We start from the raw sequence: 288358 nt of genomic DNA on the forward strand, positions 1-288358 counted from the left end.
ACTCAGCTGGTATAGGGCAGACCTGGGCTGCTAACCATGGTCTGCAAAATCCAGCAAGTCTTCCTGGTATAGCTGATACCCAGCAGGGCCCTGTGGGGCTCCTGGACTTAAAGCCTTTCCGTGTCCCCCATTTCTTTGATTACAAGAAATAACGCCTTCTTTCAGCCTCCATGACCTTCCCTGAGTTCCAAAGGGCAGATTCAAACAGTTGTTAATTAGGGAAGGGAGGTGATCCTAGCAAAGGGCAGATTCAAACAGTTGTTAATTAGGGAAGGGAGGTGATCCTAGACAAGGGAGAAACAGAGTCAAGAGAAACAATAGTTTAGCCTTGGGGCAAGGTCCTGGTTCCCCATCAATGGACACACACAAGATATCTTTGAGCTGTTTTGCAGACACTGAAACCCCCTCCAGGTAGGAAAAGTTAACAATTAATGATGGTATGCTGCCCACAAACACTTAAACCCCAGACCAGTTGGAACCAGAAGGTTGATGATGCTGACTCCCACTTACCTCACCACCAACCAATCAGAAAAACGTCCCTGAGCTGATCACGCCCTCTTTGAACCATTGCTATAAAAACTTCTCACTACCCTCTCCAAGGGGAGGCACAGTTTTTGGAGGCATTATCCTGCTGTGTTCCCTCTTTGCCTGGCAAAGAAATAAGGCTACTCTTTCTCTTTCCTCCTAAATTCTGTCTCCGTATTTCTATTTGGCACCAGTGTAGAGAAGCTGAGATTTTTGGCAACATACCTTTCTGCCTACGTGCGTCAGGCCAAGCAGCGGCTGTACCAAATGGTTCTGTCCCCTCCAACACACACAGATGTGGCCAGACTCCACCCCTGGGTTTCCACCTCCTGTGGCCAGAACTGACCCGTGCTCCCTAGCAATAGTCTACAGGCTGCTCATATCAGGAGAGCCGGTTTACCCTAAAGTGTGGGGCGAACGGCTAAAGGAGAAACTTAAGAGGGAGGCAAATAGTCAGGTAAGGAAGGTATCCCTACCCTCCTAATCCAGGACAGTATGTTGCTAACATCTTCCCGTGGGTCAAAGGGAGATCTGAGACCACAGAATACAGGTTCTGGGAGAGGCCTTGAGGGTGCAGCCCCACCCACCTCCTCAACTATCCAACCCATGGGGTCATCTAGCCTGGATGTAAATAGTGAAAAAGAAGCATACTTCAATTTTCTTAAGAAACCCATTCCCATATTCAGTTATCTTTTCTTTTTAAAAATGTGCTCTTTTGTATCTAACAAATATTTTCTGTTAGCTTCCTTAGGTCTGCTCTAGAAGAGATCATCAGTGCCATTTAAATAACATATTTAATGTTTTAACGCCTGCTAAGAATCCCTTCAGTATTTCGTCTCCAGTAAAATAGCCACATGTCCTTTGACATCTCATAAGGCATGAGTCCTATTTTTCATGCCTTTAATCAATTCCATTGCTCATCTGTGGTCCCTTTCCAATTTTACCACACGCACCTTTAGATATGAAAACCAAAACACGGTACTCTGGATGTAACACTCTCAGGAACAGACCAATAAAAGGTTGGTTTCCAAGCTCCTGAAAGGAGATCACACAATAAAAGCCGGGGTCATATTCATTCCCAAATATCACTAATAACAGCACCACCTTGTCAATTCATTCAATGTGGGCTCCATTCACCACGGCTCCCCTGGTGCCTTGCCCTCCCTCCTCAGCTGTGTCCCTGTGGCCCACATTGAGTGGTCCGGTATATAACCCTACCCTGACCCTTCCTGAGCAGGACCGTTAGAGAGGAGAGATCCAGGGCAGCTCACAAGCTTTAAAATATGATGAGAGTAACCACTTCTCACTATCACAGATGACTGGAGAATCACAGAATTTCAGAACAAAACGGATGCTCAACCTAGCACCACAACAGGAAAGAAGGAATTTGCACTATATGTAGGTGCTCAGTGAAGCCTCTGTTGGTACAAATAGCCCAAAAACATGTGTAGGTGACTTATACACCTAGGTCTATCTGTATAAAGGGAAGCCTTACCCTCATTCACCTGCTCACAGGTTTGATCAGCGAAGAGGCTGAAGCTGAGAAAGCCAGATGTACCTGGAGCTTGTTAGAAAATTTATCACTGCAGGGCCAGCAATCACTCAGCCTGCTTTCTCTCGTTTTCCCTTTGCACCTGCATATTAAACCAAGCTATTTGCTCCTTACAAAGGGAAGCTATTGTAACCTGAACTTCCCCATTTTTCTCCCTGAAGCAAAACATGATTGTATAAGTAAAAGCCCCAGAAACACCCTAATCAAGAATAAGAACTAAACCTCCAACAACTAAGATTTAGGCAAACAAGAAACAGATTGCAGAATCAGCTAAGAGCCAGCTGATGCTGCTAGAGGCATTGCTAACACACGAAAGTCAAGCCTTAGCTCTCAATGGTAAGGTCCTCAGGGCTGAATGCCCTAGGTCTCTCTGCCTGGAGGGGCTGAGGCCCTGCTGGCAAATACTTACTCAGTCTCAGAGCATCCTTTCCAGAGTGGTATTTTTCTTTACTCTGCTGATGGAATGCAGCCATGCAGAGGTCAGGGAGGCAGCACCATGTGTCACTGACCCTCACAGAGAGTCCACCGTGGGGCCTGGACCATCTCATGTTCTCCCAGAATGGATTTAGTCCTCTGGAATGTTAGCTCGATGGCTGCATTGCCAGCTGGGTAACCTAAGATGGTCATTTCAATAGAGAGCAGCCTGAAAAAGCAGTAAAATTATTCTATTTCAGTCATTTAACACTATTTCCAAAAGAATGTACTGTTGGGGCTTCCCTGGTGGCGCAGTGGTTGAGAATCTGCCTGCCAATGCAGGGGACACGGGTTCGAGCCCTGGTCCAGGAAGATCCCACATGCCGCGGAGCAACTAGGCCCGTGAGCCACATTTACTGAGCCTGCGCGTCTGGAGCCTGTGCTCCGCAGCAAGAGAGGCCACGATAGTGAGAGGCCCGCGCACCGCGATGAAGAGTGGCCCCCGCTCTCCGCAACTGGAGAAAGCCCTCGCACAGAAACGAAGACCCAACACAGCCATAAATAAATAAATAAATAAAATTAAAAAAAAAAAGAATGTACTGTTTTTCTTGTTTTTATTTATTTGTTTGTTTTTGGCTGCGTTGGGTCCTTGTTGCTGCATACAGGCTTTCTTTTAGTTGCGGCGAACGGGGCTACTCTTCGTTGCAGTGCGCGGGTTTCTCATTGCAGTGGCTTCTTTTGTTGTGGAGCACAGGCTCTAGGCACGCGGGCTTCAGTAGTTGTGGTGCATGGGCTCAGTAGTTGTGGATTGTGGGCTCTAGAGCGCAGGTTCAGTAGTTGTGGCGCACGGGCTTAGTTGCTCTGTGGCATGTGGGATCTTCTTGGACCAGGGCTCGAACCCATGTCCCCTGCCTTGGCAAGCGGATACGCAACCACTGCGCCACCAAGGAAGCCCCTCATTGTGTCTTAATTGGTCTAAATACCACTAATAAATAACAGTACATTCTTTTGGGGCTTCCCTGGTGGCACAGTGGTTCAGTATCCGCCTGCCAAGGCAGGGGACACGGGTTTGAGCCCTGGTCCAGGAAGATCCCACATGCCGCAAAGCAACTAAGCCCCTGTGCCACAACTACTGAGCCTGCGCACCTAGAGCCCGTTCTCCGCAACAAGAGAAGCCACCGCAATGAGAAGCCGGCTCACCGCAACGAAGAGTAGCCCCCTCTCACCACAACTAGAGAAAAGCCCACGCGCAACAATGAAGACCCAATGCAGCCATAAATAAATAAAAAGACACAATGAAGATAAGAGAGATTTGCACTCCCATGTTCACTGCAGCGTTATTCAAAATAGCTAAGAGGTCGAAACAATCTAAATATTCATTGACAGATAAGTGGATAGAGAAAATGTGGTGCATACTTACAATGAAATATTATTCAGCCATGAAAAAGAAGGAAATCCTGGCCTATGCTGCAACATGGATGAACCTTGAGGACATTATACTAAGTGAATAAGCCAGTCACAGAAAGATAAAAACTGCATGATTCCACTTACCTGAGGTACTAAAGTAGTCAAACTCACTGAAGCAAAGAGTAGAATGGTGGCTGCCAGGACCTGGCAGGGGGGGCAGGGAGGGAGTCACTGTTCAATGAGTAGAGAGTTTCAGTCACGTAAGATGAAAAAGTTCTAGAGAGCTGCTGTACCACATTGTGCTTACAGGAAGCTATACTGTATGGCACACTTAAAATTTTATTGAGGGTAGAGCTCATGTTACGTGTTTTTTAGCCACAATTTTAAAAATCTGTTCCCCTCTACTTCACTGCAAATGGCAAACTGAATGGACAATAAATGATGAGCATGTCAAATCACACACAACACACACACACACACACACACACACACACTAAGGATAGAACATTTAAGAACAGGGCTTCCCTGGTGGCGCAGTGGTTGAGAATCTGCCTGCCAATGCAGGGGACACGGGTTCGAGCCCTGGTCCAGGAAGATCCCACATGCCGCGGAGCAGCTAGGCCCATGAGCCACAATTACTGAGCCTGCGCGTCTGGAGCCTGTGCTCCGCAACAAGAGAGGCCGCGATAGTGAGAGGCCCTTGCACCGCGATGAAGAGTGGCCCCCACTTGCCGCAACTAGAGAAAGCCCTCGCACAGAAACGAAGACCCAACACAGCTATAAATAAATAAATAAATAAAGATGATGCATTTCAAATTGTCTAAATGTCACCTAAAAAAAGCTAAAAAAAAAGAAAAAGAAAAAAAAATTTAAGAACAAATAAAGACAGGGTTCTGGGGTAAGCTCTGGCCAGACCTGCCATACTCAGCACTCCCAAATCTAGAACCAGAGCCAGTTTCATGGCCATATGATCTGTACACTCCCATTAGGCCCTGAGCTCAGAACAGGTCTGTGCTTGGGTTAGTACTTTGCTGTTGTCTAGAAATTCTTAATAATTTTTTAAAGGGTCTTGCATTATCATTTTGCTGTAGGCCCCCAAAATTATGTAGCTAGTCCTGTTTGCGTGTGTTCACAACTGGTCATCTTTACATAGTTCATTCCATGTGACTGTAAATTGGTGGCGTCCAGTCATTATTATATAATCTGTGCACAGTGGGGCAAAGGTTGTAAAATAAGAAAATATAGCAGCACATTAGACACAGGTGACTTGCTAAAGACAGTTATTATAACTATATAAAGTAGTTAAGTTGGGGATTTGGGGCACTGTAGTTGGGGGTAAAAGAGATTTGGAAATCCCTTACTTTGGGCTTCCCTCTGCCTGACAGGACCCACCCTTGGCAGGCAAATTACCTTTGCTACCCTCCCAAGCCCATCTCCCCCAAGGAACTGGGGAGACCTAGGAAGCCGCACTCATCAAACCCCCTCCAGCCTTATATTTTCTGAAATCCTTTGCTGAAAAATGGATCCTTTGTGTTTATCACATTAATGGTAATTTCTAGAATATGTAACTGTCCAAGCCCTCATTTTCACCAACCCTTCAGTTCCCTGGCAGATTTCTTCAGAGTCATTTAAAGGAACCAGAAAGAATACTTTCAAAGACTTGAGTTGAATACCTTTGCAAGAATCTGGGGATCAGTTGTCTATAGTTTTTTAGATAAATTGAATGAAAAACGAAACTAAGCCTAAAGGCTAAACGACTTGAGTCTACACAGAGATAACTTATTAAGAATGACTAAAAGTTAGTTATTTCAAGGTACAGTCAGATAAACCCTTACTCCATAAATTTATTTTTTCCCTTCTATGTTAGGATGCCTTCAGAGTAATTTCAGGGACATAAGCTACTTATTAACACAGACTGATTGGAGAAAAGACAGCCTCTTCAATAAGTGGTGCTGGGAAAACTGGACAGCTACATGTAAAAGAATGAAATTAGAACACTCCCTAACACCATACACAAAAAGAAACTCAAAATGGATTAAAGACCTAAATGTAAGCCGAGACACTATAAAACTTAGAGGAAAACATAGGAAGAACATTCTTTGACATAAATCACAGCAAGATGCTTTTTGACCCACCTCCTAGAGAAATGGAAATAAAAACAAAAATAAATAAATGGGACCCAATGAAACCTAAAAGCTTTTGCACAGCAAAGGAAACCATAAACAAGATGAAAAGCAACCCTCAGAATGGGAGAAAATATTTGCAAACGAAGCAACAAAGGATTAATCTCCAAAATTTACAAGCAGCTCATGCAGCTCAATATCAAAAAAACAAAAAAACCAATCCAAAAATGGGCAGAGACCTAAACAGACATTTCTCCAAAGAAGATATACAGATTGCCAACAAACGCATGAAAGGATGCTCAATATCACTAATCATTAGAGAAATGCACATCAAAACTACAATGAGGTATCACCTCACACCAGTCAGAATGGCCATCATCAAAAAATCTACAAACAATAAATGCTGGAGAGGGTGTAGAGAAAAGGGAACCCTCTTGCACTGTTGGTGCGAATGTAAATTGATACAGCCACTATGGAGAACAGTATGGAGATGCCTTAAAAAACTAAAAATAGAACTACCATACGACCCAGCAATCCCACTACTGAGCATATATCCTGAGAAAACCATAATTCAAAAAGAGTCATGGGACGTCCCTGGTGGCACAGTGGTTAAGAATCCGCCTGCCACTGTTGGTGGGAATGTAAATTGATACAGCCACTATGGAGAACAGTATGGAGGTTCCTTAAAAAACTACAAATAGAACTACCATACGACCCAGCAATCCCACTACTGGGTATATACCCTGAGAAAACCATAGGTCAAAAAGTGTCATGTACCACAATGTTCATTGCAGCTCTATTTACAATAGCCAGGACCTGGAAGCAACCTAAATGTCCATCGACAGATGAATGGATAAAGAAGATGTGGCACATATATACAATGGAATATTACTCAGCCATAAAAAGAAATGAAATGGAGGTATTTGTAATGAGGTGGATGGAGTTAGAGTCTGTCATACAGAGTGAAGTAAGTCAGAAAGAGAAAAACAAATACAGTATGCTAACACATATATACGGAATCTAAGGAAAAAAAAAAAAAGGCCATGAAGAACCTAGTGGCAAGACGGGAATAAAGACACAGACCTACTAGAGAATGGACTTGAGGATATGGGGAGGGGGTGGGGTGAGATGGGACAGGGTAAGAGAGTGTCATGGACATATATACACTACCAAATGTAAAATAGATAGCTAGTGGGAAGCAGCCGCATAGCACAGGGAGATCAGCTCGGTGCTTTGTGACCACCTAGAGGGGTGGGATGGGGAGGGTGGGAGGGAGGGAGATGCAAGAGGGAAGAGTAATGGGAACCTATTGTATATGTATAACTGATTCACTTTGTTATAAAGCAGAAGCTAACACACTATTGTAAGGCAATTATACTTCAATAAAGATGTTTAAAGAAAAAAAAAAAAAAAGAATCCGCCTGCCAATGCAGGGTACACGGGTTCGAGCCCTGGTCTGGGAAGATCCCACATGCCGCGGAGCAACTAAGCCCGTGCGCCACAGCTACTGAGCCTGCGCTCTAGAGCCTGCAAGCCACAACTACTGAGCCCACGTGCCACAACTACTGAAGCCTGTGCGCCTAGAGCCCGTGCTCTGCAACAAAAAGAAGCCACCACAATGAGAAGCCCGCGCACCGCAATGAAGAGTAGCCCCCGCTCACTGCAACTAGAGGAAGCCTGCCCGCAGCAACGAAGACCCAATGCAGCCAAAAATAAATAAGTAAATAAATAAATAAATTTTTAAAAAAACAAAAAAAAACAATGAGTTTAAAAAAAGAGTCATGTACCACAATGTTCACTGCAGCACTATTTACAATAGCCAGGGAATGGAAGCAACCTAAGTGTCCATCGATAGATGAATGGATAAAGAAGATGTGGCACATATATACAATGGAATATTACTCAGCCATAATAAGAAATGAAATTGAGTTATTTGTCGTGAGGTGGATGGACCTAGAGTCTGTCATACAGAGTGAAGTAAGTCAGAAAGAGAAAAACAAATACCGTATGCTAACACATATATATGGAATCTAAAAAAAAAAAAATGGTTCTGATGAAGCTAGGGGCAGGACAGGAATAAAAATGCAGACGTAGAGAATGGACTTGAGGACACAGGGAGGGGGAAGGGTAAGCTGGGACGAAGTGAAAGAGTAGCATTGACATATATACCCTACCAAATGTAAAATAGATAACTAGTGGGAAGCAGCTGCATAGCACAGGGAGGTCAGCTCGGTGCTTTGTGACCACTTAGAGGGGTGGGACAAGGAGAGTGGGAGGGAGACACAAGAGGGAGGGGATATGGGGATATATGTATACATATATATAGTTGATTCACTTTGTTATACAGCAGAAACTAACACAGCATTGTAAAGCAATTATACTCCAATAAAGATGTTAAAAAAAGAAAAAAAGATAGACTGACTATCAGCTTTAAAGTTTAAAAACAAAAAAACAGTAGTTCTCCCTTACTACATCTCAAACAAAGATCCAAGTAAGAAAAGACAGGATCCTTTCTCCATTACTGATGATACTAGAGGAAAACACACACTGATTAGATTTATGGGAAATCTAGAGGACTTGCTTTAGCAGCTTCAATATCCTTTTTCACCAGGATGCCTAGCAATCAGCAGATTGATCTGGTTCACATTTTTGTTTCTTCTCCTTCCCTCTTTCTAATTGAAGCACAATAAATAATCTCATGATCAGAAGACAGAATCTGCAAATGGGATCATCAGCTCCTTACATAATTATGAAAGTTATGTGAGCAAGATGTGCCCCTGCAAAATCACAATCCCAAGATAGCTTCCATCTAATTAATGCTAAGAGCATCATTTATTTCCCCAGCTCACTGTAGGACTGAGCATCTGGTTTCCACAGGCAAGTGTATGACACTAAAGAAGTCAGATGGCCTTTCTCTGATGCTCCCTATTTACACTCTAAGTGGGAGAACCAGAAGAGATCTTAGCAGGGGCTCATCCAAGAACATCTGCATATATAAGCGAGTTGGAAAATTCCCAACCACTCAAGAAAGTCTCATGTCCATTGTGTGAATGTGTTTCTTTTTTTTGTTTTAATTTCTCATCAAAGCTTAAATTTTGGAAACACACAAGTCAGTGCACAAGGTCAAATATACTTGGGGCCTTTAAGCAACTCCAAGGAATTTGGGCTCTAAATTGGTGGCCTATGTTTTCTCAGAAAACAAATCCATTTAGTCAACGGACAACTTCCAGTGAGCACCTACCATGTTGAAGTTCTGTGTTGCTGTTCCCATCTGTCACCTGAGAGTATACGATTTATCACCTGCTAGGGTGAGAAGAGAATAAGAAAAACAAAGAGGGAAACAATCCTGCAGACCTCAAACAACCTCGGCACACAAACACTGGGTATTCAAAGGAATATGCTTTGACTCAATCACTCAAAAAGTATTTGTTGCTGTCAAAATCCTTCCTAATATCCAACCAAAATACCTCATGTTATACCTTAAATTATTTTTTTCCTAGTGTCTAAATAGAGAATAATCATTCACCAACTTCATGGAATTAATTTCAGTTCAACATGTAGTGACTGAGTGTCCATTATGTGCCAGAAACTACAGGCCCTAAGTGTTGGAAGTTGAATAATTATGGTCCTTAGGTTCTCATCCTATCAGCAAAAGATGTGTATGCATGTCTAGTAGTATGAAGAAATGCAGCAGGAAAACAGAGAAAGGAGCTAGTCCTTCATTGAAAGATTAGTAGCATTTCACCAGGGGATAAAAAAGGATAGAAGAGCGTTCTAGAGAGAGGGACCCACAAATAGAAGGTGATAGGTGAGAAGAGAAAGGTAGGTTAGAGGGAAATTATTAAAGACATGCTAAAGACTTTGGACTCCATCCAATAGGCCAGAAGAAATCATAAAAATTTTTTCAAGCCAGTATAAGGAGGTAAGATAACCAGGATTTTATCTTAGATAGATCATTCTGGAGGCAGAGGAGAATGACTAGGAAGAAGTAAGTGGAGCCAAAGTGTTAGGAGGCTACTGTAAAAACAGCAACAGATTATGTGAATATGGAGTTCCGCAGAAGATAGGATTGGAAAATCCGTTAAGACTTACTGGCCGATTAAATAAGTGGAGTAAAGAGGAGGAAAAGGAAGAGAAGAATACTCTGAAGTATTTAGATTGGGTAACATGATGGATAATGATGTCAAAAACAGAGAGGAGGAATAAATGTGGATAATGATTCATTTGGAACATACTGAGCTTGGGGTACCTAACGAGCTTGGACATCCAGGTGAATATGTCAGTTGGACATTTGAACTCTCACAAGGACTGTAGGGGTGGGCGCATCAGAACATCATAGATGTTCACCTACTGAAGGACATCTCGGTTGCTCCCAAGTTTTGGCAATTATGAATAAACACTCTCTAAGCATTTGTGTGCAGGTTTTTGTGTGGTCATAAGTTGTTAACTCCTTTGGACAAATTCCAAGGAGCCTGATTGCTGAATCTTATGGTAAGAGTATGTTTAGTTTTGTAAAAAAACAGCCAAACTATCTTGCAAAGTGGCTCTCTATTGAGTTTTATCACAGGTTTCATGGGTACAGGGAAAGGCAGGATTTCAAAAAAGTTTCAGAGCAGAGCAGTTCTAAGATGCTAGTGGTTCAGCGAAGTAGCAGAGTTGATGGCAAAGGATGGTGAGGGTCCTCACAGGATATTTCTTACTATAATTAAAAGCAGTTACTGGGTTTACTTCTAGATGTTTTACAATATTTAAACATTAAAGTAAAATTTTAGCAGAGAATGTGAAGGCTTTGGAACACTGGGGCAATGGAAGCTGTAACATTTCCTTTTGGCTGGAACTTCTGCAGACCAGTTTTAACACTCTCCTGATTTATGAAGAAAAAATACCCAGCCAGTATGATTCGGGTGTCCATGACTTGCAACACAGGTCTTAACTTACAAACAACAAACAAAACTGGCTTAAGCAATGAAGGGGATTTATGGGCTTATTTAACAGGAACGTTCAGTTCAGGCTTCAGGGTTTGTTTGATTCAAGGGCTCAATGTTGTTTTCAGGGACGTGTTTCTTCCTATCACTCCTGTCTGTCTTTCATGGTGTCAGTTCCATTGCGAGGCTGGCTTCTTATATGTTGTGTTAAATCATACACCACGCCATTCAGAAGGAAAAAAAGAACTTCTTTCCTAGAAGCTTCCAGCAAAAAAAAAAAATCTCTAATCCCACTATCTTGAAATGGGTAACATGTCAAGCCCTGAATTGTGGTCAGGGGGGACAATTATCCTGATTAGTTACATCTAGAAGTGCAGTTTGCATCCCATAAAAGCCAAGAGCTGCATGAGGGACCTGTGTTCAAGAGTAAATCCAGGTAGTTAAAAAGAGGAGGGCAAATGTGTGCAGATGCATACCATATTGTCTGTTTTCTTTTAGGTTCATAGATAATAGTCCTCCCTGAATTAGGATTCTGTAATATATAGCAAAGATATAGCTAGAAGAAAATAAACTTAGACCAGATGACATCACCTACCACAATGTTCCACTGTTGTTAAAAAATGTCTTTCCTTATGTGCCTTTTCCTGTCTATGAACTTACGTTCCAAATCACATTTCTGTTGATGGGAGAAGTTTGACAGCTGCAGATAACTACCCCGTTAATTATCACTTTGAGAGCAGTCCAGTTCCCAGTGTTTCTCAAGAAATCCCTTTTCCTTTATTCTAGGAAAAAGTATGACTTTCCTGAGGCGTAAGGTGAATTCCCTGTAATTTGGAAATACAATTCTTCTTTATCAGGATGAAAAACTTAAGGCCTGGTGGCTTGAGTCTGTCGCAGCCTTTTGCCTACATACGAATTTAAAGTTCATTTTATCTTATCGCGGAAACACACCTAATTAATTTGGCATTCTTTTCTATGTAGCTTTTCCTGGAGTAAGATCTAGTTTGATTTACAATGAACACCTAATTAATAAGTTAATTTCACTTCCTACATACACTTTGTAGCTGTCCTGTTAGACTAAGGGGAAATGTCAAGGTGAATTCTGCAAGTCCTCTGGTTATTTCCATCACTCAAAAGAGGTATTTATTATGTTCCCAGAAGTGTGTTGGGCATTAACGTGCATTTTGTCATCCACGACTTCCAGGAGGTCATGGAGCTGGGGAGACAAGCCAGGCACTTACAAAACACTTCAGGAACAGGGCAGAGCAGCGTGGAATTAAAGATCAGAAGTACTGCTGCAGAGAGTAAGGGTCACCGGAAACAAGTGCAAGGATGGTGGTGGAGGTATCAATATGTTACTCAGAGAGGCTGAGGAAGATCCCTAAAACAGGAGGGTGTGAGTCAGCCCTTACAGAATATTTAGGTTGGGTTAGGTTGAGAAAGGACATTCCGGCCACGGAGGAATTGTGGGAGATGAAAAGGAGCATTCAAGTTTCCAAGACCGGTAAGAACTTGTCCTTCTAAAGAAGAAGGATCGTGTTGGGTCCAGAGTATGAGGAACTTTGGACCCTGTGACAGTGGAGGCTACCCCAGAACATCAGAGGGATAAAAAGAAGGAGCTAAAGCTACCTGGTTGAAGGGGAAATGACCAAGGGCAGGCTGACCTGTTACGAACCAGCATAGGAAGCCAGTGGTGAGGCCGAAAGAGAAGCAGGCATCTTCCCTTCTTCAAAGAAGGGTTCCAAAGAAAGAGAAGAGCTCAGACTTGATGTTGGTTCCCTGTCTTGTAACAGTGTGAACAGTAGGGTTGAGAGTGAGGTCAGTGGAGCCTCCAAGTAAAATCATCTTGTAAACAGTTGGGGGGACACATTCAAGCCAAATTTGGACATAATGCAATTGCAAGTTGACTTCTGGATCCGCAGTTACTGCCAGCTAGCTGCGCGGGTTCTATTATTTCATTAATCTCTCAGTCATGTGATTGAACTACTTAGACTCTATTTACAGGATCACTTCTTCCAGAAGCTCCTCTAACAGAGAGGTCCAACCAGAACGTATAAGTAAAATAATGCTAACTATGAACTTAGTGACCTAAAGAAAATATTACAACTTCCCAAGAACCTAATGTCCATCCTGGGAGAATACAGCTTATTGATATATTTATTACTGTGTACAGATAGCATAACCTGTTGCTTATTAATATGAAAAAAAATAGTCCCAGCACACACATGTGCCTACATATGTTGCCAAATTCTAGATCTAGACAGTCTCAAACTTTATTGCCCATTAATCTACGGTTTTTATTTAAAATGCAGATTCACTGATTCTGGTGAAGCCCTGAAATCTGCATTATTAACAAGTTCCCCCATGTGATCCTGTTGCAGAAAAATATTCTTTCAAAAAATACTAGCTTAACTCCCACGTGTTAGTTAGGCTCTCTCAACCAGTGTGCCTGGTCCATTTTAGGTGTTCAGTAAATACATACTGTATTGAATCAATGTGTCCCTAGCCCTATCACCAATAGGGCACATCTGATGACTTCTTGGGTACCTAAATATATCAGTCCCTCCAAGGAAAAACCATCATTTGAGTTAACCCACGTAAGAGAATATAGAAAGTTGCTAAATACAATTAACTTCACTTGAAGTCAGCCAGTCTGGGGCTTATTTCTATTTTCTCAACAAGTCATTAGCCCTCAACCAAATAAATTAGCTTCATTTTTCTTCATTCTTCCACTTAGCACACTAGCATACTATATATATACATATATATATATATATATACACATATATATATGTGTGTATATATATACATATATATATGTATATATTTATGTATATATATACTCAGCAACTCCATGGCGGGGCGCGGCAGAGGGGGCAGTTTAAAAATGGAGAAGAAAAACTCCTTATCCAATAAAATCCAATGTAAATATGAATTTTACTGTTCATTTTTTTAGATACACTACAAATGAGACCTCTAGATCATAAGCTCCTCCTTATATGATTCTGGGCCTTGAATACTGAGCTAAGTTCTAAAGATCGTTTTTGAATCCTTGCAGATCTTTTACTGGTCCTTTAATATTATTGTGATGTATTTATTGATTTATTGTATGCATTAATATTTAGGATGAAAATTTGGCAATTTAAATTAAATTGTATGTGACTTATTATAAGTGACTTTTATTACATTTTTTTAACCCAGAAATAGCAAGGGCTCCAAAATAAACACCACTGAGAAATCTATGGGAATTTCATATGAAGGCTTTGCTTTAAAGTTTGTTAATATGACTAAAAAAAAAATCCACAAATGACTTTTCACATTTTGTCCTGGACTTCAAAGTACATTTTCTTTTAAAGATATTTAATTAACTCTTTGCTTACTCATATCCTTTTTCCTTCTGCCCAAAGCATTTTAATCAGAGACAGTTGTTTATAGATCTCTAAACATATTTTTAAACCTCCAAAGTTAAGTCATTTTTATACAGAATTTTATGGAGACCAATTTAGTGTGCAGAGTTACTTACAAAATAACAATGTTAGATTTCTATTTCAAAGGTGTAATTAATACCCAGTTACTATCTCCCACCACTGGATAGCAACTTTCTGAATACTGAGCAATGTATTTACACACTAGGGGATGGAAATTAATCTAAATTGGGCATCCTATAAAGGTTCCAATATCTTCACCTATTTATGAGCTTAGTATCTTCTTAGGCATCTCCATCTGAGAAGCTACTTTAAATTTTTAGTCGAATTCAGTAACCCATCAAGCAGATATTATAGTACAATTTATGAAAATACATGGATGATTAGATAGATATTCCAGACATGAAAAATCTTATGGTTGCTAAAGAAAATACTTTAAGAGATTTTAAAGTAGTTATTTCCTGAATGTCTTTTTTCCCCACACATTAGACGAAGTTGCATTGTTTATAAAAATTTATTCATACAAATTTTACACACTTTATATAACAGTTATCAAAGTCCTAATTATAGATATCATGTGTGTAATAATACTCGGGTAAGATGTTTTTATAATCAGTTGCACATAAAATAAGAGCTTCAAGACTAACATCTATCTAAATTATCACTATATCATAAATCTGCTCCAGGTTAGTAAGGCTCTTGGCATTTCTAAAAAGTATACAAAAGATTAAACTGGGTGATCACTGTAAATGCTTGCAACTAGCCACGGGAACACTAAATTAGACTTCGTAAAGAAAAGGTTAACTAGAGACCTATTTCACCACTAACAGCTGACACAAATACAGAAAACTCTGCCCATTATCCAAGAAACAAATAATTAAGACTAAAATGCAAGCCGATGTGTTGCAGCATTGTAGGGCCACTAAATAGCCATCTGTGATTCGTGGCGATTTAAAAGGCGAAGAAAGGCACTAAAGCTGCAAACTGCATCCCGTGTCACATTGCCTGAGGAGACTGCAGAATTAAAGAAAGATTGATTCTGTACACAGGACTCAGGCATAGATCGAATGCCTCTGTGCTTTCACTGTTTGCAATGTGATCTCCTGGCAGCATCCATCCCGCCTGGGAATGCAAATCCAAGTCAGTTTTCTTTGATTTATGACTTCATACTGATCAAATCCGTAAAGGAAAAGGAAAGGTCCTTTAAACTTTACAAGCTAATGTTTAATCTCTTCTTGTTTTGTTTTGTTTTTTTTTTTCAAAAGAACTTGGGCCTGAAATTTGGGAGTTTGGCTGGCTGGTTTGCCTGTTGTTGCTTGATCTGGTTGCTGGGTGAAGGTTCTTTTGTTTATTGAGATTACTTGACAGGTTCAAGGAATTGATAGGAAACAGACAGACATGCTTTCTGTAGCCAAGAAAGAATACAAGGGGACATTCTCAGGGCCTGTTGGAGCTTGCTTACCTCACTCTTGACCACAAATATAAGATAGTACTCATACATATGAAGATGAGGTTTAAATGATTTATCAGTTAGTACAACTGACCAACATGTGAACACTACACATTCTAATATGACAAAGGTTGGTTTTATGAAATAAATTTTACTAAGCAATAAGCCATAATGTAGAAAAATACATTTTACCTACAAACTCAATCAACAAGAAACAAAAGATTCATATTTAGTGCATAATTACTTAGTGGTAACTACACAAGGTTTCCTACACTTTACAATAAGTGCTAGCATCAAACAACAAAAAAATTAAGAAGCATTACAAGTTTAAGAGAAGTGAATGAAAAATGGTAAACAGTACTTTAAAAACTGGTGTGAGAGGGTGGGAAAGAAGAGTCTTCAGAAAACCACAAAAGAAAAGGGTGGCTCCTACAGAGCAGGGTTCAAAGGGGAGGATCCTGGCCATTTCACAAGATGAGAAGCATGGACAGCACTGGAGAAAAACACATTGTACTTTGCATCCATTTCCAATACCCAGTGCCCAAAGTCAGGCAGGCAGGGGACTACGGTGGGACTCGGCTTATGCCCAGCTCCCAGGCCTGGGGCAGCCCCCAGCCAGTCCCTCTCCAGGAGGGTCCTCCTCCTACTGCTTTACGCTCTGCCTTTTCCAATATTCCTACATTTCCTTCACTTTGTTCCAATTGCCCTAACCTTGGAATATTGGGGTCCCTGAAAGTACAGAAAAGGGAGCTTCCTATTCAAGTCTCCCTTCTCTGTACAGTCCAATTCCTCCCCCAGGGAGTGGTATGAATCCTGGGGAGAAGCGCAATTTGGATCCGGAGAATTTCCTTCTGGGATGAGAGTCTGAAGAGAAACAAATACACATAAAAATAGAATCCAAGAAGGCAGAAGTATTGGAATTGCCACCCAGCGAGGGGGACAGTGGCTAGTTGAGTCCAGCTGGGATTGAAGCAGACTGCCCCAAAGACTCACTGGGAAAGAGTGCCCTTCAGCAATTCTCCCAAATCATTACTCAAAATCTCCCTGGAGCAGGGCATCACTGTTTATGTACAGTAGCAAATGGTCGGTATTAATATCTTCAGGCCTGTAGTGGATAAAAATACTATCCTTTTAATTCCAGTTTACAAAAATAGGAGTAATATTCAAAACAATGATTGTCTATTTTTCTATTTATTTTATATAAAAACAAACAGCTCAGGCGAACTTTCAATCCTTGTGCACACTTTGAACTGCTTTCGATTATACTTTTATATATATATTCTTAATATATATTTGTAATATATATATATCAATATCAATCATTGGTCCACAAAGTATATCTGTGCATTCTCTAGTGCTTTGTAAAAAGAAAAACAATATTATTATCAAAATATTCATTTAATGGCTTTACTTCATACATAAATACATGTTTGGACAGAACACAAGAGCGATGACTGTTCAGTCAGTTGGGAAAATGACTTTTCAGTGTGTCAGGGTTGTATACACAGGGTAGCTGGTAACTCATCGCTACAAATACGCTATTCGCCGTCCTTTGTTTTTAACCCTTTGTTTGTACCTTTTCCCTAGGACGGCCGCCAAATATTTCTTAACAGCCATTTGTTTCCGGTAGCGGCTGTAGCTGTCAGTGAAGATTCCGTCCGAGTGGCGCTTGGAGAGCGGCTCCGAGTCGTCGTCCGCGCCGCCGCCCAGGTTCCCACTGCAAGGAAAGGGGTCGGGAAGAGGGTGGCGGGGCGGGAGACACAGGTTGAATAGTTGCGGGAGGCAGACGGGCCCCACCCCAAGCGGGAGTCTTCAGGGAGGGCGCCGGCTCTCAGCGCCCACCGCGCCGCCTTGCTCGGCTAGAGAGCAGCCTGAGGGAGGGCTGCGATGGGAACCCTCACTCCTCCCTCCCCATCGACGATCTTGGGGCACTAAGTCCTTACAGAATGGGCCCCAGATGAGGTCCGGGCCAAAGGCAAGCGACTTAAGGCCAACCTCTCTCCAAACGCTGCCCTCTGAGATTTGACCATCCGTGCTTTTGCGCTCAATCGTCCTGACCGTTCCTGGCACACCCCCACCCGCCCCCACGTACAGAGAAAATAACCGAAGAGCCCTAAATTTCACGTTGGCTGCTGCCGTGGAGTTTACATCGATCCCGCAATTCCTAGTGAGACATGAACACTCCTCTCCTGCGCGCTAAATTGAAAAACGTGATAATAATATAAGTCGACAGGCTGTAGGCAATATTTTTCATCGCATGAATTATTAATTGCGGAAAATGTAATCTTTTGTCCCATGGGCTTTATTAAAATGTTGCCTTCTGCGAGAGATGCTCCACGCAAGCCCTGTGCTCTGGGTTTGTCTGGCACGAGCAAAAACTGTTTCCCTAAGTGTCCAAATCTGAGGATTTGTTTGTTTCGAATTGAATTTACAGTGAAAGAAAAATGAGGAAAGAAAAAGTCATGCTTAGAGGATATCCTAGCCAATCGTCCCACGAAGCTTGAAGGTTCTGAAGGCCTTGGGAGGGAGGGGGGCTTTTTCTTTTTTTCAATTATTCAAAACGGATCAGATTCCCCGGGTTTCCTGCCTTCTCCCTTCCTCGCCCAGTTCCCGAGCTCTCTGGCCAAACTTAAGGCGCGGTCTCCGAACCTTAGTCTGCGTCCGGGAGCTGGCCCGGCAGACCCTGCGGCGCAGACGCACCCTCGGCCCCACGTGCACGCACGGACGTAGAAGCTGCGCCGCCCGCCCAGCACGCGTTGGCACAGATACCCACCCTGGCGCGCGCGGGGGCGCGTCATTACGCGCGGGTTAACTCTTTCTTAAACTCTTACCCCACGCCCTTGGCCGTGAGCGTCTGCAGGTACTTCCTGGCGGACAGCTGGTCCAGCACTTTGCGGTAGGCCTTGTTAAGGATCCCGTGGGCGAAATCTCTAACAAGGAGGCAAAGTGCGCACCTGGGGTCACTGACTGTCCCCAAATGGCAGCCCCGGGTCCCCAGCTGGGCACGCACGCCCCCCGCTGCTCCGGGAGGCTGCCGGAGAAAACCCCAGAGGCAAGGCACTCGGGAATGACTCTTGGGATGTTCCCGTGAGTGTCAGGAACCGGAGTTCGTCCTGCTCTCCGGGGACCGCAGGTGTGGAGCGCGGCCGGGGCGCGCAGTCACTGCCACTCCTTGGGCCACGGACCTTTCGGTCCCCACGCGGCCCTCATGTCCACACAAACCGGCCCGCTACTAACTTTCTCTCGCTCTCGTGGGAACCATCCCGGGAGAGGAGAGGCTTGAGGGCTTTTATGAAAAAGAACCTATTCGATGGGCCACCCCCTGCCCCTTTCTCCCTCCCAGTCCTGGGCCGGCGCGGGGCCGCGCGGTGGTACCTTTCTTCCGCCGGGTAGTAGAGCGCGTAGGCGTCGCGCAGCGCGGAGGCGGGGCTCCCCACGCCGGGTGGATCCGAGTCATAGAAGTCCTGCAGCGGGTTTCCGTCCTCGTCGTACGCCTCGTCCTCCGGCCTGCAGGGGTAGCCGGGGGCACAAGGAGTGGTCAGTACAGGTCGCTCCCTGGCTCTGCGAGGACCCAAAGATCCCTAGGGGCTCTCACGATTTTCCTTCTTCCTAAAGACGCCCCTCGGAGAACTGCCTCTTCTTCTAGGACAGGGGTGCGGGTAGAAGTAGGAGGAGAAAACTACACCCAACAGAAATTCCCACCCCTCCTCTCGCGGGTGCAGGGTCGCCCTGCCCGGGCCACGGCCTCAACGGGCACTGGGAAGCCGAGGCGTCTGCGCCGACCTCGCACACCTGGCCACGGAGGAGGACCGCTCGGCTCCCGGCCTGGCGCTTGAGCCTCCGTCCACAAGCAGCAGTGGGCGGAGATGGGAAGGGCTCTAGGAGAGAGACGCTGGCCACGCGAAGACCGGATGGGGGAGGCCGGGAGCCAGAGAGGGTGGATGGCTGGGGAGTCCGGCGGCCAACGCCAGCAGCCACCCCCACCCAGCCTCCGAGCCCAGGGGAGTCCTTCCGCGCGCAGATGTAGGTCACGGAGAACCTCCGGCTTCTATTTTGGGCGGGAGAGGATCTGGCAGGAACATGAGTAATAGATGCCCCTAAACTTAACCTGTTTGGCTGCGGCTCATTCTGTGGCATGTCCGCGCCCTCCGGTACCTCTTGCCCGGAGAAAGTGCCAGGCACACGGGACTTTGAAAATAGCTGGGGGTGAAATTGGGCTTTTAAGTCCAGTAAGTAGATAGTTCGCGCTAATATGTTAGCGGTGGCGGGGCGGCGGGACAGCATCTCAACCCAGAGGCAAAGGGAAAGGGTCAAAGGGTCAACAGGAGACCGAGAGACAACGATCTCGCTGTCGCCCTTACCTACCGCCTCAATCCTTGCTATAGGACGGGAGAGGTAGGTTAGTATACACAATTCACTCGCTTTCGGCCGCTGGAGAGACTGGGAAAGCGGCCAAGGCAAGTAGCGCGCTTTAGGAGGGGTTAGCCATAGTTCATTACTCCGCTCGCCTTTCCTCCATCCGTGGAGAGGTAGGGGTAAGGCATCGCTGCGCTCGCCCCACACCCAGCCTTTCCTCGGCGACGCGCCTCTCTGCCCTGGCCCGGCTGCTCGGAGTCTCCGGGTCTTTCTGGGCACTTCCACCCCGTACCCCGTACCCAGATGCTGGAATCCGAATACCGAAGCCAGAACCCATCTCTCCGGCCAAATCAATGGTCAGCGACCCCTAAGGAGATCATTCTTGGGCGCGGCTCGGAGGAGCAGCTTTGCAGGCAGGACGCGCGCTCCTCGCCGCCGGGAGCCCGGCGCACAGCGGAGTGCCGATGCTGCGCTGCGCGGCGAGCTTCCACTCTCCCGCTGACAGGCCCGGGACTCTGGGGCTGCGGCGGGGAACCCGGGCAGCGCCGACCGATTAGAAACCAGGAATTAAGGGGCGGGGGGAAGCCAGGGTTACTCCTGCCTGGGGTGGGTAGGGCTGCCCTCCCAGTACTGCCTGCCAGCTTGCTTTCTGTTCCTCCTTTGCATCCATTTCATCTATTTCCCCCTCCCTCATCTTTGTTTTCCTTCTCTCAAATCGCTTCTTCTTAACTCTACCCGGCCAACACTCCCTCTCCCCAAGACTCAAAATGCAGTTGGAAAACCTATCACTTGAGAGGAAACTCTTCCAGTAGAAAGAATTCGAATTGAGGTGAGAAGGAGAGTAGAGGAGAGAGAGGGAGACCCCGCCCCGATAGTCCCGAACAAGCTGTAACAAAGCAAAGACCACGGGAGCTTCACTCTCACCCCACCCCCACCCCCAAACTGGCTCCGGGAGCCAAAGTTCTCCTAACTCAAGCTAAGAATAGGGAAAAGAAGTCAACTCAGGGCCCGGCCCTGCCCCCCTCCCGTGGGAGGGGTTGGGGGAGGGGAGGTTTCTCCAGCCCGCCGAAGTGCGCTCTGTCCACCCGGGCCCCGCGGCGGCGGCGGGCTGGGGGAGGGGGGCCGAGGCCCAGTGGAGTCTGCCGGGATCCTCCCGCTGAGCCACGGCCAGTGACCCGCGGCCGGACCCAGGCTGGCGGCGGTGCAGTGGGGGCGCATGGGGAGGTGGTGGTCGTAGCCTGACCGAGGAACTGCAGGAGGGCGACCACGAGGAGGTGTCGGGGGAAGGGAAGCCCCAGCCTCAGCTCAGCTCGGGCGGCCAGCACCTACCTGATCCCAGGAAACCGGAGTCCGGCGGCGGCCGGTGAGCAATAGACGCTGCTGTGCATTATTATCCCGTAGACCAGCAGGGCCAGCCTCACTCCGCTACACATGGTCATTCTGCGCAGGACGCGAAAGAGAGCACACAGCAGTCAGAACGCCCCTGGCCTTCCACCCTCCGACCCCTAGAAACTCCCTGAACTGAGGGAGGGACGGCGCTCACCTCCGACTCCCAGTATTGAATACGGCTTAATGACAGCCGGCGCGCCCCGCCACTTCCTTCTCGCTATAGTTAGAAAATATATGTATATACCCAATGCCCAATAACTCGCCAGATCTGGTACGAAGGAAAGCTAACTCGTACCCTGATGCTGGCGAAAGAATTAGCAGTCAGGTGAGTTGTTTGGTTTGGTAAGATTTTTTTCCCCTTACCATTCAACTCTTACCGCTGCCAGGAGAGGGTTTGCTGCCAAGTAGGACGGCGGGCAAAGGGCTTCTCCAAGTTTCTGCGCTGGAGTCACAACCCAAGAGGCATCACCGTCTGGCGTTAGTGTCTGAGCAGAAGGCGCAGCAACGAGCAGGAGGAGCTGAGGGACTTGTTTGCTGAGGCCAGTATTCTGTTCAAAAGTTTGTAGACGCTCAGAACTAGGAGGGAGCGTGACACCGAGAGAAGGGGGCGAGGAGAGAGATGCAGAAGGAAGAAAGAGGAGGCGACGAGTCAAGAGGGGAGGGGGACAAAGTGGCCTTAAGTCCACGGAGAGAAAGAAGTGATAAGGAAAGAGGGAAAGTCTTAGAAGGAGACGAAGGAAAGAGAGAGGGCCGCGACGCAGCCGGCGTCTGTGGGAGCCGCTCGGTCAGGCAGCTGCGCGAGTCGGCAGCGCCTTCTCTGCTCAGAAGTCCCTCTGGCTGCGTCTGAAGCTGCGGCTTCTTCTGCTGCTGCCGGTGGTTACAGAGGTGACCGGCCCTCTGCTCCTATTTATATGTGCAGTTAGCAGAAATCTATCCGAACATGGTTTTGGAAGAGCCTTCTTTGTCAACATCTGTCTGCCTATGGCCTTTAAGTACAGAATATTTTGTTGCACTGTTGCGCTCCGATTTTTATTCATGGAATGACTTCCTTTTTTTTTTTTTTTTCAGTCACGTAATGATCGGGTATCAGAAAAAGACGTCAGCATCCTAGTCCCTCAAGGAACATATTAACTATTCTGTGCCGTCCTCTTGGATAAGATCCGGAGTCATCGACTTCTCATAAACACCTTTCACTCATACAGTACAATTTTAAAGAAGTTTAATTATTTTGATTGTTTTCAATTTTACCCACTTCTCAAGGATGGGTAAAGAATTCATAGAATTTTGAGAATGGTGAAAATCATGTTTTTAACTATGTCCCTCTTATTTCTTTTTGCTTTTTCATCAAGCCCCAGCAATCAGAGCTCTGAGCTCTGGAATTAAGCACCATCAAGCCCTCCTATTAATAAATTTAATTTAGATCTCCTAATTTCTTGCGTATGTTCTTTTAGATAGACAATTAAATGTGGAAGTCGTTTTGTTTTTAAAGGGAAGTCTTGGAGGATTTTCAGTAAATCGCTAATGAGTCTGGCTGTCGTTGACAGTCTGGCTCTGAGTAGAATTGATTAGAGTTAAAGCCGCGTCCGGAGCGCGGCCTGTGGAGCTGTCCAGGCTTGGAGTGCTGAACTGTTTGGTCGCAGATGCTGCAAACACTGAGAATTGCCACTAGTTTAATTTTTCACCAGAGCCTCTGAAGATTTGGTAGTGGTGCCCTTAATGTGGCGATTCATCGTCCAAGTCCCCCCGTTGTTCAGATATGTTCCTCCCTTGCAGTGTCCACGAATGCCCTTAATGGTGAGAACTGTCCAACCCCTGCCTTTATTCTGAGTAAAGAGCATTCTATGTCTCCCCTTAGTCCTGGTTTTTGGATCTCTAGATGACCTATTTGGACGCCTTCACACTTTCTGTGGCTCTTACTAATTTTAACATTGAAATTGTGAAATTGTATTTTCCACAAAAACTGAAATTTTAAGAATTTGGGAGTGAGAAATATGTTTTTCCCCTTTATTTACAGCTTGAGTTCTGTTTGGGGAAATACAGACAGATGGGGAAAGCACGAGGATACCCAGTACAAGTTCACTTACTGAGGGTTTCTAACAGGAATCCCTTCGTTGGGGATGGCTAAAATTTTTTAACTGAAAATGACATGGGGAGAGGAAGGCAATAAGGGAAGACCATATCCACCCGGAAGCTTCCAAATCCCAGGGTTATTTAAGAAGATCTGTAAATTTCTACTCCAGTAAGAGAACTCGGGTCTATTTCTTTTAAAAAGGAAACAGAGCCATCGATAACCATTAGTGTGCATTTTAATTATTTGGATCTTAAACAAAAATTAGAGGAAATGGCAATTTAGTGGGAGTGTTTCCTGTTACTATGATTTAGATCTAACATTTAGAGAAGCTATATTCTGCATGCTTTTCCTAAGACAAAATTATAATGCTGCTCATTTTCAATGCCTTTCCCGCTCTCTTATTTGAGATTTAATACTTCCTCCAAGGTGACAAAGTTTTGCTTCGTTCTGACCATTCATGGCCAGAAACTGCCACTTCCTCTTAGTTTATTCCTGGGGATGCTCCAGATTGCCTATCTGCAATAAAGATTCAAACCACATCTACATGGGGATGAATCTCTTTGTCTCCACTGCATATGTTCGCTGATTTATGTTGGAGTGTTTACATGCGTGTGTTCCGTGTTCAGCTCTGCCTCTGGAGTAAGCTCGCACACAAAGAGCCGGCGGTGAACACGACCGGATAATCAAGCAGAGACGGCTTTCTTACTAAAGCGCCCGGAGCTATTACCGACTGTGGCTTTCCTGTCTTCCGCCTTGCTTCACGTCAAAGGTGAACCCGATTAAAATCCTACTCTTTCCTCCCACGCGAATTCTGAAATGAGTTAAATCTTTAGAAATATTTGAAAATTTCCAAGACTCCTTGCACCAATTCACTACTCAACTTTAGTAAAGGGAGCCACCATGTGGGGAGTTTGTTGACTTCATGGCCTATTAAAGAGGGAAATCCACAAACACCAATAACTTTATGCGGAGGAGGACGGAACTGCCGGCTCCACCCACCCCAAGAATCCGACCTGCGCCTCTGGTTTACAAAAGCTGTGCCACTGGACTGTTCTCAGCGTGGGCCCTGTGAGCTCGGACCTCAGGGCCCAGCACGCCAGAATTACCGGCCTCGAGGCCCGAACCCATTCACTGAAGTGAAAAACTAAGCAGAGAATTTAATTTGAGATTCTTGGCCACTGAACTCCAAAAGCAATCAAGCTTCGGAGATCCATGCATTGCTCAGCACAATCCAAAGACCCGCCCAGCCCCGACCCACTGCTACCTGGGGGAATCGAACCCGGAAAAGGGTCGTCCCGCAGGACTTTCGTCCCATTGCAGCCTCTCCGATTAGGCGAGTTTGGTGTCCCGTGAGCAAAGATGCTATCCTATTGTTGAAAGTTCTGGTCTGGTCCTGAGCCTCTGGGCCGGGAAATGCTGGGAAGGCTGAGGAGGGGGAGGAGCTAGAAGCTGAGGACCCGGCTCGAGAACTTGGAGGGTCTGGGGCTGCACCCCTGCCTCGACAGACCCTCGGCGCGAGCGCAAACCCTTTCTGCTTTCTATTCGATGGAGAGGAATGTGGGCGACCGATGTCTCAAAGACCCAAACTACCCCCAGATGCCCTGAGAGTGGTAATTTGCTTCTAACCTCGGGAGCGTTCTAACTCGAGTGTTGACGCTGCTTTCAGGGGGCCTTTGTGTCTGGGGGTTTGGGGGAGCAGCGAGGAGGCGCGCATCACACCAGGCTGGAGAGGCCCGGAGCCACCCCGTGCGAACTGCAAGGGGTCCCAGCCAAGGCCGCGCAGGAAACTGCGGCGGCAGACATGGACTTGTTCACTCACTACAAATGCAGACGAGAGAGAAACCTCCAGATCGCCCAAGTGTAATTGACAGTGACACAGGGAGAAGAGGGAGGGGACGAAGAAGGGGCCCAAGAGTTAGAACTTCCTATTTACAGGTAACGCAGAGGAATTTCAAGTCTACTTTCCAACAGCCCCGACCCTTACCCTCAACGTTCACCAGACGAAGTAGAAGAATTCCCGCCCCACCCCCACCCCCGCAGCAGTTTCTTTCCCGACCATGGAAGCAAAGAATGGCAGGTAACTGGAATCATGTTCAGTCAGAGAAGCTGGTGGTACCACGGAAATCTTCAGAGTGCAAAGCCTCACCTAGATCCTCTGTGAGGGAGAGGGACAGAAGGCAGGCAGTTTCCCGCTAAGCCGTGACCTACCCAGAAGAGGCTGTTTGGAAATATTTGTTGGAAATGATCAAAGATCCTGAATTTCAAACCTATAATGTTATCAACTCCTTTTTATCCCGTTGGTCCTTAAGATATGGAAACAAAACTTTTGGTCTGAAATGGTGGGTGCTAGCTACGAGTCAAACTAACACTTCCCTGAATTGTTTTTCCTGGTCAGGAACACATCTGTCTCCTTGAAGTTTCAAGCCTTGAACCCTCAAACAACACTCGATTTTAAAGAACTCATTAGCCCTTGAAAAAGTGGGGGTTTGTATTCAAACAGGAGGAATATGTCTAGTATATTACTGAGAGTTTGAATTTGCACATGGTTTCACAACATTAGCAAACACCTGGCGTAAACAAGACTCAGTTCCCTAGGGTAAGGAGATTTCCACTACTTTCCTTCTGGCCTAGCTACCCATCCTACACAGTTTCCATGTGTTCATTTTTCCTTTCTTTGACTGTGTAGCTCTCCCCATTGCCCTGTACCACCACCATCCCCATCCCCTACCCCATGGATTTTTTTTTTTTTTTACCATATGAAAGGACATGTTTGCACACAACATCTTCATACATTCCTAGTATAAATAACATTAAAGCAGATTGAGAAAGTCTTATATTTTCATTCTATTCATTTCTAAGTCAGTACTTAGCTAGGAACCAGGCTACAGTAAGCTTTTTCAGTGAGCAAGCTCATTGCAAAACACCATCCTCTCATATGAGTGACAAGAGTAAATTGCAACACTGTATTCAATTTCACTCTGAACTTTTTCTCTTCTGACTCTTCCAGAAAATGTGATGACTAATGACTCACTTCATACCGATTATACCTGTAGGGAAACCCAAATGTTCTGCAGTGGAACATCATGACCATCATTTACTGGACTGCCTGCATCATGGCCCTCTGAACTCACGAAGTGGTGAGGAGGTGCTGAGCTTACCCAGAATGTGTCATGGTTTCTCTGACCTTCAGAATCTAGTGCTTCACACACTCTGAAAACAATCAGCAAAGGAAGCCTTTCCAAACCACATGAGCAAAAGCATCCCTTTCTAATTCAAGAACAGAACTGCCTGTTCACAGGGCCAAGAAATTTTGCCAGTTTTAAGACAAAGCAGACACTCAAGAAGCAAAAACTAGGATTGAACCTTTGCTGAAGGTTTGGGTGATTTCAACTGTCTCATATATGTGGTTCTTCTAAGGCCTGGTTCTGAGCATTAGCTTACTGGTGATGGGGTTCAGGGTAGGCTGCCCCAAATATACCACTTTGGCATACTGATTATTTTGAAACAGCTGGTTCAAGAAAAACACTAACCCTCCTTTGTCCCCCTAAAAGCAGGAAATAAATCTCCCACGTGAAAGTACCTTCCCTGTCCCAGGAGGTAGAAGGGGCGTCCTTATCACCAGAGATAGAAAATTTAGGGCCAAGAAGGGTATATAAACAAACCTTGTTACTTCTACACTAATTTACTACCCCAAGTCCAAACTTCTTTGTCTTGTCAATTCCTCACAAGTTTATTTCTTTCTCTGTCCAGAAGGTATAAAAGCTGCCTGCTTTGGTCTCTTCTTGTAGTCTCATATTTCTATGGGCTTCCATACACACGAATTAAATTTGGTTTTTTTGTTGCTGTTGTTGTTAATCTGTCTTATGTCAATTTAATTAGTAGGCCAACCAAAGAACCTAGAAGGGAAGAGAAGAAGGATTTTCCTCCCCTACCCTAGGTTCCAAAACTATATACCCCATACTTCACTGTGCAGTATCTGCCAGATTCTCCAGAGATTTCCAGAACATGTCCTCTTAAAAGCCAAGGAGAAGGAAGTCTTCTCTCTACTTCAGTCTAAATCTTCTGCTCATATAAGTCTTAAATGCAGGAAGAAAAGCTTGAAGAGGATACAGGAGACCCAATACCTTAAATGAGTTTTTGTGACAGCCTCTAAAAAAGTTGAAAGGAAGATCTGTGTGCAAAATAAAACAAGGCTTTTATGCATAAATCAAAACAGGATGTTGCTCTATGAGTTCATAGCATCCCAAACCTCTGTCCTTTGGGTTCAAACTCAGCCTTATCTATCTGTGAATATAGGTCTGTTTGTAATAATTTTGGAGCATTTGTTTTTCATTATCCTTATTACTAACACTTTGTGTTAATAATAATATCTCTGCAAATATTTTTTAATTAATTCTTCTCTCCACCCAAATATACAGAGGCATGATTTAATTTTTTAAGAAACTATCACCTGCTTGAAATATAATTATATTAGCCATGAGTTTAGTATTTGAAAGCTTCAATTATTATTTCTTTAAATTCTTTTAAGTCCTTCCTTCCAATGGGGCTGCATAATTTTGCTACTCGCCAGTCAATAATAGCAATAACAACAGCAAAAATAATTATCTATTGAACACTATGATAAATGCTTGATTAGAGTTATTTCCTTTACCCTTAAACAATCTTCTTTCTAGATACTACTATTATTCCATTTACAGATGAGAAACTAAAACTCAAAGTGCTTAGGTAACTTACCCAAAGTCACACAGCTACTACATTGTAAAGCAGAGACTCAAATTCAAGTCTCAGTGACTTCAGACAGTCTTAATGACAGTAGTATATTATACTAGTTTGCATATTTATTTGTTCCAGAGTTGTTATAAATACAAATTACTAATTTAATATGAGATTTAATCCATGATTTGACTCAACTGAGAAGAAAATGTTTCTTTTCTTATTAATTTTTAAATTAAAAATTATGTTTAATGTAATTGGAATCCAATGCTATTAACACAACAGAAACTGGTTTAGTTAGACTACAAACATATCACGTACTTATGGGCTTTGCTTTATAAAATAGATATGTGTCTAAAAATATATGCATTAATGGTGCACATATTCTTACTTATGTTATCAAATTGTTGAAAAGGTTAAAAATATTGCCATCCTGAGTCATTATTTAAAGTGATTTCATACCTAAGAGTGTAGCAGAAGTTTCAGTGATGTGTTTAAGTAAAAAAAACATTATCTTGTAAGATGACCATTTAATACCCATTATATCATCATTATATCTTATTAAATCATCATGTAACTTAATACCACGGAAATCATATGATTGCCAATGAGTCAAGACTTTTGTGAGTCAAATGAGATGATGTATACAAAAATGTTTTACAAACAATAAATCCTAGACCAGTATAAGGGAAGGGAAATTACATTTACTGGGGTCCTTCTTCGACAGCAGTGACTTGCTCTGTGTTAGCAATGTCCCATTTAATCCTCTTATTGCCCTGGGAAGTAGATTTGGTAGTTTTATTCCTTTTTTTACTAATGGATAAACTGAGACTCTTAAAGGTGAACTAACTTGACCAAAGCACACAGCTAACAAATGACAAAGTGAGTTTTCCAACCCAGGACTGCCTGTTTCCAAAGTTACTGTACTTTCTCCTACGATTTGGTCTCCTTGTTATTACTGTATAATTACCATTATTATTATTAAATGGGAAAGAAGCATCAACTTTCATAAAAGCACACGATTATTTAACAAAACATGAGTTTTAAAGCAGTAGTTAGAACAATTCTTGCTTTTTCTTGACATTTTAAAATAAATGAAGTTATGTGTAAGTATCATTTTAAAGACATTTTAAAGATATAAGTAATGAATAAGGTTGCACTCACAGGTATTAAAAAATGTGATAAAGTTGCAGTAATTAAAACAGTGTGGTGGGCTTCCCTGGTGGCGCAGTGGTTGAGAATCTGCCTGCCAATGCAGGGGACGCGGGTTCGAGCCCTGGTCTGGGAAGATCCCACATGCCACGGAGCAACTCGGCCCGTGAGCCACAATTACTGAGCCTGCGCGTCTGGAGCCTGTGCTCGGCAACGAGAGGCCCGCGCACCGCGATGAAGAGTGGCCCCCGCACCGTGATGAAGAGTGGCCCTCGCTTGCCACAACTAGAGAAAGCCCTCGCACAGAAACGAAGACCCAACACAGCCATACATACATACATACATACATACATACATAAAAAGAATGTAAGCAGACAAGAATAGCATTAAAAAAAAAAAAGAAGTGGATTTATAAAAAAAAAAAAAAACAGTGTGGTGCTGATGAAATAATATATCAGAGGAATAAATATCAAGTATATAAATATGAAGAAATAAATACTACTATGTAATTTCCAAGGGAAAGAATAGAATACTGGGACAACTAATTATCCATTTGGAAAAAAAAAAAATTGGATCGCTACTCATGTCCTACAAAAACATCAAACATGTTCAAGTGGACTAAAATTTTAAATGTAAGAAATCTCAAAACTACAAAAAAAAATATAGAAATATTTTTAGAATTGGAAAGAAAATTGTACGGCTGGCAATTTAAAAGAAACCAAAAAGTAAGAGATTGATAAATTGATTAAAAAATTTTTTAAATTTCTCTGTATTAAAATAAAGTTCACAAATAAAGTTAAATAGTTAAACAGGTAAACTTGGGAAAATGTTGCCATTGCTTATGAAAAATAAACATGAAAATTTGAATTCAGATTTTCGAAGTACAAAGAACACTAATAGATCCATAAAGAAAAGACAATCACACCTGAATGCAAAGTTGGTGAAGGACATAAAGAGGCAATTCACAAAATTAGAAATATGAGTGGCCAATAAATTTGCACAAAATCTTTATTTTTCCAGTTGGATAGTCAGTTGTCCTAGTATCCTACTCTTTGCATTGGAAATTACATAATAGTGTTTATTTCCTTATATTTACGTCCTTTATATTTATTCCTTTGATCTATTCTATGTAGCATAAATGGTCATACAAATGCAAATTAAAGTGTTGGTTTTTTAATTTACCAAATTGGAATGATATTTTTATATTCTACCATGTTGTATTATCAAATATGCCAGGAAATATGTGTTCTCAAGCACTATTGGCAGGAGTGTAAATTGATCCATCTTTTCCAGAGAGCAGTTTGTCAATTATGCATAAATTTGACCCACTGATTTTACTTCTATGAATTGATGCTGAGAAAATAAGCATAGGTCTATCAAAAGATTAATACAACCCTAATCACAGCACCATTGATTATAATAAGAAACATTTGAAAGCACCATAAATATCCCATAGTAGGGGATTGATTAAATTTTTTTAGTATATTCCGACAATGGAACTTTATTTCCACTGCAGAATGATGAAAGGAAATGACACTGTAGAAAAATCTTTAATGACATGAGGAGATGCTTATAACTTGTTGTTAAAAAGAGACAGAGAACAGATTATAAACCCACATGTACAATTCCAGCTTTGTAAAAGCAAAATGTTTATACATGTGCCTCCGGAAGGAATATACCAAAACATTAACAAAGTTCATTGACAGTGTTGGAATTGTGAAGGGGATCATGGATTCTTTTTATTTTCTTTTAATGCTTATGTGTTTTTTCCTGAAGTTTTTTTTTAGTGAACATGTATTTTATAATAAGAAAAATAAGTATGAGGTTTATTTTTAAATATAATTCATGGCTTTTCTTTATTACTTTTCCAATAAATGTGTACTTCCTCTGTTGAAATTTTTTTGTCTTATAATGAGCTAAGCATCTATTTGATTCTTCTCATCATGTAGGTCTGATCTGTGACCTCCACTTGGAAGGAAAGCTGAAGGCAAATCAGAAAGAAAGAAAGAACAGAGCCAAGTCAACACATTAAGGAAGATAGCGTAGCAAAGGCAGGTACGGGAAGAAACACAGCAGAGGGGAGAGCCAAGCAATACGGTCATCAACAGTAGCTGTGTCTAGTGTATGTATCAAATCCTCTCATTATTGATAAGATTAATTGAATGTGTTAAATTTGTACTGAATGAGGTTGACTGTATCTTGGAAGAATAGTTTATCATACATTATTCAGAGGTGGATCATCTAACTTGTGTTTTGTTCAGAATTTGGCTCCTTTATGATCCAAGTTTATTGTCATGGTTTGTGGGACCAAGTAGGTCTAGATATCTGATTAGTGTCTCCTGACCTCTCCTTCATAAAATACATCCTTTCCATGCCAGGCTTCAGGGATAGATGTTATCAGGGCTAAACAATATCTAGCAAGCAGGCTTGGTGAAGTGCTATGTTTGAGGCATTAGTTAGAATTTTCAAAAGGCAGTGTTATGAACTGAACTGTGTCCTCCAAAAATGTATGTTGAAGTCCTAATCTCCCAGCACCTCAGAATGTAATCTTATTTGAATATAGGGTCTTTGCAGATGTCGTCAAGTTAAAATGAGGTCATTAGGGTGTGCCCTAATCCAATATAACCGGGTTCCCTTAAAATATGGAGAAATTTGGACAGAGACACACATATGTGCAAAGGGAAGATTAGGTGAAGAGACATGGGGATAATGCCAAGTGAAGGTGAGCATGATACTGTCACAAGCCAAGGAATGTCTGGGGCTTCCAGAAGCTGGAAGAGGCAAGGAAGGTTCCTTCCCCAATAGGTTTCAGCGGGAAGATGGCCCTGCCAACACCTTGACTTGGACGTCTAACCCCTGGAACTGCGAGACAATAAATTTCTGTGGTTCTGAGCCACCCAGTTTGTGATACTTTGTTACAGCAGCCCTAGGAAACTAATACAGGTGGTATAATGCCCCTCTCCAAAACAAGGTGCAAGTAATTCCCAGGGGATGCTGGGAAATACTGAGAAGGACTCTGATGCACGACTGTAAAACTAATCATAGAGACTTGGGGATCTGCTCCTGCCTGCAAGTGCAGGCGACACCTCTATCTGTTTTATACATATACCCTCACCTTCAACTTCCATTTTGCTATCATTTTTCATCTTTAAATTGGGATAAAAGTCTGCTCCCCCTCACAGGACTTCTGCACAGAACTAATATCTTGTTGGGAAGCACTTTGAAAAGAAAGGGAGTACATAAATACAACAGAACCAGGTAAAGTGACAACCCTAGTAAACATGCTGAACAGAAGTGGCTACAAGGCCTTATAGTTTAAGGCAATTGTTAACTGGGCCTAATGCTTTTTAAATGGCTTGCAATCTCACGATGCTTCACTAGGGTGTTAAAACAAGGAGCTACATGGGATTCCTTGGCGGTCCAGTGGTTAGGACTCCACACTTTCACTGCTGAGGGGGTGGGTTCTTTTCTTTTTTTTTAGTTTTTTTTGAAATATAGTTGATTTGCAATGTTGTATTAATTTCTGCTGTACAGCAAAGTGACTCAGTTGTACATATATATACATTCTTTTTCATATTCTTTTCCATTATTGTTTATCACAGGATACTGAATATAGTTTCCTGTGCTATACAGTAGGACCTTGATGTTTATCCATCCTATATATAATAGTTTGCATCTACTAATCCCAAACTCTCAATCCTTCCCTCTCCCACCCCCTTCCCCTTGGCAACCACAAGTCTGTCTCTATGTCTGTGAGTCTATTTCTGTTTCATAGGTACGTTCATTTGTGTTGTGAGGGCACGGGTTCAATCCCTGGTGGGGGAACTAAGATCCCACAAGCTGTGTGGCGTGGTCAGAAAAAACAAAACAAAACAAGGAGCTACTGGGCCAGCTCAATGTGTGGTGTGCAGACAGACTGGTCTGAGTAAAGCTGTCTGTGTGGTTTACGTGCACTAGGGCAACAGTGTGTGATGGCCATTCCCTGAACTTTCACACAACAGACACCTCGTAAATAAGGCTGTCCCAGGAAGGCAAATGTTTTGCTAAATTAATAAAATCTCTTTAGGAAAACTGCACGACTCAGAGTTAACAGCCAGAGAACAAAAGAAGGAGGCCACAGGACCTTTCAGATGGAGCACCTAAGTACCTTGAGACACATGGGTCCTGGATTCAGTGAAAGACACCCTACAAAGCCAGGTCCTCTCTTCAGAGGCAGGACCACTCATATTTCCTCTCCGAATGCTTCTGCTATAGGGATACAGACATATTTTAGAGCCAGAAAGATTTTACCTGTTCTCTTTCACTGTAGCCTAATACCGCGCAAACTTTTATATTTAGCAGCAAGCCGCACCAAAACGAGAAGCAAACATCCCAACTCTTGACCTAAAGGAACCCAAAATTATATAAAAAGTTAAACATAGTAATACTATGTATAGCTGTACATAAGGTGACAGAGCCCTGAGGTCCACAGTGTAGCAAGCAGCCACAGTCAGCAGACATCTACCACGTCTACTGAAGCCAAATCAAGATTAAAGTATCAGCAAGCTTTTGTCAGTTAACAGCAACATGTGTTGGAGAGGCTAAAAAAGAAGCATAAGGCATGTAAACTCTCTGCCGTCATGAGGTTTACAATCAAAATAACTGGAATCAAAATGCACTTTTGTTAAGTTGTCTATTGAGTTTCCGCTATGAGCTGAATGTTTGTGTCCCCTCAAAGCTCATATATTGAAACCCTAATCCCCAATGTGATGGTATTTGAAGGTGAGGCCTTTGGGAAGTAATTAGGTCATGAGCATAGAGCCCTCATGAATGGGATTAGCGCCCTTATAAGGAGAAACACAGAAGAGATCATCTCTTGCTCTGCGTGAGGAAACAGCAAGCAGGAATGCATCTGCAAACCAGGAAGAGAGCCCTCGCCAGACATTGAATCAGCCAGCACCTTGATCTTAGACTCCCCAGCCTTCAGAATTCTAAGAAATAAATGTCTGATGTTTAAGTCACACAGCTTACAGTATTCCCTTACAGCAGCCTGAGCTGAGACAGTTCCTTAAGTCAGATCCCCTCTACTCCTCCACTGCTGCGTTCATTCAGAAAATATTGGCGGGTGCATACAACTGCCAAAAATGTTTTTTTTTTTTGAAACCTCCAACAAATATCTCAGTTAAAGAAGATGAATGCAGCAGGTAAGTCATTACCACTCACAAGGATAACTGCTATGCTGTTACCTAAGACAACAGGCATGAATGCGAGCTATGGCAGCTTTGCAAACTTTTTTTTTTTAATTGGAGTATAGTTGATTTACAATGTTGTGTTAGTTTCAGGTGTACAGCAAAGTAATTCAGTTATACATATACATATGAAACTGCTTTTAAAAATCACTATGCTGGACTTCCCTGGTGGCACAGTGGTTAAGAATCTGCCTGCCAATGCAGCAGACACGGGTTCGATCCCTGGTCCGGGAAGGTCCCACATGCTGCGGAGCAACTAAACCCGCACGCCACAACTACTGAGCCTGCGCTCTAGAGTCTGCAAGCCACAACTACTGAAGCCCGTGCGGCTAGAGCCCGTGCTCCGCAACAAGAGAAGCCACTGCAATGAGAAGCCCACAGGCAGAAACGCAGACCCAACACAGCCAAAAGTAAATAAAATTTACTTTTATTTGCTTTTTTTTTTAAAGATTTATTGATTGATTGATTGATTGATTGATTACTATGTTGGGTCTTCGTTTCTGTGCGAGGGCTTTCTCTAGTTGCAGCAAGTGGGGGCCACTCTTCATCGCGGTGCGCGGGCCTCTCACTATCGCGGCCTCTCTTGTTGCGGAGCACAGGCTCCAGACGCACAGGCTCAGTAGTTGTGGCTCACGGGCCTAGTTGCTCCGTGGCATGTGGGATCTTCCCGGACCAGGGCTCGAACACGTGTCCCCTGCATTAGCAGGCAGACTCTCAACCACTGCGCCACCAGGGAAGCCCTTGCTTATTTTTTAAAAATAAAAAAGTAGGAGGATAATGTTGAGAACCATTGGTCTAATGCATTGGTTTCATATCAATTAGTCCTGACAAAGTGCAGAGAAGTCTGTAGGGAGAGTTTAAACTCCGTTTTGTTTTAAGTCATGGTATGTGTAGCCTCGATCCCAAAGTCATTTGAATAAAGAATTGTTTTTAGCTGATGGTTTTGAAGTTCCAGAAATGGGTGTATCTGAATGGATGTGAAGTGTTTACAGTAGTTTAGTTCACCCTGTGCTTGAGAATCTTAGCCCAAGAGATTCTAATTTGTATCATATTCACCACAGCTAATCAATGGCAGTGTCCCCATGTGATCTAAACCAAAATGGTTTTAAAGAGTGTTAGAATGTTCTTTTAAAATGGGAAAGTTATCTATTACTGTTGGAGAGATTTTTGCATTTTCAAGTTTCTGCTATTCTAATTAAATGGCATTGTGTGAAAGAAAAAATCACTATGCTTACAAAGACTGTACTTGGCCTACAGAATTTACATTCTCTTAACACATATTTTATCTAGGCTATTCTGTCTTCCTATCCCACAATAAAGTTAACAGAAAAGATAACATCTTTCTGTTACAAGTATCATACAACACACACACACACACACACACACACACACACACACACACACACACATACTCCTCATTTACATTGCTCTCATATCACACAGCAGATTCTGCCCGGATGAACAATTAAATTAGAATACATAGAAGAGGCAGCAATTAAAAGTCACTATACTTGCAACTTGATTTCTTTTAGATTTGCCCCAAGATTCTGTGCGGCATGAACACATATCCTAAAGAAAACTTTTCTGCCTGCTATTTCCTTGCTTTCATTAGCTTTCTTCGTTTGTTTGTTTTTTGTTTTGTTTTGACCTTTTTTTAAAATTTTTTCTTTTTTATTGTGGTATAGTTGATGTACTCAATGACTTTTTTAAAAAAAATATTTATCTATTTATTTTGTTGCGCCGTGTCTTAGTTGCAGCTTGCTGGCTCCTTAGTTGTGGCTCGCCAGCTCCTCAGTTGCAGTACGTGGGCTCCTTAGTTGTGGCATGCAAACTCTTAGTTGCGGCATGCATGTGGGATCTAGTTCCCTGACCAGGGATCGAACCTAGGCCCCCCGCATTGGGAGCGTGGAGTCTTATCCACTGTGCCACCAGGGAAGTCCCTCAATGGCTTTTATGAAAGCCACGTCACTTTGACATAAAAACATGCAAGAGGCCAGATACAGAGAAATCTATAATGCTTAAAATAAGTCACTAAAATTGTGCCTGATACTGACCTATGATGACAGAGGTATAGTGGTTACCTTTAGAGGAAGGTATTGACCAGGTAGTTGCAGGAGAGAGCCTTCTGGAAATGTACTACCCCTTACCCTGGGTGATGGTTACATGCATCTATACATAGGTAAAAATTATCGAGCTGTAAACTTAAGATTTTGTGTACTTTACTACAAGTTATACCTCAATAAAATCTTTTATTTCTACCTCTGAAGCATATTCATATCCTGCTCAAAATCAGGTAAAGCAGTATCACATTATGGGACTTCCCTGGCGGTCCAGTGGTTAGGACACTGAGCTTCCACTGCAGGGGGCACAGGTTCATCCCTGGTTGGGGAACTAAGATCCCACATGCCACATGGGGTGGCCAAAATAAATAAATAAATAACACATTACAGTAGAAAGTGATAACTTATAAATTAATAAGAACTAATAAAATTATTCTATTTTTAAGTCATGAGATCCCTTGAGGCATGCATATAACTGTTAAATATACACCACACGGCCATGAATATGAATTATCCATAAACCAAGGCTATTTGTTGGCAGTAGTTGAATCTGAAAGACCAACGGTAAAAAAAATAATTATTTCCTGAAGCCTACCTCCTTTCAGCTGTATAAACGCAATGAGCACAAGTGGACCGTGGCCACCCTGTTGAACCCCCAGACTTCCCTCACCTGTAAAATCACCTATAACTGGCTCAGGAACCTAAGACCCATGAACAGTGATGCTGCAGCCACTGAAAACTACTGCAGTTTCTCAGTCCCATTCAGGGCCTGAATACTGAATTCAGCAGAAGAACACACCATGAGAAATATCCATCACAGCGACCAAAAAGAGAGGTTAGCATGGAAGAGACTATTCTGACTTCTCACCACCCCGTTGTTCACAGACCAGAAGAAAATATAGATAACTTGACCCAGCTTCCCAGCGCCCGGTTCTCTCCATTCCTACCACTATAAACCTGGAAAGAAGAATTTCTTTAAAGTTGGTCTACTACTGTGAAAAAATCATGGCCCTTTGACAGCAGAACTCGCCCCCATAGGCTAACCTAGGCAATATTAATTCAATCTAAATAAAATCTGAATTTTTTTTTTTGGCCGCGCCATGCAGCTTGCAGGATCTTAACCCAGGCCCAGCAGTGAAAGCGCCGAATCCTAATCCCTGGACCACCAGGGAATTCCCTAAAATCTGAAATTTTAAGAGACACTGTATTAGGTTTCTAGAGCTCCGGAAACAAAATACCACAAACTAGGGGACTTAAACAACAGAAAGTTATTGTCTCACACTTATAGGGGCCAGAAGTCCAAATCAAGGTTTCCACAGGGCTCATTCCTTCTTTGAAGGCAGAGGGAGAATCTTTTCCAGGCCTCTCCCTGAGCTTCTGGTGATTTGCCAGCAATTTTGGGCGTTCCTTGGCTTGTAGACATGTCACCCGGATCTTTGTCTTCATATCCACATTATGCTCCCCCTGTGTGTGTGTCTGTGTCCAAATTTCCCCTTTTTATAAGGAAACTGGTCATACTGGATTAGGGGCCACCCTACACCTGTATAACCTCATCTTAACTAATTACACCTGCAATGACCCTATTCCCAAATAAGGTTACATTCTGGGGTTTAGGACTTCAACGGACACATTTTTAAGGGCTACAATTCAGCCCATAGCAGACTCAGACCCTGTTAGATCTTCTTTTCATCCTCCGCTCCACCCGAGGCTCAGCTCAGGCCCTCTTCATCCTTCACCTGGGCTCCTGCAGTGCACGCTTAACTACCTGCAGTCCCAGTTCCCTCCATGACATCCTCCACACAACCCCCTGAATTCAAATCTAGTCACAGCGCCACTCTGGTTAAGGCCCTTCAAAGGCTCCCATTGCTCATAGGACAAAGAATGTACCGATCCATTTATCCATCCATCTCTAGCCCAGCAGAGTCAAATAGGAATATAATGCAGCCCACACATGGGAGCCACTTATGTAACTTTAAATGCTCCAGTAGTGACATTTAGAAAAGTAAGATGAAACAAGTGAAATTAATTTTAAGTATATATTTAACCCAATTGTCCAAAACATCATCATTTCAACATGTAATTGGTGTGAAAAAATTATTAATGAGATTTACATTTTGTTTCTATTAACTCTTCAAACTCCAAAATGTACTTTACACTTATAGCACATCTCAATTCAGACTAGCCACATTTCAAGGACTCAACAGCCACATGAGGCTAGGGTGCTACCATATTGGACAGTGTAGATCTAGCTCTTACTCATCTCAACCATGGGACTCCTTCCATCCTACCCACTAAGTAGGGATCACCAATTTAGAGTTTCAGAAGCGCAGCAGTTAGTTTTCTAGCTCTTTGCTTTTTTAAGTGTTGTTTCCGCTGACAGAATGCTCTCCTCGTCCCTCAAGTATCTCCTCTTCTTTGAAAACTTCCCTGAGAACACTTTCTTCCTAACTTTAGCAAATTTGATTATTCCCTCTTTTGTACCAACTCTGGGATCACCATAAACTTAAGCCCTATTAAAGCACTTTCAATATTTGGATTTCAATATTTTTTTTCCTTTCTGTTCTCCGTAAATAAAAACTTGAGCTTACTGGAGCCAATGTTCATGTTTTATTCATATATGTATCCCCAGCACTGGCCAAGGGCCTGGAAAATAATAGGTGCTTAACGAATGATTCTACCTGAATGAAGAGAAAGCCAGCGGCATGCAGATTGCAGATTCAAGTGTCATTTATTGATTACCTTACAATGTGTTTGACACTGCATGTATTTTCTCTCGTTTAATCAATATTTATTAAGATTCATATAGCTAATTCTGGGAACAGTAGATTCCCAAGTATTGGCTCTTATTTAATGCCTTATTAAAATCAGCATAGGGACTTCCCTATGGTGGCGCAGTGGTTAAGAATCCGCCTGCCAATGCAGGGGACACAGTTTCGATCCCTGGTCCGGGAAGATCCCACATGGCGCAGAGCAACTAAGCCCGTGCACCACAACTACTGAGCCTGCGCTCTAGAGCCCGTGAGCCACAACTACTGAGCCCACATGCCACAACTACTGAAGCCCACGTGCCTAGAGTCCAAGCTCTGCAACAAGAGAAGCCACCACAATGAGAAGCCTGCGCACCGCAACAAAAGGGTAGCCCCAGCTCACTGCAACTAGAGAAAGCCCACGCAGCAACGAAGACCCAACACCGCCAAAAATAAATAAATAAATAAATAAATAAATTTATTAAAAAAATAAAATAAAATCAGCATAAGCCAGATCAAGAATAGAAAATACAGGGACTTCCCTAGTGGTCCAATGGTTAAGACTCTGAGTTCCCAGTGCAAGGGACACAGGTTCGAGCTAAGATCCCGCATGCCACACAGTGTGGCCAAAAAAAAAAAAGAATAGAAAATACATTCAACAAATATTTTATTAATATCCACTATGTGCCAGACACTGTTAAAAGTTCTGAAGATGGATGCATTAAAATAAAAAAAAAACAGACAAGGCCCGTGTGTTTGTGGAGCTTATATCCTAGAGATCCACTACAATAACCATGCCCCCTGTGTCTTTGGTGATTAAGTGCTACCACTTGGCCTCTGATGCCCCAGGATCCAATTATCCCCAATGCGTTTAAGGATTCCAGTTCAGTAGCAGCAGGTTCCACTGCAACTTCTGACCTAAAGAGAAGAATGACCACAAGAGTACTTTAAGTATGCTGGGACTCTGCTCACAAATTTGTTTCTTATAACCATGGTGAAAGAGTGTCGTCTGGAACCCTCACTTGGGGAAAATAAACATGATAAATCCACTCTAATATTTCAGTCTCCTTCAGTCTTTGGATATCCTCTTCTACAGCATGCCAAGGCAGGTCTGGCATTCCAACTTTATTTTGTGGAGGCTACCTTTTGGTCCATGTTTTAGCCAACCAACCAGACAAACTGTTAGAGCCCATTCTAACCCCTTGGGCTTCAACATTGACTCTAGAATCTATACTTAGTGGACCTATAACAATAAATTCAGCCTGATCAAACTTTATGTTCCTTCCACCATTATCCTACAACTTTAATATCCATTCCTAACACATATTCTCCAGATTTCTGTCAGTATAAATTAGAACCATCATTCAGGAGAATCAGCAGTTTCTTTCCAGGCTACTACCTCAGGGGAGGTCATTACAGGTTCTTGGAGCAAAGCAAAGTTAACCTCCTCAGACAGGGGTGGAAGGGCTACTTCTATTGTCAAAGGAAATTCAGCAGAATTTAGTCATTCAAGAACCTCAGCTTCGGGACTTCCCTGGTAGCGCAGTAGTTAAGAATCCGCCTGACAATGCAGGGGATACGGGTTCGAGCCCTGGTCTGGGAAGAACCCGCATGCCGTGGAGCAACTAAGCCCGTGTGCCACAACTACTGAGCCCATGCACTGCAACTACTGAAGCCCGCACGCCTAAAGCCCGTGCTCTGCAACAAGAGAAGCCACCGCAATGAGAAGTCTGTGCGCCACAACGAAGAGTATCCCCTGCTTGCCGCAACTAGAGAAAGCCCTTGTGCAGCAACGAAGACCCAACGCAGCCATAAATAAATGAATAGATTTATTAAAAAAAAAAAAACACCTCAGCTTCATCAGGCTCTCCCCATATGTCCCATTCCTTCCCAATCAATGTCTTCACTTTAACAGGAGACACCCTGCAAGGTTGAGAATTCAACTAGAATTATAATTCAGCCACTTCCAGGATGATACTCTCAGCTTGACTTTTAGAAATCTCAGCTCTGAAGCTACGGGAGATAAGGGTTTCTTTCAGGGTAGAAATAGAAACGTTGAGCTCATTTATGCAGCTGAGAATTTGAAGCCCTGAGCTCATTTTTTTTTCTTTCCCCACTTTCTCCAGTGCAGTTAAGAACAGCAGTCAATCTCATTATACTCATCAGTTTGACAACATTCTAAAGTTTCAAGCTCATGGTCACCCATAACCTTACCTCCTAAAACTATTTGGAGTATCCAGCAGTTATATTTTGTGTATCTCTATTGCTGCTTTATGCCATGGACTACCAGTGCCCCTGAAATAGAGTCATTCGTGCCTTTAAATCCAATCATATTAGATTGCTGATTCCAGAAAACCCAGAGCCAGTTCAGAAAACTCATCCTTAAGATTCAGTTCCTCTAGAACTACTCTCGGTACCAAAATCTGTATCAATTAAGGAAAACAAAACCAGTTTTACTGTTTTCCTTGACTGATACAGATTTTGGTACCGAGAGTAGTTCTAGAGGTTCTAATATAATTTATATTAGAGACACAGACACAGAGAGACAGAGATTTCAAAGAATGGGCTTACAGGACGGTGCGGGCTGGCAAGTCTGAAATCCATAGTGGAGGCTGGAACTCTCAGGCAGGAACTGACGCTGCTGTCTTGAGACAGACTTTCTTCTTCCTCACGGAAACCTGTTTTGTTCTTAAGGCTCTCAACTGATTGAATGAGGTCCATCCACATTACCAAGGATAATCTCCTTTACTTAAAGTCAACTAATTGGATATGTCAACCACATTTACAAAATACCTTCACAGAGAGACTTAGTGTTTGATTGGATAACTGGCTACCGTAGCTAGCCAAGTTGACACATAAAACTAACCAGCACAATCTCTAATAGTGACTTCTTGTCACTGAGTCACAATAAGACATTTTAAGTTGTGTCTAAATTGTATTCTTTGTTCCCAGTCCTTCCAAAATCATGAAGAAACTATCACCTAAATTTAATTTACATTGATAGTATTTATTCATGGTTACACACTACTTACAGAGTCAAAATTTCATATATAACAGCTCTACCACCAGGAAAAAAACCCTTAGTGGTTTGTGGATAAGATTGTGAAAACATTTATTTATAGCCAAGAATTGCCAGAAATAACAGCCAAATTAATAATTAAATAGAAGGCTTTTATTACAAAAGGAACAGAGCTAAAATAAAAAGGAATCATCTGAAATTTTTCAGTGTACAAATTCATAGAGGTTTTATTTAACCAAACAGTTATTACAATAATAACTAACAACCTGACATCTTCCAAGTTCCCTGGTGCTCCTGGCCTCTAAATCTGAGAAAGCTGACAGGGGTAGCCTAGCAATTCAGCCTGCGTGGGAGGAAATAAGAGAGAAATCGAGGAAAAATTATGGAAAAGCATGGGGGCAGGTGGGAAACACTCTAATTCGGTTTGTATTATTGCATAGAGAAGAATCAATATTTACAGTCATAAACTCAAATATGCAAAACTGTATTTTATTTTCCTATAACTGAATTTAATTTCTTCCCTGAGCTTCTTTTACTACCCAACAGCAGAAAATTTTATCTAATAATTTCTAGGTAAACTCAGTCAAATCAATGATTACTCACTCAGTCATTCCATGTTTTTAGTTAGTCAATTCAGGAATTTTTTTTCCAAGTAAAATCCAGGGACCCACTGTTCCATTCTTTTTACCCAGGGGCAAAAATGCTGGGGAATTTATGAAAGTGCCTGTGCTTCCACAAATGAGGTGTCTGGTTCTTGACGGTTCTCTGTCCACCATGAGCATCCACAGAGATGTAACTCATCTTCCTGGGTCCTTGGTGGTTCCTCATTCACATGGTCCATGTAACATCTGCTGACTGCTTCCCTACATCATGACCTCCCTGCATTCATGACTGGAGACCACTTCTAACCCATCAGCCTCTCTCAGCCAATCCTACTCTACTCTTGAGCACATAGGGACCTTTCTAATGCTCTCCTGCACTCCTCGGGGTCCACAGGTGACTCAGGGGGCAGCCTCAGGCCCTCTGCCCAGACCTCCCCTCTGGGGATTTGCCACTGCCAAACCATACTTTGGGAGGGGATTCTCTGTAAAGCTTGGATTTCTCCTCAGGCCTTAGTTGGGAAGGGAAGCACTCACAGACTCCTAGCCCACCTGGAGTATAATGTCATCACACACACATGTTCAGACACACACACACAGTGCAGGGACGGGAGGCAGGACACTGGGACCCTTTTCACCAATGGTTAACTCTATCCTCGGCTATCACTGAAACACTAATTTTTCCAACTAACTCATCCTCTCTGATGGGGCAGTGGTACATGCACAGACCCTCACCTCAGTGTTCGGAGACTTTTCTTGCTAATCTATTGTCTCTGTAAAAGAAACTCTAAGGTTATTTTTTATCAAGATTATTTTTATTTTGACTGTATCACCCTTTGCCAAAAGTAACAGTGTTCCACTGATATAATGAGTTAAAAGTTTTGACAAAAAAATTAAAGTGGAGGGAACCTTGATTCAGCCTTTCGTGTCACTACAGTTATAAAGTTCTAACAGAGAAACCACTAGTGTTCCATGTTGACCATAGTATGTACAGTAACAAAGCTTCCTTGGGTTTGAGGAGGTCTGACAGGTTTATAGTCGAATTCCAGATCCATTATGTTCTCTCTAATTGGTCTCAGACAAGTTACTTAACCTCTTTGAAATCCATTTTCTTCATTCCCTCACCGATCTCATGGGATTATTGTTTAAGAGTTAAACAGGGGACTTCCCTGGCAGTCCAGTGGTTAAGACTCCACGCTTCCACTGCAGGGGGTGCGGGTTCAATCCCTGGTCGGGGAACTAAGATCCCACATGCCACACAGCGTGGCCAAAAAAAAAAAAAAAAAGAGTTAAACAGGATAACAAGGGGTAATTGTTGGTTCCCTAATCCAATGTGGTAAAATTTGAAAATCCCAGTTGGCACCATCTCAACATAAACTACTGTATAAAAGCTAATTTTTTCAATTTCGTTTCTTTTTGTGGCTGAGTAATATTCCATTGTATATATGTGCCACATCTTCTTTATCCATTCATCTGTCGATGGACACTTATGTTGCTTCCATGTCCTGGCTATTGTAAATAGTGCTGCGATGGAGGGAGGCTCAAGAGGGAGGGGATATGGGGACATGTGTATGCATAGGGCTGATTCACTTTGTTGTGCAACAGAAACTAACACAGTATTGTGAAGCAATTATACTCCAATAAAGATCTATTAAAAAAAAAAAGCGAATTTTTATTTTTGCTTCAAACAACAGAATTCACTCTCTCACAGTTCTGGAGGCTAGAAGACCAAGATCAAGGTGTTGGCAGGGCTGTGCATCCTCCAGAGGTTCTAGTAGAGATCAGACCTTTTCAGTGTGTAGTCAGTTCCAATGTCTAACTACCTTACTGAAGGAAGTTCTGCTTATGTCCACCGAAACTCCTTCTGCAATGCAATTTAGATGCTAACTACCCAACTACCCAGAGTTAGCACAGACTTCATGGGTTGAGAGGGCAAACCTCCACAGGAACCCCTTCACTTGAGATGCAAGACCTGGAGTTCCCAGGCTTCTGTCCAACTGGCTAAAAATTCGGAGGTTCCCTCTACTCCCTTCAGGTTTGATAGTTTAATAGAAAGACTCATAAGACTTGGGAAAGCTCTATATTTATGATTGTGGTTTTTATTATAAGGATGTAGACCAAGACCAGACAGAAGAAGAAACCTTTAGGATGAGATCTAGGAAGTTCACAAATATGAAACTTCCACGTCCTTTCCTTGTGGAATCAGGACATATGACCCCCTTGGCATATCAATATGTTCACCAACTGAGAAGCTGACCGAACTTGGTGTCTAGCTTTCTTATTAGGGTTTCATTAGGTAGGTGTGGTTGATCAAGTCATTGGCAGTGTGATTGAATTCAGTCTCCAGCTGCTCTCCACCCTGCCAGAGGCTGGGCTGCTATCACCTGGCTCAGAGCTGCATCCCTCTAATCACATGGTTGGCCTTTCCAGCAAGGCCAGCCCCCACCCTGAAGCCATCTAAGGGGCCCCATGGGTCACCTTATTAGCATAAACTTAAGTGTGGTCTGAGGGGTGCCCAAAGAATAATAGTTACCTCTATCACTGGGAAAATTCCAAGGGCCTAAAATCTCCACCCCAGGAACCTAGGGCAAAGACCAGACAAATTCTTTATTATACAACACCTTCTAACTTAAGATAGATAAGTTGATAAATGGAGGCTCCTGAAATATGTCTTATGAAAGTCTTATAGATGGCTTTGTTTTATTCCCTCTAGGTATCATTTTACCAGTGAAATTACTTCTAATTCATGGTCCCAAGGCAGGTATTAAACAGCTATAAATTATCAAATTACCTCTTATTAAAATTTTAAGAAAAATGTCAAGCAGGCTTTCATTATGTCATTATGTGATCTTTATTTCTCCTTTGAACTATTCAGAAAACTTTCAATAATTTGAAGATAAAATCTTTCTTTTGATAATCATATTTCTTCTCTTCTACTCAGAATCAAAAAGAATTAGATTTTCTGATGTGATCCATACTCTTAGATAGAAACAAGGGTATGAAAATGAGTCCTTAACTTCATTGCCTATAGAGAAAAATCTTAAGTCTTAATAATAAATACTAGAAAACTGTCCTGGCATTTATGATAAAAGTCCCACCTCTGTCATTCTAAGTCAACCTGACTTTACACTACATTATAGGTAAGGAACCAACCTTGATTAAAGAAAAAAGTAGCTTTTCATTCAACATGTGGGAGTATCAAAGATGCATAATTGGACTAGAGGTGTCGTGACCAATTTAAGGAGACCATATAGTGTTCACGTCTTTTACTATGACTTTAATATTGGAAGATATTTTCCCCAGGTTCATGGACCAGCATCTACAGATGGGCTCTAGGGCTTCTGTAAATCTCCTGACATGATATATAAAATATTGTACATTTTTATGGAGAGAAAATGTATCAGTTTCATCAAGTTCCCAAAATTCATTACCATGACTCTTAAAAGCCCCAAGAATCACTTTTGTAAGAGAGCCCTTCTCTAGGAACAGACCAGCCCTCAAACCATTCCCTAAAGCCTCCAGAATTTATAATTCCTACCATCATAACCCAAAGGGCTGCTGTTGGGTGTTTCCACCTCCTCCAGCCTTCCTGAAGCTTTTTTTTTTTTTAGGTCACACCATGTGTCATGCAGGATGCAGGATCTTAGTTCCCCGACCAGGAATCAGAAATGTGGCCCCTACATTGGGAGTATGGAGTCTTAACCACTGGACCACCAGGGAAGTCCCCTGAAGCATTTATTTTCCAAATAAGTTGACTTGAGCCTCCATCCACATAGCCCTCCTCAATATTTCTGAGAATTCTTGGTGGGAGCGCTTATGTTTCTCTTGATCACCTCCTACTTTGATTTCCTACTCTATTCACTCTCTGTAGCAACACCTGCAACATGGAAAATAGCCCTGTTTCCTGTATTCCCCAAAGTACCATTAATATAAGACAGTTGCATATAACAGAACTTTACTGAAAGTTTAAAAAACTGAGAAGGATTGCATATCAATATTAAGCATGTTTCTAGCTTCTGTAAACTCAGTGCTTTAACATTTGCCCTATGTGCACGTGCTGGACATACCTTGTTCTGCTTTATGTTTGAGTCCCCTTGTCTTGACTTTCTGCCTCCTTCAACACCCCTGCCCCCTCAAGAGGAGTTCTCTGCTTGGGGACATGCCTTTCAAATACACACCAGCCAATACAGAGTCCACACTCCCAATCACCTTTTCATAGGGCTCTCAGATCCTTGGCCATTATCCACCTGCCCCAATCACCCCAGACATCTAGGAGCCGCCTCTGTATTCCAGAGCCTGCTAAAGTTATGCAAAATAGCAATCTAAGCCTGCTTACCCCTCGTTAATTGCTTCTTTCCAAAGAAACCACAATCAACGCTTACCCACACTTCCTCTCCCTTCTTCTTCTTCATGGCCAACCCTGTTGCTTCCTCATGTGACCCCAGGTGGTATAGCATGCCCACTTCTCTCCGGAACTGTGAGCGATAAACTATCTTTTCAGTGGCAATCGTTTGCTGATCTGTTGACCTTACTATATCTCAAATTTTGTGTGAACATACTCTATTCTAGAACAGATCACAACAGGGTTCAGAACAGGAATCAACTTATAACTTATTAATAAATATCACTGTTCTTTACAAGGAACAATCCCTTTACAAGGAATTTTTTAGCAGTTCTATTTTCATGGTACTCCTCCCCCCACTGAGGTCATTACTCCCCATGGTTTCTTCTATTCTCATCCTTGGGGTTCCCCATACCCCCGCCTCTTCAGATGGCAGAGGAATTTAGGAATGTTCCTGTTATTTTACTAAACAGAACAGCTTCATTTTCTTTTTATCTTTTTTTTTTTTTTTTTTTTGGCCTTGCCTCAGGGCTTGTGGGATCTTAGTTTCCCAATCAGGGATCGAACCCATGCCCCCTGCAGTGGAAGTGCAGAGCCCTAACCACTGGAACTCCAGGGAAGTCCCCTTCATTTTCCTTTCTTCAACCTCCGCCAATCTAGGACTTCCATGACCAAAAACTCACTAAGATTATTCCTAAAGAAAAGAGCTGACTGCCTTTAAAATAAATGCTGCTATTCCCTATGATATGGATGTTCAGCAACAATTTCATCTTTTAAAGCAAATTTTCTTTCTATTAAATATGTATCTAGTAAATACAAAAAAAAATCCATTCATAAAAGATTCCAGTGTGCTTCAATTTAAAATATTAGCTAACAGTTTAAAATTTATCATATACACATTATTCGAGTTTGCACTTGGTAACACAAATTAATGTGTATACAAGAATTAATAGCTTTCCTATGTCCCAACAATAAGCGGTAGAAAATAAAATGGAAACTATCCCACTAAAAGTAACTAATAACTAATAATAAAAATTATAAAATACCTAAGAATAGTCTTAGCAAAAAATGCAGAGGAGCTATACTAATAAGCTCAAAACTTTAGTGAGGGCATAATTATTTAAACCTGAATAAAAGAGAGATAAGCCACAATACGTGAACTGGAAAACTATGTATATGATAAAGATGACATTTCAAGTCAGAGGAAATAATAAAATAGTCCATTAATGGTTCTTTAACAACCTACTATTTTAGAATGAAAGATTATATTCCTAATACACACCATATTCCAAAATAGGTTCCAGTCTTATAGAAATATTTTTAAATAAATTATTAGAACAAAATGTAGAATAACTAGGGAGTTCCCTGGTGGTCCAGTGGTTAGGATTAGGGGCTTTCACTGCCGTGGCCCAGGTTCAATCCCTGGTTGGGGAACTGAGATCCCACAAGCCATGCGGTGCAGCAAAAAAAAAAAAAAAATGTAGAATAACTATATAAACTTGGAGCATGGAAGTCTTTCCTCAATATGACAGCAGATGCAATAACCACAAAGGAAGAAGTAAGTAAATTTGACTATCTCAAATGATTTTGTAACTCAAAAACATCATTATCAAAGTCAAAATATAAATAATAAACTGGGGAAATATCGTTTCTATATAAAGAGACCTTACCAAAAATAAACAGCTCAGGACAAAATTGGCCAAAGGATATAGAACAGACAGTTCACAAAACAAGAAAAGCAACTAGTCAATAATACATGGAAAAGTTTTCAATAGTTAAAAATGCTCACTGCCATTGCTTAGTGTTACTATGACGGGGAATCATTGGAGAGACGGACATCTCATGCTTTATTGGGGGGGATTATAAATTGAGAGAAACTCATGAAAAATGAGAATTTGGCAGCATGTATCAAAAGCCCTTAATACAGCAATTCTATCAGAATTTAATACAGAAATCTATCAGAAAGAAATTTGTTGACAACAGCACAAAGTTAAACATGCAAGAATGTTCATTGCAGCAATGTTTATGAGAATGGAGAAATTCCAAACTGTCCCTAACAACAGGAGATTAAATAAATAAATTATGGCACCTTCTGACAATGGGATGCCATGCAACCATTGAAATTATTATGAAGAGCTTTATTAATTTGAACTTAAAATGTTCATGGTATATTGCTAAGAGGGAAAAGGGCAACAAAAATGTTTATAGGATGTGATTTCGTTTTCATGAAATGAGTAAGCATATGCACATATTTGCAAGGAAATATATCTAGAACGATATCACCAAAAGAGAAAAAAATTGTGTTGCACAGACTTTATGATGACAACAGTGAAAATGAAAACAACAACACTCATTCAGGGTTCCACCATTTTGTCAAAACAGTCATTTCATTCTCCATATTCTCTTCGATCTGTCTTATAAGCAAACAAAATTTGATGGAGTTATCATACCCAATGACAAAAATTCCTTAGGATGCAATTGTGTCAGAGAGAGGGAAAAACCACTAAGAAAATGGGTAAAAGGATGGAAAGATGGAAAGATGAATGGATGGAAAGATGGATGGATGAATGGACGGATGGATAGACGGACATTCACCCATAGATAAGCAGGCCAACTTAACCTTTTAGAATCATACTTCACAGTAAGGAGAAGTCACTGTCAATGTCACAATTTCCATGGAGTGTTACCAAGACTCAGAAGTGTGACTGGGAGAGAGCAAAGCAAGCTGTCACCCTCCGGAGCACAATTTCACAGAGCAAAGGCTTGTCTACCATTTTTTCAAGAAAAATATATTGACAGGGCTATTGTTCAAACTATGACAGAAAAATCAGTAGAGGAAGCCATGTGAAAGCAAGACCAAGAGACCCCAGAGAAATTAGTCAAAGGGCAGCACGTTGTCCCTCTGTTCTCCTCCCACCAACCCGTCCAGCCTCTCCCCCAAGATGGCTCTCCAAGAGGCTGGCACCAGGCTGGGCAAGCCTCTGCGAGGACCACCTTCATGGGAAACTACTCTGCTGCTTTCACATCAGGATGTGGCACAAATGACCCGTCATGTCCTTCACAGCCCTCGTCAGTGTAATCTTACATCTTTTTTGTGTGATTGTTTAATTAGTGTCTGTCTCTGCAGCCAAACCATAAACGACTGAAGACCAGAATCCACCTCTGTTTGCACACCTTTGTGTCCCCAGCCTGGCGCCTGGCACAGACCGCCTCTCAATATTTTTTAAGTGGATGAGTGAATGAAAAGCCAGCGAACTTGGATTTGGACTAGTATCCGTTACTTTTCTAGCCTTAACCTCTTTGTCTAAAAATAAGGATTCGCCGGGAGTTCCCTGGTGGTCCAGGGGTAAGAATTCTGTGCTTTCACTGCTCTGGCCTGGGTTCAGTCTCTGGTTGGGGAACTGAGATCCCGCAAGCTGAGTGGCACCGCCAAAAAAAAGAAAAAAAAAAAAAGGATTTGCCTGTGACGTAAGATTATGGTAAGGATTAAAATTAAATAAGATGGGTCCGGGGCTTCCCTGGTGGCGCAGTGGTTGGGAGTCTGCCTGCCGGCGCAGGAGACACGGTTTCGAGCCCTGGTACGGGAGGATCCCGCATGCCGCGGAGCAGCTAGGCCCGCGAGGCACAACTGCTGAGGCCCGCGAGGCACAACTGCTGAGGCCCGCGCTCCGCAGCGAGGGAGGCCGCCGCGGTGAGGGGCCTGCGCGCCTCGGCGGGGAGTGGCCCGCGCGCGGCGACGAGGACCTGATGCAGCCAAAAATAAATAAATAAATAAATAAATTTATTTATTTAAAAAAAAAGATGGGTCCACAGCTACCACAGTAGATTCTTCATACATACAAATTCTCACCTGGTTTCTCCTCTCTGAGTTCTAGTTGGAGCTCCACAACCTATCAGATATGTAACTAAACTCCTCAAGATTTAATTTTTCATCTGTAAAATAAGGGATTAGATAGACGATCTTTAAAACCATGTCCACCCCTAACATTTTCTGATTCAAGAGGATCACCCTGAAAATTTTCCCTGGGAGAAGGGCTCACAAAACATTCTGGTTGTAAGAACCGGATGTAGCACTTAGAAGGAGCCCAAGTTGTGGAAGTAATACTGAAAATATTAATAAAGGACAATGTCAAACTTCAAACATTCTATTTGGGGGGTGGAAAGAGGAGTCAGTTGCCAGAATATATGCATCTCAAGCAAAGGGTCATCACTGAAATCAGATTACTCATCAACAAGGAGTAGGGTATTATAAATGTAATATTCCAATTGCATCAAAACCGTCCTTGTAAAAAAACTTTTGTCCTCCTCCATTCAGCTACGAGCGTTGCCTGTGTCATCCAATGCACCATGGTATTTGTTCATTGAACCGTTGTCCTTCTCAGGAGATGGTTTTTCACCCCAACAAAAATAACTATGAATCACTGGTTCTATGAATATTTTCTCCCTTGTTTTGTTCACAGTATGAATGAGCGATTTCAGTGTATTTCTTGCATTAGCAAAAGTTGCCATTAACCTGAAATGATCTGTATTGCAAATGCAAATTGTTGCCTTTTAATTTCAAATTTAGGGTAACCATGCAGTTCTAATTAGGAATTCATAATTCTCTTAGAGGAAGGATATGAATAATAACAAGAGGAAAAAAGAAGTTTCACAGAGAATAGAAAGCCTATTGATATTTAAAGTTTTTTTTTCAGATTCAACTGTCTATGTGACTTGAAAACTAAGAGAAAAATATTCCCTTAGTACTTAGTATTTCCCTTCGTATTTAATATTATTGTTTAGTATTAACTTTTCTATGGCATCTATGATCAAAGTGGTCAAAGAATTTTACATGTTTCCAGGTTTCCATAAAGAAAAGAAGCATTTAACACAGACACACAATGTCTTTTTCTGTTTCCTCTGTTAAAGGATTATTTTTTTTCTCTAAATATCCCCATACAATCTAATCTAACATTCAGTTTTTATGTCTTTTTCTGTTTCCTCTGTTAAAGGATTATTTTTTTTCTCTAAAAATCTCCATACAATCTAATCTAACATTCAGTTTTTCCTGTGAAGTGTCTACAGATAGTAATTTTCGTATCTACTGCTATGTTCTCTCAGAGAATCTTGTATTTCTCCACTTAGCTCAGTTACCACACATTCTTGGAATTGCTTGCCCAACTCACTGTCTGACCAGAAAAATGTAGTCTCCTTGAAGGCAGAGCCCATTACTGGTTCCCTCAATAAATAAACAAATTATTTAAAAGAAAATTAGTAAGTTAGTTTAAACAGAATATATATGTGTAAAATATATCATGCCCCTAGAAGAAAAACTCATATAATTCTGTAATGTCAGATTTATGATTCAAAAATTCTAATGTGATTTTGGGTTTTTTTCAGCTTTATTGAGATACTATTGTCATATAATATATGTAAGTTTAAGGTATACAGTGTGATGATCTGATACAAGTACATATTGTAAAATAATTACCACAATAAGGTTAGTTAACACCTCCATCCCCTCACATAACTACCTTGTGTGTGTGGTGATAAGTTTTAAGATCTACTCTCTTAACAACTTTCAAGTATATGATACAATATTGTAATTATAGTCACCATGCTGTACATCACATCCCCAGAACATCTTCATCTTACAGCTGGAAGTTTGTACCCTTTGACCAACATCTTCCTGTTTCCCGCCCCGCCCCCCCCCAGCCCCCCGCAACCACCATTCCAACTCCCTACTCCTTTGAGTTCAGCTTTTTTAGATTCCACATATGGGTGAAAACATACAGTCCTTGTCTTTCTCTGTCTGACTTCGTAATGTAATTTTACATGTAGCAAATAGAAGGCCAGCAGTTTCCAAAACATTTAGAGCAAAGATAAAGCACTGAGCTAATATCATTATAGATAATTCCATTACCTCCTCAACCAAAACTTCAAAGTTTTCCTTCCATATCTTGGAATGCCAGTAATGAACATCCCTTCTGACATTCAACAAGAGTAGTATTCACATATACACCATATTATAAACATTCACATGCCTTTACAGTAAACTGGAATCAAATTAAATGGCTGTCAGGAGCTCATACTTTGCAACTGCTTAAAATCAAACAATCACAGACCGTTAGAATCTGAAGGGAGCTTTGTGGTCTCCAGTCCTGATTTCTTCTGTTGCAGCTGAGAACAGGTGAGACAAGTAGATGCCTCACCAGCTACCTTCTCGCTTCTCCTTCAGAACCCACAGTGCCACTCCCACCACCAGCTCTTTATTTTTCCAGTCAGCCATCAAAAGCCTTCAGCCTCAGGAAAATTTTAATCATCCAATGGAAAACATAAATTAATGTAAAATGTAGGGGTGGGGAGAGATAAATTAGGAGTTTAGGATTAATATATACACACTACTATATATAAAATAGGTAAACAACAAGGACCTACTGTATAGCACAGGGAACTATACTAAATATCTTATAATAACCTATAGTGGAAAAAAAAATATATATATGAATCACTTTGCTGTACACTTGAAACTAACACAACATTGTAAATTAACTATACTTCAATTTTTAAAATAAATAAAAAAGAAAAAATGTAAAATTTTACTTATAATCTTGACAGACTCTGAATTTTGCTCTTATATTTCCTTTCCAGTTTTTCAAAACAAAACACCCCTGCCTTTAGACTGTGAAACAATGCTTTTTTAATAAAGTTTTTTTTTTTTTTAATGTGGACCGTCTTTAAAGTCTTTATTGACTCACTGTTACAATATTGTTTCTGTTTTATGTTTTGGTTTTTTGGCCGGGAGGCATGCAGGATCTTAGCTCCCCGACCAGGGATCAAACCTGTACCCCCTGCATTGGAAGGCAAAGTCTCAATCACTGGACCACCAGGGAAGTCCCATGGTTTGTTGATATAACAAATCACAGCCTTAACGAAAGCTTAACAGAAAATTCCTTTTCCAGATATATATCCTGTAAGGACCACCTCTGCTTGGGTTAATCTGATCGCTCTGGGGCACAAACATCAGTGATCAGGGTTCTCTCCACAGAAATCCTAGCAGCCTTGAAGTGCAGCGGGCCTCGGCCTTCTAGCACTTACGGCGCAGCACCGCCACCTAGTGCTACTGCTGAGGAACTTGCTCTCTGCCAAAACCACCGCCCTTGGCCTTTCTGGGTTGGCGAACTATTTTTACGAGCATAGCGATCAGGATAGGGTCCTGAAACGACTTCTACATCATTACAGGAAATACTCTGGTTCACAGATCACAATCCAGCAAGCAAATAGGAACCATCTATCATAAAGGCGACGGAAACCACAAGCAATTCAGAGCAGGATCCTCAGTCTTCATTATCTTTCACTTTATTTATTTATTTTTAAATATTTATTTATTTGGCTGCACCAGGTCATAGTTGCAGCATGCAGGATCTTCGTTGCGGCATGCGGAATCTAGTTCCCTGACCAGGGATAGAACCCGCGACCCCATTGGGAGCGCGGCATCTTAACCACTGGACCACCCGGGAAGTCCCCATATCTTTCACTTTAAATAAATATCTCAGTTATTTAAATTGCTCTTTTTTTTCCCCCAACTGCTGTCTGAGTAAAAGAAGGCAAAACTGGAATTGACAGCAGCGATTTGAAGTGCACTATTTCACAGAAACCCTCAATGAGACAGAAAGAAGAATGCAAAAATGAAACAGAAAAATATAACATGTATGTGTTTACCGAAGTTAGTGTCTTGAGCCAAGGGAGCACTTGATTATCTCTGACTATAGTTAGGAAAGAGAGAAAATCAGATTTTTTTTCCCCAGGTTTACTTGGCTGTTAATGGAATCCTAACTTTGAACATGAACGCCCTTGTTCTTGTGCTTTGTGTTTACTTGGGCTCATGTTCTTTTGATGTAAGGCAAAATAACATATTTTAAAAGTGAATACCCTCCCTCTTAAGGACTGATTGATTATTGAGGGATCAAGCCTGAAGCAGACTTCGATGGATGACTGGTCCCAAGTCCACAGCCAACCATCTTTGCTTTTACACGCCTTATCTTCTGGGTAGTATATGCATTCTATTCCACATAAAAGAAGTTTGTGCTTCTCTAAGGGGTGATTTCCCCCTGAGAAAGACTGTAAAGATAACTTACTTGATTAAGGTAAGAGCAAATTTGGTCATTTCAGACAGAAAGATAATAGAACTGCTTGAGTTAGTACCTTAAGGGGGACTCATTAATAAGAAGGAAATCCAATGAGTCGTGTCTGGGTTTAAATAACAAAAACCACAGGTGTAAGCAACACTGCTGCAATCAGAGGGTCTCCCGTTTTCCCTGTGTGTATGACTCCGCAAATAATTGCCAACAATTATTTAATTACACCCAGATGCCTTGTGTTGAAAGTCACCTTGGGTTTTCAGAAACTGGAAGATTATGAAACCAGATCTGAATCCCACAAGAGGAGACAGTCTGAGAAACTCCTTTGCACAACCTGGGCTAATTCATTATTTCTGCATTTCATGAAGGAACACAGAGTTCCCTGTGGGCCTGGGTAGCCTTGTTCAGAGTGAGATTCCCCAAGCTGCTCGCCCTTATTCCATCTGGAAAGGGGTAGGGCAGAAACACAAAGCATTGCCTGAACTATAAATGTCACTTAATGGTCAGGCAGCCAAGAAAAGGTGAAAAAAATTCAATTTTGGGGGGGCAGTGCAGAGGTTTCTCCTATAATGTGAACAGCCAATTCTAGGAAATTTTTCTGCAGTTAGGCGCCAACCCAGAGACCGAAAATGGCTACCAAAACAGGAGTGCCAAGAAAGGAAGGGTTTTGTTTTTATCGCAATCTTCCTCTCCCACTTTTCTTATTCACAAAATTAGCCGGTAGCTCTGACCTGTAGGAAATTAACTAGCGTCAAAGCAGCCTCTAGTCAGGAAGACCCTGCTTCTTTTCACGGCCTCAAATCGAGACATTTGCTGCTGTTTCCTTCAGGAGAAAGGGGGAAGGACATTTAATGTCTCAAAGGAATTTCAAAGGTAATACCCTCTTTCTGAACATTTTCCCCGACTTAATTAGAACCACCGTAGAAGCAGGGGAACTCTCTTTGATTAGAGAAATCACCAATTTCAGAATAAAAATTAGAAAACAGCCTCCATGTTACTACTTCTCAAATGCACCCAAATATGATCATCTTGGGGGCTCATCATTCCTTTTTCTCATTATTATTCTTTTTTTTCAATAATGACAATTTGTAAGAATATACATTTTGCTTTCAGGTGGAACTCAACTATTTCCATTCTGAAGTTTTAAATGCTTCATGAGCCTTTTTATTTTCCCTTTGATTTCCCTGGTGCCATAATGAAATGCCAGACTGCCTTTGTTGGGCAGCTTTGCTAGAAGAGGCTCTGATGAAAGACAAGAAGAGAGGGCTGAGAAGGGGAGGCCCTCAGGCACGTGGGCACATGGCCTAAAGCACATCCTACTTTTTATTCAAATGCTGTGGCCCATGTGCTTTTGCTGTCAGGTCTCCAGTCTTGCCATCTGGGTGCTTATTATCATTGGGAAGGAAAAGCAAATCCAGTGTCAAGCAGTTGAATCTTCATAAAAACAGTCTGGGGTCTCTTTTATATAGCAAGCCAATGATCTTTGTTGCTAAGGATACCTTTTCACAACAAATATGTAAAGCAGAGAGACTTTGACAAAAGGTTAGAGACGCTGAATAGGGTTTTACATCAGGCTGCCTGTTTCTTATTGTTTTTCTTACACCTGAGTGTGGTTTTTTTTAAATGGTATAATGCTTTTTAACACAACATTGTAAATCAAGTATACTCCAATAAAATTTTAAAATAATAATAATAAATGGTATAATGCTTTTAGATGGCATAACAAGCCCAGGTAACACAGAAATAATTCCAGCAATCTAAGAAATCAGTCTTAATAAAAATCATATTTTGTGGCCTAACCTGCAAAACTGTAATTACTACAACTAGTTCTAGAATTTTTTTGAATTTGTACACTGTTAAAGGTGAAGTAGAAACTGGAACTGAATCAACCAGAATGACTGCCTGAAAAGTTAACATTCACTAAATATCTACTAACTTTAGCTTCATTTCTGCTACCTATTATGGCCCAAGAGATAATGCCACACAAAATGAAAAGGAGGGGAGTAGAGAGAAAATAATTATTATGCTAATTCTCTTTATAGATATGTTAGTTTCTTGAACTATATCTGAAGAAACTAATCCTTGAAAAGCCTAAAATGTCAAAACAAAAGAGTAATAAGCTACAGATGGTCCAGAGCATGCTCCTGCACTGAGAACATCTATGTGAAGGATAACGGGCATGAGAAAAGTAAACGAAAAAACAAGTAACTCATGAATTTCATGTATTAGGTAGAAGATTCATCAAGAAACATGCTGACTGAACAGCATGTCGCCGGTACAAAACAGAAAAAGCAATTCTTCAAGAGTTTTAGAGGAGGGTTCTTTAGAGAACATGGCATCTGATCCCCTCTCTTTTTTTTTCAGTTTTATTGAGATATATTTGACATACAGCACTGTATTAAAGGGTACAGCATAATGATTTGACTTACATATATTGTGAAATGATTACCACAGTAAGTTTAGTTAACATTCATCATTTCATATAGATACAAAAAAAAAAGAAAAAGAAAAAAAAAATTTTTTTTTTCTTGTGATGAGAACTCTTAGGATCTATTAACAACTTTCAAATATACCATAACTACAGTCATCATGTTGCACATTACATCCCTGGTACTTATTTATCTTATAACTGAAAGTTTGTACTTTTTGACCACCTTTATCCAATTCCCCCTCCATCAACCCCTACCCCCATCTCTGGGAACCACACATCTGCAGATCCCCTCTTGTATAAATGGAAGCTGGGGTTCAGAAGATGAAGAGGCTTCCCTAAGAGTCCAAGTAGTTGAGCACAGCATCCCTGAATCCATTCTCTTTCTATTTCACATCAATATCAATGCCCCACACAGCTCTCTCTCCCCAGTGGGCCACACACAGGGTTTTTGTGGGGTTTTTTGAGGCAGAAGGTACTTTTTATAAAAATTGAGCCAACATTTAAAAACTAGAAGATCTCCAGGGGTTGGGGGGAGGGGAGAGTGATGAATAGGTGGAACACAGAGGACTTTTACGGCAGTGGACATACTCTGTATGATACTAGAACGGCGGGTACATGTCATTAGACATTTGTCCTAATCCAAAGAATGTACAACCCAAGAGTGAACCCTGATGTAAACTTTGGGTGATAATGATGTGTCAGTGTAAGTCCATCAGTTGTAACAAATGTACCATCTGGTGAGGGATGTTGATAATGAGGGAGTGGGGACAGTGGGTACATGGGAATCTCTATACCTTCCAGTCAATTTTCGTTGTGAACCTATAACTGCTTCTAAAAGAATGAAAAATAAAAAAATAAAAAAAATTAGAAGATCTCATGCAAAACAGAGCACAGATTTCTGCTTCTATTAAGAATGAGGAGATCTGAGAAGACATACAGATGGCCAACAGGCACATGACAAGATGCTCAACATCGCTAATCATCAGAGAAACGCAAATCAAACCACAAAGAGATACCATCTCACACCTGTTAGAAGATGACAAGAGATAAGTGCTGGGGACAATGTGGGGAAAAGAAAACCCTTGTGCACTGTTGGTAGGAATGTAAATTAGGAAACAGTATGGAGATTCCTTAAAAAATTAAAAATAGAACTACCATATGATCCAGCAAATCCACTTCGGGTATTTATCCAAAGGAAACAAAATCACTATCTCAAAAAAATATCTGCACCCCCAAGTTCATTACAATGTTATTTATAATAGGCAAGAAATAGAAGAAATATATATATTATTCAGCTATTTAAAAAAAAAAAAGAGGTAAATCCTGCCATTTGTGACAACATGGATGAAACTTAAGGGTATTATACTAAGTGAAATAAGTCAGACAGAGAAAGACAAACACTATATGATCTCAGGTGTATGTAGAATCTTAAAAAAAAAAAAAGATACAGAGAACAGACGTGGTTGTTGCCAGAGACAGGAGGTGGGCAGTGGGCAAAATGGGCGAAGGAGGTCAAAAGGTACATATTTCCAGTTATAAGACAAATAAGTTCTGGGGGTGTAATGTACAGCACAGTGACTATAATTAACAATATTGTATATTTGAAAGTTGCAGGTGGGAGGTTGAGTGAAATAAGATCAAGAGGTAGAAACTTTTAGTTATAAAATAAATAAGTCATAGGGATGTAATGTACAGAATAGAGAATATAGTCAATAATATTGTGATAACTTTGTGTGGTGACAGATGGTTACTGGACTTATCGTGGTCATCAACTCACAATGTACATGAATGTTGAATCATGATGTTACACAGCTGAAATGAATATAATGTGTGTCAACTATACTTCAATTAAAAAAAGCCAGTTGCTAAGGGTGTAAAAATTAAAAGTTCTCATCACAAGGAAAAGATTTGTAACTATGTGAGGTGATTTATGTTAACTAAATTATTGTGGCAATCATTTCTCAATAAACACATAAATCAAATCCTTTTTAAAAATGAGAAGATCTGGGGGCTTCCCTGGTGGTGCAGTGGTTAAGAATCCACCTGCCAATGCAGCGGACATGGGTTCAAGCCCTGGTCCAGGAAGATCCCACGTGCCACAGAGCAGCTAAGCCCGTGTGCCACAACTACTGAGCCTGCACTCTAGAGCCCGCGTGCCACAACTACTGAACCCGCGTGCCACAACTACTGAAGCCCACGCACCTAGAGAAGCCACAGCAATGAGAAGCCCGTGCACCGCAAGGAAGAGTAGCCCCCGTTCGCCGCAACTAGAGAAAGCCTGCGCGCAGCAACAAAGACCCAACGCAGCCAAAAATAAATTTTAAAAAAGTAGATAAATTTATTTTAAAAAATAATCTTTTAAAATAAAAAAAAAAAAAGAGAAGATCTGGTAGCAGCGAGCAGCAAGCTGACAGAGCTGTGACTACCAAGAACTAGAACTAAACTAAACCAACTAATCTAAACTAACTAGAACTAAACTATAACTTAGTTTTTAAATTTTTTCAGCAAAATCATTCCACCTGAAAGTATCCCACCTGATTGATGTGTTGAGGTGAAATCTATTCAAATTATGTTTAATCCCCCCAGAAATGAATCCTCTATGATTTGTTTTTAAGATGGAATGTTAGTAAATTGCATTTTCAACATGCACATTGGGTAATATTATCATATCATAGGATCCAAGGTTGAGTATGTTTTCTTTCTTCTAAAGCTTACTGACGAATTTTGTTTTTCATAAAGACCAGCGACTCATGGCTTCACTATGAGATAGGCATGGTATCTGCAGTTGGTTCTATACTTACAGCTACTTAGAATAAAAGATAGAACAGAATTTTATTATTTATTATATACCATATGTATCACCAAAACTGGCTTTTAAGTTCTTGATGACACTGGTTCATATTCTTTCAAATTGAGAAATAATCTTTACAATCATTTCTTTTCATTTCCACAGTTAGTTCATTTATAAATTCTTAAAAGGATGGAACCAGTTCAGTCCCTAAAAGTTTCCTGAGTTTTTTTCTAAATTGCTACTTTCAGCCAAACACAAGATGTTTCCTCTTTAACAAACCATCCTGATAAGCTCTCTGGGCAAATACAGGAAGCTTGGCATTTAGTTCAATCTCTCTATATGAGGGATAATGCTCTAAGTTATGAAAATGAAGGTGTTCTCACTTAACATAGGATGAATTGTTCTACCTGATCCTTACTACCATTGTATTACTTACAATATTAAATCTCACTTTGAAAAACTGTGTTCATTAAATTAATAAGTGAGAAAATGAATCACCAAAAAATGTTAATCTAATGCATAATTTATGGTATAACAAATAAATTGAACACTCCCTGTACCTCGGGTACACGAATCTCAAACACAAAAATCAGCAAATCTTTCTTCTTTTAACTCAGGTTCATAGTTGAAGTAATAATAATGGGGATTCTGTGCCTAGCTTTTGCCCAAAAGTGCTCACCCGAAAGAATACAGAAATTACTTTTCCCATTAAAAGTTCTATAAATGATGATTTCTCTTCCTTCTTCCAGGCATAATTAAAAATAACAAATTTAAATTTTTATAAAATGACTCAGAAATCTAATTTGCCAAAGACTCTAAAGAGAATGAAGACATATTCAACTTTGAAGGAGGAAACCTAATGAAAAGTTATTCATCTGTGTAATTAATAGGGCAACCAACTGTCAGACACAAGATGTGTCATTGGCTCCAGCTGTCAGTCCCACCCTGAAAAGAAGGCGCAGGGCTCCTTGGCTTTGTCCTGATCCTCCATGACTTCTCGGGGGCGGTAGGGGGGTTCTTCCCAATTACTCTTACTATTACTTTCCTTTCTGTTCAAGACAACCCTTTCCCAAAGGGCCCAGAGGGTAACAAATAGGAAAGTCCAATGTGAAATTCCTCAAGTTCTAAATACAAATGTGTTTATGGAATAGACAGAAAACCTATGGTGGGTTAACCAGTGAGAAGAAATGTTATGACAAGTAGAATTGTAAGATGGTCCCCAAGATTCCTGCTCCCCATTATACACATCCCCCTTGAGTGTGGATGTGACTTGTGACTATGGTAAGATAGTTACTCCCATGATTATATTACATCACATGGCAGAAGGATTTTGCAGATATAATTAAGTTCCCTCATCAGTTGATGTTGAGTTAATCAAAAGGGGACTCTTCCTGGGTGGGCCTGACCTAATCAGATAGACACTTCCTTTGGGAAGAGATTCAGAGGATGAGAGAGATTCTTCTACTGATCTCACAGGAGCAAACTGCCATGCTGGGGAGAGGACCACATGGCAGGGAAGGCAGGTTACCTCTAGGATATGAGAAGGTTGCCCAGTTGGCCAACAGCAAGTAGCAAATTAATCAAACCCAAAGAGGGGGTCATGGGAACCTTCGATTTATAGCCTTTAGGTCAGAAGCACAGGTGACAACCTGGACTTGCCACTGGCATCTAAAAGGAGGTGGGGGAGGGAATTCCCCAGTGGTCCAGTGGGTAGGACTTTGCACTTTCACTGCCAAGGGCCTGGGTTCGATCCTTCGTGGGGGAAACAAGATCCCCCAAGCCATGTGGTGTGGCCAAAAAAAAGGGGGGGATGGGGGAGAAGTCTTGTAGGACTGAGCCCTTAACCTGTGGGGTCTGACTCTATCCCCAGGTAGATAGTGTCAGAATGGAGTTAAATTGTAGGATACCCAGCTAGTGTCACAGAGAGTTGCTTGGTGGGAAGAAACCCACACATCGGGTGTCAGAACTGTTGTGAGTTTGCTAGTAAAGTGAGAGTAAAAGAGACACAGGAGGAAGAACTGAGTTTCCTAACTCAGCTCCTTACCCACAGAAAGTGTAAGATTATAAATTTGTGTTGTTTAAGCTGCTAAGTTTGTGGTAATTTGTTATGCAGCAACAGAAAACTAATACACTCTAATCCTTATAATAATCCATGTACTATTAATATTCCCACTTTACAGACAAGAAAAATGAGGCACAGAAAGATTAATAACTTGCCCAAGGTTACACAAGTGGTAGTGGGATTTAAATTTCAGCAGTCTGGAATGAGAGCCTACCCACATCCACCCACATCACTCATCACCCTGATCAAAATCTCCGGGTCTTTATCTACCAAGACCCCCTCCAGTGGATGCCTCGAGGCTCAAATGCTACAAAACAAAGTCCCAAAAAAACAAACTCCCAAAAAGTTATAAATAAAATCAAAAGACACTCCATAGAGTGGTAGGAGACGGAAATACCTGTAATTAATATAACTTACCAATGATTAGTATCTAGAACATATTAAGAAATTCTACAAATCAAAAGCAAAAAAAACAAAAAAAGAGAGAGAGAGAGACAAATAATCCAATAGAAAAATGAACAGAGGGAATTCCCTGGTGGTCCAGTGGTTAGGACTCGGCGCTTTCACTGCCGTGACCCAGGTTCAATCCCTGGTCAGGGAACTAACATCCCACAAGCCGCGGGGCATGACCACAAAAAAAAAAAAAAAAAAGATAGAAAAAGAAAAAAAAATGAACAGGCAATTGGCAGAAAGGGAAAGTCAAATAGACAATGAACATATGACATGGTGCTGGGCCTTGCTACTACTCACACAAATTTCAACAATGATGAAGACCTAAGTATTGGTAAGAATGTGAAACAAGGACTCTCATGTTCTGCCTGAGGGAGTATAATTCCTACAACCACTTTGGAGAGTGATTTTGGAACATCTCGTAAAACTGAATATAAGAATGTCTTCTGAACCAGAAATTCCACTTTAACGTATATAGAGAAACTCTAGCCTATGTGCCTAAGAAGAAATATGAAAGAACATTCACTTCAGTCCGATTTGTATTAAGAAAGAAAATTAAGTGTCCACCATCAGAACGGTAAGTAATTAAGCAGTAAACACACAGTTTTTCCATCTCTAAATATGCTCTATCTCTCCATTTATTTAGGTCTTCTTCAGTTTTTTCAATAAAGTTTGCATTTGGTCCTGTAATCTAAGTTTAACTGATACCAGTCTTTTATGCCATGATATCTTTCTTTTAAATTGAAGTATAGCTGATTTACAATGTTGTGTTAATTTCTGCTGTATAGCAAAGTGACTCAGTTATACATATATATATACATTCTTTTTTATATTCTTTTCCATTATGGTTTATCCCAGGACATTGAATACAGTTCCCTGTGCTATACAGTTGGACCTTGTCCATCCATTCTATATGTAATAGTTTGCATCTACTAACCCCAAACTCCAGTCCATCCCTCCCCTCCCCTTGGCAATCACAAGTCTGTTCTCTATATGCCATGATATCTTTTTTCTTTTTCTTTTTTTTTTTGGAGTAAAATTGCTTTACAATGTTGTGTTACTTTCTACTGTACAATGAAGTGAATCAGCTATATGTATACCTATATCCCCTCTCTCGGATCTCCCTCCCACACCCCCATCCCACTCATCTAGGTCATCACAGAGCACTGAGCTGAGCTCCCTATGCTATAACAGCAGGTTCCCACTAGCTATTTTACACATGGTAGTGTATTTTTGTCAAACCTAATCTCCCAATTCATCCCACCCTCCCCTCCCCACCCTGTGTCCACATGTCCGTTCTCTACGTCTACATCTCTATTCCTGCCCTACAAATACGTTCATCTGTACCATCTTTCTAGATTCCACATATATGCGTTAATATATGATATTTGTTTTTCTCTTTCTGGCTTACTTCACTCTGTATGACAGACTCTAGGTCCATCCACATCTCTACAAATGACCCAGTTTCATTCCTTTTTATGGCTGAGTAATATTCCATTGTACATGGTATCTTAATTCTTAAATTTTAAATGTTGGTTTATCTCTTGATGAACTGAGTTATATGTCCAAGTAATTTCTTTTTAATACAACTGTTTTACCAGGATTTTTGCATGTATAATAACATCTTCCTTTAATCTTCCCAAACAAACAGCAATCTGGCCAAGCATAAAATTCTCTAACTGCACACTTTTCTCTACAAGGAGTGTTGGCAATGATCTGTTTTCTTCTGGTGCTCGTAGAGGTCTAAGCCTATGTTTTGCTCCCTTTAAACAACCTGTTTTTATCTGCCTGTACAGTATTGCTTCTCGATCCATGTTGAAAGGGTAAAATTGCTCTGAAGCACTGGCCGTGAAGAGGTGCTGTGGCTCTGTTAGGAGAGCACACAGGTCCTGGAACCAAAGAGCGGAAGTAGTTCCTGTCCCTGCAATGTTAGGCTCTCCTGGACCACAGGAACACTTCTCCTAGGAAACCAAGCAAGAGTTCCACTGAACCTAAAGCTTTGACTGCATTTGGGGCTTCTCCTGCTAGTGGATCAGAAAGCAGAGTGGAGTTACTCTGCTGGTGGAGTTAATTGACCCAGAGAGCAAGAGGAAATAAGATTGCTGCTACATAATCAAGGCGGGGAAGAATATGTCTGGAACTCAGGGATTCACCAGGCTACCACTTGTTTCCATATACAACAACCATGCCTGGCAAGAACACAGGAGCTAACGGCTCAGACCCCTCCAGGTAAAGGTCTGGATTTCCCCCTGGGCAAACAACCTAGACCAGCAGAAAGATGAGCCACAGGTGAGGGGAATCTAGAATAGGTAGCAGGTGAGAAAGGTGGTGAATGTTTGTTGCAGTTTGGGGACTAACTACAGCAGAGGAAGCTACAGTATGAGCTTCCAACCAGCCTGTATAAGTCTATCTTTTAGAAATTTTGACTGGCCAGCCTAGAGCAAGCTTGAACCCATGACTGACAGGGGATGGTGCACAGATATACCCCAGGCTCCTTGCCCTTCATTCTATACCATCTCTCAGTTCCCCAGGCTGGAGTAACCACATTTATCAACTTAATTTTCTTCTGTTTCACGGCCCCACCCACCACCAGTATTTCCTGGAATTATTTTCCACATCCACCACTTACCTGTCCCAGTTCTTCTTCTGGAGAAATTCACACGAAGACACTTGAGCAGATTTACTATGAAGCTCATGAAGCATCAGCATCAGAACTCCCTACTTTCATGGATGATGTTGGGGTTTTTCTGGAGTAATGAATACTCCAACTTTGTATAACTTCACAAAACCTGGATCCACTCCTGATTATTTGATATTCCATATATACTATTCATTTGTTTGTTTATTATTATTTGTCTTCCTTCACTACAGTTTAAGCACCAATCAGGCAGGAATTTTAGCTCATTTGTTCACTGCTGAATCCCTAGTACCTTTATCAGTGCCGAGCACATAGTAGATGCTAATAATTTTTGTGGAATAGATAAGTGAGTAAGCCCCAAATGAACCGAACCCTTTCCTGTTTCTATCTCACTGCATCTGCTCTTTCCTCTAATTAGAATCCCTTCTGCTCCCCCCGCAGCTACTCACTCAAGACCCATCTCATATGTCCAAGAGTTGCGTGGGTGGAAATGCAGACATGAATTTAGGGAAGGATTTGTATCTGCCCCAAATGCTTAGTTCTCTCTCCAGGTATGATTTCCCCTATGTATCTATTTTAATTTTTCATTAAAAAATTTTCAAACAGACGGAAAATAGAAACAGCACAATAACCATATATCCGCCATTTAAATACAGCTGTTAATCTTTTGCCATATCACTTCACCAATATATATTTTTATTTAAATGTATATATTTAAATATAGAATTAATGTAAAACAACTTACTACATCTCATGATCTGTGGATCAGCTGGGTGTTTCCTCCCCTGGTCTCACCCGAGCTCACTCCCGAAGAACTCACTCACCTAGAAGGTCGGCCAGGCTCCCAAAGGTTCAAGGAGGACTCGTTCCCAGGTGCAGCGGTTGGTGCTGGCTGTTGGCTGAGCCCCTCAGTTCTCCTCCAGGACAGTCTCAGGGTTAGTATCAGTAGCAGAAGGGGAAAGCTGCAAGGCTCACAGAACGTCACATCTACCATAGTCCTTTCTTAATCCGTTTTATTGAGGTACAATTTATGTACTGTAAAATCCACTCATTATAAGTGGACGTTTCAATGATTTTTAGTAAACTTACACAGTTGCGCAAACCATCACCACAATCCAGTTTTAGAACACTTTTTCCACCCCCAAAAGCTCCCTTATGACCATATGCAGTAAATCTTCATTTCTATCCTCGGCCCATGACAACGACTAATCTACCCAACGTCTCTCTAGATTTGCCTTTTCTGGACATTTCATATCGATAGAATCATGCAATATGTGGTCTTATGCATCTAGCCTTTTTTCCTTAGCATAAGGTTTTTGATGTTCATCCATGTTATAACATGTATCAATAGTTTTTTCTTTTATGGCTGAGTAATATTCCATTGTATGGATAGATCACATTTTGTTTATCCACTTATCAGTTGATGGACATTTAGATTGTTTCCAGTTTTTGGCTTTTGTTAATAATGCTGCTATGAACATTGACATACAAGTCCTTGTGTGGATATATATTTTCTCTTGGGTGGAAGACACCCAGGAGAGGAATTGCTGGATCACAGAGCAAATTTACATTTAACTTGTTAACTGTTTCCAAAGTGGCTGCACTTTTACATGCCTAAAAATAATCACTCTTGATCTAGTTTCTGTACCTTCTCCCATCTCTTTTAATTATTTATTTATTTATTTTGGCCACGCTGCACAGCTTGCTGGATCTTAGTTCCCTGACCAGGGATTGAACCAAGGCCCTCAGCAGTGAAAGTGCGGAGTCCTAACCACTGGACCTCCAGGGAATTCCCTCTCCCATCTCTTTTAATCTAGAACTGACTCTATCTCCCCAATTATTTTCATTGTACAAACTCCCACATTCTATCTTTGACTTTGTTTCTTCATGATGTTGTTTAATTTCTCTATCCCTTCTACTTCCAGGAACTGGAAGTAAGACCTACAGACTTGATTACATTCAAGTTAACATACTTGCCAAGTGGTAATATGTACATCATATTGCATCTCATCAAGAGGCACGTAATGCCTGATTGTCCTACTATTACTGATTGTAAAATTGATCACTGGGTTGCAGTGGTGAAAGCCAGATCTCTCCATTTTAGGTATTTTTGCCCTTGGCAGTTAGCAAGTAATCCGTAGGGTAATTCTATGCCTATTGCCAAAAAAATTAAGTGGGAGTGGGTGTTTTAGATAACTTACAAATATTAAGACACAAGCTGACAATTAAAATTTTTAATGTAATTTTTAAGGAACAATATGTATACTTAGCATCTGGAATTAATTAAGCAATATAGTCAAGTACTCATTTGGCCATGAGTTTTCTGGGAACCAAAACAATAAAGCAAAGATATTTCGTATGAAGTCTCACTTCCAAATAGAATAAGGCACATGAATTCTTCCATAAAGGTGAACTAGACTCCAGCAGGAATGTCTCAAAGGGATCCTTATATAAATACATTGAATAATATAATGGATAATTATTCATATACTATAAAAGCCTGGACATTTGTATACCTTGACTGAAGAACCAGCCTTCTGTATCTGAAAAGGAAGTTTTCCTCCATTGGGACTTCCCCGGTGGTCCAGTGGTTAGGACTCCGTGCTTTCACTGCCGAGGGTACAGGTTCAATCCCTGGTTGGGGAATTAAGATCTCACAAGCCATGGGGTGAGGCCAAAAAAAAAAGTCTTCCCCCCTCAAACATCCAATTTTGTGAAACAGACCTTAAACAGTGAGAAAAAGGGACACCTGTCATTTCTGCAAGAGCAATTAAAGCAGCCCTAGAAATTAGTAAAATGACAGATTAGCCTAACAGCATTGTTTTGTTACTCCTATAAAGATATTTTTAAAGGAACTGTGATTACACACACACACTCACACACACACACACACACACACACACACACACACAGACTCAAGAACATTATCCTCTGATTACCTAAGATAATACAGTCCAATAACTTGGAGACCCTGGAAGAACAGATAAACACAATTCCCACAAATCTTTTTTCATATTCTTCCTTTCTCTTTCTCTCTCTTATCAGATGTCACAAGCAAACTCTGGCAAGGGCTGAACTGCAATCAATTCGTAGTGACAAATAACTAAAATGCCAGTCTTCTGTGTTGTTGAATGGAGGAAAATACATATGCTTTAGATCCCAGACGTGCAGATGGCACAGTTGAAAGTGTTGGGAAAATTTAGGAACCTGATTCACATTCTTGCCAGAGACAGAGCAGCCTACATTCCTAGGGAAGCTACCAGAAACCATGTATTTTTTTCTCAAAATACAGCTTTGGATTGTAAAGAAAAAAATGTTGCTTGCCATTCCAGTTCTACAGGGATCAAGCCATTAGTCACTGCAGTCACCCACAGACAGTGCATCCTGAGGGGAATTCAGGATGGAGAAAAACAGGAAGCTTTCTGCGCTTTGAATATACCGGTCCCTAGATAAGATACTTAGATAAGGAAAAATTTCAATGACCCCAGATTCTTGCATCTTCCCATACTTAGAAAAACACTAAAAGCATTAATTTGAGATGTCTGCTCTTTGGGATTAGCAGTCATCTTTTTATGCTTGACTATATGTTTTTCGCAGCAAAAAAATTCATCTGTAACCTGGCTCCTCCCTCACCTCTTCAGAGAAGTTCCTCAGAGCTACTTGAGAGCCTGTGTCCCGAGCTATAGTCCTCAGTAAGGTCCCTGAATAAAACTTAATTCACAACTTTTGCATCATGTGTTCTTATTTCAGTCAACAGGATCTACTCATAAACTCAAAAAAAAAGTGCTTTGTTGATAAATCTGTATCATAAAACATAGAAGAAATTGCTTTGTCTTTTTATTTTTTTATTTATTTTATTTTTGGCTGCGTTGGGTGCTGCAAGCAGGCTTTTCTCTAGTTGCAAGTAGGCTTTTCTCTAGTTGCGGGAGAGAGGGGGCTACTCTTGGTTGTGGTGTGCAGGGTTTTCATTGCCACGGCTTCTCTTGTTGTGGAGCACGGGCTTTAAAGCGCAGGCTCAGTCGTTGTAGCGCACAGGTTTAGTTGCTCCGGGGCATGTGGGATCTTCCCGGACCAGGGATCAAACACCTGTGCCCTGCATTGGCAGGCGAATTCTTAACCACTGTGCCACCAGGGAAGCCCAGTCTTGTCTTTTAATTTTAAAATGTTTAATGTCTTTGGACTACAGAAAACAGTTTGAATTCCAACTCTTGTATCTAATAATTAAGTAGCCCTGGACAAGTTACTAATGTTTCAAAGTTTCTCCTTCCACATCAGGAACAAGACCTATCAGAGTTGTTTTGAGGAAAGAAAATAATGTAAATAAAAGTACTGAGAACAGTGTAGGCACTTCATGGACATAGCAGCTACTACTGCGACTGAACGTGCTCAAGGTTCAGCTGCCCCTCTGTGCAGCCCTCCTCCACCTCCCCCCAGCTCCTTTCCCAGGCTGACTGACGCACGCGCAGTGGGAAGGAACACAGAAGGAAGGACAGTGGTTCTTTGTTAATAGTTAAGCAAGCCTGTTAACATAAATTCTCTTAAAAGCTGGTCTGGAGAAAGGCTTAGGCCTGAGGGTAGAGTGCAGCTTCCGACCGCTTTCCCCCTACATAGCTGCCCGTTTCACCTGCAAATCCAAGGGTAGATGGAACTACTGCGACGCCAGGAAAGGCCAGTTGGAAACGCCTGCATTCCAGGTGCCAGAGCAACCTGCAGAACAGCACGAGATCCATCACTTTCAGCTGCCCCTGGCCCCGCTCCTGACCTTCGCCTTTTAGCCTGGGGCTCGGGCAGGAACTCCTACAGTAGGAAGTGAAGCAGGAAGGGTGAGCTCAAGCACGTAACCCCACCCGCTAGGAAAACCTGCCTCATTGGGATCCGAGGCTCACGCTCAAACTGGTCGCGCCTCATCCCAGGAATGGGTGGGACCCGGCTGTGCCTGATTCTCCAACACCGGCCAGGGTGGCGAGGAAGCGGAGGTTTCCTGTCTGGGAGAGGCGGTGGAAGTCTAGGTAGGTGGAGAAGAGATTTATCCAAGTGGTCCCTCTGACCATTAAATCATTTCTGAGGGCCTCACGGCCCCCAGGTTCTCAGTATATCTGTGTCCTAGTGGGTTTATCACAATGATTTGGTAGTGGAATGTGTTAAGTCTTTGGGAACGGAAATAATTAGTACAGTTCTCTCCAAGGTTGAGTCTTGTTTTATGAACACAAACACTGTGGTAAAGGTTTCCATTCCTCAAGGAGAGTACCAATGGCATTTGGGGAGGGATGATATTTGGTTGTGCTGGAATCCATACTTGACAGAGCATTTAGCATCCCTCATCCCAAGACACTAAATGCCAGTTGTACCTCCCATGCATTGTGACAACCATAAAGGGCCGCCGTATGGTTCCAAATGTCCCTTGGAGGGAACCCCACACCTGTTTGAGTCGTTGGCTGATGGTCAGATGGTCTTGCTGATAACAGTTAATCAACAGTTATCATTCCTTCTTTTAACCCATTAGTTTGTGATAAACAAGCCAAATGCTTCCATGATATTTGTCTACTTGTCAGAGAGAATAAATTCCATTCATATAATAGTTTTACATATTTAGATAAGGTAAGGCACTTAGTGTAGTGCTTAGTAAATTATGAGTACTCAACAAATAGCTACAATTTTCAGCTTTTTTATTATTAAACATTAGTTAAAAGGAAAATCAAAAGAAGCAGTATTTTATACCATTTTGAACTTTAATTTCACCTGAGAGGAATTATAGTACCTTTTCCGGTTCCTACATTAGTACTCTGTTCTCCCCAAGACTCAATTTCCTTACCTGTAAGTGAGGATGATAGTATTGACACTATGGAGTTGTTATGAGGCTTGAATGAGACCGTGTTTGTGAAGTATTGGTGAATCATAGCAACTAAACAGATTTTTTTTTTTTTTGGTTATTTTAACAGATTAAGGAGAAAAAATGGGGTGGGGGGGAGGGCAGAGGAGGGAGACCTCAGGTAGCTTCCAAAATCTCTATGTAATCTACTTCCAAACATTAATGAGTACCTGGGAATCTTGTTAAAATGCAGATTCTTTTTTTTTTTTTCACGTTCCAATTTTTTTAATTACTAGATTCAAGACATAAAATTTTCTTAATAGAGTCAGAAAAATAACAGGAAAAAGAACTTCAAGATTCTTTTAGCTCTTCTAGTTCCTTTGCCTTTCCATGTGAATTTTAGAATAAACTTATCTACCAAAGAAAAAGTCTTGCTGGAATTTTGATAGGAACTGTATTAATTTGGAAGAATTGACATCCTTGATGATTCTTTCAGCCCATGAGAATGGTACATCTCTTATTTAGATCTTTGATTTCTTTCATCAGGATTTTCATCCTATTAGTCCCATTCCTGTTTTATTCAATTTATATACAATTTTTTTTGAGCAATTGTAAATTGTGTTGTTTTAATTTCAGCTTCTACATGATCATTGTTAGTATATTTGGGTTTTTATGTTAATCTTATATTCTGTGACCTTGTTGAATTCACTTATTAGTCCTAGGAATTATTTTTTGGATTTACGTAAGCTTTTCTATATAAAGAATCATGTCATGTAAATAAGGATAGTTTATTTCTTCCTTTTTAAAAAAAATTTTTAAATTTTATTTTATTTTTTTATATAGCAAATTTTATTAGTCATCCATTTTATACACATCAGTGTATACATGTCAATCCCAATCGCCCAATTCATCCCACCACCCCCCCCACCACTTTCCCCCCTTGGTGTCCATACATTTGTTCTCTACATCTGTCTCTTTATTTCTGCCCTGAAAACCAGTTCATCTGTACTATTTTTCTAGGTTCCACATATATGCGTTAATATACGATATTGTTTTTCTCTTTCTGACTTACCTCACTCTGTATGACAGTCTCTAGGTCCATCCACATCTCTACAAATGACCCAGCTTCGTTCCTTTTTATGGCTGAGTAATATTCCATTGTATATATGTACCACAACTTCTTTATCCATCGATAAAGAAGATGGGCATTTAGGTTGCTTCCATGATCTGGCTATTGTAAATAGTGCTGCAATGAACATTGGGGTGCATGTGTCTTTTTGAATTATGGTTTTCTCTGGGTATATGCCCAGTAGTGGGATTGCTGGGTCATATGGTAATTCTATTTTTAGTTTTTTAAGGAACCTCCATACTGTTCTCCATAGTGGCTGTATCAATTTACATTCCCACCAACAGTGCAAGAGGGTTCCCTTTTCTCCACACCCTCTGCAGCATTTGTTGTTTGTAGATTTTCTGATGATGCCCATTCTAACTGGTGTGAGGTGATACTCATTGTAGTTTTGATTTGCATTTCTCTAATAATTAGTGATGTTGAGCAGCTTTTCATGTGCTTCTTAGCCATTTGTATGTCTTCTTTGGAGAAATGTCTATTTAGGTCTTCTGCCCATTTTTTGATTGGGTTGTTTGTTTTTTTAATATTGAGCTACATGAGCTGTTTATATATTTTGGAGATTAATCCTTTGTCCATTGATTTGTTAGCAAATATTTTCTCCCATTCTGAGGGTTGTCTTTTTGTCTTGTTTGTAGTTTCCTTTCCTTAGCAAAAGCTTTTAAGTTTCATTAGGTCCCATTTGTTTATTTTTGTTTTTATTTCCATTACTCTAGGAGGTGGATCAAAAAAGATCTTGCTGTGATTTATGTCAAAGAGTGTTCTTCCTATGTTTTCCTCTAAGAGTTTTATAGTGTCCAGTCTTACATTTAGGTCTCTAATCCATTTTGAGTTTATGTTTGTGTATGGGGTTAGGGAGTGTTCTAATTTCATTCTTTTACATGTAGCTGTCCAGTTTTCCCAGCACCACTTATTGAAGAGACTGTCTTTTCTCCATTGTATATCCTTGCCTCCTTTGTCATAGTTGACCATAGGTGCATAGGTTTATCTCTGGGCTTTCTATCCTGTTCCATTGATCTATATTTCTGTTTGTGTCCCAGTACCATATTGTCTTGATTACTGTAGCTTTGTAGTATAGTCTGAAGTCAGGGAGTCTGATTCCTCCAGCTCTGTTTTTTTCCCTCAAGACTGCTTTGGCTATTCAGGATCTTTTGTGTCTCCATACAAGTTTTAAGATTTTTTGTTCTAGTTCTGTAAAAAATGTCATTGGTAATTTGATAGGGATTGCATTGAATCTGTAGATAGCTTTGCAGGGTAGTCATTTTCACAATATTGATTCTTCCAATCCAAGAACATGGTATATCTCTCCACCTTTTTTGTATTGTCTTTAATTTCTTTCATCAGTGTCATAGTTTTTTGCATACAGGTCTTTTGTTTCCCTAGGTAGGTTTATTCCTAGGTATTTTATTCTTTTTGTTGCAGTGGTAAATGGGAGTGTTTCCTTAATTTCTCTTTCAGATTTTTCATCATTAGTGTATAGGAATGCAAGAGATTTTTGTGCATTAGTTTTGTATCCTGCAACTTTACCAAATTCATAAAATGCAGATTCTGATTCAACAGGTGAGGGAGGGGGAGGGGCCCTGAGATTCTGCATCTAACAAGCTCCCAGGAAGAGATTTGTGAGCCAGGACCGATCTGGGTTTGCATGTGATTCAATCAATAATTGTGTGATAAATTATCTCTGAGATTCAGTTCCATATCTGTGAAATGGTCACAATAATACACACCTTACATAATATAAGCATTATAATTACACAATATAACATATCTACAAAGCAATTGTCATTATTTCACAAGTTTAGGATTTATTTTAATGCCCTGGCAGCTCTGAGCCAAGAAAAAATAAGCATAATTATTGCTTTTACACATGGCAGGCAGAGTACATGTTTAGAGTCAGACAGACCTTGGTTCAGGTCCCACTTTCCTGCTTTTCACCCATCTTGCCTGACGCAGGTTACTCTGTTCCTCCAAACTTTAGTTTCTTTATCTGTAAAATAGAACTGGTAACTACCCTGTATTCACAGTATACGGATTAAATGAGCTATAGCTCATGTAAAAGACTTAGCACATATATTTAGCAGAGCATGCATTCTATGCTTAAAAACTGATAGTTATTATTACACCAGGTAATCTAGGCTGTTTCCAGACTGTCTAAAATGTTGTTACTGTATAAAATGGAATCCTCTGCCAGAAACACTTTGGGTAGAAAATTTACTCATGGGATTAGAAAGATGCCTACTTCTTCTTAGGATTTTTATCATCATCTTACTATTTGTGTTGAGGATGGTCAGACACACTTTCGAAAAGCAGCAATATTGAGGGGTCAAATATACTTAAAAAGGAAAATGATCACTTTTAATTTGATCTACAATATCTACCTCAGGAATTCCCTGGTGGTCCAGCGGTTAGGGCTTGGTGCTTTCACTGTCAAGGGCCCGGGTTCAATCCCTGGTCGGGGAACTGAGATCCCACAAGCCCCGCAGCGCAGCCAAAAAAATAAAATAAAATATCTACCGCAAACTGAAATAAGTAACAAATGGCGTAAGTGGATTAAAGTGCCAATTTCTTAATTTTTTCAGAAACCTAGCCCTTTAAATCTACATGAAAATATACAGCGTTGTTAGCTCATGACAATAAATCCACTTGGCCAGATGGTTTCCATTTGGTTCAAGCAAGTATTCCGAGTAACGGGCCCTAGGAAAGCGGTCTCTCCACCCCACGCTTCCTGTGGTTGAGGCTTAGAGGGGGCCAGTGCTCATCCCAGTGGCCAAATTTCCTAAAGTTAGTAGGCAAGCTAATGAGGGCCTCGGAGGTCATCACATTTGTTCCAGATCTGAAGCTCTAAATGCATAGCAGTAAGAGGCGTGTGTATGTTCAAGCAGGACTAACCGGAAATATGGACTAGGAGAAATCACATGTTCTTGATGTTAACTAAGGCCATCCTGGCCACGCCAAACACCACCGCTGCCACTTACTTTTCCAGATGAGTGAACAAGGAAAGATCGAAAACTTTGGCCCTGGGATTTTGTTTGGCTTGGTTTGGTGTTCTAAAATTGTTCCTTTGTAAACACATCTTATTAAAGCCTCACAGGGAGTTTAGAGGTTGAGATTTTTGCCTTGCTTCCCCTCCTATCACATTACAAAAGAGGAAGTTAGTCATCAGGCAATGAATTCCCAGTCACCTTCAGAATCAGGAAAAAACCTCATCTGCCCAGGGAGCTTGAAGGGAGGTGATTCCACAGTTGCTGAATCACTATTACCACAGAGTCTCCCCTGCACTGGTGAGCAACCCTTGTAAAAATGGATAAGGGCAAGAACACAGTAAAAAGTCAGACAGAAGCAGATGGTTATGTGACTGCTGGAATGGAATTCGATGAGGATGAGAATCTAGTAAAAGAGCTGGGTCATCCACAAAGAGGAAGCTAAAGTGGACATCTAAGGAGGAATTACGTACCTTAAGGGTCCAAGTGGTTCGAGATAGCTATCAAAGAAAGGGTCAAAGAAATTCCAGAACTGGTACAGAATTCCCATGTCAGTGGCTATTCTAATCAAAATGGACAAGGAAACATTCCCAGGGAAATTTGATTGGAATCACAAGACCTGAGTGAACTAATGTTACTAGGTAGTTTTTTGGTGAAGAGTCCCGTCAAAAGCCATCCTATAATAGGGAGAAAATGCAAGTGTTCAAGGCATCTTCAACTGAGTCCTAAGATACAGAATATTGGGACTTCCTGGCAGTCCAGTGGTTAAGACTCTGTGCTCTCACTGCAGGGGGCACAGGTTCCATCCCTGGTCAGGGAACTAAAAACCCGCATGCCTCGCGGTGTAGCCAAAAATAAAAAAAGAAATAAAGAAAAAGAAATACAGACTATCCCTTCATGCAAGTTGAAATATAGCAGGAAACAGCATTCCTTGTGTTATGTGTGGGCTCTGGACTTATCATGAATTTGATTATCAAAAGATACCTGGAAGGTTGTCTTTTGTGAAGTAGGTTAGAACTACTGCAATTTTTCATCACAATCAGCAGGAGGGTGCTATGCAATGGGCCATGCAAAGAATTTTGATTTGGGGACTTCCCTGGCTATCCAGTGGTTAAGACTCCAAACTTCCACTGCAGGGGGCACGTGTTCGATCCCTGGTCGGGTAACTAATATCCCACATGCCTCGCGGCATGGCCAAAAAAAAAAAAAAAAAAGAATTTTGATTTTACTCTACGTATAATGAAACTCATTGGAAGACTTTTTATTTACTAAGGACTCCTTGGTTGTTTTCTAGTATAAATCTGTCCTGCAGCTACATTACTCCCTTCCATTCATTAAATATTTTATGAAATTCCAATACACACCAGTCACTGTTCTAGGCTCTGGATATAAACTATTGAACAAGATAGGCAAAATCACCTCCACTGCCAGCCTGGATGATATCTTTGGACAATTTTTTTTTAAGACAACCCTTCTGGTGGGTAAGTAAAGGCAGATTTTAGCCCATTCACTTACCTCAACTAGGCATCCTTATACAGTGCACAACCTGTGCAAATGTTCATGGTGACCCTGGACAAGTGACTCGACTTCAATGACCTTATTTCTTAGGGGGGCAGACAGACAATAACCAAGCAAACACAAAATAATTATAGAGGATGGTGTGATGGAGAAAAACTAAAGAGAGAAAGACTTCTACAGATCAGATGATCAGGAAAGTTCCTCTGAAGAGATGGCAATTAGGCTGAGGCATGAAGTATGAGAAGGAGCTAAATGTGGTAAGAACATTGCAGTAAACGAGAATAGCATGCGTGACGGCCTTCAGGTGTGTTAAAGTTGAAGCGGCGCTATAACATCAGTGGGTAAAAACTTAACCTCAAGACAGATGACCCTGGGTTTGATTATGTTACTCAGAGTTATTTAACCTCTCTGAGTCTTGGCTTCCTCACATAAAATGGAGATTAAAAACACCTACCTTATAAGGTTGTTTGAGGATTAAATGAGATAATGTGTGCATTTAGTAGGGGCTTGATAAATCACAAGCATCGTGCACACACACACACACACACACACACACACACACACCCGTAAGCCTAAAAAGGAAACTGAGAAGGAATTTCTAAAGAGGAAAAAGAAGAGTCTGGTGTCACTGAAACCAGGAGGAGAGAGTTAAAAGATGAAGGTGGTCAGCGGTGCGAAATGGATTTTTTTAAATAAGTGCTTTAACTTTTATTGTCCTTGTATCCTTATGAAAGATGACAGACATTTTGATATTAAGTGGGCACATCATGTGCAGAATTTACTGTAAACCAGAGAGTGGAAACCAGTGCTGAATTCTACATTTTGACATCTAGCCCAGTAACTAACATGTGACCCTCTGACCTTCATGAATGAAATGTCATTAGAAATATCAGATTACCCCTTTGAGACATGTAATTAGTAGAGAAAATGATCTCAGGATGTTCAGGAAAGGAAGTCACAGCGTGAGTATCTGGTTGTTCTGCTGTCGTTACACGTGAGTATGTAAGAGGGCTCAGAAAAGCAACCACTGAACCTGGCCGTGGTCATTTTAGCAGAATAGCTTCACTATCATGGCTGAGTTGGAAGCCTTATGACTATCATCTGAGGAATTATTCTCATACGTGGAAATGCAGAAAGATAACATACCTGCCCTGTTAAGAAGGTCGGCTCAGACCAGGAGCAGAGACCCAAGACAGTAACTGAAGTGGAGAATAGGATCAAGTTTGCATCTTTGTTTAAAGATGCGAATCACTTACACATGATTATATGCTGAGGAGAAGCTGAAAATACAGAAGAGGATGATAGTTGATGTATAGGGAGGAGGTAAGAGGTCATAGGACCCAGAGCACGAGTGGAGGGTGCACACCTTTTGTTGCGAAATGAGAAGGAAATACGAATGAGTATAAATATCCTAACATTTTACAGATGGGAGTAGAGAGTTTAAATTTCTCAGGGTGTACTACATTTGCCTGGGAAGTTAGATCTGAGACTGAGGGACAAGGAATTGAAGGGTAGGTTGACAGGATTGACCTACGGAACTACAAAAGTGGGTGATTGATTTGATATCGGCCTGTAACAATTCTTGGATACTATCCGGTTTGGGGGGGGGGGTGGGTTGAGGGGTTTTGTTTGTTTGTTTGTTTGTTTCTTTTGGCCATACCACACCACTTGCAGGATCTCAGTTCCCCGACCAGGGATTGAACCCAGGCCACAGCAGTGAAAGCTTAGAATCCTAACCACTTGGCCACCAGGGAACTCCCAGGATGCTATAGTTTTTAATCCACAAATTTCTTTATCAAGGGAATAAAATGACCGTAAATATTGGGCTGGCCAAAAAGTTCATTTGTTTCCTCACGATGTTACGGAAAAAGCCGAATGAACTTTTTGGCCAACCCAATATAAAGGAACAGGAGATATTCTGAGCAATTTTTTTTTAATATTTGTTTATTTATTTGGTTGCACTAGGTCTTAGTTGTGGCAGGTGGGCTCCTTAGTTGTGGAATGTGGGCTCATTAGTTGTGGCACACAAGCTCCTTAATTGCGTCATGCATGTGGGATCTAGTTCCCTGTCCAGGGATCGAACCCAGGCCCCCTGCATTGCGAGCGCAGAGTCTTATCCACTGTGCCACCACGGAAGTCCCCTGAGAAACTTCTGAAGCTAGCTCTTTGGACAGTAAAATTTCAGTCTGAAATTTTGCTGGGGAAAAAAAAAGTGGGATTAAACCTAGGGAGCGGATATATGCAGTCCCAAACCAGAGGCATGGCTCTTGTGCTTCCAGGGTTCAAAAACTTGCAAAATGACAGAGAACCTCCCTCTGGCTTCTGGTCTATTATCGTTTTATTATATTTGTTTCCTGACAGCCTTTGTTGCAGACACTCTCTCTGCCCATGGTAGGGAATTCATAAGCCAAGGCCATTCCCAGAAGCTTTTGTCTCAATAACCTTTCTGAATCATACAACTGGTTCTCCAGTATTACTAATCAGTCATTTAAAAATCCTTTAGAGACAGAAGAGGCTGCTGGGGCTCATGGCAGAGTGACCTTGACTTCTCTCAGCTCAACAAATGCCGGGGCAGAAACAGCACACACACAGAGCAGATTTACAACTCTACTGGGAAACTCGTGAGATAGGCCTAACTATGAAGATGGGGTCATTTTCAAGGTCACTGTTTCAACAACGAAAAAATGCACTGAAGTAAACAGATTCCAAGTTTTAGCTAGTGTTATTGGCCCTCTCGCTCCAATGGGCTGAGCACGCTATAAATTATTCACGTGTGTTAAGTTTATTCATCACGGCCATGATGAAATTCTGGCTACTGTGCCATGCCCAACTCATGCTCCATTTATGATAATAAGAGAGCACTCCCACCCTGGATAGGGCCCCTTGTCCCTGGAGAGATTTTTCTGTATATACATAAAAACCCATCTAGAAAGCTGGGTCCCGGGGTCTTCAGCCTCGCGGAGCCTGTTGACAGCACTATCCATTTCTACCACAGGGTGGCGCCCGCGAACCTCGAAAGGCGCTGCGCGGCTGTGCTGGGAATCCCACCCTCCGCTAGCCTGAACCAGGGGTGCCAGAGAGCAGCCCACGCGTTTCACCAAGGAGAAAACTGCCACCCAAAGAAGGTAAGGGACCCGGCCCAAACCACAGCGATACTTTGCCGAAGGCAGGATTAAAGTCCTTGTGTCAACACTGTCAATCCCAAATTCATTCCACCAAAGGGCAGTGGTTTTCAAACCAAAACAACCCCTCTCCTCTGGATGTTTCTTTTTCTAATCCCCTCCGAGGACACCCAGCCACCAACCCCTGCCTCCGTAGCACAGAACACACCTGAGTCCTCCAGGTGCTGTCCTAAGAGTATTACATGTACTAACTCATCATAACCTTCACAGCGGTCCTATAAGGGCAGAAAAGAGTATTTAAAATCCCCATTTTAAAATAAATAAATTAGTTTAATTAAATTAAATAAAATCCCCATTTTACAGATGAGAAGCCTGAGGCACAGAGATCTCAGAGTGGGGAAATGGCAGAGCTGCAGTTTGAGCCTCAAGCCTGTGTTATCCCCAGGGCTTAACACACCCAGCAGTGGCCTCCAGTGAATGCGCTTGCAGCTTCTCTTAGAAAACCCAAACTACCAGGCATCCAGTCCCTCCATTTCCATCCCTTCTACCTCATCATTATCTGCATCTCCCCCCAGCCTTGAATCCTTCCCTTTCTACCCGTAATTCTGATCCCGGTGTCTCTCAGTGTCCCAGAGGACAATTATTCTCCCCTCATCCCTCTACGGAAACTGCCCCACTGAAGCTCCTGATAAGCCTGGTTTGTCAGACCCAGTGGGTGCCCCGTTCCTCTCCCTTCTTTGTCACCGTTGTCCCCTCCCTGCAGCCTCACCTCCTTGAGCTTACAGGACACTGTCCTCCTCTGGTTTTCTTCCACAACAATGTTCTCACTTGGTTTTTTTGAAGCCTATCTCAGACCCTGTGACTCAGAATCTCTGGCTCTGGGGTAGTTTTGCAAAGCTCCTCGGGTGATTTGGCTGCACAGCCAGGGTAAGAACCACTGCTCCCTGCTCCCATGGTAAATATGCACGATTCCACTTATATGAAGTACCCAGATTGTCAGATTCATGGAGACAGAAAGTAGAACAGAGCCAGCAGGGGCCATGCAGGGTCCAGACCATCACCCGAGATGTCCCTTCCTGCCTTCCTGCCTGGCTAATTCCTGCTCATCAATCCGGCTCAGCTCCTGGCTGCTGCTGGGCTAAGTGGACCCTCTGCATTCTCTCTCTCCCTTAGAAATCTCATTTGTTCCACAGCTGCAGCTCTTCCCTACATATTCTTCATTCCTAAATCCCCCTCTAGCCCCAGCAGTGCTCTTGAGTCCTGATGCAAATTCACATCTCCCGCCTGCTCTCTTACACAAGACACCGACTTTCCTCCAGCACCTCAAAGCCAACACGTCCAAAACTTGAGTTATCATTTTCCCTCTTTCTACCCTGCTTTTCCTCCTGTGTTTTCTATTTCAGAAGCCAGCATCATCATGTCCTGTGTGTATCAGGTACTTAGAACAGTGCCTAGTAGCTATTATTATTCTATGAGGGTTAATAATATTATTAACAATAAAATTATAATACTAGAATTATGACAAAGACTTTTAGAAATATGGTGAAGCCAGAGATGAAGTATCTGTCTCTCTACAGCATCTCTATATTTAAGATAACTTTAAAAACTAGTCTCTTAAATATTGAAGTAGAAAAGGAAAAGCTTAATGATGGAACATGCTCATACTGGAAGCCAAATACTATGGTTGATTATCCCCAGCAGAAAACTTCCTTTGAAAAGTGGAGCCTTGCCAGAAGACCTAAAAAAAGATAGAAATAGCAAGATATTTCAGATATACAATCTAAGAGGACACAGATGACCAAGGGTTGAACAGTTTTATGTCTCTCTAATCAAGATGTGCTAGAGATTATAGAAGACTCTCAAAAGATGTATTAATGATTTACTGACTAAACAAAATTAATGTGATATTGTCAAAGATGAGCCATTATGAATGGATAAACAAAATGTGGTATAAACAAACAATGAGATACTATTCAGCCTTAAAAAGGAATGAAGTACTAATACATGTTACAACAAGGCTGAATCTTGAAAACATGCTAAGTGAAATAAGCCAGACACAGAATGACAAATATTGTATGATTCCACTTATATGAGGTAACCAAAGTAGTCAAATTCATAGAGACAGAAAGTAGAATGCTGGTTGCCAGGGGCTGGGGGGGAGGAGGGAATGGGGAGCTAGTTTTTAATGAGTACAGTGTGAGTTCAGAATGATGAAAAAGTTCCAGAGATAAATTGTGGTGATGATTGCACAACAAAGTGAATGTACTTAGTGCCTCTGAACTAGACACTTAAAAATGGTTAAAGTGGTAAATTTTGTGTTATATATATTTTACCACAATAAAAAAAATCAAAAGAAGAGCCATCAAGCTCAATACTTAATAAATAACTATAAAGTTTCCTTAAATAAATTTTTCCTAGTAATAGATAAAATTTGTAAAATTTCATAAATAAATGCAATATACGTCTCCACGATGGGATGTCAGTAAGGACAACAGTTCGGGGAACAGCTTTCCAATATATCCAAATTAAAGTTGGAAAGAAGTAATTAAAAAAAAATCATAACTTAAACATCCAAGGAAGAGATGCAGGAGGAGGAGGATAGTTCTCTCAAAGAATAGGGGAGTGGGCTTCCCTGGTGCGCAGTGGTTGAGAATCTGCCTGCCAATGCAGGGGACACGGGTTCGAGCCCTGGTCTGGGAAGATCCCACATGCCGCGTGGCAACTGGGCCCGTGAGCCACAACTGCTGAGCCTACGTGTCTGGAGGCTGTGCTCCACAACAAGACAGGCCGCGACAGAGAGAGGCCCGCGCACCGCGATAAAGAGTGGCCCCCACTCGCCGCAACTAGAGAAAGCCCTCGCACAGAAATGAAGACCCAACACAGCCAAAAATAAATAAATAAAATAAAATAAATTTATTAAAAAAAAAAAAGAATAGGGGAGTAAGGGACATTTTATTTTATACAAAAGTCAATCAGAACAGAAATTGTAATATAAAAGTCTGTTGCTACACTTCTACCATTATACAAAAGGGGATATTTAATTTTGAGTGTCAAAAATGAAGAATTATGAACATCAAAATTGCTCTTGTTATTCTCTTTTTGATAGAATAATTTCCTAATGGAAAACTTCAAATCAAAAATATTCCCCAGAATAACACAGCTAGAATTTCTAATATTCTAATATGTTCCTTCCCAGCTGCTCTTTTTTTTTTTTTTTGGCTGCGCCACGTGGCATGTGAGATCCTAGTTCCCCAAGCAAGGATCGAACCTGCGCCCCCTGCCGTGGAAGTGCAGTCTTAACCACTGGACCTCCAGGGAAGTCCCCCAGCTGCTCTTGTAGAGGCTTTATCAGAGGCCATTGGTGCTCCCAGAACTTCCATTTGCCTCTCCCACCCTCCGGGCCACCTTGCCATTGGGCTGGGGACTAGTTCTGGCCAGTGGAAAGTAGCAGGGTGACATGTGTCCCTTCCAAGATGGAGCAGGTGAAAGCCAGTGGGCCCCCTCCATCTGTTTCCCTGTCCTGTTGAGTCCAGCTGACACGGTGGCAGAGTTCACAAGATCAGGAAGCCTGGATTCTCAAGATGCTGCTTGTAGACAGGCCTGGCCAGCCTGCATTGGACCTTCTGTGAGGAAAAAAAAATTGTGTTTTTAGCCACTGAGATTCGGGGGTTTATTTGTTACCGTAACATAGCCACACTTCTACTGACTGATACAAATGATAAGGTGGAAATCCTTACTATTTTCCCTACTCATCAAGTCAGTTCTACCTGTGACCACTTTCTAAAACTCCAAAGTAGCCATCGTTAAATACTAAGAAACGCTAGAGGGCACAATTGCGTTGTGGAAAACTGGCCAATACTGTAAATGAAGCAAGGTATGGAATCTCGCAAAAATTAAACAATGCGACAGAAAAATGGGTCATGAAAATCATTAGCTTTGGAAACAACTGTTTTCTTTGCAAATTTCTTAGCTACATTTCGCCATTTGAGATCATTGAATTAAGAGAAAATTTACAACACTTTAATTTTAATACAAAACTAATAAATTCCCCAAACACGTAAAGCATATACTTTTCCAAATATGAATACTTACATTGGAAAACTAGTGGGAGTGTTCTCAATGTAAGAGACACAATTGTCTTCCGTCTATATTTTTTTCTTTCTTCGGATGTGCCTGTCTGCCAGCACTGTTAATGGCCATGGAATCCGTACATATCCTAACCCGGTTTCTTGAGAAGGCTCCAGTTTCTAAAGTTTCCTTGTTATAAGAGGTGACCAGATGTTGCAAACATCAAGCTGTGACAGGAAGCTCTCCTCCCACCACAATGTCATCCTGCGTGCTGAGCAGACTTCCTTTTCCCGTTTCCTTTTTCCCCGTCTCTCATTTTTTTTCTTCAACGTCTATTCAAAAGCTGCTGCCAAAACTGTCTTCCTCTATTGTTGTTCTGATGACATCATCCCCTTCCCTGACTTGCCCCTGTCTTTAGTTTCTGGGTCCAGTTTGCCTTCATTTCCTTGGGCTTCATTTCTGTGCTGCCTCTACTGCATTTTCCTGTGCTGTCTGCTGCTTCTCTCCACTTCTGACGGGACTGTCGTTCTTGACGTCCCAGCGTTGAGGTATCTATTCATCTTCTAACAAAAGAAGTATCCCCAGGTCTCTTCCAAAAGAACTTCATTTATATATTCATTGCTCAAGCACATATTAAGCACCTTCTGCGTGCAGGGCATGGTTCTGGGTACTGTAAGAGCGCATATAATGTGAAAGACATGGTCCTCGAACTCAAAACTACCAGGTAGCCATTTATGTTGGGGCTTTGGAAAACCAGCTTGGGGGATGAACTAGCAGGAGAAAATTATGCAATGATACCAAATAACTACACCATCAGAGTGACAGACTTGGGGTCATTCTAATTATTTTATCATCTTGTCAAAATTATAATTTCAACAACAAAAAAGTTGAGTCTTAAATTGGTGTTAAGGATATGACCCTTACACCAAATTACAAAAACTATTATTTCCACTGCATACCACGCTCCTATTAAAAAAAGAATTTTTTTAAATTTAATTTAATTTTTATTTATTTATTTTTTTGGCTGCATTGGGTCTTTGTTGCTGTACGCGGGCTTTCTCTAGTTGCAGCGAGCCAGGGCTACTCTTCGTTGCAGTGCGCAGGCTTCTCATTGCAGTGGATTCTCTTGTTGCGGAGCACGGGCTCTAGGCGCGTGGGCTTCAGTAGTTGTGGCTCACGGGCTCTAGAGCACAGGCTCAGTAATTGTGGCGCACGGGCTTTGTTGCTCCGCGGCATGTGGGATCTTCCTGGACCAGGGATCAAATCCATGTCCCCTGCAGTGGCAGGCGGATTCTTAACCACTGTGCCACCAGGGAAGTCCGATTTTTTTTTTTTTTTGAGTGAGTTTAAGACAACACAGTAAACAGTATCACATCAAAAGGGAAAATGTTATAGTAACATAGAAAAAGACAGTTGTGTCAAACCCAGGACTCTAACTTTAATATGAAAAAAACTATCATCTAAATTATATGATGTTATTTAGTGACCCAAACTACCTTAAATAATACTCAAGAGTATAAAATTCATTACTGTGATTATAGTTTTTTGGTATTAACGTGATATGTAGAAAACCTACTTTGCATTCATATTAAAATAAAATTTTGAGATTTTAGTATGGGATAAACAGTGCCTAATAATCACATGTATTGAAGAAAAATCACTTCTTAACTGAAGACCTTGCTGATATTTTTTACTTAGGAGAGTGGAATTTAGTCTAATGAGGTTTGGTGTATTAGAAAGCATACTAAGTTAAAAGCTTCTAGCTTAGTCATTAATTTGATGCTTGGTGTTAGGCATACTAATTTGAATCTCTCATTTCTAGTTTCCTCACCCTGAAATGAGGATAATAACATCTACTTACCCACTCTTCAAGGTTGTTTTAAGAATCAAATGTGATAGTGTATTTGAATAATTTGAAAAGTATAAAGTATTATTCAATGTAAGGTATTATTTTCATTATATTTATGCCACTGTGATTTTAAAATGTGATACAAATTATTTATTGATTCAGTCAATGAAAAGTTCATGTCATCTTTAGTTGTTTATGGAAACTGTTTATAGGCTCACGGGTTTATAAGGCAACATAATTGACAAATATTAAATAAATGAAAATACCTGCCTTCTGCTATTATAACCTCTCCAAATGTTTCATTTCAAATCAAATTAGCATTTGTGCATAAAAATTATTCTATATTTTATATATTTTTTATATATAAAAATTTTCTATATTTTTAGGGTGACAGAATTCAAACACCCTAAATTATATTTTTTGATACAATAATATTAAGTATTCTTAAAATTGTTATCATGTGCTTACTATGTATCAGGCATTGCACTAGGAATTAAAGATAGAAATATAAATGAATGGTACCTGCCAAGAATTATTATTTCACTCGAGTGTTTAAAATTAAAAACATAACTTGACATTTTAAAAGAATATTTATGTGATCAAATCAAACAAGTGGTAATGGTATGCCACATTCATTAAATTTGTATTAGTATTTTTTTTTTTTTTGACTGCACTGGGTCTTAGTTGCAGCACGTGGGATCTTCCCTGAAGCACGCGGGACCTTTAGTTGCGACATGTGGACTGTTAGTTGCGATATGCATGCAGGATCTAGTTCCCTGACCAGGGATCAAACCCAGGCCCTCTGCATTGGGAACTCGGAGTCTTACCCACTGGACCACCAGGGAAGTCCCTGCATTAGTATTTTTTATTAAACAATAGCCATCACTTATTGAGTGAATACTGTGAGCCATGCACTGTACTCAGTATTTTATGCTCTTATTTTATTTAATTCTCATAACAACAACTCTAAGATGGAGGAACAATTATTATTCCCAACTAATGGATAAAGAAACTGACACTAAGAGAAGTAACTTGTCAAGGTCACGCATCTGATAACTTGAATTTGAACCAGAAGTGCTCCTCACCATCATGCTGTACTATCTCAACAAAAGGAACTTGTATAAATACACATTGAGAACTAAATATGTAGCCCATGATGTTTTAGTGGAATAGATTTGGGATATTCAACTGACTACATGACTTGTGAGTGGTAAAGATCTGTGATGGTTAATTTTATGTGTCAACTTGCCTGAGCCATGTGATGCCAAGATACTTGGTCAAACATTATTCTGGATCACGTCTGTGAGGGTGTTTCTGGATGAGACTAACATTATATGGGGACTTCCCTGGTGGCGTAGTGGTTAAGAATCCTCCTGCCAATGCAGGGGACACGGGTTTGAGCCCTGGTCCAGGAAGATCCCACATGCCTCAGAGCAACTAAGCCCGTGCACCACAGCTACTGAGCCTGCGCTCTAGAGCCCACGACCCACAACTACTGAAGCCCGCGCGCCTAGAGCCCATGCTCTGCAACAAAGAGAAGCCACCTCAATGAGAAGCTCACGCACTGCAAGGAAGAGTAGCCCCCGCTCGCCTCAACTAGAGAAAGCCTGCGCACAGCAACGAAGACCCAACGCAGCCAAAAATAAATAAATAAATTAAAAAAAAAATTAAAAACATTACATGAATTGCCCTCCCTAATGTGGGTGGGCCTCATCCAATCAGGTGAAAACCTAAATAGAACAAAAAAAGCTGACCCTCCCCCAAGTAAGGGAGAATTCCTCCTGCTGGACTGACTTCAAACTGGGACACTGGCTTTTTCCTGTCTTCAAACTAGAGCTGAAACATCAATCAGCTCTTCCTGTTCTCAGGTCTTTGGACTCGAACTGGAACTACACCATTGGCTCTTCTGGGTCCCAGTTTGCTGAGTCATCCTGCAGACCTTGGGACTTGTCAGCCTCCGTAGTTGCATGAGCCAATTCCTTATCATCAATCTCTCTCTCTCTCTCTCTCTCTGTGTCTCTCTCTCTCAATACACACACACACATACAAATACACACATATCCCATTGGTTCTGTTTCTGTGCAGAACCTTAACTAATACAAGCTTCTTAAGGTCCATCCAAGAAAATTTCCAAAAAGACAAGGAGAATGGAAAAATAATGATTCTGTAACACTTTATAGTTCACGTCTGAATAGAGTAAAAGGAAACAGTTTGTGCCAGCCGTAACTCACTTTCTAGTTGTTTGACCTTGAGTAATTCACTGAATCTGAGACTCATTCATTCATTCATTCATCCATCCATTCAACAAATACTTGCAGAATGTCTTTTCTGAGTCAGGCACTCAAAGTACTGTGTTAGCACTGAAAACATCAGGGTAGATAAGATAAATGCCCCACCCACGAAAAGTTCCGTAGTGTGAGAGCTGGAGGCATTTGATAGGAAAATTCATGTTTGAAGTCAAAAGTTGTAAATGTTGGATCATCAGGGACCTTTATCTCCTATGCTATTCCTGCACAAACCCTCGACTTTTGGCCCTGGTGGCATTCTATCTGAACACACATTGGGGGCTCTGAAACTCTGCCTAAGCCATCATCTTCCCTTTGAGGAATGCCTTTATGGAATTGTCTTTCCCAATTATGTCCCACTACCTTTTCAGAGCTCTTTTTTTTTTTATAAATTCATTTATTTATTTATTTATTTATTTATTTATTTATTTTTGGCTGCTTTGGGTCTTCGTTGCTGCGCGTGGGCTTTTCTCTAGTTGCGGCGAGCAGGAGCTACTCTTCATTGCGGTGCGTGGGCTTCTCATTGTTGTGGCTTCTCTTGTTGCAGAGCACGGGCTCTAGGCACACGGGCTTCAGTAGTTGTGCCTCACGGGCTGTAGAGTGCAGGCTCGGTAGTTGTGGCGCACGGGCTCAGTTGCTCCGCGGCACGTGGGATCTTCCCGACCAGGGCTCGAACCCGTGTCCCCTGCATCGGCAAGTGGATTCTTAACCACTACTCCACCAGGGAAGCCCTTTCAGAGCTCTTTTTAACTGCCTCACCGTACTCAGATCTTCCTCTAACTGGAAATTCCCAAAGATTTTCTTCTTTATGCTCTTCGTTAGCATGTATCAAATATGAGCTATTATTCATCTTTGTATATAATATTCTAGTTGTTAAGCTTCTACAAGCAGCATATAATTTGATATTTCTTTGTTTCATTCAGTACACTAAGCATTTCTTGAGTAACAATGATTTGCTACTGTTGACTCAGTATAAGAAACTGGAAAATCATTTCAATATCCTGATTTTTCATAAGCTACACAATGAAGAAAACACTTAAAATGGAAATTTTATGTAAAATATTATTGGTTTCCAAGTGGGAAAAAAAGGCCAAATAAATTAAAAATATCATAATTTATTTACAGTCATTATGGCAATAGGGAAATTAATCAACATCTATTACTGAAATTAAATATCTCCTGTTCATGACAAATATCCAAAAGTAGTCCCTTATATAAGGATTCTAATCTTACTTATTCTAATCTTATTTAATCAATAATTAAATTTTAAGTTTTGAAAAAGGCCTAAGCCATATATAATTTGCAGTTAAAAGTTATTGATATGTGGCTAAGGACTTGAGTTCTCTAAGGAAAAGGGCAGGACTGGGAGCATCTTTTCCATTTGTGGAGGCAGGGAGAAAAGCGATTATGACTCAGACTCAGAGGAAAATAGTGATGCCACTTCTTATAACTGCACACACTTGGACACATTAGCTTTGCTAAGTCTTAGTTTCTTTAAAATTCATCAATTAAAATTTTATTCTTGGGAATTCCCTGGCAGTCCAGTGGTTAAGACTCGATGCTCTCACTGCCAAGGGCCCGGGTTTGACACCTGGTGGGGGGAATAAGATCCCACAGGCCACGTGGCGCGGCCAAAAAAAAGAATAAGAATTTTATTCTCTATCTTCTTACTTGGTATAAAATGAAAAGGATATTCATCACAAAAGAATAGTTCTAACTCTCTGGAGATTTTAGCTTCATTTATACCTAAATTTATAGGATTGTTGTGAGGGATTAAATGGGTTAAGATGTTGTAAAGTACAGGAAGGTTGCCTGGCACTTAGTAATTGTGAAATTAATGATATCTGCCTTAGAAAATAAATGGCCAGAAAGCTTGTATGTGGCTAGACCCATTACATTTTCCACACTGGTTCTGCGTTATTCCTACTTGGCTAAAATCTCTGTTAAATGTGTTCTTCCTATGCCTTGAAGTTTATAATCTGATTTTTCCAAAATAGTTTTTATAATTTTTTAAAATTTATTATTTATTTAGGCTGCGGCGGGTCTTAGTTGCGGCATGCTGACTCTTACTTGCAGCATGTGGGCTTCTTAGTTGTGGCATGCAAACTCTTAGTTGCAGCAGTCACGTGGGATCTAGTTCCCCGACCAGGGATTGAACCTGGGCCTCTTTGCATTGGGAGTGTGGTGTCTTACCCACTGGACCACAAGGGAAATCTAGGTTTTATAAGTTTGAAGTTCATGTTTTATTTTATGCTTTGTGCAAATGCTTTTTCTTTACGTCACTTACCTTCTTTGTGGGGATCATTATCTCAAGCCTTGCTCCAAGGATAGGATTATAGTTGTTGGTTGTTTTTTTTTTTAAACTCAACATGGGGTCTCCATTCTTCTTTAAGTTTCACGATGAATTTGCAAAATTCTATCTAAATAGCTACATTGTTCCTGGCCCATTAGGCATTAGCTGCAGGATTTAAGTTTAACAATTCATAGCAAAGCATTAAAAAGGAAATGTGAAAAAATGTGTATGTGACTGCAAATATAAAGGAAATAGTCAAGATTTGAGCTGAACCAAAGGTAAAAGAATAAAAGTCCCTGTGTTTAAACTAAATCTTCTAAATATTCTGTATTAGTAAAACATACATCCTATAGCAGATGGAAACTAAAAAATGGAAATGTCTGGGTAAACATGTTACATTTATTTCAAATAATCACAACAGAAACCATACTAAATACATGCATGCTGTGAACGGAGGTGCATTGAGGGAGGGGCAACACTTCAGAGCTGGATAGTGGGAAAAACTACCAGGCTTGGCCCAAAGAATCTGGGATTTAACTCAAGCCAGATGATTTAATACCAAATTATCTTAATTGAGTTTCAGGTTTTAAAAGGTAGAGTAGAGGACTTCCCTGGTGGCGCAGTGGTTAAGAATCCACCTGCCAATGAAGGGGACATGGGTTCAAGCCCTGATCCGGAAGATCCCACATGCCGTGGAACAGCTAAACCCGTGTGCCACAACTACTGACCCTGCTCTCTAGAACCCGTGAGCCACAACTCCTGAGCCCGTGAGCCACAACTACTGAGCCCGTGTGCCACAACTACTGAAGCCCACATGCCTAGAGCCCGTGCACTGCAACAAGAGAAGCCACTGCAAAGAGAAAGAAACCCACACACCGCAATGAAGAATAGCCCCCACTCAACACGACTAGAGAAAGCCCAACTCATTTATGATAAAAACTCTCCAGAAAGTAGGCATAGAGGGAACTTACCTCAACATAATAAAGGCCATATATGACAAACCCACAGCCAGCATCGTTCTCAATGGTGAAAAACTGAAACAATTTCCTCTAAAATCAGGAACAAGACAAGGATGCCCACGCTCACCACTATTATTCAACATAGTTTTGGAAGTTTTAGCCACAGCAATCAGAGAAGAAAAAGAAAATAAAAGGAATCCAAATTGGAAGAGAAGAAGTAAAGCTGTCACTGTTTGCAGATGACATGACACTATACATAGAGAATCCTAAAAATGCTACCAGAAAACTGCTAGAGCTAATCAGTGAATTTGGTAAAGTAGCAGGATACAAAATTAATGCACAGAAATCTCTTGCATTCCTATACACTAATGATGAAAAATCTGAAAGAGAAATTAAGGAAACACTCCCATTTACCATTGCAACAAAAAGAATAAAATACCTAGGAATAAACCTACCTAAGGAGACAAAAGACCTGTATGCAGAAAACTATAAGACACTGATGAAAGAATTTAAAGATGTTACAAACAGATGGAGAGATATACCACGTTCTTGGATTGGAAGACTCAACATTGTGAAAAGTACTATACTACCCAAAGCAATCTACAGATTCAATGCAATCCCTGTCAATCTACCAATGACATTTTTCACAGAACTAGAACAAAAAATTTCACAATTTGCATGGAAACACAAAAGACCCCGAATAGCCAAAGCAATCTTGAGAAAGAAAAACAGAGTTGGAGGAATCAGGCTCCCTGACTTTAGACTATACTCCAAAGCTACAGTAATCAAGACAGTATGGTACTGGCACAAAAACAGAAATATAGATCAATGGAACGGGATAGAAAGCCCAGAGATAAACCCACACACATATGGTCAGAGATAAACCCACACACATATGGTCACCTTATCTTTGATAAAGGAGGCAAGAATATACAAAGGAGAAAAGACAGCCTCTTCAATAAGTGGTGCTGGGAAAACTGGACAGCTACATGTAAAAGAATGAAATTAGAACACTCCCTAACACCATACACAAAAATAAACTCAAAATAGATTAAATACCTAAATGTAAGGCCAGACATTATAAAACTCTTAGAGGAAAACATAGGCAGAACACTCTATGACATAAATCACAGCAAGATCCTTTTTGACCCACCTCCTAGAGAAATGGAAATAATAACAAAAATAAACAAATGGGACCTAATGAAACTTAAAATCTTTTGCACAGCAAAGGAAACCATAAACAAGACAAAAAGACAACCCTCAGAATGGGAGAAAGTATTTGCAAACGAAGCAACTGCAAAGGATTAATCTCCAAAATATACAAGCAGCTCATGCAGCTCAATATCAAAAGAACAAACAACCCAATCCAAAAATGGGCAGAAGATCTAAATAGACATTTCTCCAAAGAAGATCTACAGATTGCCAACAAACACATGAAAGGATGCTCAACATCACTAATCATTAGAGAAATACCAATCAAAACTACAATGAGGTATCACCTCACACCGGTCAGAATGGCCATCATCAAAAATTCTACAAACAATAAATGCTGGGTAGGGTGTGGAGAAAAAGGAACCCTCTTGCACTGTTGGTGGGAATGTAAATTGATACAGCCACTATGGAGAACAGTATGGAAGTGCCTTAAAAAACTAAAAATAGAACTACCATATGACCCAGCAATCCCACTACTGGGCATATACCCTGAGAAAACCATAATTCAAAAAGAGTCATGTACCACAATGTTCATTGCAGCACTATTTACAATAGCCAGGGCATGGAAGTAACCTAAGTGCCCATCGACAGATGAATGGATAAAGAAGATATGACACATATATACAATGGGATATTACTCAGCCATAAAGAAACAAAATTGAGTTATTTGTCGTGAGGTGGATGGACCTAGAGTCTGTCATACAGAGTGAAGCAAGTCAGAAAGAGAAAAACAAATACTGTATGCTAACACATATATATGGAATCTTAAAAAAAAAAAAAGATTCTGAAGAACCTAGGGACAGGACAGGAATAAAGACACAGACGTAGAGAATGGACTTGAGGGCATGGGGAGGGGGGAAGGGTAAGCTGGGACGAAGTGAGAGAGTAGCATTGACATATATACACTGCCAAATGTAAAATAGATAGCTAGTGGGAAGCAGCTGCATTGCACCGGGAGATCAGCTGGGTGCTTTGTGACCACCTAGAGGGGTGGGATAGGGAGGGTGGGAGAGAGACGCATGAGGGAGGTGATATGGGGATATATGTATATGTATAGCTGATTCACTTTGTTATACAGCAGAAACTAACACAACATTGTAAAGCAATTATACTCCAATAAAGATGTTAAAAAAAAAAAAGAGAGAAAGCCCACGTGCAGCAACAAAGACCCAATGCAGCCAAAAATAAATAAATAAATAATTTAAAATAAAATAAGATAAAAAGTAGAGTAGGGACTTCCCTGGTGGTCCAGTGGTTAAGACTCTGTGCTCCCAATTCCGGGGGTGGGGCGTCCAGGTTCGATACCTGGTTAGGGAACTAGATCCTGCATGCATGCCACAACTGAAGATCCTGCATGCAGCAATGAAGTTCCAGCGTGCTGAAACTAAGACCCAGCGCAGCCAAATAAATAAATAAATACTTTTTAAAAAAGAAAATAAAAAGTGGAGTAATCTCACAAACTGTGGTGAAGACAATTTAAATCAGCATATAAATCAGGGCAAAAGTCTAGTAAAAACAAACACTTAACAAATGATGGTTTCCAATTTTTATTGCCAAGAGATTGGAGTCATCTTGAGAAGCTGGGACCATGTCAAAATAATTTTGTGTTTGTTGAATTAGTAGAAGAGTATGTGTGTGTGTCACAGGATACAGCTATCATCAAGAAGAAAAAAGATAGGAAGACAGAACTTGACCTTTGCTGTTACTGTTTTCATTGCATTGACTTCAGTGCTTCATCTAAATTCTGCTTCTTATTTCTCAAGCTTCTTATGATCTTTTGCCTTCCTGGGGAGCTAATTAGAACAATTCTGATCTGAGGAAAAATACTAGATATTTTTGTGGCCAAATTCAACTGAACTAAAGTTGAACAACTCGTTATTTCAATAGAATGTAGCAAAGGAATTATAGGAGCTTTATTCTTAGGGGAAGATTCTTTATTGCAGAAACACCTTTGTTTGTTTGTTTGTTTTTAAGTGAAAAGTTTCTACTACTCAGCCAAAATCTTGGGATCTACAAAGGGCATTAAGAAGAGAGTTGATGGTCTGAACTGATGTGTTGATACTCCCTCCCCCACCCTTTTTAATGATTTCTCAGATAAGGTTTATTTAATATCAAGGAAACTCATATTTTTTAAACCAATATTCACCACCAAAAATACAAAATTCTATAATATTAAGTGGAGAAGGGCTACAGGATTGTAGGTCAATTTAAAACTTTAAAAATTTATTGCCAGAATTCTAGATAGAATGATATAGTGGTTAAAAGTGGAGGCTCTAAAATTAAGCTACTTGGGTTCAATTACCAGCTCTACCACTTTTAGCTGTATGTTTTTGTCTTAATTATTAACTTCTCTTTCCCGCATTTTCTTTGCCCATAAAATGGGAAGGATCATAATGATTATACTGCTTCAGAGTTTGCAGTAAGGATTGGAGATTTTGCTGCTACCGAATTGAACAGTGTAAATTGACAGAATTTTATAAGAAGGAGATTACAAATCAGCTAACTTTTTTATTGTAACCAACAGTGGAAAAAAAACATATTTTACATCATTACTCCTTATGTATTTGCATATAAGGGAAATAAGAGTTTGGCAAAAGAATCCTTCTTATATGCAATACACTCAGATATTTGTTTCTTTTTCTTTTTTTTTAAGATGCTGGTTGCCCTCCACTAAATTGATTTTGCCACTCACTAAGGACTGCAAACCACGGTGTAAAAAGCATTGCTCTAATAAAACCCCTTCACTTACAGTGGAAAAACTGAAGTCTTAAGAACCTGGGAAACTTACTTAAGATTATATAGCTAAGAAACGTGATACATCACATTAATAGAATGAAGGATAAAAATTATATGATCTCAATAGATGCAGAAAAAACATTTGACAAAATTCAACACCCTTTCATGATCAAAGCTCTCAAGAAATTGAGTGTAGAAGGAACATAGCTCACATAATATAAACTATATCTAAGAAACTCATAGCTAATATCACACTCAATAGTGAAAAGTGAAAAGCTTCTCCTATAAAATCAGGAATGAGACAAAAGTGCCCACTCTCACAATTCCTATTCAACCTAGTCCTGGAACTCCTAGTCAGAACAATCAGGCAAGAAAAAGAGATAAATGTAATCCTAGTGGAAAGAAGAGAATAGTGGGACAACTGACTATCCATTTAGAAAAAAAAAGAAAAATAAGATTGCTACTTCATGTCCTACAACATCAAACATATTCAAACGGACTAAATTTTTTAATGCAAAATAAAATCACAAAAATACTAGGAAAATATATATAAATAATTTTAGGTTGGAAAGGAAATTTTAAGACTGGTGATTTAAAAGAAACCAAAAAGGAAGAGATTGATAAATGGAATAAAATATTTCTCAAGTTCTCTGTATTAAAAGAAAACCTACAAATAAAGTTAAATGGCACATGAAAACTTGGAGGAAATGTTGCCATCGTTTATGAAAAATGAAGAATTCAAAATCTCAAAATAGGACACTTACAAATTCATAAAGACAATCACACCTAAATGCAAAGTTGGTAAAGGACAGTTCACAAAATTAGAAATATGAATGGCCAATAAATTTACACAAAACCTTCAAGAGAAATTTTTCTTTCTACAAATGGATAGTCAGTTGTCCCAGTATCCTACTCTTTCCATTGGAAATTACATAATGGCATTTACTTCCCTACATTTATGTACTTTATACTTATTCCTTTGATCTAGTCTATGTAGCATAAATGGTGTTTGATGTGCTAACTAACCTTATTGTGGTAATCATTTCACAATATATACGGGTATCAAAATCATCACCTTGCAAGCCTTAAACTTACACAATGTTATGTGTCAATTATACCTCAATAAAGCTGGGGAAAAAAGATTACATAGTTACAGAAGGGCATAAAATTCTGGAACCAGAATTTTCTTTTAATCAAGATACAATTTACATGCCACAAAATTCACCCTTTGAAGTGTACAATTCAGTGGTTTTTAGTTTATTCACAAAGTTGTGCAACCATTACCACTATCCGATTCCAGGATACTTTCTTCACCCCTAAAGAAACCCCCTGTCCAGGACTTCCCTGGTGGCACAGTGGTTAGGAATCCACCTGCCAATGCAGGGGACACGGGTTCAATCCCTGGTCCGGGAAGATCCCACATGCCGTGGAGCAACTAAGCCCGTGCGCCACAACTGCTGAAGCCCGCGCACCTAGAGCCTGTGCTCTGCAATAAGAGAAGCCACCGAAATGAGAAGCCCGCGCACTGCAAAGAAGAGTAGGCCCCACTCGCCACAACTAGAGGAAGCCCGTGCGCAGCAACAAGACCCAACGCAGCCAAAAATAAATAAATAATTTTTAAAAAGTGAAAAGACAACCCACAGAATGGGAGAACATTCCTGCAAATCATTATGTCTCATAAGGCACTTGTATCCAGAATGTACAAAGAATAATTACAGCTCAATAATAAAAATAAATGACAAACAAATTAAAAAAAAAAAAAAAAGAAAAGAAACCCCATATCCACTAGCAGTTGGACCAGAATTAGTATTTATTCCCAGTCCAAACATCTTTCCACTGTCATAGCTTTCTATCTTAAGGAACGCAAAACTTAATAAGTATTTATACGTCTAAATGACCAAATTTATCAAATACTTGCTAGGACTTTACGTAATTCTGTGCTATTTACCATCTCAAGATTTTATATAAATTTCTATATTCTTTGGGAGGTTTCTGGCTTTCTTGTTTTGTTTTTTACTTTCTACCAGGTTCTTGAGGGTACATGACAAACACTTAGGAACTAATCCTATGTACTCTAAACAGACTCAGGAAATGCTTTGTTCTTTGGATGTATAGCTCATCATCTCAAAGGAAATGAGACTGGTGATTTTTAAAGAGAATATGTGAGGCTTGGAGACTTTGACAAAAGGAAGAATTTTTTTTTTCTGTTTCAAGGTTTTCAAATAAAATCCACAACTAGACAATAGGTCCTTAAGAGGGCTAAGGAAAATCTAAATATTTTCCTGAACAGAAGTTCAAATAAATTTTAAAAGGGCCTTACTATAATATAAACAGAATTTCCAGTCTGGTTTTCAAAACAAAACATCCATTCCTTGGTCCCCAGCTCTGCTTCTATTTTAACTTGTTGGAATTAATTTTACGTGAAATGAGCATGAATGCCAATTTTCTATTTTATGCCAAAATTACCAGGTGTCCAAAAAAAAAAATCTCTACTTTGAAGTTAGTCACATTTGGATTATTTAAATAGCATCCTCTTTAGTGTGAGTCATTGTACGCTTTGATTCTTCAGTGCATGGCTGTTGATTCTTTAGTAAACATGCTTTCAAATATTCAGAAGGACACAGGCCCACAGGAATTAATGACCAGAACTCAGGGCTCAAAAATTTGAAATGGTTGTAGATTAGTCCACTATAAAGAAATGAAAATGATGATAATGACAATAAAGCTAAAAGATAATTTTAAAAAATAGTGGCTAGCTCTTTTAAGCAAAGCAAAAAAATTTTTTAAATTAAATTAGGTATAAAATGTAAAAACGATTGTATTAGTCTCCAATGAATATCCAAAAGAAAACTATGTATTTTAACATTAAATTTGGTAGGATATTAATTCCTTTTTCCCTGAAAAAAAAATCCACATAAAATCTTTGAAAATCTATTAATATTTAATTTGTTGAATTTCAATACAAAGAAAGTATACTGCCATTAATTTTCCAATCCTTCAAGTTAATAAAGTCATAAGATCTCTTTTAATACAGCATAAACTGAAATATACAGAATTTGTCAGGAGATAGTCTATGAATGCTTTATGAATGAATCAGCTGATTTTTAAAATATTAAACAACCTTACCTAGTTTGGGTGACTAGCTGTTTTACTGACTCTAATCACTGAGTTATGTTACCATGGAAGGCTTAACTACAGTTACCTAGCCTTGGCAGATTAATAAACCTTAATAATATAATTATAATATAATATATATATTTAATATATTATATTATATATATATTTATATTTATATTATATATATTATATATATTTATATATAAATATATTTATTTATATATATTATTATATATTAATAATATAATTATATATAAATATATATAATATAATATATATAATATATATAATATATTATAATATAATATAATATAATTAAAAAATATAAACCTTAACATTCATTTAACCTACATATTTTTTATTTGCCCAGGTAATTATATATGCTGTACATATAGTCATTTCTCAGATATTTGGTTCTTCAACTGAAGACCATGGTTCGAGGGAGGTGTCATTGGAAGACTGCCTTGATAGATGCCAAATACTAATCTCCAGAAAGTTAATATTCAATTCATAGTTTTTTCTGAATTGAATTCATTCTTTTTAGGTTAATCTCATACATCTTTTTAAGTTTGTCCCCAACCCTTTCTTAGAGATACAAAATTATACATTAAAGAATTTCCTATGAAATTTGTAGAATCCCACATTTCTTATTTATATTTCCTAATTATACAGGCAGTTTACCAATTTTAATTATTTTAGAATTTGGAGAAACAAATGCTGTTTTACATAGTCATTGAAATACATTTAAAAAATAATTTCTTTTCTGCAATGGGATCCAATCTGCAAATGGGAATAATACTACTAACCTCCAGAGTGATTATGAGGATTCAGTGAATGACTCAGGTAAAGCACCTGGCATATGGTAAGGGCTCAATAAGAGACAGCCATGGTTTTTACAACCCTGGTATCGGTGTTGCAGTCACATTAATTCATTCACATGACCTAAGACATTTCATCAAAGCATAGATCTTATGTTAGATATTTCTTATGTAAGATATTCCCCTAGAAAGAAGAGCAATTAAGTAGCTATTTCAAGTACTCAAAAGCCTTCTTCATGCACAAGTAAAAGAAGCGTAAATACACTTTGCTAAAGAATTAAAAGTGCATTATGGTGTACCTCATATAATAAGATCTTGTCAGATTTTAATTGCTCAGACACAATGCAAAAAATAATGATCTATACCATTGAAAGTGCAAAAAGAAAGCCTAGCTTTAAAACAATGTTAAAAGAGTTTTTCAAAGACATAGATTCATTCCAAACGTATTTTTAAACCCCAACTGCAGTGTTAGCTTGCAAAATATCTAATAAAAAAGAGTTCCCTGATTCCAGTCCTTTATGTTTCATGATCTGATGTTAGTTTATTTAAGAGATAAGAGCATGACTGATTTATAGTTTCTTTTCTAAACCTTTGACGTAGGTAAACATTCTAACTTCTTGCCTTTAAGCAAAGTTATGTTCTACTTTTTATAACCCATTTGTAAAGATTTCCAGGAAGTAGCAATCTGGTAGCAATTTCAGTGGTGTTTATACTCACTGTCAGAGACACTGACCACACATCAGCTTAATGTATCAGGTCAAACACTTGGGAATGGCTACAGGACTTGCACATATAGATCTTGGGAGGAAATTATAAGCCTATAGGGCAGAGGTATCAAATGGGTTTCAACATCTAACATCAATTTCAGGTGTTTGCTGCCTGAATCGTTGTGTTGAGAAGGATTTTGAGGATGGAGGTAGTGCTCTGGGAGAAAGGGTAGATGCCTGCTGCAATGTAAAAGCAATGACTGGACTTCCCTGGTGGCACAGTGGTTAAGAATCCACCTGTCAATGCAGGGGACACAGGTTCGATCCCTGGTCTGGGAAGATCCCACATGCCTCAGAGCAACTAAGCCCGTGCGCCACAACTACTGAGCCTGCGCTCTAGAGCTCGCGAGGCACAACTACTGAGCCTGCGTGCTGCAACTACTGAAGCCTGCACACCTAGAGCCCACGCTCCACAACAAGAGAGGCCACCACAATGAAAAGCCCTCACACTGCAATGAAGACCCAACACAGCCAAAAATAAATAAAAACTTAAAAAAAAAAAAAAAGCAATGACTGCCCCTGGCAGCTGGAGGAGGGACTGATTTGCCAGCTATGTTCTACTCTTGGGGTGTTACATGTGGCTCAAGGCAACTAGAGTTAGCATTGGGGTCCTACAAGCTCTTATCCCCAGAAAAGCTTCTCACTATGCATCTGCTTCATCCTCTCTCTGAAAACCAGCTCCCCCAGCCCTCACCCACCCCCATTGTGTGCAGGGGGCAGGAGGTGCTGCCCTCACAGCACTTGAGTTTACTGTCAGCAGTATGAGTAAGTAGCAGAAACTAACAGTGGCTCTTATTTGCAAAGAACAGAAGGTCTCCACTTAATTTAAGCAGAAAGAGAACTTAATTTTGGAAGTTCAGAGAATGAACAGGAGGATTGGTGGAGCAGGCTCAGGCAGGAACCAAGGGAGGCGGGGCAGAGTCCAGGTCCCGCCATAGGGATGGTCTGCTTAGGATGCAGGCGCCAGCAGCACTGCACACTTGCTGCTCCTGGACCCTCCCTACCCCTGGACACTCACCTTATGCCACTGGACCCTGAACTCCACCACACCATCATGAATAACCTCTGAGTTACCTTTGTGTCACTCCCTCAAAATTCCAAATTCCAAGCTGGAGCCTGAGAGTAGGGGGTACTCAGATCAAAGGGCTACACTCCGGCTATTGGGAGAGGACTGGTTCTGAGAGTAGAGGACCTTGGGTTAAACAGACACCCTCAAAAGGTGTCCACTGCATGCTATATTCTGCAAGGCAGACAGCATGTGAGAAGATGCCAAGTGCCATCCAGCTTAGAAACTGCTGTCACAGAACAGAGTGGTGAACCAAGTTGAGAGCATGAAAGTCTGAAGTTATGGCGAAGGCTATCTAGGAACAGGCAGAGTGGTACCCGGGGAGCTGGAGCTGCTGACACTGGTAGGGACTTCGCTAGGTATAACAGGCCTGGGACGAAACTACAGGAGAACTAGGAAGAACTGAAGTCAGAAAAATAAACCTAGATGATGCCGAAATAGATTCCAACAGCAAAGACTAGATTTCCAACAAATAGTCCCGGAGCTGCGGAGGCACACCAGGCACAGGGTGGAAATCTAAGACTGTAGACCAGGCAGGCAATAAGTTAGACACTGGAGAGAGCAACAAAACAGGGCAAAACGATGGGCTGGATTTGCTGCAGCTCACATAAGATCGCCGTTTCTTGTATCTGTTCATTGTAGGAGGTGTCCTTACACATCCAGTGGATTGCTTCTCTTAGACAGACCTTGCCCAGGTGTGTGCACCAGTCCTGGAGGTGATGAAGGCAGCAGAAATTGTATGGCATCTCGCCACAGAGCTTGGCACAACAACCTAACATTCAAGGATGGATACTTGCCTTTTGCTCGATTTTCCCCGTCTTTGTTTAGAGGGCTCCTCATATTTGCCCTAATTGGCCAGGTGGAGGAGGCAAGGCTGAGGTGGTGTAGATAACCCGAGGCACCGTGACTTAAGGAGATCCAAGCTTTGAATGGTTATGGTGGAAGGCATTTGGGGGGGAGGGGGTGGTAGTGAGGATAGTCATTAAAGAGCAGAGACCAGTGCCTGCACCTGTGTAGGACTGCAGGCTCTCTAGTTACCAGGAAGAGAAAATCATCATCACAGCCTCAGTGATGCAAGCAGCAACAGCAGCAGATGACCGACACAGGCAGGAGAGGTTTATTCCACACACAACCACTTCCTGGCAAAATCACATGTTCCAGGGTGAGAGGGAGTGGGCCCCAACGAAACTCCAAATCCTTCAGGCTCTCCATCAGTCAAATAATTGTAAGCATTAATAAACTTAAATAAACGATGTGTTTCACTTCTGTAGGGACTTAACCTATTTCATTAATTTATTTCAAGTTTTCCCCTAGCTTCTTCATCCAGCAGACTCGCCCAGGGATTCCATGATTTAGGTTCCTTATCACTCCTTAACCCATACATACCAGACCTCCCTGCTGTGTGGGAGGGACACAGGGGTGTGCTTCTTCATTGGTCCTTTTCACAAATGAACAGATTTTCACTTGAAAGCAATTTCTATTATACCAAACTCAGTGAGGCTTTAGAGATTCTCTTTGTCCCGTTTGTTTTAAATACGCCTGGAGATAAGTTAGACTCCAGATTGAAAAGTCTCCAGAATATTTACAGACTGAAGCTTGATGTTGTTAGATGAATATTCCAAAAGAGAAAACAGGGAATGAAGTAATAAAAAGAATTAAAATGAGGGTTAAGGGAAGAAAAGTGAAGATAAGTGAGTATAACAAAACATGTAGGATTCTGACACCCTCTCCCATCTTTAAAACTCCATACAGAACATCTTCAAAGCCACTTCATCCCTTGAGCTGGAGTAAACTAGTATTTTTGAGTTGATTTTTTTGAGGCTGAGAGTTTAGGACAAAAAAATACATAGAAGTTTAGAAAAGTAGCAGCTCAAGGAATTTATTTTCTAGTTAAAAAAAAAAAAGCTAAATATAAATTTACATGAAAATTTTAATGCCCAAGACAGTCAAGGGCAAATGAAGTTTAGCAGCTAAATCATATAAAGCACGATGTTACCTTTTAGTTAATGTGAATGCCTATGCCTATCTTTGGCTCATTTAGTGAGCTGAAAAAAAATTTTTTTCAAACCCTTATATTCATTTCCTAAGTTTCTAGAATACCAGAATACTGACACATATGATTGTACCATTTCTTATTTGTCGAAGATGATTCTGAATTTCGCTAAAAACCACAAAGGAAACCAACAATCCCAACATTAATAGTTCTGATAACCCCACCAAAGAGGAAATACGAAGAGGAAGTTAATCTGAGAGTCTGTCAGGGCAGAAGTGATTTCAGCAGAAGACACTCAATATTCAGCCCTTCTGGACACTGAATGACCCTCATTTTTTCCCAGTTCATTCTGGACCTTCTGGACCCTCTTCCTTCTGCTTCAGCGACTGGCTGCAAGGCCAGTAGGAAAGGTGCTTGGATTCAGATGAGCAGGATTCTAGTTGTGGCTGCTCCACGTTCGTTGCGGTGGCAGCCTCAGTTTCCACAGCTGTCAAACGGGACAATAATACCTGCCCCAGTTCCTCCTCTGGGACGTTGCCAGCATCGCCTGAGAACACGCTGTCCCAAGACAAGCCAAAGCCACCATTACTGGGAGAGTCGCCAACAAAACTCGGCTTCGGTTCCCTCTCCCGGCAAGGCTGGTTCGACCTACAGTCAACAGGAAGCTCCTGGGGCTGGGACAGGATCCCTGGATCGGAAGGAGGCCAGACGCGAGCGTTTCTGGACGGCGATCAGGCTGGTGATGAGGGTGTTAGTAACACCCCCCTGGCTGGGCTGAGATTTTACTATCCACGACAAAGGGTGCGGAAGCATAGTACTGAAGAGCAAACAGCCAACCCCCAAACTCCTGTACTCCCCCACGAAAACAAAGCCCTCGGCACTACAGAGAGCGGGGCGAGGGGAAAGGAGAAAGGCCGAGGCACCCCACCCTATCTTCCGCGGCAGCCGAGCCGCAGGTTCCGCGCGTGGGGAGGGGGCGCTGTGGGCCTGCTTTCCGTGTGGAGAAGCGCCTCCTCCTCACGCCCCCTCAGCCTGCGCCGCCTCGGGAATCCGCCCCGGACCCCGCCGCCATGTTGGGTCGGGATTAGTGACTCGGTCTCGCCGCCGACCGGGACGGCTGGAGGGCGGCCCGCAACCCGAAGGGACGCGCGCCGGCGTCGGAAGGCGGGGTCGCGGGAGCCCGGTCGGGAGCGGCGCGAGTTCCGGTGAGCGGGCGGCCGCGCGCGCAGGTAGCCCGCCCCCGCCCCTGCACGGGGGGGCGGGGCCGGGAGTGAGGGCGGGTACCGCGCGGGGAGGAGGTGGAGCGTGAGGCCGCGGGGTTGGGGAGCCCGGGAATTCCCTCCTGAAGTAGCGAGTTCCCGGCCGGCTGTGCCGTCGTCGCTGCCGCTCGGCGCCCGGGACGAGGAGGTGGAGGACGGAGAGGGCCCCGCGGGCCTCCCCTCCGCCCGCCGCCCCCTCCCCGCCACCCTTCCCCGCCGCTGCGGCGACTCATACGAGCGCGGCTGGAGCGCAGGTAAGGACGCTTCGGGGCCCCGCGGGCGGAGCAGGAGGCGGCCGATCCCGGCCCCGCAGCGCTAGGCCCGGCGCCTGCCAGCGCCCGGAGGCGCCGCCGCTCTCCGCCGGCTCCGAGTCGGGAAGTTGGGGAGAAACTTCTCCCCTCCCCCGGCCCGGCTCGCCCGACGGGCGTGTGTCCTTCCCGGCGCTACCTGCTCGCCCTCTGCCTCGGTCTCCGCCCAGTCCATTCCTTCCCGGTCCCGCCCAAGTCCGACCTAAGGTCCTGGGAGCGCCGGGACACCCGCACCCGCGTCTCTGAGGTTGTGCTGGCCGCCCGGCGAGGGGCCGGCGAGGTTTCTTTTGGCCGAAGTAAGGAGCGGGAGCAGCGGCCCCTTTCCGTCCCCGGGGTCGGGGGTCTGCCTGTCGGCGGACGCCGGGTGGCAACTGTGTCGGGAGAGCGGGCGGGGGATGGGGGGCGAGCGGGTGAGCCTCTCGCTGCGCTAGGTTTGATTGAAAACCGCAACATGTTAAAGTTTTCCTTTGTTTTGGGTTGGGGGTTGGGAAATATGCTGTTCAGCGTGCACTTTTAGTGTTATGACACTCCGTCTCCCATTTGGTTCGGTTCTCTGTCGTTCTCTGTCGACATGTGTTACAGAAAATTTTGTTTTAATGTGTGTTTTTCTTCTTGATAATTGCTTCCAGCTTTTGCTTTATTGGGCATGGGGCAACGTTGTTTTAAGAAGCTCTTAGAAAATCAAATCCGATGTAGGGTAGGGACTGCTTTAATTTTTGTTCTGTAGTGGGTGGGACCCAACATGGTTTGGATTTGGTAGAATTATTTTCTGCTTCATTAATTAAAACAGGCACGGCATGACACACGGTCTGACGATTTATAAATTGTTAGGGAAATGAAAAGCTGAGTCTCCACTGGAATCAAACTTTTATGTTCAAGCCATTTATTATGTGTATATGTTCCCACCGGAATGTGTGTTCACATAGATGATCTCACATATACATGTGTATGATGGTGGTATACTCGTGCATTGCAACTGCAGGATTGCAGTGGCAAAGTTAACTTGATAATTCTAAGTGTGTTTAAACCATCCTGTTAAATTATCTGTGGTTAAATTACACGCTAAGGAAAATATTACTAAATAGGTACACGTGACTGTAGGCATTTAAGGCAAAGTATGTGGTAAATCTAATGTATTAACTAGCACAATGGTTGGCACACAGTGGACAGGAAACATTTTGAATGGACAGGTAATGAAAGAGTGTCTTGTATTAGAAGCCAAGGATCTTGTATGTGTCACATGTGATTTTCATCTATTCTGTAAGAAAGTTATATTTCATTATTTATGTTTTGTTCTGTTTTTACTAATATATTAGATCCCTGCCATAGTTGACCCTTTAAGAAAAGGAAGTGTAATTGTATTTTAATTTTGGGACATTAGCTAAACCTCAGTGGAGATTTTTTTTTTTTTTTTTTTTCTCAGTGGAGATTTTTAATGCTGGTTGACAATTCATTGGGTCCTAATTTGAAAAAAAACAAATGACTTTGATCTGAATCTAAGTACAAGACAGTTCACATTCATGTTTCCAGGATAAAGTATAAAAGGGCTCTTAAAATATGTACTCTGCCGTAACCACCATAATGTTATAATAGCTTTAATTTTGCAGTACGTTTTTGCTGACTTCATAAACCACAAAATTGACTCCTTTCTGTTCAACCGAAAGTGAAATTACAGCTTTGACCTATCTTCTGGGATAGGTGGAATTTGTCTTATGGCTGAAGTATAATATTAATACATGGTTCAAGTTTTTTTTTTTTTTAAATCAGTGAATTCTCAAGCTGAAAAATCAACGTCTATGCAAATAAATCTCCTTCATGGTATGTAATGTTAAAAGAATAAATATCCTAAAAGATAGCAAGGACCCAGTGTAAATGAAATATTACCGACACATGCTTTAAGAGTTGTTTATGTAGAGTTCAAATTTGCATCCTTTTAGGCAGTAAATAATTTATTAATGTAATTTTTCTTTATAAATATGTTTAGCTCTTAATCTAGTGAGTCTGTTTAGCGTAGACGTTATTTATTATTAGTTTCTATTAGCATTATGTTAATAAAAGAAGCCTAACGTCAAACATTTTTAGAGAGCAGTATTAAGGTCTGGTATCTAGGAATGCAAACTCGGGGGGTAAAACTGTATTTTTTAAAAACCTGCAAGGAAGTGATTTCTGTAAAAGTAAAGATAAAAGAGGAGGGAGGAGGCTGTGATTGGGACCTGGCTCCTGAAGTGGTGGCAAAGTTCTTTACCCTGATGGTGGTATAGTTCAAGTGTATAGTTCATTAAGCCATGATTGGTTTTCTGTGTCTGTGTTTTAGTTTATGTGAAACTTTTTTTTTTCCCTTTTTAAAGAAGCCTGTGTGTAATGTACTTTACAGTGTATAAGGTGTTTCGCTAAAGGACTTAGTATTTGGTGACTGACTTTAGAATACTGCTGGGCTGCCCTTTGCAAACAGGGTTAGACCTATTAAACCATAACTGGGAAATACCAGCTGGCGTATGTAACTACTTTCACAGGTAAATAACATATGTTAATTATGTTAATATTTTGAGGAAATACACCAGGTTTAACTAACTTTAAATCCTCTTCAGTTTTGTATGTTGTACATGACAAGTAGTAGGTAATCAAAATGTTTATTAAACTAGGGAACACTGTTCTGTCATCAAATATAAAATATGCCCTATTTTTCAGAAGATTATGATAACATGACAGTTAAGACTCAAAATTTAACTATGGCATCAAGGTAATAAGTCTTTCATCCATTTTCAGTTTTCTGGAACAATAATTCTTTAGATTGGTAATTTCAGCCTGCGATTTGATATTCTTAAGGATGTCTTAAAATTCTCAGCATAAAATAAGTTTTCATTTACTCAGACTTTATGAAGATGTGCTGTATAGCACCTAAAGAAATGGTGTTTTGTTTCAAATGACGTTATGGTGTTGGAGTTTCCAAAATGCTGTGAATCGCTGCCTTATGCTACTTTACTTGCTTTGTGTAATGGCTTGCTGTGGTAGTTGTTGGCGTGGTTGCTTTGCACTGTGGTAATGTAGAGCTGAAGAGGAGATCATGGCTGTACCAAGTTCTTATATCACAGGAACTTTCAGTTATGTTACAAAGGTGATGTTTGTGGTGCTGGCTTTGTTGTGTGAATATTTACAGGAAGTTTTAGTTAAGATCTTCCATTGTTCAGAACCCTACATGGCTTAGGTCACCTTCAGTTCACGTTTAAACAGGTCTGTAATACAAATACAAGTTCCTCTAGCGAGGTATAACTGCTTTTCTTTAAAGGAAATCATCTGTTCCTGTTAAAGTACCTTGGTATCTGATTGGTAGTGTGTGCGGCGGTTTGTGTGGCTATGGTAGGGTATGTAGTCTCTCTTTTCTTCCTCTCAGCTGCTCCGGCGCCACAATTAGGCTGCCTATTGCTCAGCTACAGCTGCTGGGTGATTATGAACCATCCAGCTCCTGTCTAAACTCAGAGGCAGATTTAGCAAAAGGAGCTAGAGTAACAAGAGGGTGAAAGAGAAGAGCCAGTGCCGCTGCCAGGATCATTTTAACGTGTCTGTGTGCCAAGGAATCGTTGGCTGCAGCAGCGCCACTGTTGTCTTGGAACTAGCAGACTTGATAGCAACACATCCTGGTCTGGGTTAGGTTTACCTGGTGTTACTTTTTAAGATCTTGAAGCTCACTCCAGGAAAGAAAGGGAATCCTGTAATTTCAGAGTACAGGATAATGTACAGTGAGGTTACCGATGGGCTGAGCTATGCCTCTGCTCCCCCCCGCCGCCCCCCAACCGGGGACAGCAGTGCCCTTCAGTTTCCCTAATTTGCGTATATATGTGATTTCAGGTTCTCTGAAGCGTATACCATATACTCTGTGCCGTTTTAACCCGTGTCTCTTCGAAGTGCTGCTGCTGTTACTGTTGCTTGGCGGGTGGCAGAGCTGATATGCAGGTTCTTTGGACTCCCTGCTTTTCTTCCAGGAAGTGGAAGACCTTCAAAAGGGATTATTTCTAGAACTAGCTGCGCATGGCATATCCCCTGTGACTGCTGGAGTTTTGCAAGTAGGAACCCTAGATTATTTTTCCTGTTGTTCTTTATTCCTGAGGTGTGAGAAGATGGACCTCAGCAAACGCAGATACAGCATCAGCTCTCTATGGCAAGCCCCAGACTGGAAGAGGCCGCAGGCAAATTTTGCTGCCTCTAAAACGTTGCTCAGTGTGCCAAGCAAAGAGCAGCAGCATCTTGTCCTCTCGTTTACCACTACCGCTGGAAAATCTAGACAATTCCTGTTGCTCGTTCTGGCTTTGGAATTTAGTGGTTCAGGATTTGGCTAATTTGGGATGGGGAATAGAGAGTATTGGGAGAAGTAGCTCTCAAACTGGTATAACCAGAAGGAAGGAAGAAGTACGGAAGACTGTACACTTGAACATTAACAAGTACACATTGTTATCGTGGCACATACTTAACAAGACAGTGGTGTGTTGACCCCCTTCTCTGTGCTCCCACAGAACGCTGGTATCAAAGCACATTTCTCCTTGCATTCTAATTATTTCTTTCCATGACTGTGATATACTTGACTTAGAACTCACTGTGGCAAGGAACTGTTTTATATCAATCTTTGAGAACAGTCTCTAATAGAATAAATCCTTTTGAGTTGTATTCAGGGATGTGGTTCTGTGTATATTTATGAGTTTATATATACAGACTTTCTCCCCACACAACATGTTTTTAAGGTATACCTGTAGTAAAATTTTACAAAAGTAGCTTAGTACTTTTTCAGAAGCTGATGTTAAAACAAGTTCTTTAGATCTTTAACCCTCAAAAGTTTTGGTCTAGAAAATGATTTTATAAAACTGTTTAAAAAGTTTAAACTTTAAATGTGAACTTAAAGGTCATTTTGATATTTCTAACATAAACTGGAAACTCTTTGTAGTTGGGGCTATACTAGTTTCTAGTAAGGTTTATTTTAAATAAGTGTTTTTTTTACTATTTTAGTGAATGTTGAAAGCCCAAGATCCTAGATTGTAAAAAAAAATACATCTGGGGGACTTCCCTGGTGGTCTAATGGTTAAGACTCCATGCTTCCATTGCAGGGAGTGCAGGTTCGATCTCCAGTCGAAGAACGGGGATCCTGATGCCACGCAGTGCAGCCAAAAATTTAAAAAAACATTTTTTTTGGCGGGGGTATCCTATCATGGTATTAGTGACAGTCAGTATTATAATTGTGATAATATTCGTATATTCCAAGGACAAAAAGAAAAAGAAATCCTTGCTTTCTTGATGTAATCTGTGAAAGAATGCATAGGTCATAGGGTATGTCTGCTGAATTATTGGTGGGGGTGGAGGCAGGAAGTACTGGGAGGAAAAGACTGACCACTGAAACCTAAAGATTGTCTGGTTTCAGCCTCTGTTCCTAACAATATATGTAGACCTTAGGTTTTCTTAAACTGATTACAGAGGCTAGTCACTTCTCTAATTTTTTAATGTAACTTTTAGTTTCTTAGCGTTAAGTAGAAATTGCGGTGGGGTGGAGAAAATTGGTGGCTTTTGCTGCATAAGTTAATACTTACAACTGTTTCATGGCAAGTTTATTGATTTTTTTTTGGCTGTGTTGGGTCTTCATTGCTGTGCGGGCTTTCTCCAGTTGTGGAGAGCGGGAGCCACTCTTTGTTGTGGTGCGCGGGCTTCTCTTGTTGCGGAGCACGGGCTCCAGGCACGCGGGCTTCAGTAGTTGCAGCGCGAGGGCACAGGAGTTGTGGCTCGTGGGCTCTAGAGCTCAGGCTCAGTAGTTACGGCACACGGGCTTAGTTGCTCCGCGGCATGTGGGATCTTCCCGGACCAGGGATCGAACCCATGTTCCCTGCATTGGCAGGTGGATTCTCAACCACTGCGCCACCAGGGAAGTCCCAAGTTTATTGATTTCTTACATTTGTTCTGATGCAATTAGTATTTTCATATTATGGATACTTTTTTTTTTTTTTTTTAATATTTATTTATTTAGCTGCGCCGGGTCTTAGCTGCAGCATGCGGGATCTAGTTCCCTGACCAGCGATCGAACCCAGGCCCCCTGCGTTGGGAGCGTGGAGCCTTAACCACTGGACCACCAGGGAAGTCCCTGGATACTTTTTAATTAATAGCAGTCAGGCATTTGAAAAGGAGCAGAGAAGGTAACATGGTGTAATAAGGACAAGACTAAAAGGTAGAAGACCATCTGGATTTTAATTCCACTTGTGACAGTGAAGAGCTGTGTGGCCTTGGTCAATTCATTGAACTTCATAGGCCTCAGCTTCACCATTTGAAACGGGGGTACAGTTGGGCCAGATGTTTTCTAATATTCTTTCAGCCTTATTTAAATATGTGGCTCTACTGCAGTTGAAGTTTTTATATTGATAAAATTTTAAGGAAATGTTTTAGAGTCTAGAATTTGAAATAAAATTAGATACCAGGTAAATAAAAGTTAGGGTAAAAAACTGACCCACAGACTTGACCCTGGACTTTCTCAGACAAATAAAGTGTATTCCATTCATTAAGTGGACATTTATTAAACCTGTGGTGCAACAAATACTATGCCAGTTTTGATGTTATAAAAATGATTGCAGCATGACTACTACCTTCTAGGAATTCACAGTTGGGTGGAACTGGCTATAATTATGAGGCTGTTATAAATTTTTTAGATTGATCTTTTTAGTGGGATAATCCATTAGAATACTTCTCTGATTTTTGATGGGTGTTAGGGTGTGATACATCTGAAACTTTAATAAATCCCTTTGTACTACATAGATTTAGCCTCAAGTAAACCGATTCAATTCTCTAGGCGGGAAGACTTGATGTTTTTCTAGATGTTAGTTCATTACAGATACTTGTGACTCACATACACAGGCTCCACAACACCTATACAGAAGATTTACTATAAGAAAACACATTTGAGAGCAAGGCTTTTAAAAAAACATTTCAGATTTATTTTGCAGTAAAATTAGAAAAGGACTGAATGATTCATTGAAGCACATAGTTGTGATGTCAGTTAACAGGTAGTTATGACGGGATGACAGCTTTGCTGCATTGTATCGGGAAAAGAGTCACTGACATTAAAACATCTTTTTTAATTGACAAAAGCGCAGACTAATTGTTTTGGATATTTTTCTTTAATACATGTAGTTAACGTTTAGAACAAAATAAGCATGGGCATTTGAAAATGGTTAGCTTTTTAAGGTTTGCATAATAGATTTTGTAGAAAGAAAGAGAAGGAAGGAAAAGAAAAGAAACTAAAATTATAAGGTGGAAAATCAGAATATTTTTCCCAGAAAAAGTTCTTTTCTGTAAGGTTAGCCTTTTTGGTTAGATTTCTGGGCAGCCCATTGGAGTTTATTTGTAAAAACCTAACATAAAGATACAACAGTGTTTCTGTGGTAAATATGTTCTGATTGATTTTAAGTTTTGTGTTTTTGTGTTGTTGTTGTTGTTTTTTTTTAATTTGCTGAGCTCTTTGAGCAAATGAAATACTTGGCCTACTAAACGCTCTGATTATACAGTGGATAACCTGTAGCCTTGCCAGTTGTCCTCCCTCCCCACCTTCCCTGCTTTTCACTATTGAAAAATCACTGTTACGAGCTCCATATTAGGATGCTAGGACTCTGAGCTTAATTTAAGGACAGAAGCTTCCCTAGTTCCTCCCACCTGCTTGCTAGGCACTGTGAAACTTGCTTCCTACCCTGACCCAGTGTGAGAAATGGAAACAGGTCAAAAGATTGGGAATGAGAAACAAAAATGAGGAGAGTAGAAGAGGAAAAATGAGAAGTGGATGTAGTATGAAGTTTATAATTTTCTTTTTTTGTGTCCTTTTTTCTTTTTCCCACCCATTCACTCCTTCTGTTAGGTATTGGGTAAAGACGGAGGAAAGCCTGTTTTATTTTTTATTTTTAGATTTTATTTATTTATTTTCTTTTAAAAAATTTTTTGGCTGCATCGGGTCTCAGTTGTGGCATGTGGGATCTTTCATTGTGGCGTGGGCTCTTCGTTTTGGCACACGGGCTTCTCTCTAGTTGTGGCGTGTGGGCTTCAGAGCACGTGGGCTCTGTAGTTTGCAGCACACGGGCTCTCTCGTTGAGGCACGCAAGCTCAGTAGTTGTGGTATGGGGACTTAGTTGCCCTGCAGCACGTGGGATCTTAGTTCCCTGACCAGGGATTGAACCCCCGTCCCCTGCATTGGAAGGCGGATTCTTTACCACTGGACCACCAGGGAAGTCCCAAGAAAGCCTGTTTTATGTCAGATGCTTTGCTATACATTCATATACATTTTCACGTTTAAGTTAAATCTTTGAAAAGGCATTCCAGAAACACACAGGAATCATGCATAAGATAGGCTTTTATTACACACAAAGAAACTGAGGATCAGTAAGTATATGTAATTTGCTAAGGTCACATGACTCGTTGATGTGACTGAATAACTGACAGCAAGACTGTTTCCTATAAGACACCTTCCTTAGGGATAAGGAGCAATGATGGAAAGGGTGATTTTTTTATCTTTTTCCTTCTTCCGTAAACTGTACATTTGTACTGGGCTGAGAATTTTCAACACTTCCACTTTTCTTTTTAATGGAATTAGCTTTGTGGTGCATATTTCATGATGGGTGTTGATGTCAACTATTATATGAGCTAAAAAATTGGGTTATTACACTAACTAAACTGTAGCTACAGCCCACATTACAGAGACAGTGTTTGCATGTTCTTCCAATCAAGTTTTTTTCCTATCTAAATTTAATTCATCAGGGAATTCCCTAGCTGTCCAGTGGTTAGGACTCTACGCTTTCACTGCCGAGGGCCCGGGTTCAATCCCTGGTCGGGGAACCAAGATCCCACAAGCCTCCCACAAGCTGTGTGGCGTAGCCAAAAAGAAAAAAATTCATCATAGGAACAAAGGAGCATGCAGAAGTGGGTTATTACTCTAACTCAACTGGAGTAAATGTGGTTCTTTTGTAAGTTTGGGTTTGTAAAGTATACATATAGTCTGTATGTCTATAGTCTGCCTCCCCCCATATATATTTATATACATATATATAGTTTATGCTCAAATCAGTTTTCCTTCTACTGTGCAATATTGCCTTCTTTTCTACCAAGTATACGATTTATTCCTAGATGAGTTAGTAGAAATAGATGGAAGCTCTGTATTGTCTAAATTGTCCTCCATCATGTTTCAGGTGCATGCTGCAGAAAGAGAGCACACTTTCTGATTTGCTCTGTCAGTAGGATGGTGGTTTCCTGCACCTTGGTACAGACTCACCAACATTCAAAGCTGCATTTCCTTCTTAAGGAAATCCAGTAGAATTCTTCCACATTGGCTTGTTCTTTTATTTATTTATTTAAAATTTTTATTACTTATTTTATTTTTTTGGCTGCGTCGGGTCTTCGTTGCTGCGCGTGGGCTTTTCTCTGGTTGCGGCCAGCAGGGACTCCTCTTTGTTGTGGTACGCAGGCTTCTCATTGTGGTGGCTTCTCTTGTTGCAGAGCACGGGCTCTAGGCACGCGGGCTTCAGTAGTTGTGGCGCGCAGGCTCAGTAGTTGTGGCACACGGGCCTAGTTGCTCTGCGGCATGTGGGATCTTCCCGGACCAGGGCTCGAACCCATGCATTGGCAGGTGGATTCTTAGCCACTGCGCCACCAGGGAAGCCCTGGCTTGTTCCTTTAAATCTTATTGTTCCATGAATTCCTCACTCTCTGCATGAAGAGTCTCATCTAAAGCTCTAAATGGAAATTTTGTTTGCTATTCTTTTGCCACTGTGTCAAGTTCCATTGACAGTGATTTCCTTCACCACCTTAGAAGCCTTTTCTTCTTTGGCTTCCTTTTATTTCTTCCATTGTATCTAAGAATGTACCCTTTGTCCTCTCTTATAAGCTGGAGCATTGTTTTCTATGGGAATACAGCTTGATTTTGTTGCATTATTATCCCACACAGAATATCCGCAGTACAACTCCACACATCACTGCCAACGGTTCCATCACTGCCTGTGTTTACTGAGTCTACATAAGGGTTAGCAGATAGGTTTTAAACTGTTGTGCCAGGGACTCCCCAGTGGTCCAGTGGTGAAGAGTCCACGCTCCCACTGCAGGGAGCATGGGTTCCATCCCTGGTTGGGGGAACTAGAATCCTGCATGCCACGCAGCACAGCCAAAAAATAAATAAAATACCCTGTTGTACCAACTCTATGAGCTTAGAATGGCTTCCACTAGGTAAGCTCCAGGAGGGTAGGGATCTTTATTTTGTTGACTGAAGTTATCCCAAGTATCTAGAACAACAGCACATAGTAGGCACGTATTAAATATTTTTTAAATATGGGCAAGTACAGCAGTTCGATGGCCGTATTTGCTTACCATGGGCATAGGAGAAAGGAGTGTCAGCAGCCAGCGTCTCACTGAAAACTCACGCAGTAAGTAACCTCAAGACTCCTTGGAGTGGCGGGCCCAGTGCTAAACAGTGGCATTAATGCTCAGGATGAATTCAGATAAACACTCTACTTGAGTCTGATGAAGAAACTGAGATTCGATTTAGCAGTGACTCGTAAATGTTAAGGAGAAGTAAGAATAAGTGGGTTTCTTTTCTTTATATCACAGTCTCTAACTATATCTTTAGCAGCCATGCTTCTTAAAAACTCTGGCACACATTAGTTCCCCTTACGCTGATTGAGTCATATGCTTGTATCTGGTTGTAGGTAGAACTGAGACAGATAGTCCTTGACAGGGCAGCTACCTTCCAGTGACAACTTTACACCATAGAAGGGGAGAAGGCATTTTTAGTGGAAAAGTAGCTGTCTCTGCCACAGAAGGGAACAGGAAGTAACGTAGTAGTTGAATGAGTTAGGTATATGGAAATACACTATTTAGTTGTATAAATATGATTAGAATATTTATTTGAAAGGTGTGGGCACAGATGGTATCTTTTTTTTTTTTAATTTATTTTGTTTATTTATTTATTTAATTTTTATTTTTTTGGCTGCCATTGGGTCTTCGTTGCTGCTCGCGGGCTTTCTCTAGTTGCAGCAAGCAGGGGCTACTCTTTGTTGCGGTGCTCAGGCTTCTCATTGTGGTGGCTTCGCTTGTTGTGGAGTACGGGCTCTAGACGCGTGGGCTTCATTAGTTGCAGCACGCAGGCTCAGTAGTTGTGGCTCACGGGCTCTAGAGCACAGGCTCAGTAGTTGTGGCGCACGGGCTTAGTTGCCCCGTGGCATGTGGGATCTTCCCAGACCAGGGCTGGAACCCATGTCCCCTGCATTGGCAGGCGGATTCTTAACCACTGTGCCACCAGGGAAGCCCCCAGATGGTATCTTCTTAATTCGGGCAACAATATTGGTACAGAAGCAAACTAACGGTGATGGTTTAAGATTCTAATGGGCAGTGTACCACCTAAAGGAATGAATTCCCCAGGCTTTTTTATGTGAAAAGTTTGAGAAGCACCCTGGTAAGGAAGGGGGTCAGAGTAGAATGGGGCTTTTATCTAAATACATTTAGATAGCACTTTTAGTGATTGAGAAAAGACAGTAATTAGCCATATCAAAGAATTTGGGGGGGAATAGTGGCAGGTGGAAATTATGATGGAGCTAAACCTCCCTTTCCCCAGTCTCACCTCACACTTCCCCTTCTCCCCACCCCCTTAAGCCACTCCTACTGGGGCTTAGTTTTTGATTTTTTTTTAAGTCAGAAGGAGGAACTCGTAATAAAGGTCAAGCAGAAGAGAGAGTCAGGAACCTCTTAGGTTGTCAGAGGATGAATAGGATTTTTAGGATGATTGATGCTTCGAAGAAGGAAAAACTAATGACAACGTAGACGATTCTTCAAGATAATCACAGCCAGAAGTAAGAAAGAAGCCACAGATCCACAACTTCAGAAAGTCGAAATGATAGATCATAAGAAACAGCTAGCATGTCTTCTTTTTAATCTCCTAACTTCTGTAACAAGAGGATGCTCTTTAATGGAAAAGCTAGGAAAAAAGTATAAGAAACTAGATAGTAGATAGTAAGAGGGCATCTAGCTTTGACTGATTTCAGGCTTCTAGGTCCAGAAGAATTCCATCTGAAGGTTCTGAAAGACATTTCTGATATTCCCAGGACCCCACTGGTAATAGAAAGAAATCATGGTGGACTTCCCTGGTGACACAGTGGTTAAGAATCTGCCTGCCAATGCAGGGGACACGGGTTTGATCCCTGGTCCGGGAAGATCCCACATGCCACGGAGCAGCTAAGCTTGTGCGCCACAACTACTGAGCTGCGCTCTAGAGCCTGCGAGCCACAACTGTTGAGCCCGCATGCTGCAACTACTGAAGCCCGCGTGCCTAGAGCCCGTCCTCTGCAACAAAGAGAAGCCACCGCAATGAGAAGCCCGTGCACCGCAAGGAAGAGTAGCCCCCACTCGCTGCAACTAGAGAAAGCCCGTGGGCAGCAACAAAGACCCAATGCAGCCAAAAAATAAAAACAAAATTAAAAAAAAAGAAAGAAATCATGGAGACAGACATCTCAAAAAAAAAGAAAAATGATTAAATGATGCCTTAAAAGGTGAATTTTAATAAATGCAGACGCTGAAAGTTGCCTTTGAATTTGGACAAAATTCTGTAACAGTTTATTAAACAGTTACCATTTATAAACAATTGGAATGTTACAGAGAAGTAATTTTTAACACTTAGTTGTCCAGCAGTGCTTTCTTGAATTGTTGAACCACCTCTTTGTAGTCTGAGTAAATACTGGCTCTAGATCATCTGTCAGTGGTACTTTCCTGTGTTGGTGAGTGGTCGGACCTGATAAAGCTTAGTTTCCTTCTAACAGCAAGGGTCAGTGATTCCTTTTCCAATTTTTTTTTTTTTTGGGTCTGTTTTATTTTCCCCTTTCTGTAATTAAGTCTTCTAATGGCACTATAGACTTTGCTTTATCTTTTTGATATTCAGAGTCAGGGATATTAACAGGTTTAAAGCTCTTTTTATGTATTTCCGGATTTTTTTTTTTTAAGGAAAATTAAACTGGAGTATGGGATAAGCATGTGTGTTTATCCCATAATATCTGTGAACATTGTTTTATTTTTGTTAGTTATATATGTGAACAAAGATACCTCAAAGTTATTTTTATTTGCTTTTTCAGTTGAAGTCTACTGTGCATTTTTCTGTACTTGCTCGTACCATTGCCAATCTTGCTCTTGGGTTGTCTTTTTCTTATAGATTTTTACAGATTCTTTGTGTACAATAGATATTAATCCTTTATGTTGCAAACTTCATATCTCTGCTTGTCTTTATTTTGTTTAATGTTTTTTATCTTAAGGTATTACAAATAATTTTCCTTTTGTAACTTCTGAATTTTGTGTTCTAAGAATACTTTCCACAGCTGACAATAATTTTTAAAATTCTATTTATAGGTTTTTTTTTTTTTCACACACACACACTGTATTTTATTTTTACAAGAGATAAATAGACTGACACCAAGCATTGTACATGGATGACCACAACAAAAGCAACAATGATTGCAATTACCAAACATGAAACACACTCATACTATGTCATAATATTGACATTCAGTCCAGTAATCCTCCACTGTAACAGCTCCTTTACTTTGCAGTGAAAATTTATTTGTATATTCTTTGCCTCTGAGTCCTTGTTGGATTTTTTTTTTTTTTAATTCAGACAGAAAGTCACAAAAATTATACTCATCCTCATCAGTTCACTCAGTCCCATGTAATTAATTTTTTTTTTCCATCTTGATCTTTTGTTAGCACTTTTATGAGTTCATCAGTTTTTCATTAGAGTTCTGAAAATGCTTATTCATTCAGTTCAGCAGTACAGTCAGTTACCAGAAACCTGTACTTGTCAGAGTCTTTTCCATGAATTTCTTAAAGATGAAACTCTTTTATAGGAACATATTTGCAAAAGCATCAGAGTACACACAGAACTGTCTGTAAATGACAAAAGACTTAAAAATGACCACAGTTAAAAATTTGATGAGGGCTTCCCTGGTGGCGCAGTGGTTGAGAATCTGCCTGCCAATGCAGGGGACACGGGTTCGAGCCCTGGTCTGGGAAGATCCCACATGCCGCGGAGCAACTGGGCCCGTGAGCCACAATTACTGAGCCTGCGCGTCTGGAGCCTGTGCTCTGCAACAAGAGAGGCCGCGATAGTGAGAGGCCCGCGCACCGTGATGAAGAGTGGCCCCCGCTTGCCACAACTAGAGAAAGCCCTCACACAGAAACGAAGACCCAACACAGCCATAAATAAATAAATTAATTAATTAATTAAAAAAAAAAAACTAGCTGTTAAAAAAAAAAAAAAAAAAAAAAAAAAAAATTTGATGAAAGTTCATAACAAGGCAGTTGACAAGAAAATTAGTTATTTCTGAGATATACATTTTAAGGTAATAACTAGGATTATGACTTATAACATTATACCAGAACATATAAGATTTTTAGAAATTTCATGTAATGTCTGAAACATTTATATTAACATATTTCCATACAAATAACCCAATGAAAGTTTAGTATTAGTTGTTTTGTTTGTTTGTTTTTTTATACTGCAGGTTCTTATTAGGCATCAATTTTATACACATCAGTGTATACATGTCAATCCCAATCGCCCAATTCAGCACACCACCATCCCCACCCCACCGCAGTTTTCCCCCCTTGGTGTCCATATGTCCATTCTCTACATCTGTGTCTCAACCTCTGCCCTGCAAACCGGCTCATCTGTACCATTTTTCTAGGTTCCACATACATGCGTTAATATACGATATTTGTTTTTCTCTTTCTGACTTACTTCACTCTGTATGACAGTCTCTAGATCCATCCACGTCTCAACAAATGACTCAATTTCATTCCTTTTTATGGCTGAGTAATATTCCATTGTATATATGTACCACATCTTCTTTATCCATTCGTCTGTTGATGGGCATTTAGGTTGCTTCCATGACCTGGCTATTGTAAATAGTGCTGCAATGAACATTCGGGTGCTTGTTTTGTTTTATGTTACAAATAATTTAACTGTTTACTCTGAAACTTATATATGTTGTGAGATAAGGATCCAATTCCTTTTTTCTTTCCTCAGATGATAGAGCTCACCAATGCTGTTTATTAAATCTCTCCTTTTTCCACAGATTCAAAATGCCACATTTAGCATTTACAAATTCTTTTACTCTCAGGCTTGTTTTGGGGCACTCTTTGTTTTCCAGATATTTACTTGTTTATTCCTATGCCAGTACCGCATAGCTTGATGATGAGGATGATCATGACCCCGGTAACAACAGCAGGAGCAGCAGCTAATGCGTATTATTACGTGTGTACCAGTCACAGTGGTGAATACTTTAACCTATTTTACCTGATTCATTTCTCACAAAACCCAGAGTTAGGTATTCTTTTTTCTTTTGAAAATCTGGCTTAAATATTCTGACCGGTAGCCATTTTATTTAATGAAAGGATTTTTCTTTTTTTTTCTTTAAATATGGAACACTTCACAAATGTGCCTGTCCTTGCACAAGGGCCATGCTAATCTTCTCTGTATCGTTCAAATTTTGGTTTATGTGCTGCCAAAGCAAGCAATTGAGTTAAGTATTCTCAATATCTTTATTTTTACAGGTGAAGAAATAGGTTTTGAGAAGTTATATTTATTCAAGTTACAAGCTAGGACTGTCACCAACTCTGACTCCAGAGCCTATACTCTTAACCATGAGGTTGTGATTACTAGTGGGACAAATTTCCTCATTTTTCTTTTTTTAAAAATTTCTCAGCTATTCTTATGCATTTACTTTTCCATATGAACATTGTGATTTTGATCTAGATAATGTTAATTATTTAGATTTATTTAGGGAAGAATGGACACCTTTATAATAATGGATCTTATTGTCTAAAAATAAATGGTTTGTTTCATTTATTAAGGTTCTTTATATCCCACAGAGTTTTATTTTTTTAATATAGACTCTGAACATTTGTTGTTAAGCTTATTCATAGGTATTATTTCATGTGTGGTTTTAGAAAAACTTGTTATTTGGAAATAATTTCAAAGTTTCAGAAGAGTTGCTAACATTTTGCCACATTTGATTTTGTCATGCCTTTCTTGTATATGTGTGTGGGTATCCTCCCCACATCACCACCTTGAAAGTTAGTTGCAAACATCATTCTCATCACCCTTAATTACTTCAGTGTATATTTTCTAAATCAGGGACATTTTCTTATACACCGACAGTACAGTCAATTGAATTCAGGAATTTTAACATCACTATAATACAGTTACCTGATAGACAATTGTTGTAGGTTGAATTGTGTTCCCCCAAAAGTTCTAATCCCCAGTATCATGAATGTGACCTTATTTGGAAATAGGGTCTTTGCAGATGTAATCAAGTTAAGATGAAGTCATACTGAATTAGGGTGGGCCCTTATCCAGTATGACTGGTGTACTGATAAGAAGAGGAAAATGCCATGTGACGACAGAGGCAGAGATTGGAGTGATGCAGCTGCAAGCCAAGGAGTCCCAAGGATTGCCAGCCACAACCAGAAGTTAGGAGGAGGCAAGAAAGATTCTATCCAGAGTTTCAGAGGGAGCATGGTCCTGCTGGCACCTTGATTTTGGACTTCCAGCCTCCATTACTATGAGAGAATACATTTCTGTTGTTTTAAGCCTTTTTAAAAAAATTTATTTATTTTTTATAAATTTATTCATTTATTTATTTATTTTTGGCTGCATTGGGTCTTTGTTGCTTCGTGCGGGCTTTCTCTGGTTGCGGTGAGCGGAGGCTACTCTTTGTTGCGGTGCGCTGGCTTCTCATTGTGGTGGCTTCTCTTGTTGCAGAGCACGGGCTCTAGGCGTGCCGGCTAAAGTAGTTGTGGCACGTGGGCTTAGTAGTTGTGGCTCGCGGGCTCTAGAGCACAGGCTCAGTAGTTGTGGCGCACGGGCTTAGTTGCTCTGTGGCATGTGGGATCTTCCCGGACCAGGGCTCGAACCCATGTCCCCTGCATTGGCAGGCGGATTCTTAACCACTGAGCCACCAGGGAAGCCCATATTTACTTATTTTTTAAACAGCAGCCCATAGGAGTTAATGTCGCAGTCAATAATCAAAATTTTTCTAGTTGTCCTAATAGTGTCCTTTATAACAAAAATCCAGAATGTAACCCACTGCATTTAGTTATCTCTCTTTAGTCTCCTTTAATCTGAATAGTTAGTTCTTCAGCCTTTATCTTTCATGGTGTTGATATTTTTGAAAAATCAGAATGCTTGTTTTGTACAGGGTACCTCATTGAGGATTTGTCTGTGCTTCCTCGTGATTAGATTTAGATTATGAATTAGGGCAGGAATACTACTGATATATCAGGGGTATTGTGTCGTTCCTAGTGTAGCCCATCAGGAGGCACACCTTGTTAGTCTGTCCCATTATTAGCAATATTAATTCTGCTTAGGTAAGGTGATATCTGTCACGTTTCTCCACTGTAAAGTTAGCATTTTTCTCTTTTTCATTAATAAGTGATATGTGGGAAAATAGTTTTAGACTCCATGAATGAGTCTTGCCTGAATTGATTATTGAAATGATGGCTGCAAAGTAATACTTTTCTGTGTAATTCCTTCTACGTTTATTAGTTGGGATTCTGAAAGAAAATCTTCCCTTCTCCCTCATTTATTTATATCAGAGTGATTTTTGGATCTTCTTTTTAGTCAACAGGTTATAATCTATTAGTGTCATTCATTTTGATGCTCAAATTCATCCTATATTTAGCCAGCAAGAGCCTCTTCAAGATGGTTCCTGTACACTTTTGATGTATCCACATCATGTTTTGAGTAGTACTTAGTTTTCTTGGTGTAAGATGTCCCAGGCTCTGGAACTGAGCAAAGGGCTTGTGTGTCTGCAGTGCAGAAAGCCAAACTCTGACAGCAGGAGTTTGTAGCAAAGTAAGGATTTGTTACAGGGTGCCATGCAAGGGAGTGGGAGACAAGCCTCAGGTCCGCTCCAACTTGGTCTTTGAGTTAGGGATATTCTTTTTTTTTTTTTTTTTTTTTTAAGATTTATTTATTGATTGATTGATTACTATGTTGGGTCTTCGTTTCTGTGCTAGGGCTTCCTGTAGTTGCGGCAAGCGGGGGCTACTCTTCATCGCGGTGCGCAGGCCTCTCACTATTGTGGCCTCTTTTTGTTGCGGAGCACAGGCTCCAGACGCGCAGGCTCAGTAGTTGTGGCTCACGGGCCTAGTTGCTCCGCGGCATGTGAGATCTTCCCAGACCAGGGCGCGAACCCGTGTCCCCTGCATTAGCAGGCAGATTCTCAACCACTGCGCCACCAGGGAAGCCCCTAGGGATATTCTTTTTTTTTTTTTTTTTTTTTTTTTTAACTTTGGGTTTATTTATTTATTTTTTTTTTATGGCTGTGTTGGGTCTTTGTTTCTGTGTGAGGGCTTTCTCTAGTTGTGGCAAGTGGGGGCCATTCTTCATCGCGGTGCGCGGGCCTCTCACTATCGCGGCCTCTCTTGTTGCGGAGCACAGGCTCCAGACGCGCAGGCTCAGTAATTGTGGCTCACGGGCCCAGTTGCTCCGCGGCATGTGGGATCTTCCCAGACCAGGGCTCGAACCCGTATTCTCTGCATTGGCAGGCAGATTCTCAACCACTGCGCCACCAGGGAAGCCCCCTAGGGATATTCTTAAAGGGGAAGAGCAAAGAGGCTGGGATTAACCATGGTCTTGTGACATTTCTCAATCATAGTTTTGGGAGTCAGGATGTTTCTGGTTTATGATTCTCCCAGTCACGTGGTCCATGGCTCGGGGGTCTGTTAGCTCATCTTGCCCTGGAGAAATGACCTGAGTTTGTATATTACTGATGATATCTACAACAGCAGTTTTAGGCATCTGATTCTGGTTGATTAGTGTTCAGTTAGCACCGCATTGAGGTCAGAGGGGACAAGAAAGGGGATAAAGTTTTGGATAGAGATATTAACCATAAACTTGGTAATGGAACTTGGCTTTAGGGGGTTTGGTTTCAGTCCCCACTCCTGTTTTAACTTTCCCCAAGTCTTCTGAGGGAAATGGGGCGACAGCTGCTCTGGCTACTTCTTGCTGAAACGGTGTGTTCTCGCCTCAGTTTGGGGAATGGAAGTGTTGTATACCAACTTTCAAAACACTTGGTCAAATAGATCATAGGTCACCATGAAACAATACTTACTCACTTAACCAAGTGACAATAAAAGATTTCAAAAGCAAATATGGAGAGTTAGAACAAATTATTTAAAAGGTAAAGTTAGCAGCTCAGTATTCCCCACAAAAAAATTTGTTCTCTTAACAAAGAAAACATATTCAAGTTTTGTACCATATTACCTTTAATCTTAAAATTCATTGACTCAATTAAATTCATTCTGATCTTAATCCTGACCACACATTGAATTCCTTTTTTTTTTTTTTTTTTTTTTTTAATTTTAATTTTTGGCTGCGTTGGGTCTTCGTTGCTGCATGCAGGCTTTCTCTGGTTGCGGTGAGTGGGAGCTACTCTTCGTTGTGGTGTGCGGGCTTCTCATTGTGGTGGCTTCTCTTGTTGCGGTGCGTGGGCTTCAGTAGTTGCAGCACACAGGCTCAGTAGTTGCAGCACATGGGCCCTAGAGCACGCGGGCTTCAGTAGTTGCAGCACGTGGGCTCAGTAGTTGTGGCAAACTGCTTAGTTGCTCCGCGGCATGTGGGGTATTCCCAGACGATGGATCAAACCCGTGTCCCCTGCATTGGCAGGCAGGTTCTTAACCACTTTGCCACCAGGGAAGTCCCATAGAATTCGTTTCTATGGATTCTTTATTTTCGCTTGCAAATCTTCTACAACTTTCTATATCCATATGAATTTGTCCCCTACTTTCTTTCCCTTAACAAAATGCATTTCCATTCCTTATACCTTTTTCCTTGCATACAAAGATGTTTTCCATATTAATTTTTAGTTTTAGTTACATTAATTAAAATTCCCAACTCTTAAAAACCTGAATTTCTGATGAAAACTAAGAAGTAAGCAATTGTGGACTGTTTGTCATACCACCGTTTCCCCATTGGCAAACTTTATGAACATATTCTATAACCTCTAGAAACATACATTTCCTCATAGCATAATTTTTTTTAATTGAAGTATAGTGGATTTACAATATTATGTTAGTTTCTCATGACATAGTTTCTTTCCTCAACGTGGTACAGGATGTGTCTAATAAACCCAAACATGTTTAGTTTTTCTCTCATAAGAAGACAAAAGTAGATAGACTTGTTTAGCAATTAATGTTTCAGTATTTTATCTTATTTGAAATGACCTGGATATTCAATGAATTCCTGTCATTTAACTTAATTTAGCAAAACTTTAAAGTTTCAAGTTACCAAAAGTCTGGAGAAACTATTTTTATTTTCAATTTTTATTTATTTTATTTTTTTCATTTTTGGCCACGCCTCGTGGCATGTGGGATCTTAGTTCCCTGACCAGGGATGGAACCCGGGCCCCCTGCGTTGGAAGCGTGGAGTCTGAACCACTGGGCAACCAGGGAAGTCCTTGGAGAATCTATTTTTAAATAGACATACCTAAAACATAATTATGCCTGAAGAGTTCACCTAAAATTTCCTATCTCATTTATCTCTATTTCATTACTTATGAAAATACCAAGGTTGCAAATAGTGAGTCTACACATTACTCACAACTTCTGTCCAACTGCTGTAAATTGGGATTTCCCATGACACCTCCTTGGGTTTGATAATTTGCTGTAATGGCTAACAACTCAGTAAGAGTTTATTAGTTACTGGTTTATTATAAAAGGATACAACTCAGAAACAGGCGATGGAAGAGATGCACAGGGCAAGGTATGTGGGAAGGGGTGTGGGGCTTCCAGGTGAGCCACCCTCCCAGAACCTCCAGGTCTCTTCATCACCTGGAAGGTCTCAGAACCCCTTCAGTTAGGATTTTTATGGAGGCCTCTTTACAGAGGCTTCACTGATTAAACCATTGACCATTGGTGGTTAGTTCAAGCTCCAGCTCCTCTTCCCTCCCCTGAGGTGGGAGTGTGTGGTGGGGCTGAAATTTCATCCACTCAATCCACGTGGTGGGTTCACCCTTAGGGGCTTTCTACTAGTTACCACTAACACAAACTCAGGGACTTCTGAATAACAAAAGGTGTTCCTTCACCTTTATTGCTCTTATCCGTCAGGAAATTCCAAGGGTTTTAGGAGCTCTGGGCTAGGGATAGGGAGAAAAACCAAATACATATTTCTTATTGTTAATCACAATGTGTCAAGTAGCTCCTGGCCACATGGGACAGTTGAGCAGTTGAAATGTGCTGTAAGTGTGAAATACATCCAGATTTTGAAGACTTAATATGATAAAAAGAATGTAAAATAATTCAACTTTTTTTGTTGGTACATGTTGAAATTATAATATTTTGGATATATTAGGTTAAGTAAGATATTATTGAAGTTAATCTCACCTGTTTATTTTTCGCCTTTTTTTTTTTTCCTGCTACGCAGCTTGTGGGATCCTTCCTTCTTCCCCCACCAGGGATCGAACCCCTGTCCTCTGCAGTGAAAGCGCGGAGTCCCAACCGCTGGACCTCCAGGGAATTCCCCTATTTTTCACCTTTTTTAATGCGGCTACTAGAAAATTTAAAGTTACATATGTGACTCACATCATATTTTTGTTGGATAGCATTGCTCTAGATCCAGGCTGCCTGGGAGTTATCTTTGATTTGGGGCAAGTTACATAATCTCTATGCCTCAGTTTTCTCATCTTTAAAGGAAAAGTATAAAGAAAAAGCCTTTAACTCACAGGGTTGTTTTAAAGATTGAGTAGGTTAATGTGTGCAAGAGTACTTAGAACAGTGCTTGGCACATAGTAAGTGCCTAATGTTGTCTGTTACTATTCCCAATATGAGTGCACACTGCCTGAGGGCTGGGACTTTGTTTTGTTCACTGCTATATCTCCACTTCTTAGGTTCTCAGTAAGTATTTTTTGAATGAATGAATGAATATGGAGAGTTTTTGAGTAACGTAGGTAGTGATTGGGAAGGAGGTTTCTTGATTATCCAGAATGTCTGTTGAAAAAATATTACAACCAAGAAAATTGCATCCCTAGAAGACAGGTGGCCTGGACTTCTCTCTTAGGAAAAATCTATATCAAAAGGTTAGAAAAATCAAAAGACAAATTAGATATATTTTGAGATTAAAAAGTAGAAAATATATATTATTATTTGCACTGCATTTTCCAGGCTGTCCGAGACTCTCAATAAAAATTCTCTAAGCCTGCAAAAAAAAACCTAAAAAACTAAAAAACAATACTAAGTCAGTGATCAAAAATATCTGGTGGTGGGCTAGAAGAGCATGCTGCTGCTGGTCCTTCGTGGCTGTGGTATTTTAAGGGCTTTTCAGTGCTGTTGCTTCCTCAGAAAAACTCTAATTTGCTAGGGACTGATATTTGCTAGCAGTCCAAGAGAGTGTGAAGATTCACCTGACTCAGGAACTCTTCACTAGATCTTTCCCTTGTTTCCCCAACTTCTTGGCTCTGTAGAGACCCCAAACCAACTGTCAGGATTTGGCTGTCAGTAAAAAATAAGAAGGAAACTTTTTTCTGTATGCTTTGGAAGAGATTAAAGAGCATAGAACTAGTTTATTCTTGACAGGTGTCAGATAATTTACCCATAAAATATTTAACAATTTTTGATGGAATTTTTGACAAGGTTTAAACCCTTTTCATGCTTATTGATTTATTTAGGTCTCCTATCTTTTAACTGAGTTAATTTTATTAATTTCCATTTGCCTAGATAGTCATCCTTTTCATCTGATTGTTAAAACTTTTTTAAAGTTCCCGTTTATAGTTTTTTCAAATCTTCTGTTGCTCTCTAGCATTCTTTTCACACCTAAAACTGTGTACTCTCCCTTTTCATTTCTTGATTAAGATTAAATCTAGTGACTTATCTATTTCATTGATTTTTATTTGTAAATCACATTGGATGTTTTTCCATTATAATAATGAAAGAAAATTAAAAGAAAAATTAATTAGAAACAACAGGAAAAGAAATCTCAGTCTGATTTACAAGTAAAAATCCTCTTTTTGAGTTTCCTTGCTGTTTTTCCCTAAATTTTATTTGTATTAATTTCTTTTTAGTAATAGGTGTGTAAGACTATGAATTTTGCTCTGAATACAACCTTTGCTATAGCTCATTGATGTGGTAGGAAGTTGTTATTTTTATTTTATAATTTCAGTTTGCATTTCCTCCTTGACACAAGAGTATTGGATCATGAAAAATCTTATGTATTCATCTTATTTAGGAAAACTTGAAAAAACACTCTTGTGTGCCATTTCTTTAGGTTTTATAGCATATAGTATTCTGTTGTCAATACTCAAAAATGATAAACAGGAGAAAATTGTTTCCAGTCAGAAATAATTTATGCATGTATAGGTAACTTGTCTCATGGAATTTTAAATACCCATTCCTCAAATAAATAATACTATAAAATGTGGGCCATAATAGTACAACCCACCTTTTTTATATACTTGCTCTAAGCAAGCAAATACTGTTAATACTACTGTAATATTCTGGTAAGAGCACAAAATAGTATCAGTATTGCAAAAAATCTTAACCTATTCTAATACAGGTTTTGTGGCTCTGGTTGGAAACTTGTACTCCTTTATATGATAAACTGTAAAAATCAAATGCAGTCTTTTAACTTTTTAATAAGATGTTTTAAATGTTGATATATATTCACATAGTTATTACATACATGTTTTTAAAAATAATTTCAGGATTGAAATAGTATAGCACAGAAGTAAGGAACAGTTCAGAAATATTGTACCAAGGTTCTGGCTTTGATTCTTAGGTCATGCTAAGGAACTAAAGACTGTGATCGTTTATAGCCCAGAGTAAAAGGCTTCTCATGTAATATGAAAGTAGAAAGAAAGAAAACATCAACTCTTCTTTGATTAAAAATTTCATGTCTCCCTTTTTTTTTTTTTTTTTTTTAAAGAAAGAAGGTTTAATCAGGGAGATACACACTCCATAGACAGTGTGTGGGCCATCTCGGAAGGTGAGAGGCCAAAAACTTCATGTCTCCTTTTAATGTGACAGCTCCATTGGACTATAATAAAACCATTCACACTACTTCCACATTAATTTTTTACTCCCAAGAGCCAAAGCAGGCAAATTGATATTCTTTGGAAATTCAAATGTAAATGGAATAAGTCCTTCACAAAATATGTCATGTAGATCTGTTTGATTTTATGATATAGATATGGTCCTTGGAGCTTGACTATATAATACTTTGATAAGTACCAAATGTTATTTTCCTATAAGTTTTAATTTACTCAAGTGTCTATAACGTTCCTACCTATTTCTAAGTGGAGTAATAGCAGTTGCTAAATAATAATGCAGAAAACCGATATTATCAATTGTTGTTGCCACCTTGAATTGATAAGATGATGTCAGAAATGTCTGGAAATGGTCAACATGCATTTTGCCTTTCTCATATAGCTGCTGTTTTCTTGTCACCTACCTTATACTGACATTTTGAGGCTAGAGCAGTTGTTGAGGTCATAAGCATTATCAGTCTTCATAGATTAAAGGAGATGTAGATATCTAGTAAATTAATCTTGTTAATTATTATGGATTAAGTTTATTTTTTATTTTTATTTATTTATTTTTTGGCTGCAGTGTGTCTTTGTTGCTGCGTGCGGGCTTTCTCTAGTTGCGGCGAGCGGGGGCTACTCTTCGTTGTAGTGCCTGGGCTTCGCATTGCAGTGGCTTCTCTTGTTGCGGAACACAGGCTCTAGGCGTGTGGGCTTCAGTAGTTGTGGCTCGCGGGCACTAGAGTGCAGGCTCAGTAGTTGTGGCGCATGGGCTTAGTTGCTCCGCGACATGTGAGATCTTCCCAGACCAGGGCTCGAACCCGTGTCCCCTGCATTGGCAGGTGGATTCTTAACCACTGCGCCACCAGGGAAGCCCTAAATTTATTTTTCTTAGGGTGATTTTTTTTTTTTTTGTACTACAGTCTTTTTATCTCCATTCCCTTTGGTTAAAGAAGCCAGATTCAAACATTAATTTGTTGACTAATATTTATCTTTTGGGTCAAGCCCTAAACATTGATGGGGAAAAGAATCTGTAATTCAATTCAACAAACTTAAAAAAAATTTACATCTACTCCAGGCAAGGCACCATATTAATAAGGCTTTTTAGGAGGTAAAAAGGAAACTCTCCTTTCTGTTTATCAATTAAGTATTCCACTTCTTTAGATAACCTGAGAGAAATATTGTATTGGAGTCTTAAAGTTCAATGGCAGATCAAGAGAAAGGCCCATTCAGGAGAGGCCAGGTGAAGGTGAGTTTGAGAAGGTTTTGAAGGATAAATAAAATGGACATTCCATAGGGAGCTGGTAATATGAACAAAGACACAGAGAAGATGGAGAAAGCAGGATGCTTTCTGGTTATAGTAAATAGGTATGCTTGGAGTATAGGAATAAGGGGTCAATCATGTACTTAAAAATGGTGGCTCTCATCATTACTTAAAAATGACTGCCTGCTCATCACCCTGGGATGTCTGTTAAGGTGTAGCCTCCTGAGTTCTACTTCCAGAAATTCTAATTCAGTAAACCTGGACTGAGAGCCAGGAATCTTCATTTGTAATAAGTACCTCAGACCATTATCACACAGGTGGTATGGAAAAATTGAAAATAGAGACCCATTCATACAACTTGAAGCCTTAAAGATGTTCAGTTTGACAGTGGTAAGCCACTGGAGGTCTGGAGTCTTACTGTCTCACTTGCTGTGTGACCTTGGACAAGTTACTTAATCCTCTGTGTATCAAGTTCTGCATCTGTAAATGAGGAAAGTAACAGTAATTGTTTTTCAGAGTGTTTTGAGAACTAAATGAGATAATTCATTTTAAGTGGTAAGCACAGTGGCTATAACACACTAACTGTTCAGTAAGTGTTAGCTCTTTTTGAAATTATCATTGTCATCTAATTAAGAGAAATATATTTATTACTAGGTTATGATTAAATTCATTAGTTATTTTACTCTACATGCTTTTTTTTTTTTTTTTAAGACAATCAGATGTTTTTATTTATTTATTTATTTATGGCTGTGTTGGGTCTTCGTTTCTGTGCGAGGGCTTTCTCTAGGTGTGGCAAGCGGGGGCCACTCTTCATCGCGGTGCGCGGGCCTCTCACTATCGCGGCCTCTCTCGCTGCGGAGCACAGGCTCCAGACGCGCAGGCTCAGTAATTGTGGCTCACGGGCCCATCCGCGGCATGTGGGATCTTCCCAGACCAGGGCTCGAACCCGTGTCCCCTTAATTGGCAGGCAGATTCTCAACCACTGCGCCACCAGGAAAGCCCTCTACATGCTTAATCAGACTACTTTTTGGTATATTACCTTGTGTATATTACTTCTTTTGCTCATTCATTTATTCAGAAAAACATTTTGAAATGTAGTGGGTGTGCACAATATTAGATATACAAAAAAAAGAATGTCTTAACTACCTGTTCTTGATTTGCTAAATTATTGATTTTTGTTTTAGTAATTGATGACTAAATACATGGCTAGTAAATTCAATACTTTTCTATTTGGAACAAAACAATATAATGTAACAATTCATTTGAATGCATTTTAATTCACTTAAAAATGCAAAAGTGGTATAGAAATTGTTGACGGGCTTTAGTACACTTAAAGATATAATTTTAAAGCAGAACAAAAAGCTATACATTTTAAAAGTACAACATTTTAGACTTTTCCTTTAAAAACTGTATTAGAGGGAAATTTAGCAGTATGTAATCAGTTTTCAAAAAGCACAACTATTGACTCGCTTATGGAAATCTTTTCTATCAAAGTATTTATATACAGTCAGTTTTCATTATTTGCAGTAGTTATGTTCTAGAAAGTCACCTTGAACACTGATTTAGTGAATACTGAACCATTGCTCCTAGAGGAAATACAAGGTTAGGTCCCTGTGAGCCTCTGATTACAATGTTTTGTCAGCTGATCAATGTATAATCTGTTTTATGTGTGCTTCTATTTAAAAACACACATTTTTTTTTTTTTGGAGGAGGCAAATAGTTTATCTAGCAAAACAGAGAAATACAAGTAGATTTCACCAAGTTTACAGTTATTTAGCCTTCTTTTTGAGCTCTCCTGGAAGAACTAGGATTCCTTCCAGTAATACATCTTAAGTCTGCCCTAGAAGGCTCAACAAGTAGGGAGAAAACTACTAAAAACACACCTTATTTAATGTGTATTGTTGATTCAATAACACTGAACTAACAAATAGCACTGTAACTCGTGTCTGAATGAAGCTTATCCAGCACACATTTTCTCCATAAGGTGCACCACAACCTTCTTGTGCTTAGAGAGAGGACAGCGCTTCAGCAGCAACACCTGGGATACTATTTTAAACAGTAACATCACCAACAAAAACACAGAAAGAAAAAAGAAAAGAAAGTGGCACTAGATAGACTGTGGAAAGGACACTAGTTTACAGTATGAGAGCCTTGCTTGCCCTGAGCTGGGTACGTGTGTATCTCGCAACTCATTTTTCACAGCTCTGCTCATGTCTGCAAGTGTCTGCTAAAACACCATAAGTTATCATTGGTTTGGGAGTTACAAATAAATCTTAACAAGCAGGCTATTTTGCAGATATGGAATCCATGATAATGAGGATTTATTAATGATGACGTTTTTATAGTAGTGTATGTTGCAGAATATCTTCTGGGCTAACCACAAGAGACAAAGGTCCTATTTCAGATTTCGTTAGCTCTCCTGCATGTGTCACCCAAAGTCAGTACTCCTATATTAAGCACCCCTCCCTCTCACTCCATAGAGGGAAAAAAGGAAAATGCCTCCGTGTTTGGTGTTGTGCTGTCAAGGAAGTCACCCACCCACTTAGTCTCCCATCTTTTGAGTCCTTGTGATTTTGGTAATTGCTATGCTGAGACCAGCTTCCTACTGAATTCCCATTCAGGGGACATTGAAAGAACAGTTGGGTCCAGAGGGTCATCCAGACAGGCTGCTCGTAATGCCAACCACAGCCCTGTTACCAGGACTCAGACCTTTTACAGTGCTTCTCTCTCCTCCAGCCACTTAGAACCAGGCCAGCTCTGCCCGTTCTTATTTCTTCCTCCAAGGCTAGTACTTCCCTTTGTAAGGGAAGAGGAAGGTGGTACCCTTATTGGCTTATTTCCCTGTAAAACCTAGTTAAATGAATGAGTTGTTCATGATTGATTCAACTACTTTGTTCTACTTAGTTAAATTCAACCATTCTCCTAATTTAGCAAAGTTATGTTGCTTAGTACAGAATTAGCTTTAAATCATAATAAACTCTGAAACCTAACAAACCAGTGTGATTTTTTTTTTTTTTTTTTTTTTTTTGGGCTGTGTTGGGTCTTTGTTGCTGTGTGCGGGCTTTCTCTGGTTACGGCGAGTGGGGGCTGCTCTTCGTTGCGGTGCGCGGGCTTCTCATTGCGGTAGTTTCTCTTGTTGCGGAGCACGGGCTCTAGGTGTGCAGGCTTCAGTAGTTGTGGCACACGGGCTCAGTAGTTGTGGCACGTGGTCTCTAGAGCGCAGGCTCAGTAGTTGTGGCGCATGGGCTTAGTTGCTCCGCGGCACATGAGATTTTCCCAGACCAGGGCTCGAACCCTTGTCCCCTGCATTGGCAGGTGGATTCTTAACCACTGCGCCACCAGGAAAGCCCCCAGATCAGTGTGATTTTGAGAGTATATTGATTACAAGTATGGGCACTGTGGCAGGCAGAATTATGGCTCCACAGAGAGATCCATGTCCTAATTCCCAGAACCTGTGATTACATTAGGTTAACACGGCCAAGGGGAATTACTGTACAGTTGCAGGCAGAATTAAGGTTGCTAATAAACTGGTTTTAAAATATGGAGGTTAGCCTGGATTATTCAGGTGGGCCCAATGTAAGAACAAGGGTTTTTAAGAGTGGAAGAGGAAGGCAGAAGAGTCAAAGGAAGAAGTGTAAATGGCAGAAGCAAGGCCAGAGAGAGGCAATGCTGCTGGCTTTGAAGATGAAGAAGGTAGTCAATGAGCCAAGGAGTGCAGCAGCCCTTAGAAGCTGGAAGGAACGAGAAAACCAATTCTTAGATTTTCCAGAAGGGAAAGCAGCCCAGCTAGACTTCTAAACTGTAAGATAATAAATTTGTGTCGATTAAAGCCACTACGTTTATGATAATTTGTTAAGGCAGTTATAGAAATAGGTAATTTGAATAGAAGTTATCAGTGGATAATTTGTTGTGGTAGAAAAAGAAATAGAAAACGCTGAGACAAGATCTTCTGAGTTCACGCTCAACTTCTGGCCCTTTTGTGATATAGAGCCAAGTTACTTAACCTCTCAGGCCTTAGTTTCCTCATTTGTAAAACAGGGGTAATAGGACATATCTTCAATGGATATTGTCTGGATTAAATAAGTTAGTGCATCCAACACCTTTTAACTTTGTATACATCTATTATTTAAATTTTAATATGGTGAGCATGTAGGAAATTTGCAATTAAAAAGAGAAAAATAAAAACTTTATTTTATTACAAGAAGAAATTAGAAGTTATATTTAGTAAGTGTCTTATGAACATTTAGAATTACAAGAAAAGTTTCGGCTATATGTATGACAAAATATATCTCAAAAATGGGCTTTTTTTTTTTTTGCGAATGTGAAATTTGATTGGAAGACTTAGTAATTTATCATGCCAGTTTTATTATCCTTAAAGGAAAAAGCTGAAAAACTAAGTATATTACATATATCATTATCAGGTGAAAAATTGACCAGCATGAGATACAAGCTCAGGAAAATCTGGGAGGGGTGGAGAAGCAGAAATTAACTCGCTTCTTACTGTTTTTTCCTAGTGTTTCCAATCAACTAAATTGAGCTTTCAGACTGAATTTTGTTATAACATTGCATCCATATTTATTGGTAGAGAGCTGTAAAAGGTTATGTGATGGTTTTTCCACTTAAGGTTTGCTTTTTTTTCTCTGTTCAATTTGGAACAAGGTATGGGGAAGGCATTTAGAGTGTGCTAGTTAAAATTTTTAGAAGTGTTTTTGAGGTCTTTTCTCAACTTTGTCTTTGGGTCTCTAGCTTAAGTATACTGTATAATTTTAAAACTTTCTTAGAATATCCTTGAATCCTCTTCCTTTATAAAAAACAAATGTTTGGGAATTCCCTAGCCCTCCAGTGGTTAGGACTCAGCACTTTCACTGCCAAGGGCCCGGGTTCAATCCCTGGTCCGGGAACTAAGATCCCACAAGCCGTGCAGCGAGGCAATAAAAAAATAAAATTAAGTAAATAAATTTACCTTAGTAGTCTGTTTTGCATCATTAGCTCTTGAGATCAGAAGTTCAGGAAGTTAGAAATAAAGAGAAAATAATCCTTTTTATATATGCTGTTATCAAGTTTTCCATTCATATAAAATTTAAAATCAAAGAAGTATAACTTAAAACATGACTAATTACTAATATATTCTTATTGTAGCTAATTCACTCGAGTAAAATAATTCTCTCTAAATGTTAATAGCTTTCACTTGATGGAACAGTAAACCCCAAGTGTTTTGATTGCTCACCCCCTCATTTTCTAGGACCTTCTCCACCATCTCATGGTTAAAGTGGGATCTGCCATTTCCGATGGTGATCCTACCTCTTGGCTTAGAGAGACTGACCCAGAGGCAGGTAGCTGACCCAATATGGGCCAGAGTCCTTTAGGAATTTGGAATTGATACTTAGAATCCTCTGTCTGGCTCTAAAATGAAGATCATAACTCTGGAACTGTTGACAGCCATGTTCTACCATGTGAAGTCAAGAGCCAAAAAGCCATTCTCCCACAGGAGAAAAGAATAAGACAGATGAACAGAGTAGCAGAGGTGAAAGGTAGAGAGGGACTGAGACAAATATAAGAAGGGAATGGAGAAGGGAGGGGGATAAGTAGGCAGGGAGGAGAGGAGGAAAGAAGAGGGGGTTGGGGAGGGAGTGAGCAGAGAGAGGAGGACTCAGGAGGAAGAGAGAAAAATGAGCAAACTAACTTTTTATGACTTGGGCTCCTGATTCTGGTTTTTTCTTATGACCTTGGATTGGATTCCATGACACACTGCTGTAACCTTTATTTAAAATCCTCTTTTTGCTTAATCTACCTCTAGTTAGTTCTGTCCTTGTAGCCAGAATAGTCTTAACTAAAGCAAACACTTGTTTTTGTTAGGGTACTGCTAGCTGCTCTACATACAATATTAGTTAATTCTCACAACCTTGCATGATAGGTAACATTCCTCCAGAAAAATGAGGGAACCTGGGTTTAGGAGAGATTAACTAATTTGATCAAGAATCCCAGTAGCTAATAAGAAACAAAACGAGAATTGAAATGTGGTCTAATTCCAAGTCAGTTCTTATTCATTCACTCGAAAGACATTTATTGACCATCTTCTGTGGGCTAGACACCAGGCCAAGGTACAACAGAGACCAACAGGCAGTGGCAATTTAGTAAATGCTGTGGGGAAGGAATAAAATGGGCTATAAGAGCACGTGAGAGGTCAGGGAAGATGCCTTGAACATTTAAGCTAAGAGCTGAAGGTTGAGTAGTCATAAGCCAAGCATAAGGAAAGAGGTAGGTTGTGTTGAGCATTTATGAAAAGAAAATGGTGCATTTGAGGATCTAAAAAAAATTCATATGTGGGGAGCAAGGAGATGGATGGAAAGAGGTGAGCCAGGAGAGGTAAATAAAGCAAATCATGCAGGGTCTCCTATTTCATATTAGGGAATTTAGACCTTATATTGGGAGCAGTGTATGGACAGGGCCGTTGAAGGCTCCTAATCAGATTTTCTATTTAGAAAACACAAACATCCTTCACACTACTCCCAGAAAAGACTGGAGAAATTCTTAACACTAGAGGCAGTGAAGGTCAGCGGAGGAAGCTTTTGCAGTAATCCAGACAGTAAATGATTAGTACCGAGGGAAGTAGTAATTAGTTGAGGGAAAAGTGGAAGAATGTTGGAGATTACAGGGTAGTATTGTCAGTTCCTGGTGACTGGATGTGTGGGAGCGTGGGAGGAGTATGAGTTAAGAATGACTCTCAGGTTTCTGACTGAGGCAGCGGGGTGGACTGGAGCAGTGTGCTCACCATTCACTGACACCTGGGTGACAGGGAAGGAAGAGTGGATTTTGGGGGGAAAGATGGCAGGTTCCATTTCGGACGTGATGAATTCGAGTTCTTGGAAGATAGCTGTCCCAGCTAACAAAGCCTCCTGCAGAGAGTGGATATTTTGACAAAATGAGAACTAGTCTTTCATCTTCACCCTTCATGTTTCTGGAGGGCAATGCCTGTAGGTATCTAATGAATTTTGATATTTTAGAGGATCTGAAAGACTTTTTCCATTAATTTTAAAAAAGTAAAATCATGGTCTCTTCCAGCAAATCACTAGAAAGTCATTGCTTGTCTTTGCCATTCTACTGTGTAATTACCATTATTCTGTAGACTTTTATGTTTAGAAGAAAAAAACAAACCTATTTAAAGGCAAAATTGGTACTTCACATATCCTTTTACCTAGTAGATATCCAGAGAACTATATTAGCTTTTATTTCCTTCAAAATCAGTGCCAGGAAAGAGAAAAATAAACATTTATTGAGTACATATTGTATGACAAAACCACAGTTTAAAAAAAAAATTATTGCTGACAGGACAGAACTTTCTTCGTGGAAGTTAAAAATTAAAATTAAAATATCTTTTACCATACTTGATAATTCAAATTTTGAAGCAAGCATTTTAAAACACTGTATCAACCTCTGACAAAACCAAAGTAAACTGTTTACTTCATGTAGTAATGTGACATATTGTTTGAGAAGTTATCAAAATAAGCTAAAAAGGACAGTGTTTTAAAAGAAGGTTATAATTCTTCCATACATCTAAAATTATTTCACAGTAGTTTTTAAATAAACGATGGTTTTAAACCTATATAATATGCACAAGTTACAATTAAATTCTTGGATACCAATCAAAATGTTTTATTTATTTATTTATTTATTTGTTGCGTTGGGTCTTGGTTGCAATGCGCAGGCTTTCTCTAGTTGTGGTGAGCGGGGGCCACTCTTCGTTGTGGTGCACAGGCTTCTCATCACGGTGGCTTCTCTTGTCGCGAAGCACGGGCTCTAGGCACGCGGGCTTAGTTCCCCTGCGGCATGTGGGATCTTCCCGATCCAGGGATTGAACCTGTGTCCCGTGCATTGGCAGGTGGAGTCTAAACCACTGTGCCACCAGGGAAGTCCCCAAAATGTGTTTTTAAAAACTTCTTTCGTACTAGTAGAAATACTAGCCTGAGTTCAAGAGGCGAGGATACAGTTTCTGCTTATTCCTGATAAAAGGCTAGTGATTTTACAGAATATAAGACCTGCACCAAATGGTATCAAAGGTCAGAAAGGTTCCTGGTCTCTGAGAGTGGTAACAGATTAAACTGATTCACTTCTCGCCTTGCTTCCCTAAACTCATCTCCAGCTATGCCCCTCGTCATGTGATTTATTTTGATTTTTGAAACACATTTGACTATTCCTTACTGTTGCTTCTGTTGCCAAAACTCCCTTTCCTCAGATCTGCATTAATTTCATGTTTACAGTTGTATATTTTATTTACCAAATAAACATCTCAGTTTTATATCTATTGACTAAAACATGCATTGAAACTCAAAATATTGTTACAGCAAAAGCATAGTGGAAAAAAATATTACAGGAATTTGGAGAAAGCTAAAGAGTTCTGGGTCAGTTTTATAAACTGACGTTTCTAAAATCGTGTGTGTATCTAATTTCTTCTCTTTAGTCTTAAAGAGATAAACAGAAAGGATATATACATTATTATAGAAATAGTTGAATGATATATTTTTAAGGTTTAAAACTACGATGAAAGAAGAATCCATACAGTGTCTGAGGAGCATTTAATTTCCATAAGGACTTGAAAGTATTAACTAATTGTTTACTATAATTTCTAGGTCAAAAATCTTGACAAAGAACGATAAAAAAATCTTAAGATAGGTATAAAATCAGCTTATTTTTTCAAGAGTTGACTGAATTTGTAGAGAGAATGGTGCTTATAAATACTTGAAAGTAATAAATATCTTGGGGCTTTACATTAATTTGTAATTTGTTACTATATTTCCTAACACAATAAATTTTAAGTGTTCTTTACAGTTCTTTACATCAGGTCCTTATGGCTGATCCTGTGCCAGACTTCATTAAAGAAACCATGAGGAACAACCCAGAATTTAGAATGAGTTGGCTTTTTCTTTAAGGTCACTTGTTTGCACACCTAAAGTGCAAAAAAAGAAAAAAATGGTGATAGAAAATTGCTGTCAGTGAGACTGCAAGCTCAGTTTTCCATTGCTCACATTTTCTATTCTCCTTTGACTCTTGGGAAATTAAGTTCTTTGTTTGCTTTTACTAGACAAAGTGCACACCCTTTAGTAGTGTGATGTTTCCTCCTCTCCGTCTGTTTTCTATTTTTTCATGGTCCTGCTTATCTTTTGTGCTTTATGCTAAAGGGAAGGGATTTAAAAATGAAATTAAGAGAAAAAATCATTGACTATGTTTATGATCCATAGAGCACTGTGTCAAACTGGCTTTTTACCCCCTTACTGGATACAGCATATAACGTCACAGTTGGTTAACTTGCTAGAGTTAGTTTATAGAAATAATGTATATTTAAATTTTTTTGAGAGTTCAAAAATGTGTTAAGTCATCTGAGAATTTTTAATCACTATTACTAATAATAAAACAACATGGTTATGGTGGAGAGGGGCGGGATGCTGTTTTCAGAGTTAGTAGATTTGTGTTGTGGGTAGAGCAGTGAGGCTGACTGCCAATAGTATTATCATGTTTGTAACATTTTCTAAAGGGCTGATGTTTAGTAACTTATCAAAGAACAGAAAATGTTATACACAAGCTTCCCCAAAGGCTGCATGGGTAGTGGAAAGAGGGCAGCCTAGAACTCAGACCCAGTTCCCCAGTTGTGCTCACTTTTAGCTTCATCTCCTTGAGCAAGTGACTTCACCCACCCAGACTTCGGGTTCTTCAAATAAAAGATGTAGAGATTATACCTACTTTTTTTTTTTTTCCTGGTAATATTAGGATTATTATGGGGTCAAATTAAATAATAAAAAAATACTTTGGAGACATAAAACACTGTCAAAGTGTAAAATATTATTAAGACTGAATACCTTAACGTAGAGTACAATGTGAAGTGTTACTTGCTAATGATTGAGCCAAGTGCATTTTAAAAATTATTTCAAATCTGTCCCAGCTCTACTAAACATACTGTTACAAAGCAGGTTCTGATATAGTATAGGCAGTTCTGATATATAACTGCCTGATAGAAATTTGAAAAACTTTTATCTGACTTATGGAATTGATAAGTTAAGGAAATAGTTGAAAAACCTACAGGTATTTCTAGAATGCTTGCTATGCTTGGCCCTTTGGGGAGAAACAAATGTTAGGCAGGTTGTTGGAAAGAATAAGTCAGGATCAAGTTACAAGTCAGTGATTTATTCTTTCTTTTTCTTTTTCTAACTATTTATTTGTTTGGCTGCGCCAGGGCTTAGTTGCGGCATGCGGGATCTTTAGTTGCAACATGAGGCCTTTTTTAGTTGCGGCATGTGGGATCTAGTTCCCTGACCAGGGATCAAACCCAGGCCCCCTGCATTGGGAGCACAGAGTCTTACCACTGGACCACCAGGGAAGTCCCTGATTTATTCTTTCAACAAAAATTAAATGAATACCCATGCATCTAAAGCAATTTGTATTAAGCAGAAGATCCTTGTAGTATAGGCTCTAGTATAGGCTCTGTTCCCTGTTGCTGTCTCTTCTGGCCTCATCTTTCCCCTTATTACTCTTCCACATTGTACTTCAGCACCAAACTACTTATGGTTTCAAAATCCCACTTTGTTCTCTCTTGTCTGTGGGCTTTTGCACATCCTGCTAGCTCTGCCTCTAAAAGACAGTCTCTGCTCCCTGATTTGCATACTTAAAGTCTAATTGGCTTTTTTGTCTCCCCCAACCCCAGGTCTGTGTTTGGGAAGATTAGCAGGTGGTAGGGAAAGCAGCTTGGGAAGGTAAATTGGGGAACTTAACGTGGAATACCAGGTTAAGGAGTTGGGTTCTTATTCTGTAGGTAGTAGGAAGCCATTGAAAGATTTTTTTTTTTTTAAATCATGTCGTTGTGAAAGAGGGAGCTGCTTTTTTTTTTTCCTTTAAATTTTATTTATTTATTTATTTATTTATTTATTTATGGCTGTGTTGGGTCTTCGTTTCTGTGCGAGGGCTTTCTCCAGTTGCAGCAAGTGGGGGCCACTCTTAATCGCGGTGCGCGGGCCTCTCACTATCGCGGCCTCTCTTGTTGCGGAGCACTGGCTCCAGACGCGCAGGCTCAGTAATTGTGGCTCACGGGCCTAGTTGCTCCGCGGCATGTGGGATCTTCCCAGACCAGGGCTCGAACCCGTGTCCCCTGCATTGGCAGGCAGATTCTCAACCACTGTGCCACCAGGGAAGCCCGCCATTGAAAGATTTAATCCTGGACGGTGTTCTAGACAGAGGTGTCCTTTATAAAAATTATTAAGCAGTTCACAAGTTAGAACCTCCTTGGATTGGATTAGAGGTTGAGAATCACTATAAATTATCCAATTATGAAGCATAGTTGCAGAAACAGATGATTAGGATCTGAAGAAAAACAGAGCAGGCATTCATTCATTTTAAAAACATTATTGATGCTTATTATGTTCCAGGCTCTGTTCTAGGTTCTGGGAATACTATAGAGAATGCCTTACAGATCAATAAGAAAAAGAGACAACCCTATAAAAAACTGAATAAGTGTTTTGAATAGACATTTCACAAAAGAAAATGGCCAGTAAACATACGAAAAGGTGCTCACTTTATTAATAATTATGAACATAAAAATTTAAAGCACAGTGAGAGACCACTACATACCCACCAGAACAGATAAATTTTAAAAGACTGAAAATGCCAAGTATTGATGAACATGTGAAGCAATGGCAACTCTCATAATCTGCTGATGGGATTATATACTGGTGCAGCCACCCTGCAAGACTGTTCGGCAGTGTGTATTCTGTGACCCAGAAGTCTCCTGCAAGGTATATTTCCAGTAGGATGGTTGCTGGCAGTTAAGTATGTTTCTTAATCTGGGTGGTGAGTACATTGGTGTTTGATTTGTGCTAATTCGTCTAGCTGTACATTTGTTATATTTACTTTTCTGCATATGTGTTATACTTCAATAAAATTTAAAAAAATTTGCCCATTAGATTCTGGAGAGGAGAGCCATCATTATCCTCAAAGTCATTACCATTATAGCAAACATTAGTGGTTATTATATGCTAGGCACTGTTGTAGGCGCATTACATGTATTAACATTTAGTCCTCACAATAACTCTTGAGTCTTAACTTTTATTATTCCCATTTTACAGATGAGGAAACAGGCACAGAAAGGTTGAGTAACTTGCCAAAGCTCACACAGCTGCTGAGTGGTGGACTCAGACTTTGAACCCAGACATTCTGTTTCTAAAATCTGTTCTTAAGCACTGTGCTGTACATCCGATAAGCAAATAACAGAACAGTCTGTGCTGTCAGCGCTTATGTTTTATATAGTGATAAGTGCTATCAAGAAAAATAAAGCAGGTTAAAGGGGAATAGGCAGTACTCTAGGGAATGTTGTACTGCTGCTTTATATAGGGTGGTCAGAGAAGTTCTTATTGAGAAGGTGGTAATAGTGCAAAGACCCGAAGAAGCTGAGGGTATGAGCCATGCCAGTATGTAGCAGAAGAGCTTTCCAGGCAGAGAAAAGAAGGTTCAGTGGCCTGAGATGGGAGTTGCTTGGCCTGTCTGAAGGACAGCAAGAAGGCCATGGGGCAAATAAGGACACAGTAGTGGGAGATGAGGTAAGAGAAGTAATGGGGGCTCCGTAGTAGAATCTCGAAGGCGATTGTAAGAACTTTGGCTTTTACTCTGAGTGCAGTGGAAAGTCTTGGACGGACTGTGGCACAGAGTGATGTGAAATGATTTGTGATTTATTTATTTATTTAATAAATTTATTTATTTATTTTTGACTGTGTTGGGTCTTTGTGGCTGCGCATGGGCTTTTCTCTACTTGCGGCGAGCGGGGGCTACTCTTTGTTGCAGTGCACGGGCTCTAGGTGCACGGGCTTCAGTAGTTGTGGCACGCGGGCTCTAGAGCACAGGCTTAGTAGTTGTGGCTCACGGGCTTAGTTGCTCCGCAGCATGTGGGTTCTTCCCACACCAGGAATCGAACCCGTGTCCCCCGCTTTGGCAGGCAGATTCTTAACCACTGCGCCACCAGGGAAGTCCCTGATTCATGTTTTAAAAGGATAGCTCTGTTACTTTGAGAAAAGCCTGTGAGGGGGTGCAAAAGCAGGAACAGGGAGACCATCTAGGCTGTTGGAGTAATTCCATGTTGTTGAATTAGTGAGAGATGGTGTGACTTGGACCAGATTAGCAGTGGAGGTGGAGAAAAGTTTTCAGATTCTGGATATATTTGTAAAATAAAGCCTAGGGATTTGCTGAAGAGCTGGATATAGGATGTGAAATAAAGAGATTAAAGGATACTAAAGAGTTTTTGTCCTGAACAACTGGAGGAACAGCATTACCATTTACTGATATGGGGAAGATTGCAGGAGCTGGTTTGGGGAAAAAGATTAGGAGTCTTGGAAATGTTAACTTTGAGGTGCTTTTAGACATCCAACTGGGGATATTGAGTAGATATTTAGAAAACTATTCTGGAGTTCAAGTGAGGAGACTTTGGTAACCGTCGATGTATAAATGGTACAGGTATTTAAAGATATGAGACTGGGTGTACCAGCAAAGGAGTGAGTGTAGATGGAGAAGGCCTGTGTTTAGATGTCAGGAGGTGAGGAGGGCGTGTCCTAGAAACTAGGTGGAAAAGGGAGGGATCCCTTGTGTGGACTGTGGCTGACTGGTAAGGTGAGACGAGGACTGAATTGATTTAGCAATGTGAAGTTAATTGGGGACCTTAGTGGGCAGTTTTAACGTAGTGGAAGCAGCAAGCATGGGCAGAAATCAAGAAAATTCGGATTATATTTTAAGTGAGTACGAGAAGCATAGGAAAGTTAGAAAAAATTTTGCCAAAATAAGTGGGATGTGTGGAGAGAAAAAAAGAGGGAAAGTTGAAATGGACAGGATTATGAAGGCCAGAGGTTTGAAAAGAGAATGCCTGACCATCTTAAATATCTGGTAACATTTCTTATTGTTGTCACTACCTTATCAATCCTTTATTTCCTATAGCATTTTGAAACAAAAGGTTTTCGAGTACTCTAATTTATGTTCTTTTGGGGGATGACAAGACAGCCATATGAGAAATAGAAAGGGGCCATTTTACTTCTCTGCTTTTGAGAATTTGCCCCGTCAGCAAAGCTCTGTTGATATTTTTAGTTCCACCCTACCTTCTCTTGCCCATTATCCAGGGAAGATGAGAAAGTACAATAGTTTAGGCGTGATGAGGGATCAAAGTAAAACTTTGCATTTGTTAACCCACCTGACTCTACCCTCTGGTAATGGTTGGTGACTTAGTGGGGCTAGATCAGCATTACACATTAATCTTCCATATCTCTGACTTCCTTTCCACTAAAGAAAAAAAATCTAACACAGAAATTTGTTTCAGTTGGAAAAGTTTTTACTTTTAGTACATTTTGCTAAAATATATGTATTTTTACTAGGTACTAAAGCAAGAGCTTATGCTGAACAGACTAATCATTATGGTAACTTCTAGGCCCACAATCTCGTAAGGAGACCGCGGGGTGAGCACCTGACGGCCAAGTCTGGTCAGCAGGTTAGGGCAGTGAGATAGCAACTTACATTCTTTTGCTTTTAGTCTTCTTCATGCTAGTGCAAACTCAGAAATAAGTGAATTAGGCAGTGGCTCCGGGGAGTTTGAGGAAACCTGGAATAGACCATAAATGAATCAAAATTATGAGTAAATAGGGGTTAGAAGTAGGGAACTGTTACCCCAGTAGAGAGTGAAGTAGTTGGTTGAAGCATCAGGGGTATGGAAATAGAGATGCTGAATCCACGTTATAGAAGGGAAGCAATAAGCTCCTAACAATAAAGCAATGATTACCCAGTATCAAGACCTGCATTCAAACTTGAACACCATCAGCCTTTTGAGATTAATCTATATGATCAGGTTGTTCTGTAGTTTCTGATTTTTATGAGACTCTTGCCTCTTCCCTATTACCGTTTTTATGTTTAGAATAAAAACCTTCTTGAGTCCAAAAGAGCCTAACTCATTAAGTTGAGTATAAATTTTAGACTTACCAAGTGGGTACATAAATGCTACTTTAAAAGTTATTTCTTGAAATTAAAATAAAAATACCACAGAGCACTTTAACCAATTACAGTAAAACACTTAAAATGTTAATTTGTTTGAAAGTGATGATGATGATGATGATGGTGGTGATGATGATTTTTTTGGCCATGTGGAGTGACATGTGGGATCTTAGTTTCCCGACCAGGAATCGAACCCACACCCCCTGCAGTGGAAGCGCAGAATCTTAACCACTGGACCGCCAGGGAAGTCCCTGAAAGTGGTTATTGTTAAGGAATAAGTCCATTATCTGTTATATAAACTGACTTAAATTTATTCAGAAATAATACTCTCTGTACTTTAATGATATTAAAACCAAGGAATGAAATGTTTTTTTAGGGATTAATTTTTAAGAACTTTTTTTTTTTTTTTGGCCATGCCTCGCAGCATGTGGGACCCTAGTTTCCTGACCAGGGATCGAACCCACGCTCCCTGCATTGGAAGCGTGGAGTCTTAACCACTGGACTGCCAGGGAAGTCCCCCTTAAGAACGTTTAAAGTGCCCATGGTGGATTTACCATCCTCACCACTCCCCCAAAAACAAAACACTGAAAATCTGGACAAAATATATGCAACAATTGTTTTCAGACCCTGAACAACAGCAATACAAGACTGTGATCCCTGAAAGACAGGAAACAAATGAGGTAAGCTGGACAGTCACCTAATCACCCTAGCTTTCTCTAGAGGCATGGTCTGAATTGCAGAGCAGGGATAGGGATCTTGGGCAAAGGAGAGTGGTCTTTTTTTTTTTTCTTTTCTTTTTTTAAAAGTTTATTTTATTTATTTATTTTTGGCTGCATTGGGTCTTCATTGCTGTGCGCGGGCTTTCTCTAGTTGTCGCGAGCGGGGGCTGCTCTTTGTGGCGGTGGCTTGTCTTGTTGCGGAGCACGGGCTCTAGGTGCGCGGGCTTCAGTAGGTGTGGCACGTGGGTTCAATAGTTGTGGCTCACAGGCTCTAGAGCGCAGGCTCAGTAGTTGTGGCGCACGGTCTTAGTTGCTCTGTGGCATGTGGGATCTTCCCAGACCAGGGCTTGAACCTGTGTCCCCTGCATTGGCAGGCGGATTCTTAACTACTGCGCCACCAGGAAAGCCTGAGAGTGGTCTTTAATAAGTCGAGGAGATCAGAATTCATGGAGGCCAAGGCAGCTGGAGATTGCAGGGGAGAATTCCAGCAGAAAGACCACTATATAGAAAAATAACGCTAACAGTCTGCATAGGAGTCTCTCTGATTTTTTGCTGAATTCTGGAAGGTACCTGCAGAGTGTGAAACTGTAAAGCCAGGCAAAGAGCAGTTTGTTGTTGTGAGCTGGTGGCCCTTTGAGATCACAGAGGGTTGGGAGGCATTTGAGGTTTTACCAACTGGAGGGGAAAAAGTCCTTGTTGATTACTCTGGACTTCTAATAGAAACCTTGAAAGGGCTGTGGTGCTAGACTAGATTAATAAAGGAATATTATGAACAACTTTATGCTAATATAAATTTAATAACTTGGGTGAATTGGACAAATCTTGAAAAAGTTACCACAGTAACACAAGAAAAATCAAATATGGGTAGTTAAGTATGTTAAAGATATTAAATTTGTAATTGAAAACTCAAGGCCCAGATGGCTTCACTGGTGAATTCTTTTGAACATTTTAGAAGTAATACTAATTTTAACTCTTTAAAATAATAGAGGAGGGGGCTTCCCGGGTGGCGCAGTGGCTGAGAGTCTGCCTGCTAATGCAGGAGACACGGGTTCGAGCCCTGGTCTGGGAGGATCCCACATGCCGCAGAGCAACTAAGCCCGTGTGCCACAACTACTGAGCCTGCGCGTCTGGAGCCTGTGCTCCGCAGCAAGAGGCCACGATAGTGAGAGGCCCGCGCACCGCGATGAAGAGTGGCTCCCGCTTGCTGCAACTAGAGGAAGCCCTCACACAGAAACGAAGACCCAACACAGCCAAAAAATAAATAAATAAAAATAACTAAATAATAATTAAAAAAAAAAAAAAGTAACCAAAAAAAATAAATAAATAAAATAAAAAAAAATAAAATAATAGAGGAGGAAGGGAACATTTCCCAGCTTATTTCATGAGGCCAAAATTATCCTGATACCAAACACAGACAAATTAGAAGAGAACTAAACAGCGATATCTCTTTGACTATAGACATAAAAAAATGAACAAAATATTAGCCTTTAGGAATATATTAAAAGGGTAATATATCATAACCAAATGGGTTTTATTCCAAGAATGCAGAGGTGCCAAGGTGGGGTTAATACTCAAAAATCAATTAGTTTAATCCACCATATCAGTTGAGTAAAGGAGAAAACCCATGCGATCATCTGAGTAGATATATAAAAATATCTGACAAAATTTAACACCCATTCATGACAAAAACTCTCAGCAAACACAGAATTAGAAGAGAATGCCCCTCAGCCTAATGAAGGTCAGCTACAGTCTTACAGCTAATATACTTAATGGTGGTAGACTGAATGCTTTTCCCTTAAGATCAGGAAGGAGGCAAAGATGTTCTCTCTCCTCACTTCTATTCAGCATTGTACTAGAGGTGCTAAAGGAGAGTAAAAGTGTTTATTTGTACACATGACCTTGAATATAGAAAACCCTATGGAACTAAAAAAAAAAGCTATTAGAACTAAGATGTGAACTTATTATTATTAGGGTCACAGGATATTAGGTCAATATATAAGTATCAAGTATATATATTATTAATATATTAATATATGTTTATATAAGTGATGAACAATTAGAAATAGAAATAAAGTAATACCATTTATAGTAATAACAAAAAACCATGAAATGCCTAGAGATAAGTTTAACAAAAATTGGACAAGACCTATCTATACACTGAAAGTTGCAAAACATTGCTGAGAGAAATTTTTAAAGTTCTAAATAAATGGAGTACTGTATTCTTGGATCAGGAGATCAATATTTTCAAGATGTCGGTTCTCCCCAAATTGATCTGTAGGTTCAATATCATCCCAGTCAACATTCCAGCAGGCATTTTTCTAGAGATTGACAAGCTGACTCTACAGTTTGTATGGAAATGAAAGACCCTAGTGCACAGGCAAACTGCAACTTCCAGGCCAAATCTGACCCACTGCTTGTTTTTGGAAATAGTTGTATTACAACATTGCCACACTTAGCACTTATGTATTGTCTATGCACTAACATGCTTTTGCACTAACATGGTGGAGTCAGGTAGTTGTGACAGAGACCATTTGGTTTACAAAGTTTAAAATGTCTATTCTCTGACCCCTTTCAGAAAAAGTTTGTTGACCCCCTTCCATAGAGTATCCAAAACAATTTTGGAGAAGATAAAAAAACCCTAGAGGACTTATTTTATCTAATTTCAAGACTTACTGTAACGCTATAGTGATGAAGACAGTGTGGTAATTGACGTAAGCATAGACATATAATATAAAACAATGGAACTAGCAGTATAGAAACAGACCCATGCATTTATGACTAATTGCTTTTTGACAAAGGTATCAAGATAATTCAATGGGAAATGGATAGTCTTTTCAACAAATGGCAGCTGAAGAACTGTTAAAAATATGGGATCTCAGACTTCACAACATATACAAAAATCCACTTAAAATGGCTCAGTAGGCCTGATATAAAGAGCTAAAACTTCTGGTGAAAACAGGAGAAATTCTTCTGGTGAAGAATTCTCAATTAGGACATAGCACAAACCATAAAATTAAAGCTTCTTAATTGAGCATCAAAATTAAAAATCATGTTCAAGGATACTGTTATAAAAGTGAAAAGGCAACCTATAGGTTGAGAGAAAATATTATATTTGACAAAGAACTTGATTCTAGAATATTAAATAATATAATAAATAGTATTATATTAGTAAATATTCTTGTTTCCAGAATATATTAGAAAGAAGACAACCCAATTAAAAAATTGAGTTGAACAGATACTTCACCAAAGTAGATATGAGTAGCAAATAAGAACATGAAAAGATGCTTAATATCAGGTGCTTAGTCATTAGGAAAATATAAATTAAAATCTTGACAATAGCACTACACACCTAAAGAATCAACTGACAACAAGTGTTGATGAGGATGTAGAGCAACTGGAATTCTCATTTTGTTGGTGAGAATGCAGAATGTTAAAGCTGCTTTGGAAAAGTGTTTGCAGTTTTTTATAAAGTTATACTTCCCATACAGCCCAGCAGTTTCCCTCCTAAGTATTTACTCAAATGAAATGAAAACTTGTGTTCACAGAAAAACCCATGTGTATGTGTTCATAGTGGCTCTATTTGTGATTTTCAAAACCTGGAAACAACCCAAATCAACTGGGGAATGAATAAACAAACTGTGGTATATGCATACCACTCAGCAGTAAAAAGGAATGAACTAAAAAAAAGGGGGGTGGGGGAGGGGAATGAACTGATACCTGCAAAAACATGGGTGGATCTCAAATGCATTATGATACCTGAAAAAAGCCAGAATCAAAAGGCTACATGCTCTGTGGTATCTGGAAAAGGTGAAACTGTAAGAACAGAAAACAGATTAATGGTTGCCTGGGGTTGGAGGGAGAGGTTGACTACAAAAAGTGCATGGAGGTGTCATGGGATGGGGGTGGGGATGGAACTGTTCTTTATCTTCATTGAGGTGGCAGTTGCACGACTGTATGCATGTGTCAAAACTTGCAGACCTGTACACTAATGAGTGGATTTTACATATTTATGCCTTAATTTTTAAAGATAGGGTTTTAAAAGTGAGAAACTGACCTATTGATGTAGTAAGATATGAAAGAATCATCACTGCATCTTAGTAACCGTGCAGTCTTAGATTGCCATTGGATCTAATCTGAGTGTAGAAATAATACTGGATTTTAGAGGGCAGGCTTGAGATTGAAATGCTCTTGATAGCATTGGCAAATTAAATGGTGGTAAAGGTGTTTGGCAGTTACCTAAGTGCTGACCATTGTTTATATCAGTGAACTAAAATCAGTGGTTAATCAACAGTTCTAATGATTTTGGTAATGCTCATGTTGTAAATGTGTGTAACATCAATTCAGCCATATGCATTTTATATTGTCAGCTACCTTTGATATCAGTAGATTTCAATTGTCAAAGCTTTTTAGATAGAATAAAAAGTCAAAGAGCTGTGTAGACTATTTGGATCATATCCAAACCCAAGTAAACGTGTGATGGGTTTCTGAGAGGGGAAAGAAAGACTTAGAAGTGTTGTTGAGAATGTGGAGAATGAATTCACATTCACTGCTGGTGGGGATGCAAAATGGTACAGTCACTATGGAAACCAGTTTAGCAGCTTATTACAGTAACTTAACCTTATATGACCAAGAAGTTCCATTCCTTAGGTATTTATGGGGAGAGGGGGGAGAGGCACATATCTACCCACCCAAAGACTTGTATGGGGATGTTTGTAGCTGTTTTATTTATAATAGCCCCAAACTGGAACAACCCAAATACCCATCAACAAGTGAATGGATAAACAATTATGGTATATGATGGGGTTCTACTTAGCAATAAAAAATTAATGAACTACCTACATATGCAACAATATGGAAGTATCTCAGGTACACAATGCCTAATTTAAAAAAAAAAATGCCAGACACAAAAAAGACTATAGTATTATTCTATTTATATGAAACTCTAGAAGAGATAAATCTATAGTTAGAGAAAACAAATCAGTGATTTCTTAGGGCTGGGGTTGGGGATTTTCCCTATTGGGAAAAGGGTACAACAGAATCTTCTGGGGGTGATTGGAACCTTCTATATTGTAATTATAGTATTGGTTGCACAGTTACAGACATTTAACGAAACTCATTGAACTGTACACTTTAAATGGGTGCATTTTATTGTATGTAAATTATACCTCAAAGTTGATTTTTTTTTTTTTTTTTTTTTGGCTTCGTTGCTGCATGCAGGCTTTCTCTAGTTACAGCGCACGTGCTTCTCATTGTGGTGGCTTCTCTTGTTGCCGAGCATGGGCTCTAAGCGCACGGGCTTCAGTAGTTGTGGCTCGCGGGCTCTAGAGTGCAGGCTTGGTAGTTGTGGCGCACGGGCTTAGTTGCCTCACGGCATGCAGGATCTTCCTGGGCCAGGGATCGAACCTGTGTCCTCTGCATTGGCAGGCGGATTCTTAACCACTGCACCACCAGGGAAGTCCCGAAGCTAATTTTTTAAAAAAAAGAACATTTTAGGAAAGAATATCTGATAGTGTCTAAGGGAAGAAGTTTCTGTAATCTAAATTTTAAATTCATATTTCTCAGAAAATCTTAAAGTAACAGTAATATTCAAATTGAGGTAAAACCTTGTTTTTCAGCAAATATTCATGCACCTTATACTCAAGCAAATATCTATATGAAATCATTTGCTTAAAAATTGAATTTTACTTTTATAGACTATAAATTTTACAGTCTTAAGGATAGCTCAGATTTATGTAAATACTTTGAGAGAAGATCTATTTTTGTTAAGCTATTGAATCTTGATATGTTGAAAAGGGATTTAATATATTAACCATTGTCATGTGATTTGAATAGTTTATTATTTAAGATCCTTTCAGCTGCAAGTAACTGAAAACCAAACAAGAAAATTGACTTTTACAGTAGATATTTATCTCACATAGTAAGATTTCTGGAGCTAAATTGTGTTCTCGGGTTATTATAGGGTTATATAGTTCAGTAACTGAGCAGCAGCTTCAGGGACCCAAGTTCCTTTCATCTTTCTGCCCTCCCCTTCTCATTATGTTTGTGTCCTCCTTTCACATGGGTGCTTTGTAATCTCAGATTTAGGCATCTCAACAACAATAACATCTAGGGAATGAAAATGGAATATTTCTGTCTTGTATTCCTTTTTACAAGTGAGGAAAACTTCCTAGAAGCCCATGCTCATGGCTTACACAGTTAATGGCAAAGGGATAGGACCAAGAGTGGCTTAAATCAGTCATTATTTACTCCCTGGGGCTGGACAAATGAAGGAAGGTGAACAAAATCAGGGTTTTTTTTATCAAAGCAGGATGGCTGTTGAGTAACCAAGTGTCTGCGGAATTAGATTATGCCAAGACTGTGAAGGAAAGGATCTGTGAAGTAGACAAAGAAATCATAGAAAACGTTTTGATACAAAGTATATGTTCCCAGCTCATGAAGATGTTGCATTCCAGAATTCATCATATTTTCATGGCCTAGTCATTAATTTATTATTCAACTTAACTGCGCTCTAACTTTTATCTTCATGATGCTAAGAAATGCTCTTGTGAAAGTCATCAGTGAGCTCCTAATTACTAATCAGCTGGCCTTTTAAAATCAGTTTAAATGCCACTTGATTTCATGTTGGTCTTTACCATTATTAGTCATTTTCTTCTTGAAAGTCTATTTCTCTATTCCCACTGTATTATTCTACTTGTTAAAAATGTATTAAATACTCCAAACTAACAAAAAGAATTATATCTATTACGTACGTTTAACACATTAACATTTTTCTCTATTTGCTTCATATATCTTTTAAGAAAAAAAAAAAGTGCCACAGATACAGTTGAAACTCTTCCCCAACCCTTTCCACTATCTTGAAGTTAATGATTATCCTTTCCAATTGTGTTTTTGTATTTATGAAAGCGCTCCCAACTCTTAATTGCTGCTTCCTAATTTCCTTGCCCATCTGTCCCTTATCTGTTCCCTTATCTGTAGGTGTCCTGCAACACTGTATTAATTTTTCACACCCCTCCAAATCTGTGCCGTGGGTGAGTTTTATTATCTCCAAAAGGTGTGGTTACACTGTGAAAAAATTTTTAACATTTCTCTGGTTTCTACCTCTTTCTGAGTTTTACACTTACTGTCATTCCCCACTAGACTTCTCAACATCATGCCCCACAGACCCCTAAAACTAACATCTGAAACTGAACTCGTTGGTCCAGAAAAACCTGTTTCTCTTTTCTCTACCTCATGGTGTTACTTTCCACTCAGTTCAAACTAGAAACTTTGGAGTCATCCAGTCCCTAGCACGCACATAGTAACTACTTTTTAAAGTGTTCGGTAAATTGTAGGGACTGAGTAAATGACTCCTTTTTAATGTCTCCTCCACCCATACCCAGCTGATCACCTAGAGTTGATTATTTTACTTGGTGTGTACCTCTCATTTCCCCTCATCTTCGGCCCCAGTATTCCTGCTTTTGTCCTGCCTCACATGGGTCATGGCAGTAGTTTTGTAACTTGACTAACTGCCGCCATTCTTTCTTTCTTTCCACTCTGTAATTTGTCCTTTTACCACAGTTATTCTAAAACACATATTTTCTGCTATTCACCTTTTTAAGAATCTTAACTTTCCAATGCTCCCTGGATAAATCTAAAGGTTATTGCTTAGCAAATAATCCTCTTTGTGTGTAAATTCTCCTCTAACACTAGCCATCTGTCCCACCATTCTCAAAAACACTCCTGCCACAGGGTTTTCTGTTCCCCAAATACACCATGCTTTACCAAACATCTGAACCATTTTTCCCACTTCATTCTTCCTGGAATATCCTAGTTCTTCTTCCCTAAATCTCCAACTCTTCAAGACCTAGCTCAGATGCCATTTTCTGCAAAATTTTCTTTCCCAAGCACTCAAGGCAGAGCTGATAACTTCTGTTGTATTCCCATGATGTTCTGTATGTACCTCTGCTCTAGCGTTTTTTTTCACTCTGGCATTTTTCAAATTTTACAATACTGTATTTTTTTCCTGCACTTATTTGTGACCTTTTTAAAGAATAAGAACCATTCTTGCCATCCTTAGCTCCCTTTATAGTGTCTGATAAATATATGTTGTTAATAAATATGTATCTGTAAGTTAGTAGCTTGGAACTTGAAAGAGGCTTTTCCCATGTAAATATTTTAAATAATGTTATGTTTCTAAGACAGTCCATTAAAATCTGTATAACTCATTGCACCTGAAGTTTACTTAAAAATGTAAATCACATCCTACATTTATAATAATGTTTCTAGGGAATTCCCTGGCAGTCCAGTGGTTAGGACTCGGCACTCTCACTGCCAGGGGCCCGGGTTCAATCCCTGGTCGGGGAACTAAGATCCTACAAGCAACGCAGTGTGGCCAATATACATTTATTATATACATACACACACTTATATACATACATATATATTAATGTTTCTAAAGGAGATGGGCAGCAGTGATGGCTCCTGTGTATTGATACTGGGTGCTATTGGAACTGGACTGAAGATGATGTTCTGTCCTGGAGCTATTGAAAAGAATGAGTGGGTAGATGTGAGGAGCTGGACCAAAGACTCTATTTAAGAAAAAGAGACTGGAGGACAGTAGTAATGAAAAACTGGTAGAGTGAGGGAAAAAAGATATGACTTTTGAAAGAAGAGGAGTTAAGTTAGGAGTGATGTCTTATGGGGAGAAAAGACCTTAGCAAAGATCCTGAGTGAAGAAAAAGGTGAAAATGAGGAATTAAGGAAGCTGGAAATAGAAATGAGGGTGGGTAAATAGTTATAGTAACCTCGGTTATGAATTGATGTATTTCAGTTGGTCTGTTATCAAATTTAAAATATTAGCACCATTACTGGCTTTCATAATTTTTTCTCTGTCATACAACTACTGTTCTTTCAAAGTCTATGTAATTGTTAAAGTATTTTTTTAATATTTAGACTTTGGATATAGGTAATAGTGAAAGTCTTGTATAGATTTTAAAATATGTTTGCAATTTAACATACATGGGTATATATTGATTGTTGATTGATAACATGGGTATATATTGATTATTGATTGATAACATGGGTATATATTGATTGTTGATTAAAATTCACCCTTCAGCCTTGAGTACTGAGCCAAAATTTGCCAATCTCATAAGCAAAAAGGATACCTTTAAAATTTTGCATTTATTGATTGATTGATTGATTGTCGTGCCGCACGGCTTTTGGGATTTTAGTTCCCTGACCAGGGATGAAACCCAGGCCCTCAGCAGTGAGAGTGCGGAGTCTTAACCACTGGACCCCCAGGGAATTCCCTAAAAATTTGCATTTATTAGAAGACTGGGATGATTGGACATATCTTCATATGCTAATTGGCCTTTCATATTTCCTTTGTGAATTGCCTGTTGGTAGGCTTTCCTATTTCTCTAAGGGGCTTATATATATATTTTTTAATGTGTAAGAGTTGTCTGTATTAAGAACGTCAACCAGTTTTCATATGAGTACATTTATGTGTTGAGAGAGCAAGTAAGAGCATGAGCAAGTGCAAAGATATCCTCCCTACTTCTCATGTCTTTAGTGTCACTTCAGAGTTTGTGTCCACATCTGCACCCCCCCAACTTAATCATATATCTCTTAGTCTTTTCCTTTAAGGTTTCTACTTTTACGCTTTAAAGGCTTTTCCAACTGCTAGATTATGAAACAGCTTACCTTTAGTTTTTTCTAACACATTTAGAAGACCACTTTTTATATATTTAGCTTATTATTATTCTCTCATAGTGTTTTCAGTAGATATTTAAGTTTCCAGTCCCAGTCATGTTCCAATCCTGTGCTTTATTGTCACGTCTTCAGAATATACCTGTTTTAAGATCGATGTGAAAACCTTCCAACTTTGAGTTTCTGAGACTGTTTCTCTTTTAATATTTATAGCTACATTTTAAATCAATATTATATAGTTGAGTTTGTAAAAATGTTCAGTCTTTCAGAATTGATGAAGCAGTCATCTTATCACTCACCTACTTCCTTTTGAATGCTGTAAAAGAAGGGAAATACTGTAAAAAGTAAGTGAATTAGGGGAATTCCCTGGCAGTTCAGTGGTTAGGACTCCGCACTTCCACTGAAGGGGGTGCGGGTTCAATCCCTGGTTGGGAAACTAAGATCCCACATGCCGTGCGTCACAGCCAGGAAAAAAAAAAAGTGAATTAATGAAATCACCATTAGTTCTTCTTCAGGAAGTGAATGGAATAATGCAGATTTTGTAATGTCAGTAAACATACTATATGCAAGTCATGTTGGTAGGCTGTACAGTATATAAGAGGTGAGAAATTCTTGCTTTTTAAGAAGTGTGTTGCCAGTGACTTGAGGGTAGGCTGGGAATTGGCAAAAAACAGGATGCAAGTGAGAGTCTCGTACAAAAGTCTCTCCAAAAGTACGTTACAAGTTTTAAGGAAGAAGGTATTTTACCAGTTATGTAGGCTGTACAGTGTATAAGAGGTGAGAAACTTGCTTTTTAAGAAGTGTGTTGCCAGTGACTTGAGGGTAGGCTGGGAATTAGCAAAAAACAAGATGCAAGTGAGAGTCTCGTACAGAAATCTCTCCAAAGGTACATTAGAAGTTTTAAGGAAGAAGGTATTTTACCAGTTATGGAGACAGCCTGAATGGTAAAGTAACATTTGTAATGACCCTCAGTGAATGGATAAATTTTAGCAGGTAGAGATGTGAGGAGAGTATTACTGACAGAGGCACTTTTAGGAGGGAAAATGCAAAAATGGGAAAGCACAGGGCATATGTATTGGGGCAACAGGAATTTTTTCTCCATGTGTGCATAAGATAAGTGAGGAAATGATAAAGTGGGAAAGATAAATTGAAGTCCAATTTGGCAAGCATTGGGAGTGTGTCCATTGGTAGGGAAGGGAAAAAATGTAGAGATGCATTGTCCTGTGTAGTAGCCACTAGCCACATACAGCTGTTGAGCACTTAAAATGTGCTTGGTCCAAATTGAGATGTACTGTAAGTTTAAAATGCACTCCAGATTTCTAAGATTTAGTACAAGAGAATATAAAACATCTCATTAAAATTTTTCATATTGATGACATGTTGAAATTATATTTTAGATTTATTGAGTCAAATCAAATATATTATTAAAATTAATTTTACCTGTTTTTATTTTTAAAATGTATTTACTAGAAAATGTAGAATTATATGCATGGCTCAGATTATATTTCTGTTACACAGTGCTGGTATAGGTAGACGGAAAACAACCAGAATTTGCTAGTACCCACTATATAGAACCAGAGATTGTCTAGAAGTTGTAAGAAATTTAATCCTTATAGAAAACCTTATGAAGTAGGTGATATTATTGTTCTCCTTTTTCAAGTAACTGAGGTGCAGAGAATTTAAGTAACATACCTGCAGTCACTGCACTAGGAAGTAGGAAGCTAAGATTCAAACTCTGGCTTCTGGCATCAGAGCCCATGGTTTTCCCAATACACTGTGGCATGTTGTCATTGAACCATTAAAGGAGATTGAGCTGGAGAATGACATGATTGGAATGATACGTTAGCAGAATTGTAATAAAGATAAATGAGGTGGAGAGACTTTATTTGCAGCTGTCTAGGTTCTTTTTGGTTTGTTTTGTTATTGTTAACTTATTTGCAGGGGAAAAATGCCTCGTTTAAAGTCAACTATTGAATTGCACCTTTTGAAGTATGCTTTATGTTAACTGCTTCTCAAAATTTGCCTTATCACCTTTGTAGATTTGATAATGGGCTGCATTAAAAGTAAAGAGAACAAAAGTCCAGCCATTAAATACAGACCAGAAAACACTCCAGAACCGGTCAGTACGAGTGTCAGCCATTATGGAGCAGAGCACACTGCAGTGGCACCCACATCCTCCACAAAGAGCACATCTGTTAATTTCAGCAACCTTTCCATGACACCATTTGGAGGATCCTCAGGGGTGACACCTTTTGGAGGAACATCTTCCTCCTTTTCAGTGGTGCCAAGTTCATATCCTGCTGGCTTAACAGGTGAGATTTAAATGGACAATCCTGTCGTTGGTTTGAGAATGTGACCTTGGGCAATACATACATAAAGTTTGCCTGCTGTAAGAGAAATAACTTACTGGGGGACCATTAAAATAAGTTTATGTGAAAATTAAAGTCTCCAACATAAATTCAAGTCTTATTGTATACATGGATATTATTTTGGGAAATTTGGTAGTAATCTGATGGTGGTTGTGTACTGGGTTATATAATTAATTATTTCTCTAATTCATTTTTCAAATAATTAGTGAGTGCTGACTGGCAGGCACTGGAAATACAAAGATTAAAAACGTATACCCCAAAGGGAACCCTCCTGCACTGTTGGTGGGAATGTAAATTGATACAGCCACTATGGAGAACAGTATGGAGGGTCCTTAAAAAACTAAAAATAGAACTACCATATGACCCAGCAATCCCACCACTGGGCATATACCCTGAGAAAACCATAATTCAAAAAGAGTCATGGGGCTTCCCTGGTGGCGCAGTGGTTGAGAATCTGCCTGCCAGTGCAGGGGACACGGGTTCGAGCCCTGGTCTGGGAAGATCCCAAATGCCGCAGAGCAACTAGGCCCGTGAGCCACAACTGCTGAGCCTGCGCATCTGGAGCTTGTGCTCCGCAACAAGAGAGGCCGCGACAGTGAGAGGCCCATGCACCGCGATGAAGAGTGGCCCCCGCTCGCTGCAACTAGAGAAAGCCCTCGCACAGAAACGAAGACCCAGCACAGCCAAAAATAAATAAATAAATAAAGAAACTTTCATTAAAAAAAAAAAAAAAAAGATGTACCAAAATGTTCATTGCAGCACTGTTTTACAATAGCCAGGACATGGAAGCAACCTAAGTATCCATCGACAGATGAATGGATAAAGAATATGTGGCACATATATACAATGGACTATTACTCAGCCATAAAAAGGAACGAAATTGAGTTATTTGTAGTGAGGGGGATGGACCTAGAGTCTGTCATACAGAGTGAAGTAAGTCAGAAAGAGAAAAATACTGTATGCTAACACATATATATGGAATCTAAAAAAAAAAAAAAATGGTACTGATGAACCTAGTTGCAGGGCAGGAATAAAGATGTAGCCATAGAGAATGGACTTGGGGACCGGTGGGGGAGGGGGAAGCTGGGTTGAGGTGAGAGTGGCATGGACATATATACATTACCAAATGTAAAATAGATAGCTAGTGGGAAGCAGCCGCATAGCACAGGGAGATCAGCTCAGTGCTTTGCGATGACCTAGAGGGGTGGGATAGGGAGGGTGAGAGGAGGGCTCAAGAGAGAGGGGATATGGGGATATGGCTGATTCACTTTGTTGTACAACAGAAATGAAGACAGTATTGTGAAGCAATTATACTCCAATAAAGATCTATTTTTAAAAAAACGTATACCCCTCCCTCCTGGGGACTTCCCTGGCAGTCCAGTGGGCGTAGGTTCGACCCCTGCTTGGGGAACTAGGATCCCACATGCCGTGCAGCACGTCCAGAAAAGAACAACCCCGAAAAACGTATACCCCTCCCTCTGGAATGTTACAACTTCTGAGGATTGTAAAGTGCTAGCCATTATTAAAGTATTATAGTAGTTACTTGATAAACATTAGGTAAATGGCAGTTTCGTGATGATAATACAGTTTTTCTATTAGATACTACTGACTGAAAAAAGAAAAATCCTGAGGCTCAGTGTTTAAATGATTTTTTTTTCAGAGTCACAGATAATAAGCAGGAGGGCACAGATTTAATGCCCTATTCTAGAACTTCATTTATTACCCTACAATATCCTTTCAGAGAACAGCAAGAAGTGATGGCCAACAACCCTTTATGGAGGCAGAAATGCTCTAAAAACGTAGTCAGAAACTTTAAAAAGAGAGATGGTTCTTTTGTGAAGGGTCCCCTATCGGGATGCTTTTCCCTTGAGTAACAAAGCACAACTGGCTTTAAAAGGTAGGGTGAGCTCCAGGATTCCTTGATCCAGCAGTTCCTTGATGTCATCAAGGACTCGAGTTTCTTTGGTGTCTCTCTTGCAGCCCTTGGAGTGTCCACTTTATCCTTAGGCTTGGCAAAACAGCTGCCAGCACCAAATTGAGCAACATGAGGGGACAAAAGAAGAATCTCTTCTACAAGCATGGACTATAAATGTGTCCCTTCACTCTGCTCACCTCCAGACCAAAAATAGTGACCAGAGAATGTCATACACTAATTCTGTTAGACTGTTCATTTGAGAAGTTATGGACATCAAAGAGTCATTTATAGTCTTAATTCCAGCCCCCTAACTCTAAATACTTCAATAATAGTTGGTCATGATGGTACTTCTCAGTCACCAGTAAAAGTTTATTTTCAGGATTATATGTTCTGGAAAGATAGTAATCCAAAATGATTAAATGTTGAGAAGACATACTTGAGTTACCTAAAGCAGTTTATTTACGGGAAATAGTCCATTCATGGGTATTAATTTATTGATGAGTGTCTGTGTGCCAGGTATAGAGAGTTGTAAGCAAGAGAAACAAGATTTCTGCCCTAATGGAGTTTACATTATAATGAGGGTTGGATAATAATTATAGAAACAACTAAACGGGATGATTAATGGTTCATAAATACTATGAAGGAACTAACTAGAATGATTGGCGAAGGCCCTTTAAATGATCAATGCCCTTTCAATGATTCATCTTGAGATGAAATCGTTTGAGCTGAGGTTTGATTGATGAGAATGACCTAAATATGTGCATAAATGGGAAAAGAGCTTTCTGGGAAGAGAGAATAACAAATGCACTTTAGGAGGTACAGATGGACTTGGCAGGTTTGAGGACTAGTATGGGCAGAGGGTAGAATTACATGATACGCAGTTGAAGAGTCAGGATTTCTCAGGACCTCATAGACTATAGTAAGAAGTACGAGTTTTATTCAAAGCTAGAAGGAAGTTATTGAAGAGATTTCAGTAAAGAATTTGCACGATTGAATTCCCTTTCTAAAAACTTCCTTCTGGCAGCTGTGTGAAGGGTGGATGTAGGGAACCAGATATAGAAGTGAGTTAGGCTATTACTTTCCCAGTAAGAGGTAACAGGGACTTGGATTAGGGTGGAAGCGCTGAAAATGAAAAGGAAGTAGATAAGGTACTTTAGAGGTAGAACTGACAGTGCTGGTAATGGACTTGGCTTGAATACCTGACTGGTAGTGTTCGCTGAGGTAGGGAAGACTTCAGTAATACTTCAGGTTAGAGGAGAAAAGTCAACACCTTTGTTTTGTACCTAATAAATTTTAAATGCTTGATAGACATTTGAGATGTCAAATAGGTAGTTAATATATGACCGGGCCTCAGGGGAGAAGCCAGATAAATGAGATTCTGTTCTTTCACTTGCAGATAATAGTTTGGCTATTTAAGTTGCTTATGTCTTAAGCAACTACATACAGTGCTTTATATGACACAGTTATTTTTGGAATTTATAATCCATATCAGCCATACCATTTAATTTCTAAGAAAAACATGCTGTTTTTATCTTTGTGTTAAATATAATAAATAATCTTAATAAAACCCTAGTTATTACTGTTAATTAGTCTTTTTTTAAATTAATTTTTATTGGAGTATAGTTGATTTACAATGTTGTGTTCTGCTGTACAGCAAAGTGAATCAGTTATACATATACATATATCCACTCTTTTTTTAGATTCTATTCCCATATAGGTCATTACAGAGTATTGAGTAGAGTTCCCTGTGCTATACAGTGAATGATTAGTCTTAAGGATGGAAATGTTCACTTACTGTTTTTAAGAAATTGAGATGATCAATGCTAGTAGTTTATAATACTCGTTAATGCTTTTTCTGCCAAAGAATTGATTTGAACTTTGTCTTTTCAAGCTAGAGATGTTGCAGCTATGAATCAAGATTAAAAATGTCTCTCTGGGTCTATAGAATTTTAGAATTTGTAGAGTACAGTAGTCTCATGGAAGGCCTTAAGATAGCATCTTAATAACTTGAAAACTTCAGCGACCCAAATCTCCAACTTTTAAAAATAGATTCTGGAGACCAGGAAGAGAACTATGCTTAAGCTTTTTTTGTTGTTGTTGGCAATGTTTTTAAATTTCTCTGTTGTTAATTTGTCTATATAATTTACCTTGGTCTTTTTTTCCCCCAATAGGTGGTGTTACTGTATTTGTGGCCTTATATGATTATGAAGCTAGAACTACAGAAGACCTTTCATTTAAGAAGGGTGAAAGATTTCAAATAATTAACAACACGTAAGTGTTACGAACATTTTACGAGGGTGAAGTACCAACGGTAGCCTACTTTACACTGAAACCACTGAGCTGGTTGATGATTCAGAGACGAGAGTAGTGGGGCGTGGGTCTCTGCCCACTGGATTGGATGATACATTTGGTTTCTTTAGACACACGGCATAATACTACTGCCGGAGCCAGAAGTTATGATTTCTACAAATTGTGTTACTGTGGTTCTGCCATAAACAGTAGAGATTTAAGAGTGAGGATTGAGGGAGTATATGTAAATAAGTACCTTACTTAAAAAAAACCTTTATAAAGATATTTCTATGATCCCATTTATCTAAGTACTAGATGATTTAAAGATCTTAATCTCTTTCTCTTAAAAAAACAAACTAAAAAGGCTAAGGAATTCCTGCAGTCCCAAACTGACCATGTTACGTTGCTGTTTCCTTATGTGACTCTCAGACTTCTTGTCATTTAGTGGGCCACCATAGAAAATTCAGTGCTTGTTACGGAAAATAGATCCCATAATTTCATTAGCAGGCACAGCGACCACTTTGTAACTTCTCAGAATAGACATTTATGGTCTCTTTGCGTCCAGTCATGTTTCCTTCCATCCTTGTTCCCACTTGCTACCAGTTATCTTTTGAGAACATGAAATATGATTCTGTCTCTCGGCTTTAAAATCCTTCAGTAGCTACTGGCTGCTGTCAAGATAAAACAGCAATAAGAGCAGGCATCATTCATTGAGCTTCTTCCCCTTCCTCACTCCACTGCCCAGCCAGACTGAATTACTTATTTATGATTCTGAATACACTGGGGGTTCTCCCCTTCTCTGTGCTTTCACACATGCGATTTCTTTTTTCTGGAATGTAACTTCTTGTCCCTCCACTTTTCTTCCTTCATCTGGCCAACCCTATGCATCCGTCAAAGTGTGTATTCCTGTGTCCTTTCTCAAGGAGGCCTTTTTTGGTATTCTTTAACCTTTCCTGCCTGGCCCAGTCCCCACATCCTGCTGGATTTGGTGTCTCTCTTACATGTTTACATAGTAACCTGTGCAAACCTCAATTGTAGCTGCCATCACAGTTTTGAATTATAATTTATCACTTGCCTATCATCCTTTTAGACCAGTGGTTCTCAGCATGGGGGCAGAATCACCCAGGGGACATTTGCCCATGTCTGGAGACATTTTTGGTTGTTACATCCATGGTGCTACAACTGGCGTCTAGTGGGTGGAGGCCAGGGATGCTGCTCGGCATCCTGCAGTGCACAGGACGCCCCCCCCCCCACCACAGAGCATCGTCCAGCCCGAAGTGTCAGTAGTGCCGAGGCTGAGAAATCCTGCTCTAGACGGAGTTACTTGAGGATAAGGACTTTTTACCTGTTTCTAGCACACCCTATTGTAAGGTCTGTTACCTAAAAGATGTTCAGTGAATGTTTGAATGAATCAGTGGATGATTATCAGGATCAAAGTTTTCAGTTTGTATATCTGAAAGTACTTAATGTATACTAGGAAGCTACAGGCCAAGTATATGAGTTTGTAAACATTTCAATTACGAAAGGATTTTCCATTTCATTTTTTAAAGATCAAATTCACCTCAAGCATTTATAAAATTTCAATGTAGACAAAATATTTTCAATACTTATCTCTGGTAAAGCAAAACATGCATGTAATCTATAGTAGCAGAGCCCATATGTCTTCCTCATTGCAGATTGATAATATACTCTCCTTTCACATTAATTTTGGAAAAGTCAAGGCTTATCAATTACAAACTACATGTAGTTCTCATATTCTGAATTGATTTTAGTCTTATTTGGATATTCATGGGTAACATTCTTGTAAATATACTTTATTCCAGGAATTAAATTTTTTTATTATTGCTCATTGCTAATATTTTGGTTACAGTAGTTCTAGGGCATCTGAATTTTTTCTCCTAATATGATAGAAAGAAACACTGTAATTTTATGCATTGTTAAAAAGAAAATCATTGGGACTTCCCTGGTGGCACAGTGGTTAAGAATCTGCCTGCCAGTGCAGGGGACACGGGTTCGATCCCTGATCTGGGAAGATCCCACATGCCGGGGAGCAACTAAGCCCGTGAGTCACAACTACTGAGCCTGTGCTCTACAGCCTGCGAGTCACAACTACTGAGCTTGCGAGCCACAACTGCTGAAGCCCGTGCACCGCAATAAGAGAAGCCACTGCAATGAGAAGCACGCACACTGCAACAAAGAGTAGCCCCCACTCGCCGCAGCTACCGCTCACCACAACTAGAGAACACCCTCGCGCAGCAACGAAGACCCAATGCAGCCAAAAAAAAAAAAAATGAATAAAAAAATTAAAAAAAAAAGAAAATCATTTAGCAATAAAAAAAGAATGAGCAACTGATAAATGCTGAAAAAATTATGCTGAGTGAAGGAAGCCAGTCAAAAAGACCACATATTGTATCGTTCCATTTATATGAAATGCCCCCACAATGGGCATATCCATAGAAATAGAAAGCAGATTAATGGTTGGAAATGGTGGGGGAGGGGTGGGATGGGAAGTAACTCTTAATGGGTACAGGGTTTCTTTTGGGGGTGATGAAAATGTTCTAAAATTGATAGTGGTAATGGCTGCAAAACTCTTAAATCTTAAATGGGGGAATTTTATGGTATACAATTTTGTCTCAGTAAAGCTTTTAAATGAGAAAACATTTCATTGAAACTGAGTAATCTGAAAGATTTGCTTCCCAAATTGTTTTATTCAGCATAGTTTATTGTCTTAGGTTGAAAGGTTAGGTTACGTAAAAAAGAGATTTTGTAACTAAAATTAAAGTGGGTTCTTTTGTTTATTTTTCAGGGTTTTTGTTTTGTTTTTTGGTTTGAAGCAGAGGTAATGCAATTGTGATTTTGCTTGGCCTTATTCCCTTAATTCACGTAACCTATTTTTTTTTTTTTTTTGGCTGCGTTGGGTCTTTGTTGCTGCGCGCGGGCTTCCTCTAGTTGCGGCGAGCAGGGGCTACTCTTCGTGGTGGTGTGCAGGCTTCTCATTGCGATGGCTTCTCTTGTTGCCGAGCACAGGCTCTAGGCACGCGGGCTTCAGTAGTTGCAGCACACGGGCTCAGGAGTTGTGGCTTGCGGTTCTAGAGCGCAGGCTCAGTAGTCATGGCTCACGGGCTTAGTTGCTCCACAACATGTGGGATCTTCCTGGACCAGGGATTAAACCCATGTCGCCTGCATTGGCAGGTGGATTCTTAACCACTGTGCCACCAGGGATGTGCTGTAACCAATTTTTTTAATATTATTCTTCGAGTTTAATTCTTGATCAAATGAATGCATAAATAAAAATGGAAGTAATACTTCTTGTCTATTTCAGATACAAGATGGCACTGCAATAGATCGTGTCCTGAGCTGTGGTCTACTTTGTGGTAATTGTTGTTTTATGTGTTGCAGGGAAGGAGACTGGTGGGAAGCAAGATCAATTGCTACAGGAAAGAATGGCTATATCCCTAGCAATTATGTAGCCCCTGCAGATTCCATTCAGGCAGAAGAGTATGGCACTGCTTCATATTTTATTAATTATTTTGATTTTTAAAATGTCTTAATGCACATTCTACTTAGCCACAACTTTACAAACACACAATTACATACCAGTCTTAATACAGCCAATGTATCGTATTAATAGGAGATGTTACTTGAAAATTAATAATTAATGCCATAGTATTTGCTTACAGTAGGATCATAAATGAATCTGCATTTATAATACTGCATTATGCCTAGTCCCTAGCCTTTATTTTTTCACTTTAAAATAATTGCATTAACCGTTTTTATATTCTGCAGACTCTTTCACTTCAAAAATTTATCGTCCGTTGATGTTATTGTATCAGTGTTAACTTCTTGACTTAGGTGCTTGCTCCATGGCTATGGAGAGAGAGTATCTTTGTCTTTTAGGATGTACACACTGAAGCATTTAGAGGTAATGATTCAGCATATTTGCAACTATCATTCAGTTCAGAAGGAAATACACACACCCACACAAACATACACACACACAGGGAAAGAGAGAATATGACAAATCAAAATTAACAGGAAAGCTGGGTGGAGGGTATATGGGAGTTCTATGTACCATTCTTACAACTTTCAAAAAGTTAAAGTTCACCTTCAGTGACATATTACAGGCATACTCGGAGATATTGTGGATTTGGTTCTAGACAGCCATAATAAAGCAAATATTGCAGTAAAGTGAGTTGGTTTCCCAGTGCATATAAAAGTTATGGTTACACTACAGTGTAGTCTGTTAAGTGTGCAACAGTCTATGTCTAAAAAAACAATGCACATACCTTAACTAAAAATACTTTATTGCTAAAAAATGCTAACCATTGTCTGAGCGTTCAGCAAGCCGTAGTTGTTTTGCTGTAGAGGGTCCTGCCTCCATGTTGGTGGCTGCTGAAGGCTGGGGTGGCCGTGGCAGTTTCTTAAAATAAATCAACAACGAAGTTTGCCACATTGATCGACTCTTCCTTTGACTCAGAGAAAGGAACACTTAGAGACCACTGTAGGGTTATTACTTGGCATAATTTCAACATTGTGTATCTCAGGGAGTTGGGAGGCATGAGGAGAGGGAGTTGGGGAAACAGCCAGTTGGTGGAGCAGTCAGATCACACACAACATTTATCAGTTAAGTTTGCTGTCTTACGTGGAAGAAAATGTTTGAAATACTGCAAGACTTAGCAAAATGTGACACAGAGACGTGAAGTTATTAGCAAATGCTATTGGAAAAATAACTCTGATAGACTTGCTTGACCAGGGTTGCCACAAACCTACAATTTTTAAAAAGACTCAGTAAAGCAAAACACAATAAAATGAGGTATGCCTGTACTTTTATGTCAAAGCAGGTTTATCTGGGATCCATAAATAATACATCATCTTCATATCACAGCACTTAACCCAGCATCTTGCACATAGTAGGTGCTCTATCAATATTTGTTTGCTTTTTTATTAGTGATGTGTAATTTGTCTCCATAACTCTGTTCTGCTTTGGCACTTGTTACTTTCCATTTTGTCCTTTGGTCTTTCTTCTCCACTATTCTGTGGCTCCCCCTCAGCAAAAATTGCATTTTTATTCACAAAACTGTATTAAATAAACCCACACTAATTTAGAGTCCCTAATAATTTGGATATGGTTTACTTGCATCTTACTGAATACAAATGATCACACTGTTAACAGAGAACCACTTTTACTCTTCCTACTATAATCTTAATATTTTCATCTGTCATTGACTAAAAGGCTGTCATTGTTGCCTTTCTTTCTGTATTTACGGTTCCTGTGACTGCCAGGTGGAGTTTAAGAGACATGTTGAGTAGTTAATACATGAAAATACTATGACAGAATATATTCTGATAGTAATACTTGTAATATTCTTATTTAAGAAAGATCTTTCATTCTGTTTTACTGTATTTTAAAGCTGTGTTCTATTCTTTGCCATCCTCCCTATCCCACTCCATTCTTACTAATATCTATGTATAATTTTTCTGATGCTTATTACATCCTTCTAACTCAGAACACTACTCATTTTTTTTTTTCCAGATGGTATTTTGGCAAAATGGGGAGAAAAGATGCTGAAAGATTACTTCTGAATCCTGGGAATCAACGAGGTATTTTCTTAGTAAGAGAGAGTGAAACTACTAAAGGTACGAATATTGTTAATATAAGTATAAAAATTTTCTTGGGCAGTATTTTAAGAAAGGTATAGTAGAAGTGTTCATTTTCCCTTCTAGGTGCTTATTCCCTCTCTATTCGTGATTGGGATGAGGTAAGGGGTGACAATGTGAAACACTACAAAATTAGGAAACTTGACAATGGTGGATACTATATCACAACCAGAGCACAATTTGATACTCTGCAGAAATTGGTAAAACACTATACAGGTACGTGAATATTTCAGAGGTGAAAATTATTTCCTCATGTTCAATTTTATGAGGACAGCATTCATGTCTTCATGTCTCTTAAGGTCTAGCATGCTACTTTATACACAGTATGTGCCCAATGTATTTTAGTTTTAAAATGAGGAACAGATAATACTTACTATTGAGTTGCGTTCTTTTTTTTTTTTTTTTTTTTTTTGGCTGCGTTGGGTCTTTGTTGCTGCACGTGGGCTTTCTCTAGTTGCGGCGAGCAGGGGCTACTCTTCATTGTGCTGTGCGGGCTTCTCATTGTGGTGGCTTCTCTAGAGCGGGCTCTAGAGTGCAGGCTCAGTAGTTGTGGCACACGGGCTTAGTTGCCCCACAGCATGTGGGATCTTCCCGGACCAGGGATCAAACACGAGTCGCCTGCATTGACAGGCGGATTCTTAACCACTGCACCACCAGGGAAGTCCCTGAGTTGGGTTCTTGGATGATGTGCTAAATCAGACTATCATCATTTGTGTCCTTATATCTTACTGGCACAGTGTTTGTTTACATCGGAGTTCCATTTCATAACAGCTAAATACCAAATAGATGAGACAATAAATAAAAAAGCAAAAATTTTATTTCGGGACACTTTCTAAGTAGGTAAAACTAAACACTTAAGAAAGAAGCTGTAGCATATGTCCTTTTGGGTTACGTTCCTCAGCATGGGCTGAACCACATAAAGACTTCCTAAAGTGTAAATCCAATGAAATTTGATCTGAAGATGCATTTTTCTTTTCATGGAAAATTAAGTTATAGCAACTGTAGACATTCATCAGTCTTTCAAGGACCTTTGAAAGGTATTCAATATTAGAGTCTTCTCTCTCAAAATTTTTAATCTCCAGTTTAATACATGAATGAATCTGAAAGTCTTTAAATGTTTAATACTAGGGGAGGGGAAGCTTCCATGACGATTTCTTCTTCAGTGACAACTAACTGCAGATTAAGTCTGTCAAGTCAATCACCAGTCTTGACACTGATAAAACATGTTACCAAGCAGTGTCATCAGTTGTAATTGGATGTGATGTGGATGTTGAGAATGGAAGGGAACACGTCATATTTACCATAAGAAAGATTGTCTAAGCAGGATTCACAAGTCAAGCCATTATAAATTTGGGATTTACTGTTTTTGTGTCTCCTTTATTTGAAGATCAGTCCTCTAAGTAAAGAAGTTTTTCCTTGATTTTCGGTGTGCTTCTTATGCTTGTGGTTTTTACTTTATTTTATTTATTTATTTAAAAAATTATTTATTTATTTTTGGCTGTGTTGGGTCTTTGTTGCTGCTCGTGGGCTTTCTCTAGTTGCGGAGAGCGGGGGCTGCTCTTCATTGCAGTGCACGGGCTTCTCATTGCAGGGGCTTCTCTTGTTGCGGACCATGGGCTCTAGGCATGCAGGGTTCAGTAGTTGTGGCATGCGGTCTCAGTAGTTGTGGTACGCGGGCTCTAGAGCACAGGGTCAGTAGTTGTGGCGCACAGGCTTAGTTGCTTTGCGGCATGTGGGATCTTCCCGGACCAGGGATCGAACCTGTGTCCCCTGCATTGGCAGGCGGATTCTTAACCACTGCGCCACCAGGGAAGTCCCTCGCTTGTGGTTTTTAGAAATAACAATTAATGGTAACATTCTCTTTGGGAAGAATAAATAATAACTTTTAAAATGTACTTAATAAAATGTTTCACTTCTTGTATGTTTTGTTTCTTTTATGCAACTCCCTTTTTGTGTTTATGCTTTTGTAATAAAACTGATAGAACATTGTTTTTATTTCCTATAACTTAAACTTTTAAAAACACTGGTACAACTATATGTACCTTAATTTTTGTAAGTTATTCATTTTACAGTGTAGTTTATTCATTTATCTAGAACATGCTGATGGTTTATGCCATAAGTTAACAACTGTGTGTCCAACTGTGAAACCCCAGACTCAAGGTCTAGCAAAAGATGCTTGGGAAATCCCTCGAGAATCTTTGCGACTGGAGGTTAAACTAGGACAAGGATGTTTTGGTGAAGTATGGATGGGTAAGGAGCCTGAACTTTTGTTTTTTGTCATTGTTTAACCATAGATTAAAATGCCCCAGTTTATGATAAGATATGTTGAAATATTTAAGGTTACTGCTGCTGATTGAAGTTTGTTGTAAATCTCTTAAAATATAGGTTAAAATAGTGAAATGTGGGTTGTTTCTCTAGGAACATGGAATGGAACCACAAAAGTAGCAATCAAAACACTAAAACCCGGTACAATGATGCCAGAAGCTTTTCTTCAAGAGGCTCAGATAATGAAAAAGTTAAGACATGATAAACTTGTTCCACTATATGCTGTTGTTTCTGAAGAGCCAATTTACATTGTCACTGAATTTATGTCAAAAGGTATGTGTATGTTAGTATCTCATGGGGTATTCATGTTATTAATAAATTTTAAGTCTTCATCTCTATTTTTATGCATACAGATTTTTACTGTATTTTCTAACTTAAGATTTTTTATGTAGACATGTGGAAAGAGAAAACCTGACATTTTGTTTAATGAAATTAGCTCCAGTTATTCCAAAGGATAGTACAGAGTTTAAAAAGGAAATAAGGCACTGAATTTATTTTGAAAGTAAATAGTCCTTCATTGCATTTGACTAAAGTCAGTGGAATAGCTGGGAAGGTGAAAAAGAAAAAAAGTATTCACACTAGTTGATTTAAAATAATGCAATCAGAAAGCTATTTATATCTTTAGTACTAAAGCAAAGAAATCAGGTAAAGTTACGAAAATTAACTTTATCTAGTTTTAATATAATCTCACTCAGGAGTCCTAGAAACTGCTTTTTTCCACTACTGTCAACTGAAATTTCTCCGTTTCCCCAAACCCCAGACCCCAAGGTGTGGGATCTTCAGTAACAGGGTTGGTTAGGGCCAGGGAAAGGAGAAGGGAAGGCTGTCGCTCTTCTTTTTCCCTTTGCTGATGATGCATTAGAAGAGGAACTAGTAAGTCACCAAATATGCTTGCTGACAGGCCTGCTTTTTATCCTCTTGAATTTTATCTCCTTTTTTTAGTCTTAATGAGTCACTAATCTGCAGTTAAAGCCACTGATGGAGTCATCCCTCACCATTTGTCCATCTTGGTCAGTGATGTAGTTCCATCTAGTGGTGACAGGACCAACTACAAGCTACACATTGACCATAAGAAAATATTCCCCCCCCAAAAGAAACAGAAAAACCAAAAGTTAAGAATTGACATAGCCTACTAATTGAGAGCCAAAACATTACGTAAAGCTCCCAAAGCACATGGCACTTTTGGCAAAGAATCTCTACTTCAAACAATTGCCAAATATTCCATGTCAGAGTATATTAGATGAACTAGAAGGGAGAAAAAGGACAAGGAGAAAGTTTAAATCAGGATATTGATAGCATAAGAATATAGTGGAGATAAAAGCTAATGGTCTGTTTAGCTTTGTATATTGATTTCAAGAAGTATTTAATTGGGGAATATGGTAGAAGTCTATGTTGTCAGATTGCTGGGTTAGGATTATTTCTAGATGGGAGGTTTAGAATACAAGATCACAAATGCCCCTTCTAGTTTATTTTTTAATTTTTTTAAAAGTATAATTTCCATTTTATTGTCTTTCCAGGGGACAGTATTTCTTTAGTCTTTAAGGACTTGGCGTCTTACATGGGCTTTGGTGGAGGTCATGGGGCAGCACCCGCAGGTCTAAATCGGGGTGGAGGTGTTCGTTCCTTCTGGGCTTCCCGGGAACGATTCCTGACTACCTTGCTGTGAATGGCACAACTCACGCAGTAATGCAGTTTCACATACAGCTTGGGAAGCACACAGGCGTCGAAAACACTTGCTTCGGAAATGTCCCTGACGGCTGCGGCCTCTACGATGTTCCGAATGACGAGGTTCTTAAGTGGCCTTATCCTTGGGCACGCATCGGGCACAGTTGGTGCAGCGAATAGGCTGCACTTGGCCGCAGCCCTTTTTGGGACGACCATTATTCCTTCCTTTCTTGGTCATCTTATAAGCGAGGAGGCGAGGGAGAGGCCCTTCTAGTTTTAAACTCTGTAATTCCCCATCTTGCTATTCAGGCACTTAGAACTTGGCCCTCCATAATCTATCCAAACTCATTGCCTCGTGTGTTCTCTTTATAATCAGAATACTCTAGAAATTGTTAACAATTAAAATGTATTGAATGCTTCTAATATATAAACAGTGTGCCAGTATTACAAGGTATCAAAGAAATAAAGCCATCTAACTTACATTGAATTAGGAGAGAAAAGACCTAACCCGATGAGTTAATTTTCAGTATAAAAGTAAATAACAGCTCGCTATAAACAAACAAGTTCAAAGCATAATGGGTTTCTAGGTGTTTTGACACATTCAGTAAGTAACGTAGAAATTGAAGAGATAACATAGGTTGGAATAAAATGAGAAATATCAGAAAAGACAAGCCTTGAACTACCCTTTAATATGAAGGACACGAATAAGTAAAGTGAAGGGTACCAGTGTTTTTCTGCAGAGCTATGAGGAAATGGGGAACAAAACCATGGGTAGTGGAAAGTATAGAAGGTAACTGGTTGGAAATAAGGCCAGAGAGGTATATGAGACAAACTTAAGGACTGCTCTGAATTGGTTTCATAATTACTTATCAAGTACATGCTCTCTCTGCCACGAATGAGCTTCAGAGGGTCAGTGAACTTCCTCTGAAGTTCTCTGTCAATCTTTGCACAGTTATGTGTGTTTTTCTAGAGAGAGAGTCCATAGACTCTCTCATTCATCAGATTCTCAAAATAACCCATGACCAAAAAAAGGTTAAGGACCCACTGATATGATCCAAAATGCTCTGATAAATGGATATAAGAAACTTTTAAGGGAGGGGGGATTTGCTGTAATTAGTTAAAGATCAGAAAAAAAGAATTGTCAAAATAACACACATTCCAGTCCTGGATTTCTGTGCTCTGCAGCCTTTGCACTGTTTTAGCAATTATCATTACACTGAATGATATTTTACATAGTGGATTGATCATGGCTCCTTATCTAGATTCTAAATCCCGAAACAAAGAACTGTAGCTTTTACTTCTTTCTGTATATTCAGCATTGTCATGCAGAGTATTTATATAACATCAGTCTGTCTTGCAGGCTAAGAAAAGGAAGTGTTCCTTCCTCTGTTTAAGGACAGTTAAATCCTTCCTTTCATTTAAAAAGAAAACCCTCTCTTGGTCCCAACATCTGCTTTTCACCGACTTCTCTTTACCTTTTGCTTCCCTTCAGAGCCAAGATTCTTTTTTTATTTTTTAATTTATTTATTTTATTTATTTATTTTGGGCTGCATTGGGTCTTCGTTGCTGTGCATGGGCTTTAGTTGCGGCAAGTGAGGGCTACTCTTTGTTGCGGTGCGTGGGCTTCTCATTGCGGTGGCTTCTCTTGTTGGGGAGCGCAGGCTCTAGGCGCGTGGGCTTCAGTAGTTGTGGCTCGTGGGCTCTAGAGTGCAGGCTCAGTAGTTGTGGTGCATGGGCTTAGTTGCTCTGCGGCATGTGGGATCTTCCGGGACCAGGGCTTGAACCCCTGTCCCCCTGCGTTGGCAGGTGGATTCTTAACCACTGCACCACCAGGGAAGCCCCAAGATTCTTTAAAGAACAGACAATATTACATCTTTACTTCCTAACTAGCCATTTTACTCTTTTTAAATTACAGAATGTTTCAAACATACAAAGAACACTGTAACACCCATGTCCCTACCATCCAAATTTAACTAATGTTTACATTTTGCCATATTTGCTTCAGATCTTTCTACTAAGGAAACAACACATTAAAGATCTAACTGAATCCTTGTTTTTACCCCTCATTGAGCCCATTCCCTTCAGAGGTAACCTCAGTTTTGAAGTTGTTGCTTTTCCCATCTCTGTTTTTCATGTTGATATACTTTTACTAATACATAGTTACCTATTAACAGTATTTGTATGTTTTTAAATTACATAAATTTAACCAGCTTTATTTTTGTTCAACATTACGTGCTTGAGATTTATTCATGTGGTTAAGGGAAGATCTCATTTGTGTACTTTTAACTATTGAATGAAATTCTGTATGAGTATTCCATTGTTTATTCATTCCTTTCCCAATGAACATTTAGGTTGCTTTTAGTTTGCACCATCACAGACAGCGCTGCAGTGAATATTCTTGTACTTGCCGTTTTTGGAAAGGGCAAGAGACTCTGGAACATCGGGGGCGGCAGCAGTAGCATCGCCTGGACACTTGTTAGAAACACAGACTCTGGCAGTGAGGCCCCGCAGTCTTCACTTTCCCACCCCCTTATGTAATAATAGTCCATTGCGTGCTGTTAATTCCATTTATTAAGTGTCTCTGGAAATGTTCCTCTTCTCATTCTTTCCTAGACTATTGCAGGAACTTTTAAACTTACTCCTTTTATGCAGTTTTAGTCCAATTTCATTCATCAAATCGGAGTAATTGCTTTTCAACATAAATCTGATCATATTGCTTCTCAGTATAAAACTTCATATAAAAAAGAAAAAAGTCCATTTATGCATTGCCTTCTGTGTTCTGACTCCTGCAGCCTCTTTCTCATCAGTTCCCATCTTTGTGCCCGTGTTCTTGCATAGGAAGGACCGTTTTCAGTTCCTTGAACTTACTGTGCCGTTTCATGAATTACTGCCTTTGTACTTGTTATTCTCTCTTCCTGGAATTCCCTCTCTGCTCTCATTCTTTTTCAAGATGCATCTCCTCTGTGAAGCCTTTCCTGATTTCTCCATAGAATTAACCAGATCCATCGTGTCTCCACTGTAGTTTTTACAGTAACTTTTATAACACCTACTGGACAATATTTATTTGTGTACATATAGTTTCTAGATCTATATACTATACTTTCGTATAGTATTTTAAGATCTTATTTATCTTTGTATCTTCTATGCCTTTTACAGTGCCTCACGTGTAGTAGACCCTCAATAAATATTTGAAAGGGCAGATAAATGGACAAACACAGTAACATGTCCTCCCTGCCATAGATGGACCAGAGGAAAAGAGATATTCCCTGACTTTGAATCTCTATAAATGAAGAGACTAAGTCATGACTATGCCTTGCTTCACAGTCCTGTCAACATGGAAAGGGTTTTCTTTGCCTTGCCTTGTTTTTTGTTTTATTTTACTTTTATTTTGAAGTACTTTTAAACTTATAGAAAAGTTGCAAAAATAATACAAAGAATTCCCATGTATGTTTCAGCCAGATTCGCCAATTGCTATATATATGTATGAATAAATGTGAGGGTTTTTTCCCAAAACATTTGAGAGTACATTGCAGACATTATGCTCGCTTTACCGCTATATACTTCAGTTTGTCTATTAAAGACAAGAACATTGTCTTACATAACCACAGTACAATGATCAAATTCAAGAAATGTAACATGGATACAATTTTGTTGCCTAAAATGCAGTTCATATTCAGATTTCACCGATCGTCCCAGTGATGATTATAGCAATTTCCCCCCGATCTGGTATCCAGCCCGTGGTCATGCGTTGCTTTTAGTCATCCATCTCTTTAGTCTCCTTTAATCTGGAGCAGTCCTTAGCTTTTCTTGTCTTTCATAACATTGTTAATTTTTTTTAAGAGAACAGAGTTGTTTTATAAAATGTGCCTTAATTTGGGTTTGTCTGATATTTTCTCTTGATTAAATTCAGGTACATGGTAAGTTTTTAACCTGTAATAGAATAGCAATTAGACGTTTTCTTTCCAGCCTTTATCTCTGCTGTAATGCATAGTACTTTGCTGTTGCATGGTATCTTCTGCTAAAATTGAGAGAAGTTGGTTGTACTAACACTTCACATCAACTCTTTTATTTAGCCATCTAGCTTTAGTTTCAAGTACCCCAAGATGTCCTCAAGTTGTCTGAGCTCTTGTTACAGATTGACTTAAAAATATAAGTATCTAGTACTACTTTTTTTTTTTTTTAATTTATTTATTTATTTATTTTTGGCTGGGTTGGGTCTTTGTTGCTGAGCACGGGATTTCTCTAGTTGCGGCGAGCGGGGGCTACTCTTTGTTGTGGTGCGCGGGCTTCTCATTGCGGTGGTTTCTCTTGTCGCGGAGCACGGGCTCTAGGCGTGTGTGGGCTTCAGTAGTTGTGGCTCGCGGGCTGTAGAGCGCAGGCTCAGTAGTTGTGGCACACGGGCTTAGTTGCTCCGCGGCATGTGGGTTCTTCCCAGACTAGGGCTCGAACCAGTGTCCCCTGCATTGGCAGGGGGATTCTTAACCACTGCGCCACCAGGGAAGTCCCTCTAATACTACTTTTTGACTAAAAATTGGACTGATTTTGATCAAAGCAAACAAGGAAAGAATGTCTATAATCTGGTGAGATGATTGCATTTTCCCTTTTTTTTTCATGTTATCAGAAGTTTTAAAAAATTCAGTTTAGGGCCCTCTTCTAGAATCTTAAAGATAATTATTCAGAAATTCCAAAGCTGCAAAAAATATTGAAGAATAAAAAGCTGAAGTTTTGTATTGTCATATGATTTGTTTGGAGGTAGGGGAATGTTTTTTGCAATTCTGATTTAAGATTTGCTTATTTTTCATGAATGTCTTGCTGTCTGTTACAGGGAGCTTATTAGATTTCCTGAAGGAGGGAGATGGAAAGTACTTGAAACTCCCACAACTGGTTGACATGGCTGCTCAGGTACTTGTGTGTTTATACATGTGTCCATTTGAATTGCAAGTGTACATTAAAAATGTAAACTAATCTTAGTAGATACTATTGTTCAAATAGTGAAATCATGGGATTTTAGAGCTGGGAGGAACATTACAGATAATCCAGTCTGATCTCTGTATGTTACAGATACTGTAGTATCTTGAGGACCCAGGTATCTAAAAGTCATATAACTTATTAGTATTAGAATCAGGTAACTCCCAGTACAGTGCTGTCCTGTATCATATGGCCTTTCAGAAACATATGCATCCACAAATATAAAATCTATATGTATTTATATTTCAGTAGATAAATTTTAAGACAATGAATGATCGCTATTCCAAAGAAAGTATTAGAAATCTAAAGTGTATGCTGCAAAAGGCCCTGAACAAAGCTGGGAGTGGGGTGCTGTAGATAGGCAGATATTAAGCAACATAGAATCATACTGATCCTACCAGGATAGAAGGTTGGAAAGTAATATACCTAAAATAATTAATAATATTGGCCTTTAAATAAATAAATAAAGATAAAGTATATGCTGAATTTCTTATTTAATATAGTCCAAAACAAGAATTAAGATGGCAATATACAGTTAAACATGGGATAGTTTTACTATTCTGGATTTTTGTTTTTAAATATAAATGAAAACTATTAAAAGTTATATATTCAGATGTGTGGTAGGTATTCAAGGGGCCTTTTTATTGGCTTTGGTTGACACATTGGGTCTAAGACTCCTCTCTCAGTGAGTGTCCAGATGTCCATGGGATCTAGCAATTTAGAGAAACTTTATACCAAGAAACCGTACCTGTGAGACTTTGGCATATGTCAAGCCTCGTCCACACACCTGAGCTCAAGGCTCTGAGCCCCTCTATACTAGGGGCCCGCAAACTGTTTCTGGAAAGGGCCAGGTAAATGGTTCAGGCTTTGTGGGCCTTTCTCCTACTCCCCTATCCCCTCTCCTTCTCTCCTTCCTTCTCTCTCCCTCTCTCCCTCCTTATCCTCCTCTCCCTCCCCCTCCATTAAAAGGTTTTCTGTTCTTCTTATTATCTGCTAGACTGTGCCCTGTTACTGTCATCTCTTTTGAAGATACATGATTCTTCAGCGATCTGACTTAACATTAACCAGAATTGTCCTCTCCCTCCTTCCCTTTGTATCATATATGTTTTTTTCTTCCCAAGATTGCTGATGGTATGGCATATATTGAAAGAATGAACTATATTCATCGAGATCTTCGGGCTGCTAACATTCTTGTAGGAGAAAACCTTGTGTGCAAAATAGCAGATTTTGGCTTAGCAAGGTTAATTGAAGACAATGAGTATACAGCTAGACAAGGTAAAATGACTTTTTAATAAACTCTTGTAACCTCATTTTCGATGGGTATTTCTTACCATTCTTTTGAATATACAGGGTTTTACAGAATAAGAAGAACAGCTCTCGGTCTGCTCAGAAGAGTCATAGAAACATTAGCAACTGTACTCCAATAAAAAAGAAAGGAAAAGAAAAAAAAAGAGTCATAAAAACATTGATTTTTATTCATAAAATTATACACGGTGCATAGTACTGTGGCTTTCTGATAGTTATTTCCCCCAAGGAAGAATCTGACTGTGGGTGTTCTTTGCATTATAAATATAGCAAGCAGTATTCTCCTCTTCACACTTCCTTTGGCATGCCAACAAATAAGAAACATTTTAAAATAACTTTTGTAACAAACTTCAGAACCATCCAATTTTTACTACACTAAGGACTAGGAGCTAATATCTTAAGAAATAGCATACAATTTTATAAAGGCTTTGGAAACCATTTCCATGCCAGATTTACAATAATTCTTTATTATATATAAAATTGTAGTAAATAAAAACACTTATAAGATTGACACTGTAAACAGTGAGGGAGGGGAGCTTACAGAAATTAACACAGGTCAATTCTTTTATTTGGTGTCTATCTCTCTGAGCTCTCATTCAGTACACATTTAAAGGACAAAATATATGCATACAGGAAGAGTGTGGGTTTTTGAGTTCCAGTTCCATCTCCTGTTAGCCCAGAGATTTCACCCAAGTTACCTAACCTTTTTGACTGGGCCTCAGTCTCCTCACTTATAAATATTAGATGGTAATACTTACTTTTCAAGATTGTTGTGAAACTTAATGAATTAATAGATGTAGAATGCCTGACATTACCTAACATAGTGGACGCTCAGTCCACTATGCAAAGAAAGAGTGTAACTTTGACAGGCAGAGAGTAAGTAAGGTCGAGTGCAAATCAGCACATAGGTTGTTCATCCTGATGAAACCTTCAGGCCTCCACACCTATAAAAAAGATGCCTTGGCATTCAGCATCTCCTACTGTCTAGTTCCAGCTTGTCTTTAACAAACATTTGAGTCCTTCCACGTGCTGGACGTGAGGGCACAGCTGTAAGAGGCATGATTTCTGCTGTCAAGGAGCTCACTGACTAATGTCTGTCTGCAACTGAATTATAAACAAACTATTTCAATACAAACTAGTAAGACCAACGTAAAGGTTAGCGAAGATTTATTTAGTAGATATACCCAAAAAAACTTTTTTCGGCTATCCACTATTACCATCATTTCATAAAAGAAAGAGCATTTTAACACTACACAAGCGGGAAGAATGTAATCTCAGAATAAAGGATATACCTATAAATTAATGATTTTAGCTTTATGAATTGATATGTGATCTTTCTTCTCTTTTTTTCATTGGACTGTATCTTTTTGTCACTGACCATGTTGGTACACAAACCACTGGGAACTGTTCCCTAAATCACAGTTCTCAACCAGGGGTGGTGGTACTGCTCCCCAAGGAACATTTGGCAACGTCTTCAGACATTTTTATTTTTATTTTATTTTATTTTTTTTGGCCGCACCATGCACCATGAGGGATCTTAGTTCTCTGATCAGGGATCGAACCTGTGCCCCCTGCAGTGGAAGTGCGGAGTCTTACCCACTAGACCGCCAGAGAAGTCCCTTTAGACATTTTTAGTTGTTACAACTGGGAGGCTGCTACTGGCATCTGCTGGGGGGCGGCCCAGCATACCACTAAACACCCTGCAAAGTACAAGCTAGCCCCGACCAAGCAGAGAATTATCCAGCCCCAAATGCCAGTAGTCCCCAGGTTGAGAAACCCTGTCTTCAACACAGTGCTTTCTTTTCAATCTCCATACGTTTGTGCTGTTCCCTCCAGCTGAAATATCTTCCTATTCTTTAATCTTTACCTGCAAAAATTCTAAGCATTCTTTAAGGCTAAACTTAGCCTCCACTTTTTAAATGAAACCTTTTGTGATTGTGCTAATGAAAATTGATCTTCTGTTTGAACATCTAAAGAAATGCTTTACAACATTATATACATATATAAGCAACTTCAAGTGTTTAAGACACCTATAATCTCATTTTCACTGTAAGTGTATAAACATCACAAAGGCTATGTTTTTGTGTCTCCTATAACAATTAGCATAATGTCTTGTGCATAAAAAGTAAGTATACACTAAGTATTTGACTAAATATTTTTTAGTCTTTTAGGCTTTTAAAAATGATAGTACAATAAAATTTTCCAGAGAGATATCATAAAATATTTAGAAAGGAGATTGTGGTCGAAAACCAGTAGACGTTAGAACCGATAGAATACGTTCTTGGCAACCAACAGTTAGAACTACTAGGAGCTAGACTGACTTAAAAGTTATAGATCCTATCACCCATGTATTTGGTTGCTTCTTACTAGAGTTTTTACCTCTCTTTTGTTTTTTTTTTTTTTAATTAATTAATTTATTTTTGGCTGCATTGGGTCTTCGTTGCTGCGCACGGGCTACTCTTCGTTGAGGTGCACGGGCTTCTCATTGCAGTGGCTTCTCTTGTTGCAGAGCACGGGCTCTAGGCGCATGGGCTTCAGTAGTTGTGGCTCGCGGGCTCTAGAGCGCAGGCTCAGTAGTTGTGGCACACGGGCTTAGTTGCTCCATGGCATGTGAGATCTTCCTGGACCAGGGCTTGAACCCGTGTCCCCTGCATTGGCAGGCGGATTCTTAACCACTGCGCCACCAGGGAAGCCCCCACCTCTATTTTCTTGAATGATTTTCTATCCCCACCAGCCATTCTGTCATTGAATATCTTATCAGGAAGAAATGCGATTTTTATTAATGCAAATTTTAAATAGTATTAAAGAAAATTTTCCCATGTATCTTGTACTTTTGAAGAATTTGACACATGACATGTACAGTAGGTATAGTGACAAAAAATTAACCTTGCTTATGCCATATTTACACAAATAGAAAAAAACAAGTTACTGAAGCAAGCTTGTCAATACTGTTTTAGGTGCAAAATTTCCAATCAAATGGACAGCTCCTGAGGCTGCACTATATGGTCGATTTACAATAAAGTCTGATGTATGGTCATTTGGAATTCTACAGACGGAACTGGTAACAAAGGGCAGAGTGCCATATCCAGGTAAGTTTGCATTTCATGTAACTGGAGTTTATTATGAGCAAAAGTGTAAGGGGTTGGGGGAGACCTTTATATTTCTCTCTCTATCTGTCTTTTTTTTTTTTTTTGTCATTGGATGGGGAGCAGTCTATGAGAGCCACAATCCTTGAGATAGGGTAAGGTGTGCGCAGTTTTCTCTCTTTAGGGCATCTTCTAAAAGGGCCTTTTCGCTCTACTGTTCTCTTAGGAGATGAACATAAATATATCCTAGTCCTCTCCTTCCCCAGGTAATTGAGGGTATGCTTACCCTGTGATAACACAGGGTGCACTGCTGTTGGGGTTGGTGGGGATTACAGAGGAATACAAGAAAGGAACTGTGTAATAACTTGAGGTAAGTCAAACAGGTGACAGTCGATAAGGAAACTGGTTCAAGGAACTGACTTGATATAAAATAACGTAATTAGTATTTTTGGCAAAACCAGGACTAGCACTCTTTCTTCTGAATTCCTGTTTGAAAGTTCTTTCAAACACTGTCTTGCCACTGTTCCTCATTAGCCCAAGTTTGGTCATTATTAACTGTTAGTATCAGAAAGTATCAGTACCTCAGAGTAGCACTCTCAATTCTCATTAATTTTGAAGGCATTAGTATTAAAAGCCAGATTTTAGGTGGAATGAAAAAAGATATGTTGAAACAGATTAGCATTTTCTAAGCTCTTGTTGATGTACTTTGACATTTAAAATTTATTTCTTTGTTGAAAGAATCGTTTCACTAAATAAACTCACTCGAATATACCTCCAATTAGTTAGTGGTTAGGGAATTTGTTCTTTTTGCTAGTGGTGTTTGGCGTCACTGTTTTTTGGTGTTTGAATCTTGCGTGATAGGTATGGTAAACCGCGAGGTGCTGGAACAGGTGGAACGAGGGTACAGGATGCCGTGCCCGCAGGGCTGTCCAGAGTCCCTACATGAATTGATGAATCTTTGTTGGAAGAAGGACCCTGATGAAAGACCAACGTTTGAATATATCCAGTCCTTCTTGGAAGACTACTTCACTGCTACAGAGCCGCAGTACCAGCCAGGAGAAAATTTATAATCCAAGAAGCCAATTTTATATGCACAAATCTGCCAAAATGTAAAGAACTTGTGTAGACTTCCTCACTTACGTACAGGAATCAAAAGAAGAAAATCTTCTTCACCTTGCATGTTTTTGATGGTAAACTGGAATTACAGATGTGGTTGCACAAAACCACTTTTTTTTTTTTCCAAGTGTTAAACTCTGAAGTACCAATGATGAATTTTTCAGCTTATTTCAGGGTCCAAAGAAAGTATAGTTAAGATATTGATGACTGTGTGAGTGATAGCATGACAATGAAGAGCAACAAGGCTACTGTTTATGAATCACTACCTTTCTTTTATTCCCCAAATGCATAATTAAGAGAAATTTATCAATCAGTATAGACAAAACTTGGGAGATTAAAAAGTTATACCATAATAAAATCTAGAATTACAGAACTTCATGGGACCAAACAATTCCATTCCAATTTTTAAAAATTTCTTGCATTTATTATTCTTAAAAGTTTTTTCTAAGTTGAACAGTTAATATGCAACCTTAATATATGCCTCTGTTTGCATGGAAGTGGGCCAGGTTTTTTTTTTTTTTGGGGCCAGGTTTTTAGAAGCAAAAAAGGAATATAAACAGCATCTAAAACTTGATTAAATGTTAGACAACAGCAGTGGAATTTGAAAGTATAATGCACTATGTTAATACTCAGTATACTCATGGAACTGGAAAGTAGAAGAAAATTTTCACTTTAATCATTTCTGAATAGCTCAGTTTAAAATAATGAAGGTAACTAGAATATGGGTTAATCTTTTATAAGGTTGCACTGATTTTTTTAAAGGCAATATATAATTGAAATCATACTATCCAATCAAAGGGGAAATCTTTTAATCTTTAGATAGCATGAAAAAAAATAAACCCAGCATTTAAACAGTCCTTTTTGAAAAACAGACTGGTACTGTGAGATTGCTAATATGTACTTATGATGATGGGTGCCACAAATATAAAATATCACTAGATCAGGGACTTGAATGCACTTTTGCTCTTATTGAATATAGACTAACAGAGAGGAAAATGTATTTAAAGAAATATGAGAAAAGAAAATGTGAAAGTTTTACAGATAGAGAGATGGAATGTAATGTTTAATGTTGACGTTACAGAGTGACAAAATGGCTTTGCTGGCACTCAAAGCTCCTCACTTATTTTCTGAGATTTTAAGAGTTATAAGGTATGACTATAAAGCTAATCTTTCTTAACATAAATACTAAATGAGTGCTATAGCCTCAAAATAGTTAAGGCTTCCCACTAATTCCAGTGATACAGCTTTTATGTAAAACATTTTTAGAACTCCAGTTTTCAAATCCGTGTTTGAATCTACATTCACTTTTTAAATATACTTAATGATTATCATTTTTTCCCTTCTAGAATTTAGTTGATTTGAGGAGGAAAACATATTCGGAAAAATAGCAGTGGTGAAAAGAAGGGGACAGATTTTGCCTATTTAAAGTACAGAAGTGAAACGTACAGAATAATACTGATTTTTATGACTAACTCAAAAAGAAAATTCCAAAATACGAATTTGAATAGCAGCATCACTGGTTTAAGTGCCTAGCAAAGGGACTGAATCTGACAAATGAAAGTCTGGTATTTACGTTTTAAAATACTCTCTTTTATAGTCACACTTTAAATAAAGCAACACATCAGGTCCCAGTATTTTAGGAACATTATTACTGACTACCATCACATACCTGATTTGATCATTAAATTTAAAATTCTGTGCTGAGGTATCTATGTTGAGATTCAAACCATTTTAAAATGTGGCAGATGAACTTCATGCAGGTTGGCAACAGTTCTGGTACTAAAAATTGTGGTGGCTTTCTTATGTTTACGTAACCTGCTTAGTATTGAATCCCTCTTCCAAGAGGATTTTCCCAAGAAGACTGCTGTCATCACTTACCTTTAACGTCTACAACCTGTGACATCAGAGTTTTAAAGGGCTTTGTGTGAACTATGATATTACAATTTTTCTAAGCATTTTAAAAAGGATAAAATTATATGTTTATGTACTAATTCTCTTCAGAAAAATAGGCCAGAAAAAGTTGATGGTATTCATTAGGTTTTAACTGAATGGAGCAGTTCTTTATAATATCGATTGTATAGTTAGGAAATAAAACACTAACTTAATGTGTATTCAGTTTAAATGGTTATGTATTTTTAAATTGCTGAGAAAAATAAAGAACTTTGTACATTTGAAGATTTTTTCCAACAGCTTTTCTTCTTCAACCTCTTAATGTGTTTTCCTTACCAAAAGAGGAAGTTGGCAAAAACAGCCTTCTAGCACACTTTTTTAAATGAATAATGGTAGCCTAAAACTTAATATTTTTATAAAGTGTTATTATATTGTTTTGTGGATAATTGAAATAAAAATTTTAATTGAATGCACCCATTTCTCTTTTTAGCCACTACTCATACTTTCTCATCAGTTTTTTAAGAATTGGTATTTAAAGCAAAGTATATTCTGTTTCTTCTTCCATTGGGGAAAAAAAGTGTTGAGTTATGACTCTTGAGCAGAGTTAAATCAATTCTTTATTAAATTCAGAACATTATTGAACTCATTCTGTGTGGTTAATTTTCCATGTCAGGTGAGTGACATTATTTTTATAGGTTTTTTTCTTTTTTTAAATTATATCAGCAACTACAGTTTTAATGTATTGTACAGAGAAACCTAAGTGATTTAAGTGAAGCTATTCACAGAAGAATCTGTGTGAAGGGTATAAGATAGAATAACTACTTTTGATCATAAGGGATTCAATTTTCTAAAAATGAAAAATATGTGAGCCTTATTTCTGTGTGTGTTTTACACTTCTATTATAGGTTTAATGAAAATAAGATACTAAATTATGAATATCAAAAGCATTTGTTATTTTCAATAAGGTAATAATATTAATTGCCATTTACTGTTATATTATCAAAATTATTAGCTTTGTTTTTCCCTAATGATTTCAGAAAAGTAACATTTAATCAACAAACACATCATTTAGTAAACATTTATTAAATATTTTTATACAGTACAGTAATAGTTTCTCAACTTAAGAATGTTTTCCTAGTTTGCTGTTTGCCTTTTAAGTTTGCATGTAATTTTTTTGACATTTAAGTTGTACATTTGTATGTTGTCAAATCTTTTTTATGCCTAAACAGTCCTTTGCATCCCAAGATTAAATATTCATCTCATCTGTTATATTTTATGCTTTTGTGTTTTACATCACTCTTTAATTCATTTGGAAGTTATTTGGGTATAAAATGTGACTTACGAGTCTAGCATGATTGTTTCCCATACAGTTAATTTTCCCAGCACCAATTATTGGTTAATCCATGCCCACTGCATTGGTTTTGTCCAGTTAACTGGCCATTCTGACGTCAGTATAATACTTTCAATGACTAATCACTTGATAATGCATTTTAATAATTAAGCAAGTTGCCTTTGCGATTCCTTTTTTTTTTTTTTCTTCATCTTGGTATTCTGGCAAATTCTTGATGAAGTTTAGACTTTATTTTTCGTACTCCAAAAAAGTTCAAGTGAGATTTTGGTTAGGATTACATTATGTTTATAAGTTAATTTGTAAGAAATAACACCTTTCCAATCAGTCTTCCCATCCCGTCTATTCAAATGTTTATTCATCCCTTGATTTATTCTTTTAATCAAGATTTAAATCTCCTAGTAAAGTTCTCTGAGACTTTTCTCCATGGAGTTGGAAGATGAGTCATCCTTTGTCTGATTATACTGCTCTAAAGATCTACCCCAATGCTCTTGGAGTCCAGGTCCCCACTTGGATACAAAACAGACAAGCATATGCAGAGATGAGGAGGAGAGTGTGTGCCCGAACAGCATTTATTTCCCTAAAATCAGTTCCTCCCCTGCCTTTCTTCCATTTTCTTTCTTTCTTTACTTTTTTTTTTTTTAAGACATCAAGTTGAGTTTCCTTCAACAGCAATCAGAGTCCCGATTAATTAACATTCAAATTGTCGATACAGAAAGGAATATTTCTGATTAAAATAAGCAATGTGTGCCCGGTATCTTCCATTTGTCCTTCCACAGCCATACTCTGCTGGAAGGCTGACCTGTACTCACCAGTGGGTTCCCTTGCTCTGGATTCCTCTTGGGCTGAGCCAACGAGGAGCTCTAGCAGAAGACCGGAGGAAACCTGAAAGAGAGGTCAAGGTATTTATTCCCCTGGTTCACTCCCCGTGAGGTTGGGCTGGCTATGTCCTCCAACTGAAGGGACCTCCTCTCCTTTGGGGGACCTCCCATCCCCTATCTTTTCTGCCTTAGGGGTGCTTCTGTTAATGTGGGTTGCTGCATTAATTCTTGTGGTTCCCTTATCCTGCCCCCCTCTTTGTAAATATACTTGATTATCTTAATTCGAGTGTGCCATTTGATTCCAGCTGGGACCCTGACTGATGCCCATCATGCCACCACTAGATGTATCAGTAGAAAACCGGAAACTCTTATGTTATATGTCAAAGTGAGAGTTAATACAAAACAGTAACATTTTTGGTACAGTAGCAATATACAATATTCTGTTAAATGTAAAGTTACCATAAGACTTTATTAAATGGAGAGAACATACCAAATGTTGAGCATATTCAAAACTCTTAATTTCTAAATTGGAACCTTTAAGAATTTTTCAATTAAATTTCTATTTTTCAAAAATTGGTAGCCATATATATTAAAACTCCATTGAACAGACTAGTTAGATGTAACACTCCAATTCAAGAATGAATGAATCATTCAATTCATGAGTAGAATGAAAGATGAATAGGAATGAGGGGGTGGGAGTGCTGACCTAAGAAAAAGAGGAAATGGAAGAAAAAGGAGGTACCCAGAAAATTAGTAAAACAATAAAAGCCAAGTTAAATGGTGTGAGAACCCCACAGTAGCAGGAAAGGCCCACAGACCTTCAAGAAACAAGATGTCTAAGATGCTTGATCAGCTCTCGTCTGTTACCACAAACTTTCCTTCAACTCTGCTACACACCCTGGGTGGGTGGCATTTAGGGAAGTAAAGGGATTAGGGGAATGTCCAGAGGGTTGACAACCTACAAAAACGGGGAGGGGTGGATTTCACATGCACGTAAGAGTTTAAATGTTGTGATGAAATAAAAGTCTGCCAAGCGCTTCAGAGACACTGGGAGGGACAGACACTAGGTTTCCCACATACACAGGGGAGCAGTTCAGTACAGCTTCACTGACATCTTAAAGGTCAGGTTAGCATGAGGAAGCTGGAGGACTTCGAGAATCTGAAGTAAAAAATTGCCTCCAGCCAAAGTGGTAATAGGGACAAGAGAAATAAAAAGAAACAACTTTGCAGTTGGCCAGGAGTGACAGTGATCCTAATAGAAAAACTGAATTATTTAAAGTGGTGTGTCCCTTAAATGTTATGAGAGTCCTTTTACTCACTTCCAATTACTATTTATAATTACTGTTTTCAAGGACAGCCTTGGTCTCCTGAAACATTGAGAGAATATACTGTGGAATTAGCAAACTACATGTATGCTTTTATGTCTCCCGATCCCAAACTCTTTGAAAGGATCAAAGATCTTGGGTTGTTGGTTTGTCTGTTTTTGTAATCCTTACCACTGCTAGAAAATTAGAAAGATGACATCAATCCAGAAATTTTGAGAAACTCCTGGAACCAGAAGAAACCCAGTGCAAAATAAATACAAGAGAAAATTCTTGGAGAGCTTTAAGTGCAATTTCAGAGAATTCAAACTCAAAATCAACAAATAAAAAGAGGAGGAGGGAGCCCTAGAGCAACATTTTTTTGTTTGTTTTATTGAGGTATAATTGCATAAAATAAAATTCACCATTTTAAGTGTACAATTAGATGAGTCTTGACAAATGTATACAGTCATGAAACCGCTACCAGAATCATGATCTAGAACTTTTTCATCTTTCCAAAAAGTTCCCTCATGCCCCTTTACAGTCAGTCCTCTCCATTCACTCCTGACCCGTGGCAACCACTGAGGGCCTTCTGCCACTCCAGTTCTACATTTCTAGGTTTTCACATAAATGGAATCACGCAATATGTAGTCACTTGTGTCTGGCATCTTTCACTTAGCACATGCTTTTGAGATTCATCTTTTTATGGCTTAGAAGTTTCCCCTTGTATTAATGTACCACAATTTGGTTTTGTCCAATTACGAAGTGTTGGATGTTTGGGACTATCGTGAATAAGGCTGCTGTATTAAAAAAGAGTCTTTTCAAAAGCTTATTTCAAATTCATATATCTTCTCTGGTGGAGGGTCTATTTTGCCCATCTTTTGATACCAAGTTGTTTGTCTTATTACTGAGTTGTAATTCTTTCAGTATTCTGGATACAAGTACTTTACCAGACCCATGTTTTACAAATAGTTTTCTCCCATTCTGCACCTTTCATTTTCATGTCCTTAATGGTATCTGTTGAAGAGAAAACATTTTCAATCTTGATGAAGTGCAATTTATCATTTTTTTCCTTTTATAATTTATGCTCTTTGTATCTTAAGAAAATTTGCCTTACCCAAGTTCACAAAGATTTTCTCCATTGTTTTCTACAGAAGTTTTATAATTCTAGCTCTTATGTTTACATCTGCATTCCAAGATAACTTTTGTATATGATATAAGGTAAAGGCCAAGGGTGGTGTTTTGTTTGTTTTTCCATACAAATATCCATTTGTTCCAGCACCATTTGTTGCAAAGACTTCTACCCATTGAATTTCCTTGGCATCTTCTTCAAATCAGTTGACTGTATATGTGTGGGTCTATTTCAGGACTCTTGTTTCATTGATATACATGTATCATTATGCCAATATCACATTGTCTTAATTAGTGTGGCTTTTATAATAGTTAAGTCTTAAAATCAAGTAGTTTAAATTGTTTGGCTTTGTTCTTCTTTTCAAGATTATTTTGGCTATTCTGGTTCTTTAAATTTCCATGGGGATTTTAGAATCAAGTCCTTAATAGCTACAAAAAATCCTGCTGGGATTCTGATTAGATTGCATCAAATCAGTAGTTCAATTTGGGAAGAACTGATATCTCAACAATATTGAATTATCCAATCCAAGATTATGAACTTTCTGTACATTTAGGTCTTAAGTTTTCAGTGTATAGATCTTGCTTTTTTGTTGTTGTTGTCGTTGTTTAATTTGTGTCTAAGTATTCCAGACTTTTAATACAAAGAGGTATTGTTTTCTAATTTTAATTTCCAGTTTTTAGTTATATTAAATGTAATTGATTTTATTTTATATTTTTAATATTTAATTAATTAATTTATTTATTTGGCTTCACTGGGTCTTAGTTGCAGCATGCGGGATCTTCATTGTGACATGCAGGCTATTTTAGTTGCGGCATGCAGGCTGTTAGTTGTGGCATGCAGGAACTAGTTCACTGACCAGGGATTGAACCAGGGCCCCCTGCATTGGGAGCGTGGAGTTTTAACTGCTGGACCACAAGGGAAGTCCCTAATCGATTTTAAATTGACCTTGAATCCTAAAACTTGCTAAACTCATTAATTCTAGCAGCTTTTTTTTGGTAAATTCTGCAAAGTTGATTTTCTTTTTTAAAGTTTTATTGGCGTATAGTTGATTTACAATGTTGTGTTCGTTTCTGGTATACAGCAAAGTGATTCAGTCATACATATATATATATATACTTCTTCATATTCTTTTTTGTTATAGGTTATTACAAGATATTGAATAGAGTTCCCTGTACTATACAGTAGGACTTTGTTGCTTATCTGTTTTATATATAGTAGTTTGTATCTGCTAATCCCAAACTCCTAATTTATCCCTCCCCCCCACCCCCACTTTCCCCTTTGGTAACGGTAAGTTTGTTCTCTATGTCTGTGAGTCAAAGTTGATTTTCTACAGAGACCATCAATCATGTCATCCAAGAATAAAGAGGCTTACTTTATTCTTTCCAATATGCTTTTTGTTTCTTTTTCTTGCTGTATTACACTAACTAGGACTTTCAGAACTATGTTGAATAGAAGTGGTGAAAGCAGATATCCTTGCCTTGTTTCTAATCTTAGGGGGAAAGCATTAATTTTCTACTATAAAGTCAGATGGTGGCAATAGTTTTTTCCAAATGTCCTTTATCAGGTTGAAGAAGTTTCTTCTTTTGCTACTTTTCTAAGAGATTTTTTTTTTTTAATCATGAATCGTTGAATTTTGTCAAGTACTTCTTCAGTCTGTATGAAGATCATATAGTTTCTCTTTTTTAGTCTATTATTAAGAAGAATAATTACATTAATGATTTTTGAATGCTAAACTAACCTTGCATTACTGGGATAAATCTCACCCAGTCATGATGTTTTGTCTTTTTTATATAGTGCTAGTGTCAGATTTGCTATTTTTTAAAAAGATTTTTGTGTATATGTTCATGAGTGATATTGTTCTGCAGTTTTGTTTTCTTATAATATCTTTGTTTTAGTATCAGGGTAATACTAACCTCTTTATTTAAAAGCTGGGAAATGTTCCCTCATATTTTCTTGAGGAGTTTACATAGAATTGCTATTGTTTCATAAATGTTTGGTAAACAGTGAAGCTGAGATGGCCTGGAATTTACTTTGAGGGAAAATTTTTCACTTTGAATTAAATTATTAAATTTTGTAATAGTTATAGGATTATTTATCTATTTTTTCTTGAATGAACTTTGGTGGTTTGTACATAATCTTCCCTTATTATTGTTTAGTGTTTGTAGGATCTGTAGTGCTGTCTCCACTTTTATTTGTAATCTTGGTAATTTGTGTCTTCTCTCCTTTTTTTTCCTCATTAGTCTGGCTAGTGGTTTATCAATTTTAATGATTTGTCTCAAAGAACTAGCTTTTGGTTTCATTGATTTGCTCTATATGCATGTATTTATGTGTGTGTATGTGTGCATGTGTGCACGATCACCCATGTGCATGTGTGTTCTGTTTCACTGATTTCCTGTCTTCACTTATTTCATCCTTTTGGGTTTTATTTGCTCTGTCATTTTGGAGTTTACTCTTCTTTTTCTAGCTTTTTTTTAAGGTGGAAGGTCAGATCATTGATTTGAGACTTTCCTTCTTTTCTAATGCAAACATTTAATGTTATAAATTTCCCTCTAAATACTACTTTAACTGCATTCCACATATTTTGATATGTGGAAGGTCAGATCATTGATTTGAGACTTTCCTTCTTTTCTAATGCAAACATTTAATGTTATAAATTTCCCTCTAAATACTACTTTAACTGCATTCCACATATTTTGATATGTTCTTATATCAAAATATTTTCTAATTTCCCTTCTGAGTTCTTTTTTGACTCATGGCTTATTTATATGTTTGCTATTTAATTGTTAATTATTTGGGGATTTTCCAGATATCTCTCTTTTATTCTAGTTTATTTCTGTTTTGGCCAGAGAACATATTTTGTATAATTTCAATCCTCTCAAATGTATAACTGTATTAAAACTCTGTTTTATGGCCCAGAATATGTTCTACCTTGATGTATGTTCTGTTTGTACTTGAAAATAATATGCATCCTGCTTTTGTCAGCTAGAGTGTTCTAGAAATGTCAGTTTGGTCAAATTAATTGATAGTATTGCTCAGTCTTCTATATTCTTATTGCTTTTCTGTTGGCTTTTCCTATCAATTACTGAAAGAGGAATGTTGAAATCCTCAACTATAATTGTAGATTTTTCTGTTTCTCCTTTTAATTCTATCTTTTTTGTTTCATGTGTTGTGTAACTCTTATTAGGTGCTTATACATTTATGATTATTGTGTCACAGGACGAATTGAGTCCTTTATCATTATTAAATATTTCCCTTTATCTTTGGTAATATTCCTTTACATAGATCCAGATTTCTTCTGATATCGTTTTCCTTCTCCATGAAGTGCTTCCTTTAATATTTCTTGTTGCACAGGTCTGATAGTACTGCATTTTAAAAGTTTTTATTTGACTTCCTTTTTGAAATGTTTTAGTTCAGTTAAGAATTCTAGGTTGACAGGGTTTTCTTTTTTCCCTTTAGTACTTTATAGATGTCTCTTCACTATCTTCTAACTTGCATTATTCCTGACAAAAAGTCTTCTATTGTCCTCAATTTTATTTCTTTAAATGTAGAGTGTCTTTTTTTTTTTTTTCAGAATGTTTTAAAAATAGTCTTTTATTCCTGGTTTTCAGCAATTTATTTATGATGTACCTTCACATGACTTTCTTAAAGGTTATTCTACTTAGAGTTTGAGATGCTTGATTCAGTGGATTATAGTTTTCATCAAAGTTGGAAATTTGGGGCCATTATTTTTCAGTTTGTTTTCTGTATTCACTTCTGGAACTCTACGTGTCTACTGGGCCATTTACTATTGTCTCACAAGTCAGTGATGCTCTGTTCTATTCTTTTTTCCGTTTAATCCTTCTTTTTGCTTCATTATGGATACTTTCTTTCGCTCTGTCTTCATATTCACTAATCTTTTCTTTTGCAGTGTCTTTTCTGCTTATAATCCCATACAGTGTATTTTTTTAATCTTAGAAATTGTAGCTTTCATTTTTTTCTTTTTTGTATCTTTCATACCTCTCCTCCTTATGCTTGTAGTTTCCATCTTGAAGGTCCTTGTCTGAATTTTAGGACTGTTGGGTCTGTTTCTATTCATTGACCTTTATCTTGTTCATGGGCTATATGTTCCCGCTTTTATATATGCCTTGTAAATTTGATTAGATGCTGGACACTATAAATTGTAATTTTTGGTTGCTAGAATTTGGAGGGGGGGCATTCCTTTAAATAATGTTGAATTTTGATTCATGTACACTTTCTACCCTGGCTCGTGGGGACAGGAACTATTTTAAGCCCTGTGGAAACTCCAGGTATTATTTTGTCTAGTCTTAACTTGCAATCAGTTGAATCCTTCCAAGTTTTGCATTCAAGCTCTGTTAGATCCAAAACAATCTTTAGTCTTAGGAGACCTTTTCTGCCAGTAAGGCAATACCCCATTGAGGATTCTACCTGATGCCCCATGTATTACTAAATCTTCTCACTCTGGCTGGCAGGAATAGGTACCATTCCCTACCTTGTGCAACCTCCAATAATTTTTTTGCCTATTCCTTTCTGGTGACTTTCCTCAAATTTGAATAGTTTCCTCTCATTCATGTGCATATCCACACATACCCACACTCAGCCAAAGATTAGAAGAGATCCTTCTGTTTTCTGCCTCTCAAATTATAGCCACATTGGCCTCCTCAAACACTAATATTAGTCTTCTCAAGTCAGTAAGGCTGCTAGGCTCAGTTTGGGACCCCCCTTTCCAGTAGCCTCCAGCCTCCAGACAGTAAGCTGGTGCAACTGTAGGGTGCTTTGTTTTTCTTCTCCAGGATCACAGTTCTGCTCTCCTGTGGTCCAGTGTCTGAAGTCCCTTCTTCCAAATATTTTAGCTGGTTTTCTAGCTGTATAAGATGGGAGTATAAATCCTGTCCCTTTTACTTTATTTTTCCTAGAAGTAATGGGGCTATTAATTATAGGGATTTGGATGGGGGGTGTGGTCAGCATTTGGAATAGCTGGGTAGCCAGGCTTCTCCCTGTATGATAAACTGATCCAGTCAGTGAGCTGGAATATTAAACCAAAGGATATGCCCAGAACTCAACAAAGAGTCAAAAAAGTTGTGGTTTTTTTGTTTTTGTTTAAGTTAAAGCATGGGTGACAGATTCAGAGGTTTAATATCAAACCAACATAAGTTCCAGATGAAGAGGAAGAACCAATGAAAGGAACAGTAGAGAAAACTTTCCAGAGCAATACATTGCTTTTGGCTTGAAAGAATCCATCAGTTGTAGAGTAAGATTAATACTTAAGTTAATCCTAAACATATATTAGTAATATTTTAAAACCATAAAGAGAAAATCCAAACATTTTCCAGAGAGTGGAAAAAAAAAAAACTCAGCTTATTCTTTAAAGAATGAGACTTAACATTACTTTAAAAAGTATTCATTTGAACTAAGAATTCTATGCAATAAAATCCTTCAAATCTGAAAGAAAAACAAAGACATCTTCAGAACACAAAGTACTCAGAATATATTACCCAGGCCAGAGACCCATTCTGAAAAAAATAAATTGAGCATATCCCCCAACCCCCAAAATCAAGAAAGCAAAAAATAGGGGTGAACAAATAGGTAACACAATTAAGTGTTAATAAATGTTGATCCATATGTAAAATTATCTCTATCTAAATGGCAAAGTGGGTAGGACAGGGAAAAGAAGGGCTATTTCCTATTAACATTCGAATTTCAGACTTCCCTTGGAAAATGTGAAGATGCAGCAATCCGGGCTCTAATTCCCACAGGGCCACAATCAGCTGGAGCTAACTGGCTGCCCCTTAGCTGCAGTGACTGCCTCTTGCCTCACGCCCCCCCCCCCCAACCTTGCTTCTTGGTGTCCACCCAGCCTCTGTAGGCATTTGAGTTAACCATCTCAGTCTTTAGCCAAAGGAATTCATTCAATGGGGTTTGCATCCGTGAGCCGCAGAGGTGACCTGGGTATCCCTGAAAACATCCTTGCCATACCAACAGGAACATATATTAATGGAATATCTATATAGCACTGCTTCCCAAACATTAAATTTTCAAAGCAGTCCTCAGAAGTAGGAACTGAAAGGTGGCCTGCTGTACTACAAGGCAAGGGGTCAGTGACCCCCGCCCCCCAAAATGGTATAAAAACTTACAGGTGCACATTGGAGGGGGTGGTGTCCATAGCTTTCACCATGCTGTCAGAGGGATCCTATAGCTCTGAACCCCAGAGTCCCTGCAACCCATAGGACAGAGCCCTGGGTTTGCAGCTAGAACTCTCAGCCACTTAACTAGCTGTGTGGCCTTGGGCACGTCTCTTAAATTAATCTCTCCGAGTCCCCATTCCTTCACCAATAAAGTGGACATGACCTGCCTACCTTGTAGGGTTGGGCGGATAAGAGGTCATGTATTTAAAGCACTCTGCATCAGCAAGGGTGTAATAAATGGTGACCCGCCTCTTAATTTATCAGGTGGTAAACAGGCTGAGGTCACTTAAAGACCCTTAGGATCTTCTAGCCCAAGGCTATCCTGGCTGACCTGCCGCCTGGCTGAGCTGACCCGAACCTGCTGCTAGGCGATCGCACTCTGACCGGACTCACACTCTCGGGCACCGCTCCCGGTAAGGTCACTTTGCGTGTTTCTAGTCTGGGCGGAGCAGGGTCCTGCGGGGTCGCCGATGCGGAGCGAGGTGGGTGGAGAACCTGAACGAGTCCGCCTGTGGTGCAGCTTCCCCGGTACGGGGCGGAAACTTGGCGCGAAAAACGTGTGAGTCATGGGACCCTGAACTGGGCTGGCCACTCCAGTCGGGCCAAGTTGGCAAAGTTCGCCAAGTTCTCGAGCGCGGCCACGCCTCCGGGCCGCGCGGCCAATCAGCGCCCACCGTGCCGGGCTCTGCACACACCGCCTCTGTGCAGAGGGTGTCCCGCAGAGTTGGCGGCCCCGGGGTGCGGGCGACATGGTGCGCGGCAGGATCTCTCGGCTCTCGGTCCGCGATGTGCGCTTCCCCACGTCGCTCGGGGGCCACGGCTCGGACGCTATGGTAAGCGCTGCCTGACCGCCGGTGCCCTCCCGCCCCGCCTACGCTGGGCCCTTTAGGCGCGGGGCACCCCACGGGCCCCAGGAAGGTTCCCAACCTTGGAACCGTTGCTTTTGTAAGTGGAGAGGTCAGGAAGGGGAATGAAGGTATCTAGAGACTCTCCACCGTTCTAGGTTTTTTTCTTTTTTCTTACCTTTCCTTTCTTTGCTGACGTTTAGTATTTCCTGTTTTTACGTTTACAATTCTCATTTTGCTGGAAATGCGAATCGTATTTGCAAAACGATGTTGTTAGGTTCCCACCAGTGAAACCCTAAAACACAGCGCTAGCTTCTCAACCAGAAGGAGACCAGGAAGCCCCGGGCAGGGTGTTTTAGGTGGTGATCCTGCTTCCGCCACAGCTTGCTGTGTGACCTGGAAAAGCTCCTAACCCAAGAGGCCCATCTGTGAAGAGAAGGAGTCACAGTCTGGCTGGAAAACCAGACGAGCAAACTCGCAGTAACTGGGTCGTGTGAGAGGGGGCTCTCATGAAGTTACCTGAAAACATGATTATAGAGGATGTGTCACGTAAAGAGTTAAGTAGGTGTCAGCCTTTGGAGATGCAGTAAAGTAAGCACTGAAGGGCATTTTTGCTCCCTGAGAGTGTTAGCGGGACACCCCACGCCACCACCACCTTCTAGTGCAGTGGTTCCCAAATATGAGTCCTGTGCAGGGTCTCCTCCAGTCCTGTCCCCACTGGATCCTCACTGCCCCTCCCGGCCCACTCACACATGGCACACTGGAAAAACAAAGTTGCAGGGTATGTAATGAATGTGTGAAACATCCGTGTTAGGATAATGATTATCTGTTACTTGTATGGAGGGAGGGGAATGGGTACCCAAGGACTTTCATTCACACTGTAAAGTTTTGCCTCTTAAGCTGGATGGAGGGCACACTGATGTTTATTACATTCCCTGTGCTCTTTGTGTACCTGAAATGGCCTCTTGTTAAAAAGTGCTAACGTTACTTAAAAGAATGTCCTTTATTCTGAGATTAGGTTCTTCCTGCTTTTAAAAAGGCTTATTTGTCCTTTCTTATATGATGTTATGGTAAATGACAAAACACACCCACTGGGCAATCCTTTGTGGATCTCCAAACAAATGTTTGAAATTTTACTGACTTGTAAAATTCAAATACCTGATCATGTGCTGTCGCCTCTGCCCCTCTGAGGTGTAGCAGCTGTGGGGAAACCACACAATCTCTCCAGGCCTGGGTTTTCTCATCTGTAAAATGGGTATAACAGTGTCTGCTTCATACATGTAAATGAGATGTGTGTAGAGAGCCTGACACAGAGAAGGCTGGCAATAACTGTGGCTGTAATTAGTGTTTACATATGAAGAAACTGAAGCAGAAGAGCGCTGACCTCCACTTTTCTCTTCCTTGAATTTGTGAAGTGTTAAGATTGCTGGCTTACTGTGGAATAATTTAGGAAATGGAATTTGTCTCTGGCCTGAGTGGTTTATGACCTCTGGGTCAGGAGAGATTATTATCTGACACCTGTATTGCAAGCTCATAAATACTGAAGTATTATCTCCCAGAGATATGGTGTGTGTTGTATGCTGATTTCCAAGTGCCTTCCTTTTAATTAATTAATTAATTAATTAACTTATTTATTTGGCCACCCCGAGGCATGCAGGATCTTAGGGGATCTAACTTGTGCCCCCTGCAGTGGAAGCGCAGAGTCCTAACCACTGGACCACCAGGGAACTCCCCCCAAGTGCCTTCTTAATCGAAAGTCTGCTTGTCAGTCCTCAGCAGTACTGCCATGACTCTGAGGATTGCTCCCCCCACCCTCACGGCACACAGCACTCAGCAGTTCAGCTCCCTCAGCACTTAGCAGCAGAGCGAGCCTTCCTGATCACAAGTAGGGTATTTTCATGAAGGAGCCCTGAAACTGTTCCCCATATTTGTTCAAGCAGTGGGTTCCAGTTACGATTTCTTACCAGCCTTTTAAGAAACGTGGAGCCCTCAGGCCTGCGGTGCTCTTACCAGCGCTTATCCAGGCGCTCACTACGGTTCCAGAGAGCCCAGCTCCAGCTGAGCCTGCCACTTCCCAGCCAGACTTCTTTTTTTCTTTTCCATTATAGTTTATATTAGATATTGAATATAGTTCCTTCTGCTATACAGTAAATACTTCTTGTTTATCTATTTTATATATAGTAGTTTGTATATGTTAATTCTAAACTCCTAATTTATCCCTACCCGCCTTCTCCTTTGGTAAGCATAAGTTTGTAGTCTATGTCTGTGACTCTGTTTCTGTTTTGTAAAGTCCATTTGTGTCATATTTTAGATTCCACATATAAGTGATATCGTATGGTATTTGTCTTTCTCTGTCTGACTTACTTCACTTCATGTGATAATCTCTAGGTCCATCCATGTTGCTGCAAATGACATTACTTCATTCTTTTTTTTACAGCTGAGTAATATTCCATTGTATATATGTACCACATCTTCTTTATCCATTCATCTGTCGATGGACACTTAGGTTGCTTCCATGTCTTGTCCCAGCCATACTTTTCCTCTCCATTCCCCATTGTCTGCTGAGCTCCCGGGAGCTGCTGTCCAAACCACTCTCTCCCTCCTCTGCCACCCAGTCCTGTACCACTGTGTCACCACAAAGACTGAAGACTAATGCGCCCTTGGCCCCATCTCTGCACATCAGCCTCCAGCCATCCCTCTCATCTTTCCCTTTATTCTGTAAGGCATGTCCTTCTCCAGAACTGATTTACGCCTGTGTCCCCATGCCCACCTTTCCTGACTGCCAGGGCCTGTTCCCTTTTCATTTTCAGTCTCTCCTTTTCTAGTGGCCCCTCTCCATCCACATGGACAGGGCTTCCCACTTTGGAATAGTCTTTACTTGGCCCTTACACCTCTCCACGCCGTTTCTGTCCCTTCCCCACCGAACCCTAGATTACTGGTCCATGCCTGTTGCCTCCATCCCATACATCTACTTCCTCCTTAACCTGAAGTCGACCTGTGTCTCCTTCCTTCTCTTGGAACTGCCCTTTCTATTTCTGCTTCCAGTGTCCTTCACCCTGGTCTACATTTCTTGCTGTCTGCTGCCCCCCACCTCCCTCGCTGACCACTTGCCTTTCTGGCTGCTACTTCCTATACTGACCCCCTTCTTCCCTCTCAAGGCTCAGGCCTCAATGCCTTTCCTGTCTCATCACACACTCCCATTAAGACCCCCTCTGTGTTCATGGCTTCAGTGACCACTTTTATGTCAAAGACTCCCAGATCTCATTCCTGGATCTTCACTCTCACCTCAAGTCCAACTGCCATCCTTCAGGAGGACATTCCTTTTGTCCACTCAGAGCTCCTGTGTTTCCTTTGGGGAACATGAACAGTTCCCTCTGATGGGAACTCTTGTTGGTGTTTTCTGTTCTTACGTGACGTCATTCCCGGGTTTATTTGGGGATTTCTCACGTTTGCGGATTTGGGGGGAGCATTTCCCCTGCAGCACACAGACCCTGACTACTCAGCTGCCTACGTTGTCTTGGAGACGGATGCGGAAGATGGACTCAAGGGCTACGGAATCACCTTCACTCTGGGGAAAGGCACTGAAGTTGGTGAGTTGAACATCCCTTGAGGTTCTAGAATGCTTAAGTTTCATTTACATTCCAGTTCTGACCTTATTTTCCTCCATATTTACACTGCTTGAAGTGAGTAAAAACAATGTTTGATGGTTTATTTCATTGGGATACATTTTTAAATAGCAGAATTTGGCTTCTCTCCTTGTAGTCATCCGTAGACTGCAGGTGAATCCTTGAATCTCAGCCGATTTCTCTGCAGAGCTTTGAGGACCTGAACTGCGTGAGTGAGTGAGGGACATGACGTAGGCAGGCATGCATTCACAGAACAAGGCTTATTGTTGTGTGCACAGAGTCTACTTGCTTTTCTGAATATTCCACACCAAGTTGGTTTCAAGTTCACTGCTCTTCTGGGCAGAAAAGTCTGTAGGTCCTGCCCAGTTTCAGAACTCTCATCTGGAAGAGCAGATAGTGAAGAATGCACATTGAGCCGTGAGTAAAGCCTGTCTTTTCTCAGAGCTGGACGAGGGCTCAGCGGTCTTGAGCGTCCACATTTCTGGAGATAAGGAAACTGAGGCCCAGACAGCCGCTCAGTTAGTCCTGACTGCCTGGAGTGCTTTCTCTCCAGAATATTTACATACAAATTATTTGCTTGTTTTTTTTTTAAATGCATAATTTTTTTTTAATGCACGCACAGCGTACAAAATTCAATATGTACAAAATGACCTCTGACAGATCAGTTTCAATGGCTCATTAGGAGCTGAAGCCGAATTATGATAGGTTGAAGGGTGAGGGTCCAGGAAGGGAGGAAATAGATTCTCTAACTTTGGTGGTGATGCGATACCTCCCTCATGGATATTTGTACTGTCAGCCCTTGCCTAGTTGTAGAAGAAAAGTCTTGACCCATTGAACGATTTTAGTATCATCAAGCAGATAAAAGGGGTGTGTGTGTGTGTGTGTGTGTGTGTGTAGGACAAGGGAACCTTTCTTGAGCGTTATATGGATGCCATCAGGCTGTTCCAGCTCCTCCCAGGGCTACCGTCCAGTCATCTGTCAGGTGGGCCTTCTGCAGACGCCTCCTGTGTGCTCCTGTGTGCTAGGCGCTCTGCCAGGCGCTGCAGAAATGACTTTACTAAGAGAGAGAGAAAGGGGACAGAGTCCCACATACAAGGAGAAGGAAAGCACAAACTTCTCAGGGAGACAGACATAAAAGAATCAATAGTGCAGTGCGAGAAGGACTATTTTTTTTTTTTGAGTACAAGCTACATGGAAAGAAGGTTAGTTCATTGTCCAGGAGGGTCAGGATGGCTTCAGAGCAACGGTGAGGTTTTGAGATGAGCCTTGAGGGGTAACTAGGAATTGGCTGGGCAGAAGGAGGCACCTCGGCAATGATTCCCTGACCCCCTCCCCCTAAGTCAACTATTCACTGTTGATGTTTTCCCCCAGGCAGTGACCGCTGACCCCCACAGGTTGCTGAGCTATGTATCAGCTTCTCCTGCAACTTTAATTCTCTGGTGTAAGTTGAGCACTTTATGAAGCTGCTTTCTCCAACCACACAGGGCGGCCCCCAAAGTTTGTACAAAACTCAGCAAGCTTACAAGATGTGTTCTGGGACAAGCCATGAGAACCACTCTCTGTTAACAGCCAGGACCTGGAACTGGGCCCGCAGTGGAGGGACGCTGCACCGTCATGTGGTCCCTGGGACAGATGTGCTGCTGAGTTCACTGTGTGGGGACCTCCCTGACCCCTCCCCTCCCCTCCCCACACTGTCCCAATGGATGCCTCGAGCAGGAGAAATCAATTTCCATCTCTCTGTGCCTGGAACAAATGGCTCTTTTGTGGTGATGGAGGTGGCTTCCGCCTGTTTCAGACCACAGCATGATGGAACCCATTTTAATTTTAACCTTGTTGCACTTTTCTGGTGACTCACTGCCACTGCCATCTCACTGAACGTGTTACGTGGTTCAAATTAAAGTTGAAAAAAATTCCATTAGCTCATCACGGTTCTTCTGCAGCCTTTATCAGCCTACTTACCTAATCACCTTTTATGATCCAAGAAAACAGAAAGAAAACAATGCTTTCCTCATTACTGTGAAGAGAGCGCCTATATGTGAGAGAGCGGGGAAAGTTATGGTTGATTTTTTATGTATAAATGAGACCAATATAGTTTCTTTTAATAGGAAAAGAAAAAGAGGTGAAAAAAGCATAATTTTTAAAGAGAAAAAATGGCCATAAGGGTTCTTGCCAGCATGAGAGCTCAGACCTACGGTCCTCCATAGCCTTTACTGACTTGTTCCTCCCGGGCAGGAGGTCCCAGGAAGTGAGTCCTGGACAGATGTAGTCACAGGAGAGAACCCTGGCCTCAGTCAGCACGGAGCTGCCTTCAAGGCCGAGTGTTTCCAGACAGATTTCCCACCCATCGCTTCAGACATGCACACCTGAAGTAGACTGTTCTCCACACTGGAGTCAGACCACCACCGCCCAAATTTCTATGAAAGGCACCAAATTTTAGTAAACTTCCTGCAGTGGCCTCAGTTTGAGCGAGGAGAATCCACATCCTCTAGGTGAATATATTAGTGTTGCTTGCGCTTCTCTTAGAGCTGTGAAAGATGAGCCCATCCTCAACATTTGTTAAATGTGTTTGCTTTGTGATGTGAACAGTCCATGGTTTTCAGCAACCATCTCAGTAGATCAGAGGTTTGATGCAGATAATGATACGGACTCTCTGAGTCGCTGACTTGCTCTTCAGATGTCTTTAATCCAAGAGCACCAACCATCAAGGAGTGGGGAGCACTCTGTCTTCTCACAGTTCTAGGGAATGAGTACCTGAACTGGAATCAGTCTGCATTCCATTAACAAAAGCCCTAGAGAACACGGAAGGTGTGGATCAGCCCTAAATGCTCTGTGTGAGAGCCAGTGCGAGTCATCTGAGGACTGTGTCACACAGAGGCCAAGCATATCCTAAGAACATGTTTTAAATACTTGCAAAACTTCTTTCTCCTAAGATCTGACTGATAGTAAAACTGTGCCTCTACAACTATCTTGTGAAATGATGTGAGAATTTTAATATTGAAGCAGTGGCTATACCAAACAGAAGTCGATCAAAATTTTTAATAATAAATTCATTGCTTTAGGGCTAAGTTGATGACTTGGTTTGATTATTTTGGCCATTTACACATAGACTGAGCAAAGGATAGAAGGATCTTTCCCATACAGTTTGTTACTTTACTTGTTCATCTGAAATAACACAATAAAGTCTTTTTTAAGTAGAACACCAAAAATAAGTAATTGATGGCAATGCTAACCCAAATGAAGATTAACCTTGAAATTAGTTATGAAAAATGTAGTCTATCACAAGTCAATGGTAAGAAATTTAACATTTATGAAAAGTGTTTTCATGTAGTTTAACATTTTACATGTAAGTATTAAGCTAATTGCAAATTCATTTCATTTTTAATAGAGTTATGCTGTGAATTCAAGATACTGTCTACACTTGACAATGATGAAAAGGCATTTTTTTAAAAAATTCTATAAGTCAGAGTCTTATTCCTTAGGAACAATGAATTAGCAAGGTTTGGTTTTGAAGCTGACATATGGACACTTTACAAAGTGAACAGGAAAATGATTTGGGAACATGATTTAGACTTTCAGATCTATGGCTCTGTCAATCAAAATGGGTTTGCTCTTTTCAGAAAATAAGCTCAGTATATAGATTAACAGCTATTCTATTGTGTGCTATTAGTGTGTGCTATTAGTTATGACTACCATAGAAGACATATTTGGGGCAATTTTTAAAGGCATGTACCTTTTGTATTTAAAATTATTTTCATTAATGCCCACATTAGATTGTTTGTGGTGCTTGCGTGTCTTAATTTATTTACACCAAAACTAAACAAGAATTAAATCCCCTTTAATAGTTGTCTGTGCTGTGAATGCCCTGGCCCCCCACCTGCTTAACAAGGACCTTGGGGACATTGTTGGTGATTTCAGAGGCTTCTACAGACAGCTCACGAGCGACGGGCAGCTCAGATGGGTAAGGCACCTGTTTTGTAAAACACTTCTATAAATAACTCAGGTCTCATGTCCTTTGATTGCAGCATTTGTGAAAATAGACACAGATTTATAATTTTAAGGTAAAACATTTTATTCAGATAAATTAGGGCTTGAACCATTTGGGCAATCAATATTTTGAGGTAATCTGTTCCTTTCTGTAAGACTTGAATCTGGACATATTTGGATCCTGAGAGCTATCTCTGCCCTTATGGACCTCATCTCTGCTCCCTGGATGGGAAGAAGTGGTCTAGACCCTCTAGAGGATAAAGTGCTGAATGGACAACCTTTTTAAGGGAGACATAATGTGAGTAGAATTGAAGTTGTGGGAGGAGGTTATTAAGGACAAATGTAAGAGAAGGTCAAAGGTTAAGAAGAGAAAGACCAGAGCACCTTTATGTGTATAGGGCTATATTTGAACCCTAAGTTCAAAGCATGAAGAAAATGAGGTTCTAGAGAGAGGATTTTATCACAGTAAGGTCAGTCCAGCAGCCGAGACCTTGCCGATGTCTCCTGACATCAGCTCTGTCTTTTCCTAAGTGCTCAGTCTCCTGTCCATGCACAGAGAAAGGCACATTGCCCACATTGCCTCGGATTTCATTCTTAACTTCTGCCAACCAAGTGAAACTTGCTTTTAAAGCATCCCCTCGAAGGAGTTCCCACTGGTCGAATCTGGGACAATTCAAGCATCAAAATAAATGTGGTGGTGATGCGTAAAAGTCACTGAATAACCTAAGACACCATGAGTCCGTTCAGATAGCAAACAACCAACCAACAAGGGAAACTTTGTCATTACAATCGAATACACACTAATATAACAGGAATGGTAACATTAGAAAACTACCATATTACAACCATACCTGTAATTGATTGAGGCAAGAATCACCAATGGATGCTAAAACTTGGGGGCACTATTAATCTCCTTACTTAGAGAGGGAAATGGTAACCACACAGTGGGGAAGCCTAAAGGATACTGACTTACCCAAGCGCTAAAAGATAACAGCCCTAACAAAAAAATGTGGTGGCAACGTTGCAATCTAATCATGATGGGGCTGCAGACCAACCCAGATGGAGGAGCATTGTGTAAGTCAACTGGCCTGTACTCTTTAAGAATATTGATATCATTTTTAAAAAGAAGAAAATTTGCTTCAGATAAAGAGAGACTAAAGTGACATGTCAGCTAAATGCAATATGTGAATACAACAAAGTACATTATTGGGACAATTGGTGAAATTTGATTATGGACTGTCTTTGTAGGTAATAGTATTCTATCAATGTTATATTCCCTGAATTTGATCCTTATTCTGTGGTCATGTAAGAGAATGTCCTTGTTTTTAGGAGCTACATTCTGAAGTACTTAGGGTTAAAGGGGCATGATATTTGCAACTTACTCTCAAATTACTCAGTAAAATAAGTTTATATTATATATTTTATTTTTCTGCACATATGTGTATATGTGTGTATATATGTATATACAAAGAGAGAGAGAGAGAAATATACAGGAGTTCTTTGTGCTATTCTTGCAAATCTTCTATAGGTTAGAAACTATTGAAAAAGAGCTTACCCTCTAAGTGAGTTTCCATCGCTGCCTTTTAATTCATGAAACGTGTCCCTGGCTAGAAGACCTAAATATCTTTTTCTTTTCTAAGAAGTGCTGGTGTGTTTTGCTTCCTAACCAGATCGGTCCCGAGAAGGGTGTGGTGCATCTGGCCACGGCGGCCGTTCTCAATGCCGTGTGGGACCTGTGGGCCAAGCAGGAGGGAAAGGTAATCCTCCAGGCAGCACCTCTGTGACCCTGCAGCACAAACACTTCCTCTACGAGCAAAGGCAAATGCACAGCAGGCTCCCAAGTGACATATGGAGAATTGTTCGATTATTCGTCTCCGCTGAGAGGTACTGGCCACAGTCAGGTTGTTGTCGGAGTAGGTTAGAAAGGGCTGAGCAAGAAGGGGTGGCAGAGGCGAGGGGCTGGGAGGCAGCGTGAGCCGGTGGGCAGGCAGGCAGGTGTTAGTCTGATAGTGGGAATTCGCCACTAGTGCATTTACTGTCAGAAAACAAGTGGGTACTTCACACATTTTACAAATCTTTTCTTTTCTTCAAGCCTCTGTGGAAGTTACTTGTTGACATGGTAAGTAAATTCTTTAATATTCTCATTGTTTCTGTAAATGAAATGGATTTCATGGATTACTTGCCTTTTGATAATCAGTAAATACATTCAGCACTGTCTCTGGATCAATCACTGTAGTGCTGATCAAACAAAAACCCAGTAAAGTCTAATATTCTTTTTTTTTTTTTTTTTGGCTGCGTTGGGTCTTTAGTTGCGGCACGCGGGATCTTTCTTTGCCGCGTGCGGGCTCTTCGTTGCGGCGTGTGGGTTCTCTCTCCAGTTGTGGCATGGGGGTCTTTTCTTTCTCCAGTTGTGGCACGTGGGTCTTTTCTCTCTCCAGTTGTGGCGTGCGGGCTTCTCTCTAGTTGTGGCTCGCAGGCTCCAGAGCATGTGGGCTCAGTAGTTGTGGCGCACGGGCTTAGTTGCCCCGCAGCATGTGAGATCTTAGTTCCCCAACTAGGGATTAAACTCGCATCCCCTGCATTGCAGGACGGATTCTATACCACTGGACCACCAGGGAAGTCCCAAGTCTAATATTCTTTTTCTGGTATTTGAAGTAACAAAGAGCTGTGCTCATGCAGGCAGGGAGGTCCGATGGTCCCGCCTCCCCCACTGTGGCACTTGCTTACACATGCAATACAAATTCTTGAGTTTCCATTTCCTAACTGTGAAAAGGGGATAATCATAACTTCTCTAGAAACTCCATAGAATTGGTTTAAAGACCAATTGAGAAAAGTGCCTTACAAACTCTGATGAGCAAGATGTTATTATTAAAATATTATCTGGTCACTTTGACTCCAAGAGCAAATGGCAGATCAGACTCTTGAGGAAGGAGCCCACGGTGAATTCTAAAGATGTGCCCCTGCCGTTTCCTTTCTCCTTGACCTGTTGATATCAGGGATGAGCACCTGGCTGCCAAGGAGGAAAAACCTCTGGGCAGGTTAAGGGGAGTGAACTTCAGACCCAGGCAGACCTGGCTTTGAGTCTGGACTCCACCACTTCCTGGCTGTGTGACCTTGAGCATGCTGCTTAACCTCTCTGAGCATCATCTGGCTCAGGGCGATGCCTTAGATGGTTGCTGAAAATCTGGTGGTTAACAAACGAAGGTCCTGGGACTTCCCTGGTGGCGCAGTGGTTAAGAATCCGCCTGCCAATGCAGGGGACACGGGTTTGAGCCCTGGTCCGGGAAGATCCCACATGCTGCAGAGCAACTAAGCCCGTGCGCCACAACTACTAAGCCTGCGCTCTAGAGCCCACGAGCCACAACTACTGAGCCCGTGTGCCCTAGAGCCTGTGCTCCACAACAAGAGAAGCCACCGCAATGAGAAGCCCACGCACTGCAACGAAGAGTAGCCCCCACTCGCCGCAGCTAGAGAAAGCCCGCACGCAGCAACGAAGACCCAACACAGCCAAAAATAAATAGATAAATAAAGTTACTAAAAAAAAAAAAAAAGAAAAGAAAAAACAAAGAACCATGGCCTTGAAGACTGTTGGGCCGGCAGACGTTGTCCCTTCTCTGGAGGAAAGTGAAAACGAGAGGCTGTAACATCATCTCTCTGACATGGTTGCGGGTGGCATGGGGGCGCCATCTGAAGGGGAAGGACGTGGACCTCTTGAGCCACCTGCAGGCTCAAGGTTGGCCTCTCAGAGGGGTGCTGGAGGTGGCCCCCAGAACTGAATGATTTGGGGCCACTAGGAAGGTGCCTGAAATCCCACCTGTGGACTTTTCATTCTTTTGGATCCTGTTCCCTGTTTCAATGCCAGTGGTCTTAAAAGAAGCAGAATCTCAGCATTGAGAGCTTTTATGATATTTAAGGGTTACAGCAGAGTACTATTGGTCACAGTACAACCTGCTTCCAAACTGACTGACTTAGATTGGGGTGGGGAGGTCTCGCCAGAGACCCAGCCGAGAATGTGGGCCTCCCCAGTGAGGCCAAAGCCCCGACTTCGGGGAGGGAGGAGAAGGGGACCCAAAGGTCCTTTCCCGGACAGAATAAGCCCATGTCCAGCAGATTCTTAGAAACATAATCCACTTGTGAATTGATGTGGGCCTTTCCTACCTGCTATCTTGCTGCCAGGACCCCAGGAAGCTGGTATCCTGCCTAGATTTTAGGTACATCACCGACGTCCTGACAGAGGAGGAAGCCTATGGTGAGTCATGCCCAGGAACTGGGAGCTTTCTGGTCCATTCTAATATGGAAGCAACGGGGCCGAGTGCTTTGTTGTCTGAAAGAGTGATAATGCTTTTTATTTTTTCCAGAAATCCTGCGGAAAGGTCAAGTTGGGAAAAAAGAGCGAGGTGGGTTGTGAGGAAATTCATTATTTTTGCTGTCATTGTGCACTTTTGAGCGTCCCCGTCCTTGAGCGTCCAGGGGTTCGCATCATCCCCCTGCAGCAGGCCCATGGACAGACGGTTGAGTCTAGATGCAGCGGCCTCCTGGTGTGACCTCTTAGGTCAGAGTTCACTTCGGCCACTGCTGGGAGCAAGGCTAGTTTTAGGGTTACACTGCACGCCACGGGCAAGGCCTTGGCCAGCAGGGCGTCCCAGAGGGTATCCCGGGCCCTGGGTGTGACATCCTTGGGATCCGCACCGCCTCCGGGTGCCTGTGCAGGGTGGGCAGGAGAACAGCTGGATTCTCTGTGGGCAGCGCCTTAGCCACGGGCAAGTCTAAAGCTGAAGGTCCCGCAAACACAAAATGTTGACGAGCGTCGTGTTTCCACAGAAGAGCAAATGCTGGCGCACGGCTACCCTGCCTACACCACATCGTGCGCCTGGCTGGGCTACTCGGACGCCACGCTGAAGCAGGTGGGCGCTTGAACCTGGTTTTCTAGACAGGCTTTCTGGAGAGACGTCATGTTTTCCTCTTAGCCTTTCTGAATCGTTAGGGATCCCAGGCCTCGCCCTGGAGGTCTTTGGACGTGAGCAAAAGGAAAGCCGTTTCCATTGTGGATGCTGGGCCCGTGAGCTGGTGAGCCCCACCTCGGCCCTGGAGGGGGAAGCCAATTCCCGGGCAGAGGCAGCAGCATAACATGGTGCAATGTGAGCCCTAACCGTGCTCTGCCTCAGTTTCCTCACTGCGAAGTGGGGAAATAATAGCTGTCCTGGGGGGTTTTGAGGATGCCGATGAATGCTGCCGTGGTGTGATGCTCGCAGCACGTGGTGGCCCCTGGCGGGCGGTCAGCGCCTGGCTGCCTTACTGCCCTTTCCCGTCACCCTGCGCTCGCCTGCCGCTGAGGGAGAGAGAGAGGGGGGAGACTAGCTTCTGTCTGTTACTCTTTTATCCACTCATTGTGTGGATGCCACAGAACATCCTGGCTTTAAAAAGAGGGACAGAAATGCTCCATTCCCCAACGAGGAATGTTGTGACCATTAATGAAATGGTTCCCATAGAGATGAGGAAAGAAAGTCACCAAGCGGTCATGCTCTGTTGGCTAAGCTGTTTCTGCTCTGAATTTCAACACATGGTTGTTCTTCTGGTTCATGGTACAGCCGTAGCGTTTGTGAAGCCGCATCAGAGATGGCCAAGGTGCTGCTTAGACCTAGGAGAGTGTGTGGTGACGGCTCTGCTCCTCTCCCCACAGCTCTGCAGCAAGGCGCTGGAGGACGGCTGGACCAGGTAACTTATTTGGGTGAACTTGACTCTCCAGTTAGCAAGAGAGGCTGGTCGGTGGAGAGGAGCCAGGATCCAAAGGCACCAAGGAGGCCAGGATTCGCCCGGAGCAGTCTGGTGTGTAAGGACACACAAGGGAAATTTCAGCTGAAGCTCTTTCTTCAAAGACGAGCTATGAGTCTAGTTAGAATCCTGGAACATCAGAGTTGAAAGAGATCATTGATTTCCAGCCCTGATCTAGAAATCTACTCTTTACTATAGTAACAAGCTTTGATTCAGCTTCTACGTGAAAACCTCCAGAGGCAGAGAGCTTGTAGGGCACTTGTGCGTTGTTGGAAGGCTCTGAGTGTTAGAAGAGCTTCAATGTAGCAGACCCTTTGCTTCCCTATAACTTCCAGCCACTGGTCGCAATAATTCTCTTCGGAGTTCTTCTCCCAAGAGCCTGGCCCCCCTCTTCCCCAGGCCACCTCCTCTCCAGACTAACCCTCTGCCTTCTCTTCTGTCCTTCTCCTGTGTGGTTATGGACCCCTGGGCCTCCTGGGGTTTCCTTGGGGTAAACTATGGTGGGCAGTGGCCCCGAATCCCGAAGCTGTGCAGGACACAGAGGGACCATCACCTTTTGATCTGGTCACTGAGTCCATCCGTGCTGCTCAAGGTGGACATTGTGCCTGGGACCCGTCACCAGGCTCTCTGCACGACAGTCTGGCCACCGCCTCCTGCTGCTCCGTGTGGTCTGTGGGGCAGGAGCACTAGCATGCCCTGCTGCCACTTGCGGTAGGTTTAGAAAACCATTTGTACAGGTTGCTTAATAAGTAAGGACCAAAAAAAAGATCTCCGACCAACTTTTAAAAAAAAAGTGCAGAATCTTGGGCCTCACCCCAGACCTGCTGCATCAGAATCTGCATTCTAACAAGATCCCTGGGTGATCTGCCTACCCACTGAACTTTGAGAGGCACTGAATTCTGGTTGAGTCCTCAGCTAAGTAAAGGGTTGGGGACTGAGAACTTGATGGAGGCAGCATGAAGCAGTGGAAAGACGCTTGGGATGTGGTGGATTTGGAATCAACATCATGCCTTTTCCCTTCATCTCCTGCAGTGCCTGCCTGCTGTGTGACCATGGGCAAATTGTTCAACCTCTCTGAACCTCATTTTCTCTCTATAAAATGGGAATAATAATATCTCATGGTTCTCCTCAAAGTTGCTGTCTCTGAAAAGGACCAGCACAGCCGGGATTGGTAGCAGGTGCTCAGTAAGTGCTGGCACCTTCCCTCCCTCCATGTACCCAGGAAAGGCTGGAGTAGACACCGCTGAGTCAGAGAAGGCCGAGGAGAGATTTCCTAGGCCCCTGAGCATGGGAAGCCCAGCATCCAGAAGCTAAGGCTTCCACCCAGGATAGAAAGGTCATCTTTAGTGTGTTTGGTGCTGAGCGCAGGGGAGAGAATGGCACAGGCTGTGACAGGGGCTTTTTTGTCAGCAGAGGGTGGGTGTTGTGGAAAGGAGGACCTTGGGCCATCCTGGCTCCAAAGCGGCAGCCTGACGTCCGTGTGTAGGAGAGGCTGGCGAGTGAGGGAGAGGATGCCAGCTCACCCGCCAAGTCTGACTATGCCTTTTCCGTTCTTAACTCCTCTTCATGGCACAGCAAAAACTCAAGTTAATGTTATTAAAGATCTAGCTGCTCTGTCCATTGCTGGACTTCAGGACAGCAGGTAGAGTTACTGCCCCGATACTGAGTAAAAAGATACACTTACAGGGTTATTTTTTTTTTTTTTTTTTTTATTCACACACACACACACTGTATTTTATTTTTACAAGACATAAATAGACTGACACCAAGCATTGTACATGGATGACCACAACAAAAGCAACAATGATTGCAATTACCAAACATGAAACACACTCATACTATGTCATAATATTGACATTCAGTCCAGTAATCCTCCACTGTAACAGCTCCTTTACTTTGCAGTGAAAATTGATTTGTATATTCTTTGCCTCTGAGTCCTTGTGGGATTTTTTTTTTTTTAAATTCAGACAGAAAGTCACAAAAATTATACTCATCCTCATCAGTTCACTCAGTACAGGGTTATTTTTGAGTGGCTCATCTGAAGATTGACTGGGAAAGGGCAAGAGTTTACTAGAAAACGTGACCTGTGAATTATTGACAGAAACAGTCACTTCTGCAGAAAAGCCACGTGTCTTTGCCAAGTCAGGGGACAGATCTAAATTACGAGACCAAATTTATTTTATAGGTTTAAGGTAAAAGTTGGTGCTGATCTCCAGGATGACATCCGTAGATGCCGACTCATCAGAAACATGATCGGCCCTGAGAAGACGCTGGTAAATAACCTCCCTGCCACTGAGAAGCAAGCAGCTGTATGTGAGAAGCCTTGTCCAGGGCCAAAATACAACTTGTTTCAAGCAAGGATTAAAGAACATTGGGAATTTTAACACCGTATGTCAGAAGTACAGCTTTGAGCTCTTGGAGTAGGCAAATTCTTTAAAAAAACAAAAAACAAAAAACTGAGGGGGCTGATTGATAGTTTTTTATTCTGCAGAACTAATTCAGTAAGATCAGGTTTAGGGATTGTTTCTTTGTGCTAGGACAGATGCGCCTAAGCAAACCGGTCTCCCATTGGCGCCCCCGGTATGTCAATCATTCAACCCCCCTTCTTAACAAATCTGCCAACCCACCTTCAGGTAGGTGGGTCTCAGGGAGCCATTGCTCAAGAAATGCTGGAACTTTTGCCGAGATAAATGTTAAGGATCAGTCATTCCTACGTATTTTTATAAAACATTTCCTCCTATGTGTAAAATATTTTCATAAAATAGTCACAAGATGTTTTTATATTTTTTTGGAGGCATGTTTCATATATTAAAATAGAAGTTTGAGTCCTGTACCTAAGATCAAAATTACCATTATTTATACATGAATTAATGCTAGTTTTGTCTTGCGAGGTCATTCTCATCTAAATAATTTATGACAGAAATAGATTCTGGGCGCACTATCCTCTGGTTCCCACAGCGTCCCACAAGGGACCTCTTACCACTCAGAACAGTCTACTAAAGAAATCCATCTCTGTGTCTGACTTCTCCAAGTGTGATGGTATCAGGGATGGAGAGGCCCTTTCTTGTCTCTGCACACCCAGCACCTGGCTTCCTGGCAGTCTCGCTGCACACAGAGGGCCCAGGCCTTAGAGCGAGAGGCCTGGATTTGAACTCACCATTTACTTATCGTCCTTGAGCAAGTTACTTCTCTGCATGTCAGTTTTCTTGTCTGTAAGATGGGTTAATGTGAACTGCCTCATAGAGTTATTATAAATATAAAATGGGACAAAATCCATTAAATGTCTAGCAGAGTAGATGCCTAATTAATGGTAGAGTTTGGGTTATTTATTATTGTGCCAAACACATAGTAGGCAATAGCCAATAAGTGACTATTGAACAAACTCGGTATTAACTGTGCATGATTCAGAATGTGATAAAACAGTTCCTACAAATGATGAACCCTGCAAGACAAATGTATTTGGGCGGTTTCTAAACGTAGATCAGGCTGGAGCTCCAGGGCCAGCGAGCACTTCTGGGCCGAGGCCAGGGCACTTCTGGACCTCACAGCGGCTCCCTGAGCGACTTGCATCTCCTCTGAGACAGTATCTGGAGCCAGAGTTCGTCTTGGTGGCTGCTCTCGGGCTCCCTTTGTTATGGGTGTGTGCTGGGCCCCAGCAGTCAGTGGCACCGAGTGACAGCATTTCCTCCCTGGGAGCCACAGCCTGCAGCAAGGTCAGCAGCGGGCACACCTCCCCACGAAGGGTCTCTCCCTCCTTTCAGATGATGGATGCCAACCAGCGCTGGGATGTGCCCGAGGCCGTGGAGTGGATGGCGAAGCTGGCGGAGTTCAAGCCCCTGTGGATTGAGGAGCCCACCTCCCCTGATGACATTCTGGGGCATGCCACCATTTCCAAGGTAAAAAACCTGCTGCTGCTGCTAGAGTGGTGGTCACAGATCCTAAGATTCCTGGGCTTATATTCCCTTTCACAGTTCTGTTTATTTTAGAGAAAGTAAATTGCTAAAAGTTGAAAGGCTACCAGCAATCCAAAGGTTAACAGACCTGATTCCCATACTTTGTAAATACAGAAAGCTGATACTCAAATATTTTACTCACCCAGATTGAAACAAAGTGTAGATTCCTCTGGCTGATTCACAAGCAAAGGTTTGCGTAGCTAATGTCAAGGTCAGGCCTCCCCATGAGAAGGCTGCCCATCCGTTTCCACAGAGCCCTTGAACCAGGGCGCTTCCTGGGGAAACTCACCTGAATTCGGGCCGGCTTCTCTCCCTTTCATATGTAAGAATATGTGAGAAGTATCCTGTCTCTCAGGGAGAGTCTCCCATTAGCCGGGTTCACAGCACAGATCTATAAGCCAGAGCGCCAGGTGGATCACTCATAAGGAGAAAGTGTAACTTCTGGGAGCCCTATATTTTTGCATCCTCTGACAGAGCAAGCTCCACGAGTAGCCCTATTTAAACCAAAGGCTGCCGGATGGGTGAGAAATCAGGGAGGAACTGGTTGTGGGATGGAACACATACTGGCGTCAGACAGAGATGGCCCAGTGCACCCCCCCCGCAACCCCCTCTACCACCTTCTGCAGCTCCTTAAACTTCACACGGCTCGACAGCAGGGCTGTTTCCTTCTTCAGCTCTAGATAGCTGAACAGCTCTAAATATTTTTAAACATTAGGAGTCTCAGTTCAAAAACTTAGGAAAATAACATCAGGTTGCCTTATATTTTACAGGCACTGGTCCCCCTGGGAATTGGCGTTGCCACCGGAGAACAGGTAAGAGATGTCTCCTCAGGGTCAGCACACACTGGCCACTGACTGGGGACACTGGCATACGCTAGGCTACATCACCTGTGTTGTTCTGAGTTGGGAGATTTTTCTTAATCTTAGAAATTGGGTCACCTTAGACCACTTCATAGTCTGGAGTAAGATATATATAGTCAAGAGTTTGCATGTTCTTCTACAATTCCTATGACTAAGGTCATTTATCTCTTTCAAAGTAGCTCATCGGAATTTACAAGGCAGCAACTTAAAGCTGCAGGGGCCTAATATGCACCATGTGGTTTTAAGAAAGCCAGCTTCCAAACTGGGTAAACATGATTGCGTTCCCTTTTTGTGCTTATAAACGAAGCACAAGCGCCTGCCAAAGCCCGCGGCAGGCGGCCCACGAGCGGAGCTGTGTGAGGGAACAGATTCTCGGCTTTCCTGGCAAAAGGAGCAGCGCCGTTCTGCCACGCTTCTGTTTTGTCGCCCGTGCCACCTGCTCATCGCCATCCCCTTATTTCATCCTGATGCTTCATCTCCCACTTACCAGTTGAGGTGGCAGTTATGCACTGATAGGTGGTGAGTGGTGTGACTTTTACGTGACACACATGTGGTTCTGCCAGCAAATCTGTAACGAAGTGATCAGAAGGTCCCCGCCTGGCCTGTCAGGGCTCACCTCATGCCAAGTGAGAACAAAAAATGAATACAGTCCGGGCTTCCAGGAGGCCACCAATGAGAGACTCGGAATGGGCGCAGTGCCAGGTGTACAGATCCTGAAGGCCGAGGCTGACTCTTCTGTGGGTGTATTTTAATTCTATTTCCAGTGCCACAACAGAGTGATATTTAAGCAACTCCTACAGGCAAAAGCCCTGCAGTTTCTCCAGATCGACAGCTGCAGGCTGGGGAGTGTCAACGAGAACCTCTCAGTGCTGCTGATGGCCAAAAAGTTTGACAGTAAGGGCACCGCGGGGCCGCGGACCAAACACCATTTCCCTGCCTGGTTCCCTCTGGAGTTTCCCATTTTGACTTTTTTCTAACTGTCATTGAGGCTTAATCAGGGAATCTTTGATGATTTTCATTCCTAAATATTAATGATTTAATCACCTGCAGGCAACAAGCAAAGCCGCAGGTTCTCCTTCACTTCTCCCTCTCTGCCCTACTTGGCACTCAGTGGAAATCTGTCTTCACTTTTAGTTCCTGTGTGCCCGCATGCTGGTGGAGTTGGCCTCTGTGAACTGGTGCAGCACCTGATTATATTTGACTTCATATCAGTCTCTGCAAGCCTCAAAGACAGGTCAGTGATGTGGCATTAACTTCAGTACTGTCTCTCAATCCAGGCCAGACCCCTGGCCACTGGCACATCCCATAACTCAAAGGCAGTTTGAGACCCACTACTGAATAGTCTTTTTTCTTCTAGAGCGTGGTTTCCTGGCAGCTGACTTACTGTTTTCTAGGTACATAAGGGGGGTGGGGAGAGTCTGCAACCAAATGGAAACCAGAAACAGCTTCTGTTTCTGACTTTCTGAAGCCCCGCTTTCATCATATGTATACTCTCTGCTTCTGTCCAATTTCTTCCCAACACTGGAGTCTTCAGGATCTGGCTGCATCTTTTAGTTCCATCTTATATCTCAACATGCGCCAGGTGAGCTTTAAATTAGGACAATCTCCTTCCAGTCACCTGCAGACATACGACTTTATTATGCCTTTCTTTCCTCCCAGAATTAAATGCGATAGTGCAGAAAGATCACTAGGAGTATATAGTGAAAGCATGAGGACATGCATGGGAAAGGTGAACATCAAGTTCAGGATTGAGAAATGGGACCTGTGAGGGTCTATGGGGACTTCAACTATAAAGTAATGGTTCTTTCTGGGTTTTAATATGCCTGAGATATTTTAAACTAGAAAATGAACACTCCTAGGTTGTTCTGCTTTTGCCCTCTCATTTCAGTTCCTTAAAGGACCAAGGGAGGGGGCTCCAACCAACCTTGACAGGTCCTGCAAAGTTTTGAAGGATGCAAAAAAGAGGGTCAGACCTGACCCACTGGGCACTATGCCCACCCATGAGTGGGTGAGAACCTCATGCCACTCCCTGAAAGCAGACCTCACTGCTTGGGAATGCCACCATGCAGGAGGGACAGCCACCAGACACAGATGCCGTGTGCTGACACCTGCTTTGTAATCCTGTGTGTGGAGCACCGCTTCCCTGTTCATTCTTCAAGGCCCACGGTCCTCTCCCAAGGGGCCGGTTCTTCATCTGTAGCCTGTTCTTTATAGATTATACACAGTACATATTATAGTCAACCACTTGGTATCTACGGCCATTGAAACCACAAGGCCCTCTCTTACCAGTTCCTTTGTGTCCCCAGCACTGGACACACGGCCTGCTCATCTCAGCTGTTCATTAACCAATGGCTGAAGTAAGGCAGTAGAGTTAGGTCACTTGCCCCAAGTCACAAAACTAGACAGTGGCTGACACCAAATTTGAACAGATTGGTCTGATCCTAAAACCTGTGCTCTTCTAAATCATTTGTGTAGCTGGAAGGGACCTCATTTGGTGACTTTAATCTGTTCATCTTTTGGCTAGAGGCACCCAAATAATCCCAGATACGTCTAAGTCTAAATTGATGCCTTTTGGGTCACAAAACCTTAAGTTAAAAGATACTTCACAGTTCATTTCATCCAAGCCCCCACACTGCTTTATCTTACAGAGAAGAACCTGAAGTCCAGAGGCTGAGGACTTACATAGAAATACATGGTATCAGCCCAAGCCTTGGCAGAGTCCATCCTTTCTTAGTGGTGCTCGCCCCTTTGCCCTAACAGCATCACATGAACTATCTAACTGAAGGCATTGTTACCCCAACCCGATTCCTTCCTCCCAGGATGTGTGAATACGTCGACCACCTGCACGAGCACTTCAAGTACCCCGTGATAATCAAGAAGGCTTCCTACATGCCTCCTAAGGTGAGTTTGGCCAGGGAGGCCCCCCCCAGGTGCTGCCAGCCCTGCCCTACTCTTCTCAGGAGCTAGACCCCAGAGCACAAAGCTTTGTCTCCTTCGAGTCTGTTTGCAATATCTAGAAACAAACGGCTCTTTAGTTAGCCAAATTCCCCAGGCCTGAAGGTCAGGATGCCCCTGACAAGGCTTCTCTCATGCCAGCCTTTCCTCACCAGCTGGACCTGAAAACATGCACTCCTTGGGCCCTTCCTGCCCAAAACAAAACAAAACTAAAAAAAAACCCAGCACCATCTAGCAAGTTAGTGAAAGGTTTTGACTGCAGTTGTGTTATCTGCGCCATTTATCCTTCTGTTCAAGATATCCGGGCTCATTTTCACCAACAGAGGTTGAACTATCAAAGGAAGCGTGAATAGTTAACTAATCCTGAGAAGCAGCCAATAAAGTGCGTCCCTCTCCCTCATTTCAAACAACCTGCAAACTTATTTTTAAAATATTAATTCAGTTGCCTCTGGCTTAGATTTAGAAGCATTTCTAGGAACAGCAGAAATAAGTAAAATAAATGACTTTTGTTCTAGGTGGTTATTAACATGATTCCATTTTTTGTCTTTGATAGGATGCTGGTTATTCAACAGAAATGAAGGAGGAATCTGTAAAGAAACACCAGTATCCAGATGGTGAAGTTTGGGAGAAGCTCCTTGCTGCTCAAGTGAATTAGAGCTGAATGCTTAACAGCTTTTGCTTTAAGTGAAAAGGCTTAAAATTTCTTGGGTATGGTTTTACAAAAATACAAAAAAAAATTCATCCTACCAATCAGAACAAGTTCAGCTGAAAGTCATACTAACCTCAGGCATCACCTTAGTCATCATTACTTGATTCTTTTAGCAAAAAACACATTCTCCTATGTAATCTTTAAACAAAAGTAGATCCAACTGTCTCAAAGTCCAGGAAGATGTTAAATCTTAAAATTTCTATCACGTGCTGGTACCTAGACATTAAACTATACTTTGAAAATAAGCAGCATGTTGGAATAATTCCTTAATCTTTTTAAAAACACACTTGTCATAAATTAGCATAATAAAACAGCCGTGCAGCAGTATGGGGTATCTGATATGCAGCAAAGGTAAAAACATTTCACTGATCAGCCCTGAGGTGGTTTAGCATCTTTCTCTTGCTCAGTCTAAGCACGTTATTAGAGAATTCACACCATGCTGAAGCTAATAAGGGTTATAAAAATAGTCTATGAAACATCATTTTACCCTCAAGGCCTTTATCCCAAATAATCATTGTATTTTAATGATAAAATGCAGCTAGAATTACATGAATCATAGAAAAATAGGGTGAAATATAGCTTAGTCAGCATTTCTAAAATATACCTTACCCATCTAAGCAGCATCCAAACGAGAACACAGCATAGGTATGTTTGTTTAGGAGGGTTCAGTTAAATCTGTTTTAGGCAGGAACTGAGCAGATAAATGGCAACATGGAATTAAAAAAAAAAAAAACATGAATGCAGAACATTACAGCAAGATATAAAACAAATATAACTTTAGGCATTATCATGACTGATGGTGTTATCCAGCTTGCTCCAATTTGGGGCAATAGTTATACATAATTCTTGAAATTCACTGACCATTTTCATAAAAACATTATGAAGTTTGAATTAAGAGTATATAAATTTTCTCTTTCCTGTCTTTATTCACAATCTCTACATTTACATACATCCTCAGTGAGTTACCCTAACTCCAGGTCTTTTATTACTAAGAGAACCAGCACAGTTCTATTTGCCAGTGGCAACATCCTTAAAAGTTAATGAATAATAACTGATAGGTCACCAACAGGTTTTGACCTAGTTCTTTCTCCTTTAGAGCAAAATGAACTTTCACCTAGGTGTAAATATCCTTCAAACAACTCCTTCATAAAGCACTCTAAACAGCCATTTCCATTTTAATAGTCGGGTGAGGATTGTAGCCTTCAATCTGAAAGTCTTCAGCCTTGAAGTCATCAATTTTCTCAACTTTTCGAAGGATTCTGAGCTTGGGGAAAGGCCTTGGTTCTCGCTGAAGCTAAAAACAACATAAGGCCATTATTTTGCCAGATCCATACAACCTGCTTTAATTTTGCTCCCTGTGTCCCTTCATGAAACAAATAACAGTATTTTACCAATAAAGTATCAATATTATTTTGCAGGGGTGGAATACTACAGATACCTTGTCCCTGGTTATTCAATGCTGCTGACCAATTCTCTCACCCATGTGGAGAGTGAAGGGTGTTCAGTAGAATCACATGGTGTCAGGAGCCTTGGTGGCTCACCAGGTTTAAGTCCTTATAATCGACTGCTCTTGGTAAATTTGTTAAAGACAGGGCCTAGTCTTTTACTTTAATAAAAAGTAGCTACAGAATGGTTACTTGAGTCCCTTGAACCCTAGCCCAACTGTCCCTGGCAGAAAGGGCAAGGAAGATGACACGTGTTGACAACTAACAGAAAGGGATGCAAGCCAGGACTCCTGGGATGAACAGACAGCAGCAATGAGGACATGGACACAGGTCACGACCTCATAGTATTCCGTCCAGTATGACTGGAGCAGACTGCCAGAGAGGAGCATCTGGATGAGCCCTGGGTCACCCTCTAATCACAGCAGCCAAGCTCCTCAAAGACTTGCCAAACCCAGACCTAATCCAGAAGGGGCTAAAGGTTTTTGGTTTGAATTTTTTTCCTTGTGGTTCATTAAGCACACTCATATTTTTATTGCCATTTTAAATCATCCTTTGTTGGAAATACATAACACATGACACCATAAAACGCCTAGAAGAGAACATAGGTAAAATATTCTGACATAAATTGTATCAATGTTTTCTTAGGTCAGTCTCCCAAAGCAATGGAAATAAAAACGAAAATAAACAAATGGGACCTAAACTAACTACAAGCTTTTGCATAGCAAAGGAAACCATAAACAAAACCAAAAGACAACCTATAGAATGGGAGAAAATATTTGCAAACAATGCAACAAACAATGGCTTAATTTCCAAAATATCCAAACAGCTCATACAACTCAACAACAAAAAAACAACCCAATCGTAAAATGGGCGGAAGACCTAAAGAGACATTTCTCCACAGAAGAAACACAGATAGCCAATAGGCACATGAAAAGATGCTCAACATCGCTGATTATTACAGAAATGCAAATCAAAACTACAATGAAGTACTACCTCACACCAGTTAGAATGGCCATCATTAAAATGTCTACAAATAACAAATGCTGCAGAGGGTATAGAGAACAGGGAAACCTCCTACACTGTTGGTGGGAATGTAAGTTGGTGCAGCCACTGTGGAAAATATGGAGGTTGCTCAGAAAATGGAAAATAATATTACCATATAATCCAGCAATCCCACTCCTGGGCATATATCCAGACAAAACTGTAATTCAAGGATACATGCACCTCTATGTTCATAGCAGCACTATTCACAATAGCCAAGACATGGAAACAAACTAAATGTCCATGGACAGATGAATGGATAAAGAAGATGTGGTACATATATACAATGGAATACTACTCAGCCATAAAAAAGAATGAAATAATGCCACTTGCAGCAACATGGATGCAACTGGAGATTATCATACTAAGTGAAGTCAGAAAGGGAAAGACAAATACCATGAGATATCACTCATATGTGAAATCTAAAATATGACAGAAATGAACCTATCTATGAAACACGAACATAGAGAATAGACTGGTGGTTGCCAAGGTGGGGAAGGGGTGGGAGTTCAGGATTAGCAGATGCAAACTAGTATATATAAATGGATAAACAAGGTCCTACTGTATAGTATACAGAGAACTATATTCAATATCCTGTGAAACCATAATGGAAAACAATATGAAAAAAGAATGTATATACACGTATAACTGAATCTGCTGTACAACAGTAATTAATACAACACTGTAAATCAACTATACTTCAATTAAAAAAACAACAACAAAAAACAAATCCTTTGTTGGCTGCTGTAACTTATGGAAGTGAACACAGACTTTTGAAAGTTCAGACCTAAGTACTGTATGTTAGCATAAAGCTAAGGGAAAATATTTGCATTTAAACACTCTTCCAAGTTAAAAGAATGAATTAAATGCCACATCTGGGAAGGTCCTAAACCTTCTGGTCCAAAGATGGCTCCTCCTCTCTGGTACTGGTACTTAATACCTCACAGCACGTGTCATGTAAAGTGTCTGTGTCCCTGCCTGCCCACCACCACCCGCAAACCTGGAAGCAGGTCCTCTTAGCTCTGTCAGAGCACCAAGGAGAACACCTATTACAGGAGGGATGTTTTCCATATCGACCTTTTATCAAGAGAAGGTACCAAACCCCAAAGTGTGACAGATACATTTCTTACCTGAATTTTCAGCGGCTCAATGTGATTCAGGTAAATGTGAGCATCTCCCAAAGTGTGTACAAAGTCACCTGGCTAAACCCCACGGGAGAAAGCAGAACAGTAAATGGTTTAGTTTGAATTCCTTTAAAACACATCATGTAAAAACACACGATACAGAGTATGCAGACATCCCAAAGCTTTTCACAAGGAATTTAACCAGTGTCAGTTTTGAGAAAAGTTGATTCATCAAAGTTATAATAAATAACCTATACGATCCCATTAGTTTATACAGAGCAAAAGGACGGGAAAGCTCCGAGGAGGTTACAGAGTAAGCCAGTTACTTCCTCATTTACATCTATCACATTTAAAGACTAATCGGAGACGAAATTCTCTGCAATTAGTTCTTCCATGTTACAGGATCTAAGAGCTCAGTGCTTGGGACTTCCCTGGTGGCACAGTGGTTAAGAATCCGCCTGCCAATGCAGGGGACACAGGTTTGAGCCCTGGTCTGGGAAGATCCCACATGCTGCGAAGCAACTAAGCCCGTGCGCCACAACTACTGAGCCTGCACTCTAGAGCCCGCGAGCCACAACTACTGACCCCACCCACCACAACTACTGAAGCCCGTGCGCCTAGAGCCCGCGCTCCGCAAAAGGGAAGCCACCGCAATGAGAAGCCCGCGCACCGCAACAAAGAGTAGCCCCCGCTCGCTGCAACTACAGAAAGCCCGCGCGCAGCAACGAAGACCCAATGCAGCCAAAAATAAGTAAATATAAATAAATTAATTAATTTTTTAAAAAATCATTAAAAATAAGAGCTCAGTGCTTTAGGCTGGCAACAGCCATTCCTCCCCGAGAGGAGCCCACCTTCAGGCCCGTGATGTGTGCGATCATGTAGGTGAGCAGGGCGTAGCTGGCGATGTTGAAGGGCACACCCAGGCCCATGTCTCCTGACCTCTGGTACAGCTGGCAGGACAGCTCACCGTTCACCACATAGAACTGGCAAAGGGCGTGGCACGGGGGTAGGGCCATGAGAGGGAGATCTGAGGAGCCGGCAGAGGAAAGTCAGGAGGGGCAGTGGTTTTAAAGAACACAGCTCTAGGAAAAGTGAAACAGAACCAACTCATACAGCGGAGATGGTGAGAATAGAGCCACTGGGCCAGCGACACCCATGACCCTCACAGACCGTTCCAACCCCAGGGATGGCATAAGGCCGACGACAGAGACCTATCCATCAACGTGAGACTTCTGTGGATGCACGCTGACAACTGAAGCCATGCTCTCCCATCCGAGCTGAAATGAATTACTTCTGCTGCCACCATGGCACCAAACCACAAGTATAGTAGGAATGAATTCATTTGCAGGGGCCACAGAATATTGGCCACTCAGGCACACCCTCCCATATTCAAAATCTCTATCATAAACGCAAATATTCCTCTCTGGGTATTTAGTACACCTTGGCAGACTTTAGTTTTACAATGTAATTGTTTAAAATGTTCATAATAGTGAGGGGGAGGTGATCTGAAATTCCATCTGCCCCAATTTAAAATGTTAAAATTTTCATGTGTATTTTTATAGGCAATTTAAAGCCCATAAAATACAAATTTCATCTGGGCCCAACCTCACCCTCTGAAGGTGAAAATGGGACCACGTGTGACATGGCCAGGGTCACAGGGGCAGCCGGGCAGCCTGAAGCAGTTCCCAGGACCGCCTCCCGCCTGCTGCCTCTGCAGGAGGCACAGTTAAGACATGGCAGGGTGACTGGGATACAATCAACCTTTTGGATTCCAAGCACACAGGATGATTCTTCTGTCGTCAGGGTTGCTTTTGATTGTGTCAATCACTTTTTGCAGTTGATCTACTCCTTGATCTGAATAATCTGCAGAATTGGCAAAAAGAGAGAACACCTCACACGTGAATCACAGCATCCCATGAGAGGGTCTCAGAGGTCATCGACCACACTGTCCTCCCACGGCCTCCCCTGGCCCACAGTTACACGATAGCCAATGAACAATACAAATGTCTCATATTTCGTCGGGTTATATTGAGTCTTGGCTCCTAGGTCTGTCCTCTGGAACCACAACAATGACTATTTCTTACCTACTTAAGAGTCCTTTAAATACTTGGCCGTGGTGCCCCTCCTCCCCCTTCTCCTATCGCTAACCTTCTTCAGCCTCAACAATCTGTTTCTTCCAGTGGTCCCCACAGGACGTAGTCTCTATACCATCAACCAATCTTGTCATGCTCCACTGCCAGGCACAGGGCTGGATCTTCACTAATTTACCCTACCATACACGGTCGAACTAACAGAGGATGAGAATTCCTTTTTGTCATCTAGACACTATCCTTCCAACACTCCCACCTAAAATTACAATTTAACAGCCAAATACCTACTGACTGTAAGTATCAGGAAACCTCTAATTATTATTATACCACCTTATACTTTTGTCCCATTTCTGGTCTCTTGACTTTAAGTCCCTGCCTCCTTTTGAAATGAACTGGAAGCCGAGATGTGCAGAGCTTCACAGCCCTCTGGTTAAACTTCCACTTATTGGAGTCAGACTATGCTCAAGTCCAGTAGTTCTAAATTTGGGGAAGAAAGTCCTGTCACCATCACAGTTCCAGAAAAGTAATATCAAGTTTTAAAAAATGATGAACTGTGAAGGAACAGTTCTGTATCTTGATTGTGGTGGTGGTTACATAAATCTACAGGTGCTAAAATTGCACACAAATTTATAAAGCTGGAGAAATCTGGTAAGTGCTGTGGGTTTTACAAATGTTAATTTATGTGAGAGGTTACACTTTTTTTGGGCAATTTCCTGTGAACCTATAATTATTTCAGGGTAAAAATTAAAAACAAAACAAAAACTCTTGTACTGAAATCCAACAGCTAAGCGTTCATACAACTCTAAACTAAGGCCATAATTTCATCAGGTCCCTCAAGGAAGAATAAATAATTGAACACCAGGCAGGATTTAAGGCACAATTAAGCCAGGGGTGCAGCCTCACATCCTGAGGATGTCCTAGGACGGAAGCTACATTCTAACAACAGAAAAGACCATTCACCTGCAGAGAAATTGTTTGGCCCACAGAGCATTTTTTTTGGTGTGTGGCAAAATTTATATAACATTAAGTTGACCATTTTAACCATTTTAAAGTGTGCAGTCAGTGGCGTTAAGTACATTCCCAATGTTGTGCAACCATCACCACTATCCATTCTAGATCTTCTTCATTTTCCGAAACTGAAATTCTGTACCCATTAAACAACTCCCCATCCACTTTTGGTCTCTGTGAATTTGCCTATTTCAGGTTGGCATGGCATTTTGAACTTACCGAAGTCGTCAACATTCCAAAGACTTAGGCTTTTATTGAAGAACCCGACGACATCAGGCCCAAATCCCTCCAGCTGGCTAGAGCTGAGGTGTGACTGTCCCCTTTAGATGGCACATGCTTTCCAGGTAACTGGTTTTTGCCCAGCCAGCAAACTGTTACTTCCTGTGTGTATGCACATGTGTGGCATGCACACACGCGCACACACGCACACACACACACCGAGGTAGGCATTTGCTTTTGCAACCCCTGAACTAGGGATGGGGGGACAGGAAGGGTCAAAGGACCTGGACTGGATTCTGTGACACTCAGCAAGTGGAGCCACCAAGTGACAGAGGAGGGTGGGTGTCCAGGGGTGAGATGTTTCACCTTCCTCCATCCCACCAGGACGGGGAGGAAAGGGTGACCAGAGACCGGTCCCCAGCACCACTACAGTGTGCTGGGCAGCTCAGTCTTTAAAAGGGGAGATCAAGGCCGCCACAGGGCAATCCCTGGGACTCTTGTCCCCCAGATGAACTTCCAACCCTACGCCCAACACAGTGACCAACCACCAACCGGGTCACTATCTGCTGATGAACAAGGTATGGAAGGTGCTAAGGCCCAGCAAGTGCTAACCACCCTGCTGTGATCTGAGCTGATCCTCCACCTGAATCTGAAGCAGCCCCTCACAAGGTCCAAGTTATACATCCACTTCCCCATCACTGGCTTCCTATCCCCCAGGCTTCACTTGCAACAATGGAACAAACTCAGGCTGTGAGAGGCACTCAGGAAATCTGAGGCCCCACTCCGTCTCCTCACCTGAATCCATATCTTTGTATTCGGCCCCAAAATGCCTCCACTGAAAGCCATAAACTGGGCCTAAATCCCCTTCTGCTCTGATGGAGAATCCCAGGCTGTCCAAGAAGTCTCGGGACCCATTGGCATCCCAGATTTTCACTCCCTTGGAAGACAGCTCCTTAGCGTTTGTGGATCCCTGGAAGAGATGGGAGAGCAGCATCCAGTGAATTCTGTGCCATCAGAGTCGATCCCCCAAAAGCCTCCCCCCTGTGGGCCTGTGCTGACAGACAGGGGACAGCACCTGACACATCCCATCATTAAGCAGGTTGGTCCCAGTCCAAACTTTCTGAGGGCCCCCAGGATGGTCCAATCCTTCTTTGCAATCACGATCTCAAATCTTTTTTCCTATTCCCCTCAACTAAAATTTGAAACACCTCCAAGTCCTTTAATTACTTCCATCTCATCTAACAGTTTTCTGTTTCTTAACTAAATGTGTTCTGTGTCTAAGTGTGATGCCCCAGGATGAATCTAATGCCTCATGTGCAATCTGTTTGGTGTATCTTAGACCTGGTATATCCGATATTTCCACAGATTGGCCTTATCAGTCTTAGCTTTTCTGGCAAATATGTCAGTCATACATCTTACAAGTGCCAATATCAAGTCATGTTTACCCCCAACCTATACGTGCAAAGTTAAGGTGTGGGTTTTGGGGGGTTTTTTTTTTTGGTGCCAAGTACAAGCTTTATGTTCCTCTTATATAGATTTTATCTCATTAGATTTGGCCCATGTCATCCTAACCTGTATCCTGATGGTGCATCCAGGTCAAGGACAGACCCCACTGGCCTCTGGGTATGATACACTGTAAGGTTCCAAGCAAGGCTATGAGGCCACACACGCCTGGGCCCCATGCCTGCCCTCTCCTCCTTTCTCTGACCAGCTTCCTGACCCCTCTAGCCTCACCATCTGCACCCAAAAAAGAGCACAGCAGTAATAACCACCACCCATATTACTGTGAGGAGTAGAAAATACAAGCAAAACGCTTGGCACTCAACCCAATATTAACTATTGCACAGACCATACGTCTCCATATTGCCCAAAGATCCCAGCTGAAGTGCAGGTACACTCTGACCCCTGTATTTTTTTTTTTTTTTTTTTTTTTGCGCCACGCAGCACGTGGAACTTCCTCGACCAGGGGTCGAACCCGTGCCCCTTGCAGTGGAAGCATGGAGTCTTAACCACTGGACCACCAGGTAAGTCCCTAATTCCTGTATTTTTGAGTCACCCATGGAGTGATGATCAGAGGTGAGTCTGATGTGTTCCTGACAAGGATTTATTAGAATCCTGCACTCAAGCTTTAAGATAAAACAAGCGAATACATTTTGTTTCTGAGCATCTCAGTTCCTCCTTTTCTGTCACTGAGTTTGTACTAATTTTTTTTCACTTCCAACAACTCATTTCTCGACCTTTCGCATGTGGCTTCAAAAGTCTCCCTTCCCATCCATTCAGATTGGGTTCTAGCTGCTTTACAAACGTCCTGTTCTGAGATATGCACTGATGTATTTGGAAGTAGAAGCTCGCTGTCTGTTGAGATAGGCCAATGCAGAAGAAAATACCCCAAGAATACAGAACTAAGGGAGACTGGATTGAATCCAAATCTAAACCTTTTCTAAAAGGTATTAAGAGGTCTTGGGCCTGCTTTGGCCCAAGACAATACAAGCCACATAAGTGCCCTGTAGAAGGGATCCCAACCTCTAGCCCAGCCCAGAACAGAGCCCATTTCCTCAGGTACCCTGTGACCAGCGTTGGCCGGAGTATCACGGGTCTGAACCAGGAGATGGAGCGAGGGGAGGCCCAGGTGTGGCTGCTGCCCATCATCATGGCACTCTAGCTTGTTACTCGAGAGACCCTTCCAGCTTATCCCAACACGAGAGCACAGTTGGGATCTATATTCAGTGATCACTCCATGTTGAGTGCCTACTGTGTGGCAGGCTGTGTCTCAGGGGATGCAACAGCGGACAAGAGAAATTCTCTGCCCTCGTGGAGCTTCTAATACTTTTCTAAATTTTTAAAAAATTTTTACTTTTAAATATATTTTCATTTTAAAAATTTTATTTATTTGATTGTCTGCCTTCCCCCTTGAAGGGGGTAAAGGGAGAGGGCAGACCTTATACATAAGATATTTCTCTGTAGAGAAAACAAAGGAGGGGTGGGAGGAGAGGGTGGGGAGGTAATCACAGTTTTAGATCCGAGGCAGGGAAAGCTCACCGAGCAGAGACTGGAGGGTGAGGGAGCGAGTCATGCTACACGGAGCAGAAGGTTCCAGGGAGCAGGACCAGCGGGTGCCCGGGCCCTAGGTGGGAATGTCCCGGCGTCCGTGAAGATCGGCAAGGAGGCCAGGATGGGAGGAGCAGGGTGAGCGGGACTCTGGCTGAGGCCAGAGCTGAGACACGATGGTAAGGACCTTGGCTCCTACTGAGTGAAATGGGAGCCACTAAGGGCTTTCGGCCGAGGAGTGACATGATGTGACTTTTAAAAGGATCCTGCTGATACTGTACTGAGAACAGATTATTGATTTCCAATAGCAGCAACTTCTTTACCTTGATAAACCACAGCAACTCCTCCAAAACACCCTTCCAGAAAACACGTTTGGTTGTCAGCAGAGGAAATTCATCTGGAAAACAAAGTTTATCGTATAATTTCAAGATGGGAAAACGGAACATGCCATCCAACTTTCTCTGTAAAAGCAAACTGCTCCAGGACATAAGGCCCTGGAGTGACCACAGAGCAGCTGGAAAACCGCAACCTCTGCCACGTGGGCACCCCCGGATCAGAGTGGAGCTCCCAAGGCTGCAGCCCCAAGTCAGTGACACAATTCAGACCGAGACCACCCTCCTGTGCCCCTTGACCACCAGACACAGGAATTCCACACAGTGATTTGGGGCAGGGAACAGGCAGGGATGCCCGTGTGCACAGGGAAAGAGCTACCACCCACTACCTGGTTAGCGTGAACCCTTCATCACAGAGGTGTGAAGACAACACATAGAATGTGATCTAGGACAAAGCCTGAAGGCTCCTATTCCATGATTATCCTGTCAGGGATAACTTGCTCAAGATCAGGGGATAGTAGATACGGCCCTGGCCCAAACTGAATAGTTTCTAGATATTCGCAAAGAAAATTAACCTCTATTTTTTTAAGTGTAATAAAAATAGTTAACTGTTTAAACACTTGATATGCATGATCCTATTTGATCCTCAAAACAACCCTCCTTGAGGCTCCATTATGACCTCCCTTTTTACAGACACCAGGAGGTAATACGTAAGTTTGCGTCAAACAATAGAGAAAACTGTAAAAGCTTCTCTCTAAATTTGGTACCTATTCAGTCGCCATTCACTTGTACAGGTGATACTCATGTAACAAGAACAGATTCTTCAAGCACCTGCTTCCCTCCATTTTGAGGATGATTTCCTCCATTTTGAGCACATGGGGACGCTGAAGATGGGAGAAGTTAAACCACTTGCCAAAGGTCTAAGCAGAGGGGCGGGAGTAGAAACGAGGTCTGTGGCTCCCCGGAGGCCACTGCGCTGGAGCTGCAGGAAGGTGGATCCCTCTGCTCAGACAAAACTCCCTAAGCCGTCCAAGCCACATCGGCCACCGCAGCCCCGTATTTTCCAGTCTGTCCAATGGGTGCGCGGAGGAGGGTTTCTCCCCCGACCTGGGTCAATCTTCTTCACCAGCAGTTGGTCTCCCCCCTCACAACCGCCCTCCACACCTGTTTCAACTTTCGTCCGGTGCCGACCCCCATCCCGCCCCTCTGTCCCCTGAAAGCCCGACCCTAACAACCCCCTAGACACACTTCTTCCCAGGAGCCACCCTGTTTTAAAGACAAAGACAAATAAATATGAACTCCTACTCGGACTCTCGCGCTCCTGTTTCAAGGTTTAAGAGGAAAGCTGGTTCGCGGGACCAGATGGCAAAACTGTCGTGAACCACAAGTTCCCGCCCCTGCTTTTCAGCTCTCTCCTCCCAACGCGGCCCCGCCCACGTCAAATTCGCTCCAATTTTTAAAAACTTTGCAAAGCGGAATAGCAGACGCGGAGGGAAGAGGAGGGGCAGAAAAGGGGCCCTCCAGCGAAGGCCCCGGTCAAGCCCGAGCAGATCCTCTCCCACCCCCTAATCTGGGGCAAACGCTGCAGGATCGCGCCCGCTTTGGGGAGACAGCATAACTGGGTGATTAAGAGCCAGAGGACCGGTTTTACCTCCCAGCTCTGTCCCTCCAGTCCGTGTGACCCTACGCAAGTCATCTCTCTAATCCGAGCCTCAGTTTCGGCGTCTGCAAAGTGGGGCCAAGGCCGCTTCCCCTCCTCGCGGGGTTGAGGTTAACTAAACGCCGACCGCGGGGCCCGGCCTGTCCGGAACGCTCTCCCCACCGCAGCTCCGCTCGCACCGGGCGCGCCCGCCCTCCCGCCCCCGTGGCGCGTCCGCCTTACCTCTCAGGCTGTAGCGCGCCTGCATGCCGAACACCGACAGGGTGCCGGTGCCCGTGCGGTCATCCTTCCGAAAGCCGCAGCGGAGGATGTGCTCGATCTGCCCCAAGTACTGCAGCTCCCCGTGCGGCGGCGGCGGCCGCGACTCGGCGCCCTGCTCCTGCGCGGCGGGCGGCGACGTCAGGTGCGGCAGCTCGGAGCCGGCGGCGGGCATAGCGCGGAAACGGGCGCGGCAGCTGGGACAGGACTGCAGCTGGCGAGGCGGCCCAACGCTTTCAACGGTCCTCTTTTCCCGCCACCGCTCCTGAGACTCCGCCTCTTCCGGTGACGTTTCGGTGACGTAGGCCCCGCCCCGAGCCCTCGGGGCCCCGCCCCGCGCGTCCCAGGGGCGCGTTGGGCCGCCAGCTGCGACCGCGATTGCTTTCCCGAATCGCGTAACCTTTATGGCATTTTAAAAGTCAAGAACCTTTGGCCTAGAAAGAAATCCTAAAGCTGTATCTTGGTGCGTTGCCTGAGACAGGCCGCTCTCGTTGGAAAGATTCGGGGTCGACCGCGCCTTTCGGTGATCAAGGGGACCCTGAAACAATTTACACGTGTTCGTGCATTCGAAAAACAAACAAAACTCTGTTATTTGAGGTGTTTCCTACAATTGAGGGGGGCTGCTGCAAGTGATTTGCATTTCCATTTTCCCCCATCCTCACTCAAGGCCGGCAGCTGGAGCAAATAGAATAAAGCAGCTTTTTTACTTGATTAATAACAGCCAGCCGTTTTCAGTTTTGAATACCAAATTTCTCAGTTTTAGTGAAACGTTTATAATATAAACACTGGTGGGTAGAAAATATCTGATAATGAGTTTAAAAGGTACTAATACACGTACATGCAACAGCAGTCTTTTGAATCACCTGTTTATTGAGCACATAGTAGATGCTCAATAAATTTCTTGATGTCGCTGCGTCTAGGGTTACCAAGAAGGAGATGTGGGCTCACTCTGAAACATACTAAACACTATTTCTTTCCATTCAATAAAGTCGATGGTTTTTCTTTTTTCTCCCCCCTCCCCCCCCATCTCAACTTTATTGTCTGTGCGAGATTCTGGAATCTTTCTGCTAAAGGGCACTTCTCAAACTCAAGGTTAAAATTTTTGTAACAGGAAATTCTGGGAGGAGATCAATATCTTTCACCTGCAGCTCTGCCTAATCTGCTCGGCAAAAACAATGTTACATTTGTGTTTTCTTTTGGGTGGAATGTTCTTGCTGTTTGGTGGTATGAGTGCTCACAAAGGGTAAACTGAAATGCACTGGATAGCAGATGTTTTAGATATATTTAATCTATTAAACATATCTAATCCGTCACCTGCTAGGCTGGCCTTTCCCAGGTCAACTAGATTCATCCTTCCCCTCCCCCAGCACCTTCCTCATCCCACCCTCCACGCCCACACCAGTGTAATAATAGTATTAAAAAGTCACCTGTATCTGCTTTGGGGATGATGGCCGTCCTGTGTTCCGCTGTACTGCTTGGATGGGGTGGACGTGGTGGCTGTCTCCAGACGCGGCGGGCATTTTTTCTGATGGTCATTTGGGCAGAGACTGTTCTGTGGGAAACCTGAACTCAGAAAACAGGCTTTAGACAGGGATGGGGACTCACGTTGTCTGCCTTAGCTCGAGAGCGCCCCTGGGTGTGAGAAGCTAAAATGCGGTGTGGAGGTGCAGTCTTCGCTGCGAGAGATCGTCCCGCACATTAATTACCGCAGGGCTGTAGGTGCCTGCGCAAGGCCAACTAAATGCAGATAGATACTCCCCCAACCCCAAGCCGAGCAAAAGTGTCTCCACACATTCCCAACCATGTGCCTGGTCCCAGGCTGAAAATCTCCCAGATTACCTAGTTGCAGTTACTCTCTGTGTTTATTTCCCTTTTGTTATTTTGAGCTGAGTTTAATTGTTCCAATAGAATATCACTTGTACCACAGGGTGAATCTTGGGACACAAGTGTAGACTCCCCCGCCTGCGTGGAGACTCCTCTTCCATTGTAGTACTTGGAGGACCTTGGTTTGATGATAATGGAGAGAGAACGGTTTCCTTCCCGGTTGCTGCTCCATAAACGAATGATCCTCTCAGACAAGGGTATTATTCATTCATTCATTCATCCAACAGCGTTTACATCATAGTGCCTACCACGAGTCACCAAGGAGCAGGATAGACAAGGTCACTCTCACAGAACTGACACTCTAGCCTAGAGGAGCAATTCGTAAGTCTGAGAACAAGACATCTGCAGAGAGCAACAAGTGCTATGATGATTACATAACCGGGTTCAGAGAGACCACTTTAGATCCCACCATCAGGTGAGGCCTCCCTGAGGAGGTCACATCTGAGCTGAGACCTAAATAGTGAGAAGAAACCAGCAGGGGATGATCTGGGGAAAGAGCATTCTAACCTCGAATGCATTATACCAGCAGCTTTCACAGCACTCACATCTGTTAAAACGCAAAATAAGGATGATATTGATGCTGAATCCTATCTCATTCTAGGAAGAAATAATAATTACTAATGGATCCATTAACTTACTGGAGGAAAAAAAAGCTTTTTCTTCTCATTAAGAGATCTATTTGTTAAAAATTTCACTGTTTATGTTTAATAGCCATAGAAATGTGTAATATATTTATTTTGATCAATTATGTACAATAAATTACAATGATAACTCAATCCAGAATGAATATTTGATACCTAGATTTTTGTGTCCCAGGAAATTTTTAATTTTCAAAATTTAAAAATATTGGGCTTCCCTGGTGGCGCAGTGGTTGAGAATCTGCCTGCCAATGCAGGGGACACGGGTTTGAGCCCTGGTCTGGGAAGATCCCTTGTGCCGTGGAGTAGCTGGGCCCGTGAGCCACAACTACTGAGCCTGCGCGTCTGGAGCCTGTGCTCCACAACAAGAGAGGCCGCCATAATAAGAGGACCGCGCACCGCGATGAAGAGTGGCCCCCACTTGCCGCAACTGGAGAAAGCCCTCGCACAGAAACGAAGACCCAACACAGCCATAAGTAAATAAATAAATAAACCCAAAGTTTAAAAAAAAAAAAAATTTAAAAATATTTACATTTTATTGATCAATAAAGATGTTTAAGCATAAAATATATTACATTAGAATAAAATTCTCTGAAGAAAATAGAATGAAAACATAAGAGTTTAAGGAGAAAATGGAATGATTAAATTTCTTACTGTTAAAGAAAAACTTGTTTATTTGTTTAAATGGCTGATACTGGATATTCAAATTGCCATGATACATAGATTCCATTGGGCACATTTCAAAAAAGGATGAGATATTTTTAAAGATGCTACTATTTACAATACATGGGAAAATTAAAATTTCCTATTCTTTCAACTTATATCGAAAAATCATGTGCAAGAGCATATATACATTTTTCAGTTTCCTTTTCAGTGTGTATGAGAGCAAGAACATTTGAATATTATTGGTCTGGATATTGATTCTTCTTTACACGACAAATTCTCAAAAATATTGGCACAATTAGGTAAAGGAAAGCAGGAAACTAAAATTTTTGAGAGCCAACTATGAGTCAGATACTAAATAATAGTATTATTTATATAATCAAAGCTACCATCTACCATCAATTGATACTTATCATTATGGATTATTTACTGTAGTTCTCACAACTACCCAATAAAACAAAAACTATTACTTTTATCATTTTATACATTAAAAACACAGAGGTTCAGAGAGATTAAGGATCTTGCCTAGTCAAACACCTATGAAATCTGGCAGCCAGGATTAAAATCCAGGTCAGCCTGCACGGAAAGGCTTTTCTCTGCCAGATGCTTTGAGGCCAATATCTTCCTTTCCTTTCTTCACTCTACAAGGTTTTTATGGCACATTGGCTATAAAATAGTCAGGTTCCCTTTATAACTTATTTTTTGGCACCTTCTCTGACAAATATATCAAATGTATGGCTGAATAGGCTCTATTTATTTGAGATTTACTGTACATTAAGGTATCCAGGATTCTATCAATAGTATCCTTTTTTTTAAGATAGCCTTCAGTTATGATAAAAACAGCTTCGTCTTCATTTGGAATTGACTATATTCGATGGGCTGCCTTTGAACTCTAAGTCTCTCCGACAAGCTTTCCTACCAAATAGCTCGACTGGGTGAAAAATGCTTTAAAGGTTTCAAGTCCTCTCTTTATATTTCTTTTTATAATTTGAAAGACTGTCTATAACTATATCCCCAGTGTAATCCTTAGTGACATATACTGGCAAAAGATTCTCCTTTTGTATTGCACCAAGGTCCACATTCTGAGGTTAAGTAAGTGTCAGTCAAAAACACTTTGTGGGGCTTCCCTGGTGGCGCAGTGGTTGAGAATCTGCCTGCCAATGCAGGGGACACGGGTTCGAGCCCTGGTCTGGGAAGATCCCACATGCCACGGAGCAACTAGGCCCGTGAGCCACAACTACTGAGCCTGCGCGTCTGGAGTCTGTGCTCCGCAACAAGAGAGGCCGCGATAATGAGAGGCCCGCACACCATGATGAAGAGTGGCCCCCGCTTGCCACAACTAGAGAAAGCCCTCGTACAGAAACAAAGAATAAATAAATAATTAAAAAAAAACAAAAAACAAAAAAACACTTTGTGGTTTATGTAAAATCTGTATGGCCTTGTTAAAAAAGATCACTGTTGTGTTAATTTTTAAAAGAAACTATGCAGTACACCCATATGCATGGCAGCACTCTCCGCAATGGCCAAAAGATGGAAGCCACCCAAGTGTCCAACTCCAGATGAATGGATAAACAAAATGTGATACTCACGTACAATGGAGTAGTATTCAGCCTTAAAAAGAAAAGGAATTCCAGCATATGCTACCACGTGGATGAACCTTGAGGACACTACCCTAAGTGAAATAAGCCAGTTGCAAAAGGACAAATACTGTATGATTCCACTTATCTGATGTCCCTAGAGTAGTCAGAGTTGGACAGATCATGGCTGTCAAGGGCTGGGGGACAGGGGAGAAATGGGAGGTATTGCTTAACGGAGACAGAGCTTCAGTTTGGGAATATGAAAAAAGTTCTGGAGATGGTTGATGGTGATGGTTGCATAACATTGTGAATTTACTTAATGCTACTGAACTGTGCACTTAAAAATGATTAAAGGGGCTTCCCTGGTGGCGCAGTGGTTAAGAATCTGCCTGCCAATGCAGGGGACACGGGTTCGAGCCCTGGTTTGGGAGGATCCCATATGCCACGGAGCATCTAGGCCCGTGAGCCAAAACTACTGAGCCTGCACGTCTGGAGCTTATGCTCCGCAACAGGAGAGGCCGCAATAGTGAGAGGCCCGTGCACCGCGGTGAAGAGTGGCCCCCACTTGCCGCAACTGGAGGAAGCCCTTGCGCAGAAACGAAGACCCAACACAGACAAAAATAAATGAATAAAAAAAAAAAAAAAGATTAAAACTGTAAATTTCGTTATGCATATTTTACCACAAAAAAAAAATCTATGCAGAAGCTATAGATCTTTACTAAACAAAGGAATGAATTACAGATTTTTTTTCAAGAAGTCAAATATTTTATATTGTAAAAGCAAATTGAAAAAAAGAATCTTTGTTAATTAGAAAGTGGCACATTTGTTGTAGAAGTGATAGAACACAGACCCCTTGGTGATTTAATATTTAATATAAAAACTATGAATATACCATAGAATACAGTAATATTTACATTTGATTTTTTAAAAAGGAATTTTCATTTTAACTCAATTTGAATAGTTATTAAGCTGCCATTCAACATAAGAAAATTAACAGTACTTTACAATACATAACTGACATACTCTCCTGCAACTACATTTCCTGCATTATCTTATGTATTTCTGGATTTTCAGGTCTCAGCTGAAGAGGTAATTCTACTTGTCGCATATAGGATGCATCAGTTCTTACCTTAAAAAAGCATCAATAATCAAAATATTAATAAATTACTTATAGACTGAGTGCATTTTTTCTTGGAATAAAGTCCAGAATGAGTAACAGAATAAATACCCTTGGCTTTTGAAAAAATTAATACATAGCAAAAGAACAGAAAACTCATCTGTATGGATATTTTTAATAACACTATTCAAAGGGATCTTTTCAGTTCCCCTGGATTATTAAACCTCTACAATGGCCCCTGCCTCTGATGTGGATACTCATTCTGTATTCTACATGCAAATAGTATTTGTTCGATAAACTTCCATTGTTTACGACACATTACTTTATTCAAGGTGTTTCTTTCCTATGTGTGCCTTTCATTCTGATAATGACGGTAAGAACCAATCACCAAATGCTTATTGGATACTTGGGATGTGCAAGACATTCTGTTACAGCCTGTAACTGTGGATCCCAGCCACAGTTACAGCTGTGAAAGTCTGGAATAGGGAAATAAACACATCCTAAACCAATCAATAAAGTTAGGCATTTAGGATGCTAGATGACTAGATGAGAATTCCAGAGGAGGGTTCTTAACATATGTTCTACCTCATAAAATTGGGATTCATATTTTAACGAGCTACATTCTTGGAGTAAGGACCTAACAAATATTCATATATTTGAATGGAAATGACAGGGTGATTCTTTTCCCTCATCTTTCCTGTTATTTTCCTTAGTATGTTGCTATTTCACTGTTGGCAGGTTTGAGAGCTTGGTGTGTTGATCTAATCAGAACACACAAAATCTTACCCACTGAATTAAATAGGATGCACAAAAGAAGAAATTCAGGTAGTAAGCAAACTTGGAAAAATGTACATTATAATCAAAAACATAAAAGTTGTAATAGTAAGAAAAGTTTTCATTTATTAGTAAAGTTTTTTTTTAATTGAAATGTTAGGATATGAGAAAGTAGTACTTTAGACATTGCTGCTATCAAATTTGGCAATATATATCAATAAAATGTTAACCTTTAAACAAATAATTCAATTTTTTGGAATCCATCTAAGAAAATAAGTGGAAAATGTGAATAAGAAAAAATAGTAAGATGATAACAGTTTTGTGAAGATGGTGGGATTGTGGATAATCTTTGTCTTCTAAATTTTGGGGGGAATTCCCTGGCAGTCCAGTAGTTAGGACTCCGTGCTCTCATTGCTGGGGCATGGGTTTGATCCCTGATGGGGGAACTAAGATCCCGCAAGCTGGGTGGCATGGCAAAAAAAAAATTTTAAAGAAAAATAAATAAAGTTTTGGAATTTGTGATTTTGTTACTTTTAGAATTAAAGAACTATAAATTAAATTTAAAAAAAGAACTATAAATTAAAAAGAAAAAAATTAATACTGCCTTTATGAAAGATCATTTTGTGAACCATATTAGTAAATAATTTGTTCACTATCTCAATTTTTCAACATATTTTCCATTGTCATTGCAGCCTCTTAATTCCAAAATCTGTGAAAAGATTTTATTGAAAATATTTTTCTTATTCAGTAATAATACAATAATTTATTATTATTAATTTAAAAATAAAATAATAAAATAAAAAAATTTTATTATTATATTTTATTATTCAATAAATTTTCATTATTTATTATTCATAAATAAATCATCAATACCCATTTGAACACTAGCATACTGTTTCTTCCCTCAAAATCCTGCAGTGGGTCTTCCCTGGTGGCGCAGCGGTTGAGAATCTGCCTGCCAATGCAGGGGACACGGGTTCGAGCCCTGGTCTGGGAAGATCCCACATGCCGCGGAGCAACTAGGCCCGTGAGCCACAACTACTGAGCCTGTGAGTCTGGAGCCTGTGCTCCGCAACAAGAGAGGCCGCGATACTGAGAGGCCCGCGCACCGTGATTAAGAGTGGCCCCCGCTCGCCGCAACTAGAGAAAGCCCTCACACAGAAATGAAGACCCAACACGGCCAAAAATAAATATAAATAAAAATTAAAAATAAAATCCTGCAGTGTCTCACTGTGGCCTACTGAGTTTGGGCCCTAGGCACAGCTGTCCAGCTTCCCCACTCATTTTGTGAGGCAGACAGTATCCTTCCATGTCTTTTTTTTTTTTTTATATATAGAATATAGGAAGTCGTTTAAGCCCTTCTTATATTCTTTTTTTAAAAAATAAATTTATTTATGTTTTGTTTATTTATTTTTGGCTGCGTTGGGTCTTCGTTGCTGCCCGCGGGCTTTCTCTAGTTGTGGTGAGCAGGGGCTACTCTTCGTTGCGGTGCGCGGGCTTCTCATTGCGGTGGCTTCTCTTTGTTGTGGAGCATGGGCTCTAGGCACATGGGCTTCAGTAGTTGTGGCTCGCGGGCTCAGTGGTTGTGGCTCGCAGGCTCTAGAGCTCAGGCTCAGTTGTTGTGGCGCATGGGCTTTGTTGTTCTGCGGCATGTGGTATCTTTCTGGACCAGGGCTCGAACCTGTGTCCCCTGCATTGGCAGGTGGATTCTTAACCACTGCACCACCAGGGAAGCCCCCTTCCATGCTTACAAGTGAAGAAAGAACACAAACTCATATGGGGGAGGTTCCCGGATAGAGGGAGGCACAAAGGGCCCTGGTGGGAGGAGATTCGTTTAATAGGACTTCTCAGCATCCCTAGTATCTAGACACTCCAGTCTTTCTGGTCCCATTTGCTCACATTTTCCCCTATTTTTGGAATCTTTTTTGGAATATTCTCACCTTTATATTTTGACCATATATATATGCACATATGATCAAATATATTATTTGATCATATATATATGATCAAACATATATATGATATATATCATATATATTTTGGTGGGGGATGAAGGGAGAAGAGAGCGGGGAGGGAGGGAAGGAGGGAGGGAAAGAGAAAAGAAGAGGAAAAGATGAGGGGGATAGAAGACCGATGGAAAACGAAGAGGAAAAAAAGGAAATATATCACACTGAGAAGTTTCTCCTCCATGGTAAAGTAAAGACACTCCCCTCAACTCCCAGAGGGCCACCTTGGGCACTCACTAAATGCTACCTCCTATTACTGTTCTGTGTGTCTTGTATCTCCCAAATTCATCATTTTCTCCTCCACCGTACCTGGGTCTTGGGCCTTCACTTAGTAGATGCTAAAAAGATATTGGTTGATTGATGTAACTTGAACAAAAACTTCTCCAAAATTCAGAGGTAAAGGGAGAGGCAGCAAATCCAGTAATATCCAGCTTAATTATACACTGATGGTGACCTACTAACAAGGTCCCTTATGAATAATAACTTAGAATTAAAAATTATTCTTTTAAGATTGACCATGTTACCAAAAAAGACTATTATGTACAGTTTTAATTGTGCCACTAATTTAGAAGATCATTCTAAGTTTAACAGAGATGGTGACTAATGTATGCCTGAAATGTCATTCATTTATTTTCTCTGCAGACTTAATAGATTTACATTTTATCTCAATGTAGGATTATCATGGAATGGAAGTACTTATACTAAGGTTTAGAGATGCGGAACACATTGATATGGTGTACAATCTACATTTACCTAGCTATTTTAGCAAAATAACATCTTCTAATTTGAAATCTTAAAATTATTTATTCACTATAGAAAATTGTAAAAATATCAGAAAATGGAAAGGTTTTAAAATAAATCATCCATTTCCCATTGTAATTCCTGACAATCCTTTTTATTTTTAATGCAGATTTTAGATTTTTTTGATCATTACATTTATAGAGTTTTGTACTCTTTTTTTTTTTTTTTTTGACCAAATGTCCTAACAGGAACCAGTATAATGTGGCAATTTTGAGTCAGAGAGAACTGAGTTAAAATTTGGCTCTACCACCTGCTGACTTGAATAATTCATTTAACCTTGGATCCTGAGTCTCAAGTTCCCTTTCTGGAAAATGATAATAATAATATTTACCTCACAGATAGGCTTAGAATAAACCCTTGTTCCAGTAGTTGTCATGTTATGATTTAAATTTTATAAATATCTTTAATGGTTTCATAAGACTTACTGAGCATATTTAGCCATAATCTTTTAACCATTTTCTTGTTTTTAGATGTTCAGATTGTTTTTAACATTTTAAATAACTTTGCAAATATAGATCTTGGGGTAGGAACTTTTATTCAAATTTAGATTTATTCCTTCTGATTGATTCCAGAAGTGGAATGAATGTATCAAAAAGAAACTTTATGACTCTTGATATGTATAATTGAATAGCTTTTCAAAAAGGCAAAAACAGTTTACGTTCCCGGCAATAACATATGGGAATTCTCATTTCATCACATCCTATCAGGGTTTTTTTAATTTGCAAATTTAATAGGCAAAAATTGCTATCTTGTCTTAGTTTTCATGTCTTTGATTATTAATGAGGTTGAATATATTTTCAAGGTATTTTAAAACTAGTTTTGTCATTTTTCCCTTTTATGAATCATCTATTCCTGTTGACAAACATTCCTAATCAAGCACTCTGCTTACCAAGATTTAAAATGTTCCTTAAAATGCTGTACAGCTTTGGCCAGCATGTAGCTAATGAAGTTAGAACTCTCAGCACTTTCTTCATGAGGGATGGTGAGCGTGAAATTAGGGGAAGGCAGAATGCTTACATCTGTCATCGTTACATCTCGTTTGGAAAAATTTCCTTCATGAATACCTGGAACTACCTAAGAAGAAGGATTATACAACAAAAGATTACTAAATTCCAGCACACATTCAGCATTAATTTAATACCACATTAGTCAGGATAGGCTAAGTTGTGCTGAGGTAACAAATTAGCCCCAGCGTTCCAGTGGCTTCTTATGATTTACTCTTCACTCATGTTACATGCCCATTACAAGGGCTCTGAACCACCTAGATGCTCAGGACCCTGGCTGAGAAAGGAACATCATCTCACATGTGCTGTAGCACATGTAATAACGCATGGCTTTATTTACATCCTCAGCAGAGAAAGAGAATGGATAATCACACACAGGCTCTTCTCTATCTCAGTCTAGAAATAACGCTTTTCATTTTTGTTCCCATTTCATTGGCCAGAACTTAACACATGGCACCACTTAACTGCAAGAGGAGCAAGAAAGTGTGAGTGAGCGGATGGAAGATTTGGTGAGCGCTACTGTCTGTGTCACAAATATGAATGTGATGTACCAAGTTTTGTACTGAGTTTCCACAGGAAATTTACAATTTATGGTTGTATGTGTGATTTTTGTAAGAACCAGTCATCTGAAATGCATGTCGTTTACTTTCTTAATGAGTTCTCAAGGGCATATACTTTGATTTTAATAATTTAAATGAAACTGTAATGACATGCAACTTGATGTAACCTTAAGAGAACTATTTTGGGGCTTCCTTGGTGGCACAGTGGTTAAGAATCTGCCTGCCAATGCAGGGGACACGGGTTTGAGCCCTGGTCCGGGAAGATCCCACATGCTGCGGAGCAACTAAGCCCGTGTGCCACAACTACTGAACCTGCGCTCTGGAGCCCGTGAGCCACAACTACTGAGCCCATGTGCCACAACTACTGAAGCCCGTGCACCTAGAGCCTGTGCTCCGCAACAAGAGAAGCCACTGCAATGAGAAGCCCGCGCACCGCAACGAAGAGCAGCCCCTGCTCGCCACAATTAGAGAAAGCCCGTGCACAGCAACAAAGAACCAATACAGCCAAAAATAAAATAAATAAATTTATATAAAAAAAGAACTATTTTGAAAATGTGTTCAAATAAATTTCCCTATCAGAAAAACTAAAGCAGAATATTAAGGAGCCAAATTAACACTGGTGACTTCTTTTCTTTCTTTCTTTCTTTCTTTCTTTCTTTATTTTTGGCTGTGTTGGGTCTTCGTTTCTGTGCGAGGGCTTTCTCTAGTTGCGGCAAGCAGGGGCCACTCTTCATCGCGGTGCGCGGGCCTCTCACTGTCGCGGCCTCTCTTGTTGTGGAGCACAGGCTCCAGACGCACAGGTTCAGTAGTTGTGGCTCACGGGCCTAGTTGCTCCGCGGCATGTGGGATCTTCCCAGACCAGGGCTCGAACCCGTGTCCTCTGCATTAGCAAGCAGATTCTCAACCACTGCGCCACCAGGGAAGCCCTGGTGATTTCTTAATTCTAGTTTATAAAGCTAACATAAATTTCCCCCTTTTCATTTTGATACATATAACACACATAAAAACTGCATAAAGCGTTTACGTCTAGTTCAATAAACAATTATAACTCTAACATGTAACTACAACCTAAAAAGCATAACTTTTTTCACCTGCTGGAATTTGTATATTTTTTTACAAAAGATCCCTCTTCAGTATGTGCTGTTTTATAAATTTGCACTTTCCATTACATGATGAACTAAGAGCTGTTTAAAGAAAAATAAGTTTTACAAGCGGTTCAGCAAAGTGTTTAAGTCCAAGGATTCTGAAGAAAAGCTGTTTGGCCTTGAATCTCAGTTCTACCATTTACTAGCTGTGAGACCTCGGACAAGTTGTTTAACTTCTCTGTACCTCATCTGAAAAATTTGTAAAACAATCATACTCACCTTATAGGAACACAGAGTATTAAATGATCTAATACACGGGAAAAGTTCTTAGAACATTGCCAGACAAATATTGAGTGCTCTTTAGTGGTGATTATTATTCGAAAAATGTATCATTGAAAACCATAATTTTATTTTCTATGGAGTTTTTTGTATAGAAGTGTCTTTGTTATCAATATCAAAAATTTTAGTTAAATCAGTTAATGTTACTCAGAGCCACTAGAATGGAAGCAAATTGAAGCATAGAATGGAAATCCTGATGACGACAAAAACAGTTAAATATGGGCTCTGCTTTTCTAAAGATTTAAAGCACTGCTAAAATTTTTCTTAAAATTTTATTCTTTCCCTCATTCCTTACAAGAATTTTTCCTCTTTAAACTAAAAGTCTATATTTGTGAGAATGATCAAATATATTACATTATTTTACTCTTCTAGGGAATGATCTATCTAATGAAGTAATAGAGAGTCAGCAGGAATTGATAGTGGCTTTCAAAACCTTTTGACTATGGTCTACAGTTATAAACACATTTGTCATCATGACTCAAAAACACACATGTCTTAGAAAGCAAACTTATGGTTACCAAAGGGGAAAGGCAGCGGAGGGATAAATTAGGAGTTTGGGATTAACAGATACATACCACTATATATAAAATAGATAAACAACAAGGACCTACTGTATAGCACACGGAACTACATTCAATATCTTGTAATAACCTATAATGGAAAAGAATCTGAGAAAGAATGTATATATAAAAGAATATATTGACATATATATAACTGAATAACTTTGCTGTACACCTGAAACTAATGCAACATTGTAAATCAACTGTACTCAAATAGAAAAAGAAAAAAAACCACATCTTACATATAAGTTATACACATATATAAACACACATCATGGAAATGAAAGTTCCATGACATATGCATCTGACTTATTAAATGCAATGCACTCTAATATTTTTTCTTCTAGTGTGTCCTATTCTGCTTTTGTTTGTTTGTTTGTTTAATGTGCTGGTTGTGACTCTCTAAACTTATCTCTCAAACCACAACCTTGTACCTTGAAAGAGAGTGAATCACTAGGATACAGAATGTCTTAGGTCACATTGCCCAGAAGCAGAGCCTGAGATTCTGACACAGTTATTTATTAAGGGTGCTTTCAGTAAAACTTTTAGGGGGATGAGGCGAGCAAGATAGAGAAGAGGGAGAAGCTAATCTGGGAGGTGGCCTTCAGGTGACCTCCAGCCTCAGCCTGATCCTGCAGGGAGCTCTGGAGCATAAGTGGCCCCAAGGACAACCCTTTGGAGAAGGTTTCAGGGGTGAGCAGTTAGCAGCAGCACCAGCTGGAGTTGGTAAAGGGATCCCGGGGGACTGTTAACATTACATGCTACACAAAATATTGCACCTTCAATTGCTCTGCCGGTGATTTTTGTATCTGGGTCTTTTTAGGAGCCCACCAATACCAACCTCATCAGAAATCACTTGTCTGGTGCATCGTATATTAATGTAATATGGTGTGTGGTAGGGGCGCATCAGGGAAGAAATTCAATCACTATTTTATGTTATGCAACAGGAGTTATTGACTGCAAGTGGGAGACATGGTATAAGTGCAACTTAAGATGGCAATGTTTATATGTGAATGTTAATATATAACTGTGTTTAATTTTCAAGGTAAGTCAGTAGCTTGTTGTGTCAAAAGCTAATGAGAGCTATAATTTACAGAGCTCTTGTTTTGGATAAGGAACTTATACTCATTGTTTTACAGACATCCATTTTAAGGTAGCTATTATTATTCCCATTTTCCAGATGGGAAAACTGAGGCCTAGAAAGATTACGGAACTTTCCCAAACTTATTCAGCTGGTAAGTTTCAGAGTCAGCTTTTGATCTCAAGTTGCTTTACCTGAATGTCTGCTCCCTTAAAAACGACATTGTCCAGGTTTCTTCACGGTTACTTGTATCAGCACTATAGCTCTAAGCAGATTAGCCATCTCTGGATTAGAAAGTATTTTGTGTTTTAAATTGGTTTTCTTTATAGAGTTTCTTGTTTTCTAAAGACCATGCACAAATCAGCCTGAGTACAATCACAATGGAAGTATGAATATCCTTCTAGAGCCTGTTTTCAAATTCAGATGTAATTAATACGTAAATTAACAGAAAAATCAATGTATGCACACTCAGTCTCCATATCTGCTCTTGAGTCTCTCCATTACCTTTATGAAATTGAAGATGTTCTCGGTTCCTAGGGTCTGGTTTGCCAGTTCTGTCACCCAGCCAAACTGCTCTCTCATCTTCTCCATCAGATATGTGGTGTCCTCCAAGTGATGCTGGGTCATCAGGAGAACCTGGGCATACTGCTGATTGGATATGTTGACCAACTCAAGGGCCTCATCTACTTTTGTGTATAGTTTAGGAACATCAGGACAGTCTAGCAAAGAAGAAAGTAACATGGTAAAGAAAAAGGTATGTGGGACTTGGAGTTGGGTGTTGTGGATTTAAGTCCCAGCCCTTAAGCTTTCTACTTCCAGCCTTTTGACCTTGAGTGAGTTTTCAGCCAGGTACAATGGGCATGAATGAAATAACACTGCAAAATGCCTGCTCACAGGGCCAGCACACACTGAAGATTTAAAATGTTCCTTTTCCTTGTCTTCCTTTCCATAGTGTCTCTGAAGGTCATTAGGGCTGCTCACTTATACTCTGATCAGGACACATGGGAGATTGCACTTCTCTGCCACCTGGAAGTTGAGCGTGGCCATATTCAAAGTGACGTGTCTTACTGATGGAGGAATCCTTTAAGAATGGTTTAGGATTTATCACCCTCCCTCCCCTGACAGTGGAACTAGTTTTGCTCCATATGGTGGAGGCTCCATCATCCTGAGTGAGGAGATGTGCAGCAGAGCTCCCATGCAAGCTGTAATTGACAAGACAGAGAGAGAAAGAAACATTTGTGTTTACAAGTCACTAAGATTCTGCAGCTCTGTGTTATTATTGCACAACAGCCCTTCTGAACTGAAACAGGGTTAAAGGAATTTATAGAGCTGTGCTGATGAGCATCTTGATACTGTGTAAAGATTATTTATCTGCAGACTACAGACGTGTCTATGTGTTAGGGCATCTGGGATCATAAGATATTGTTATTGTAGAAAGAGATCACAGGCTCTTTCGACTATGTCTTCCGCTGTTTACTAAGAAACCATGCCTTCAGGAAGATAGGGGTGGGGGAGAATCCACCAACCAGAAGCTAGGTGATTACCTCATCTCAGGTCTTAAAAATCAGTTTATTGTTTCTTTTTGAGATGTAGATATAATGCAAGATCCTCCAGCCTTCACACTTTTCCAAAAATTGTGTTGGGATCTTCAGGAGAGGGAGACCTTTGTACTTGCAGGTAAAAAAATTTGCAATAGTGTACATTTGAAAATAATTCAATAAAATATTTTGAAAACAAAGACAGTCACAGTTAACAAGATACAGTATACATTTGAAAGGAGATCCAGATATTCTTTTAAAATGTCTTCATTTGCAAGTTTAGAGTTGTTAACTTTTAGAATAGTGGTGTAGTTTTGGTTTTTTTTAAATTATGGGGTAAGAAGGTGGTGACTTCCCTCATGATTTTAGGCAAGGAGAATTCTACAAGGGACACTCATTTACTCTTTTAGAGAGTGGAAAAAGATTTCCCTCAATTAAAGGTGAAACTTTGTGCAAAACACAATCACATGAGAAAGGAAAAAGTAAAACTATCTCTATTCATAGACGACATAGTCTTGTATACAAAAAATCCTAAGGAATACATACACACACACACACACACACACACACACACACAAAACTATTAAAGGTAATAAATCAGGGCTTCCCTGGTGGTGCAGTGGTTAAGAATCTGCCTGCCAGTGCAGGAGACACGGGTTCGAGCCCTGGTCCGGGAAGATCCCACATGCCGTGGAGCACCTAAGCCCGTGTGCCACAACTACTGACGCCCATGTGCCCTAAAGCCTGTGCTCTGCAACAAGAGAAGCCACCAGAATGAGAAGCCTGCACACCTCAACGAAGAGTAGCCCCGCTCACCACAACTAGAGAAAGCCCGCCTGCAGCAACGAAGACCCAATGCAGCCAAAAATAAATAAATAAATAAATAAATTTATTTTTAAAAAAGTAATAAATCAGCAAGGTTGCAGAACACAAGATCAATATACACGTATCAGTTGTATTTCTGTACACTAACAATGAACAAACCAAAAATGAAATTAAGAAAATTCCACTCACAATAGCATAAAAAGAACCATATGCTTATGAACAAATTTTTTAAAAGAACTGTAAGACTTGTATTGAAAACTAAAACACACTGTGAAAAAAATTAAAGATGGCTTAAATAAATGGAAAAACATCTATTTTCATGAATGGGAAGACTTAATATTGTCAAGAGAGCCATACTCCACAAACTGACCTATAGATTTAATGCAATCCCTATCAAAATCTTAACTGCCCTTTTTGTAGAAACTGACAAGCTGATCCCAAAACTGACATGGAAATGCAAAGGATCCATAATAGCCAAAACAATCTTGAAAACAAAGAACAACACTGGAGCACTCACACTTCCCAATTTCAAAACTTACTACAAAGTACAATAATCAAGAGTATGGAATTGGCATAGGATAGATATATGGATAAATGGAAGAGAATTGGGAGTCCAGAAATAAGCCCTTACTTTTGCTGTCCATGGATTTTCAACAAGAGTCCCAAGACAATTCTACAGGGGAAAGAATAGAGTTTTTCAACAAGTGAAACTGAGACAACTGGATATCCAATTGCAAAAGAAAGAAGCTGGATCCCTACCTCATACCATATACAAAAATTAACTTGAAATGCATCACAGACTTAAATGCAAGAACTAAATATATAAAACTCTTAGAAGAAAGCATAAGCATAAACCTGTGTGACCTTGGATTGGGCAATGGTTTCTTAGATATGATACCAAAAGAAAAAAAGAAAAGAAGAAATAAAGTAGACTTCATCAAAATAAAAAACTTCCATGCTTCAAAGGACACCATCAAGAAAGTGAAAAGACAGCACATAGAATGGGAGAAAATATTTTCAAATAATATATCTGATGAGCATTCAGTATCTAGAATATGTAAAAAAAAAAACTCTTACAACTCAACAATAAAAAGACAAATAACAAAATTAAAATATGGGCAAAGAATTTGAATAGACATTTCTCCAAAGAAGACATGCAAATGGCCAATAAAAACATGAAAAGATGCTTGATATTATTAGTGATTAGAGAAATACAAGACAAAATCACAATGAGATACCACTTCACACCCACTAGGTTGGCTAAAATAAAAACGATGGGCAGTAACAAGTGTTGACAAGGATGTGGAGAAATTAGAAACCTCGTACATTTCTGTGGGAATGCAAATGGTACATACACTTTGGAAGAGAGTTTAGTAGTTCCTCAAAATGTTAAACATAGAGTTACCATATGACCCATATATATTTCATGGTATATACCCAAGAAAATTGAAAACACATGTCCAAACAAAAACTTGTACACAAATGTTCATAGCAACATTACTCACAATAGCCAAAAAGTAGAAACAAACCAAATGTCCATCAGCTAATGAACGAATAAACAGAATGTGGTATATCCATATAATGGAATATTAAGCAGCCATATAAAGGAATGAAGTTCTGAGAGATGCTACAGTATGGATAAACCTTGAAAAAATTATGCCAAGTTAAAGAAGTCAGTCACAAAAGACCACATATTGTATGATTTCACTTATATGACATGCCCCGAATAGGCAAATTCAGAGACAGAAAGCAGATTAATGGTTGCCAGGGGCTGGGTAGGGGAAAGGGGCGGGGAATGGGAAATGACAGCCAATGAGTATGGAGTTGCTTTTTGGGGTGAAACTGTTCTGGAATTAGATAGTGATGATGGTTACACAACTTTGTGAGTATACTAAAAAACACTGAATTGTATACTTTATGGTATATGAACTATATCTTAATGCTGTTACTTAAAAAAATACACTCACATGATCAGTGGGACCCACAGTACCTTAAGGCATTTTTTTAGTCACCATATAGACATGAGAATGAGTGTTTCAAGAAAAGGAAGAAAGAAAACCCACATTTAGCAGGTGTCTCTTATGAAATGTGACAATATGCATCCATTAGCTTTTGTTGCACAACAAACAAATATTTATTATTTCTCATGTTTTTGTGTGTTGGTTGGACTACTCTTATGTCTGAGCTGGCTCAGCTGGGGCTGGATGGTCTAGACCCTCACATTTTGAGGGTCTCAGCTGGCATGGCTGGGACCTCTCATCTTCCAGAAGGCTAGCCTGGGCTTGATCACGCAGTGGTGGAAAGGCTTCCAGTAGCAAGAGAGGACAACTTTAATTCACAAGCACATTTCAAGCCACTCACATTTGCCAATATCTTGTTGCTTAAGGACAGGTCCACGGCCGAGCCCACATTCTCAGGTTGAAAAAACAGACTCCAGCTTTTGATGTGAGGAACTGCAAAATATTGTGGCCGTTTTGTCTTTAATCTAGTGTGCATGTATCACCTTCTGCCTATGAGAGTTTCCAGTTTATACCTGTGGTTGTCAAGCAATTATTAATATTGCCTACATCACTTTCAAAAGAGATCCAGTTTAATTGATAATTATATGGTCTCATGTAACAGAAACTGGGCTGGAGACAGACATTCCTTGGTATAAATTCCATGTGCCTACCTCCTATATTAAGAAATAAAATATAACCCAAACAGATGAACCCCCACCGTGACCATTCCACATCAAACTCCTTTATCTTGAAACTACTATTTTGAATTTAGGTGTATACATCTAGTACCAGTAACTGGTATGGGAAAAGAGTTACTTACAGTGAGTCCATTTAAAATTGGGACCAAAAATGTATGGTAAATAATGAAAAAAAATGATTTATAATGTTTTGGAACATATTTCATTTATCTTATATTTTTCAAATATAAGATTATAATTACAGCTGTATGCTTAGTCTTAGAACAAAGAATGAGTCAAATGTTGATAAAAGAGGCAAAATCATTGTTTGACAAAACATACAAGAGTTGTTTGTAAAACACTGGAAGCAACTTAAATGTGCTTCAGCAGGAGAATGGATAAATAAATTGTAATGTGCTTACACAGATTAACATACAACAATGAATTTGTGAAATTAGAACCACACGCATTCACAGGACTAAATCTCCCAAACTGTACTGAGTAAAACACCAAGGTGCAAAAGAATACATAAGCGATAACATTTATACTATTAAGAAATATTATCCAAAACTTGGAAACAATGCAGAAGAATGGCTGTGTGTCCTTTCAATGTCACATAAAGTATTGTCTAAGAGGTCCACCCAAAGATTACTTAATTCTCTAGGGAAATGATCCTTTGTTGGATTTACTATTCACTATTGATTCGGGCCAGACTCCACGAAATTAGATGTAAATTACAGATTGAAAAGTTGCAAATAATTTTTGTCCAGTAGAGACATAAATTATTTTGGTCTGATAGAAATCATAACTGCAAAAGTTACAGTTTTATTGCCCTTCAGTACATTAACTAGTTTTATATCTAACTTTGCAATCTTACTTCAACATTCTGTCTATCCTTGACAGTAAATACTTCAGTCTCTCCTGTACTCCTTTAAACCAGCTTAATCACTCTGCTCATTCCCTTATTAATGGAATAAATCAATCTTAACATGCTCATTTTGTACTTGTATGAGTCATATTTTTAAGCTTAAAAGTTATACTTTGACAATATAAAAACTAAAAACATGTAAAACATTGCTATGTATGGTATATGTGTGTATGTGTGCTATATATAAACGCATATGATAAAAGTATAAAGAAACACAAGGAAAACAACAAGGTCCTACTGTATAGCACAGGGAACTATATTCAATATCCTGTGATAAACTATAATGGAAGAGAATATGAAAAAAGAATGTATATATATATATGTATAACTGAATCACTTTGCTGTACAGTAGAAATTAACACATTGTAAATCAACTATATTTCAATAAAATAAATTTTTAAAAAAGAAATACAAGGAAATAATAAGCACCAAATTCAAAATAGAAGTTTCCTACTGTGTGGGGAATATAGTCAGTGATGGTGACAAAGGTGGTTGAAAGTTACAAACTTCAAGTTATAAGATAAATTAGTACTAGGGATGTAATATACAACATGATTAATATAATTAACATTGGTATATGTTATATATGAAAATTGTTAAGAGAGTAAATCCTAAGAGTTCTCATCACAAGGAAAAATATTCTTCTTTCTAAAAAATTTTTTAACTACATGAGATGATGAATGTTTACTAAACTTACTGTGTTAATCATTTCACGATGTCAAATCATTAAATTTATAAGTGCTGTATGTCAATTATATCTCAATAAAACTGGAAGGAAAAAAAACCCCAAAACGCTTTCCTTATAAGGGGATAAAGAGGATGTGATGTGGAAGGGGCACAGCGGGGGCTTCATCTATTTTGGTAATGTTTTATTTCTTCATCTAGTATTAGGCACATGTGTTTTTATTATTTTATTCTATATACATTTATCATAAAATATAAAAGTTTAGATTGTATGGGAGGGCTTTCCTGGTGGCACAGTGGTTAAGAATCCGCCTGCCAATGCAGGGGACACGGGTTCAAGCCCTGAGCCGGGAAGATCCCACGTGCCGCGGAGCAACTAAGCCCATGTGCCACAACTACTGAGCCTGTGCTCTAGAGCCCGCGAGGCACAACTACTGAAGCCCATGCGCCTAGAGCCCGTGCTCTGCAACAAGAGAAGCCACAGCAATGAGAAGCCCACGCACGGCAACGAAGAGTAGCCCCCGCTCACCGCAACTAGAGAAAGCCCGCGTGCAGCAACGAAGCCTCAAAGCAGCCAAAAAAAAAAAAAAAAAAATTGTATGGGAGCACATTAGGACAGCCTTTCCTCTGTTTTACCTTTGCAGCAATCAATTTATACTGCATGTATACTGTGTGACTTGATGTATACTGATTATCTGATGTGTTTATACTGTATTATCTGATTTCTTATATATTGTCTTTCTTTTTCCAGTTTTGTTGAGAAATAATTGACATACATCACTGTATAAGTTTTAGGTATACAACATGATGGTTTGGCTTACATATTCACAATATATTCTGAATTGATTGCTGTTGTGGGTTTAGTTAACATCCATCATCTCATACAGATACAATAAAAAGAAAAAAACATCCTCCTTGTGATGAGAACTCTTAACGATCTACTCTCTTAACAACCTTTCTATATATCACACAGCAGCTTTCGCTATAGTCATCATGTTGTACATTACAGCCCTAGTACTTATTTATCTCCTAAATGAAGTTTGTACCTTTCAATCACCTTCTTCCAATCACTTCCCACACACCCCCCCCCATCTTCTCTATTATCTTATGACAATCAGGGAGAGATTATTCTTCAAAGCTTTTAACTGGAAGTTAAAGGAAGTTAATGATACATAGGTGGCATGTTTGAGTGGGACTATTTTTGTAAGAGGTCAGTATATTAGTGTATATTTTTCTCTTGTAAAAACTTCTGTTGTCTGTATGCAACTTTGTAACTGTGACTTGAAAAACAAACACTTGAATAATAAGAATCATGAGTACTTCAGACATTTTATTTAATCCTCAAAACACCTGTGTGAAGGTGTATATTAATTTCATTTTCCAAATGGTGAAACAGAGGTGCGGAAAGTCACTCAGGGAGCAATTCTGAAGAAATAAGACCCTCACATCTGCTCTAATAAAAAGGTCCAGTTTATATTCAATCTCTTGCTCCAAATCTTAGCCACATGTTTTAGAATTTCCTTCCCTTAGGGCTTTGGCAAGGTAAAAAGCAGAAGCACAGGAATCAAAAGCTCTTCTTGGATTTTGCAAAAAAAATTTGCGTTCAGACCCTAGCGGTTGGGAAGTGACTTCAGCTGGGGAGGGGAAGGGACATGAGGGTCGGAGGAAAGGGGGAAGGGCCGGTGGAGAGAATTTTTCACCTGGGGAAGGAATGAAAGCCGCTCTTGGTCAGATCTGGGAAGAGGCGAAATGCGCTGCTCAGGGCTTGTGAGAAGTTACTATCTGTATTTAAATACTAATTAGTAATTAACCCACCATCTGGAAAGAATTAATGCCACTTGAAAAAAAACTTACTTGGCTAAAAATCTGCTTACACATTTTGAAGATTTCTTCATTGGTGGTTCCCTTTCTCTGCAGTAAGAAGGAAGAAGTTGCCCTAATTTGCTCAGAGTTCTCTTTTGCACACAAGAGTGTTCGTTTGGTCTTTAACCATAAAAATTTTTCACGGGAATAATGAGGGAATTTTTAAAAGGGGAAAAGTAAGTTGACCTACCTTTGAATAATAAACATTTATAAACCTGCCCTGAGCACCCCAGGATGGCAATGAGCACGCCATAAAGAACTTGAAGGGAAGCAAATGAATCCACGATGCTTGTAAAAGTGAGATTTGTGACCTTTGACCAGAATACAATCGAAACCCTGAGAACATAATAATCATTTACCTTCCCGTAGGTAATCCTGACATTTTTGGCATCTTGCGTGAAATTGGAAACATTCCGACGAGTTCTGGCGAAGTTCTCCGCGCAGCGCTCGGCCCCGCACAGGCAATGCCGTCCTACTCAGGCCGCCGTGGGCGGAGTCTGCAAGTAACAGCATTTTCACATCAGTGTCGTTAGACAGTTTGAACTTTAAAGGCATGGATAGAATGTCATTTCTCTTTCTAACCAGCACTTGCAAAATCTTTGTTCTGTATTCAATCGTAGGAGTGCATACTGGTGCAACCAGTTGCTAGGACAATTTGGCATCTATTAAAAAGTGCATGTATCCTTTAATCCAGCAGTCTCATTACTGTCATTATTACTCATCATTACTATTATTACTACTTGCTTCCCCCAAACCCCACTCCCCACACAGAGGTTAATGCATATAATTTTATTTTCAGGAAGGAATCTTGAGGAATTATTCATAGTAACTCTATTGGAAGAGAGACTTGATGGGGTGGGAGAGGGCAGCTTTCATTTCTTTTGTTCCTTTGTATATTTAAATTATTTTAAATTTAGTGTGTCATTTTTATCATTATTATTTCTGATATCATTGGGGTTAACGAGATAGGGAATTGTAAGCCACTTTTCTCTTTGGGCTTCTATTAAAATTTTTTCTAGTAATTATTTTAATTTTTTCAAGCTGTAATTCGAACGTGTATTGGAGTTCCAAAGATATTGGAAATGTCTGTTTCTTAAACTGGGTGGTAGGTATTTATTACTATTCTTTTTTGCGTTTCACATATATAATGTTATAAACAGTAGGTCAAAGATTTAGGAAAACATCTAAAGCAGATCAACTTTTAAGAAACTTTTTTTTCCTGGAATAATTAACCATCCATATAAAAATGATGATATAAAAAGAAGTCGTCCAACAGCAAATTGACAGTTCCCAACTGAGTGTTTCACATTAGGAAACATTTGTTATTAATTTTTAACCTGATGATATTCTGTTATATTAAATCCTTGATGTTAAAAAATGAAACATTTCGAGATAAATTGTGAAGTTTACTGGGACTTCCCTGGCGGTCCAGTGGTTAAGACTCTGTGCTTCCACAGCAGGGGGGCAGGGGTTCGATCCCTGGTCAGGGAACTAGGATCCCGCAGGCCGCGTGGCACAGCCAAAAGCAACAAACAAAAAATGTGAAGTTTATTGTTTAAAAACCTACGAGGCATTTGCTAGATCATCTGGTGGGTAAGGCAGCCATCCCCTTTGTTGAATGGGAGTCATTTTCTCCCATTCCCTATAGATTTAGTGGCATTTCCTCTCGCCCCAGAGAACCCCTGTGAGTTCTACTGTAGAGCAACTCTGCATTATGTGCTGTTAATTTTGTCTTCTCTATTAGACTCTGAGTCCTTTGAGAGAAGGGATTTGGTCTTGTCATTTTAATCTTGTCATTCTTCCATAACTTCCTCTGTCATTTCACTTACGATATGGTAGTGTAATTGTTCACTGACCTGTTTTCCTTTCTCTGGACTAAACTCCTAAAAGTTAGAGGCTGTGTCATCTGTGTCATAATCATTGCTTATTCACAGCATCTAGATGAATACTTGATATATTCAAGGATGGCAAATTGAGGGCTATATGAACCAATTCCTCATGCTATACTCATGAGAGTAGCCCATAGCCTACCTTCGGCCATGCCAGAACAGAGCCTGAGGACCCTTCTAGGCAGTTACTTCTAGTAAATCATCTACCTTCCCAACTTGCCTGTTTACCCCCTAGGAAAATTAAGGACAGCAAAATTCTCCAGGGCAGGATTAAAACCCAGATCTCCCAGCTCCCAGCACCCAGCACTGTGTGAAGCTACTACACCACAGTTTTATTGAATGGATCTCATCTATTCTCTCCAGGGATTTGTAAGCCAAGTGAGGACAATTGCAAAACCTATCTTATTCTGTTTCAACAGATTCAGCAACTGAAGTCGAGAAAGAACAAAGTAGGAAAGAAATTCTTTCATATGGAGACTAAAATGAAACAAAACTCGATAAAATTAAAAAATATATTAAACAAGATATTTCATATTTTTATCACCTTTTTCCTTTTAACAGTGTTCATTATTCAATTTTAGCTACTTTTCTAATTTTGGCTCTTAGGATGATCATGACAAATAAAGCCTATCTGTGAAGGCTGCCAGATACATAGTTTACACTCAGAAGATATTAACCACTGTAATTGACAGGAGGCAGCTTTCCTATTGCTATTGTAACAGATTCCACAGGTTTAGTGGTTTGAACAACATAGGTTGTTTTACAGTGCTATAGGTCAGAAGTCTGAAGTGGGTCTCAGCAGGCTAAATGAAGGTGTTGGCAGGGCTGTTCTTTTCTGGAGGATCTAGGGCGAATCCATCTCCATGCCTTTCCAGTGTATGGTGGCCACCACCCTCCTTGGCTCCTGTTCCCCTTCGTCTATCTTCAAAGCTGGCAAAGTAGGGACAAGTTCCTCTCATAAGGCTGTCTCTATTGATTCTTTTCTGCCTCCTTCTTCTACTTTTAGGAGCCCTTGTGATTTCACTGGAGCCACCTGGACAACCCCAAATACTCTCCCTATTTTAAGGTCAGCTGTTAGCAACCTCAATTCCATCTGCAACCTTACTTTCCCCTGCTGTGTAACCTAACATTTTCACAGGTTCTGGGGATTAGGATTTGGGTATCTTTGGAAAGCTATTATATTATTCTGCCTACCGCAAGAGGCGAAGGTTTATTCTCATTAGGTGGATTTTCTAGGGGCAATAGGTTTATTCCTCACCTACCACCAGTCCGGAAAAGTGATGGAAACCACACGCAAATACCCCACAGCCCCTGCCTGCCCTATTTTTGATAAACTGTCCTCATGCACTCATCTGGGAAGAGAATCTCTCCTCTGTTGAGCTTGCTGTCTGGTTAGGGTCGGGACACTGGAGAGAGAAGAGTATAAAGGTGTAACAAAGGCTTTTTTTGTTTGCTGTTTTGTTTTTGTTTTTACTTTCTGCACTTGCAGGGGACCCTGGATCTCCAGATTATCACTGAGGTGACGGTGGTGCAAGGAAGGAACTGACTAGTTTAGATTCCTCATGTAAGTGGGATATAATATTTGTCCTTCTGTGTCTGGCTTATTTCACACAGCATAATGTCCTCCAGGTTCATCCATGTTGTCACAACTGGCAGGATTTCTAGAAGGAGCCCGTTTCATTTTTTGTTAGAGAAGAGCATCCCTGTCCTTGACTTAATGTTCCATAGAGATAAGTCCAAGGAAACACAGATTCTACCTGTGGCCCACACGGCAACTCTCATTTCTGAGATGCCGGCTCCCAGGCCCTCCACAGAAGCCCAAAGAAGTTACCTCCTTCTGCCTTACAACTTAAAGCAGCATTGCTTTTTCCAACATGGAATATCAGAGGGCGTGAGTGGTATTGGTAGAAGGCGATTATTATCATTTACAGAAATTTCTACAGTCTTGGGTTTGTCTCTGAGTATTTTCTCTGGTTTTGTGCATACATAATGTGATCTAAGGGATTACAGTAGCGATGCAGAGGAGGTCATGGAAGGCACTAAATGTGACCTGGTTTTACATGGCACTAAGGTTTCTTCCCAAACTGGGAGTTGAGGAGACTGGACTGATTTTAAAGAAACCCCATGATGTTCAAGCAGAATAGAGCCAAGCATCTGCCTGAGCTTTAATAAAGGAGGCAACTGTCTTTTTCAAGTTCTCACCTTACCAACATTTTCTTTCTCAGCTTTGAAATTTTGCTTTAGAAATAGAGAACAGCCCCACAGAGCTCTCAACAAAGACGGGAGAAGGCTAGTGTTTGGCAGACCTCAAAGCTTTTTCTAAGAGGCTGTGAGACTTTGATTATCCATAAACCATCACTGTCAGAAACATTGTACAATGACTTAGAAATGGCTACCATTTCCAAAGTTAAATAAAACTCAACTTTAGCATAGATATCTAAATAATCTTTTAATACTTGCCTTTGTCTTGTTTTGATAAATCCTCGATTGCCTTCAGCATCTCAGTAACTGTTGCACTGACACTTTGATAAATAGAGAGACTGAAATTACAAAAGAGCTGGAAGAAGCTGGGAATGTCCCAGCTTTGCACAGGATGTGCTTTTTTTGCTGGCTCTTTGGAAAAAGCTGGAAAAAAGTAAGGCTCCATGAAGTCTGTATCTGACATGAAATATGATTGAAAAGCCTGGTCAAATTCTTGCTGCATCTGTTTGAAGACGTCAAAACTCCTGTTATAGAGAAATCCCACATCCATAGTCAGTTGGCTGAACATGTTCTCTATCTGGGTCAGTTGTGCATCTTCCTCAACGAACTTCTCACCGATGGGAAGGTCTTTTTCATTATCTTCATGGAAAGGAAACAGAAACTGATATATCTTCCTGAAAAAATGTTCAAGCTGTGGGGTGGGATGGGGGACAGAAATGAAATAAATTAATTTTCTTTTGGACTATTTTTTTATTGTGAATTTTAATGTCAACTTACAAGTAGTCATTCCAAACCAAGAACAGTTCTGGGCAAACTAGGAAAAGGTGATCCACTTTAAGATAATTTATTAACATTCATGTACCTGGCTTTGACTTTGACTAAGGAAATAGGGTCTAAAATTCCTCCTGGTTTCTGTTTGCCTACCAAGGCCTAAGAAGGCCAAGTTTTCAATATTATTGACAAGCCACAGTCCTGATGTACTGGTGGTGGTTGGCATGCATGGTTTTAGACTGTGCAGCCTGAAAACTGTGAAGAAGGCTCTTGTCTTTCACCTCTGTCTCAGTGCCTTAGTTCTTTATTTTTTTTCCTTCAGTGGCATGCCATTCGTGTCTTTATGCTCTCCTCTTTCTCATCTCATAAATTAGTCCACGGAAAAGATCAATACATTCACACTGAACTATAGATGCTTCATACAGCTAAATAGGTTACTTCGGGATGTTACATATTACCAGTGATCAAAGCCCTCCTTGGCTGTAGTCAAAGGAATGAAGCTCTAATTATAGAATTTCCTATTCAGGGGGAGATCTTCCAGCAGTCACACCATGTTCTACTTCATCTATGTGACACATAAGTTCATGCCAGAACATAGTTGCCCTTGTATGATAGTGATATGACCCTGTTGTATGTTTTGGAACGTAGCAACCATCGAACATCACTGTGGGAGCACTCCCCACCCCCGCTCAAGGGCTGTTCAGAGGATTCTCCAGGGGTTCTTAGAGGACTCATGCCTTTCTCAAAAAGTAATCTGGGTGGATCATCTGCCTCTCCCTCTGCCAGCTTCTGTTTACCTGAACCCAGCCACAAAAACGAAACTTTAAAAGCCCAAGAAATTGTCATAAGGTCACACAAAAGGCACATATAGGAATGGTCCCCAAAGCTCCTGACTTCCAGCCAGTGCTCAATCCAGTGTACTCTGGTATGTTAGAGAGTGGCTATAAAAATAGAGCAGATGCAATTAACAGTGGAGGCAAATTAACTTGGCATATGAATTATCCTAGGGGTTGTTCCTTCTGTAATTGGGGATGGCACTGCCAAGCCAGGAGCAGAGTCTGATTACTGCATGCTCTGATATGGAGAGGGGAATTTCTCTGCGTTGCATACTCAGCCCACTTCTTGAAGGGGAAGGGAAATTCAGGCCAAGAGAAGAGGAGCCTTTTATGGGTCAGAGCTCATCCTATTCAGGTCACCACCCTCTGTGATTCCCTCTGCCCAGAAGAGAGCCAAAGGGGACAAAAAAGAAACATGCCAGTCCTACAGGATGTGCATGGATTGGGGTAAAGGGGACGTGAATGTGGGCACATGTGTGCACGGGCATGTGTGTGCTGCCACAAGAGGGCAAACCCATTGAAGGAGAGACTCAGGAGGCAGAGGATGCCTTCAAAGGCTTGGCCTCCAGAGAAAACATTAAAGCAGGTTGAAATCAGAGACTATAATACTATTATTCAGAATGCAATTCAGCAAACACTTATTGAATGCCTACAGTGCTTAAATGAAGGCAGATAAGATATGGTTCCTGCCCTCAAAGAGCTTACAATCTAGTGGGAACATGTTCATAAATAACAAGTACAAGGCAGAAAGAGTCAGGGTATTTCTGAGAGATACACACAGTGTCCTGAAAGGGAGGGACAAGCCCTGGATGGCTGTTCTAACTTAAAAATTATATATCCACAAGTGATTCATACATAAGCATGAATGCTAGATTCTAGGTTGCAAAAGGCCAATATCAGATCATCCATATATATTCTAAATATTAACATAAGTTAATTTTTAAAAGTAAGCTGAAGCACGTACCTTAAGAACTTAGAAACCTTGAGCTCTATTTTTCCCTTACCTTGTTTTTCACAGAGGACCAACTGTTTTGGCAGGTTGTATAAAATCTCATGCAGTTACTTTCCAGGCAAGATTTGCATTCATCCCAGGAACCTGTCAAAGACACCTGGCATAGCCTTTCTTCCTCTTCTAGATGTTCTTGAACTTCATCCATAAGTTTCAGGGCCTCCTAATTAAAAAGTAGAAACACACACCTTATTTCCATTTCATGACTCTATGTGTTGTACCTTAGTTGATTTCACTCTTTACAAAATGTGCGTATTCTAAACTAAACCTCTGGGAATTCCCTGGCGGTCCAGTGGTTAGGACTCCTCGCTCTCACTGCCAAGGGCCCGGGTTCCACGATCCCTGGCCAGGGAACTAACATCCCACAAGCCCTGCGGGGCGGCCAAAAATTAAAAACAAAAACAAAAACAAAAAATACTAAACCTCATTCTTTCTTCAAGCCCTTAGCGTCTGACAGATCTACCCTGAAGCTTTCTGTTAACTTAAGAGAAGAGCACTGCTTGATCGCTATTGAAGACCGGGCAGTTCTTATCCACCTGCTCATTCATACAGTCAACAGCTATTTATTGAGTGCTTGCTATGGGATGGACATTCGCTGCCTGTGGGTGAAGCAACAATGAAGACACAGCCCCTACTCTGCTGAATGACTGTAATTGATATGTTTACTTGTCTCTCTTCACTTCTAGTCCTTGGAGGATGTGGAAGATGGGTTTTTAAGGCTTACAAAGTTGACACATTTATTTCCTTCATTTATGCTGCTTTTAATTTTTGTATGTTCTTAAACACTGCAAGGAAGCACAATTCTTGTGCATCAAATCAAATCTTGTATATCAAATTCCTGTGTATTGTATATCACAATTCTTGTAGTGAGTTGCATTCTAATGGCAAAGATGCTGTATTCTGAGGGGCTTCGTTCTTCTCATCCATATTCCAAGCACTCCCCCTTGTGGTGCCTGCTGTACTCGGCCAGGTCCCGCCCAGCAGAAGCGACACATGTCCCTGAGAACGTCAGCCCTGCCCCCAGAGCTCCCCCCGGGCCAGCCCCACGTAGACCCCCCGCCTCCCTGCAAGTGTGGGCTTCTGCAGACCGGCTCCCTCCAGGCCTGAGAAGTAGTTCAGGGGATTTAGGGGAAAGCCTCAGAGCGGATGGCGACTCCCTTAAGTGAAAAAAAACATGAGGGAGCACAGTTTCTAACACCAATGTAGTATGCACTTTTACCTACAGTAAGAGAAAAAGAAATCACCCTTTCCTGGCATATTAAGTCCAAAGAAACACCTGGGCACTGACAATCCCCCCACATCTCCTCTGCAGGGCTCAGATTTTTCAGCTGCCCTCATGGCAGAATCCTGGGGCTAAGCCGGGTGTCATTTGCTACGTCCCACATAAGAAACCTGGCAGGGCTCCAGTCTGCCAAATGCACCTCGTTATCCAGACAGGTTTAACTTGTCTCTTTGGGCTTTGCAGAACAATTTTGGAATCCTACAACTTCTCAAGAAAGGTTGCCTCACCAGGACAGGCAACAGTACTGCCCAGATTTTCTCAATCAGTCTTTTAAATATTCTGCCCATTGTCACTATAAACCGAAATCCCAATATTTCCAATTACAAACTACACTCACTGTGGACCCTTGGGCAAATTATTTAACATCTCTGAGCCCCTGTCTCCTTCTTAGCAAATAGGAATAACTGTAGGATCTACCTCTGAAGGTTGCATATTAAGTGAGATGAGCAAGCAAGGCACATAGTCCGTAATCATCTGCTTTCCTTCCACTCACCTCCAAGAGCGTAACAAGAACCAGTGACCAGATCACATGGCCCAAGTTTTGGTACTGAAATGTTGCCATGGAGGAAGTAGGTCTCTGGATTAGGAATGCCTTGTCCATGCCTTCTGCTTCCGCCTAAATGTCCCACCCAGCGATAGATTCCATACTTAGAACCCTCTTCCTGCAGTTCAAAGTCCCACACAAACCTGGATGGGGGTGCGGGGCGTGGAGAATCACTTGAAGCTGCTGTAGGGTTTCCCACTTTAGTAAGAGCAAGTTTCAGATGCTCCCACTAAATATAAACAGGGAGAAGCTGACGAGGAGGATCGAGATTACACTGGATCACCTGAGGATGGGATGCGTTTTGTTCTGGGAGACTTGGGGGCACCCACCCCATGTTTGTCAATTTGTAATTTGTGTGAAGTGTCCTTTGTTTTAGATTGAAAATAATTTTAGGGAGGGAGACTCAGGGTTAAACAGGTTTTTCCTTTTTTAAATGAATTTTTAAATGAGTACCCAAACCTTAAGAGTATAATTCAATGATTTTTTAAAAAATAAAATAAGTTGGTCTTAAGAAATAATAAAAATTCTACTAGCTCCTGGGATTCTTCAGGGTCAGAAATGGAACTAACACTTGCTAAGCTGACCCACACCAAGCATTCTTTCCATAGTATGTGCTCCCTCCTTGGCTTGCCAGGAGGCCCGGGAAAGGGAGAAAAACAGAAAGTCACTGGGTCTTCCACAGGCACAGCGCCAGTGGACTTTCTCCTGGGTCAGTCATGACAGGGTTACAACATTGTAAAGCAACCATACTCCAATAAAAATTTAAAAAAAAAACACAACACATTAATTAACATCTCGAAACTCAGTTTCCTTAGCTGTAAAATGAAAGTGATGGTTTACTCAGATGTTGGAAGGACTGCAGGTGATAATGTGCTTTATAAAGGGCCTGTGAATGATATCTAGTGTGGTTATTCCTGGTGGCCAGACTCACAAGCCCACCAGGGAAGAACACAGCTAGGGGGGCTTCCACATTTTCCTCATGAAGAGCTGGTTTTCATTTCCTCAAGGTCTTTTGATCTCTGCCAAAAGGGAGGAGGGCTTCCAGCTGCTGGTCAAGCAATCTCCTTTCCTCGACAGGGACCCTGTGTGGTGCAGGGAGAGGGATGGCTGCAAAATCAACCAGCTGGTGACAGGCTGACTACAGCTTTGGGGTCCCAGCCTGTGATGTAGCCCTGCTCCAGTGGATCAGGGGACACCCAGTGGCCACCGTGAATTCCAGCAGCTCTGGAGCTTGGTGACCCCCAACTTTATAGGTCTACAGGTCTAGGTGTAGATCAAGGTCTAGAGAAGAGATATTAGAACTTGTATTTGTGTTTTTTAGATTTAAAAATCAACTATGGGGAGGAGAAATGGGGAGTTGTTTAATGGGTATAGAGTTTCAGTTCTGCAAAATGGGATGAATTCTGGAGATTGGTTGTCCAATAATGTGAGTGCCTTTTTAAGAAAATATTTATTTATTTGGTTGAGCCGGGTCTTAGTTGCAGCTCGCCAGTCTTAGGTGCAGCATGCACGTGGAATCTAGTTCCCTGGCCAGGGATCAAACCCGGGACCCCTGCCTTGGGAGCATGAGTCTTAACCACTGCGCCACCAGGGAAGTACTGTGAATGTATTTAATACTATTGAACTGTACTCATAAAAGTGGTTAAGATGGCAAATTTTATGTTATGTATATTTTACCACAATTAAAAATGCTTTCATGAAAATAAAATTTAAAAGTAATTTACTCCCAATTTTAAAATTTAAAATATTTTCCAAATTATTTTTGTTATAGTTTTGATATCCTCTATAAAGGTATGTTGGAAAATAAACTTAAAAATTTTTTAACTGTTCTGAGTGTCATGTTAATGGTTAATGATATTAAACTATGAGCCATGCAATGTCTATAATTTAGAAATGTATTGAGCTTTATACTGTAACATATGAACAGTTTTTAATATGGCCCATAGACATTTGAATATAATGTATATTCCCCATTGATAAGATACACAGTTTGGACAACAACTATTAAGTAAAGGTATTTGAATTAAAAAAATTGATGAGGCTGATGTACTCTTTCACATGCACTGGTGCTTGTGTCAGGCCATTGTGTGTGGCCAGCTGTGCGTGAAGACCCTGCGGGAGAGACACTGGTTGCCTCTCTCTGTTCGCTTGGAGCCAATTGCAATGACTTGCCATTTAAGAGGACTCAGGTAAATGTTGTTTTTAAACTACTTTTAACTAAACTAGCCCTCACTAAATGAACAGGAGGCTTTAAAAGTTTCTTGGAAAAAAACCCCAGCAGATTAAAAAATATGAATAACTTAAGCTCAGGTAGATAAGAAGCAAATGGCAGGGCTGCCACTTTTTCATTACAAGCTCTTTGGCCTTGTGTCAGTAAAGATATGATGATCTAATCAGATTTGGCAATAAGCTAAAAAATTTTCAAAATATCTAGATTATTTGAAATATGGACTTACATCTACCCAAGCTAATGATGATCCCTAAGTGCATTCTGTGCCTTGAGATAGTAACGGTAGCAATTCATGTGTCTAATTGAATAAATAAATTAAAATGCATATATTCAGGAGTGGATGCTGACAATAATTATGGTAATAGGGATGGGAAAGAAAAAAACTTTGGAGGCCACTGATGTAGCCAAAAACTCCCAGACACTTTTGACACAATATCCCAACTCAAAAGGCACCAATAAAGCATTTTTAAGAAAGCAGCACTTCCCAAACAGAGCCGAATCCCCCAAATTCCCGAGTTTGGAGTCCTTCGAAGGCCTAATCTACAAGGAATATGTTCTTTGAAGAAATCTGAAATTTTCTTCAAACTCTTCCTCCAATAAGGGCTGCTCTCCAGAAAATCTATGATTAGGGTAAATAAGTAATTCTTCCAGTGCACTCAGACATGCACTATTTATGGTCCAGATATAGTTAAGGACAGGTATGATTTTCAATGACTGTACCTGCTTTTCTTCTTTGCATTTCTTCAGGGTTCTCATTAGTTTGCTATGTTCCTCCTCTCTTCTTTCCATCAGGATTTTCATTTGCTTCATGCCAGTCAAAGCCTTCTTCACCTCTTCATCTATATCCATCTCCCCAGCCTTGGAAAAACCTAAAAGATTACAATGTAGTTGTAGTTTTTTCCTTTGAGAGCTGATCAGATTACAATGTATCAGAATACAATGAGTTCACCAACTTTTCATGTTCCCCCAGCAGAGGCTTAATTGTTTTTTTTTTTTTTTTTACAGCATCAAACTTTGAAAGCAGATCACAATGATTTGGGCTGTCAGCTGCCACATGGACACGGCTACCACCGGGGTGATACCTTCTGTTCCTCACTTCTGAACTTCTAGCCAAGTCAGAGTTCATTTAACCCTATTCTTATCATTTTCCTCAGGGCCTGTTTTCATTTATCCAATTGTTTTTCTTTCCCTTAAAACTCAAGTGTGTTTATATTAGAAGAAAACATTGAATTTTCTTCACAGACAATTTATATTAAATGCCCAACTGGGAACCTTAAACAGAGTGAACAATTTCCTTTTCTTTCAGCTTCAGTTACCTTCCCAGGAGGCATAAAACCTAGAAAGCATCTTGTATAATGCAAGATTCTTTAATAACCTACTGGACATCTCTTACACCCCTTTAATAAGCCTTTAGTGAGTATGAAATTCATGGTTTGTCATTCTCTCTTCACAATAGCCAATGTGGCCGCCAAAGGAGCTTAATCTGGCCTCCAAATTTAATTACAGATCCCCAAAAAGAAACGTTTAAACTAATTTCTTTTCCTAACTGTTAAGTACTCAAAGCATATCTCATCAAGCAAAGGCCACAAGTTAATGAGCACAGACCAACCAGATTCAATGTCATTATAACCCATTCTTTCACTATCTCAAGAATAACTGCATGGATTACTTTAATTGTTTAAATTTTTCAAATGCTAGAAAAGAATTTCACTGTTCATTAAAACTGTGCTCAGAGGACACCAAACATCTGGATGAGACCAAGCAATGCAACCCAAAACGTTGGCAAGTTTTATCTCTGTGATGGCAAACATCTGGATATGTGGACCGTTCTCAGAGTCGCATTTGGAATTTTCTATTTTTATCCAGATGCTTGGCGTCTTGTCTACTTGGCTTAAGTGCCTGGAGAACATCTCACCGTGAAACTAGAGGGCATCCTGAATACGGTTATCTCTCAACTGTAAATCACCGTAAATGCCAGCAGGACATGCAAACAGGCAAAGGGGACACAGCGCAGATAAAAAAACAAAACATTACCCTTCAGGTCTCCATGGATAGCAGTTTTGTCCTTCCAAGTAGGTGCACAGTGACAATCTTTCAACCACAGCAGATACACAATAAACACCAAGAGTGGCAGCTTCATGTTTCCGCTGTGACTGCAAAGGAAAAATAAACCTGCATCAAATGCCTTAGGTTAAGTCAGTTTCTACTGGCATCAATTGAAAACACATGGTGATCCAAAGCATTTTTCTGTCAGTTTTTCTTTATGACTTTAGACAATGTATGCTGATATGGCTGAGACATAAGGAAACCTGAAATCTAAATAAATTTTAAAAAAAGACAACCCAAGTCCCTATTTTGTTTACATTCTTCCTGACAGTTAAATAAGGTCATCATCTGAAGCATTTGAAATTTAGGGCAACCAATAGCATGGATCACAGCCCCATAGAATCCAAACTGCATTTTATTTCCTTGTCAACAGTAAACATCCCCAAACACATAATTAGATATGTCAAAGGGACTGTTTTTTTTCAAAATTCAGAGTCCACAAGTAAGTTTTAATCTAAATGGCTTACTACTTATTTTTTTATGAAAGCAAAAACCCCTCAGATTTTTCTCATACATCTTATAAAGTCCATCAGGATGTATGAATCATGCACAGTTAAATTTGTTTCTTCTCAGATAATAAATTTCCTTTTAAATTTAATCTGATAAATATTAGTTGCAAACATTCCAAATAAAAATGTATGCTTTCATAAAGTTATATCTATAAAATAACTTAGATTATCTTAATTCCTCCCAAAGGGGATATTTATCTGCTTTATGTATATTTGTTATTTTGAAAAAAAAAAAACCTCCATTATTTAATCAACATTTGGAATATCTTTTAAAAATACTAGTAGTTACAAAGCTATCACATTTTATATCTACGGTTATCATTTGAACTAGTTCTCTTTCTATTAAGACCCTATTTACCAAATGAAGTTTTAATATATTTACCACCAACTTTGCAGGCTCTCCCCAGTGAGGTTGCCACCAGCTTCTGGAAGAACCTTCACTTTTCTCTGATTTAATTTTTGTCTGTGTCAGGGATTTTGCCTTGTTCTATTTGATGACACAGTTCTTAATCCTATTAACCTAACATTTTGAGATTAAGAGTATGGTTTAAAATGCGGTAGGGTTTAGAAAGAAACACTAGAGGGCGGGCTGTCTACACGATCAGGAACAATGACCTTGAGTTACTTTATCTTACACAAACTTTTTTTTTTTTTTAATATGGAATGCTTCATGAATTTGCATGTCACCCTTGTGCAGGGGCCAAGCTAATCTTCTCTGTATCGTTCCAATTTTAGTATTTGTATGTGCTGCCGAAGTGAGCACACACAAATTTTTTTTTTTTTAACATTTTTTTGATGTGGATCATTTTTAAAGTCTTTATTGAATTTGTTACAATATTGTTTCTGTTTTATGTTTTGGCTTTTTGGCCTCGAGGCATGTCTCGTGAGGCATGTGGGATCTTAGCTCCCTGATCAAGGATCGAACCCACACCCCCACAAGGCGAAGTCTTAACCACTGGACTCCCGGGGAAGTCCCCACAAATATGTTTTGATAGGACTCATTAAAGCCTTAAAAAAAAAAATAAATTAATTAATTAAAAATATATATATATATATTTTTAAATTTGAAATTTATGGGACTTCTCTGATGGTCCAGTGGTCAAGAATCCGCCTTCCAATGCAGAGGATGCAGGTTCAATCCTTGGTTGGGCAACTAAGCCTGCCCGCCACACCTACTGAGCCCACATGCTCTAGAGCCTGCGTACCACAACAAGAGAGCCTGCCTGCTGCAACGAAAGATCCCACATGCTGCAACTAAGACTGGACGCAGCCAAAAAAAAAAAAAATAATAATATAATAAAATAAATAAATAAAATTGAAATTTATTCTATGTATATTCTTTTATAGGCCAAACAAATTTCTTTGATTGAAAGCATAAGCAACAATATGAAATAAAGTAAATGCTTAGTTAAACCATTTTGAGATAACTAATAAGGACCTACTATATAGCACAGGGAACTCTACTCAATACTCTATAATGACCTATACGGAAATAGAATCTAAAAAAGAGTAGATATACATATATGTATAACTGATGCACTTTGCTGTACAGCAAAAACTAACACAACATTGTAAATCAACTATACTCCAATAAAAATTAATTAAAAAACATTTTGAAGATTATTTACATAGTCGTTTGGCATTTTAAAAAATATATGCAAACACATTTTAACTAAAGTGATAACATTTAGCATATAAGTGAGTATTTTACTACAATTTGATAATTAATTAGCTGAACTGAAAATTCAGCTAATGATTCATTTAAAAGCAATTTAGAGGGCTTCCCTGGTGGCGCAGTGGTTGAGAATCTGCCTGCCAATGCAGGGGACACGGGTTCAAGCCCTGGTCTGGGAAGAGCCCATATGCTGTGGAGCAACTAGGCCCGTGAGCCACAACTGCTGAGCCTGCGCGTCTGGAGCCTGTGCTCCGCAACAAGAGAGGCCGCGATAATGAGAGGCCCGCACACCGCGATGAAGAGTGGCCCCCACTTGCCACAACTAGAGAAAGCCCTCACACAGAAACGAAGACCCAACACAGCCATAAATAATAAATAAATAAATAAATAAAATTAAAAAAAAAAAAGCAATTTAGAGAGTCACCATAGCCAGGTGTTGTCTGGGTCTCTCTGGCTACTGAAATCTCAAGATTGTCTTGGGCCCCCTTTGCAAGTTTTGAGGGATTAGCCAATCAATACTTATTAGATGCTCAGTACTTTCTAAGCAGGTCACACTGACTGTTCTGAACTGGTTCACCTGCCTTTCGGGGCCCTTAGAAGTTGACCCTTGTGTCTGAGCAACCTGCAGTCTGGAGTTTATCTCTGCTCCGCTTGGACACAGGGATGGGCAATTACAGGACACACGTGAAGTCCTGCCTACACCTCATTTCAGCTGTTTTGACTACCTGCTAATTCTCTGTTTTAGTGGAAAACGTCTTAGCTCTGTTGGAAAACAGATCAGCTCAAAGCAAAACGACCTATTATTATTTTAAGAAGCCTCACGTCATTTTTGAGCAACTACAACCCACACCTACAAACAGATGTGTCCTATCCTGAGAGGTGATTGGTTGGCCAAAGGAAGAAGCAGTACTTTGGGTATTTTTCTCAGGAAGAGGAGAGCACAGTTCTGGGAAAGTCAATCATAAGAAACTGTGCAGTATCAGTGCAAACTCTGACCCTGAGAACCTTTCTTGTTAGTTTGCTGTTGTCCAAGTTTGGACCCATTTGAAGTCCTGGCTGGCATCTACATGCTCTTTTTCAACAACCCACATTTTGTTGAAAGTGGAACCAATGTTTAGGAAGACTGGTGGTTCATTCTCTAGTGGTAGATTTTTTCTGTATTCCATGTTCCCCCTTTAAGTGTAATTTCCGAGAAGAGAACTTTATTGCTAACTAGTACTAATTACTTTTAAAATATCCTGAAGCTTCCAAAAACTTTCTTTCTCTAATTGTTTCAGCTGTTTTCACAGATGCCATTTTGTCCTTAAGATTAGGCAACACTTCATGTGAATCTGGTTACTTTCATAATTATGACATCATTACGTTCAAGATTTAAGTGGGTTGTAAAATATTATAGCTAGTCAGTAACTAAGGACACCTAGAAGCAAGGTCATCTTAATTAAGAAGGAGAACAAAAAGAGGCACAGGGTATTAACTGAGAAATAGAGAAGTCAGACAGATGGACTTCAAAATGTCAGGTTTATTGTTGGTAAGTTCGGGCTTGGACAGAGAGAGCATCTTACATGTGTGCTCATAATGGACTTGCTACTATGTCACCCCCGATTAGATCAGCCCACCCTGCCACTGGCATAGCCAGACAACCTCTGGGCTTCCCTTCAGGTAACTACTTGGCACAGAGCAGGCCAGGAAGCCTGTGCCACTTGTGCTGTTTCCTCTGTGGAGCCCAACTCCAGGATACAATGTCTGTGGTCCCTGGAGCTGTGTAACCCGGCAGCCCTGCACGTGTCCTGTGGATAAGCTGGGATTTGCTGTCTTCCACCAGTGAGGTCGGAAAGGGGAGGAAAGAGAGCGAAGCCTTAATGCTTTCGCCACAACTTGGATTCTCCCGTGTGTCAAATAACCCACTCCCACTTGGGAGGGAGTGTTACTCTGGCAGAAGTCCCTCCCCTTCCCACCAAAAAAAAAAAAAAAATCAAGGAGGGAATGCATAAGAGAAGTAAGTAAAAGACAAGAGCATAAAGATCCAAATAAATGATTTATGTAGATTATAATTAAACCGTGGGTAATTATTAGTCAAATCCATTTTACCTGCCTTCGCTAATCAAGGTCATTTTAAGACTTGCACATCCTCCAAGCAGCAGGCAGCTGAAGCAATAAGATGTTTGTCCAGGTTATTTTCCAGGGACTTGGAGTCAGCTGTGTCTAGTTGGAGATGAGCTGGATAGGACCAAGCTGAAGTGGTTAACACTGGTTAGGACCACCAACCCTCCAACCGGGCATGCGTGAGTGTCCAGTCAGTGATGTTTTGATGTCAGAGGGCCAAAAACTCCACCCTCAGACCATGTTAAGCACCTCCAGTTTTGAATGTGCAGAGGCCTTCATAGAGCGATGACGATTACCACACCTTTTCCCAAGCACTTCCCTCATGCTCCCCACGTTCCTTACCCCTCAGACCATCCTGCTTCTTTATTCTTTACCTCCCAAATACCCCAAGGCCTTTGCACCCCAAAGGGGGAGGATGGTCTGAGACTTGTTCTCCCATCTCCTCACTTGACTGCCTTGTGAATAAACCTTCTCTTTGCTGCAAAACTTGGCAACTCAGTGTTTTGGCTTGCTGAGTGTCAGGCAAAATGAACCTGGTTCAGTAACAATAGTAATAATTTCCCTAGCTCTGTTTCCTTCCTTCCTCCCTCCCTCCCTCCTTTTCTTCCCTTCTTCTTTCTTTCTTTATCTTCATCTATTCAGCCATTCATTTAATAAAATTAAAGATATAATTCACATCAAAAAGCAAAATTTTGAAGTAGACTGTAAATACTCTTTTTGGGCAAATGTTGGCCACCTCTCTAACAGAGAGGACCAATGGTGAAGTATAAAGTTCACTGATTTAAGAATCAGGTTCTATCAAAATCCTTGCCTCGTGGTGGGCTCTGGATTTCTCTGTGTCCTCATTTAAAAATGAGAAATTATTGGAAGAAATAATCTCAACTCTTACTCCCAGCTCTAAATATCTGTGATTATTATTCATGTATTCTCATCAAGCTTCAACATAGTTTGAGTCAATCTGTAAAATAACACAGCCACCTTATGTCTTGTATAGAGTTACTGAACAGGTCAAATTAGTTAATACAAACGAAAATGATTTATTGAGCCATAGAGCACAATGTAATTGGAAGGTAGACCAACAACCTCTTTTAAAAAATTCAGACTAAACTAAAATGATTGTTTTAGGCTCATATAACATAGGCGGCAAAAGTAGGCATTGAATCCAGACTTCAAAATCTTTCATGAAAAAGATCAACCTTGAATATAATATGAAGAATTTATATCCCATTTAACCTCATCATGAAATCAGAATTTATCAGAACAGACCAGCACCACAAAAACTTAATAATTGATCAGGATGTATATAAATACCAAACGCGGGCTTCCCTGGTGGCGCAGTGGTTGAGAGTCTGCCTGTGAATGCGGGGGACACGGGTTCGAGCCCTGGTCTGGGAAGATCCCACATGCCGCGGAGCGACTGGGCCCATGAGCCACAACTACTGAGCCTGCACGTCTGGAGCCTGTGCTCCGCAACAAGAGAGGCCGCGATACTGAGAGGCCCGCGCACCGCGATGAAGAGTGGCCCCCGCTTGCCGCAACTAGAGAAAGCCCTGGCACAGAAACGAAGACCCAACATAGCAACCAATCAATCAATTAAATAAATAAATCTTTAAAAAAAAAAATTAAAAAAAAAAAATACCAAATGCATTCTAGAATTTCCATGACACCCAGCACGGTTCTTCTCTTGCGTCCAGGCAGTTCAGTCTTGGAACAGCTCATTTATCAGCAAATGTATGTTGGGCAGCCTTGTGTTCCACACACTGAGGTTCTACGGACGCTGGGGGGAGACAGAATAGATGGTCCCTGCTCTGTAGGAGCTCCTGTTACATTCCAGGGGGAGGAAAGTGGACACCACGCAAGTAAGTACCTAAGCAAGAACATATCAGAGCGTGAAAGCTGTTACAAAGAAAATAAAACGGGATAAGGGGATTGCCTGTGTTTTGGAAAGTGGGGGCCGCTTTAGGCTGGGTGGCCAAGGGAGGCCTCTCTGAGGAGGGGACGTCTATCTAACACGATCCCTGAGAGCAGGGCCCAGTGCAAAATGGAAAGGTGAGGCCCCTCGGTTCAAAAATGAAGAATTTCAAGACGCCAACAGCGGAGCATTAAACCAATACGGGGCCGTAGGGATCAGGGGGTGCAGGGCTCATGCGCAAGAAGCAAGCCCTGCCTGAAAGATGGAATAGCAAGTGCAAGGGTAGGAACAAACCCTGCACATCTGAGGAACTGAAAATAGGCACATGTGGCAGAGGAAAGCGAGAGGAAGGGGAAGTAGGGTGCTAAGAGGCAGAAAGTGCGGATCATGTAGTATGGCAGGGCCAGACACGAGCAATTATTTTTAATAACGGGATCACTGTGTAGGATTTACAAAGGGCAATGATATGGTCTGACTGACTGGTTTTAACAGACCACCGTGGCCGCTGTGAAGGACCGATTATGGGACAGTCAGGTGGGAGGGGAACCATGGGGGAGGCAGTTTCCATCACCTGGACAGATGGCCACACAAGGGTGGCTCCTTGGGCGGAGTGAGAAGTGGTCAGACTTGGGACTTATTTTGGAGGCAGGACTGGATTGTGAGCTGAGGGAAAGAGCAGAATCATGGGGGACTGCTGGGGTTGTGATGCGCTAAGGGTGTCCAGCGATGCCCTGTCCCGGATGAGAAAGCCTGGGGCGTGTAGCCCTCCCTCGCTTCCCATGACCCCTGACCTGCAGCCTGGATTTCACTCTCTCTGCCAGTGGGAAGTTTTGTTGATAAATGCATCGCGGAGCTACTGATCACCAAATCCACGGCTTACTTTTTGTCCTCTTTCCTGTCCTCCACGTGGCATTTGGCACAGTTGACTGGCAACTATTTTTTAAAGCAGCTGGTCTTTGGTATTACTGAGCCATTCTCTCTGGGTTCTCCTCTTACTCCTCAGATGGCTCCTTTTATTTGTAGCAGGATGGGGTTCACCTTCCCCTTCATTCTTTTTTTTTTTTTTTTAAACATTTGATGAAAGTTCATAATAATGCAGTTGACAAGAAAATTAGTTATTTCTGCGATATACATTTTAAAGTAATAACTAGGATTATTACTTATAACATTATACCAGAACATATAAGATTTTTAGAAATTTCATGTAATGTCTGAAACATGTATATTAATATATTTCCATACATATTTCCATACAAATACAAATATAAGATTTTTAGAAATTTCATGTAATGTCTGAAACATTTATATTAACATATTTCCATACAAATACAAATATAAGATTTTTAGAAATTTCATGTAATGTCTGAAACATTTATATTAACATATTTCCATACAAATAACCCAATGAAAGTTTAGTATTAGTTGTTTTGTTTGTTTGTTTTTTATACTGCAGGTTCTTATTAGGCATCAATTTTATACACATCAGTGTATACATGTCAATCCCAATCGCCCAATTCAGCACACCACCATCCCCACCCCACCGCAGTTTTCCCCCCTTGGTGTCCATATGTCCATTCTCTACATCTGTGTCTCAACTTCTGCCCTGCAAACCGGCTCATCTGTACCATTTTTCTAGGTTCCACATACATGCATTAATATACGATATTTGTTTTTCTCTTTCTGACTTACTTCACTCTGTATGACAGTCTCTAGATCCATCCACTTCTCAACAAATGACTCAATTTCGTTCCTTTTTATGGCTGAGTAATATTCCATTGTATATATGTACCACAACTTCTTTATACATTCGTCTGTTGATGGGCATTTAGGTTGCTTCCATGACCTGGCTATTGTAAATAGTGCTGCAATGAACATTCGGGTGCATGTGTCTTTTTGAATTACGGTTTTCTCTGGGTATATGCCCAGTAGTGGGATTGCTGGGTCATATGGTAATTCTATTTTTAGTTTTTTAAGGAACCTCCATATTGTTCTCCATAGTGACTGTATCAATTTACATTCCCACCAACAGTGCAAGAGGGTTCCCTTTTCTCCACACCCTCTGCAGCATTTGTTGTTTGTAGATTTTCTGATGATGCCCATTCTAACCGGAGTGAGGTGATACCTCATTGTAGTTTTGATTTGCATTTCTCTAATAATTAGTGATGTTGAGCATCTTTTCATGTGCTTCGTGGCCATCTGTATGTCTTCTTTGGTGAAATGTCTATTTAGGTCTTCTGCCCATTTTTGGATTGGGGTGTTTGTTTCTTTAATATTGAGCTGAATGAGCTGTTTATATATTTTGGAGATTAATCCTTTGTCCGTTGATTCGTTGGCAAATATTTTCTCCCATTCTGAGGGTTGTCTTTTCGTCTTGTTTATGGTTTCCTTTGCTGTGCAAAAGCTTTGAAGTTTCATTAGGTCCCATTTGTTTATTTTTGTTTTTATTTCCATTACTCTAGGAGGTGGATCAAAAAAGATCTTGCTGTGATTTATGTCAAAGAGTGTTCTTCCTATGTTTTCCTCTAAGAGTTTTATAGTGTCCAGTCTTATATTTAGGTCTCTAATCCATTTTGAGTTTATTTTTGTGTATGGTGCTAAGGAGTATTCTAATTTCATTCTTTTACATGTAGCTGTCCAGTTTACCCAGCACCACTTATTGAAGAGACTGTCTTTTCTCCATTGTATATCTTTGCCTCCTTTGTCATAGATTAGTTGACCATAGGTGCGTGGGTTAATCTCTGGACTTTCTATCTTGTTCCACTGATCTATGTTTCTGTTTTTGTGCCAGTACCATATTGTCTTGATTACTGTAGCTTTGTAGTATAGTCTGAAGTCAGGGAGTCTGATTCCTCCAGCTCCGTTTTTTTCCCTCAAGACTGCTTTGGCTATTCGGGGTCTTTTGTGTCTCCATACAAATTTTAATATGATTTGTTCTAGCTCCGTAAAAAATGCCATTGGTAATTTGATAGGGATTGCATTGAATCTGTAGATTGCTTTGGGTAGTATACTCATTTTCACAATGTTGATTCTTCCAATCCAAGAACATGGTATATCTCTCCATCTGTTGGTATCATCTTTAATTTCTTTCATCAGTGTCTTATAGTTTTCTGCATACAGGTCTTTTGTCTCCCTAGGTAGGTTTATTCCTAGGTATTTTATTCTTTTTGTTGCAATGGTAAATGGGAGTGTTTCCATAATTTCTCTTTCAGATTTTTCATCATTAGTGTATAGGAATGCAAGAGATTTCTGTGCATTCATTTTGTATTCTGCAACTTTACCATATTCATTAATTAGCTCTAGCAGTTTTCTGGTGGCAGTTTTAGGATTCTCTATGTATAGTATCACGTCATCCGCAAACAGTGACAGTTTTACTTCTTCTTTTCCAATTTGTATTCCTTTTATTTCTTTTTCTTCTCTGATTGCCGTGGCTAGGACTTCCAGAACTATGTTGAAAAATAGTGGTGAGAGTGGACATCCTTGTCTCGTTCCTGATCTTAGAGGAAATGCTTTCAGTTTTTCACCATTGAGAATGATGTTTGCTGTGGGTTTGTCATATATGGCCTTTATTATGTTGAGGTAGGTTCCCTCTATGCCCACTTTCTGGAGAGTTTTTATCATAAATGGGTGTTGAATTTTGTCAAAAGCTTTTTCTGCATCTATTGAGATGATCATATGGTTTTTCTTATTCAATTTGTTAATATGGTGTATCACATTGATTGATTTGCGTATATTGAAGAATCCTTGCATCCCTGGGATAAATCCCACTTGATCGTGGTGTATGATCCTTTTCATGTGTTGTTGGATTCTGTTTGCTAGTATTTTGTTGAGGATTTTTGCATCTATATTCATCAGTGATATTGGTCTGTAATTTTCTTTTTTTGTAGTGTCTTTGTCTGGTTTTGGTATCAGGGTGATGGTGGCCTCATAGAATGAGTTTGGGAGTGTTCCTTCCTCTGCAATTTTTTGGAAGAGTTTGAGAAGGATAGGTGTTAGCTCTTCTCTAAATGTTTGATAGAATTCACCTGTGAAGCCATCTGGTCCTGGACTTTTGTTGGAAGATTTTTAATCACAGTTTCAATTTCATTACTTGTGATTGGTCTGTTCATATTTTCTGTTTCTTCCTGGTTTAGTCTTGGAAGGTTATACCTTTCTAAAAATGTGTCCATTTCTTCCAGGTTGTCCATTTTATTGGCATAAAGTTGCTTGTAGTAGTCTCTTAGGATGCTTTGTATTTCTGCAGTGTCTGTTGTAACTTCTCCTTTTTCATTTCTGATTTTATTGATTTGAGTCCTCTCCCTCTTTTTCTTGATGAGTCTGGCTAATGGCTTATCAATTTTGTTTATCTTCTCAAAGAACCAACTTTTAGTTTTATTGATCTTTGCTATTGTTTTCTTTGTTTCTATTTCATTTATTTCTGCTCTGATCTTTATGATTTCTTTCCTTCTGCTAACTTTGGGTTTTGTTTGTTCTTCTTTCTCTAGTTTCTTTAGGTGTAAGGTTAGATTGTTTACTTGAGATTTTTCTTGTTTCTTTAGGTAGGCTTGTATAGCTATAAACTTCCCTCTTAGAACTGCTTTCGCTGCATCCCATAGGTTTTGGGTCGTCGTGTTTTCATTGTCATTTGTCTCTAGGTATTTTTTTAATTTCTTCTTTGATTTCTTCAGTGATCTCTTGGTTATTTAGTAACGTATTGTTTAGCCTCCATGTGTTTGTCTTTTTTACGTTTTTTTCCCTGTAATTCAATTCTAATCTCATAGCGCTGTGGTCAGAAAAGATGCTTGATATGATTTCAATTTTCTTAAATTTACTGAGGCTTGATTTGTGACCCAAGAAGTGATCTATCCTGGAGAATGTTCCGTGCGCACTTGAGAAGAACGTGTAATCTGCTGTTTTTGGATGGAATGTCCTATATATATCAATTAAATCTATCTGGTCTATTGTGTCATTTAAAGCTTCTGTTTCCTTATTTATTTTCATTTTGGATGATCTGTCCATTGGTGTAAGTGAGGTGTTAAAGTCCCCCACTATGATTGTGTTACTGTCAATTTCCTCTTTTATAGCTGTTAGCAGTTGCCTTATGTATTGAGGTGCTCCTATGTTGGGTGCATATATATTTATAATTGTTATATCTTCTTCTTGGATTGATCCCTTGATCATTATGTAGTGTCCTTCCTTGTCTCTTGTAACATTCTTTATTTTAAAGTCTATTTTATCCGATATGAGTATAGCTACTCCAGCTTTCTTTTGATTTCCATTTGCATGGAATATCTTTTTCCATCCCCTCACTTTCAGTCTGTATGTGTCCCTAGGTCTAAAGTGGGTCTCTTGTAGACAGCATATATATGGGTCTTGTTTTTGTATCCATTCAGCCAGTCTATGTCTTTTGGTTGGGGCATTTAATCCATTCACGTTTAAGGTAATTATCGATATGTATGTTCCTATGACCATTTTCTTAATTGTTTTGGGTTTGTTTTTGTAGGTCCTTTTCTTCTCTTGTGTTTCCCACTTAGAGAAGTTCCTTTAGCATTTGTTGTAAAGCTGGTTTGGTGGTGCTGAATTCTCTTAGCTTTTGCTTGTCTGTAAAGCTTTTGATTTCTCCATCAAATCTAAATGAGATCCTTGCCGGGTAGAGTAATCTTGGTTGTAGGTTCTTCCCTTTCATCACTTTAAGTATATCATGCCACTCCCTTCTGGCTTGCAGAGTTTCTGCTGAGAAATCAGCTGTTAACCTTATGGGAGTTCCCTTGTATGTTATTTGTCGTTTTTCCCTTGCTGCTTTCAATAATTTTTCTTTGTCTTTAATTTTTGCCACTTTGATTACTATGTGTCTTGGTGTGTTTCTCCTTGGGTTTATCCTGTATGGGACTCTCTGCGCTTCCTGGACTTGGGTGGCTATTTCCTTTCCCATGGTAGGGAAGTTTTCGACTATAATCTCTTCAAATATTTTCTCTGGTCCTTTCTCTCTCTCTTCTCCTTCTGGGACCCCTATGATGCGAATGTTGTTGCGTTTAATGTTGTCCCAGAGGTCTCTTAGGCTGTCTTCATTTCTTTTCATTCTTTTTTCTTTAGTCTGTTCCGCAGCAGTGAATTCCACCATTCTGTCTTCCAGGTCACTTATCCGTTCTTCTGCCTCAGTTATTCTGCTATTGATTCCTTCTAGTGTAGTTTTCATTTCAGTTATTGTATTGGTCATCTCTGTTTGTTTGTTCTTTAATTCTTCTAGGTCTTTGTTAATCACTTCTTGCATCTTCTCAATCTTTGCCTCCATTCTTATTCCAAGGTCCTGGATCATCTTCACTATCATTATTCTGAATTCTTTTTCTGGAAGGTTGCCTATCTCCACTTCATTTAGTTGTTTTTCTGGGGTTCTTTCTTGTTCCTTCATCTGGTACATAGCCCTCTGCCTTTTCATCTTGTCTATCTTTCTGTAACTGTGGTTTTTGGTCCACAGGCTGCAGGATTGTAGTTTTTCTTGCTTCTGCTGTCTGCCCTCTGGTGGTTGAGGCTATCTAAGAGGCTTGATGGGAGGCTCTGGTGGTGGGTAGAGCTGACTGTTGCTGTGGCGGTCAGAGCTCAGTAAAACTTTAATCCAATTGACTGTTGATGGGTTGGGCTGGGTTCCCTCCCTGTTGGTTGTTTTGCCTGAGGCAACCCAACGCCCCCCTTCATTCTTTTAATTCCACCTAGTCTCACTGGGTTCTCCATCTTCTAAATCTCTTTTATCTCATCCATCCCAACCCCTCCGCAGGAAGAGGGTCTTTTAGGATAATAACAAACCGCATTTATGCTGTGAGAGGCAATATATACTGCTCCCCCCGCAAGGGTGTGATGACACAGGCAGGCGGGAATAGATCCCTGGGGTGAACCGAGCCAGGACCCCAGAGAAATGGAGAAGAGGCACATGCAAGGGAGACCAAGGGCACGTGATGTGGATGCAGCACTGACCAGAAGTGATCTGAGAAGAGTGGTCGACACGTTACACGAACCTCTGGGTCCAGGCACATTTCTGACTAGTTGCAGGTAAGAGTGGTCTGAGCCTGTTTGCCCTTCCATCCTGCTGTAGATCCCCATGGCTGCATTCCGTATTCTTTCACAGTATTTGCAGAGTGCCGGCTGTGTGCCAGGCACTTTATCAGACATTAGACACCTGCTCGGTCTTTTTCCTGACCCTCTTCCTCTGTCTCAGCCTTAGATGTTTATATTCCCCAGGATTCTCTTCTTGGGGAAAATGCCAAGCCACCCTCTTTGGCTGATGTGACCTGGAACCTCAGACACTCATAGCCAGCCTTCTACTGGCTGCCCCTCGGACTGCATGGCCCACAGGGATTTCAGACTCAACAGCTCCTAATCCAGCTTTTTCTCCCCAAGACTGCCTTACCATGGGATCCCTGTCACCAGATCCAGACATTTGGGTATTATCCCAGACTTCCCTCTCTTCTTCAATCCAGCGGCCAACCCAAGCAGACTGCCAGACGATGTGTTGTATCTGGGGTCATGGAATGTCAAGACCCATGTGAGTTAATGGTCCAAGAAGCTTTATTATTATTGATAAGCTAAAGCACATAGAAGTCAACAGACCGTCAGAGCAAACAAGCAAAATTATATATAACTGAAAATAAAGTTTTTCTTTAAATTCTGGCTACATTATTATGACCCTGGCAAATGTGTTTTAATTTGGTTCTTGATCTCCATGGCAACAGGATAGGTAAAATACCATACGTATTTGATGACAACTGTAGCCTATACCAATGACCTGTGGAGGAATAAATCATTCTATCAGTTGGATAGTACATTTCAGCCTCACCTTCTGATACATAACTGCCTAAGTAGTTGCAAGTCCAAATTAAATAATAAAATACGAACAGGAGCATATGAACAATAGAATATGTCACCTGGCTTGTTGAGTTTATCTGAGGAAACTGGACTTTTTTGTTTAAGGTCGTTTACTTTTTAATTTTTTTAATTTTTTAATTTTTTGGCTGTGTTGGGTCTTCGTTGCTGTGCGTGGGCTTTCTCTAGTTGCGGTGAGTGGGGGCTACTCTTTGTTGTGGTGCGCGGGCTTCTCGTTGCCGTGGCTTCTCTTGTTGGGGAGCACGGGCTCTAGGGTGAGTGGGCTTCAGTAGTTGTGGTGCGCGAGCTCAGTAGCTGTGGCTCGTGGGCTCTAGAGCGCAGGCTCAGTAGTTGGGGAGCACGGGCTCTAGGGCAAGTGGGCTTCAGTAGTTGTGGTGCGCGAGCTCAGTAGCTGTGGCTCGTGGGCTCTAGAGCGCAGGCTCAGTAGTTGTGGCGCACGGGCTTAGTTGCTCCACGGCATGTGGGATCTTCCCGGATCAGGGATCAAACCCATGTCCCCTGCATTGGCAGGCGGATTCTTAACCATTGCGCCACCAGGGACGTCCAAACTAGACTTTTTCTATATGGAAAAAAAGAACTCTTCTTGGGTACTGACTGCAAATTTTTAGAAGAATGCAACACACCTAATATATTAAAATGGGCAAAGAAATTATACACCTATCTTGTAGATAGATCAGGAGCCCTTACGAATGCTCTTTGGGTTATTGCCAGATTTTTATCCAAAAGGAGGGAACAGACTTGCCAGGATGAATTATCCTTATTTGAGTACTGAAGGAAATTGTGATTCTGGAAGGCAAAAAAACTAGGGAACATTTTGGGTTATATGTAAATTCATTAAAAAGTAGAATAAAAAAAAAAAAAGTAAAAGAAACTATCCTGGAATTATCTAAAGTAGGTGATGTAAAATACCATGTGTGTTTTCCTGAAATGCGTCCTTCATCATTTTTATTTTTGAACTTTCTATGGGTAGAATGTTCTTTCTTCAAATTAGAATTAATTTTAAAACTCTTTCAGGAGCACTGATACAATCATGCATAATAAATAATAGCACATTGCAGAATAGGAGCTCAAGCAACTAACAAAACAGAATTTGTAAAACATCAGAATTTTAAAAATGCCAGATCACAAAAGACCATTTAAAATTTACTTAAATATTTAAAATGATTGTACTGAGAGCTGTTGTCTCTTGACAACATAAATATGTTGTCAAGTTTTACTTTAGAGTTTTAAATTCACAGTTTGCTTATCTTAAATTGTTTTATTTTAGAAGATACTATTTGATTATTAATAAAGTATATGTATACATATGTATAAGACACATACATATATGAAACAAAATAAACCCTTTTTGTAGTACTTGGTGGCTGCACGTGCTTTGGGACTCATTTTTTACTAACAATGTCAGGCTTCATCCCCTACAGCTGGTCACTGCATTCTATCCATTTTATCTCATTCATTCACTCAAAAAGTATCTAGGCTGTATACAATTCTTCAAAGCAGCTTTGTTCATAATAACCCCACACTGGAAACTACCCACATGTCCTTCGGTGGGTTCAGTGGGTTGAACAAACACTGGTACATCCATGGAATACTACTCAGCAAAAAAAAGGAGTGAAATATTGATACACACAACTTAGATGAGCCACAAGCAAATTATGCTGAGTGAAAAAAGCCTATCCCCAAAGGATCCATGATACATGATTCCATTTATGTAACATTCATGAAATAGCATAATTATAGAGATGAAGAACAGATTAGTAGTTTTCAGGGGTTAGGGATGGCAGATGGATGTGGCTATCAAGAGGTAACATGATGGCTTGAGCGTGTTGATTATGGTGGCGGTGCTACACATACACACGAGTGTGTGTATAACTGATGAGATCTGAAAACACTGTGATTATATTAATAACAATTCCTTGGTTTTGATATTTTACTATAATTGTATAAGATGTGAACATTGCAGGAGGCTGGGTGAAGTGTACATGGGGTTTCCCTATACATTTCCTTGTAACCTCCTGGGAATCTATAATTATTTCAAAATTAAAAATTAAAAAAAAAAATCTCAGATTTGTCTGCACTGTCCTGGGCATTGTCCTCCTTTTTGATTTCCTTTACAATATTTGTCCCCTCTTTTACATCTCTACTGCTGCCCTGTTTTAGATCCCCTAAGAGCAGGGATTGTTGTTTTATGGTCTAATGAATCTCCAGTGCCTAGAACAGTGTTTGGCAGAGAGAGAGAGAGAGGCAGGCAGTGTGCGTGTGCACTGAACAGAATTGCTTAACATCCTTACATGTCCTGAACCCAGTCTATTTCTCCACACTATCTCCCTCTGCTGTCTTCCCTATACTTAGTGCTCCAGCTGCCCTAACCTGCTAACAGCTGCATGAATACATCCTGGTTAGTTTTCTCTCCATGCTAGACATTGCCCTTTCCAGGTCTTTCTCCTATTTATTATTTATCCTTCAGTGTTCAAATCAAGAAGCATTTACTCATTCCCATTCTCTGGGCATTCTTGAGCATGCCCTCCTGTATCACACCATTCTACTTGTGTATATACCTCTATTACTTCACTCACCTCCTTTAATTCAGTAGTTTATTTACCTATTGAATCAGTCAGGGTTTGTACAGGAAACAGAAGGCACACTCAGATGAAATCATGAAACTAACTTTATGAAGGGACTATTCACAGAAGCGGGCAGAGGTAAGGAAACTGATTATTGGCTAACGGAGCCCTGCAAGTGCTGGGGGCTTGGAGGAGAGAATTGCAATCACAGAGCAATGGCCAGAGCTTCAAGCCAAAACAATGCCTCCCGTTGGCTGAACTCAACCAGAAGCCACAGAGCAAGACAGCCCCAGAGATGCAGCTCATAGAGATCAATCCTTGAGGCGTGGATGAAGGCAGAGAGAGGGAGAGAATGGATCTGGGGGAGACAGTGGCTAATAGAGACCAAGTGACACATGTTTCTCTCCCCATTAGATGGAAGGTTCCTGAGGGCAGGACCATTTCTCATTCGTTCTTATAGTCCCAGCACCTAGCACAGGGCTTGACCCAGGATAATCATCCAATAAATCCTCATGGAAGTGAATTACGATGTTAGGGCATTTACTATATTTAACTTAATATTTATAGGAAAGTAGGCAGGAAGGCAGGCAAGCTGTTTACAATCTATCTTTGGCCCATTTTAATTTGCTTTCACATGGAACTGTTTTTATACGTTTCTTGATATCATATCTAACTTAGATGACAACAGCACAACCAAGACAGAATCCACTGGAAAGGTTAATTTTGGTCATCTTGCTTTGCTGAGTTCAGTCTAATAGCTCCAAAAGCAACATGAACCTGGAAATAGATGTATCCACGTGGGGCTATCAGCATAAGACACAGGGCGTGAGAACCACAAAATATTTCAATTAGGGATGCTTGTCTCCTAATTGTACAACATCATCTCCAGATCCTGGCCCCCAGCAGGCAATGAATAAAAGCTTGCTGACTGTCTAGAGTCAGGCAAGCCATGTAGATTTTTGAGGCATGAAAGAATCCAGATACTCTATCTAATGATATACATCAGGCCGTTGGGTAGGGTGACCAACCATCCTGGTTTGCCTGGCACTGTCCTGGTTTTAGCACTGAAATCCTTCAGCCTGAGAAATCTTCTGTCTCAGGTCAGCTGGGACAGTTGGTCACCCTACAATTAGGGTTAATTAAAAAATATAGATTTAGGGGGCGGGGCCGCGGCGGGCGCTGGAAGCCGCCGAGCAACAAGGGGACGTCGCGTTGCCGCCGGACGGACCACCTGCCCCGCCTGCCCCGCGATGGCTGAGAGTGACTGGCACAAAAAGGGCCCTGGGCTTCCCTGGTGGCGCAGTGGTTGAGAATCTGCCTGCTAATGCAGGGGACACGGGTCCAAGCCCTGGTCTGGGAAGATCCCACATGCTGCGGAGCAACTGGGCCCGTGAGCCACAACTACTGAGCCTGTGTGTCTGGAGCCTGTGCTCCGCAACAAGAGAGGCCGCGATAGTGAGAGGCCTGCGCACCGCGATGAAGAGTGGCCCCCGCGTGCCACAACTAGAGAAAGCCCTCGCACGAAACGAAGACCCAACACAGCCAAAAATAAATAAATAAATAAAGTAGCTATTAATTTAAAAAAAAAAAAAAAAAGGGCCCCATGGCCGCCCAGGCCAAGTCCAAGTCCTCCTCTCTAGCAGCTCAGAGAGGAGGAGGAGATGTGGAGGCTTCCAAGAAATGGGCCGCCGGCCAGAACAAGAAGGATTGGATCACCAAGAACACAGCCGAGCTGGACCTGGAGACTGAGGAGCTGCACCACGACCGGTGACCCTGGAGGTGGGCAGGGGGATCCAGCAGGGCCGGCAGAGCGAAGGGCTGACGCAGAAGGACCTGGCGACGAAAACCAACGAAAAGCCACAGGTCGTCGCTGACCGTGAGAGGGGCCGGGCCATTCCTAACAACCAGGTTCTGGGCGAAATCGAGAGAGCCATCGGCCTTAAGCTCCGGGGGAAAGCCATTGGGAAGCCGATCGAGAAGGGGCCGAGGGCGAAATGAACGCAAAGCTTCGAAATCAGCGCGTTCCGGCTGATCTCATCTGGCTGGTTCCCCTTGACCACCAGCGCCAGCGTGGGTCTCTTCACGCGGCCACGCGGAACACAGGGCAGCAGCCCTACCCGGGAACCCCCTCTACCCGTACCTGCTGTCAGACTAACAAACAAAACCTTGCAAAGTGTTTGCTTCTCCTGATTATTTTCCTCGCTGTCCCCGTCCCTCACGTGGGGTGCGGAACGCTGCCTTCCTCTCCCCTGGGGTCTGCCCCGTCACCGGGGTGGCTCCAGGGAGCTCGGAGGGGGACCAACTCGCACAGGGTGGGCAGCTACCGTCTGGGAGAGGAGCTGCGTCTCCAGCCCGGCTCGCAGAGAAGCTAATAAACATTTGTTGCCCTTCCAAAAAAAAAAAAAAAAAAAAATATATATATATATATATAGATTCCTCACGATATAGCTTCATTGAGGCATTATTCAGAGGTGATAAAGCTATTCTAGCTCTTTGAGAGTTATCTTGAGTTTTGTAAAACTTAGAATCTTCTTTGACTGGGATCTGGTAACTTTGCTGATGAATCAATTAAGAAGTCCTAAGAAAAACCCTCCACTGACAGTATTTTCTTAACCCCAAACCTTACAAACATACTTAATCTAATTGGTTCCTCAGGTGTAAAATCAAAATGTACTCTAGCATATTTACAGAAATAACAAGCCTCTCTTTCCACTAATTTCCTCAGGTTTCTGGATATATTTCCAACACCTTGCCAGCCTTGTCTGTAAACTGCAAGTCTCTTGTTCTGATATTCTATGGGAGGAATACGCGTTCACAGCTATCGTACCAGCGGCCATTTCTAACTTTTGTATTTATATGCCAAGTGAGAAAGCGGTTGAGAACTAGTTAAGGCTTTTTGCAGCAAGTCTTTATCCTCAAACTTTTGGCTGAACTGTGGAAACTCAGTATTGCAATAAAACTGCCTGGTTCTGGAACCAGATAAACTCCTTTTATTAGTGAGAAACATCATATAGATACTGATTTATGTGTCCTATATGGAAGTACAGGAAAGATTTAGCCTGTGTATAGTATTTATAATTTATGAGAGATTTTTAGAAAAAAAATTGGCAAATGGATTGCCTTGAATCTTGGTGGGAAAGGCTAAAGCTACTGAAGTAAATTAAAAACAAAAATCCAACTGCTGTATATACAGTAACAGCAAGTGACAGTTTGCAAATAAGAGGAATAGTTACCCCTATTCCAGTCATCAAAATTAAGATTTGCCTATGTGATGCGACACTAAGGGAAATAATTTAATTAATACTTTAATTAAATTATTTATTAAATTAAAGTTAATTTAAATCGGCAGTCCCCAACCTTTTTGGCACCAGGGACTGGCTTCGTGGAGACAATTCTTCCACGGACCGGGGTGTGGGGAGGATAGTTCAGGCGGTAATGCAAGCGATGGGGAACAGCAGGTGAAGCTTCGCTCACTTGCCCGCCACTCACCTCCTGTTGTGTGGCCCAGTTCCCAGCAGGCCGCGGACCAGTACCAGTCTGCAGCCCGGGGGTTGGGGACCCCTGATTTAAATCATTATTCATTTTTAAAAAAATTTATTTTATTTATTTATTTTTGGCTGCGTTGGGTTTTCATTGCTGCGCGTAGGCTTTCTCTAGTTGCAGAGAGCAGGGGCTACCCTTCGTTGCGGTGCGTGGGCTTCTCACTGCAGTGGCTTCTCTTGTTGCAGAGCACGGACTCTAGGCACGTGGGCTTCAGTAGTTGTGGGTCGCGGGCTCTAGAGCGCAGGCTCAGTAGCTGTGGTGCACGGGCTTAGTCGCTCCACGGCATGTGGGATCTTCCCGGACCAGGGCTCGAACCCGTGTCCCCTGCATTGGCAGGCAGATTCTTAACCACTGCGCCACCAAGGAAGTCCCTATTAATTTTTATAATTGTGACAATATGACAATTCCATGATAGTGACAAAAATGTCATTAACATTTTTGGTGCTAAAAATAAATCCTTTAAATAGTTTTGGGGGGTATACTTTAAATGAAGGAATTGTGTGATATGTGAGTTATATCCTTTTTTCTTCCAGTTTTATTGAGATATAATTGACATACAGCACTGTGTAGTTTAAAGTACAGCATAATGATTTGACTTACATCCATCACTACCACAAGAAGTAATGATTACCACGAGAAGTTTAGTGGAAATCTATCAACTCATATAGACACGAAATTAAAGAAATAGAAAAATTTTTTTTCCTTGTGATGAAAACTCTTAGGATTTACTCTCTTAATAACTTTCATATATAACATGCCGCAGTGTTAGTTATATTTATCATGTTGTACATCACATCCCTAGTACTTATTTATCTTGTAACTGGAAGTCTGTACCTTTTGACCACCTTCATCCAATTCAGCCTCTGGTAACCACAAATCGGATCTCTTTTTCTATGAGTTTGGTTTTTTTTTTTTTTTTTAAGTATTGATATAATTGACCTGCAACACTTATGTTATTTCCTAGTGTACAACATAGTGATTTGATATTTCTGTACATTACAAAATGATCACCACATCATTTAGATAATTTGAAAAATCAACTATTTCTAAAGTTTTAAAAAAATTTACTTAAGCATCTGAAGTCACCATCACCTGAGAAAACTACAAATAATGAGAGTTACCCTAATTGAACATCTTACACTGTGTCAGGCACCGTTAGACATTTTACATAGAATCTCATTTAATCCTTTCAACCCTGTTATATGAGTATTACCAACTCCACCTCACAGCTTAATAAAAACGAGGATCAGAGAAGTTAAGTAATTTGCCCAATGTCACAAAACTGTTAAGGTAGAGAACTAAAATTCTATCTAAACCAGATCTTTTTGTTCTCTCCACTATATCACACAATTCCCTTAAAAACAAAACCAAAATCACTTAAAAGTGTGTAAAAATACTATTCCAGTGACTATATTATTTTGCTTCTCTCTATATAATTTTCATTGTATGTTGCTAATTAAGAGTGAAGTTAAATAAGAAACCTTATATAGCATTATAAGATCTATACTGATGCTTTTTGTGTATTGTAGAAGTATTCGTACCTTGAATGCTTGCTGAATGGTACTGGCTAATTCTACTCATTTACTAATTTGCTCATATATTTCCATTTCTGAAAATGTTGCCGAAAGCTGTTAAAAGGGAACAATGGGCATATTTTTAAAGTTTAGTAAATCAAAACAACATGGGCACATGCTAAAGATTAATTTGGGATCATTTACATATATGGCATTCTAAAACAAAAAAAGAGGAGGTACTTTTTTTTTGAGTGCAGAAAAAGGAATGCAACCTATTTCTTGCAAGGGCATAGGAGCAGGTCTCATATTCTCACACATGGCTTTGTTTTCAAATTCTTGAAAGTGCAGAAATTCTTTTAATTTAAAGGTGAGCCCATGGAAAATCTGGAACAGCTGTAGAAAACCGTAGAGGAACGCAGTGCCACAGCCACTTTTCCAGTTTGTGACACCACCCCAGGGAGATCTGACCCTCTGCTCAGCACTGTTCTAAATTATCAAAGAGGCACCCCTGTCCCCATTGCTACAAACGAGATGTTTCCATGGAATTGATAGTCTCATTAACTGCTCCTGCCTAAAGGTTGTAAAGTGCAGAGAGGAACTCAGATAACCATTTAGACACGAGATAGACTCCAGGCTGTCCAAGAAACAAGGCTCAGAGCGGGACTAAGCTCAGCCTACTAGATAGTAAGTCTTGGGAAACAGCCATATCTCAATCCACTCTCCCAGGGACCTGGCAGAACATCATCACAACTTTCTGCAAGGTCATGTAAAGTTTAAGTGATTTTTACTATCCCACATTCCGACGTGTCCTTCTCTGTCGATTCATTTCCCATGTTGGTTCATCATTCTTTATTTTATTTATTTATTTTTTAAATTATTAATTAATTAATTAATTTTTGGCTGTGTTGGGTCTTCGT

General features: G+C 40.5%; 5 protein-coding genes, 1 non-coding gene and 4 pseudogenes across 17 annotated transcripts; 4 read left to right on the top strand and 6 right to left on the bottom strand.

Moving 5' to 3' along the window:
* Window positions 1–15882: 15882 nt before the first annotated feature.
* ADCYAP1 (adenylate cyclase activating polypeptide 1) lies at window positions 15883–22567 on the bottom strand. The gene is made up of 5 exons (XM_036823493.1): window positions 21944–22567; window positions 21507–21617; window positions 19197–19328; window positions 18653–18751; window positions 15883–17538 (listed from the first exon to the last, which is right to left on the bottom strand). Exons 2-5 carry the CDS (start codon window positions 21614–21616, stop codon window positions 17349–17351), a joined length of 531 nt encoding a protein of 176 aa, XP_036679388.1. The 5' UTR covers window position 21617; window positions 21944–22567; the 3' UTR covers window positions 15883–17348.
* Window positions 22568–63430: 40863 nt separating this feature from the next.
* TRNAE-UUC lies at window positions 63431–63502 on the top strand. The gene has a single exon. It is a non-coding gene; the product is annotated as a tRNA-Glu (tRNA).
* A 7359-nt stretch (window positions 63503–70861) lies between these two features.
* YES1 (YES proto-oncogene 1, Src family tyrosine kinase) lies at window positions 70862–185852 on the top strand. Of its 6 annotated transcripts, XM_036822976.1 has the most exons (14): window positions 70862–70998; window positions 80419–80548; window positions 156260–156342; window positions 158038–158310; window positions 162454–162553; window positions 165971–166069; window positions 168105–168208; window positions 168296–168445; window positions 170324–170479; window positions 170648–170827; window positions 177045–177121; window positions 178309–178462; window positions 181450–181581; window positions 182440–184869. In XM_036822976.1, exons 4-14 carry the CDS (start codon window positions 158046–158048, stop codon window positions 182646–182648), a joined length of 1626 nt encoding a protein of 541 aa, XP_036678871.1. In that variant the 5' UTR covers window positions 70862–70998; window positions 80419–80548; window positions 156260–156342; window positions 158038–158045; the 3' UTR covers window positions 182649–184869. The 6 variants fall into 6 exon arrangements, with proteins under 6 accessions (XP_036678871.1, XP_036678872.1, XP_036678869.1 ...); XM_036822977.1 differs by lacking the exon at window positions 156260–156342; XM_036822974.1 differs by lacking the exons at window positions 70862–70998; window positions 80419–80548 and adding an exon at window positions 103577–105221.
* On the bottom strand, window positions 120724–120823 carry LOC118880444 (annotated as a pseudogene).
* Window positions 170846–173079, bottom strand: LOC118879862 (annotated as a pseudogene).
* Window positions 185853–196034: 10182 nt separating the features above from the next.
* Window positions 196035–218860, top strand: ENOSF1 (enolase superfamily member 1). Of its 7 annotated transcripts, none has more exons than XM_036822979.1 (17): window positions 196035–196201; window positions 199674–199803; window positions 203682–203797; window positions 205494–205580; window positions 205916–205942; window positions 208000–208072; window positions 208182–208220; window positions 208645–208727; window positions 209504–209538; window positions 211781–211868; window positions 213357–213491; window positions 214319–214360; window positions 215173–215302; window positions 215543–215642; window positions 215943–215990; window positions 217228–217309; window positions 217917–218860. In XM_036822979.1, the coding sequence occupies exons 1-17, from the start codon at window positions 196118–196120 to the stop codon at window positions 218016–218018; spliced, it is 1401 nt and encodes a 466-aa protein (XP_036678874.1). In that variant the 5' UTR covers window positions 196035–196117; the 3' UTR covers window positions 218019–218860. The 7 variants fall into 7 exon arrangements, with proteins under 7 accessions (XP_036678874.1, XP_036678875.1, XP_036678876.1 ...); XM_036822980.1 differs by having other exon boundaries at window positions 199695–199803; XM_036822981.1 differs by lacking the exon at window positions 215943–215990.
* Window positions 218861–218963: 103 nt separating this feature from the next.
* TYMS (thymidylate synthetase) lies at window positions 218964–230565 on the bottom strand. Its single transcript, XM_036822987.1, has 7 exons — window positions 230262–230565; window positions 228371–228444; window positions 225795–225969; window positions 223444–223545; window positions 222534–222709; window positions 221689–221760; window positions 218964–219366 (listed from the first exon to the last, which is right to left on the bottom strand). Exons 1-7 carry the CDS (start codon window positions 230470–230472, stop codon window positions 219229–219231), a joined length of 948 nt encoding a protein of 315 aa, XP_036678882.1. The 5' UTR covers window positions 230473–230565; the 3' UTR covers window positions 218964–219228.
* Window positions 230566–240642: 10077 nt separating this feature from the next.
* On the bottom strand, window positions 240643–266735 carry CLUL1 (clusterin like 1). Its single transcript, XM_036824024.1, has 8 exons — window positions 266662–266735; window positions 265699–265817; window positions 264385–264533; window positions 259604–259771; window positions 257251–257683; window positions 253261–253398; window positions 244891–245105; window positions 240643–240831 (listed from the first exon to the last, which is right to left on the bottom strand). The coding sequence occupies exons 2-8, from the start codon at window positions 265802–265804 to the stop codon at window positions 240643–240645; spliced, it is 1398 nt and encodes a 465-aa protein (XP_036679919.1). The 5' UTR covers window positions 265805–265817; window positions 266662–266735.
* Window positions 266736–266931: 196 nt separating this feature from the next.
* Window positions 266932–267044, bottom strand: LOC118880439 (annotated as a pseudogene).
* A 16934-nt stretch (window positions 267045–283978) lies between these two features.
* LOC118880363 lies at window positions 283979–284385 on the top strand (annotated as a pseudogene).
* The last annotated feature ends 3973 nt before the right edge of the window (window positions 284386–288358 follow it).

The sequence above is a fragment of the Balaenoptera musculus genome, chromosome 14 (genome assembly GCF_009873245.2).
Source record: "Balaenoptera musculus isolate JJ_BM4_2016_0621 chromosome 14, mBalMus1.pri.v3, whole genome shotgun sequence".
Taxonomy (NCBI): domain Eukaryota; kingdom Metazoa; phylum Chordata; class Mammalia; order Artiodactyla; family Balaenopteridae; genus Balaenoptera; species Balaenoptera musculus.

What these genes read in the sequence shown, in the direction of transcription:
- ADCYAP1 (XM_036823493.1), bottom strand. Translation starts at nt 21,616, where the DNA reads ATGACCATGTGTAGCGGAGTGAGGCTGGCCCTGCTGGTCTACGGGATA. An exon ending in TACTACCCGGCGGAAGAAAG is followed by an intron (nt 18,752 to 19,196) that starts GTACCACCGCGC and finishes CCTCCTTGTTAG; the next exon opens with AGATTTCGCCCACGGGATCC. An exon ending in CTCACGGCCAAGGGCGTGGG is followed by an intron (nt 17,539 to 18,652) that starts GTAAGAGTTTAA and finishes CTTTCCTTGCAG; the next exon opens with TGGGAACCTGGGCGGCGGCG.
- YES1 (XM_036822976.1), top strand. Translation starts at nt 158,046, where the DNA reads ATGGGCTGCATTAAAAGTAAAGAGAACAAAAGTCCAGCCATTAAATAC. An exon ending in TTTCAAATAATTAACAACAC is followed by an intron (nt 162,554 to 165,970) that starts GTAAGTGTTACG and finishes TATGTGTTGCAG; the next exon opens with GGAAGGAGACTGGTGGGAAG. An exon ending in TGAGTATACAGCTAGACAAG is followed by an intron (nt 178,463 to 181,449) that starts GTAAAATGACTT and finishes ATACTGTTTTAG; the next exon opens with GTGCAAAATTTCCAATCAAA.
- ENOSF1 (XM_036822979.1), top strand. Translation starts at nt 196,118, where the DNA reads ATGGTGCGCGGCAGGATCTCTCGGCTCTCGGTCCGCGATGTGCGCTTC. An exon ending in CGGACGCCACGCTGAAGCAG is followed by an intron (nt 208,728 to 209,503) that starts GTGGGCGCTTGA and finishes CTCTCCCCACAG; the next exon opens with CTCTGCAGCAAGGCGCTGGA. An exon ending in GATGGCCAAAAAGTTTGACA is followed by an intron (nt 215,303 to 215,542) that starts GTAAGGGCACCG and finishes CTTCACTTTTAG; the next exon opens with TTCCTGTGTGCCCGCATGCT.
- TYMS (XM_036822987.1), bottom strand. Translation starts at nt 230,472, where the DNA reads ATGCCCGCCGCCGGCTCCGAGCTGCCGCACCTGACGTCGCCGCCCGCC. An exon ending in AGTTGCTGTGGTTTATCAAG is followed by an intron (nt 225,970 to 228,370) that starts GTAAAGAAGTTG and finishes CATCTCTTCCAG; the next exon opens with GGATCCACAAACGCTAAGGA. An exon ending in GTGTGCTTGGAATCCAAAAG is followed by an intron (nt 222,710 to 223,443) that starts GTTGATTGTATC and finishes CCGGCTCCTCAG; the next exon opens with ATCTCCCTCTCATGGCCCTA.
- CLUL1 (XM_036824024.1), bottom strand. Translation starts at nt 265,804, where the DNA reads ATGAAGCTGCCACTCTTGGTGTTTATTGTGTATCTGCTGTGGTTGAAA. An exon ending in TTTATCAAAACAAGACAAAG is followed by an intron (nt 253,399 to 257,250) that starts GCAAGTATTAAA and finishes TGTTACTTGCAG; the next exon opens with ACTCCGCCCACGGCGGCCTG. An exon ending in ACATCTTCAATTTCATAAAG is followed by an intron (nt 240,832 to 244,890) that starts GTAATGGAGAGA and finishes CCTTCTTCTTAG; the next exon opens with GTAGTTCCAGGTATTCATGA.